The sequence below is a fragment of the Pleurodeles waltl genome, chromosome 7 (assembly GCF_031143425.1).
Source record: "Pleurodeles waltl isolate 20211129_DDA chromosome 7, aPleWal1.hap1.20221129, whole genome shotgun sequence".
Classification (NCBI taxonomy): domain Eukaryota; kingdom Metazoa; phylum Chordata; class Amphibia; order Caudata; family Salamandridae; genus Pleurodeles; species Pleurodeles waltl.
In genome coordinates, this window is record NC_090446.1 from 1,465,444,015 (window position 1) to 1,465,732,372 (window position 288,358).

General features: G+C 45.7%; 1 protein-coding gene across 3 annotated transcripts; it reads right to left on the reverse strand.

Annotated features, from left to right (window-relative positions):
• Positions 1-13,473: 13,473 nt before the first annotated feature.
• On the reverse strand, positions 13,474-217,175 carry LOC138246503 (retroviral integration site protein Fli-1 homolog). 3 transcript variants are annotated; one of them, XM_069201154.1, is made up of 9 exons: positions 217,033-217,175; positions 98,362-98,564; positions 93,501-93,637; positions 57,789-57,992; positions 52,299-52,376; positions 50,581-50,643; positions 24,985-25,044; positions 18,831-18,881; positions 13,474-17,137 (listed from the first exon to the last, which is right to left on the reverse strand). In XM_069201154.1, the coding sequence occupies exons 1-9, from the start codon at positions 217,048-217,050 to the stop codon at positions 16,602-16,604; spliced, it is 1,350 nt and encodes a 449-aa protein (XP_069057255.1). In that variant the 5' UTR covers positions 217,051-217,175; the 3' UTR covers positions 13,474-16,601. The 3 variants fall into 3 exon arrangements, with proteins under 3 accessions (XP_069057255.1, XP_069057253.1, XP_069057254.1); XM_069201152.1 differs by having other exon boundaries at positions 93,501-93,658; positions 217,033-217,173; XM_069201153.1 differs by having other exon boundaries at positions 13,483-17,137; positions 18,831-18,878; positions 93,501-93,658; positions 217,033-217,159.
• Positions 217,176-288,358: the final 71,183 nt, after the last annotated feature.

A 288,358-nucleotide genomic window follows, 5' to 3' on the forward strand; every position in this document is an offset into this window, starting at 1 on the left:
TCGGGCAAAAAAGGGACAGTGATCTCTCAGGAGGTGCGTCTCCTGCAACAGGAGAACATCAGGTCGGTATCGGTCTATGGACGTGATCACGGCTGTACGCCTAATTTTGTCTAAAAGACCGTTAACGTTCCACGAGATAACCTGTGTCGGGCCCATTGGTGTGGTCAATTCTAGCTACAGCAGAGTTGCTTCTGGACTCTGCTGTGTTTTGGCCGGACTCCCCCTCCCTGCTCTGCACAGTCCGTATCTTAATGAGCGATTGCACTCCGTCAATTAGCTTCCTGGACCCCACTTCCTGTGCAGTGGCAAGTAAGAACACATATACCAATATGTCAGTGAACAAGAACAAACACCTTAAAACAAGGTTTAAACTCCCACACCCCCCAACTCCCTCCTCACCCCATACTTCCCCCCAGAAGCATCTGTCGCCCTTATATATCATCTCACTCCCAAACATAGTGAATTGAAAACAGTGATTGGTTGAGCAGTGGTGGACCCCTCCATTGTGTCGGATCAAAAAAGGAAACACATTATAGCAGTGTTCTCATCAAGGCATGCAGCACCTGCCCCAGTATCACTTCCCTTCATGTAGAGTCAAAGTGCTAGACTTCAGGGCAGATCCGAGTCCTCCAGTGTTCCCAAGTGGGCCTGCGTTGATCTCTGCGGTTCCGGGCTCCCTTGGTCGCCCTCCTGACCTGCTTGAGATCATAGTCCTAATAGGTCTGTCTACGGGGTTTCCATGGGGGAGCCCGAGCGGGCCACCCAGTGTGCTTTGCGCCTCCTCGAGCGCGTCTGATGGCGAAGGCCAGATGGTTGCTTCTGCTGGCTGTTCGGCGGCGCTCCATCCCGGGTCAGCCTTGGTCTCTCACCAGGTGGGCCAAGCGGTACCTCTTCCGTCAGCCAAGTCCACACTGTGGCTGGATGCTCAAAGAAGTGAGTCTTATTTCCGTGTACCACTCGGAGTTTCGCTGGAAACAGAAGACGGTACGATATATCCATCGCTCTCAGTTTCTGCTTCACTTCAAGAAAGGAGCGACGTTGCAGTTGTACATCCCTGGTATAGTCAGGAAAAAGGAGGACCTTCACCCCACTACAGAAGAGATCTCCCCTGGAGCGCGCTTCCTGCAGCAAAGCATCCCTGTCTTTGAAGTTGAAGAGGCTGAGAATCACCAGCCTGGGCGGGGAGCCTGGCGGGTGCCTTGACTGCAGAGCCCTGTGGGCCCGCTCAATCGCGAACCATGGGGTGAGGCCATCCGCCGGCATCCAAGAGCGGAACCAGTCCTCCAAGAATGAGACCAAGGATGATGTTGGTGTGTTCTCCGGAAGGCCTACAATGCGAAGATTGTTGCGCCTGGACCTGTTCTCAGCATCTTCGGCTCTCCGGTAGAGCTCTGACATGCAGGCTGATAGTGCGGATACGTGAGCCTTTAGGGCAGTCATGTCGTCTTCCACTGTGGATATCCTGGATTCCGCCTCCGTGATTCGGGCTGTGGTGTTGCGGAGGTCCTGACGAACCAGGGCCACATACACTCTTACTTCCCCGATCTTGGCCTCTACAGCCGTCTGGGATGCCTGAATAGCCTGAAGAATTGCTGTCAGGTCGCTGGATGCCGCTGGCGGACCGTCACCACCACTCAGAGCGCGGTCTTCAGCTCGGGTCCAACCAGACCCCGGAGTGAATTGGTCTATGCGCGTCTGTGCGGTCGATGACCGCATCAATTTGTCCTTGCCCATTGCTGCCCCCCAGGCTCTGCTATAGTTTATGCCACCTTAGTCGAAATGTACAGGGGAAGTCCAGCTAGTCCATGGTGCGGTGTCGCAGGGCCATCCTAGCCACCCTCTATGACCTCAGATCCGAAACACACTGTTTTACACCGCAGGGCAGCAGGTTTGTTCCAAGGATCCTAAGGTCGACGGTCTCCCAGCCGGCCATGCTCGGCGCCACCTGTGGCAACCTGGCGTTGAAGCACCGGAGACCGTTTGTTCTTCTTATGAGCTGCCCAGGTCACTTTTCTTCATCTCGCTCCCTTTCAATGCCCCTGGGCAGCGCGCCTCTTCCTTTGCCTCTGTGCGGGTCCTACAGTCCTTGGGGGGTGGGGGGGAGGAACACTAGCGATCCGCCCCCAGCTTGCCGCTATTCGCCACCAGTTCTCCCCCTCCTCACCGTCCACACCTAGCGCCGCCTCCCTCAGCTCACCTGGCTGCTGGTCCTCGGCCGCCCGCCTCCCGATGCCTGGTGGGCCCAGACTGCTTTCCCGCTGGCCCCTGCGTCTAGTGCACCGGCCAGCGACTGTGCCCGCAGCGCCCTTTCAGTTCATGCCGCTCCAACGGTCACTCGCTCCGTTCCCGGGCGGCCTCCGACCAGGTCCGACTCCAAGCCGCCCAGGCTGCCGGCACCGCAGTGATTACCAGCTGTCTGCCATTTGTTTTAGCGCGGATTGCCCCAGGCGCTCAGCGCCACACCATCGAGCCGGGGGGTTGGACGGCTCCTCCGATTCCAAGATCAAAATGGGTTTATACCTGCACATAGTACGTCACATAACTTACGACGGTTCTACTCATTTTAAGACGTCTTATACCCACCAGACCCAGCAGCAGTGATAGTGTCGGTGGACCTAGAAAAGGCCTTTGACACAGTACGATGGGACTACCTTGAGGCTGTGATGCTGCAAATGGGGCTGGGGCCTAGATGAGTGAGATGGATCAATTTAATTTACACCCATCCCACAGCAAGAGTAAAGACCGGGCACACAATTTCAAGCAGTTATGAGATCTACAGGGAGCTCATTCTCACCCGTACTATTTGCCATAGCTATATAACTGGTAGCAGAGAGTTTCAGGGCCATAGGCTGGGAGTGGGGTGTGCTTGGAGGAGGTGTCCCACACATTTTATCCCTTTGCGCAGATGACCTCATCTACTTACGGGATGGGAATGCCGTGTTGCCCCATGTGCTCCAGATACTGGAGGACTTCGGCAGACATTCGGGCCTACGGCTCAACAGACGGAAAACGTGTGCTTTTCAGATGATCGAAGGGGTGCCACTTCCACTCTCCTTCATGGAAGATGTACTCTGGGCCCCCCAGATATATGGGAGTCCAGATCTATTATGACTTCAGAGACCTTTGAGAAGGCAATCTGGGCGGAGTACGCCATGCACGGAGGGCCGCAGTGGCTTTCTGGTGCTCGTTAAGACTTCTCACCATGGCTCGGGTCACACTTTCCAAGATGGTGATGCTCCGTGATGCTCCCAAGACTCCTTTACTACTTTGCTAATCTGCCATTGGCTATTCCAGCGTCATGGTTTCGAGCCCTGGAGGCACTCCTATGAGAGATGGTGTGGGACAGGGGGGTGTCATCGGGTGGCTCTGGTGACACTCCGCCTGTCTCCCGCAGAGAGGGATACTCGGAGTACCCTACTTTGAGCTGTACTACCTGGCAGCCCAACTTCAGTGGCTGGCGCGATGGCTCAGTGGGTTGGACTTAACAGCTATCACCCTGGTTAGAGAGACTGACCGGGGGAAGGGATTCCTGGTCCTACTACTTCGTGGAAGGAAGGTACCACCAGACCAAACATATTGGTGTACACAGCCTTGGTTGCCTGGCGTAGAGCCCTTAAGAGAACGCGCACGACTGCCCCCCCATGCCCCAGCCCTACCCCTAATCAGACTGCTGCATGGCGAACCCTGTTCCTCCTTTACCCCTGGACAGCTAAAACTCTGGACAGAAGTGGGGATGAAGACTGTGGGGGACTGCTACCAAGGAGGGTTGCTGATACCGTTTGGGGATTTAACAGAACAGACAGGCCTACCTGCCGGCCAATTCTTAACATACAAGGCCCTTAAACGAGCCCTGAAAGATCTGTGGGGTAATAGAAGTGAGGAGCCCCCCACGGCTGCAGTCCTCCAGACCATGCTGACTATTGCGGGGGGTCCTCATTTGGTCATGTGGATTTACAGAGCACTGAATGCGATGATTGAGAGGTCGCTAGGAGGACTATAGGCAGAACCATGGCAGACGCCGAATGGGCTAGGACCCTAGCAAATGCACACAAGGTTTCATGAAATACACGCCTGAAGTACATACACTACACCTACGTCCATAGAATTAACCAGATATATGGAGTAATGTTGGGGGCATGCCCCCGATGCCAGTTGATTGATGCTGACTTTTCTTACATTACCTAAGAATGCCCAATACTAAGACACTCCTGGGGTTAAGTCCTTGCACAGCTCAACAATGCATTAGACAGGCAACTGAATGACGGGCCTGCTGTATGCTTACTGGGGCTTTTTGACAGGTCTTCTCCTAAAAAGGTGGGGAACAGGTTCGCCGACCTGGCATTGGTGTTTGCATGCAGGGGAGCGGCGATGGCCTGGAAAAATAAAAATGGGCCTAGACTGGACACACGGGTAGCGGACGTTACACATGTGGCGAGGGCAGAGGAAAGGGCACTACAGAGAGAAGAGATGAGAGGACTGAGGCGCAGACCAAAAGCCCCAGAGATGGTGTACGCATGGGAAACCCTAGATGCAGCCACAGATGAGGACTCTGACGTGCCCCTAATCAATGAGGGTTAGAGGTATGATAAGACAATACTCATTTCCCCCCTGCAGATACACACACCTGGTAGGGTCCCCCCGTGCAAGCCGCTTCGCATCCTTCCCCCCTCCTTGTTGGGTCCCCCTGTCACAGACGGGCGGGGATATACCTTGAGGAAAGCGCGGCACTGTGGCCTGCCGATTGCGCCTGCACATCATACAGTCAAGTTTGACACATCTGGGCAAGTTACTTACTTAGTTTGTTACCTATGGTACTAGGGGAGGGCTGTTATACGGGTTCAAAGAGATGCAATTGGTGGAAACTAACTCCCCGTCTCACAAGCATGCCACTATGAATCTGTGGCTCCTAAGACACCTGCATTACCGACTACCACGTTTGAATATCGAATTGCAACAAAGGTCACTCTGAGTTTGTGGTATTAAAATGTATGGACCAGTCACCCAATGATGGTTTGGAATGGTGTGTGGTATGTCCGTGTAATACGTTACGGCATCATGAATAATAATATGTATCATTTGAAATACCAATAAATAAAAGTGTTGAAAAAAATGAGTTACCTTGAAAATAATCTAACATGGTAGAGGAGACAACTGCAGTAAAGTGGGAGGGAAAAGGATGACAGTAATGCTCAGCGCGTACAAAGGTGTAAATCACAAAGAGGAGAACACAAGTAGAAGGACTGTGAAGCTCCTAAGTGGCTCCATGTCTTGTGTGACATTATACATTTCTGGTAGGCTTCACTTTCGCTGATCGTTGAGAGTGCACCAGGGCGCTGCAGAGGAAACCTAAAAACTGGGGAGAGGAATGGAAATGAGGGCATTGCAGATTACATTCAGCAGCACTGTCTATGGCACCAACATTCAGTGAACATTTCCTCATAACGTAGCACAAATAGAGTATTTTATTAAAGCTTTGTTTTCATTCTTAGATGGGGAAGAGCTCCTTAGAACGCTGCTTGGTTTTTAAGATGATTTCCAGATGACGCTTAAAGCCAGTGGTATCTTTCCATGACCTCTTTGCCGAGGTATGCTGCAGGTAACAGGGATAAGTGTGAACTACACAATCGATGATAACGGATAGTTGGAGAAACCTTTAAAGTGAGGACTTCAGGCTGCCGCCTGATCTTTAATTAGGCGCACACTCCATATGGCGTCAAGGAGAAGCAAGCTGTGGGTGTCAATCAGGCAACTCCGAAGCAGTGCAAGTCCACGCTATTAGAAATAAATGGTGACCCAAAACTTCGAATGCAAACACAGAACATTGAAGAGCACAGCACAGGTGCTAAATGTCCCACAATTAGCTGGAAAATTAATTGTGGAGGAAATGAGCCAAGCACGATAATGACATGGTTTATAAAGGAGATTAGACGGGTTAGTTCGGTCGTGTTTTGTTTAACCCCTTGGGTGCCATGGACAAAATGGTTACGTCCGTGGCTGCGGCGCTGAGGTGCCACGGACGTAACCATTACATCCTACTACTGGCACTCGGGGATGCACTAGCACTCCCCCCGAGGGCCGCACCCCCACCCTCCCATGGCAGTGCTGGAAGGGGAATTGCTTACCCTTCCCCCGACCCCCCCACAACCCTCCCATTGACGTCTGATGACGTCAGCGCGCAATCGCGCGCTGACCTCATCAGAGGCCACCCCAGCTTCCACTGCGTATCGGAAGAGAAATGCCAAAGCATTTCTCTTCTGATCATGTGATGGGGGCCTGAGAGGCTTCAAAGGGAAGGAAAGGAGTTTCCTTCCCTTTGAAGTCTCTCAGAGCATTTCAGCAACCAGATCGTGAAGCGATCTGGCTGCTGAAATGCCCACTAGACACCAGGGATTATTTTTTAAAGTGAAATTGGCAAGGGTCGCTCCCCTGGGGGGCAATTATTTTCAAGGCCTTTTCTGCCCCTCTGGGGACAGATCGGCCTATTGTTATTAGGCTGATCTGCCCACACGGGGACAGAAAACCATATGCGCCAGGCATCTTTTTTTTTTTTTTTTTTTAATAGAGGGGGGATGCGACCCCTTAGGCAAGAGTTGCTCCCCTTGGGGGCAAATTATATTTAGGCCATATCTTCCCCCCTTGGGGACATAGGGCCTATTTTTATTAAGCCAGTCTGCCCCCAAGGGGGGCAGAAGCCACTAGACACCAGGGAGGTTTTTTTTTTAAGGTCAATTTCACGCAAGGGGAGCGACCCCTTAGGCAAGGGTCGCTCCCCGGGGGGGGGCAAATGTATTTTAGGCCATTTCTGCCTATTTTAATTAGGCACCAGGGATTTGTTTTTTATTGTTTTACAGATGGGGAGCGACCCCTTAGGCAAGGGTCGCTCCCATGGGGGGCAAATTGTATTTAGGCCATTTCTGCCTATTTTTATTAGGTCAATCTGCCCCCAAGGGGGGCAGAAACCACTAGACACCAGGGATTTTTATTTCTTTGCGTCAATTTCACGCAAGGGGAGCAACCCGTTAGGCAAGGTTGTTCCCCTGGGGGGCAAATTTATTTTAGCCCATTGATCGGCCTATTTTTATTAGGCCGATCTGCCCCCAAGAGGGGCAGAAAGCACTAGGCACCAGGGATTTTTCTTTTGCGCCAATTTCACGCAAGGGGAGCGACCCATTAGGCAAGGGTCGCTTCCCTGGGGGGGCAAATTTATTTTAGGCCATTTCTGCTCTCCTTGGGGCAGATTGGCCTATTTCTATTAGGCCAATCTGCCCCCGGGGGGTGCAGAAACCACTTAGGCACCAGGGATTGGTGTGTATGTATATTTGTGTCTTGTTTGGGGGGGCATCCCCTTGGGCAAGGGTCGCTTGCTATGGGGGCACATTACTGTTGGCCATATCTGCCCCCCTTGGGTGGAGATTGGCCTATTTTTGGAAGGCCCATCTGCCCCCAAAGGGGGCAGAAAGCCCACCAGAGACAAGGCAAGATTTTTTTTTCAAAATAAGAGGTTGGGGGTATGGCCATACCCCCACCCCAAATAAATGGGGCCAAAGTTGTTCTGCCCACCAGTGTGCAGATGGGCCAATTACCCCTGATACACACCCGGGGGGGAGAAAGTCTACTAGATGCCAGGGAATTTAAAAAAAACTAAAAATAGTGTGGTGGTGGCTACCAACCAGTATGGGGATGGTTCTACCCCCACCCCAACTGAAGGGGGTAACAGTCTCCCCCTGCACACTAAAACATCTTAGCCCATGGCAAGCAAGAGGTCATTTGATTATTTTGGGTTTTGGTTTTACATTTGGGCCATGAGAGCTTGGCTAACTTTCAAAATCGTCCCACTTGGAATGATGAGGGCTGCAATTTTTTGACTTTGGGACACTGCCATGTAGAAAAATCCACAAGACCTAGACACATCTGAAAACTAAACATCTGGGTGAGTCCAGGGTGGTGTGCTTCACATGCACCCCGCACCATTTTCTTACCCACAATGCCCTGCAAACCTCCAACTTTGCTGAAAATCACACCTTTTTTCCACATTTTTGTGATGGAACCTTCCAAAATCTGCAGGCATTCACAAAATTCGTACCACCCAGCATTGTCTCATCTATACCGATAAAAATTCTGCCCCACTTGTCAGCCTAAAAATGTTTTTTTTCAAACTGCCCTTTTGTACCCGCTTGGGTTCCCCCTCAATTTCAACATGTTTTTGGCTCTTCTCTGTCACAGGCACTTGGCCCACCTACACAAGTGACATATAATTTTTACCGGGAGACTAAAGGGAATGGCGGGTGGTAGGAAATTTGTCCCGGTGCGGTGATCCCACACAGAAATGTGGGAAAAATTTGATTTGTTTAGCTAAATTTGAGGTTTGCTGAGGGTTCTGGGTAAGAATACATTGGGCGATCCATGCAAGTCACACCTCCGTGGATTCCCTTGGGTATCTAGTTTTCAGAAATGTTTGGGTTTGGTAGGTTTCCCTATATGGCTGCTGAGCCCAGGACCAAAAACGCAGGCCCCCCGTAAAACAGGTAGTTTAGTATTTGATGTGTCCACATAGTGTTTTGGGGCATTTCCTTTCGCAGGCGCTAGGCCTACCCACACAAGTGAGGTACCATTTCTATCGGGAGACTTGGGGGAACTCTGGGTGGAAGGAAATTTGTGGCTCCTCTCAGATTCCATAACTTTCTGTCACCAAAATGTGAGGAAAAAGTGTTTTTTTGGCCAAATTTTGAGGTTTGCAAAGGATTCTGAGTAACAAAACCTGGTGAGAGCCCCACAAGTCACCCCATCTTGGATTCCCCTAGGTGTCTAGTTTTCAAAAATGCACAGGTTTGCTAGGTTTCCCTAGGTGCTGGCTGAGCTAGAGGCCAAAATCTACAGCTAGGCACTTTGCAAAAAACACATCAGATTTCAATGTAAAAATGTGATGTGTCCATGTTGCGTTTCCTGCCGCGAGCATCAGGCCTACCCACACAAGTGAGGTACCATTTTTATCGGGACACTTGGAGGAACACAGAATAGCAAAACAAGTATTATTGCCCCTTATCTTTATCTTCATTTTTTCCTTCCAAATGTAAGACAGTGTGTTAAAAAGACGTGTAATTGAGAAATGCCCTGTAATTCACATGGTAGTATGGGCACCCCGGAATTCAGAGATGTGCAAATAACCACTGCTTCTCAACACCTTATCTTGTGGCCATTTTGGAAATACAAAGGTTTTCTTGATACCTATTTTTCACTCTTTATATTTCAGCAAATGAATTGCTGTATACCCGGTATAGAATGAAACCCCATTGCAAGGTGCAGCTCATTTATTGGCTCTGGGTACCTAGGGTTCTTGATGAACCTACAAGCCCTATATGTCCCGCAACCAGAAGAGTCCAGCAGATGTAACGGCATATTGCTTTAAAAAATCTGACATTGCAGGAAAAAGTTACAGAGTAAAACGTAGAGAAAAATGGCTGTTTTTTTCACCTCAATTTCAATATTTTTTTATTTCAGTTGTTCTCTTCTGTAGGAAACCCTTGTAGGATCTACACAAATTACCCATTGCTAAATTCAGAATTTTGTCTACTTTTCAGAAATGTTTAGGTTTCTGGGATCCAGCATTGGTTTCACACCCATTTCTGTCACTAACTGGAAGGAGGCTGAAAGCACAAAAAATCGTAAAAATGGGGTATGTCCCAGTAAAATGCCCAAATTGTGTTGAAAAATTGGGTTTTCTGATTCAAGTCTGCCTGTTCCTGAAAGCTGGCAAGCTGGTGATTTGAGCACCGCAAACCCTTTGTTGATGCCATTTGCAGGGATAAACCACAAGCCATCTTCTGCAGCCCTTTTTCCCCATTTAAAAAAAAAAAAAAAAATATTCACTGTATTTTGGCTACTTTCTTGGTCTCCTTCAAAGTTTGGGCACCTCTAGAATCCCTAGAATGTTGATAAAAAAGGACGCAAATTTCATGTGGGTACTTATGTGGACAAAAAGTTATGAGGGCCTAAGCGCGAACTGCCCCAAATAGCCAAAAAAAGGCTTGGCATCTGAGGGGTAAAAGGCCTGTCAATGAAGGGGTTAAGGATTAGGGAGTCCTGAGTCCTAAGACGGCTCCCACTACTTCCTGGATGATGTGGTGACAGCCAATCAGATATCAGGAGGCGATCTAAGAGATTTCTTTGCGTCATTTTTTTCAGCACTTTTAATGCTCAGAGCAGGCATTAAAATGAGGCACACCATTATTCATAATGGGCCTCAATGGACTTTGCAGGGTTAGCGTAAAATCTTTTGACACTAATGCTGAAAAGCTCGGAACTAGCACAAAAAATCTTGATGCTAGTTTCCTGACCTCCGCCATGGTGGGCCGTATCTTTGACATGGCACACACATAGTGGCATTAGGGGGGCACTAAGGGGCGCAGGACAAGTGGTGCTGCACTTGGTGCAGCGCCACTTTTCTCAAATCAGCCTCATAGTCTATTTAATCAAACAAAGAAGTTTTTTGTACAGCAGAAATGCTGAGCTCACATATTTGAAGGTGCACTCATATGACAATGAAGAAAAAGGCAAACCTGTAAACTAATATGTTTAACTAGGGTCACAAAAATTTGATACCCGTTTATGGATCAAATACATTGCATTTATGGTCGAGTAGATTATTAAAGTTACTCGAACTGCAGGTCGAGTAACATTTTAATGAATTTTCGAGGCCTGCGGACATTTGACCCGTCTTTGAACTCACATCAAATGTGAAAAGATATAAATAAATTTTAACAGCATCTTTATTAGTCGGCCACCTTCTCAACTCCTGCATGGTTATTTGGAGGTACTGCAGCAACCCTGCACCCCTACTTCCAGCACCTACGTCCCGGAGCTGCAGCATTATCTTCCCCAGAGCTGCAGCTTTGTCTACAAGAGCTTCAGCATTGCTCCTCCGGAGCATTGCCTTCCCCAGAGCAGCTTTGCCTACCCAGAAGCTGCAACATTGTCTTCTCCAGACCTCCAGCATGGTCTACCCTAACTTGCTGCATTGTCTTTCCCGGAGTCATAGCATTTCCCTCTCTGGAGTTGCAGCATTATCTACCCTGAGTTGCAGTATTGTCTTCCCAGAAGCTGCGGCATTGCCATCTCTGGAGCTGCACCATTTTCACCTTGAGCTGCAGGATTTTCTTTCCGGGAGCTGCAGCGTTGTCTTCCGAGGAGCTGCAGCACTGTCTTTCCTGGAGCTGCAGCACTAGCTGCCCAAAGCTGAAGCATTGTCTTCCACTGAATTGCAACAATGTTGCTCCTTTTCTGCTAATTTCACCCCGCATTACACACGACAACAAACCACTTTTGTTTTAAAATCACATTATTTATGTGTATATAAAACAGGCAGAAGACATAAAACAGTACTGACAATTCCAGTTTCAAATCCTGCTACATAAAGAAAAAACACAAACTGTACAAAAGGCTGCATTTACAGGATTCTGGGAAAGGAACCCAAAAAACACAGTAAGAATGATAATCAGTTAATGCAGATATCCTGATGTCCCGGGGGCAGCCATTATAGGAAGACATTTCTCCAGTAGGTCCTTGGGGGAGGAGCATAACTTAACATAAAATGGCCGCCTCCTACCAAATGGATGACTGTGGAGCCCAGTGGGTGTGGGTACACTCTCAGGGTTGGCCTACTATTCGGGTCACCCAGTTTTCTAGTCCATGAAAGTGACTTTTTCAAAACACTTAGGCCCATATTCATACTTTTTTTTGCGCCCCATTTGCGTAATGTTTTGACGCAGAAGCGGTGCAAACTTACAGAATATCATTGTATTGTGTAAGTTTGTGCCACTTTTGCATCAAAAAATGATGCAAATGTGGCGCAAAAAAAGTATAAATATGGGGCTTAGTTTGACTATTATATTTTTATTTCTCACACCATAATTGATCTATACATTGAGAAAACTGGACATTTTTCTGGCCTAAACTATAGAATTCTAAATTTCTTAGGTCCATGGTGAGTAGCTCATCTAGTCCAAGATTATTCTTTGTATTCTCGTACTTGCAATCTTATTTATCAAGCTGTCAATCCAGGGCTATAAACAGGGCCACTAGAATTATGTGGCAATGCGGAACTAAATTATGTGGCAAGAAAAGGGAAAATTATGTGGCATAATGCCTTACATTATAAGGCAGTAATTATCTGACATTTTAACACATTAATGCTATCTGGGTAAAAGATTCATATCATTAGTACACGTTTATTTCCTGAATACAATAACCCACAACTGAACGGTGTCCAGTTAACCTGGCAAAGAGTCTGCCACTGTGCAGTATCACGTGTGGCACTCTATTTTATTGAATTGTTATGCATTTCTCCTCAAAACATTTTTTGCTGATGTCTTCAAATTATGCAGCAGATAGTGGATTAAGGTACAAGTACTGCCAGTTCATAACTATGCAGAAAATACAGTGACCGCAGAATCGCATAATGCAAGACCTGAATATATGTGCCAGAATGTTAAAAAAACTGGATTGGATAGACTATTCATCATATGGACCGGGGACATTTGAGCTCTAAGGCTGTTTATGACGTGGCCTGACAGCAGGACTGTTGCAAAACAATTATGTAAGAATCATAGGAGATGGCCTTTGGCTCCACCCACTTGTTGGGAGCCAGGATTACATGTTTTGATTGGACAGACGTGTGCTTCCTCAGAAGAACAGTGTTTGCTCCCCACACAGCTGTGATAATTTTGTATATTCATCCAACTGGCTAAGCATGACATTTCAGGGGCTCACACATGATTGTGGAATGCTATTAAAGTGTATTAGATAACTAGATAACTTATTATCTCCCTTACTGTACAACATTAATTTAACACCAAACCTATTGGCATTGCCAGTGCTTGTTTTTATATGATCTTGCCCCCATGTGTCTGTGCATATACAGTTCTGTTTATGGCAACATACCTTCAATGGCATAAATCATAATGGTTAAAAATGAGAGAAACTAAAGTTAATAGATGATTTCCCTTTTATCATGCAATCCTGCTGCCAATCCGAGGTTCTTCCAATACAAAAAATCATGCATTCTTGGAGAACTAGGGCCTGATTTAGGTTTCAGCGGATGGGTTACTCTGCCACAACGGTGATGGATATCCCATCCACCGAAATCTAAATCAGAGCCTTTGTCTTGGTTCCATTCAACTGAATTAATTGCACAAATTCTCTTGGATTCAATGCCTTGTACCAAGAATTCCCAAGACTGTAAAAGCTGTGTCCATGTGATATGGATTATTTTTAGTGATTGTTTTTTGGGGGAAAGTTAATCTCCTAGCTCCTCACTATCACCCTGGGTAAGAGTGTGTGAGGGTAGGGTGCACGGATATGCTGCAAACCTTATTTATTATATTTACAATTATGCCAATGATTACTTCTACCTCCTGCTGTGAAAGACTGAGAGGCAAGATTTTGAAGGGACACTTTTTCAACTGTTTTTTTTTTTTTAGATTGTTTGGCTGCAAGTGAAGTTTCATGAACTGAATAAAAATAGATAACTTTACAAAGTGGAAAGTTTATAAACTTGGCAAAAGTTTGATAACATAATGCTCAATGGTAAACTAAGAGTGGTGGAAAGAACCCTTCATACCTTGTGGGTAGCTGAAAGTAGTATAGTAACTTTGTACTAGTAAATAGTACAGATAGATAATAGCTAGCTCCATTTTGTGCAGTCACCATGTTCCCAGTTCCAGCTTTTCCTTTTACCAGCCATTTTTATCAGGTGTGTCAGTCCCGTTAGTTTAATGGAAGCAACAAAGTATACAACTCCAGACTTTGCTGATTCCTTAAAAGAAAGCCATATATCTGAGGCTTTGGAGGTTCAAAGAGGAAAAGACCAAATGGTTTGGGAGAATGAACTTCAGAGTTTTTTGTGTGTTTGAAAGGTGAAGATGAGTCCAAGGAGGGTGAGTTCAAAGTTAAAGGGGATCCCTGCACACCCATTGCACCCATTTATGGGCCCTGTAGGGGTCATTCAGATGTGGTTCGGTGGGAAAGAGTCCACGTGCTTTGAACAATGGAGAGTGGGTCCACTTGGATGTTATTCAGGCCCAGGGCTCAACTCTTTTCTCAGAGAACCACAAGCATACCTTATATTTGTAATTGGTGGGGCTAGAAGCAGGGCTAGTAGAAGTGGAATCTTTAGGTAATGCATTCCTGGCCTAGAAGGAAAAACTGTTTTTGTGGATCATGGGTGATTATTTAAAACACAGATTTTTACTTTGTGATTGGCTTAATGGTGAGTGTCATGAACTGTTGAATGTCCCTATTTGTACCTGTGGGAGTCTGTTTACAAAGATACTTCTACCTGTGTGAGCAGGATATTCTTTAGCAATGTTTCGGTACGTATCCACCACTGTCGATGGTAGTCTTCATCATCTTCTTAAAAACATCTAAAACAGGGTTATTCTTTACTATTTAGAGATGTGTTTCTTTGAAAAGGTGTATACACCACAAGTCTGTCAATCTGAATGTATGAATAGACGTGTGTGTTTTTATCTGGGAATGTTATGTGCAGTCCTTGCTCAAGTTATTTTGAAGCTGATTTCCATTCAGCACAAGTTTGTATATACTGCAGTCACATACACAGGTCTGTTTGTGAATAGGAGATTTTATACCCACGAATGGCTATTTGTGACTTGTTCATATGCATAGTTCAATCAAAGGACCTTATACACCAATTTGTAACATATGATGGGAAGTTCTTATAGCCAGATATTCTATTGGTGAGTTTTATATTCAGATTGCCCTGTTTGATATGTACGTTTCTCTGTGTAGGAGTTTTATGTGTCTTTAACGTTTTTAAAACTCTGGTCTGTTTGCCCAAGGGACAGCTCTCCTACACAGACTGCTTTGTCAGAGAATTCTAGCCCCGGAGAGAAAACAAGCATTTCCTATATGTGCCCCCATACTCACTCTTTGACAGATGTAAGAGGTGTGCCACCGGTATGCATGTCAGCAATGCCCCTGGTGTGGAGGGTCCATGCCCATATTTAGAGAGGAACTAGGGTGTGTGTTTATTATGGAAGCCCAGCCTTAAACAGGAAGTGAGGCATGCCTCAGGTATGCAAGCTCTATGTACAAACTTGCAGTGGTGAGGGAGACCACTGGTGGGATGGCTCCTATCCTAGCCTTAGAAATGGGCCTATATAAAATTTTAGGGGTGCAGCTTGGCGTGAGGTCATTCTTAGAGAGGAGGAACAGGAGGAGAGAGGCATGCACCATGGTGTGCAGAGTTCATGACTAGCTGTGCAGATCAGGTGAGGAGTAACCCGAGTGTGTCGGTGCCATGGTCATCCTTACAAAAGAGAAGAGAGTATCCCATGCAGGGAGGTTCCTTGGCCTTGGCTGGGCTTACTGAAGAGAAGACCTTGCATGTCCTTGAAATAGGTGCTCCTTGGCCATGGTGAGTCCTAGAGAGGATGCGCTAGATGCAGCTAGTATGATGGGCCCACTGCCAGCCTTAGCAAGAAGAATTAAGGCATCCCCTAACGTGCGGACTCCGTGCACAACTTTCAGGATGCCCCATTTTCCGATTCCATGCCCAACCTTGAAGAAGAGGTGAAAGGTCCTCTAGCTTGTAGACTCAATGCCAGGCTTTACATAGGAAGCAATGTCAGCCTGCGGGGTGCAAGTTTCATGCTGAGCCTGTTGCTGTCCTGGGTCTTTCCATTTCTGGAACTTGTACCCTTCTCTCAGCCTGATGCCCAGCGTGGAAATTTTTGAGAGTGTCTGGGCTGAACACCTACAGCACTGAATAACCCAACACCAATTGCACCTTCATTGCACCTTCACTGCCTACCCCTTTAATGTCTGGAATACAGGTATTAATGCTCGGTCCACACACTCATACCCATCAAATTCTGCACCTTTTCTCTCACATATATTTTCTCTCCACCCTCTCTTTTTAGACTGCCTTTTCTGTTCTATTTCTCTCCATCTCATTCCCTTTCTCCTGCTTTTTCTTCTTACTTCTCGCACCGAAGGCCTGCCTTAACCCTCTCGTAATTCTTTTGTGACATTCCTTATTCTCTCGTTCACATTTTTGTATTTCTAAACTTTATTTATTCGTTATCTTCTCTACCTCCTCCTGCATTCTTTCTTCCCAGTCTATTATTTACTATGAGAGTCCAACTATAGTTTCTTTTAGTCTTTCATTTCCCACTTCCCGCTTGTCTTCCCTCCTATTCAATCCTCCTCTGTTCCTTATTCACTTCCCCCATCTTTCTTGCATCTCTTTGTTTCTTGTCCTGCCTTTCCTTCTCTCCTGCTTTCCTGTCCTCAAAGGTCCTCCAAGATCACAGCGAGCAGACAGGTCCTCCCCTACCCCTGCAATAGTAGAATCCAGTTACTGCAGACATAAATACCAGCTGATATAAAATAGAAACTGTCTGTGGATGGATGAGCACCTTCAGCAGTGGCACACTGTTCAGTGCAGTAGGGAAGTTTGCTCCTACTTTTTGTCCTTCCCCAAGGTGTCCCTGTGTGGTGATATTGGCAGTGGAGCACAACTTAAGAAGATGCTTCTGCAGAGAAGGGGTGCAGGTGGTGTCCTCAAGCTCCAACCCTTCCTTTGTTCAGTAGAAAGAGCTCAGGTGTGACGCCATGTGGTTGCCGGCGTGCCGGGGTGTGACATTGGGGTTCTGGTAGACGTTGGTGGATGTTGAATTCCAGTAGGGTGTTGGGGATCCAAAAAAGCTAGGGGAGGTGACGGGGATTGGCGATGGGTGGGAGATGGGATAGGCCAGCTTCTGCTGGTGCTGATGGTGGTACGGCGGCAGGTACTGCAGGTCCGAATGGTACTTATACATGGCAGGGTCGCTTGGGTGGCTCTGCTGGGCCTGGGAAATGCCCTGGAAGTCAAACTTATAGGCATAGCGTTTGCCATGCACCTTGGTCATAATGTTCTTGTCGTAGTAGTAGCGCAAGGCCCGACTCAACTTGTCGTAGTTCATATTGGGCTTACTCTTGCGTTCCCCCCAGCGCCGCGCCACCTCATCTGGGTCGGTCATCTTGAACTCGCCATTGGTGCCCTCCCAGGTGATGCAGGCCGCGTTGCCGCTGTCGGAGAGGAGTTCCAGGAGGAACTGCCAGAGCTGGATCTGCCCGCTGCCTGAAACAGGACCAAGAAAACTGAAGCATGAGAAGACCAGGCAAGTAGAGAGGAAAGTTTGCCAAGAATGGAAAGGACTACAAGTTGAGACAGGAAGAGAGTAGAAGGACAAAAATTAGAAAATGCAAGCAAATTCACTCTCCCCTCCTCGTGTATTCCCAAATCTAGAGAGGAGAGCATCTTCAGAGGTACAGAAGGAGCCACTTCAGCGTTCAACTGCGTATAAAGAGAGAAGCAGAAACAAAGATGAGAGCAAGGAGGAGGGTAAGACCACGCTTTCCTCCCATCATAGACTGAAGCACTTGAGCTTTTGTAAAGGTTTATCACCCTCGTATATTGAAGGCATATTAAGCAGACTGCAGTGGTGGGTGGCCTTTCACATTCTCAAGAGGATTTTGGATCACTAGCAAATATGGAAAATAGTAATATATTTATTTATTGGGAATTTACTCCCTGATTTATCTAGTCCAGTAGATCTGTAAGAAGGCTAACACTGTCAGTTCTATGGTGCACATTTCCATTCACCCCAGGATGACCAAAGACTGAGGCAACACTGCTTAGATTCAGACTGGCCATCTGCAGATTGGACACTGACTTATGCTGTAGAGGCATTAGCTTGCTGAGCTATGCTGTTCTCTTTCTATGTGCACAGTTGCCATTTATGTCCCAGTTTCCCGAAACAGACATTTTTGCTTGGGTCATTGCTACACATTACAATTAATGCTGCTTTATAAAGGAGTGATGTTTTCTTATTTAGGATGCTGGTAGATCTTTCTACTCCTACTGTATTGTGCAGTTCCAAAATGCAAAATGTCAGTGTGCACTTTAATGAATAACCTTTGTCAATCACACTGATAATATGTGTGTTTGCTGCTGGACCCAGAGTAAGATATATTCTACAGAGGTCAAGCTCCCAATATATTAGGTGATACTGAGCATGAATGTAGGGCAGCGAAACAAATCAAAACTTGGGGGCAGATTTATGGAAAGTGGCGCTGCACTGAGTGCAGCGCCACTCCCCCAGTGTCCATTAGCACCCCTCAACCACCACCATGTGTGCGGCGTATTTAACATACGGCGCACCATGGCGCAGGTTAGGGGGCAATAGCGTAATTTCTCATGACACTATTGATGTACTCTGCAGGAGTAGTGCCTTGAGCAGGCGTTAAAAGTGCCATACAAAATGGAGCAAGGAAATCTCATATTACAAACATTTTCTGGCTCCCCCAACTGGGGAACGCCCCTTTTGCATACATTATGCCTGGCGCAGGCATAATGGGGAACAAAGAGTTACAGATTGGCGCAATGCATGCATCGCACCACTCTGTAAATACGGCACTGGGATTTCGGCCTTGTTGGGCCACATTAACGTAAACATTATAAATATGCCCCTTAATTCTTGAACTACTTCTCATGTGTTAGGATATAATGTATACCACGGCTCTTTTAAGGACTGTGGTGGATGTTTCCTTGCAGTAATTGCCACGATGAAGGGAATGGGAGGAAAGACAGAGAGAAAGAGATGGAAAGAGAAAGTGCAGGGCTGATGAGACAGAGTGATTGGTGACAGAGTATAGGCAGGGCTGTGAAATGTGCACAACAAACAATAAGTAATGACACAAGACACTTTACTGAGAATTGCAAAATGTGTTCATTGGAAAGAGATACTGGGAGACAGGCTCTTGAGACCTACCTGGGTTTGACAATCGGCTGCTTGTGGGTCCCAGTATCTGATATGGATCTACTAATAAAGAGAGATGCCATAAGTGTCTGAAGATGTACATCAAAGCCTTTGACATGTGTCTACCTCTTCTTTACTGCAGCAGGAGGAAGGCCTATTAGTTTAGTGCAGAGCACATCCTGCTGCCACAGATTCTACAATTGAAGGATGGAATGACGAGTCATCCAGAATATTGAGGATCAAAATATCGACAGGTACGTTTTTATTCACTTTCCAGACCTAACTCTGTATCTACGTATCTTAATTGTAGACATCTTCAAAGTACGTAGATGTGGAGTTAAGATTAGTAAATTAATACCTCCCTCTGTACACTCGCCTCCTCAATATTTTGGTTTCCGATATTTTGGTCATGATACTGTGACCATTTGATATTCCGTACCATAGTTGTCGTAAACATAATGCCTGACTCTATCACCCTTACAACTCCCATCAGGGAGCTTCTCCTTTCAGTCAGGCCTGGTATTCAGGCCCATTAGTCCCTTCTTCATAAGTCCATTCAGGAGCCACTTCACTCTTCAGAAACATCTTCAACTTTTCATTACCCTAAGCTCTTCTCTTCACTTTGTTCAACGTCTGAGAATGCCATGTATGCCAGATGCTCTTGTAAGGAGGTTGGTGGTTTTATTCCAAACTCTGTCTTCTGAGTTCCCTATTTTAATCTGGTCTTAACATGTCCATGTGCTTGAATGTTCAACCCCTGTGGACTGTCCTCTTCCTTGCTTCTCCCCTATCACAATGAATTGTATATTATCAGAATATCATGGGCAAAATGCCAGTATACAGAAATAATGTATTCTAAATATCAAGAATGAAAACACCGTCATAAGTTTATAGAGATCAGTACAGGTTTATTACATTTAAATCCACATATATGTATCTTGACAATATTTATATCTCCATGGTATGTGGATGTGGAGTTAAGTATAGTACATTAATACTTGCTTGTATTCAATATATTGGTATGCAATTCTTTGGTACTCTATATTCAGGGTATGGTACTTATGTATGTTGATATTTTTGCCATTGCTACTCTGACATACAATGCCCTGATCTCTCCTGTCAGTTAACATCCCTCTCTTGGTCAGTCACGTCTTACCCTAATACTCCTTCCTAAATGTTTAAATCAGACATGTGTTACCCCAACTTCCTCCATCATTCTAAGACTTACAATGCAAAGACATGTCTGTACTCGGATGCAGTCTCCTATTTCTTATAGGCAACCTTTGGAACCCTGTTCTGCTTTTGGACTAAGGCCCTGAAACACAAGCACTACATAGCCGACCTGAGTGGTTCACACACATCACATTAATTAAATACTATTTTCAAAACACATTACTAGGGCTAAGTAAATTGATAATGTATTGTTTACATGTCACTGACGAAGGACCGCTTTAGGGCCGAAACGCATTGGGGTTATGTCAAATGTACTGGATCTTCATTTTAGACAACAAAGGGTTCTACCTATAAAAATGAAACATTTATTTAGAACTCTTTAATTACCATTATACATAAACCATAAGAAAGTGAGGATTTCATCAATGAAGAGAATACATTTAAAATAAAAAAAACACTTTCTTGCAAAAGAGTAATTGATGTCTAACAGGGTATGAAAAAATTATTTAGGTGTGGGATTGAAAAATCGCGAATTGACGGCTTTGCACAAGGAGACTTTCCTTATTCTGAAGGTTGCATACAAATTGTACGCTGAATACCTGGGGACAACAGGTAACTCCTAAAGTATGCTCATATTATGTGAACATTGATAATATTTATGAATTATTCAGTGTGCATTTAAAGAAGGACACATCCGTCCTATTTCTATCTCTATTCATATTTTTTCCACGCTATCACCCCAGTCATCTGTTTCGACTGTAGTTTTGATAAATCTTAGATTCAAAAGTTGAAGATATCAGCTGCATTCACTTGCTGATCACGTGTATTTTTATACTAGTAACTGATATGTCTGGTATTGATTCTTGGTGATGGACTCAAACAGGATTAATCAATGAGAGATGGTGACGTACTGATGTAGCATCAACTCTTTTGGGTATATGACATCTATTTAACATGTCTTTGGGTGGCTTAGCTTTAAATTGGTGATCAAAGGATAACAGCAATCTAGGAAGCAATCCAACCTCTGCAAACAATACCAGTATGAAGCAAAGGCCAGCAAATTCATATTTCTAAAGACACTTTTGATGGGGGTCCTTGAAAGATGGAAACGGAGGGTGTTCTTCAAGCTCTAAGAAACAGAGATGGTAAAACTGGCTACAGTAATTAGCATTTCTATGTATGACTGGAGAATAGAAGAGTAAGAAGTTTCAGTAAACAAAAAATCATTTTAGAGAGCTTAAAAATTCATTGAATTGAAGCAGTTATCCTTTGGAGAATATAACTATCAGTAGACTAGACTGTTGAGAAGGAGTAAGTAGCCTTAAAGAGTAGTCAAGCGTAAGATGAATTTGCACGGTAATAAATACACTCTTTCCTGGTATAGGGTGACTAGGTTAGAAGAGAAGGGGCAAGTAGACTTAGAGAAAAGGTCAAATAAAATGATTAAGTGCAGAATCATGACTATCCTCGTTTCTACATACAACTTAAGATGAAAGAGGCCAAAAGGTAGGAGGTCCACCCTTGGGATCTGATAGGTCAAGGGATTTTAAGATCTTCTGTAATGCAGAATTGACTTAATAAATAATCTTGGACTAAATTTTGATAGGAGGCACATATTCCTTATGAATATCATTAACTACCAGTCTCTATTTAAGTTGCAGCTGTTTCCAGTCTGCCCCTTTGTAGACGTACAGATAAGATCATCAACTTTAGAAAGGCAACCGCAGTGGTAAAAAACTTCAGCAAGAACTTGACAAATACCTCATACGTCATTGATACCTTGACGCCTAGACATACAGGCATACCCTAGCATAGGTTCTAGTGCTGGTAGACAGAAGCAAGCCTCTAGAATAGATCACATTGTTTTAGATAAAACTACAATTACAGAAGCAACAGGAGTAGAACATATCCTATACTTCCACAAGTACTGAGCAGTTGAGATAACATCAATCCATGAAAAGATTCAGAATTATTGAGGTAGGCTTAAACAAGACAACACGGGGCAAAGATAAATTCTAAGGAACACTACATAATAGATATGCAATGTGTTTTATGATAAATGAAAATTCAGCACTATCTCTATGTAGGATGCATACTAGGTTTAGGTAGGAATCCACTGATAGAGAGGTTGGGTTTTAAACAAGATAAAGGAAAACATTGTGGTTATTGATAGAGAGAGCCTAGAATGATAAGATAATCTGTTACATATTTTGAACAATCTGGGACACATGACACTAAGTAGGAACTGAGACTAAGTAGGCACTGCACTGGTACCATTTTCAATGAGTCTTAGCCAAGATAATGTAAATCTATTAAACTTTCCTTTTTGAAGCTCCAGAAATATGCGGCACCGCACTTCACTAAAAGGCAAGTAGAGAGCGAGAGAGGGCATCAATCTCTTTAGAAGATTCATGTCTTTGCTTCTGGGAGGATGCTGTTCTAACGAGGCATATTTTATTATTATGTTATACATTGACAAAACTGTTGCTGATGAGCCTCAAACTGAAACCTTTTTGAATTATATATGTATATTGCAGACAGTAGACCTGTCTATGAAACAAAATGTATGTATAACATAAACCAGTCTTTGTTGGCAAATGCATCACCATGCAATGACCCAGTTAACATAAACAACGTTCCATAACATACAAGTCCATAACCAATGCTAATCTTATTGTCCAATTTCATTGCTAACCAGAATACAATATTACAGTGAACCTATTTGTTAATAATATCAGTGCTCAGTTGCTTTTCTCTGATATGCGTAGATCAAATAAGCTTTTTTGGGCCATCAACCATCAGAAGTAACAAAATCGGCCATGGTCAGTATCATTTTGACTCAGGTATGTAGCTCCCTCTGCCAAATAACGAACATCGTTTGGATTTATTGAGTAATCTGGTGGTCTAATCTTAAAAACAATAAAAACAGAAGACAACATTGACACTGGTTTATTTAGCGAACATTTTTAGAACTGAAACATTTGCTTGGATGAAACATGTAAGTGGTATTTGATAAGTCAAAGAAAAACACATATATGTGGGTTCAAAGAACAAGCAATCTACCAAATCTGTTCAATATTGTCTGAAATTAGTTTTCAAAAGATTGTAAAATAGATGTGAAGAGATGGACCTGGTCAGAGAGAGAATAAGCCTGATGAAAATGCTCTAACTACCTAGATTAAACCTTTTGCTCCAGATTTTCGTGTGACACCTTTGAGTAAAGAAAAAGAAAGCTCTATAATGCACCACTTAATTTAGAATACCAATTTACGCCTGCTGATTTGGAAAAGATGTACAGACAGCTTAAAGAAGAAAGGTTGAAGTTTCTCAAATCTTGAAAGTTGCTGCTCAGCGACTTGGACTAAAAGACTGAAAATTAGGTAGGAAGGAGAAAAGTGATGAGTGCAAGAAAATGCACCTGACATTATGACATACAACCAGGGCCTGAACTTATATGTGAACTCAACCAAAGTACTTCAAAAAGTTTGATACAACTATGGCATGCTATTTTAAGACACCACGATGTTCCCAATACTTCAATACACTATCAGAACTCTGTGCATTTTTAGATCCCTGTAAGAGATAATTCTATTTGAGCATAAACTGCCTTCAGTCTTAGTGGAGGCAGAGTAACTAAGAAGACACAATTACTTTCAAGAAAAAACTATATTTCCAAATTGAAGCAAAATCTAACCACATGTCACATTTTATTACGGTAATAGAATTTTAATTGTGAGAAACCAGTGGCTTTCCCTTGCTTCAAGACAGTTTGAAGAGTGTGGGTGCAGATGACGAGACTGTTAAATCATGGCTCTGCTGTCATTTGTTAAAAATAGAGAGCAACGTTTAGAGATGAAAACGCAGAGCAGATGAATGGCAAATCTTTGTTATCCAAATGCATACAATCATGTGTAAAGAGCAACAGAACGATATACTCCACAAAAAAGATGAGTCTAATCCTGAGAACACTTTCTTAAGCAGAAGAAACACATGAACCCCATCTCACTCTATCATGCCCTGCATTACACCATTTACAAGAGTCCTTGGAGTATGGCCCTCAAGAGGAGCTTCAGGTAAATTATTCCAAACAACTCATTGTTAAAAAAGTTTTTGCATATTGAAAAATCCTACAAATTCATCAGAAGAATAGTTGATTATGTATGTGATGCTAGAGCAAGGTATCAGATCATGAGAGTATGGACTTCAGAATAAATTTGAAGTTTTTGTGTTTGCTTGGTCTCTATTAAATGGGCAGTATCTTTGGATACAGAAAATATGTCTGTGACCAGTGTACTGTGAATACAGTGGAATTCAAATTCATGTCTAAGTAGTTTTTATTGAAATAAGAAGATGACATTTGGGTTGGATAAAGGAAACCACTAAATTAAAAACAAATAAATCAAAAAATAAATTAAATAGTTTTTTAACAGAAGAACCCTTATTTTCTACATAGTCGGCAATAATTAACAAGCAACAGGACCAGCATAAAGAGACTCATCCTATTCCGCCAAAGTCAATAGGGGGGAACTATCAACTTGTATAATTGACATATCTTATTTCCTTTGTTTTGTTTCAATAATTTCATCCTCATCCTAGTTGTTATCATTGTGTAAGAGAAAGCTTTCCTCAGGGATAGACTTCATATGTCCATATGCCACATCCCATCACCTTAAAATTAGCTTCATGATGGAAACTGAAATGAGAGGAATGTGCCCTTTATTGTACCTCACTTCTACAACAAGAACTCCCCCATCATTACAAGTGTCTACTGGAAAGTGATCCCTTGCTGCCTCCCTCTTCTTTCTTTTTATAATTAGTATTTTAGTATTCATGGTGGTCTCTGCATTCCTGATGGCCTTCATCATGTTTTCCTAGCCCTTTGCTTCCCACCCAGTAGTGAAGAACTCAAGGTACTTATAAGATTGTTGTGTGTGTACAGACTGCATGTGAGCCCAGGGCTCACCAACCTTCGTGCTCAACTGCTGCAACACACCTTGCATTGGTCTGGCCGGCTCAGTTGTCCTGTTCACATTTTGAACGTGAGGTGGAGAACCTGTATCCAAACAGAAATGCAAATATACATTACTACAAATACATTGTAGCCAAAGTAGTTCACTTGAGTGATTACTTCAACCTAGATGACCTAAAAAACTCTTCAATCTGCTATTTTTGTATTGGACAAGGGACATGGCATAGCTGCTTCTTTGAACTGGTAATGTAAACATTGTTATTGTTATTTAAAACCATATAGTCGCATAATAGCCACATTCTTATAATGAATTGCAGTATGTGTTGTCTCTTCGTTACATTAAATGTACACATCTGCAAACTGAACACTCCTTGTTGTTGGGCTATGTATAACTCTAAGGGGCAGATTTATAGAGAGCGGCGCTGCACCGAGTGCAGCACCACTTTCCCGGCACCCCTAGCACCCCCCCTACCTCCACCATGTGTGCACCGTATTTAAAATACGCCGCACCATGGCGCAGGGTAGGAGGCAATAGTGTCATTTCTCATGATGCTATTGATGTACTCTGCAGGAGTAGCGCCAAAATACTGGCACTACTCCTGCAGAGTACAAATGGCCCGATTCAAAGAATGGAAGCCCCCTTTTAACGCCTGCTCTGGAGACAAGAAGAAACTCTAAACTTTAGGTAGATAAAAGCAATGTGCAAATCAGCAAACTTTGGAAACTTTTTTGCTAAACGGAGCTTGACTCTGGATGTTCCTGCTACCTTCCAGTACCCAGCCATAATATTAACCCCTTCTGTGCCGCGGACGTAGTGGTTACGTCCTGCGGCACAGTGCTGCTGTGCCGAGGACGTAACCACTACGTCCTCGGCACACAGCCCAGAGGGAGCGCTCTCGCTCCCTCTGTGGGGTTCCCCCCCACCCCCCCCAAGTCAGGGATGGAAGGGGAAGCCCTTCCCCTCCCACCCCCGACCCCCCCCAACCCCCCCTGTGACGTCAGCGCGCGAGCGCGCCCTGATTAGTCACAGGGTCTCCCCCATCGCGCTGGAAGCAGAGCTTCCAGCGCGATTGAAAAAGAAAGGCTTTTGCATTTCTTTTTCAATCCCATGGGGGAGGCCCCCGAGAGGCTTCAAAGGGAAGGAAATGTATTTCCTTCCCTTTGAAGTCTCTCACAGGTTTCAAAAGCTGGATTGCTTGCAATCCGGCTTTTGAAACCCCACTAGACACCAGGGATTTTTTTTTCTTTTCTTGAAATTGGCAAAAGGGAGCGACCCCTTGGGCAAGGGTCGCTCCCAGGGGGGCATTTTTTTAGGAAGGCCTTTTCTGCCCCCCCTGGGGGCAGATTGGCCTATTATTAGGCCGATCTGCCCCCAGGGGGGGCAGAAACCTCTAGGCACCAGGGACCATTTTTTTTTTTTTTCTTTTTTTTGTGATGAATTCTTTTTTTTTAGGTGGGGAGCGATCCCTTAGGCAAGGGTCGCTCCCCTACGGGGCAATATATATTTAGGCCATTTCTGCCCCCCTTGGGGGCAGATTGGCCTATTTTGATAAGGCCAATCTGCCCCCAAGGGGGGCAGAAACCATTAGACACCAGGGAGTTTGTTTTTGCGCGCGAATGTCACGCAACAAAGCGACCCCTTTGGCAAGGGTCGCTCCCAGGGGGGGCAATTTTTTAGGAAGGCCTTTTCTGCCCCCCCTGGGGGCAGATCGGCCTATTATTAGGCCGATCTGCCCCCAGGGGGGGAAGAAACCTCTAGGCGCCAGGGCAAATGTTTTTTTTTTTTTTTTAGAGATGGGGAGCGACCCATCAGGCAAGGGTCGCTCCCCTGGGGGGCAAATTGTATTTAGACCATTTCTGCCCCCCTGGGGGCAGATTGGCCAATTTTAGGTCAATCTGCCCCCAAGGGGGCAGAAACCACAAGGCACCGGGGATTTGTTTTTTGGCGCCAATGTCACGCAGGGGGAGCGACCCCGTAGGCAAGGGTCGCTCCCGGGGGGGGGTGTGCCGGTTGGGGGGGCAAATTTATTTTAGGCCATTTCTGCCCCCCCGGGGGACAGATCGGCCTATTTTTAGGCCGAACTGCCCCCGGGGGGGGGGCAGAACACTCTAGGCGCCAGGGCAATTTTTTTTTTGTGTTTTTTTTTTTTGTTGTTTCTTTTTTTAGAGATGGGGAGCGACCCATCAGGCAAGGGTCGCTCCCCTGGGGGGGCAAATTGTATTTAGACCATTTCTGCCCCCCTGGGGGCAGATTGGCCAATTTTAGGTCAATCTGCCCCCTAGGGGGCAGAAACCACTAGGCACCGGGGATTTGTTTTTTGGCGCCAATGTCACGCAGGGGGAGCGACCCCGTAGGCAAGGGTCGCTCCCGGGGGGGGGTGTGCCGGTTGGGGGGGCAAATTTATTTTAGGCCATTTCTGCGCCCCGGGGGACAGATCGGCCTATTATTAGGCCGAACTGCCCCCGGGGGGGCAGAAAACTCTAGGCGCCAGGGCAATTTTTTTTTTTGTGTTTTTTTTTGTTGTTGTTTCTTTTTTTAGAGATGGGGAGCGACCCATCAGGCAAGGGTCGCTCCCCTGGGGGGGCAAATTGTATTTAGACCATTTCTGCCCCCCTGGGGGCAGATTGGCCAATTTTGGGTCAATCTGCCCCCAAGGGGGCAGAAACCACAAGGCACCGGGGATTTGTTTTTTGGCGCCAATGTCACGCAGGGGGAGCGACCCCGTAGGCAAGGGTCGCTCCCGGGGGGGGGGTGTGGGGGTTGGGGGGGCAAATTTATTTTAGGCCATTTCTGCCCCCCCGAGGGACAGATCGGCCTATTTTTAGGCCGAACTGCCCCCGGGGGGGGGGGGGGCAGAACACTCTAGGCGCCAGGGCAATTTTTTTTTTGTGTTTTTTTTTTTTGTTGTTTCTTTTTTTAGAGATGGGGAGCGACCCATCAGGCAAGGGTCGCTCCCCTGGGGGGGCAAATTGTATTTAGACCATTTCTGCCCCCCTGGGGGCAGATTGGCCAATTTTAGGTCAATCTGCCCCCTAGGGGGCAGAAACCACTAGGCACCGGGGATTTGTTTTTTGGCGCCAATGTCACGCAGGGGGAGCGACCCCGTAGGCAAGGGTCGCTCCCGGGGGGGTGGTGGGGGTTGGGGGGGCAAATTTATTTTAGGCCATTTCTGCCCCCCCGGGGGACAGATCGGCCTATTATTAGGCCGAACTGCCCCCGGGGGGGGGGCAGAACACTCTAGGCGCCAGGGCAATTTTTTTTTGTGTTTTTTTTTTTGTTGTTTCTTTTTTTAGAGATGGGGAGCGACCCATCAGGCAAGGGTCGCTCCCCTGGGGGGGCAAATTGTATTTAGACCATTTCTGCCCCCCTGGGGGCAGATTGGCCAATTTTAGGTCAATCTGCCCCCAAGGGGGCAGAAACCACTAGGCACCGGGGATTTGTTTTTTAGCGCCAATTTCACGCAGGGGGAGCGACCCCGTAGGCAAGGGTCGCTCCCGGGGGGGTGGGGGTGGGGGTTGGGGGGGCAAATTTATTTTAGGCCATTTCTGCCCCCCCGGGGGACAGATCGGCCTATTATTAGGCCGAACTGCCCCCCGGGGGGGGGCTGAACACTCTAGGCACCAGGGCAATTTTTTTTTTGTGTGGTTTTTTTTTTTGTTGTTTCTTTTTTTAGAGATGGGGAGCGACCCATCAGGCAAGGGTCGCTCCCCTGGGGGGGCAAATTGTATTTAGACCATTTCTGCCCCCCTGGGGGCAGATTGGCCAATTTTAGGTCAATCTGCCCCCAAGGGGGCAGAATCCACAAGGCACCGGGGATTTGTTTTTTGGCGCCAATGTCACGCAGGGGGAGCGACCCCGTAGGCAAGGGTCGCTCCCGGGGGGGGGTGTGGGGGTTGGGGGGGCAAATTTATTTTAGGCCATTTCTGCCCCCCCGGGGGACAGATCGGCCTATTTTTAGGCCGAACTGCCCCCGGGGGGGGGGGGCAGAACACTCTAGGCGCCAGGGCAATTTTTTTTTTGTGTTTTTTTTTTGTTGTTTCTTTTTTTAGAGATGGGGAGCGACCCATCAGGCAAGGGTCGCTCCCCTGGGGGGGGGCAAATTGTATTTAGACCATTTCTGCCCCCCTGGGGGCAGATTGGCCAATTTTAGGTCAATCTGCCCCCAAGGGGGCAGAAACCACTAGGCACCGGGGATTTGTTTTTTAGCGCCAATGTCACGCAGGGGGAGCGACCCCGTAGGCAAGGGTCGCTCCCGGGGAGGGGGGTGGGGGTTGGGGGGGCAAATTTATTTTAGGCCATTTCTGCCCCCCCGGGGGACAGATCGGCCTATTATTAGGCCGAACGGCCCCCGGGGGGGGGCAGAACACTCTAGGCGCCAGGGCAATTTTTTTTTTGTGTTTTTTTTTTGTTGTTTCTTTTTTTAGAGATGGGGAGCGACCCATCAGGCAAGGGTCGCTCCCCTGGGGGGGGCAAATTGTATTTAGACCATTTCTGCCCCCCTGGGGGCAGATTGGCCAATTTTAGGTCAATCTGCCCCCAAGGGGGCAGAAACCACTAGGCACCGGGGATTTGTTTTTTAGCGCCAATGTCACGCAGGGGGAGCGACCCCGTAGGCAAGGGTCGCTCCCGGGGAGAGGGGTGGGGGTTGGGGGGGCAAATTTATTTTAGGCCATTTCTGCCCCCCCGGGGGACAGATCGGCCTATTTTTAGGCCGAACTGCCCCCGGGGGGGGGGGGGGGGCAGAACACTCTAGGCGCCAGGGCAATTTTTTTTTTGTGTTTTTTTTTTGTTGTTTCTTTTTTTAGAGATGGGGAGCGACCCATCAGGCAAGGGTCGCTCCCCTGGGGGGGGGGCAAATTGTATTTAGACCATTTCTGCCCCCCTGGGGGCAGATTGGCCAATTTTAGGTCAATCTGCCCCCAAGGGGGCAGAAACCACTAGGCACCGGGGATTTGTTTTTTAGCGCCAATGTCACGCAGGGGGAGCGACCCCGTAGGCAAGGGTCGCTCCCGGGGAGGGGGGTGGGGGTTGGGGGGGCAAATTTATTTTAGGCCATTTCTGCCCCCCCGGGGGACAGATCGGCCTATTATTAGGCCGAACTGCCCCCCGGGGGGGCAGAACACTCTAGGCACCAGGGCAATTTTTTTTTTGTGTGTTTTTTTTTTTGTTGTTTCTTTTTTTAGAGATGGGGAGCGACCCATCAGGCAAGGGTCGCTCCCCTGGGGGGGCAAATTGTATTTAGACCATTTCTGCCCCCCTGGGGGCAGATTGGCCAATTTTAGGTCAATCTGCCCCCAAGGGGGCAGAAACCACTAGGCACCGGGGATTTGTTTTTTGGCGCCAATGTCACGCAGGGGGAGCGACCCCGTAGGCAAGGGTCGCTCCCGGGGGGGTGATGGGGGTTGGGGGGGCAAATTTATTTTAGGCCATTTCTGCCCCCCCGGGGGACAGATCGGCCTATTATTAGGCCGAACTGCCCCCGGGGGGGGGGGGGGCAGAACACTCTAGGCACCAGGGCAATTTTTTTTTTGTGTTTTTTATTTTTGTTGTTTCTTTTTTTAGAGATGGGGAGCGACCCATCAGGCAAGGGTCGCTCCCCTGGGGGGGCAAATTGTATTTAGACCATTTCTGCCCCCCTGGGGGCAGATTGGCCAATTTTAGGTCAATCTGCCCCCAAGGGGGCAGAATCCACAAGGCACCGGGGATTTGTTTTTTGGCGCCAATGTCACGCAGGGGGAGCGACCCCGTAGGCAAGGGTCGCTCCCGGGGGGGGGTGTGGGGGTTGGGGGGGCAAATTTATTTTAGGCCATTTCTGCCCCCCCGGGGGACAGATCGGCCTATTTTTAGGCCGAACTGCCCCCGGGGGGGGGGGGCAGAACACTCTAGGCGCCAGGGCAATTTTTTTTTTGTGTTTTTTTTTTGTTGTTTCTTTTTTTAGAGATGGGGAGCGACCCATCAGGCAAGGGTCGCTCCCCTGGGGGGGGCAAATTGTATTTAGACCATTTCTGCCCCCCTGGGGGCAGATTGGCCAATTTTAGGTCAATCTGCCCCCAAGGGGGCAGAAACCACTAGGCACCGGGGATTTGTTTTTTAGCGCCAATGTCACGCAGGGGGAGCGACCCCGTAGGCAAGGGTCGCTCCCGGGGAGGGGGGTGGGGGTTGGGGGGGCAAATTTATTTTAGGCCATTTCTGCCCCCCCGGGGGACAGATCGGCCTATTATTAGGCCGAACTGCCCCCCGGGGGGGCAGAACACTCTAGGCACCAGGGCAATTTTTTTTTTGTGTGTTTTTTTTTTTTGTTGTTTCTTTTTTTAGAGATGGGGAGCGACCCATCAGGCAAGGGTCGCTCCCCTGGGGGGGCAAATTGTATTTAGACCATTTCTGCCCCCCTGGGGGCAGATTGGCCAATTTTAGGTCAATCTGCCCCCAAGGGGGCAGAAACCACTAGGCACCGGGGATTTGTTTTTTGGCGCCAATGTCACGCAGGGGGAGCGACCCCGTAGGCAAGGGTCGCTCCCGGGGGGGTGATGGGGGTTGGGGGGGCAAATTTATTTTAGGCCATTTCTGCCCCCCCGGGGGACAGATCGGCCTATTATTAGGCCGAACTGCCCCCGGGGGGGGGGGGGGGCAGAACACTCTAGGCACCAGGGCAATTTTTTTTTTGTGTTTTTTATTTTTGTTGTTTCTTTTTTTAGAGATGGGGAGCGACCCATCAGGCAAGGGTCGCTCCCCTGGGGGGGCAAATTGTATTTAGACCATTTCTGCCCCCCTGGGGGCAGATTGGCCAATTTTAGGTCAATCTGCCCCCAAGGGGGCAGAATCCACAAGGCACCGGGGATTTGTTTTTTGGCGCCAATGTCACGCAGGGGGAGCGACCCCGTAGGCAAGGGTCGCTCCCGGGGGGGGGGTGTGGGGGTTGGGGGGGCAAATTTATTTTAGGCCATTTCTGCCCCCCCGGGGGACAGATCGGCCTATTTTTAGGCCGAACTGCCCCCGGGGGGGGGGGCAGAACACTCTAGGCGCCAGGGCAATTTTTTTTTTGTGTTTTTTTTTTGTTGTTTCTTTTTTTAGAGATGGGGAGCGACCCATCAGGCAAGGGTCGCTCCCCTGGGGGGGGCAAATTGTATTTAGACCATTTCTGCCCCCCTGGGGGCAGATTGGCCAATTTTAGGTCAATCTGCCCCCAAGGGGGCAGAAACCACTAGGCACCGGGGATTTGTTTTTTAGCGCCAATGTCACGCAGGGGGAGCGACCCCGTAGGCAAGGGTCGCTCCCGGGGAGGGGGGTGGGGGTTGGGGGGGCAAATTTATTTTAGGCCATTTCTGCCCCCCCGGGGGACAGATCGGCCTATTATTAGGCCGAACGGCCCCCGGGGGGGGGCAGAACACTCTAGGCGCCAGGGCAATTTTTTTTTTGTGTTTTTTTTTTTGTTGTTTCTTTTTTTAGAGATGGGGAGCGACCCATCAGGCAAGGGTCGCTCCCCTGGGGGGGGCAAATTGTATTTAGACCATTTCTGCCCCCCTGGGGGCAGATTGGCCAATTTTAGGTCAATCTGCCCCCAAGGGGGCAGAAACCACTAGGCACCGGGGATTTGTTTTTTAGCGCCAATGTCACGCAGGGGGAGCGACCCCGTAGGCAAGGGTCGCTCCCGGGGAGAGGGGTGGGGGTTGGGGGGGCAAATTTATTTTAGGCCATTTCTGCCCCCCCGGGGGACAGATCGGCCTATTTTTAGGCCGAACTGCCCCCGGGGGGGGGGGGGGGCAGAACACTCTAGGCGCCAGGGCAATTTTTTTTTTGTGTTTTTTTTTTGTTGTTTCTTTTTTTAGAGATGGGGAGCGACCCATCAGGCAAGGGTCGCTCCCCTGGGGGGGGGGCAAATTGTATTTAGACCATTTCTGCCCCCCTGGGGGCAGATTGGCCAATTTTAGGTCAATCTGCCCCCAAGGGGGCAGAAACCACTAGGCACCGGGGATTTGTTTTTTAGCGCCAATGTCACGCAGGGGGAGCGACCCCGTAGGCAAGGGTCGCTCCCGGGGAGGGGGGTGGGGGTTGGGGGGGCAAATTTATTTTAGGCCATTTCTGCCCCCCCGGGGGACAGATCGGCCTATTATTAGGCCGAACTGCCCCCCGGGGGGGCAGAACACTCTAGGCACCAGGGCAATTTTTTTTTTGTGTGTTTTTTTTTTTGTTGTTTCTTTTTTTAGAGATGGGGAGCGACCCATCAGGCAAGGGTCGCTCCCCTGGGGGGGCAAATTGTATTTAGACCATTTCTGCCCCCCTGGGGGCAGATTGGCCAATTTTAGGTCAATCTGCCCCCAAGGGGGCAGAAACCACTAGGCACCGGGGATTTGTTTTTTGGCGCCAATGTCACGCAGGGGGAGCGACCCCGTAGGCAAGGGTCGCTCCCGGGGGGGTGATGGGGGTTGGGGGGGCAAATTTATTTTAGGCCATTTCTGCCCCCCCGGGGGACAGATCGGCCTATTATTAGGCCGAACTGCCCCCTGGGGGGGGGGGGGCAGAACACTCTAGGCACCAGGGCAATTTTTTTTTTGTGTTTTTTATTTTTGTTGTTTCTTTTTTTAGAGATGGGGAGCGACCCATCAGGCAAAAGTCGCTCCCCTGGGGGACAAATTGTATTTAGGCCATTTCTGCCCCCCTTGGGGGCAGATTGGCTGAGTTTAGGTCAACCTGCCCCCAAGGGGGCAGAAACCACTAGGCACCGGGGATTTGTTTTTTGGTGCCAATGTCACGCAGGGGGAGCGACCCCGTAGGCAAGGGTCGCTCCCGGCGGGGGAGGGTGGGGGTTGGGGGGGCAAATTTATTTTAGGGCATTTCTGCCCCCCCCTCCCCCTGGGGCCGGCTGAGCTACAGGCCAAACACCACAGGTAGGCACCTTGCAAAAAACACCTCTGTTTTCTGTGAAAAAATATGTTGTGTCCACGTTGTGTTTTGGGCCATTTCCTTTTGTGGGCGCTAGGCCTACCCACAGAAGTGATGTACCATTTTTATCGAGAGACTTATCTTATTTTTATCAGCGTTCCGCTGGGTGGAAGGAAATTTGTGGCTCCTCTCAGATTCCAGAACTTTCTGTCACCGAAATGAGAGGAAAAAGTGTTTTTTGGGCCAAATTTTGATGTTTGCAAAGGATTCTGGGTAACATAACCTGGTCAGAGCCCCGCAAGTCACCCCATCTTGGATTCCCCTGGGTTTCTAGTTTTCAAAAATGCACTGGTTTGCTAGGTTTCCTCAGGTGTCGGCTGAGGTACAGGCCAAAATCCACAGGTAGGCACTGCTTTTTATAAAAAAATGTGATGTGTCCACGTTGTGTTTTGGGCCCTTTCCTTTCGTGGGCGCTAGTCCTACCCACACAAGTGAGGTATCATTTTTATCGGGAGACTTGGGGGAACGCTGGGTAGAAGGAAATTTGTGGCTCCTCTCAGATTCCAGAACTTTCTGCCACAGAAATGTGAGTAACATGTGTATTTTTAGCCAAATTTTGAGGTTTGCAAAGGATTCTGGGTAACAGAACCTGGTCCGAGCCCCGCAAGTCACCCCTCCTTGGATTCCCCTAGGTCTCTAGTTTTCAGAAATGCACAGGTTTGGTAGGTTTCCCTAGGTGCCGGCTCAGCTAGAGGCCAAAATCTACAGGTAGGCACTTCGCAAAAAACACCTCTGTTTTTTTCCAAAATTTAGGATGTGTCCACGTTGCGCTTTGGGGTGTTTCCTGTCGCCGGCGCTAGGCCTACCCACGCAAGTGAGGTATCATTTTTATCGGGAGACTTGGGGGAACGCTGGGTGGAAGGAAATTTGTAGCTCCTCTCAGATTCCAGAACTTTCTGCCACAGAAATGTGAGGGACATGTGTTTTTTTAGCCAAATTTTGAGGTTTGCAAAGGATTCTGGGTAACAGAACCTGGTCCGAGCCCCGCAAGTCACCCCTCCTTGGATTCCCCTAGGTCTCTAGTTTTCAGAAATGCACAGGTTTGGTAGGTTTCCCTAGGTGCCGGCTGAGCTAGAGGCCAAAATCTACAGGTAGGCACTTCGCAAAAAACACCTCTGTTTTTTTCCAAAATTTAGGATGTGTCCACGTTGCGCTTTGGGGTGTTTCCTGTCGCCGGCGCTAGGCCTACCCACGCAAGTGAGGTATCATTTTTATCGGGAGACTTGGGGGAACGCTGGGTAGAAGGAAATTTGTGGCTCCTCTCAGATTCCAAAACTTTCTGCCACAGAAATGTGAGTAACATGTGTATTTTTAGCCAAGTTTTGAGGTTTGCAAAGGATTCTGGGTAACAGAACCTGGTCCGAGCCCCGCAAGTCACCCCTCCTTGGATTCCCCTAGGTCTCTAGTTTTCAGAAATGCACAGGTTTGGTAGGTTTCCCTAGGTGCCGGCTGAGCTAGAGGCCAAAATCTACAGGTAGGCACTTTGCAAAAAACACCTCTGTTTTTTTCCAAAATTTAGGATGTGTCCACGTTGCGCTTTGGGGTGTTTCCTGTCGCGGGCGCTAGGCCTACCCACGCAAGTGAGGTATCATTTTTATCGGGAGACTTGGGGGAACGCTGGGTGGAAGGAAATTTGTAGCTCCTCTCAGATTCCAGAACTTTCTGCCACAGAAATATGAGGGACATGTGTTTTTTTAGCCAAATTTTGAGGTTTGCAAAGGATTCTGGGTAACAGAACCTGGTCCGAGCCACACAAGTCACCCCTCCTTGGATTCCCCTAGGTCTCTAGTTTTCAGAAATGCACAGGTTTGGTAGGTTTCCCTAGGTGGCGGCTGAGCTAGAGGCCAAAATCTACAGGTAGTCACTTTGCTAAAAACAGCTCTGTTTTCTGTGATGTGTCCACGTTGTGTTTTGGGGCATATCCTGTCGCGGGCGCTAGGCCTACCCACACAAGTGAGGTATCATTTTTATCGGGAGACGTGGGGGAACGCTGGGTGGAAGGAAATTTGTGGCTCCTCTCAGATTCCAGAATTTTCTGCCACAGAAATGTGAGGAACATGTGTTTTTTTAGCCAAATTTTGAGGTTTGCAAAGGATTCTGGGTAACAGAACCTGGTCCGAGCCACACAAGTCACCCCTCCTTGGATTCCCCTAGGTCTCTAGTTTTCAGAAATGTACAGGTTTGGTAGGTTTCCCTAGGTGGCGGCTGAGCTAGAGGCCAAAATCTACAGGTAGTCACTTTGCTAAAAACAGCTCTGTTTTCTGTGATATGTCCACGTTGTGTTTTGGGGCATATCCTGTCGCGTGCGCTAGGCCTACCCACACAAGTGAGGTATCATTTTTATCGGGAGACGTGGGGGAACGCTGGGTGGAAGGAAATTTGTGGCTCCTCTCAGATTCCAGAACTTTCTGCCACAGAAATGTGAGGAACATGTGTTTTTTTAGCCAAATTTTGAGGTTTGCAAAGGATTCTGGGTAACAGAACCTGGTCCGAGCCACACAAGTCACCCCTCCTTGGATTCCCCTAGGTCTCTAGTTTTCAGAAATGTACAGGTTTGGTAGGTTTCCCTAGGTGCCGGCTGAGCTAGAGGCCAAAATCTACAGGTAGTCACTTTGCTAAAAACAGCTCTGTTTTCTGTGATATGTCCACGTTGTGTTTTGGGGCATATCCTGTCGCGGGCGCTAGGCCTACCCACACAAGTGAGGTATCATTTTTATCGGGAGACGTGGGGGAACGCTGGGTGGAAGGAAATTTGTGGCTCCTCTCAGATTCCAGAACTTTCTGCCACAGAAATGTGAGGGACATCTGTTTTTTTAGCCAAATTTTGAGGTTTGCAAAGGATTCTGGGTAACAGAACCTGGTCCAAGCCCCGCAAGTCACCCCTCCTTGGATTCCCCTAGGTCTCTAGTTTTCAGAAATGTACAGGTTTGGTAGGTTTCCCTAGGTGCCGGCTGAGCTAGAGGCCAAAATCTACAGGTAGTCACTTTGCTAAAAACAGCTCTGTTTTCTGTGATATGTCCATGTTGTGTTTTGGGGCATATCCTGTCGCGGGCGCTAGGCCTACCCACACAAGTGAGGTATCATTTTTATCGGGAGACGTGGGGGAACGCTGGGTGAAAGGAAATTTGTGGCTCCTCTCAGATTCCAGAACTTTCTGTCACAGAAATGTGAGGAACATGTGTTTTTTTTAGCCAAATTTTGAGATTTGCAAAGGATTCTGGGTAACAGAACCTGGTCCAAGCCCCGCAAGTCACCCCTCCTTGGATTCCCCTAGGTCTCTAGTTTTCAGAAATGCACAGGTTTGGTAGGTTTCCCTAGGTGGCGGCTGAGCTAGAGGCCAAAATCTACAGGTAGTCACTTTGCTAAAAACAGCTCTGTTTTCTGTGATATGTCCACGTTGTGTTTTGGGGCATATCCTGTCGCGGGCGCTAGGCCTACCCACACAAGTGAGGTATCATTTTTATCGGGAGACGTGGGGGAACGCTGGGTGGAAGGAAATTTGTGGCTCCTCTCAGATTCCAGAACTTTCTGCCACAGAAATGTGAGGAACATGTGTTTTTTTAGCCAAATTTTGAGGTTTGCAAAGGATTCTGGGTAACAGAACCTGGTCCGAGCCACACAAGTCACCCCTCCTTGGATTCCCCTAGGTCTCTAGTTTTCAGAAATGTACAGGTTTGGTAGGTTTCCCTAGGTGCCGGCTGAGCTAGAGGCCAAAATCTACAGGTAGTCACTTTGCTAAAAACAGCTCTGTTTTCTGTGATATGTCCACGTTGTGTTTTGGGGCATATCCTGTCGCGGGCGCTAGGCCTACCCACACAAGTGAGGTATCATTTTTATCGGGAGACGTGGGGGAACGCTGGGTGGAAGGAAATTTGTGGCTCCTCTCAGATTCCAGAACTTTCTGCCACAGAAATGTGAGGAACATGTGTTTTTTTAGCCAAATTTTGAGATTTGCAAAGGATTCTGGGTAACAGAACCTGGTCCGAGCCCCGCAAGTCACCCCTCCTTGGATTCCCCTAGGTCTCTAGTTTTCAGAAATGCAAAGGTTTGGTAGGTTTCCCTAGGTGGCGGCTGAGCTAGAGGCCAAAATCTACAGGTAGTCACTTTGCTAAAAACAGCTCTGTTTTCTGTGATATGTCCACGTTGTGTTTTGGGGCATATCCTGTCGCGGGCGCTAGGCCTACCCACACAAGTGAGGTATCATTTTTATCGGGAGACGTGGGGGAACGCTGGGTGGAAGGAAATTTGTGGCTCCTCTCAGATTCCAGAACTTTCTGCCACAGAAATGTGAGGAACATGTGTTTTTTTAGCCAAATTTTGAGGTTTGCAAAGGATTCTGGGTAACAGAACCTGGTCCGAGCCCCGCAAGTCACCCCTCCTTGGATTCCCCTAGGTCTCTAGTTTTCAGAAATGCACAGGTTTGGTAGGTTTCCCTAGGTGGCGGCTGAGCTAGAGGCCAAAATCTACAGGTAGTCACTTTGCTAAAAACAGCTCTGTTTTCTGTGATATGTCCACGTTGTGTTTTGGGGCATATCCTGTCGTGGGCGCTAGGCCTACCCACACAAGTGAGGTATCATTTTTATCGGGAGACGTGGGGGAACGCTGGGTGGAAGGAAATTTGTGGCTCCTCTCAGATTCCAGAACTTTCTGCCACAGAAATGTGAGGAACATGTGTTTTTTTAGCGAAATTTTGAGGTTTGCAAAGGATTCTGGGTAACAGAACCTGGTCCGAGCCCCGCAAGTCACCCCTCCTTGGATTCCCCTAGGTCTCTAGTTTTCAGAAATGCACAGGTTTGGTAGGTTTCCCTAGGTGGCGGCTGAGCTAGAGGCCAAAATCTACAGGTAGTCACTTTGCTAAAAACAGCTCTGTTTTCTGTGATATGTCCACGTTGTGTTTTGGGGTATATCCTGTCGCGGGCGCTAGGCCTACCCACACAAGTGAGGTATCATTTTTATCGGGAGACATGGGGGAACGCTGGGTGGAAGGAAATTTGTGGCTCCTCTCAGATTCCAGAACTTTCTGCCACAGAAATGTGAGGAACATGTGTTTTTTTAGCCAAATTTTGAGGTTTGCAAAGGATTCTGGGTAACAGAACCTGGTCCGAGCCACACAAGTCACCCCTCCTTGGATTCCCCTAGGTCTCTAGTTTTCAGAAATGCACAGGTTTGGTAGGTTTCCCTAGGTGCCGGCTGAGCTAGAGGCCACAATCTACAGGTAGTCACTTTGCTAAAAACAGCTCTGTTTTCTGTGATGTGTCCACGTTGTGTTTTGGGGCATATCCTGTCGCGGGTGCTAGGCCTACCCACACAAGTGAGGTATCATTTTTATCGGGAGACGTGGGGGAACGCTGGGTGGAAGGAAATTTGTGGCTCCTCTCAGATTCCATAACTTTCTGCCACAGAAATGTGAGGAACATGTGTTTTTTTAGCCAAATTTTGAGGTTTGCAAAGGATTCTGGGTAACAGAACCTGGTCTGAGCCACACAAGTCACCCCTCCTTGGATTCCCCTAGGTCTCTAGTTTTCAGAAATGCACAGGTGTGGTAGGTTTCCCTAGGTGGCGGCTGAGCTAGAGGCCAAAATCTACAGGTAGTCACTTTGCTAAAAACAGCTCTGTTTTCTGTGATATGTCCACGTTGTGTTTTGGGGCATATCCTGTCGCGGGCGCTAGGCCTACCCACACAAGTGAGGTATCATTTTTATCGGGAGACGTGGGGGAACGCTGGGTGGAAGGAAATTTGTGGCTCCTCTCAGATTCCAGAACTTTCTGCCACAGAAATGTGAGGAACATGTGTTTTTTTAGCCAAATTTTGAGGTTTGCAAAGGATTCTGGGTAACAGAACCTGGTCCGAGCCCCGCAAGTCACCCCTCCTTGGATTCCCCTAGGTCTCTAGTTTTCAGAAATGCACAGGTTTGGTAGGTTTCCCTAGGTGGCGGCTGAGCTAGAGGCCAAAATCTACAGGTAGTCACTTTGCTAAAAACAGCTCTGTTTTCTGTGATATGTCCACGTTGTGTTTTGGGGCATATCCTGTAGTGGGCGCTAGGCCTACCCACACAAGTGAGGTATCATTTTTATCGGGAGACGTGGGGGAACGCTGGGTGGAAGGAAATTTGTGGCTCCTCTCAGATTCCAGAACTTTCTGCCACAGAAATGTGAGGAACATGTGTTTTTTTAGCCAAATTTTGAGGTTTGCAAAGGATTCTGGGTAACAGAACCTGGTCCGAGCCACACAAGTCACCCCTCCTTGGATTCCCCTAGGTCTCTAGTTTTCAGAAATGCACAGGTTTGGTAGGTTTCCCTAGGTGGCGGCTGAGCTAGAGGCCAAAATCTACAGGTAGTCACTTTGCTAAAAACAGCTCTGTTTTCTGTGATATGTCCACGTTGTGTTTTGGGGCATATCCTGTCGCGGGCGCTAGGCCTACCCACACAAGTGAGGTATCATTTTTATCGGGAGACGTGGGGGAACGCTGGGTGGAAGGAAATTTGTGGCTCCTCTCAGATTCCAGAACTTTCTGCCACAGAAATGTGAGGAACATGTGTTTTTTTAGCCAAATTTTGAGGTTTGCAAAGGATTCTGGGTAACAGAACCTGGTCCGAGCCCCGCAAGTCACCCCTCCTTGGATTCCCCTAGGTCTCTAGTTTTCAGAAATGCACAGGTTTGGTAGGTTTCCCTAGGTGGCGGCTGAGCTAGAGGCCAAAATCTACAGGTAGTCACTTTGCTAAAAACAGCTCTGTTTTCTGTGATATGTCCACGTTGTGTTTTGGGGCATATCCTGTCGTGGGCGCTAGGCCTACCCACACAAGTGAGGTATCATTTTTATCGGGAGACGTGGGGGAACGCTGGGTGGAAGGAAATTTGTGGCTCCTCTCAGATTCCAGAACTTTCTGCCACAGAAATGTGAGGAACATGTGTTTTTTTAGCGAAATTTTGAGGTTTGCAAAGGATTCTGGGTAACAGAACCTGGTCCGAGCCCCGCAAGTCACCCCTCCTTGGATTCCCCTAGGTCTCTAGTTTTCAGAAATGCACAGGTTTGGTATGTTTCCCTAGGTGGCGGCTGAGCTAGAGGCCAAAATCTACAGGTAGTCACTTTGCTAAAAACAGCTCTGTTTTCTGTGATATGTCCACGTTGTGTTTTGGGGTATATCCTGTCGCGGGCGCTAGGCCTACCCACACAAGTGAGGTATCATTTTTATCGGGAGACATGGGGGAACGCTGGGTGGAAGGAAATTTGTGGCTCCTCTCAGATTCCAGAACTTTCTGCCACAGAAATGTGAGGAACATGTGTTTTTTTAGCCAAATTTTGAGGTTTGCAAAGGATTCTGGGTAACAGAACCTGGTCCGAGCCACACAAGTCACCCCTCCTTGGATTCCCCTAGGTCTCTAGTTTTCAGAAATGCACAGGTTTGGTAGGTTTCCCTAGGTGGCGGCTGAGCTAGAGGCCAAAATCTACAGGTAGTCACTTTGCTAAAAACAGCTCTGTTTTCTGTGATGTGTCCACGTTGTGTTTTGGGGCATATCCTGTCGCGGGTGCTAGGCCTACCCACACAAGTGAGGTATCATTTTTATCGGGAGACGTGGGGGAACGCTGGGTGGAAGGAAATTTGTGGCTCCTCTCAGATTCCATAACTTTCTGCCACAGAAATGTGAGGAACATGTGTTTTTTTAGCCAAATTTTGAGGTTTGCAAAGGATTCTGGGTAACAGAACCTGGTCCGAGCCACACAAGTCACCCCTCCTTGGATTCCCCTAGGTCCCTAGTTTTCAGAAATGCACAGGTGTGGTAGGTTTCCCTAGGTGGCGGCTGAGCTAGAGGCCAAAATCTACAGGTAGTCACTTTGCTAAAAACAGCTCTGTTTTCTGTGATATGTCCACGTTGTGTTTTGGGGCATATCCTGTCGCGGGCGCTAGGCCTACCCACACAAGTGAGGTATCATTTTTATCGGGAGACGTGGGGGAACGCTGGGTGGAAGGAAATTTGTGGCTCCTCTCAGATTCCAGAACTTTCTGCCACAGAAATGTGAGGAACATGTGTTTTTTTAGCCAAATTTTGAGGTTTGCAAAGGATTCTGGGTAACAGAACCTGGTCCGAGCCCCGCAAGTCACCCCTCCTTGGATTCCCCTAGGTCTCTAGTTTTCAGAAATGCACAGGTTTGGTAGGTTTCCCTAGGTGGCGGCTGAGCTAGAGGCCAAAATCTACAGGTAGTCACTTTGCTAAAAACAGCTCTGTTTTCTGTGATATGTCCACGTTGTGTTTTGGGGCATATCCTGTCGTGGGCGCTAGGCCTACCCACACAAGTGAGGTATCATTTTTATCGGGAGACGTGGGGGAACGCTGGGTGGAAGGAAATTTGTGGCTCCTCTCAGATTCCAGAACTTTCTGCCACAGAAATGTGAGGAACATGTGTTTTTTTAGCCAAATTTTGAGGTTTGCAAAGGATTCTGGGTAACAGAACCTGGTCCGAGCCACACAAGTCACCCCTCCTTGGATTCCCCTAGGTCTCTAGTTTTCAGAAATGCACAGGTTTGGTAGGTTTCCCTAGGTGGCGGCTGAGCTAGAGGCCAAAATCTACAGGTAGTCACTTTGCTAAAAACAGCTCTGTTTTCTGTGATATGTCCACGTTGTGTTTTGGGGCATATCCTGTCGCGGGCGCTAGGCCTACCCACACAAGTGAGGTATCATTTTTATCGGGAGACGTGGGGGAACGCTGGGTGGAAGGAAATTTGTGGCTCCTCTCAGATTCCAGAACTTTCTGCCACAGAAATGTGAGGAACATGTGTTTTTTTAGCCAAATTTTGAGGTTTGCAAAGGATTCTGGGTAACAGAACCTGGTCCGAGCCCCGCAAGTCACCCCTCCTTGGATTCCCCTAGGTCTCTAGTTTTCAGAAATGCACAGGTTTGGTAGGTTTCCCTAGGTGGCGGCTGAGCTAGAGGCCAAAATCTACAGGTAGTCACTTTGCTAAAAACAGCTCTGTTTTCTGTGATATGTCCACGTTGTGTTTTGGGGCATATCCTGTCGTGGGCGCTAGGCCTACCCACACAAGTGAGGTATCATTTTTATCGGGAGACGTGGGGGAACGCTGGGTGGAAGGAAATTTGTGGCTCCTCTCAGATTCCAGAACTTTCTGCCACAGAAATGTGAGGAACATGTGTTTTTTTAGCGAAATTTTGAGGTTTGCAAAGGATTCTGGGTAACAGAACCTGGTCCGAGCCCCGCAAGTCACCCCTCCTTGGATTCCCCTAGGTCTCTAGTTTTCAGAAATGCACAGGTTTGGTAGGTTTCCCTAGGTGGCGGCTGAGCTAGAGGCCAAAATCTACAGGTAGTCACTTTGCTAAAAACAGCTCTGTTTTCTGTGATATGTCCACGTTGTGTTTTGGGGTATATCCTGTCGCGGGCGCTAGGCCTACCCACACAAGTGAGGTATCATTTTTATCGGGAGACATGGGGGAACGCTGGGTGGAAGGAAATTTGTGGCTCCTCTCAGATTCCAGAACTTTCTGCCACAGAAATGTGAGGAACATGTGTTTTTTTAGCCAAATTTTGAGGTTTGCAAAGGATTCTGGGTAACAGAACCTGGTCCGAGCCACACAAGTCACCCCTCCTTGGATTCCCCTAGGTCTCTAGTTTTCAGAAATGCACAGGTTTGGTAGGTTTCCCTAGGTGGCGGCTGAGCTAGAGGCCAAAATCTACAGGTAGTCACTTTGCTAAAAACAGCTCTGTTTTCTGTGATGTGTCCACGTTGTGTTTTGGGGCATATCCTGTCGCGGGTGCTAGGCCTACCCACACAAGTGAGGTATCATTTTTATCGGGAGACGTGGGGGAACGCTGGGTGGAAGGAAATTTGTGGCTCCTCTCAGATTCCATAACTTTCTGCCACAGAAATGTGAGGAACATGTGTTTTTTTAGCCAAATTTTGAGGTTTGCAAAGGATTCTGGGTAACAGAACCTGGTCCGAGCCACACAAGTCACCCCTCCTTGGATTCCCCTAGGTCTCTAGTTTTCAGAAATGCACAGGTTTGGTAGGTTTCCCTAGGTGGCGGCTGAGCTAGAGGCCAAAATCTACAGGTAGTCACTTTGCTAAAAACAGCTCTGTTTTCTGTGATGTGTCCATGTTGTGTTTTGGGGCATATCCTGTCGCGGGTGCTAGGCCTACCCACACAAGTGAGGTACCATTTTTATCGGGAGACTTGGGGGAACATAGATTAGCAAAACAAGTACTATTGCCCCTTGTCTTTCTCTACATTTTTTCCTTCCAAATATAGGAGTGTGTGTAAAAAAGACATCTATTTGAGAAATTCCCTGTAATTCACGTGCTACTATGGTCACCCCGGAATTCAGAGATGTGCAAATAACCACTGCTCCTCAACACCTTATCTTGTGCCCTTTTTGGAAATGCAAAGGTTTTCTTGATAGCAATTTTTTACTCCTTATATTTCAGCAAATGAATTGCTGTATACCCGGTATAGAATGAAAACGCACTGCAGGGTGCAGCTCATTTATTGGCTCTGGGTTCCTCGGGTTCTTGATGAACCTACAAGCCCTAGATATCCCCGCAACCAGAGGAGTCCAGCAGACGTAACGGTATATTGCTTTCGATAATCTGACATTGCAGGGAAAAGTTACAGAGTAAAACGTAGAGAAAAATTGATGGTTTTTTCACCTCAATTTCAATATTTTTCTTTTTCAGCTGTTATTTTCTGTAGGAAACCCTTGTAGGATCTACACAAATGACCCCTTGCTGAATTCAGAATTTTGTCTACTTTTCAGAAATGTTTAGGTTTCTGGGATCCAGCATTGGTTTCATGACCATTCCTGTCACTGACTGGAAGGAGGCTGAAAGCACAAAAAATTGCACAAATGGGGTATGCCCCAGTAAAATGCCAAAATTGTGTTGAAAAATTGGGTTTTCTGATTCAAGTCTGCCTGTTCCTGAAAGCTGGGAAGCTGCTGAGTTTAGCACCGCAAACCCTTTGTTGATGCCATTTTCAGGGGAAAAACCACAAGCCTTCTTCTGCAGCCACTTTTTCCAATTTTTTTGAAAAAAACGAAATTTTCACTGTATTTTGGCCAATTTCTTGCCCTCCTTCAAGGGAACCCACAAAGTCTGGGTACCTCTAGAATCCCTAGGATGTTGGAAAAAAAGGACGCAAATTTGGCTTGGTTAGCTTATGTGGACAAAAAGTTATGAGGGCCTAAGCGCGAACTGCCCCAAATAGGCAAAAAAAGGCCCGGCACAGGAGGGGGAAAAGGCCTGGCAGCGAAGGGGTTAAAGTGCAGGTGTCTAATAAACTTTAGGTGTTAGGTAGATAAAAGAGATGCAGCGGACCCATTCAAAACTTTGCCTGCATCCTTCAAAAATGTAAAAAAATCTGACAGTTAACTCAGGACGTGACCCGCTTAAGCACGCTTCACTGGCACTCCTACATTTCGTAATCCCTAGCATGCGTAACACAGGAACCAACCAATCACGTCTCAAGCACCATAGTCGCTCACACGCACACTATGAGCTGTAAGGATTCTGGCTTGTACTTGCAAAGCCTGCAATGCAGAGCCTCCGAGCCTTGTGAACGGACATATTTATAGGCTTTTAAGGGTATAATTCCACGCCTCACTCTGATTAGATCTTATTTCAGGCACAACTTCACAGGGGAAGCTAAATAAGACACCCTTCCCGGAGACTGATAAAAAAGAGAGGCATGGATCTTCCCCTGCTGATCTCAGCCCTGCATTTTTTGTTAGCAGCATGGATCGTTGCCTCGGTGGAAGGTATAGCCTAATGATTTCATCAACTCTCAGGGCCAAAATAGATTTGTTGGTATATTCTTTCCATGCCAACTTGCTGCTCTGCATATTTAACCAAATCAAACCCCTTAACGAGCTGTGGGGTGCTGCAATAAGCTTTATATAACGATTTAAAAACATAGGCCCATATTTATACTTTTTTGCACCTCATTTGTGTCATTTTATAAAGCGAAAGTGCTGCAAACTCACAAAATACAATTATATTTTGTAAGTTTGCGCTGCTTTTCCGTAAAAAAATGCCGCAATTGCCGCACAAGAAATGTATAAATATAGGCCCTAGATTCCTCCATAATTACTTGCTTGGTTAAATTGAACTTTAATCAGGTTTGAGAGGCTGGGGATCCATCAGGACGCTGCAGTAATCTTCGGTAACAGCAGCACTGGGCCTCATCTAACCAAGAGCCAAGGCTGCCTTTAAAAATCAGCGCTCCATCTGTCAAGGTTGGAATGAACTTAGCATCTGTTACCCGGGAAATAGCGGTGAGGTCTGGACCTGAGATGTTTCAGCAGTTTCTGGAAGTGGTCATTGCTACCGCCATTCCTTTAATAGCCTCAAGTTGAGCGTGGTGTGGGCCGCGCTGGTTAAAATGTACACCTAAGTATTTAAAACGGGGCACCTGCTCGATTATAACCCCATCCAGGGCAAATTACTTTTCCTAACTTCCCTTCTCCCAAAAACAATCATTTTGTACTTTGAGGTGTTAATAGAAATCTTATTTTCATTGCAGTAGCGCGACAAAGCATCTTCTTTGAATTGGGATTTTTTTTAAACTGAGGGGGTCATTACAACCTCGGCGGTCTGCATAGCACACCGCCGAGGTTGCGGGCGCCAGAATACCGCCATTTCTGGCGGTATGGCTGGCCCCCTATTTTGACTTTTCCGCTGGGCCAGCGGAAAAGTCAAATCAACATTGCCGCCGGCTCGTAATTGAGCCGGCGGCAGTGCTGATGTGCAGCGGGTGCAGTAGCACCTGTCGCACATTTCACTGCCCGAAATGCGCGACAGGGCTCTGCCTGTGGGCCCCTGCACTGCCCATGCCAACTGCATGGTCCCCTTACCGCCAGCCTCTTCCTGGCGGTGCAAACCGCCAGAAACAGGCTGGCAGTAGGGGAGTCATAATCCCTAGGGCAGCGCTGCTTGCAGCGCTGCCCTGGCGGACTATCACCGCCGGGGCTGAAATGGCGGTATACCGCCGGCCCCGGCGGTGCCCTCGCGGCGCTACCGGCTTGGTCCAAATACGCCGGGAGGCACCGCCAGCCTGTTGGCGGTGCTCCCGTCATTTTGGCCCTGGCGGTCAAAGACCGCCAGGGTAATAATGACCCCCTGAGTGTTGTGGATAGTATGGTGTGAAGAACAGTACAGGCTTACATTTATTTATAATTGGGGATGCTGTATTCAGTGTGATAATCAGTCTGATTTTCATCCTTTACAACTAATGGACATTTTGCAAAGGCATTATTGTTTGCGACCCATGGCAGAACCTGCATTGCCACTGAGTAGTAGGCTTTTCTAAGGAGATGAACCCATCAGGTATCCATTGTTAGAATTGATACCCATCTGTATGTAGACCAGAGTGAACTTGTTTTACTTTCCAAATCTGGTCCTGTGGATTTTATCTCTTATTTCTAAGCTTTCAGCCTATCCTTGAGAGCTTCAGAAAAACATTTTCCAGCAGAACAGATCCATGATAGGTGACTGAAAAGGAATAAAAGGGACACACACCACTCTGTTTTAAAGATCCCTCTTCATTGGGTGTGGTCTGCACTATATAAAACTGCAAATAATAAAATATCCCATATACATATGTGAATTTGAAAAGTATCATATGTATGGTATATAGCGCAGGTGCATGTATAATTACACTAATAATGGTCTTTTGTAAATCCCATATTACATACCAAGGTATGGTTTTTATTGATTAATCGGTGCTATTTAATAACTGGCTCTATGATAGTCTTGTGATTAAACTCAGGAAAATGAAAGATTGGGCGCTCTCACCACACATCTGCACTTATGCCTTGCTTATAACTGAATATGTTTGCTTTAAGCACGTAACCCATTGAACTATTTACTAGAATGTGAAATTGAGGCCTGCAGGGTACACGAAGATCTTAGCTAAAAGAACAAGAACGTATTAGGATGTGAACATGTGGGCTGCTGGTTATGTGCAGCGCTCTGCAGCAGGGACAATAGTCTTTAAATAGTTTAGGATGATTCAACCTAGGGCCAATTGATTACATACAGCTCTCCATAAAAAGAGTTCCTTCCAAGGGGCATGGTATTCTGGCACTGGTGGGGCCAAAACACAGGATCTTGCTTTAAGCAAATGTGTCAGCCCTACCTATGCAAATACGTTTTTAATACATTTAGGGCCAGATGTAGCAAAGGGTTTTTCCCATTCTGTTTCAATGGGAAAATGTTTTCGTACATATGGCCCTTAGTTTCAGACGTATCTCCGGGTCCTTGGAAATGTGTTCTCACACTGACTACACTGTCATTGGCCAAAGAACTTTGGGGACTGATGCCCAATGCAAAATTTCTTTCACAGAAGCTCTTCAGTGGATTGCAAAATGGGTGTGCGTGCCCACACACCACAGACCATGCAATAAATTATCCCAAGGTTGGAAGAGGGATAAAAAGGGCATTTTCGCATTTAAAAGGCCATCCGGAAGAGTAAAAACAGTTCCAAATACTCAGAGCACTGCCTGTTTGGGACTGTTAGTGTTAGAAGGGCCTTAGAACAGAACTCCTGTTCCACTGAAACACACAAGGTGAAATAAAATCATGTGCCTCACCCAGCACTCCATGCTTCCAATCCCAATTAGACCCAGCACCAAAAAAACACAAACACTCCCATAGTATCCTCACTATGCAGACCCAATTCCGTGCATATCCCACTAATGACCAAACTACTGAATACACTTTCCATTCCATGCTCCCTAATACTTGCTCTGCAGTACTCCAAGCACCAGATATCAAATACTTCATCACCTACCACAAGTTTGATGCCCTCTTCATCAAAACACATGGTTCATCCCCTACATCCTTACATCCTAGATGTCCTTCTTCCCAGAGGCTACAGCATCCATCGTATGGACAGCACAAATAAGAAGGGAGGAGTCCTCATGGTCCTGCACCATAGGTAAGCAAGTGACTCTCAAGTCTTCGTACCTACTGACGTCACTTACCACTCTCAGCAGTTCAGGCAGCCACTTTCTATCTCATTTACAGGCCTCTTGTGCAGAACAAGGACATCTTTGATGAATTCTTGGATCTCCTCACCACTTCATCCATCCAACACTCCCACACCACCTTCTTGGGTGACTTTAACCTCCCAATCACCACAAGCTAAAAAACAGACACTCTCCTCAACCTCATCGACAAACTAAGCATGGTACAATAAATTACCCAGCAAACATGGTTTAAAGGCCATATCCTCAACCTCATCTTTTCAGTATCACCAACAATCCAATGCAAACCACTTATATTCCTGTACTGGACATACAACCTCTCCAGTTGTGTCTCCCTGCTCAGCATCCCACCAAGAAACCAAGATCACCTTCCTACACATAAACAGTCATTCGTGGAGTTTTGCTTTTACAATGTGTGAATGCAGCACACAAAGAAAAAGCAAAAACAAGGAGAAATAAAAGCATTTCTCCTTGTTGCGCCTCTCTAACGCCACCCCTGGGGTGCTGTTAGTTTTTAGAGATACCACAGACATACAAATTCTTGTAAATCAGGGGCAGCATCAAAAGTAATGGATGTTGTGGTGGAACACCCACACCAACAACCATGGCAAGACGCTCTGCAGCAGAAAAATGCGTCGGAGGGGCCCATATTTACAAGGTGGCGTTAAGACACAAAAAGTGGCTTAACGCCACCTTGTAAATATGGCGCAGTCCCCAGCGCCACGGAAGCGTCACAAAAAGTGACGCTCTGGTGGCGCTCGGGGCATGTAAATATGCCCCTTAGTCTTTAAAAGCAAGGCTGGACTGGCTGTGCGGGGCATCGTGTGTTTCCCAGAGAAGCTGGAAGGGTAACAGCCTCCTTTGTTAGGGGGCCGGTTTTGTAGAAGTGCAGCAGTTTTAAAAGCACTGCAGAGTTTTCAGGCAACAATAAAAGTGCCAAGATAACTGTGATGATTAGCACACCTGCCGGAGAGAAATCTAAGTTTTGTCTAGTGGCAGTTTTGACTCATCTGAGCTAGTGCAGAGGGTTACTATGCCTGCAGCAAAGAACATGCCCTATGCAAATTTCAGAACAGTATTTTATGTGCATAGCTTAGTCGGATACTATTTTTGTCACAGAGCTCCCTTTGTTACTTTGCAGTCCAAACAAATGAAATCCATGTGAGAGAGGGGCTAGAGAGAGATGAAAGCACTGTTAGGAGGTGATAGTGAGGGAATCGTTGAAGATCCCCAACAAAGACTGCAGTATCCTGGTGCTCTATGAGGTTATCTTTACTATGTTTTGAAATCTAATACAATTGAGTATATAATGAAAAATGTGTTGTAGAATTCACCGTTTGTGCCATGTTGTCCCAAATATTATTTTTGGGGGGACAGCACCCTTCCACCCCCCTTGTAGTGGTCAGGCTCACTTGCAATATACTAGGGCTGGTCTGACAACATTTTCCAGGGCTTCTTTGGGTTCCCAGTCCGTCCCTGTTCAAAAGTTAGGAAAAACTCCAAAGGGGCATTTTCATGAGTTTTAATCTAGCCATAGCCAAATACACAATCTTCCACAATGTACCCTTGTATGGACATCAACACTTGTGTACATTTGTACAATAAGAGTAAATCACAGCTTCTTATCACCATTAAATCAGGGCCCTTGTAAGGTGGGTAAACAGTCATGAGGTAAACATATAGCACCTTTTGGGACAGCAGTGACGGGTCCGCTCCAGCTGGGTCTCCGAACCTCCTCATATGTGGACTCTGTGGATTTTTAAATGATAAGAAATATCTCAGACACAAAACTACCCCTCTTCTCCTTGCAATGCTTTTATTGATCACCTTCATCATTACAGCATTCATCAAAGGATAGACCTGGGCAGACTATGATACCCTTGTAGCTGTAGATATCAAAAGATAAAGGCATACTTGAACAGATAGAGGCATATTTGATGCAGACAGAGAGTCACATGAACAAACAAGCCCACATCTGAACAGATAGAGACACCTCCAGGTAGATTGACACCCCTTTGCCAGCAATGGCACACCAGGACAGATGAATACACACCTGAGCAGACCAACACTCCTGAGAAGACAGTAACTCACCAGAGTAGACAATGGCACGGCTAAACTGATTGCCATAATCCTGAACAGATAGAGGAACTAGGCAGACTGAGACAGGCTTGAGCAGACATGGACATACATGAACAGAGACACACCTGAGTACACATACATGCCTGAACAGAGACACATCTAAGCACACAGAGGTGCCTGAAAAGATAAAAATATTTTTTAGATCAAGGCTTGTCTGGCTAGGTAGAGACACACCTAAGCAGATAGACCCACATCTGACCAGTAAATGAAACAAAGCTGAACAGACACACACCTGAACAGATGGAGACATATCTTAAAATAGAGACAGGCCTGGACAGACAGAGAAACACCTGGGCAGGTAGAAACACATTAACAGACACAAACGCACATCTGAACAGATAGAATTGCATGACAGTAAGACATACAACTGAAAAGAGAAGCAAGAGCTGATAGAGATATCTGAGCAAGTACAGATAAATGAAAACAGATAATGAGGCATCTGAGCGGGTGTGACAGACATAAGTAAAGAGAGCCACAAAGGAGCAGTTAGAGGCACACCTGGGCAGATACAGGCACACCTGAATAAAAGTACAATATCAGAAATAGATACACCTGACCAGACAGACCACGTTTGAGCAGATACCAATACACCTGAAGAGTTAGAGATGCTTTCAGCAGGCAGAGACATGGCAGGGATGACTGGGGCACATGCCAGATATAGGAAGGCCTATAGATAGACATCAGAGCAGTTAGATACATCTCAGCACATGGAGGCACAATAACAAATAGAGACATACATGAGCCCTTAGAGACAACTGAACAGATACAAAGAGACACCTGATCAAATGACAAAATGCAGATAAGCAGACAGAAACAAGCCTGAGCAGGTACAGACCACTGTGAATCAGACCTGAGCAGATACATTCACCTGAGCAAACAGAGGTGCTTGAACGAATAGACACCCCTGAGCATATAGAGCCACCTGAATAGATATAAAGGGACACCAGACCTGGCTGAGACACTCCTGAGAAGACAGAGACATTCCTGAAAAGATAGGGACATTCCTCGGCAGATTGAAACACCTAAGCAGACTTGGAGACAGGCTTAGGTTGAGGAACCTCACTGAAGAAAATGCACACCTGAATAGAAGTTCCTTAAAGGACCATTACATGTAGGGGCGGTGGACAAACACACTTAGCAGCTGTGAGGTGTGTGACTGTGTAAACATCTGGATGGAAAGAGTATGAGTGTGTGCCTGAGAATCAGACAGTAATAGTACAGAGATCCGTTAACTGTACAATTTAGCAGTGTGGTAATTTGCTCACCTGTTTTAACCTGGATCCGCGGAGGTGGTGGTTGCTGCGTAATAACAGGAGTGACCGGATAGGTGAACGTCGGACTACCTGTTAGGAAAAAGATTTTAGCAGAAATGAGCTGAGGAGGAGGAGTGAGAGGAGATGAGAAAGTGAAGGTAGAAACACACTGCTGGAAGAAGTTATAAACTCATTTCTCAATACTTGATATATAATCAAAGTACCTGTCAGATCACACATAGTTCAAGAACAGCCTGGGGGCAGATTTATGGTTAATGAACGGTGGTGTTTTTACTCATTCCGGATAGCCAGTTAGGAGTCCAGGGGGGTGGTTTGCATTATTAAATATGTTTTGGCTGTGAGCAGACATAAAAGAAGATGAAGGTATTGGACCTACACTGAAGTTGGATTTGGGAAGAAAAACAACAAGGGGATGTGGATGGGGGGATTCATCAGTTGTTGAATGAAATTTGATGCTTTGTACATCCAAGGACTTAAGAGTTCATGTAAGGCTAGATAGAAGTTTTGGCATCAAAATGTTGTGGGTTGTAATGACCTTCAACCTTTGCCCGCTGCCTATTGGTTAGGTAGCACAATATGCGTTTTTGTATTATTCTGCATGTTATGAAAGCTTTACAGATTCATAATAAACTATATGTTTGCATAAACCACACACACACACATGCTCACACACACACAAATATATGTGTGTGTTACATTGTGGCAGTCACCACTACATGAGTCAGAGTTTCAATAGGAAGAGCATTTTTTGTTTTGCTAATAACTTGGAGCCCTTTGATCAATCTTCAGGAAACTTTAAAAAATAAAATATAAAAAAAACACCTCAGCTCCTTTCTGAAAAGTTTAGAAGTGATCTGTCAAGTGGGGAGCGTGAAAAAGAGGTGGGGGTCCGAAAACATTTTTCCCTCCTCACAACTTAATGAGTAAAACAGTCATGCATGAGGCAGTGCTGTGATTGACTGGCCACAACCTCAACAAAAATGTAGTGGCAGTCATTACATAACTCAGAGACTTGGGGGCATATTTATACTCCGTTTGCGCCGGAATTGCGTCGTTTTTTTTGACGCAATTTCGACGCAAAACTAACTCCATATTTATACTTTGGCGTTAGACGCGTCTAGCGCCAAAGTCCATGGAGTTAGCGTCATTTTTTAGCAAGGACACCTACTTTGTGTTAATTATATGCAAGGTAGGCGTTCCCGTCTAAAATATCGACTCCGAGGCATGTGCGTCGGATTTATACTCCCGAGCAAAAATCACGCCCGGGAGTGGGCGGGTCAAATAAAATGACAGCAGGCCGCTTTTGCGCCGTTTTTTAGCGCCTGCAAAAGGCAGGCATTAAGGACCTGTGGGCTCTGAAGGAGCCCAGAGGTGCCCTCCCATGCCCCCAGGGACACCCCCTGTCACCCTTGCCGACCCCAGGAGGACACCCAAGGCTGGAGGGACCCATCCCAGGGACATTAAGGTAAGTTCAGTTAAGTGTTTTTTTAAAAAGAAAATTGTGGTATAGGGGGGCATGATTTGTGCCCCCCTACATGCCACTATGCCCAATGACCATGCCCAGGGGACAGAAGTCCCCTGGGCATGGCCATTGGGCAAGGGGGCATGACTCCTGTCTTTGCTAAGACAGGAGTCATTTCTATGGGGGTTGGGAGTGAAAACAAATGGCGCAAATCGGGTTGAGGCGAAAAAATTGCCTCAACCTGACTTGCCCCATTTCTTGACGCCCAAGCCCCATATCCCCCTACGCCGGCGCTGCCTGGTGTACGTCGTTTTTTTCCACGCACACCAGGCAGCGCCGGCGGCTAACGCCGGCTAACGTCATTGATTAAATACGGCGCCCGCATGGCGCTTCAGAATGGCGTTAACCGGCGCTCATTTTTTTGACGCAAAACTGCGTTAGCGCAGTTTTGCGTCAAAAAGTATAAATATGGCCCTCGGTCCTTGTTTCCTGCAAATTAAAAAAAAACAATGTAATGGGCAGGGTAGGGGTACCTGATCCAGTGGATCTTTTGCCAGAGGGGCCACACCAACCTTTGCAAATAACAAAAAATAAAAATGGGGGCCTTTGATGCAGGATTGGGAAAACTATTACAAAAACGTAATGTGGGGTGGGGATCATATGTTGAGGTGGGAGTAGGGTGGCTCCAGACTTATCGTAATAAGATATCACTTTATGCTAAAAAAATATAGAAATTCACTTAAAAAACGTAGGTTAAAGTATTCATATGTAAGTAAGATAATAAGATTCTAATTTACATTATAAAACCTTACCAATTCACCGAAAAAGTTCGAAGATGAGTCATATGTAGGTATTCTAATAATAAAAAAACTACTGTTTTAAAGTAAAAGTAAACAATGAAATTCACCAGTTACACGTATCTGACATTCTGTGTGAAATGTTGGTCACTTTATACCTGTATTCATTATGACTTTCGCCATGCACAGCTAATTACTCCACATTATATCATTGATGACATATTCTATGTCACCTTTCATATTCTCATTGCAACATTTGCAATAAAATTATTGATGAGACAGCTGTGCATGGCGAGGGCGCGAGTTGTAGTTATCTTAGGGCGAGAGTTATAGTTACTTGAAATAACTATTTAACTATAATTGCTGAATTTCTATGGTTTTGTATGAGTAAATTCAGAACCTAACTATAACGTCCCTGTAACCTTTGTTTTTTTCAATCAATGTATATATATATTTATATATATATATACATATATATATACTCAAAGTGCAAGCTGCTTTGGTAAACAAATTCGCATTGGCAGCATTGTCTCATACCTATGTGGTTCTGACCTCAACATCTCTCAAGCATCTTGGGAAACAAGGGCTGTCTCTACATTTTTTATTAAATTCCACGGTAATAGGACACTATGAGGGACTATGGACTTTGATTGCTGACAAAGTGAGGGCTGTCCATGTCTTAGATAGCATTGATATGCCTCGATTGTTTATATTCCCTCAGCTCAACAAATATTAAAGTAGAATTGTGTTTTGTATAGTTTTAGATACTTTCATTGCGCTTAGTTTCTTTATTGACCTTTGCTAATTATCTTACCATAATTGGAACTGTAGCTTGCCATTTCTTGTCTACTAAGTTTGCAAATAATAAAAGTTTGTTGCTACACTATTGTGGTGGTTCATGGATGTGCAACAAACTGGGAAGTCCAATCTGCAATTGATTGTACCAGGGACTCTGGAAAGTCTGAGACATTCTTTAGACTGGTTCTTTCTTCCTTGTTAAGTAGCCACATGCCGGCTGATGATGCTTCTGCTGGTTTCCCACCTTTGCGAGCTCTGCTGGCCCACAGGCTATCTGCAACAATCCGGGGGCTGCTGGAACTTTTGCGGCTGGGCTGGTCCTTTGGCTCAAATTAAAACTTGTGGATTTTGAGAATGTACATTCATGTATAAAATGTTGGGATTTTCACACAGCAAACTGTGTTCTTTGAGGTCCAGTAGTAAATGGGGAAGAATAGAAGCATTTTGCTACTTTCTTTCCTGGATGGAGATTTAGGCCTTTCAATTATAGAATAGTGAGGGCCAAATAGGGTGAATTTAGGGACATACATTGTTCAATGGAGTAGGTTGCTTAATACCACGTGTTTGCAGTTGTAACAATATTGGACCATATTTATACTTTTCTTACGCCACATTTGCGTCATTTTGTGACACGAAAGCGCTGCAAACTTACAAAATATAAATGTATTTCGTAAGTTTGCGCCGCTTTTGCATCAAAAAGTGAGGCAAACGCGGCGCAAAAAAAGTATAAATATGGGCCATAGTGTTTAATTCTATGTTAATGCTCTACTACACTATGAAGGGCAAGTGTCTGAAATGGCTCTAGGTGGAAGTGAAGAAAATTGATTCTGAAGACGTTTCACATAAATGAGGGGATAACCGCCTACTGCAGAATTTTATAAATGGGGCTTTTGGGTGTTCTCTGATGTTGTAGTGAAATTTATCATTTGTAAACCGTGGGCTCCGAGAGGAAGTATTTGCTTGAGGTTTAGGTGCTGTAGTCTGTAGATCCACATTATGTCGTTTGTGACTCGAAGACTGGGGTTCAGATTTGGAGGGCTGAGGTCTCATGCTTGAAATTATTTGGTTGCAAGATGCATTTTTAGGGCATCATGCATGAAAGAATGCAAGGATTAAGTTTGGGTGTTTCTGTTTGGTGCACTCAGAAAGTTGTTAATGGTTTCTCATTAACTTTAGTTTTTGGGCTGAAAGACTCAAGGCATTGTTTTGGGTGTTGTTTGATTTGAGATGGATGCACTTTTCTGAAAAAATTGAGTGAAAATGCATATATTGACTAATCTGAGTTATCAAGTCCCCAAGTGGGGGTTAATACATTGATGTTTGCGGGCTCACTCATTAACACTTGTGGGCTTCTACATTGTAGACTATGGCTCTAATTATGAGTTTGAACTCGAACCACCATCTGACTGCCTGTGCGGCCAGAACACCGCCGGCCCTAATACACGTTTACTGCTGGCTGGCAGGCGGAAACAGTGTTTCCACCCGCCAGGCCAGCGGGAAACAGGGCTTAACCCTGATGCCGCTCGTAATCGAGCCGGCGGAAATGTGGCGGTGCGGCGGGCATAATTCTGGCAGTGGAAAGCACGACGGGGCTGTGCATGGGCCCCCATTCAGCCAGCCTTTAAATGGCGGTCCAACTGCCATGAAAAGGCTGGCAGAATGGGGAGTTGTAATCCCCCAGGGCGGCGCTGCATTCAGAGCCACCCTGGAGGATTACAACCACTGAGACTGCCAGGCTGTCGACGGGTGGCAACCTGACGATGTCGGCGGTTGGACCGTGGCGGCTCTACCACGGTCATAACATGGCGGTCCAACAGCCTCCGTGAGTCTGGCAGTCTTAAGACTGCCAGACTCCTAATGAGGGGCTATGGGTTCATGAAAGTAGGTTTCCATGTTTCCATGGGGTATTTTACATTTCCACACATGTATGTTCTATTTTGCAGTTCCCTGATTTCTGTGTGGGTCTTCATAATTCTAGGTTAAGACTGGAGGTCCTAGGGTGAACACTTATATATCTGATATTGTTTTTCATAGCTTGAGTATAGGGGTGTGCGGAGAGAAGATTCAACATTCATACACAATTGGGTCAGCGGTCACAAAGATAAGAGTAAATGTTGATATGCAGCAGACTGAGTATTCATATTAGAAGACTGAACTGTACGTAGAAGATTGAACATTCATACACAGAAGATTTAAGGCTCATTTATAGGACAGTGAACATTCCCACTTGAATGCTTATACATAGAAGATGCAAAGTCCATTCAAAGTAGGTTGAAGTTTCATACACAGAAGTCTGAATAGTGATACACAGAAGATTAATAGTTCCTCCACAAAAGACTGAGCATTCACACATAGACCAGTGCATGATTAGGGTTTCAGACATGCAAGATCAGAAAGTCATAGGTTGCTGTCAGGGGCTCATACTTTGCCTGAGGTAGCCCAGGTGTGACAGCAGGATATCTGTGTTGTAGGGCGACGTGATCCTCATGAAGTCCTCTTTGGTCATTTTGCAGAGTTCCTTCCCATCGATGTTCTGGAATGTTGCCATGTCCATGTCCAACAGGCCATACTCCTTGACTGCCCATTCTACCCACTGCCGTACGTGGTCATGGGTCCACACACCGGGATCTGCACAGACATGGAGAAAAGCTTGTGAGAGAGGTAGGAGATACTCGGACACTAGTCCTGCAGGAGATTATGGTTTTCCTGCATACCAATAGCCCTGAAAGGGGGATTGGTCACCTAGCCAGGTGACCACCTAGCAGGAGATTGCTCTGACGTCACCGGCCTGACATGGCCTCTCATATGCTCCCAGAGGTCCCTGCCAACCTTGGATTCAAGATGGCAGAACCCAGGGACCCTCTGGAGGAGCTCTGGGCACCACCCCTGGTGTGGTGACGGACAGGGGAGTGGTCATTCCCCTTTCCATTGTCCAGTTTCATGCCAGAGCAGGGACTGGGAGTCCCTGAACTGGTGTAGACTGTTTTTTGCACAGAGGGCACCAAATGTGCCCTTCAAAGCAGACCAGTGGCTTGGGGAGGCTACCCCTCCCAAGCCATGTAATACCTATTTCCAAAGGGAAATGGTGTTACCCCCCTCTCCCAAAGGAAATCCTTTGTTCTGCCTTCCTGGGCTTGAGCTGTTCAAGCAGCAGGAGGACAGAAACCTGTCTAAGGGGAGGTAGCAGCTTGGGCTGCCTGGAAAACTCCAGAAGGCTGGTAGGAGCAATGCTGAGGGTCCTCTAAGGAGCCCCCAGAGTGCATGGAATCATACTTCCAATACTGGCAACAGTATTGGGGAATGATTCCGACATGTTTGATACCAAACATGTCTAGGTTCGAAGTTATCATTATGTAATGTAAAATGGCGTCCCTGTACTCATGAAGTCCAGGAAAATGGAACTGGAGTTCGTCGGGCACCTCTGCTAGTGCAAGGGTGCCCTCACACACAGGTACTTGCACCCTGCTCTCTGGGCTAGTAGGGCCTGCCTTAGGGGTGACTTACAGTGACCTGGTGCAGTGACCTGTAGTAAAAAGTGTGCTTGCACCCTTTTAAGCAGGCTGCAATGGCAGGCCTGCAGATACACTTTGCATGGGCTCCCCATGGGTGGCATAATACATGCTGCAGCTCCTGGGGATCACCTGGTACCCAATGCCCTGGGTACCTAGGTACCATATAATAGGGGCTTACACAAGGGCACCAGTATGACAAATGTGGGGTGTAAGTGGTTCAAGTAACCAGGTTTGAAGGGAGAGAGCACAATCACTGGGGTCCTGGTTAGCAGGATCCCAGTGAACACAGTCAAACACACAAAAAGTGAGGGTAACCATGCTAAAAAGAGGCTACTTTCCAACAGTGGTGAACTACTAACTCAGGCAAAGAAAGATTTGAAGGCAAGACCAACACAATTATAACAATTTTTCGCAGAGACTCGGAATTCCTTACCTCCATTGAACAGAAATGATAAACAAACTACATATTTGGCAAGAATTTTGACAATCAGGAACACTGGGGGCTCACTTGGTTTCAGACTACATATAGTATGTGAGGATTGTTGGTTTTCTGACTGGGCTTATGTTTTGAAAAACAATGCCTATCAGATGCAGAGAGTTAAATTATTTATTGTATCTAAATGTAACTTACGTGCATTTATTGAAAATCTGGTATGAAGCCAACCCTCCTTGACCTATGTTGGTCAAAATTAATTCATTTACCCAAGATCTATCAATTTGGATACTACGTATGGCAGTGGCCAAGCTCCTGGTTCACTAGTGACATAACAACTAGACCACATCAACTATATAGAACTAACAACTCAGCTCTATAGAATGTCAATTTCTGTGTCATTTAGAATTGCATCTTGCAACAGTGGCGTAACATATGCCTCACGGCCCCATGGTGCGGGGGGCCTCCATGGTGTGGTGGGGCCCAAGCTCCAGCAAAAGTCTTAGGTAGTGGGCCGGGGAAGGGACCCTCCATGTACTTTGCAGGGGGACCCATGAAGTTTTGATCCACCACTGTCCTGCACTTTAGATCGTACGTGAAAATTTGCAGGCTGCCCTATATTTACTTTGATCTTCTGCCCCTGAACTGTTTTTAAGATTTTTGCATGCTTTTCTACCAAAGTTATTTGCTTTGTGACCCCTGTCAGAATGTCTTTCTAACTCCTATTTTGAATTAATTTTATTCTTTCAATTTCAATCGTTATTCAAGGCTAATTCCTGCTGGATTATTCCATTGCAGCGTTTCACTGTCTATATTTGACAGTTCTGTCATTCCACAGTCAACCTAAATATCATGATTGTCTATATCCAAAACACAGTGTTGTCCTCCTTCTTCCATCTAGAGCTTTACGACACACTGAAATGTTTCTTAAATTCCATACCTGATCATCCTTCACCCTAATAGCAGATTTCACTACTTACACCACCACTTGTGCCCTAGATCAACATGCACTTTCCTTGGTAACTACCACAGGGTTCTTACTTGTATTTCAGGACATGAGGCTATCATTAGGCATCAACCTTTTATTCACCACTTCTGAGCAGCAACTTTAAAAGCTCCAAGTTGGAACACAACATGAACTCACAATCGAATAGATCCCCAATACTCAGTATGAGTCCCTTGAACTCCATTCTCTTCCTCTTTTGTTTGCAGCTTCTGAGCAGATAGGTATTGCGATTACTGAACTATTCCTAATGGATGAGAATGATTAATTTGAATGGTGTGAGGTGTTTACATATGTGTGACTTTAATATTAACCCAATTTCCGAGTAAGAATGTGTAGGATGTATTTTGAGATTGTATTTTAATATGAAGGTCATATAATCAAATAATTTGATTTACAAGTGTTAGTTGCAGTCAAATATAAGGAAAAAATTGATAAATACTGGCAGATGCCGAAATTAGGAGGCAGGAGTAGTTAATATGAGGATAAATACAATTTAAACCATTGATGCCTCACGTCTTGCACATGGTCCAAACTTAAACCAAAAGTCTAAAGTAGACCAAAGGTCTAACTTTACTACCAGTAACGTTAGACTTTAGGTCTAAACTTAGACTTTTGGTCTAAGTTTACCTTTTTGAATTGGGCCCAAAGGGTGGAGACGTAATAAATTTGAAAGAACAAAAATTATTTTGTAACCTACAAACATTTCAAGATGGAAGGAATACATCTGATGAAGGACGTTTTGTTAGATTTAGATTGGATGGTGGAGATAAATCTGAAAGATGCTAATTTCCTGATCCTTATTGTAGAGGAGAGTCGATGTTTACTTCAGTTCAGATGCAAAGGACAGTTGTTCCATTTCAGGTGTCTTCCCAGGTGTTACTCTAAAGCATAATGGTGTTTTTCAAAAGCATTCAGGACAGTAGTTGGATTTCTCAGAGAATGAGGTGTGAGATTTATTTTTTACTTGGATGAAATATTGTTAATGAATCAGGATGCAGACGTTTAAAAAAATGTCAGGTTCAAATGGCAAATGATTTATTGGAGAAATTAAGATTTGTAATAAACCTGGAGAAATCACAGCTCTTTCCATCAAATAGGATGGAATTTTTAGGTTTTGTGGTAGACGTAGTATAGGTGCCGCTCCAATTACCAGAGAGGGACATATAAAAAAATGAAGTACGATGTTTATTCAAAAAGGAAGAAATGGGGTTGTGAGAGTTGGAAAGAGTAATTGGGCTTCTGTCATTGTCAATTCACGCAATTTTGATAGGGCCATTGATTTACAGGGCATTGCAGCATCTCAAAAGGCTGCTTTGTCCAGGGTTCTATGGTATGGAGACAAAGTGAAGTTGACACAGAATGCACAAGAGGCATGGAATAATCAGGCAGTTTTTGGATCAACATCAGATTATGTTTTAGAATCCGAAGCATGCAATGTAGGATGGGGAAAAAGATTGAATGCACAGGTGACAGGAAGAAAATGGAGTTTGGAAGAGAGAAAGGAGAATATTAACTGTTTGAAAATTAAGGCAGGAGTATTAGTGGTTCACAGTTTTAAGAGTCAAGCCCAGTGTTGCTCTGTACTGCTTAAAATTGACAATATTTCAGCCGTGACTTACAAACACAAGTTGGGAGGCAGCAGATCAACAAGGCTGTCAAAGTTAGCAAAGGAAATTTTGGAGTTCTGTATAATAAGTATGAAAGCACAAAAATTTCCAAGGAAAAAGAATATAGTGACAGACTGGAATTCACACCATTTAATGGATTACATAGATTGGAAACTAATGCTTTGGGCATTTTAGGAAATTCAGAGGAGAATGGGTCCTTTGCAAGTAGATCTTTTTGCGTCTTGATTAACAAACCAATTACGAAGTATGTGAGTTGGAGGCCGGATCTGGGTGCAATGGCGGTAGATGCATTCGGCCTGAATTGGCTGGATATGTAGAGTCATGCTTTTCCACTTTTGCCAATGATTAAGAGAGTTCTGATGCAGATGACAAGGCAGAAATGTCAGCTGGCGTTGGTGACACCATTTTGGATGACTCAGGCCTGGTATCCTTCGGTTATGGAAATGGTAATGGACAAACCATGAAGATTTAATGAGCTTATCAGGCGAGGCTTCAGAATTACTTAGTGAGTCCTGGGCACCTGGAACCAGGAAGACATATAGGTGTGCATAGATCATCTGGCTATGTTGGTGCATGTAGAAGAATTTGGATCCAGTATAGGTGGATGAGATTATGATAGCTAATGTTTAGCAGAGTTATTTGCAAAAGGACTGAGCTATAGGACAGTAAATTCTTACAGATCAGATAGGCAGCTGGGTATTTCCTTTTGGATGGCATTTCTATGGGAAGAAGTCTGCTGATGTGTAGGGTACTGAAGGGAATGAGAGTAAGGAAACCACCAAGGGCAAAGTATGAGAAACTATGGGATGCTGGACTGGTTTATAATTTATTTGTAAAATGACAAAGTAGTAGGTTTTTGAATACCAGGGACTTTATTTGGAAATTAGCAACTTTGCAGTGTTTGATATCTTTTGAGAGAGTATCAGATGTGAGAATGATGAAAGTAACAGATAGGGTTTATCAACCTCATGGAGTATTATTTGAAATACGGAAAAGAACTAAGACTATGCCAAAATTAGTTTTCTATCTTGAGGTTTGATGACCATCCAAAACTGGGTGAGGTGAGATTTATCAAAGTGTATGAGGTAAGAATGAGTGAGAACAGGAGTTCAGGAGTAGATTCGTTGTTGTTTACTTATGTGAGACTGTATGGTGCAGTTTCTGTGGCGCTGATTGCTAGATGGGTGAAGAATGTGATGAGAGAAGATGGAGTGAATTTGAATTTGTCTAAAGCACATTCAGTAATGGGGGGAGTTGTGGCAACAAAGATTTAGAACGCAGGAGGAAGGTTGGAAGATATTACAAAGGCAGCTGATTGGCCTAATGATGAGAGTTTTAAGAAATCGTATTTTAAACCAAAAGAGTAGTTTGCAGACTTGGCATTAAAAGAGTTTGAACATCAGTTTTTTTTTACCTCAAATTAACCACCACAGTACCAACTTAGCCCTTGGCTTCTGACACCATTAAAGTTCAAACTGCAACTTGCCAGAGACGAAATTAGTTGTCATTCCATAAAGTAGCAAGGTAGCTTGTAACATTTTCCTCCACTAAAACCCTGATGTCAATGCCAACTGTACCGGCTCCTTGACCACCCTGTTAAATCATTTGACTAGGCCATTCACTTCTGCATTAGGCAAGGCAAGGTGGCTCGTGAATGCTTGAGGCCACACATTCCTCAAAATTCTCACAATTTATCTGGTGTAAACAGCACACCATTATCTGATACCAATTCTCTAGGAATACCCTTGCGACAAAACACATGTTCCAAAAAATGTATGACAGGTTCAGTGGTCATGCTACCTACCATTTGTACCACTGGCTATGGGACCTCTACAGAAGTAATCAGTCAAAGCTATGGTGTAAGCTTCCTTCTGCGGAAGAACTGCAAATGGCCCTATGATATCAGTTGCCACATTTCTTCAGGGTTTTTTCAGTTGGACCATCGGAGCAAAGAAGGAATCCTTCCCTAGAAATGAAAACAATAAAGGTGCCTTTCTCTTGGACAGTTTTTCAGGTAAAGTGGATACACCTGTCTCTAGCTATAAGCACAATACAGATCTGTATGGAAGAGGGACTCTCAAGGCGATCGCAAAAAAACTTTCTCCAGCTCTGAACGCTGTACTGATTCCTGTGGGACAAGGGTTCACTCAGATGTTGTAAGGAAATAGTTTTTTTGCAGGTTTACCCCTACTTTTTGCCCCAGATTTGACTACTAGGTAGTGGTGTAATGGCTCTGAAGTGCACTGATCCATGCTAAACAGGACTCAGTGCATGTGCGTTAACCCTTAAAATTGTGCATGTTTAATTGGCTTGTCCCCAATTGGCATAGCCTAACTTACTTGTAAGGCCACACCTTATTGTACCAGGGGTACCCAGCCACACCGCTGGGTTGAGCTAGGGAGCTCAGGACTCTGAGAGAGCTCTGCCATCTTGGGAGTCAGAAGAATTGTGCAGATACTAAACTTCCCAGGAAGTGGTAATCAGGAGGAGGAAACCAGGTAGCCTATTGGCTACTGACTGCATCCTACCCCAAGGGCATTTCTGTACATGGAAAAGGCATCCCTGGCACCCAGAACTCCAATCCTGACTGGACTGGAAGAGGAACAGAGAAGGACTGCCCTGCTGCACTGTGTAACCAGCAAAGAGAGGATGCACCAGCGTGAAATGTACTTGCTGAAGCTGGTGGCTAGCAAAGGAAAGGGACTTGGCCTGCTGTGCCCTGCACGAGGAGAGATCATCTCAAGAGCCCAGCCAAAGCCAAGCGACTCCAAGGGTCAGTGAGTTGGCTTCCTGTTCACAGCACAGGGACGCAACAGCTTAGAAGCCTGCTGCGGCAAGTTGGTAGCCCAAAGTTTTCAATCTGCCGCCAACTGGCACCCTGCAGCACAGGTACCAGGACTCGACACACAAAGCTTCACTCAAGATTGCTAAGCCAAGAAGTGTTGTGGGAGTACAGCTGGGACCTCCAGAGGACGAGTTATCGACCCAGGAAGGGTTGACCTGTCACCGCGATACTAGGTGACTGGTAGCCCAGTGGCGAGTGGACTGCTGCCAACACCAAGAGGACTTTGAGGGACATCGGCCTTGTTACCAGGACCGCCTCACCCCTTCGTGGACCATGGAATAGTCTCAGCAAGACCCCCATCAACCACATCACATCCACAGCATCCTTTGAGCATCTTCAGCATCCTTCATCCTTTGCATCAGGACCACTTCCACAGAAAAGCTCTACAAGGGCCCCCATCAACCACATCACATCCACAGCATCCTTTGAGCATCTTCAGCATCCTTCATCCTTTGCATCAGGACCACTTCCACAGAACAGCTCTACAAAGGATAAAAGTGTCTGTAACTGACTGAAGTCTGCTTCACCTGCTGAGGTAACTGTTTCTGAGGATCTTCCTAGTCCCATTGACTGGCTCCCTACTACAGTATGTCACATACAAAGTGACTCCCAGTAACTGCATTACAGTTAGCCCAAACATTTTAGTGAAAAGGTTTCTAAGTGTCAAACTTGTTGAATTTGTAAATGCTTGTTCGTGGTTGAGTGAAATTACCTGATTTACTATAACTTGTAAATTCTATACCTCTGGAACCCTCTGGAGGATCTTTTTCATTGCTGTGTCTAAAATTACATACAAATACCGTCTATTTTTGTAAATTGGTGTTGGATTTCTTTAGTGTCTTCTTGAATTTTTCTTCAATTGTTTTGGTACTTTTAAAATGCTTTACACTTGTTTCTTTTTGTAAGCTTTGCTGTTCAGAAAAACAGCTAGCCAGGGTGAGCTGAAGGTTTGACAAACAAAACCTAAGGGTCCTCAAAGGATTGGTAAGTGTATTAAATGGTGAGGTTGCACAGTCACACCATATAATACACCTCGTTTCCTCACACAAGTGAACAAATAATTATCTAACCTTGAACACAGTATGTATTTGGTATTATGTCATTGCTGGATTGGAAGGGTCACCTGCATGGTTTTGTGAGCCTGCATTACATACTGTAGACCTAATCCACGAAGGTAAACCTAGATCAAACGTCTAAGTGTAAACCTGCAGTCTACATTTGGACCTAAAGTCTAACTTTACTAGTAGGAAAGTTAGACGTTTTGTCTAACTTACACTTTTGGTCCCAACTTAAACTAAAAGTCTAACTTTACTACTAGTAATGTTAGACTTTTGGTCTAAGTTACACTGTTGGTCCAAACTTAGACCAAAAGTCTAACTTTACTGCCAGTAAATCTGAAAGCCGAAAGCTGTGACATGGCGCAGCAACCGAAACTGGTGAGGCCCAAGGGGGTGAGTGGCCGTGCTGCGGGAACAAGTTTGGGCGACTCGAGATTTGGGAAAAGAGAGGTTATCATACAATGCATACCCTGTGTTTCTCCTTACTCTTTAGTGGTGTGCGCTAGGTGGAATGAAAACGGGAGGTACCTGTGATGACTCGAAAGGGGCTACTCTGATTGCCGTCAGTGCCCTAGGCATAAATTGGTGATACAGTGGTCCACACATTACTTCCGCAAGTTACACCCCGGTTGGCCGCTGTATGCAGCACAGTTACACCCATGATTCCTATCCCACACTAATAATCGCACACGTTACCTCCTTGACGTTACTGCACACATTACCACTAGGTCCCCTATGCATTTGACTGCGGGTGGGATCCAAGCCTAAGCAATGGTGCGAGTGAACTTCAGATATGCTCGAAATGTGCTCGGTAAGCCTCTTCTACAAGCTGCTTTGCAGATTTCAACTGGCATGCATCCTGGGAACCTGCTCCCTTTGCACTTATTGAGATATGATACCTTTGTCCTGTTTAGCGCATACTGACGGCTGAACTCGTGCCACAACTGGAAGCTCAAGGACCTAGAGAACTGCTGCCTTCAGGTATGTGCAGAGCACTGTCACCACAGATAGCACCCGGTCTGCTCGTGCCCCCTTTGCTCTGGGGTGAGGCTGGACTAAAAAGTTCACTTACAAGCAACACTGTGGTCGAACAAGCACCTAGCCTATGGCTCTATGTTTCAGCAGATGAGACGACATGTCTGCTTATATCCACCCCCAACAGGTCATGCTCCGTCACAATAGCTTTGACACGTGCGCTAAAATCAGGGGCTGACAGTTCTGGAGTAGTGCATAGAGGTCACACAGTATAACTGGGCATGTTCCTGTGCTACAACTTCTATGCAGCCTAATAAGGGAGGAAACTGAAGTACCGTCTCCCCTGGATGCAACAGTATTAACTGCATATTCACGCACATGTCATTTGTAACCGACTACTGCAACATGGCAAAAGTGGACAGCCGTCAGGCAAACTTCAATTTGACTCGCGTAGGTCTGTGAGGGATACAATTGACAATCCAGCTGCATCTGGTGTGGCTTCGGAGGTAACAGCCCCACATAATAAAGATGCTGTCATGAAGACGCTCCTTCTAGCAATGAAGCGCAGCTTAACCTCCATAGAGGCCAAAACGGACACTATGTGCACTAGAATTGACTCCATGGCTCACAAACTTGAGAAACATGACAGTTGCCTCCATGAAGCGGAGCAGGGCCTGTCTGCCCTGGAAGACACAACTGCCTCCAGAGGCGAACAGCTCCTCAATATCGAAAAAATCCTGAGAATAATCGCAGACAAAAATGAAGATTTGGAGGCACGATTGTAACGTAACAACCTGCACATCTTAGGAAGACCGGAGACCACTAACAGGGAGAATGGAAGATTACATCGAGAGGCTACTTAAAACGCTCTTTGGCGCCGACTCCTTCTCACATGTGTTCATTGTGGAGAGAGCCCACCGATCTTTGATGTCCAAACCCCCAACAGGCGCTCCAGCTCTAACATAAATAGCCCGACTACTTAATTACAAGGATCGTGATGTGGCTCTAACACTCACCAGAGAAAAAAATACACTTAACTTTTGAGGGAAACACTGTGTCTATTTGGCCAGGCTTTACTGTCGCTGTTCAAGACGCTTGTTGAAAATGTACAGCAATTAAGCGGAGACTCAGACAAGCAGCAGCACCATATGCAATGCTGTATCCCGCATGATTGTGCATCACCTTCCAGGGAAAAGATCACATCTTTGGCAATTCGCAACAAGCTCAGGACTTCCTCAGAAAGCATCCTCTTGGGACATTGAAGCCAGAACATAGAGCTGTTTCATCCAGATCTTTATCACCAGCGTCAGGTATTGGCTAAATTTGCCTTTGGGCATTCTGGATTGCTCTTGACACAAATTTGGTGGCCTACTTTGTTGCCCCATGCAATTCAACTGGCTCTCAGCTAAATATTCGTACCCTAGTTGTTCTAACTGTACTGTTTGCTGGCTATGCAGTCCCTATAGGAGTATCACTACCCATGTCAACCCCAGACACCATTGTTAGATCGAGGAGGACCCCGCCTGGCTCCTGGAACAACCCCAACAGATTATCTCTATTTTATCTATGGGGATCTGATTTAGTTGGGTGTCATTATTGGTTCATTGCAGTTGGTTGCCCTCCCTGCCAGTGTGAGGCAGTATACCACTACTTTAATTTCCACTTCTGCAATATTGCTGCTGGATTGTTCTGGACTGGTGGGCAATTGGATACCGGTGTATCATGTTCCTTTCTATATCTGTAATTCAATTTTATCAAGTTTGGGAAGGTTGCAATTGGCCGGTGAAGTTGGGATGCCAGTGTGGGAGTGGGGAGATATTTGTGGGGTTTTGTTTGTCACAAGGTGCACAATTTCACTTGGTATGGTTATCGTGGCACAGCCGATACTTAACACTATGGAATTCCGGTATGACTAGAATAAGAAATATGTCTCATGATTGATCCAGAGCAGACCCCTGGCGGTAACGCCCCTAGGAATCTTACGTATGTGAACTGCAGATGTATTACGTGGAATGTTAGAGGTCTGGGAAGCCCACGCAAGCGACGGCACATTTTGGCATATTTAGATGGACATGATGTCCACCTCGCATTGCTCCAAGAGACCCACTTTACAGCTGCCACTGGTACTATGTTTGCCACTCAATGGGTCGTATATAAGCAATACTCTGCAAACTCTTCCCATGCGAGGGGCACTGTCACACTAGTTCGAAGAGGGATACTATATGTCCTGCAAGGCGATATAAACGATGATCAAAGTAGGTACACAAGTATATGGGGCAGACTGCACTCCTATTACATTATTATTGCCAACTGTTATGGCCCTTATGTAGACAACTATGCCTTCTTTGATAAACTCTGGGGCTTGATTGCAAATGTTGAGCATAGACTGGTACTGTGGGGCTGGCGGGAATTTTGTTGTATTAAATACAGAAATGGATCAATCCCCGGGGCATGCTTTAGCACACAGCACAACAGCCATGTATATGGCAGCTATAATTAGATAAAATAACTTAATGGATGCTTGGAGGCAACTGCATACTAGCACGAGGGAAGGTACATATTACTCTCAGGTGCACAACAGTTGGTCCAGATTGAATTATTGGCTTATATCCATAGGAATATATGGCTGGATTCATGAAATATGCCACATAGGTATAATCTACTCATACTACTCCCCAGTATTAATGGTACTACGTGTACCCATTAAGGCCCCGGATGATAATGCTTGGTGACTCTCACCTTTGACTCTGCAAGATGCACCTTTCCGCAAAGTGATGCGGCATGAAATAGCTGAATTCTTAGCGCACAATGCCGACTCTGTCCCGTTGATTGGTATAATATGGGAATCCTTTAAAGTTACTATCAGAGGCTACTGTATTATGAAAAGCAATGGAGTACTGAGGGCCCTGCGCACCAGCCTGACCAACTTAGAAAATTAGCTTAAAAACCTTGAGCATAGACAGGGCGCTGCTCGGGACCCAGCTATCTCCCATGACATAAGGATAACACTAACAGAATATCGGGATCTAGCTGACAAAGAATGCCTATATAGAGGCAAATACGCCAAGGCTTGTGCTTATGGTGAAGGGGAAAGGCCCGGTCATAATTTGGCCACTAGAACTCATAAGCCTCCCTCTGCCAATGTCATACTAGAAGTAAGTGATTCAAAGGGTCCCCTATCAGGACACGTCAAGTATCCTCCAGGCCTTTGTGTAATTCTACCAATGCCTTTACAATTCCTGTAGGCTAACACAGGTGGACATTGCTGGCTTTCTGGACAATGTAGTGCTGAGAAGGCTGAGCAATGTTCAGTGACACTTCCTTGCTGAGGAAATAACAGATGATGAAATAAGGGCGGTGACCATGTAACTGCAATCAGGAAAAGCACCTGGGCAGGATGGCTTTCCCACTGATTTTTATAAGACATATGTAGACATTTTAATATCCATCCCAAAGGCGGTGTACCATGAAGCTAAGAAGGTAGGCACACTATCTCATACGATGCATGAAGCTATGCTTTTAGCCTTGCTCAAACCTAGAAAGCCGCCTGCGAATTGTGACTCATATAGGCCCCTTTTGTTGATTAACTGCAATGTTAAAATTCTAGCTAAAATACTCGCTGATCGCCTCTCGCTATTCATGCCTTTTTTAGTAGGGCCAGACCAGTCAGGATTCATTCCAGGGATGTTGACATCGTAAAATTTGAGAACTTCATTTGGTCTTATGCAAAATATTGATCTGGACCTAGCCGTGGTGGCAGCCTTCCTAGATGCCACCAAGGCCTTTGACTCTCTCGAGTAGGATTTCCTAATGGCTATCCTTAGGCAAAAGGGATTCCCCCAAGCATACTTAACATTGTTGGCCCTCTTATAGCCCCAACCAATACAGTGAGTATGGATCAATGGCCTTGATTCAGAACCAATCTATATATCCAGAGGCACTAGACAGGGGTGCCCCCTGTCACTGCTACTATTTGCGCTCACAGTAGAGCCCGTTGCAGCTAAGACATATCCTTGTCACACTATATGCCTATTATATCAATTGGGGGAAATCCCATATCTTTCCTCTGACACGATCTGTTAAATGGACATTAAGGCCCTCATTACGATTTTGGCGGCTGGGAAAGCCCATCTGTCAAATTCCGGACAGGGTGGCCGCCGCTGTAGTGGTGACCACCCGCCAGACCAATTAGGTGTTTCCCGCTAGGCTGGGGGGCGGAAACCTACGTTTCTGCCCGGCAGCCTAGCGGGAAACAGACGGCAGCATTATCTCCAGCCAGTAATCAAGCCCGCTGCAATGCTGTTGCCTGCAGGGTGCACCAGTACCGTAGTAATGTTCACTATCTGCAGAGCAGACAGTGAATAAGAGCAGACAGTGAACACTGCGACGGTGCTGGGCAGGGGGACCCCAGCACTGCCCATGCCAAGGGCATGGGCATTGCAGGAACCCCCATGGCCCCCTGTACCTGTTCTCCACCAGCCTTTTCATGGCAGTGAGACCATGCATGCAGCGCTGCCCTGGCAGAATACTCTCTCTGCCACTGCCCAGCCGTCACGATCATGAATCCCGGCAGTGCCAGCTGAACCCTGGCGGTCTGATTGCTAGGGTCTTTATATGGCGGTCCGACAGCAACGGTGGCGGTCCTGACTGCCACCGCCGGGCTGGGGTGTCTGAAGTTCGCCAGCCTTGTAATGAGGCCCTAAATATCTAGGGGTGGTCATGGCTAGAGATGAAGTGGAAACATTGAGGGCAAATTATGGAGTGGCACTTGCACAAATTAGACAGGATCACAAGGTGGATTTCCTTACCATTATCCCTTGCAGGGCGAATTGGACTCATGAAGATGGTCATACTACCAAAATTGCTGTACCTATTTCTAAATATTCTATATTCATCGGGGTGGTCCTTTTTTCAAGTTCTCCGCTCACAAATGATTAGACTAGTATGGGCGGCCAAACAACCAAGACTTCATTTGGATGTGCTCGCGCTCCCTTTCTCCAAAGGGGGATTTGAAGCACCAAACATGGAATTATATTACCTATGCGCTCAAGCTCACTATGCCATTTATTGGTATAAGCCCACCCTGTTTCTACCACATTTGGCTGTGGAGGAGAGCTACATTACTCTGATACCCTCAGACTCTTATTTAGGCGCCACGCTGCATTTCCAGCACTACAAGGACTCCACTTTAGCCTGCACTTCAAACACTTGGTTTAAATGAGTGATCAAAGCAAGGAAAGGAGTGTTATATTCACCCCTGATTCCACTACAATATCACCCATTATTCCCCGTTATACTTGAGGCTAGCTTCTCCGAAGATGAGGATACCTGAGACGGGGAGACCTTTATAAGGAAGGCAGGTGTACGTCCAGGGAGCAATTCTTAGAGAATGAGGAGCCTTTGCCGTTGGATATCTTCATTTATGACAAACGTAGGCATAACGTAAAGACAGCTGTCCCAAGCTTCCCTGAGGAACCCCCAAAATTAAATCCCTACCCATAATGTTACAAGCGGAGACGCCGCAACACTTGGTCATTATTCTGTATGCTGCCTCACAATTAGAAATGGTGCCTGCCATGGAGCGCGCACAAGCCGGATGGCAGGCGGACATAGATACAGCCACCAGACAATATCTGGAGTGCCTGTTGCGCACAAAGTGGAAAAACTGCTTCAAGCAGTTGACTGCCTATCATACATTGCAAATTCCTTAATAGAATATATTACACCCCTGAGCGGCTGCCCCATTATGGCCTAAGCCCGAACGATAGAAGCAAGAGATGCAATATGAAAGGGGCAGATGCACTTAGGGGCACTTAGCGTGGGCATGTGAGCCTACCCGACGGTATTGGACTGCTGTGGAATATGCGCTGCATGAAATGGCCGATACTAGTCTCACGCTTACCCCTCTCCTTGCTATCTTAGGTTATATGGACCAACTTGACCCATCTTATAGAAAATTTGTGGCACTAGCACTACTGCATGCAAAGCAACTAATCACTTGTCGACGGGGTAGAGGGAGGGCACCTAAATTAAAGGAATGGCTTACTGACTCAATCTATTGTAATGACCAATTAGACCTCTGTGCCAAGACCCTACCACCACAATCTAGACCAAGAGATATTTGGAGCCCCTTACGACACTACCTATTAAAGCATCCACTCGGCTCTAACACAGGAGACACAGGAGACACAGGACCTCGATTGCCATTAGATCCTTCCAATGTGCTCCCTGACCAGGCTTCTAGTGTGATACCTCAATAAATACTAAAGTGCAACTAGACATATTGCATATGACTCACGCATTGTAACTCATAGTTTATATCATAGGTTATATCATGTTCACACCTGGTATGCCCGTTCTAGCCCACGTAACACTGCTATTTCATATGTTCCTTTGGTGTGTTGATTACCATCACTGGCTTGATAAGACTGTATGTTCTCAGGATACACAGAGTATATTTGTATGTAGTTGTTGGATGTGCCCATGTAAGCTACTGATAATCACATGATGCACTTGTATCTGATTAATGTTTATTGTTCAGAATATAATAAAACTAATAAAAAAAGGATGAACGGTCAAGGTTGGGGTTTCAGGATAGTACTAGGAACAGGGTTCTGTTAGAATCAAAAGTAAAGGGTTAAAATTAGGATCAGCATTAGGGTTAGGTTATGGTTGTTTCTGCAGAAACGTCTGTGTTGATTCCCATTTGGTCTTTATAGGGCTGGAAGGGCTAGTGGCCAGATACCATGTAGTTTACATGAAAGTAATGATGTTCCAAATATGTAAGCCCCATTGGCATACCCATACACATACGTCTTGTCTGCATGTTCCACATCCTCAGGACCTCACCTATAATAAGATAATATGCCTTTAAATTTGCCTTTCATTTGCCACTTGAATAAGCCCAGATGTAGAACTGGTCCTCTATTAAAAACTAATTCCTCTGGTGCTGTCTATAGTTCTATGAAGACTAACATTCCACCCTATCTGCCAAAGAAATGTATGATCTTAGGAGCAGACAGAGTCACAGTAATGCCAGATAAAAAGATGCAGATGAAAAGACCAGAAGACCGGAACTCAGGATGAAAAAAGGCACATCCATCACCCACCTATAAAGATCTCCCCAGTTCTTCCTGCTCCATGTGCATCACTATGAAGAGAACCTTCCCCTCCTGCCATACCACTGGTTTGTGCACATTTTTTAATTTTTTCCTAACCCACTGTGTCCATCTCACTGTTGCCTCCTTGCTGGGTTTGCACTCTAAGATACATGTAGGGTTAGAGCCAAAGCTAACAGGACGATCAGGTCTATGGCTAGGCTTACGCTCAGTGTTGAGGTTAGAAATAGGTTGGGATAAGGCTAAAGTGTTAGGGTTAAGTTTAGATCTAGGTCAGAGCTGTTTTTTAAGATTAGAGCTAGGTTAGGATTAGTGAGTCAGGGTAAAGGAACGTGTTAGGGGTAAGTTTAAGTCTAGGTTAGATCTGTTTTTAAGATTAGATCTAGGTTAGGATTAGGCAAAGAGTCAGAGTCAATGAAAGTGTTAGGGGTAAGTTTAGGTCTAGGTCAGAACTGTTTTTAAGATCAAAGTTAGGTTAGTATTAGTAGGATTAGGGAAAGAGTCAGTGTCAATGAAAGTGTTAGGATTAAGTTTAGGTCTAGGTTAGAGTTAAGATAAGGGTTAGATTACGGTTGGGCTTGGTGTTAATATTAGAGATAGGTAGGGATGCATACATAGGTCAGGGTCATGGTAAGTGTTAAAGATATGTTTAGGGTATTGGTTAGAGTTAGGGCTAATGTGACAGTCACGTTCATGGTTAGGGTTATGGGTTAAAGAACGGTTAGGATAAGGGTATGGCTAGGCTCAAGGAAAGTGTCAGGGATAATGTAAGTGTTAGGATTACTGTTAGGATAAGGGCTAGGCTGGTGTTAGGGTCAGTGTTAACTTTATAAATAGGTTATGATGAGGAGATTGGTCAGTGTCAACGGAAGTGCTAGAGATAAAGGGCCGGATGTCCTAAGAGGCAGAACGCAGAGCGAGGGTGCAAACTGCACACATACATTTTGCAGCCTGTCTGGTATGTGACACAACCTGTGTACCAATAGATTGTATTGCAAAATGTCCAATCACACAGGGTCATAGATCGACAGGCCTAATAAATATCAAATATGCGGATCGCTGTCATCGACTGCAAGCAGAGTGGTGGTGGCCTGCAAGGAAGAGCAGACCACCAGACCTGTGTTCGCATTTCAAAGTGAGAAATATTTTTTTAAGGTGACCCAAGCGCCCTAAAGGACCAGTGGAGTTTAGAAAAAAAAATCTTGCTTGGAAAAACATTGGGGACAGCAGTCCCTACTCCCCTCAAGTCAGCCAACAAAATTTCTAAAGGGAAGTTGTCGAGGGGGTTCAGCTTCCCCTTTGCAAATGGGGTACCACCTCCTATGAGGTCTCATTAACTTTTCAATAGTTTGTGACTGCAATTGTGGTAACAAACTATTGATACATCTCATTGTCGATCAGAGTTAGGAGGGTACACCCCTTTCACGGCCACTCCTAATTGTGATTCGGAATAAGTCACAAAACCCATTTTGTGATTCAGAATTTTTCTCAGATTTGCAAAAAGGGGACAGTACATTGGAAACAAACATTTAGCAATTGTAAGCCTTATGATTTAGTGAATTGCAGGGTTTGCAATTGCAGAATTATCTTCTTCATTTGGCCATAGGTTAATTTTAGGTAAGAACTAGGATTATGGTTAAAATAAAGGTCAAAGTCATGTAATATAATATACAACATATGGCCTGCCCAGCACCTTTGCAGACAGTGTGCATTCCGTGAATGCTGGAGTGCTAGGATATTGGCGGGAGCTGAGGCCAATATCATAACAGTGTTCCCATCGGTCAGCCCGGCGGTAACACATATTGCAATGTTCCCGCTGGTCAGCCCGGCAGGAACATTGTAATACACTCAGGGGCCGATATCACCAGCATGGCGTGGCATCATCCCCGCGTCTTTGGCGGTCCCGTGGTGGGACAACCAAAGTCATCATCAGGCCCTATGTTTGTGAAGATTCCAGGAGACACCATTTGTACCTTGAAACTGGATATTGATGTCTAATGTGTCTAACTGTATTGTTTCTCCACAGTTTGTATTTTTATTTAACCACTTGACTTGAGTGTTGTTTACACCTGACAACATAGACCAATGTCCCAGGAAGCATGCCTCATGTTGATCCAGTGGGAGAGAGTTGTAGATGGTCAGCTGGGATTTCATTCAGGGCTGCCATTTTGAGTGGACTTAGGGGAATGACATGCACAATAAACTAAGTGTTATTTTAGGGTTCTGCTTCTGTGGTGATGTAACGAAGTTGTGGCGTGGGTGTTGGGGGAATCCTCTTTCTTCAAGAGTGCTGAGGCCATTAAAGACTTAACAAAGGAAGAGTCCTACTCACTTTCTAGAAGCCGGAGGTCCAAGGGAAAATGTTTAGTTTCAAGAGGTTTATATTTAGCTTCCACCTTGCAAGCAAGCTATGTCCATCTGCATACATACAGAGAAAAATAAGAAAACAGCACTTAAATCTTTATAGCTGTTTTTAAAGCTTAGCAGGCTCCTATTAACATGTCCCCAGGAGACCTACCTTCTTCTCCACCTTCACCCCTTTTATTTCCCATCAATTATTTAAAATTGCATTTTACTGGGGAGCAGAAGAATATTTGTCTCTATGGCCAGGGCTTTTGTCTTTCAGAGATGAGGGTGCATGTTTCTCTTCCATAAACTGCATTCTCATAGTTAGAATTTTCCAAATCAGCTGTGTTAACATAATGTTGTGTTTTATCACTTTATTGCAAAGTTGTGTATGGTGTAACACCATCATGATCCTTCTAGGCGGTTTTACTATTCCAGGTTAATGGACTGGTGGAATGCTTCCTATGCATGGCAGGAAGATAAATTGTGAGTTCTTAATGTAATTTACGTAGTGTAGAAAGAACAAGTCCTTCCTTTTTATGACATTGTTCCAGGAAAGACCTTAGTTTACTCAGTGTGTCCAGGAGATCTGCAAAATAAAGTCTAATAATCACAGTGGCTCAACCACACCCTGACTACAAAGCGAGCAACATGAACTGACGAACTGAATGTGCCTGACTTTATTGTGAAAAAATATAAGGAGCCTATGCATGGGGGTTGACCACAATTTACAAGTGAGCCAAAGCCAAACTGTACCAAACCCTGGGAATTTTAATAGCAAAATGTATAGGACAGAATCTTTTGGCCTTGAGAAAGCTCGTGGTTAGAAGTGCCCTGAGCAAAACACGTGTCAGCTGGCTCAAGTATTCAGTAACAGAAGACTGCATACTATCCTTGTGTTCATGAACTTAGGGGCATATTTGCAAGAAAGTGGTGCTTCGGTCCTGATGCACCACTTTTCTTGCGTCACCCCTGCCCAACCTAATGACACCATGGTTGCGTTGTATTTACAATACGGTGCACCATGGCGATCGTTAGGACAATAGCGTCAACATTTTTGACACGATTGTGGCACTTTGCTGCACTAGCGTAAAAAATGTTGACGCTAGTGCAGAAAAGCACAGGGAGGCCCTTTGATTAAAATGGGTCCGTCATGTTAACGCCTGCTCTGAGCAGGTGTTAAAAACGACAGAAAAAATAGTGTAGTGAAATGTGCATTTCACTGCGCCATTTTTTCGGGTCTCCCTGCGTCGGAACACCCCCCGCTTGCATACATTATACTTGGCGCAGGCATAATGTGGCACAAGGGTTTACAAAGTGCCACAGTGCTTATACGGCGCAGGAGAAAGGCCTCCTTAATGCAGCCTTAATGTAAAAAAAATGACTCTATGCTGGCGCAAGATGGTGCTAGGGGCAGGTAAATATACCCCAAAGTGTTTTCTGTTGGATATTCAAGGAGATATTGAAGCAATATTATTAAAATAGTGCCTAGTACAGACTGTGTCATATATAACTTAATCCAACATGTAGCGAGATCAACAATGGATGAAAGCTAATAGTGATTAAATAGTACTAAACCCGCTACACACGCAGAATTATAGTGGAGCTGTCAACTGAAGAACATCAGCAATCTTTTTATAGGTCAAGACAGACCTCTACTTCAAACCCCATGTGTGGGGATTATTGCTAAAAATCTGTTTTTCCAAAGTCTCGTTTGAACTCAGGTATCTGTAGACGGTAATAAAATAAAGCAACCATTCTCATGAGGAGATGGAGATGCAGGGTTGAGCAACATTACGCAAATCCTCTTCTTTATTGTTTCTTTTCAACAGCTACAGCCAAGCCAACACGTGTTTCGTCTGGGTAAATATCTCCCCACAGACTTCGTCAGGGCTTCTCCCGACTGTTAACAACATATGGTATCCAATTCGTTTTATATTTAAAATCTCATTTTCAAGTTCCAATTTCAAATAAATCCACAATATTGTTTTAAATTTTCTTCCACTTTAAAACACCCAGTGACATAAATGTATCTATTATGTGGTGAGGATCTTATTACATTCATTAATGGTTCATTATAGTAACTATTCCCCTCTATTGATTAGTATTTAGTCATAATTAAATACTGGTGATTTTTATGTAAACCAACTCACATGCACCAACGAGTGCCGCATCCCATATCAGGAACACCAATGTGTATCCATCCAATTAAAACACGGATAAATAAAAAATATTAGTTTTAACCGGTGAAGTGTACTTCATTTATATCTTTATATCTCAACATCTTTCTCTTTACAGTGAGAAGAAAGAGATATATTCAATAACAATATCTAGCATTAGACACAAGCAACGTTATGTAAGTACAGCAGTGGACACAGATAGTATACACTGAATAGCATGCTCTAACAAAAATATAGGAGAAAAGTGCTTGATTTACTTATATCTACAGATACACTGGATTTATATTGAGATATAGCCCTGACGAAGTCTGTGGGGAGATATTTACCCAGACGAAACACGTGTTGGCTTGGCTGTAGCTGTTGAAAAGAAACAATAAAGAAGATGATGAACATTCCAAGTGGCACTATGGACTTTGAATTTGGTTTTTAATAATATTATTATAGCGACTTGAGTGCTTCCGTTGGTATATGTGATTAGGGACGGCCTACTGGCTTTCCAATTCAAGGGTGTTTAGGGGAACAACCTTGGGCAGCACCGTCCATTGCATACTTTAGGTTCTATATGGTAGTGAGCGCCCCGTCCTCATATTAAAATCCCCTTTTTTGTATAATTGATTGCGCAAATCCTGTCTGTGTGAGGATAAAGGTGTGTTATTATTCTACCATGATGGTGAGATGGTGTAAACGTAACTTACCAAAACTCTTCGTCCCAGCATCCATCGCTGTTTAGTCCCTAAGCGTTCAGCGCGGGCCCCGCAGGTCTGGATCCATTAATATTCAGTAAAGGCATTAACTAATCAATTCCATTTAAATTTATTTTATGTAAATGTACTTTTTGTGGATTTCCTGAAAGTCTCTCGTAGATCATGATATCTTGAAACTATCTTAGTCAATCATTTCCGGGTTTGTCTTGGAAGCTTTTAGTGAGTAGGTGTAAATGTGTTGGCTGTCCAGCTGCTTAAAATACTTTAATCTGATTATATGAAAAATAGTGCAAGGAAAGCTGGTGATAATCACAATTAGGAAATCAATGGCTTCTTTTGGAGAACTGGCCACCATGTTATGCTTGCCCAAGGCCCACTGGGCCCTGTCATACTTATCTTAGAGATGTGGGCTGACATTCTCACAATGGATAAGTAGAGCTGTGCAAGGGTTTTATTAAGCAAGTGCAAGGTAGATCCCAAAGACTGGGTAACCCTATTTGATGGAACTTCTTATGTTTACGCCCTGTATTTCGTTTTACTGGTCCAATTAACAAACGTTAGTTGGGTCTGAAGCTCACTTTCCTAGCAACTTTGAAAGTGGAAAGATCTCGGTGAGCTTTTTTTTTTAAATTAAATAGCTAGAAAATTATTTTAATATGAAAACCAATACGCAGAAAACTTTAAAACTTTGTTAACTACAGATAGTGTTTGCGGGAGAAAAACTCCTAAAGAAAATCCACGTTTATAGCATGGATGATGTAAATAAAACCAAAGAACTGTAGGCGGCTGTGCGGGCGGATGAAGCATAGAGTTTGTGCCAGAAAAAAGAAAACATTTATCTATTAAAGATAAAATGTGAGGGGAAAAAGAAGGGCCTAATTTTAGCATAAAAAAATCTGCCGCAGAAATGATCATTGCTGCATGCAGGCTGACAAACTTTACAACGTCAGGGAGCTCAACATTTATTAATGTTATCCAACTTCGCCAGGATTTTCTACAAGTTTATTGAGATTTTACTTTCGACCTCCAAATTTACAATTGTATTAACATTAGGAGGAACTCAAAATCATGCAACCTACTGTCAGATAAATGTTCTCCAATAACAGAAAATGAAATTATTTGATACGGGAGTGTGGTTAATTTTTTTTTTTTTTTTTTTTTACTATGGATGCTAGTTCGCAATGTGGATGATCGGACCGAATCTATTTCGTTTATAAAATTAAAATAGAAATGTTAGATTGCGTTATAGTCTGGAACTCATAGTCAGAGCGGGTGCTCTCAAGACCACACCCCAAGTTGAAACCCTGCCACAGATGCTCTGCGCTGCCGTTATGACTCACTCCGGGCCGGTTTCACACTGCGTGGGAGCTGTCAGGCCCCAGCCGGGGGCAGTGCGGTGGGAGCTGTGGTTAGCGGCTGCCTCCCAGGGCCGGGCCCTGATTGGCTCACGCCGCCGTGTGTGTCTGAGCTGCACTGCGACCGTTTGGACTGAAAGATGAGCAAAAAACTGATCTCTCTCTGTTTGAGAACAGCTTCAATGTCAGACGTCAACGGGTGGGCCTCTGCCCTTCCATGCCCTCTGTAAGGGTACGAGCCTCTGCCCCGTCCATGCCCTCTGAAACGGTGCAGAACTCTGCCCTTCCCTCTCTGCCACTGTACAATCCTAGGCCCTCCCTGCCTCTGTGCCAGAGAACAGGCTATGCTCTACCACCTTCTATCTGCCAATCAGTTGCGTAAACTAACAAAGGCCCCCGCAGCCCCCGCGATGTTTGGGGGGGGGGGGGGGTAGGGGCAGAGCTCCAGTGGGCCCATCAGCACAGTCCCCTGGCCTGGTAGCTCCTGACTGAATCTCAAGAGGGACCCTCCATGTACTGTCCAGAGCCACCGTCCATGCCTCCCCCCCCCAAACCCACCCACCCCTAAGGTTCGTTACGCCACTGCGAGGACTTCTGCTCTTCCGTGCACTCACTAAGCATGGGGCTTCTGCTCTGCCCTCTGGCTATGCCAGCGTGTAGGCCTCTGACCTTCCATGCCCTCTGTCAGTGTACGAGCCTCTGCCCTTCCCGCCTCTCTACCACAGTACAGGCTCTGCTCTGCTACCTTCTCTCTGCCAATGTGAGGGCCTCTGCCCTTCCACACCCTCTCTTTCAACGTGAGGGCCTCTGCTCTTCCATGCCCCCTGCAAGCAGGTGCCCCTGTGCCTTTCCATGCCCTCTACCAGTGTGAAGCCTCTGCCCTTCTACGCCCAGTGTGCCAGTGTGAGAGCCTCTGCTCTTTCATGCTCTCTCCAAGCATGTGGGCTTCTGCTATGCCCTCTGGCAATGCCAGCGTGTAGGCCTCTGACCTTCCATGCCCTCTGTCAGTGTACGAGCCTCTGCCCTTCGCTGACCTCTGCCAAAGTGAGGTCCTCTACTGTTCCATGCCCTCTGCCAATGTGCGAGCCTCTGCCCTTCCTGCCTCTCTGCCAGAGTACAGGCTCTGCTCTGCTACCTTCTCTCTGCCACTGTGAGGGCCTCGGATCCTCCATGCCCCCTGCAAGCAGGTGCCCCTGTGCCTTTCCGTGCTCTCTACCAGTGTGAGGCCTCTGCCCTTCTACGCCCAGTGTGCCAATGTGTGGTCCTGTGCTCTTCCATGCCCTCTGCCGATGTGCAGCTTTCTGCACTTCCATGCCCTCTCTGCCAGGGTAGAGGCCTCTGCCCTTCCAAGCCTGTCCCTCCTTAGCTGCATGTGCTGACCCGTCATCTTCCAGGGGAAGGGGCTGCGCCCTCCTTAGCTGCGTCATCATCTCGCCTCTTATCCAATGGATGGGATTGTCCCCTTAGCAGCTGTGTCCTTTCAAAATGTCCCATCGCCCTCATTACCTGTGACCTCCGCCGTTTCCCTGCCTGACCCGGCCCTCCCTTGAACTGCTACCTCCCAGAAATGGGCCAATGCATCCCCTAAACTGCCCCACCCCCAAGATACTGCACGGGCCATTGTGCCCCGGACTCTTCCCAAGACCCTTTGTATTGGACTCACACGCACATCAATGAATGGGGTTTGCTCTTCGCTGCCGAAAGCCCCTCCCTCTCTCCACTGGGTGGACCAATGGTGGCGTCTTAATTCTACCCATGCTGGGTATTAAAGTACAGCCATACTTGGGGGCATACTATCTGCCAATGGATGGATTTGCATTGCGCTTGCCCTGCCCCTCCCCCACCTCTATCTTTTTCAAGGGACAGTTTGGCCTCCTCCGTTCTCCCTACCCATACTTTCCGATATTTGGGATATAGCGCCTCATGCTCACAACAAGCTTCCGAGGCGGGCTCCACACAGGTAGCAAGCTACTCCATGGGGCCGGGAGGAAGGGGCTTGGCTGTAAGAGTGCTAACACCACAGAGAGGGCTCTGTGGGAAGCAGTGCTTAATTTGTAAATAAAAAGGTGCCGGCGCCCAAAGCTCTCCTCTGAAACACGCGGCTGCTGTAATTAAATGTGCGCGCCGAGAATACTCAGGCGGCGTCACCCTGAAGCCATCTCGGGCCACTCCCTGCCCCTTGAGATCACTCTTGCAGCTTTTGTATTTTCTATAATGTAACGCTTTTTTCGTTTTTCTCTCCCTCCGTCTTTCCTGTGTCTTTTGCTCGTAGTAAATGCTTGAGGCAGACCAATAAGTGCCGGCCCTCAAAAATAAGTGCCGGTGCTCCGTCCCGGAAACCACCGTCTCAAATTAAACACTGGTGGGAACCGTTTCGGTGTCATGCGTGAGTGACCACAGAGATGCGCTTACTTGCCTTGGATTGCAGCACCGAGGCTTGTGATGGACGGAAGAGGGGTGAGACGCAGAGGGCACGCGTTTCCCTCCTTTGGTTGTTGAGTGTGCCTGGCTGTGAGGGCCTCTGTGAATCTAGCTATGGATGAATGGAGCTGTCAGCACTGTGCGCTGGATCCGGGCAGTCACCGAGGCTGGTTTCACTTCATGGCTTAAAGCAGTGGTTCTTAAACTGTGTAGCCCTTGGGGTCCACAGCGCCTACTCGGGGGGACCGCAGTGCCTTAGAAAATTAATTAATATTGGCAGATCAATAAAGTACTCTCTGTAGGTATGAAGGAATTAGAAACTGGAGGCTAAAAATTAAATTGGTGTCCTCATCTTGAGTCGTTATCTTGATTCCTTATCCTGGTTCAGTGCAGTATGCCGGATCAGTGGCCTCAGTGGCCTCAGCACTAGGAATGAGCGCACAGAGAGCATGCACTTAGGCAGTGATGGGCTTCACTGTAGCCCCTTTCTTCCTGTTTTTAAAACAGAAACTTTAAATAAGCTGCAAACGCCCAGTGACATTTGAGCTTCCCATTTTTTAGTCTGTAAATTAAAAAAAAATATTTCACAACTTTTGTATTTGCTTTGTGTGTGATTGTTTCTGTATTTTAGTGTACTGGTTTGCGGTTTCAATCACAGAAGTTGCTGCCCCCCCCCACGGTCCACTGCTTTAAGTGGACATAAGCCCGCAAGTAACATATTTAAGTGAGATACATTCGACGGTAATGGATGATTGTGGACATCACACCATGCATTCCGTCCATCATCTGTTCTTTTTGCAGTTGTCGCCCCAAGTGGCAGGGGTATGCCCAGGCGTGGGTCCCGTGCTCACTGCGCCACTGGACTCAAGCTAGCCTGGCTGATGAAGGGTGATACCCTGAAACCGGTCCCAGGATGCTTGTTTCTGGTTCAGGGCAGACCTGCCTTGGCAGTCGGGCTGGACTGTTCCCATGAGCAACAGGGTCAAGACTGATTTGCATATGGATGGGTCCAAACTGGGGTGGCACGGTGAGCAAAAAAACGATGGATTAAACCCAGATCTTTGTGACTAGGGGTGAATATTTGATTTGCTCTGCATTCCGTCCATCATCTGTTCTTTTTGCAATTGCTCTGGATACAGGCATTGGTGGTGCTGGCCTATGTAGTGTCCTGTAAGGCCAACTGTGGTAGAAGTCCATTCAGTCACACCTAGAGGGGACCCTCTAGAGAGGCATCAAAGGGGTGCAGTGAGAGTACGTGCCCTTTAAAACCTTCTCATGAACCACAGCCTGGGGTTACATCAAAAGCTGAGGAGGTGGTCAGGAATCCAGGGTGACTCGAAAGCAACCCCTAGTCTGCTCTGGATCCAGTCAGTCACTCAGAGGAATTAAAGAGTCTGTTTGTGGGCATCACCAGAAGGTGCACACAGGAGAGAAGTGGGTGATCTATTTATCAATCCAAGACTGCTGCAGGGTAACTCAGAGGCATCTATGGTTGTAGGCAGCCAAAATCTGTTGCACTTAAGAAACACTCTTGAGAAACGGGTGACACAAGACAAACAGATATCTTAATTTGCAGGCCATTAAGGTATGGCCAACTGTTCGCCTTCAAGAGTTAGCTACGCTGCACTAACACCATTTTGTGTAATCCTTGTTTCTATTACTACAGTGATTTGAAGCATAGCTCTTCTTCTGCAATGATTTGAGTCAAAGTCTGCTTTCCGCAGTCACAAACAAGGAGTTAGGCTCTAAGGTGCATATTTAGGAGCCCCTAGCACCACCTTGTGGCACATTTGCGGCATTTATTTTGACGCAAATGTGGCGTTAAGGTGGCATTTCCCACACGCCTTATTTACAATGTGGCACAATGCTTGCATTGCGCCACTTTGTAAACCCTTGCGCCACATTATGGCTGCGCCAGGCATGATGTATGCAAGGGGGGGCGTTCTGATGCGGGGTTGCGTAAAAATGGTGCAAAGGAATCTGTTAGATTCCTTTGCACCATTTTTATCAGCATTGGTTACAATGGGCCTCTGGGTGCTTTGCAGGATTAGCGTCATAATTTGTGATGCTAATCCTGCAAAGCGCTGGACTAGCATCACAAATTATGACGCTAGTCACCCTAACTACACCATGGTGCACCGTATTATAAATACAGCGCTACCATGCTAGCGTTAGGGGGGTGCTAAGGGGTGCAAGAAAGGTGGCGCTGTACTATGTGCAGCGCCACTTTTCATAAATATGCCCCCAATGTGTCTCCATATTAGTGGTACACCTGGCTCATTAAGCGCTCACATGCAGGATCTGACCTTGTGGTTTCTTCTACAGCACCAAGGCCTCACCAGCTTCCTCACTGCAAGAGAGCATTAGAGGAACTCATGAACTGCTGATGCCATTTCACAGCCTTACTATTCGAAAGAAGTCCAGAGGAGCCTCAGAATCCCCGCCCACTGCCTACGTTCACACTGCTAAGGATGCAATTACACTGCAGCTGCATTAGCTAGTGTGTATGCCTGTGACGTCAGGGCTGGATGTCAGTATATCATTAGAAAAACTATCATCTGAATGAAATATAAAATCTTAAATATTTTGCAAAGGTATTGTCCTAGAGGGTGCGCATTTCATATTGCTAACTCCCCATAGGGTGATATTTTGAAAACAATGTTTAGGACACACTATGGGGGTTATTCTAACTTTGGAGGAGTGTTAATCCGTCCCAAAAGTGACGGTAAAGTGACGGATATACCACCAGCCGTATTACGAGTTCCATAGGATATAATGGACTCGTAATACGGCTGGTGGTAAATCCGTCACTTTTCCGTCACTTTTGGGACGGATTAACACCTCCTCCAAAGTTAGAATAACCCCCTATGTCTGTCAGGCAATATTTTGTTTACAATATTCTTGTACTACATCTTTGAAAGGCACAACATCCAAATGCATCAGTGATGTTCTACTCAACCGCAAACAAGCAGGTGTCAGAGCTCACTTTGCTGCTTTCAGTCTCCTTTATGAATGAGTTAAGGTATTTGCCTTATGATGTCAGAGTTGTGGCCATGATCGATTTGTCAAATATCGACCACCATTGACAGGCTCCTGCTATACCAGCTTGGTATTCGTGGTCAACATTTCAAGGTCAGAACACTCAGAGATCCCAGTTTCACCTATTGTTCAGAACCTTTACTTATCAGCAGTAGTTTATTTGATTAACTTGTTCAGCTTTCTCTTCTGGTGACACACCACCAATGCTTCAACTGAAGCAAAAACAAGATCTGTGCATGACCACCTCTCAGTGCCAAACCCGCCTGCTGCCCAACCAGGGATGGATGAGCCAAAATTATTTAAAACCAAACTATTCCAAAATGGCGCCCATTATGTGTGTGGATCTGAAGCCATTGGGGATTAGTGACCTTTAACCCGTACTGTAGCTCATGTCCTACTCTACTGCTGGTTATGACAGACCTCTATCTACTAACTGATATATAGTACCTCGGATAAGCAATGTGAGAAACTGGATTTTTATACATTTGTGTCCATATCTACTCAATTTCACAACTCTGTCTCACTAGATCTGACCACCTACCTATCAGGGATTCAACACTGCGTGATGTCTCACTCGCTTTACACTGCCCATAATGAGACTGCAGTTCTTCTTTATTTTTACTGTTTCTCTCTTTCCTTGTGCTCATCTATGTTCTCTTACCTCCAATTCTCTTCTCTCTGCAACTTCGAGGTTATATTTCAAACTTTACTCAGAGTCCCTCCTTCCATTTCCTTTTTCCTGAATTTGTACAGCGCTACATTTAAAACACGTATTTTTTCCTGTAATAACGTTATTTCATATAGTCTTAGATTCTGCCCTTCTGTTTTTTTTAAATGTTGACTTTGGATACATAGAAAGAAGAGTTGGCCTTGATGAAAACAAAACTCTCCACCCACCTTCAGATCACTGCAAATGTCAGTGTCGAGGATTTAAGTCACTGAGCTGTCTTGCCAGCTGACCTTCCAGGCAAAAAGACTGTCATTGGTGGTGTCTCAAGCCTGGAGTACATTTCTGCCTTTTTGTGCGACCTTGTTGCCTATGCTGGCATGCACATACAATCTGCCTTAAATGCTGCCCCCACCTTCATTCCAAATTCATCGGTACAACTCGTTTAAACTCCATATTTGTCTCTCTACGTTGGGTGTCATTCCTAGCACGTTTCCACTGTCATGTGGCTAGGTTTGTCCTATAAAAACACTGCATACAAGGATAGAATGATCCCTAATGTCCTTTCCTCAGTGCTGTTGAGACCTTAAATTGAGAGCCTTGGTGATAGCACAGCCAGCCTACTCCATAGGCTCCTGCACTGGCCTCTAAGCCTGTTTGTCAAAAGCTTCCCAAATCAGGCTTCTAAGCGGTGTATCACTGTGGGGAAGCATGGCCACATACAAGTAGGCCTAAAATCGCTCTCTGTCTCCCCGCGGAGGTGGTGGTCAGGTTCTGTGCTTCGTTCAGAAGGCCTCCAAGTATCCAACATGCATATTTTGTATGTTTCTTTCATTCACTTTACCGTTTCTTCTTCCTTCCTATGCATACAATACAACGTGAATACTACACCCCCTTACTTATTGAAAGAAAATACATGAAGGGGACTATGATCAGTCACAATCCTGCAACTTAGCAGGGAGCTTAACTGCACATGAACTACGAGCTCTTGTGAGCACTCAGTCAACGCCGACCACAGTCTTCTCTACACCAGCAGCAAACTTGTCCACACCGCCGCCATCACCTGGATGTGCGACCCTCTGAAGCATGTGCGGGCTGAACATCAGCATCACTCTTTCGCACCTCCGTAGACACCGTGGAGTGAGTCACACCATGGGTGGAGCAGGCATCAAATATATCTCTGTAATTGGACTCACACTGATCCGGTTCCAACACCCTTCACAACCAACAAGACTGATGTATTTTTTCTTGACCTTTTTGTCTGGTAAGGAAAAGTGGATTCACCCTTTGGTACCCTGAATGGGGTTTAATGAGTACCCATCCACCTTCCTTTAACTCCTTTACTTTCACTTTATTTCTTTTGAACCTCTTGCTTTCTCAACAGTCTCTCTTTTCGTTGAATCTATCATTTCATGTCCAACTTTTTTCTTACCACTAGTGACAGCATTTTGCAACCATATTGGGACCAATTTCTATCTGGCCTCTTAGCTCAACAAGGTGAAAGGTGAAACCCCTGTGGTGCATTGCAGAGTTGTGAAATGCACCCAAACCTTTTCTTCCAGGAATTCTGATACATCCAGGCCTGAAGAGAGAGAAGTTTTAGGCCTTCTTTTAACAAACGATTGGCCCTTTCCACCAAACCATTCGATAAGGGTCTATAAAGTGCAACCTGCAAGTGTTGAAAATCCTATCTGTATAACAATTCTCTCATTTCCTTGGACACAAAGGGCGTGATTTATACTTTTTTAGCACCACATTTGCGTCATTTTTAGACGCAAAAGCGGCGCAAACTTACAAAATTCAATGATAGTTTGTAAGTTTGCGCCGCTTTTGTGTCAAATAATGCCACAAATGCGGCGCTAAAAAAGTATAAATCAGGCCCAAAATGTAAACAATTCTCCTTAACACTGGACTTCAGTGCACCTTCAATACTGAAAGTTTTCCTCAAAAACTATATGGCTTTTTTGTGTTCGGTGAATCCACAAATGAAAAATACATCAACTTTGAAAAGTAATCAATTAATACAATTATGAATATCATGTCAGAAGGTAACAAGTGGAAAGGGTAGGTTACATTTGAAGCCATCTTGTCCCAAGCACCTAAAGGCAAGGCTACAGGACTTTGTTTCTGATTTCCTGTGTTTGTCTGATACTACAAACCCAGATCACTCATTAATGTGACCTTCCACCTGTATGTCCATACCCGGCCATCAATAATTCTGGTGAAGTTTTTCGCAAGTAGCTAAACTACTCAAATGCCATTTGTATGCAATCTTAATAATGCGGTCATGTGAGATTGAGAGAGGAACAAATAATCCTTTTCTATGACAGATCCAGTTCTCACAAGAAAGTTCTGAAGAAACCTGATAGAAACTCTTCAGTTTCTCCAAAAACTCTTTTCATTAGGCCAACCTCTTTCAATAAAAGTAAGGGCCATAATTCCAAGAAAGTGGCTTATCAGCTTTGATGCACCACTTTTCTTGCGCCCCTCTAACAACACCATGTGTGCGACATATTCACAATACGACGCACCATTGCGCTGGTTTCCACAATAGCATCATCATTTATGGCACTATTGTGGCGCTTTGCGGGATTAGTGCCATAAAGTATGGTGCTAGTGCAGCACAGCAAAGCACTAGGGATGCCCATAGGCTACCTGGGCCTGTTACTTTAATGCCTGCCCCGAGCAGGCGTTAAAACAAAGGAAAAATAGCACAGTGAAATCTACAAGATTTCACTGCAACATTTTTTCAGTCATTTTTAGCCTACAAGATTTCACTGTGACATTTTCGTGGCCTCTCTGCTTTGGAACACCCCCCTTGCATACATTACACCTGGCGCAGGTATAATGTGGTGAAAGGGGTTACAAAGTGGCACAATGCTAGCTTTGGGCCACTTTGTAAATATCGAGGAGGGGAATGGCCTCCTTAACGCCACATTAGCGTAAAAAAAGTTACACTAGTGTGGCACTAAGAGGCGCTAGGGCCTTGTACATCTGGCCCTAAATACTTTACACAAGATCTGATAATTCTCAGTAGCTGACATCCATTCATTCTCGGGATGGCGCCAACACACCCCTGGATGGCATCAGTAACACTCACTCTCACTGTCATCTTCCATAGATTCAGAGACAGGCAGTGACAGGCACTGCACCAGAAATGTTTACCACCTTGAATGTATTTCACTGTCATCTCATACTCCTGCAATTTAGACAGAAGTCTCACTAAACAGGCTGAAGCCTTGCCCAACCCATTTCTGCTCAATAGGAACACTGATGATTTATGATCTGTAAAGATGTCAAAGGCCATTCCCCAGATGTATGTCTTGAATGTTTGAACTGCCCAAACACAAGCAAGTGACTCTAGTTCAGTGGTGCTGTAATGCACCTCAGCCTCTTTAAGCATCCCAGATGCGAAATTGGCTGTGTTCTCCTTTCCAGCCACCCATTGGCCAAAAACAGCATCAATACCCTTCAGGCTGGCATTAACAGTGATGAAAGACTTTCCACTTGGTACATAAGGGCTCAGCTCAGGTGCACTAACAACAAGTTCTTTGACTCCATTAAATGCCTCATTGGTCTGAGATGACCAATCAGATTTTGAGCCTTTCTTAAGCAAAGATCTCAAATGATGCACTGATAAGGCATACCATGGCGCAAAATAGGCGTAATATTCGCTTAAGTCTAAGAAGGATCTTAATAATATTTGTCAGTGAGTGGAGGCACGTTTATTTAACATGGCCTCCACATTACAAAACTTACACCTTCCCTAGAGATGGTGTGCCCTAGATAATCAACTTGTTGAACCAAAATGGACAATTCTCATGTCTGACTGTCAAGGTCCTCTCAACTACAGTACTGTGCTTAACAACTGATGTAAAATTTCCAAATGTTCTTCATTACTATTAGTGAAAATAAGAATGCCGTCCAAGAAAGCCTGCACATTTAGCATCATTCCGAAGAACGCATCTATAATTTTTGGGAAAACACTAGCCTCCGATGCCAGTCGAAACTGCTGCTGTAAATACTTATGTGCACCATGGGGTGTGACGAACCTGGTGAGGGCTTGAGTGTCCTCACTAAGTGTAATTTGATGGTACGGCAAATGTAAATCTATTCTGAAGAAATACTTAGCCTCCCCTACATTGGCTATTGTCTCCTGGATGTGGGGCAAAGGGTGGAAATCACGAATCCGATTCTTGAACGGGAGCCCCAATCCACAAAAACCAGTGCAGGCTTCCCAAAAGGTGGTAGTGAACTCCCCAGTCCAACCTGCCTGTGGGGAGAGGCTCTCCAAGTTGAGATGAGGCCAGGTGGCCAGCCCCAGTGGCTGTTTCTGGTCAGTGGTTCTGTAAAAGTGCGGGCAATCCCATTTCTGATACCAATGTAAAAGGCAGGGGTGCGAAGGTGATCAGTAGTGATGTCCTCTCCAAAGACACCCACAGACATGACATGTATTTATAAGGCACCAGGCCACAACCAGGAAACCGTCTGGCAGGTCCAGCAATCACCAAGGAGCTGCTGAAGCCTCAGGATTCCAGAAACCCCAATAAGTTCCATAGCAAACAGGATTACTTAACAAACAGTTCTGAATATGAAAAGGCATTGTGTCAATAAAGAAGTAAGATACAGTAAAACCCTACTGCATAGAATGAAACATGAATACTACACTGAAGTAGGCAGTTAGATATAAGCAGGCTTTAATCAGCAACTTCTAAATGTTCTCCCTCACTCACACAATAAGGCCTCTTAGTTAACTTCTACCTTTAATGTTTTTCCTAACAAAGATTCTTTTGCGCCTCTATCTTACAAGTCAATCTGGTTGACTTTGCTCCGGCTCTCGTGACCTCAAAATGCAGCCTCCAGGCTGCTGACTAGAACTGAGTCCTGGGGCAAATAGCACTGCACATGCTACCCTTCAAAATTAAGTGTGGTATTGTTTAATTATTTATTAGAGAGGCACCAGTTTAAAAAATAACATTAGGGTGGAAGAAAAGAAAAGTAAAGAAACATGAATTAGTGCTAGAAAACAATCCAATTATTAAAACAATTTAAATCCATTCTTTAGAAAACACAACAACAATGTTGTCATATTTGTTATTAGGGCACTTGTGTGCTAAACACAATGGCCCAGATTTATGAAAAGTGGCATTGCACATAGTCCAGCGTCACTTTTCTTGTGCCCCTTAGCGCCCCTAAGGCCACCATGTGTGCGCTGTATTTAAAATACGGTGCACCATGGTGTTAATCAGGGGCACTAGCTTCATCATTTTTTATGCTAGTCCGCACTTTCAAGGATTAGCATCACAAATTTTGACCCTAACCCTGCAAAGCACCCAGAGGCCCACCCAGAAGCCCATTGAACACAATGGGAACCTCTTTAAATGTCTGCACCTAGCAGGCGTTAAAAATGCCAAAAATAAATAAATAAATATGTAAAAGATGTCTTTTTAAATTGTGAGTTCAGAGACCCCAAACTCCAAATCTCTATCTGCTCCCAATGGGAAATTGCACGTAAAATATATTTAAAGGTAATCCCCATGTTAACCTATGGGAGAGATAGGCCTTGCAGTAGTGAAAACAGAGTTTAGCAGTATTTCACTATCAGGACATGTTAAACACACCAGTACATGCCCTACCTTTTAAATACACTGCACCCTGCACATGGGGCTCCCTAGGGCCTACCTTAGGGGTGCCTTACGTGTACTAAAAGGGGGCACTTACCAGGTCGACATAGCAGTTTAAAACTGCACACACAGACACTACAATGGCAAGTCTGAGACATGTTTACAGGGCTACTCATGTGGGTGGCACAATCAGTGCTAAAGGCCCACTATTAGCATTCAATTTACAGGCCCTGGGCATGTCTGGTGCACTTTACTAGGGACTTACTGGTAAATCAAATATGCCAAACACGGATAAGCCAATCACCAATTCAATTTAGACAGAGAGCGTGTGCACTTTAACAGTGGTTAGCAGTGGTAAAGTGCCCAGAGTCCTAAAGCCAACAAAATCAGGTCAGACAAAATAGGAGGAAGGAGGCAAAAGGTTTGGGGATGAACCTGCAAAAAGGGCCTGGTCCAACAGGGCATAACAGCCTTGTTTGGACACTAACATGAACCTTTGATCATGGCTGCATACAAGCACTCACCAGAATCGGCAATTAAACACTAGCACTGATCGGCAACCTAGATACAGTAATCTGCAATCTCACTTGACTAATAATGAACAACAGTATAATTAGGCACAAGCACCGACTAGCAGCCAACATAACACCAACACTGAGTAGCTACAGCTGGCAACTTCCATGAATCCCACCGCTGATCCACAGCCATGGTTGTACAATTGCATTGACCTGCAATCATGATCGAACCCTATCATGGAGCGGCAGCCATGGCAGTGCACTAACACTGACATAAAGCTGCTGATGACAAAATCTTCTTCATATTGTCACACTTGCATATTGGCCTTGCCATGCAGCAATTAGTGGTCACTAGAGTTCAACCAATCAATCAAGGATTTATAAATCACGGCAAATCATCCATGACAGTCTCAAGGCGCTGAAACAACAAGGAGAATACAGGAGCAAAAATGGGGGAAGGAGCAAGGAGAAAGCAATAAAAACGAGAGAAAAGCAATGAGAAGGCAAACAAAAACTGTGGGATAAGCAAGAAGAGAGCAGCAAGAACAAGGGAAAAGCAAGGAGAAGACACTCAAAAATGGGGGGGAAGACAAGGAGAAGACAGGAGCAAGAGTGATGCAGCAGCACTGGACGAGCTGGGCCTGGGACCCGTTGATATGCAGCGAGGCGCTAAAATTGAACAGAATCCAAGGATGGACACAGGCACTCACCTGCCGGTACAATGACCCTTTTCTCCTCAGTGTGGCTGGTGTTGGTGGGAGTGATGGGCCGTGGCTCGACATAGCTTGGTTGGTACGTCACGTGGGAGACCTCTGTGTTGCTTGTCACCTTACTCCGTCGAGGTGCACTACAGGGAATGGAGGGCTGTCTTTAGTACGAGAGAGAGAAGAGAGTGCTGAACAGTTAGCTGAGGGGTCTGTGCTGAAGTGTCCAAAGCAGTCCGTCCACTTTGTTGCAATATAGGTCAAGGCTCTAGGAACCGTACCATGGGTATGGAGGGGGCATGAGTTCAGAAGCTAGTACGAGGTCTGGGGCCAAAACGCAGGGCACACCTGGTGTTTTTTTCTGTTTTGGCCAGGTTTGATAAGTAGCAACTATTTCTAAGTATTAAAAAATTTACATAACGGGAAAAGTAAACAGGGCATCTGATGCCAACGAGTGGTCTGGCCACACAAGGTACCTTATTATTAATAAAGGCGACAGGCATACTTAAAGTTACAAACCTATAAATAATTGTTGCTGAAGGAGAAGGGGGGGTCTGGAAACCATGGGGCCTGCGTCATAATGCCCCCTCTACCTCTCCTACTTTTGTTGCCCCCATCTGGGGACACTTTGTGCCCACTTATAAATTGGGTTGTAACGAAATTCCTTTGATTTGTGCAGTAAATGCTAAATGTTGGAAGCTTCTTCTCTCGTGTACTGGCCAAATGTCCTCCACCAGAGGGATAGTTTGGCAAAGGTACATCTGCTGCAGATTCTCAGCTGGAGGATTATCCCTCGAGGGAGGATTTAAAACTTAATTCACAAATCAGAGATGTTCCCTTTAGCACTCACCTGTAGATCAGGCTTGGTAAGGAGCAATTGTCTCTGGATTTCCCTCTCCACATGGGGCTCTTCTCACAAGTTCTGAACTACACAGTCAAAGCACGCTAGATTCTGGGTCTGAGTTGGGTTTTTTAGTGAGAAATAAGTTCCCTATCTCTGAGGTGTGCAGACACACTGCACTAGACCCTGATGCTTGGGATGGTTAGAGACGTAGAATCTCTCAGTCTCCGAGGTGTGCAGACACACTGCACTAGGTGTGCAGACACACTGCACTAGATCCTGATGCTTGGGATGGTTAGAGACAGAGAATCTCTCTATCTTCGAGGTGTGTGCAGACACACTGCACTCGACCCTGATGCTGGGAATGGTTAGAGACAGAGAATCTCTCAGTCTCCGAGGTGTGCAGACACACTGCACTAGACCCTGATGCTTGGGATGGTTAGAGACGTAGAATCTCTCAGTCTCCGAGGTGTGCAGACACACTGCACTAGGTGTGCAGACACACTGCACTAGATCCTGATGCTTGGGATGGTTAGAGACAGAGAATCTCTCCGTCTCCGAGGTGTGTGCAGACACACTGCACTCGACCCTGATGGTGGGAATGGTTAGAGACAGAGAATCTCTCAGTCTCCGAGGTGTGCAGACACACTGCACTAGACCCTGGTGCTGGGAAGGTTTAGAGATGCAGAAGCTTTTTGTCTCCGAGGTGTGCAGACACACTGCACTAGGTGTGCAGACACACTGCACTAGACCCTGATGCTTGGGATGGTTAGGGACAGAGAATCTCTCAGTCTCCGAGGTGTGCAGACACACTGCACTAGACCCTGATGCTTGGGATGGTTAGAGACGTAGAATCTCTCAGTCTCCGAGGTGTGCAGACACACTGCACTAGGTGTGCAGACACACTGCACTAGATCCTGATGCTTGGGATGGTTAGAGACAGAGAATCTCTCTATCTTCGAGGTGTGTGCAGACACACTGCACTCGACCCTGATGCTGGGAATGGTTAGAGACAGAGAATCTCTCAGTCTCCGAGGTGTGCAGACACACTGCACTAGACCCTGATGCTGGGAAGGTTTAGAGATGCAGAAGCTTTTTGTCTCTGAGGTGTGCAGACACACTGCACTAGGTGTGCAGACACACTGCACTAGACCCTGATGCTTGGGATGGTTAGGGACAGAGAATCTCTCCGTCTCCGACGTGTGCAGACACACTGCACTAGACCCTGATGCTGGGAAGGTTTAGAGATGCAGAAGCTTTTTGTCTCTGAGGTGTGCAGACACACTGCACTAGGTGTGCAGACACACTGCACTAGACCCTGATGCTTGGGATGGTTAGGGACAGAGAATCTCTCCGTCTCCGACGTGTGCAGACACACTGCACTAGACCCTGATGCTGGGAAGGTTTAGAGATGCAGAAGCTTTTTGTCTCTGAGGTGTGCAGACACACTGCACTAGGTGTGCAGACACACTGCACTAGACCCTGATGCTTGGGATGGTTAGGGACAGAGAATCTCTCCGTCTCCGACGTGTGCAGACACACTGCACTCGACCCTGATGCTGGGAATGGTTAGAGACAGAGAATCTCTCTATCTTCGAGGTGTGTGCAGACACACTGCACTCGACCCTGATGCTGGGAATGGTTAGAGACAGAGAATCTCTCAGTCTCCGAGGTGTGCAGACACACTGCACTAGACCCTGATGCTGGGAAGGTTTAGAGATGCAGAAGCTTTTTGTCTCTGAGGTGTGCAGACACACTGCACTAGGTGTGCAGACACACTGCACTAGACCCTGATGCTTGGGATGGTTAGGGACAGAGAATCTCTCCGTCTCCGACGTGTGCAGACACACTGCACTAGACCCTGATGCTGGGAAGGTTTAGAGATGCAGAAGCTTTTTGTCTCTGAGGTGTGCAGACACACTGCACTAGGTGTGCAGACACACTGCACTAGACCCTGATGCTTGGGATGGTTAGGGACAGAGAATCTCTCCGTCTCCGACGTGTGCAGACACACTGCACTAGACCCTGATGCTTGGGATGGTTAGGGACAGAGAATCTCTCCGTCTCCGACGTGTGCAGACACACTGCACTAGGTGTGCAGACACACTGCACTAGGTGTGCAGACACACTGCACTAGACCCTGGTGCTGGGAATGGTTAGAGACAGAGAATCTCTCAGTCTCCGAGGTGTGCAGACACACTGCACTAGACCCTGATGCTGGGAAGGTTTAGAGATGCAGAAGCTTTTTGTCTCTGAGGTGTGCAGACACACTGCACTAGGTGTGCAGACACACTGCACTAGACCCTGATGCTTGGGATGGTTAGGGACAGAGAATCTCTCCGTCTCCGACGTGTGCAGACACACTGCACTAGACCCTGATGCTGGGAAGGTTTAGAGATGCAGAAGCTTTTTGTCTCTGAGGTGTGCAGACACACTGCACTAGGTGTGCAGACACACTGCACTAGACCCTGATGCTTGGGATGGTTAGGGACAGAGAATCTCTCCGTCTCCGACGTGTGCAGACACACTGCACTAGACCCTGATGCTTGGGATGGTTAGGGACAGAGAATCTCTCCGTCTCCGACGTGTGCAGACACACTGCACTAGACCCTGATGCTGGGAAGGTTTAGAGATGCAGAAGCTTTTTGTCTCTGAGGTGTGCAGACACACTGCACTAGGTGTGCAGACACACTGCACTAGACCCTGATGCTGGGAATGGTTAGAGATATAGACACTTCTCTCTCTGAGTTGGGCCGACATTGCTTTAGACTCTGATGCCGAGTACTGGTTATTATAGAGAGGTATTCTGCTTCTGCAGATACTACATCAGACCATGGCTTGCAGATGGTTGATCAGCACTAGGGAGCTCTCATTCTCAGAGTCTGAAGGCGCACTGCAGTATGCAGGGGGGTAGCATTTCTTTCTCAGGGACAGAGAAGCTCCTGTCACTCAGGAGTGAGGGCACTCTGCCTCAGACTCTGGTCTTGAACTGGGTTGGTAGAGATACCAGGGCGGCTCCTCCAGAAGGGCGGAACAGCGTCACACTCCCGCCAGCAGCGACAGCTGCAAACCTTTCCCCCCCAAAAAAAACTTTGTTTATTATCGTTTTTTGGGAAAAGGGGCTAGGCCTCAGGGGTGGCTAGCAGTGAGGGGGAGTGCTAAGCACTCCCCCTCAAAGCGCATGTGTGTTTGGCCGACCGCGTTGGACTGGCCAAACACACATGCGCCGTGGGCTCTCTCCACGGCAACACAGTTGGCGGGCTGGAGAGAGCCTGCAGAGGCTCCCAGTGTTCCTGGGAGCGCCCTGGCTGGGCGCTCCCATCCAATCCTAACACTGCTCTGAGCAGCGTCAGGATTGGTGAGGGGTGGGATGGGAGCCTGTGCCTGCAGAGGAGAGGATGGAGCAGCGACGGAGGTAAGTGGTTTTGTTTTTTATTTTAAATTTAATTTCTCCACCCTCTGCCACCTCCCGTGAGGCACCACCCCACCCCTTTTGTATGCCGCAACTGAGAGATACAGAAGCTCTCTGTCTCTAAGATGCAGACACTCCGCATCACAATCTCGCCTTGAACAGGGTTGGTAGAGATACAGAAGCTAGTTTATTCTAAGATGCAGACACTCTGCCTCAGACTCTGGTCTTGAACTGGGTTGGGGGAGATATAGCAGCTCTTTGACTGAAAGATGCAGCACGCTGCATTAGACTTAGGTGCTGAGAATGGCATGTTAGTGATAGGAAAGCCTCTGCCTCATAAACTGCAGGCTCACTGCAATAATCTCTGATGCTGGAAATGGTCACAGATTATGCACTGAATTTAGCACCTTTTGTAGAAACCCAAGGAATCCTCCTTACAAGCAGCTTTTGTTGTTCGCAAATAGTTTGGAGCGGTATCTGAAGGAGGTGGAGAGAGGCGCTAAGGGCAATAAATAGTTTTTGGGAAGGGCTGGAGAGGGAGTACTGTTTCAGAAGTCTTGCACTGCTGAGGTCTGAACATTTTGAAGATGCTCAACACAAGAAGAACCTCTCACCTAGTGCTGTTGATGTGGTCGTTCTCCCGCTTCACAATATGTCCGCGGCTGTTGTGCGTGACCCACTCCTGGTCTGCTTCTGAGTTATCTTTGGCTGTTTGGTTGTATTCCTCGGCTGATGTCATCTCTGTTTTCATGAGGTGTTGAGCGCCATAGGTCTGATCGAAAATTGACTGGTCTTCACTTACGACCGACAAAGCCTCCTGCCAACAAAGAAAGCACAGGATGAAGGGTGACATGGTTACAATAGTGGTCAATAACAGTATTGATGAAAATAACACAGTGTTTTAACCATTGTTTAATGGTTTAGGTCTTTGTTTTGGGTTGTACTGATCAATATTTAGTAGTGGATATCATCATTGGTACAGGTGATGTGGTTAGATGTTAGTTGAAGATAGAATTGATTATTGCAGGATGGTGACGAATGCTCCTGGTGATAGAAGTTATATCTTTTTTAGGGTAATATTGAATCATGTGAGAAGGTTGACATAATATTGGTATGTGTTTTCTGTAGGGTCCCTCTTTGTGCGGTTAAAGGTCCTGCATGGAGCTTTTGTTTCCCAATACCACACCTCTAGCAAGGTATCACCTAATGAAAGCTCCATTTAACAAACAATACAGATCTATTCTAATGACCTTGATAGGACAAAAACACCTGAAATTCATGACATTTACTAGTGCACTGGTACGCAACAGAAAACAGATACTGGCATACACAACTAGTAAAGCCGAAAACCATAATTAAAAGAAATGAGAAATTTCTAAAATACGTAATTTAAATGAATATCAGAATTGTTTTCTAAAGATCACCCATGCCTTAAATTTTCAAGGTGTTTCTCCCTAGTTGAGTGAAGCACATGTTGCCCAAAGAGGTAGAATTTAAGAAATTGATTTACATGTGCTTTTCCTACTATAGCAAAATAAAATAAACTCTAGACAAACCGTACAACAATGTGATGGATTTCACCAAATCAACCCAAATGAATTTACTTCCAACTTATTAAATTAAACTATGCATGGCAGAAGAGATTTCTCCAGGAAAGTTGTAGACTACATGTGAATTTATACTTGCATACAACATGACAGGAGTTTAATAACAACCGGTGTATGTGCAGTGGGCATCTGAGAGTCCTCTGAGCCCAAGAATAAAGTTGTCCCAATTAATAAATCAAGAACAGTGACAAATAGATGTTTTGGAAACATCTATGACAGACATTAATTCTACATATCTACACAGTTACATTAGTTGAAGAATGGATTCAAAAAGGGACCAGGCTCTTCCTTGAGCCCAGGACACCAGATTCCCTTTACAATAAAGAGTTGCTGATATCACTTTGTCTTCTTTCTTGCTACTTCTGCTGAAGTGGGAACGTCTTCTGCTTCAGCTTAAAAGTGGGTTCTAGATTTTTTGGTCTGGGGACAGTAATTGTCCATTTACTGGACTTTGGGCCTGATTACAACTTTGGAGGAGGTGTTAATCCGTCCCAAAAGTGACGGTAAAGTGACGGATATACCACCAGCCGTATTCCGAGTCCATTATATCCTATGGAACTCGTAATACGGCTGGTGGTATCACCGTCACTTTACCGTCACTTTTGGGACGGATAAACACCTCCTCCAAAGTTGTAATCAGGCCCTTTGTCTCCTGGTATGTAGTGCATGGTATCTTGCATTGTGTGAGTGCCCTAGCGGAAGTCAATGAACACATTTCAAGGCAGAGTGAATGGGTCCTAGTGTTTAAGAATGAAACGTGCAAGGCCATTCACTTTTGGATAGTTGGTAGTGTCTCTGCGGACCCTGATGGGAGCTTGCTGTAAAGGACATTGTTGTGGTCCAGGCAGGATAGGATGTTGGCCTTGAGGAGTGACACATTGTATTTGGAAGAATTAGTAGAAAGGGAACTATCAGGAACTACCTGATTAAATTTGTATCTAACTGCCCATCTAACTATCAGAAATCCTGGGGGAGTTTGACCCGATGATGGAACATTTGGCCACAATGACGAGTATTCAGCTGCATTGCATTGGTGATGGACCACTGAGGGTGAAGAAATTTAGAGCTTCTATTTGGACTTGGGCACCTAAGAGATGCAAGAGATATCTTGCTGGACTAAATGGCCATGCTCAAGATCTAGACCACTTTTCCTATCATTTGCCAAAAACAATCACAATACTATAAAATCTGTAAGTGATTTCTGCACCAGTGCAAGTCTGCTGTGAATGCTCTAGAGTGTTTTTCAACCCTCTGCATCAACCATGTACTTAGCTCAGGGATGAGCCATTGTCGAAAGCCCCAGAGTTCTTACATGAGAAACCTAGATACCCAGTGATGTCCAGTAGTCCCCAATAGAATTTAGGCTCTTAAAAGGCTGTCAGGATGAGCATCAGTTACACTGATAGTTCTGTGATGACATTGGCACAGAACAGTGATCGCTAACCCAGACTAGCAAGCAGGGGAACTCCTTCAAAGATCTCACTGATTGAGACATAGACTCTGACACTTCCTGTTCTCCAAAATGTATAATGAAAGCATCACAACAAATGTGGCAGCCATATTGAAGAGGAGACACCTCATCAAGCTATAATTAGTAATCATGCCAAATAAGCATCTCTCTCTATCTTTCATATTCTTTGCTACTGCCTTTGTGGAGGAGGTCAAGCTCAGTTTCATCATACACTGCACCCTCTGACGTACAAGTAGTCATATTGGGTTGAGTTGTGTTAAATATTCAGAAAGAGCTTCCTAAGTCTCTGAGCTAAGGCCCTAATATACTAAATAGACAAAGATTGTGTAAAACCCTTTGATACATCAGGCCCTAACTCTCTCCTCTTCTACGCTTGTAGTTACCATCTAGAAACATTATAAACACCTCTTACCCTTCAAAAAATGTTATAACATTGGCTGATGTTGGCTGGTCAGTACATACTTCAAATCAATTCTATCTAGCAGAAATGTTACAAATAATTCTATTAATAAGGTTTTTAAATGTCTTTGTGCTTTTTTTGGGGGTTCTTTTTTTTCTGAACCCACACAAACCAATTGCTGTATTTTGCGCATCTTGATATCACTTACTAAAGAATATAGGGCCATATGTATGAACACTATTTCCCATAGACACAGAATGGGTAAAACCCTTTGATACATCTGGCCCATAGCCTCAACTGTTATCTACGCTGCACTTTGGACTATGTTTACAGATTTTCAGGGGGCGCAGTATCCAAATTATCTGTGCCGCAATGAAAGAAGAAAACACAGCACAGGCAATCTTTACTAAAACTAGACTAACAGGCGGCCTTACGCTCCGCCTTGCATCATGGTGCAGAAAAACCTTTCACTGTCCAGCATAGGATTTCTACTGAAAGCATCCCCTTCCAAGACAACTTTCTATGCATGACAACAGCAAAGGGGGCAGACGCTTTAGATGTGTTAATCTTGGTAGAACAGACTTTGCATAAACCTGTGGGTGTGTCTGCTGAGATGCCCTTCCCCTTTAGCATTCCTGATGCATAGTGAAGCGGGCCAATCAAGGCAAAGCAATTTTGTCATGCCTGGTGCATACTTTGTGAAGTCATATCACTGTATACCTTTGTGCGTCTAACAAGAGACAACTCATTGTCTACTCATTCTGCACCAAGATGTGCCTTCTCCCTTCTCAGCATTCAAATCCTGTCACAGAATAACTCTATTCCAAACCCTCATCCTATTGAGTTTCACTTACACAACATCATCTCCATCTCCCCAAATTCCACATCTAACTGCCCTTCTATGGCGCTTTGAAACTCCAGAAGAACCAATGGGTATAGCTGACCTCATTGTTTACAATTTGAAACTTCTGTATACACATATTCCTGTCTCAAATCTCATCCTTTTCTTTGTAATGATTTATCTTGTTTTTAGACATTACAGGTAATGCATAGTAAGACGCCACACAGAAGCTATTGTGTGGCCTGGGACAGCCAACTGAAGTGGGACTTTAAAGTTTAAAGCAATATGTCCTCCAGGGAAAGAGACAGCAATGTCGCCGTCTAGTGATGTTGGAGAGATGAGCTGCATTATCATTAAGAAGTAAGGCAGGTTTGCTTTAAAATCTATAAATAAAAGTTGAAGCACAAGTTTGGGGTCCTCAGAAGGCGTGGGATATTCGGAATAATGACCCCTCCAGTGAGGTGGGCCTGGAAGCAGTGGCATCACTGGGGGTGGAATCGTGCATGTGTGGCCATGCCCCTGTTGTGATTATCCTGGCCCTCTTGTCCTACCACTGTTAACAAGTATGAAACAGACACCACAGTGCCGCCTGGGTAAGGAGAAGGGTGCAAGTCGGCAAACCACAGGTGCAGCGCATGTGTCATGTACTGACATGCAGAGCATGTAACCCACACTGTGAAAGCGCATAGAGGCCGACCACTCTTCCATTTCCAATGTGCAGTTGGAATGAGCCATCAGACCAGCCACCTGCCAAGTCATTGGTGACCAACCAATCCAAATTGCACTTAACCTTTGCAAAGTGCAGCAAATATAGGTAATGGCTTTGCACCTACACCCAGGACCAATGAACAACCCTGTGGACTGGGTTAAAAACACACTACAGTCAACAACTGTGCAGAGCTCAAGTTACCCTTAGGTCTCGTTTATAGTCCACCCGGAGCATCTCTGAGATGCTCACTCCTGCAGTGTGCATCTGTGAGCTATCTGCAGTGAAGCAAAGTCTTCAACAGACTCCTGCAGCCGGCCGTCCGCAGCGAAGACATCCCGACTCTGCACTGTGGCTCTTGGGTTTAACTGCACTCCATGGCATCCGCTCAGATCAGTAGGCTTCACTCAAGGGCGGCCGGCAACAGCCTTGCTTCAAGAATGAACATGTTTAACCACCGACAGCAGGTGCACGCGGCCTTTAGTCTGTACCCCGAGATTATTGGTTTTTTTCACTGTTTTTAGATTTTGTTTTGTAACCATAACTACTATGTTTTTTTTCCAATGCATTTCAGTTTTTTGTTTTTTTTTAAATATATGTTACATGATGATGAGCAAATCTAACTATAACTATAGTTTATCATTTCGTGTTTAAGTGAATTTATTTAGTTTTTGCACCTCACACATCCGCACACATGTTGAATGTGGCTAGAAGGGGACAGGTGAGGTCTCTGTAGTACACTAGTGTAGACTGCTTAACCATTACAGACTTGTAGACATATCACACAAGGGCTGTCTACATATCATGTTTTTATGGTAAGTTCCTGTGTACTAACTCTAACAGGCATTGTGTGGGCAGAAGCTTTTCTCAAGCCTATGCCAACAGCTAGTTTTACACCGTGTACTCCTTCAGCTGCACTCAGAAGTGGAGACCGCAGGGCCTCATAGCAAGGCCCGGAGCACCCACGTCAACAGGTGGCCACTGGCTGTGAACCCTTCACTCCACCCTCTGTGCCCCTTCCACCCACGTTGCGGACAACCTTCAGTCACAGGCTGAGATGGAGGTATGCAGGGCCTGGCATCTTGACAGGCCCAGCGCCCCACTCTTGGCAGGTGCCTGGCATCTGTTATTCACAGCCTTTGACAGTACACAGAGTGGCTCAGCTGCAAGGCCAAAACAGCCTGTCCTCTTTAGTCTGTGAAGCTTTGCTTCGTGATGGTATACCAGGTGGGTGGCACGAGCCCCTCCCCAGGAAGGCCCATTGAGTCCAGGAAGCTTGCTTCCGGTGGGGCAGTTTCTGGATAAGGGTGAAAAAACCCCTACCAGTCCCTCCAAAACTGGGCTGCTTGTGTCTTGGAACCTTCAAATTGGCGTCAGAGATTCCCGAATAGGTGCCAGCAGCCTCTGCACTGGGCCCCTTGATTCTGGAAAGCTTGCACCCACCGAAGGAGTTTCTTGGAGGAAGGCTTCAGAAATCCCTCTGCAGCCGGATCGCCTGGGTCCTGGAAGCTTGTTCCCACTGGGACGAGGACACACAAAACCTTCCAAAGCTGGGCCCCGTGAGGCTGGGAAGCTTGCTCCTGGTGACAGAGTTTCTGGGAGCAGGCACCTCCAGCCCCTCAGCTGTTGAGTCCTATGAGTCTGGGAAGCTTGTGCTAAGCGGCATAGATTCCAGGGCCAGGCACTGCCAGCACGTCAGCAGTCAATCCCTTGAGCCAGGAAGCTTGCTGTCAGTGAAGGAGTTTCTAGGAGCTGGTACCGCCAGCCTGTCCACACAGGGCACCTTGAGTCCAGGAAGCTTGCTCACTCGCTCTCAGCCCTTCCGCCGCAGCCCCCAGAGTCTGCAGCCGGACCCCTTGAGGCCTGGAAGCTTGCTTCTAGTGGTGAAGCTTCCAAGGGAGGGCGCACAAACCTCTCTGCCACCAGGCCACATAAGTCTTGGAAGCTTGCACCCAGTGGTAGAGTTTCCTGGGGTGGGGTCCACCAGCCCGACCGCATCTGGATCCTTTAAGTCCAAGAAGTTTGCTAATGGCTGTAAAGTTTCTGGGAGGGAGGCACTATCAGTTCGTCCACCCTAGTCCTGTTGAGTTTGAGAAGCTTGCGCCTGATGGCAGACTTTCTGGGGACAGGCACCACGAGCACCTCCACAGCTGGTCTCTTTGAATCTGGGAAGCTTACCCCTGGAAGTAGACTTTCCGGGGGTGAACAACTCCAAGGCCTCTGCAGCTTGGCCCCTTGAGTCTGTGAATCTTACACCTGGTGGTGGACTTTCCTGCGCATTTGGGCTGAGGAAGATTTTCTCAGGGGGCTTGCACACCCAGCCCCTCTGCAGCGTGCCCGTGAGTCTGGGGACCTTGTACCCGGCAGTGAAGTTTCTGGGAGCAGGTAGCTGCAACCTCTCCACAAAATGTCCCCTTGGGTAAAGGGCAAATTCTCTTTTCAGTGACGTTTTCATAGGCAGGTGTCCCCAACCTCTCTGCCACTGGGTTTCTTGATGCTGGGAAGCATGCACCCAGCAGTGGAGTTTCCAGGGGCTAGTGGCCCCAGTCAATACGCAGCTGGGCCTTTGAGTCTGCGAAGCTTGGTCAGGCCAGCCCTCAGCCCCTCTACAGATGGGACCCTTGAGTCCAGAAAGCTTGTTCCTAGTGAAGGAGTTTCTTAGGGCTGTGAGCTGGCAGGCCTTCTACATTCGTGCTCCTTGAGTCTGGGAAGCTCGCACCCAGTGGCAGAGATTCTTAGGGGTGAGTGCCACCAGGCCCTCTTTAGCTAGGTCTCTTGAGTATGAGAAGTTTTCTCTTAGTGATGGAGTTTCAGGGGGATGGGTTCCAACAGCCTATCTGCAACTGGGCCCCTTAAGTCCGGAAAGCTTGCTCCTGATGGCCGAGTTTCTCAGAAGTGGGTACCCTAGCACCTCTGCAGCTAGGTCCAAGTTTGGGAAGATTATAACATCCCCACTGCCGCCATGGTGCATCTCCCACTTGATCCTCTGATACTGTTTGTCACCTTCGTCTCCTACTGAGACTTGAAAACATGGCTGTTCAAGGAACTTGGCTGAAATGGATCACTTCCTGCCTCACTAAATGATCACTCACAATGCCAAAGCATTCCTTCTCCTGGGAACCGCCCAAAATGTAGCCGGCTACCGCAGGGTTCCACCACTGACCCTCTGTTCACCTTTGTCTGCTTCTTGACGTTATGGCCTTGTTGAACATTATCTGTCCCATTGTAAAATGCCTTCAAGGAACTGACCAATGGATTCTAGATAGACACCCCAAACAAAATCCCTCAAAAACTAAAATACTGTCATGTGAAAAGTGAACCAAATATCACCTGAACCAAATATCACCCATGATCCTTCCTCAACCTAAAACCTTTTACACGAGGTGCTGCCTTTGGCACATTTTCCCCCACATTGCTTTTCTCAAAAAGATGAATCAGCCTCATTTCTTGCCCATCTCGACAGTGACAACAGACTGCACTTTGGAGCTTAGGTGCTAATGTTATGGAAATGAAGGAACATTCAGATTGTGGCTGTCTGACAACCTACTGATGCTGACTCACATCACACAAACCATCCTATCCCTGCACTGCACCCCCTGCAAAACAATGTGCATTACTCGTTGACCAGCCCATTAAATTGTGTCTTCCAGTGGTCAGTGTCAATAAGACATTGTTCAAGTCGTTGCCTGAAAAAGGGCAGCACATATTTACATTTTTAAGGTTGGTTTTAGTTTAATACGTAAAGCATACTCATTGTAAGCATTCCATATTGTCAAATGGGGACCAGGGATAAGGATGGAAGAAGAGAATAGAATAAAGGCTTTGTTGTCCCGGCAACTAAGGATCAATGAGGCTGGGAGGTTTCCTAAGGTGACCTTATATGATTCAGATTACCAATCAGTTTGTTGCCTCACTACAATTATTACACCAGTGGTTGCTTGTCAGTAAAGCCTTGTGTGAATAACCCAATTACCTGGAATTAATTAAAACTCTCCAGCAACATACTGGGTGATCATCTTATCTCTGCTCTATCAATGAGCCCCTGGGTGGAACAGTGCCATCTCATGACACACTGGACTTCATGCCTGGAGCAAGGATCTATTTCCACCTCAAGCCAAGGTGCACCCTTTCACCCCTGGCCTGGAGCCATATTGTCAGTTCTATGTGAAAGCAAAGGCTGAAAAAATATAAACAGCATAATATCAACCTCCTTTAATCCTAAATAATTTTAGGTTCTGAGGCTAGGGAAGATGGTGGGTTAATCTCGCCACTGAGCGCTCCTCCCACTGCTATTCTCGTGCCTGATGTCAGCTGCACTGCCAAGCGCTGCGGAGTGCCGCGGCCTGCCCTGAACTGTCCAATATCGGTGATATTGACTCTTCTACATTTGGCTGCGGCTTTCTCAGGAATTTTTACAGGGAAGCATGTGGCAAGTGCTAAAGTGGGAGAGTCGTGACTTGCCAGTAACAGCGTTCCTCAGCAGACCCAGGACACTCAGTGACGGCATAAGCAACTGCTTGCTGTTGAACCGCTTTGTAATGGCGCCGTCCAGGACAAGCGCTCACCGTGGCACCAGGGGGCTGCTAATGTGACAAAAGCCAGGGCTGAAGTGAGAAAGTAAGACTCTAAAGGGGCCAAAGGAGTATTGCTGCAGTCGGTTGGTGCAGACGCATTTTTAGTCAGGTGCCTGATCCTCAAACTTCTTCAGTCTGCCTCCATTGCTTCTATTCTGTAGGCACACACAACGGATACATTAGCCCCTGTGGGCGATCTCCTGATTACTGACACGTTGATGGCCGCAGCTCTATCTGGCAACACCGATCTCTTAGAAACTTCGGTAAGGGGCAACATCGTCGCCGGAGCTATTGAGGGAAATGCATCGCCGATACATAGTAAAGGGAGTCCAACATTGATTATAGCAAATGAGCTTGTAGTGGATTCTGAATCAGCTGCCGCTATTTCTACCAGACAGTCAAAACTGTTGCTTAAAAGCGGCCAAGATTATATGAGGAAGCCTCAAGAAGTGTCCAGACATGGTGTAACTCATCTACAGGCAGTCCACTATGGGATTGGGTGATGTCTAAGGGAGATGTGAAAGCTTTAATCCCACGCCTATCTACTGCCCTTTCTAAGGATCCTATCAAAATGGGCAAGCATCAGCTGAGCAGGTTACCCTCCTCTACCTCCAGTAGTCCAAAAAACTTCGATCCATCTGAATCTAGTGCCGATTTTCCTGGTGACGCCCTCCCTGACAGCTCTTCCTCAGCTGCCCTATCTGATTCATCTCCGGTAGCCACCAAGCAGGAACCATCACTTTTTACTATTCTGCGGACATTGCAATTTCAGCAGGAAGAGGGACGTCAATACTAAGCTCAAGCTAGAGCTGATACTGCAACTATTTAGCACTCTTTGGCTGAATTAACCAGTAAGGTGGCATCCCCCAGTACTGATATGGTTGAACTCCAGCAGCGCGTTTCACATATAGAAGACACAGGAACAGCAGCTGGGAAGTCCATTTAGACTCTATGCAACTTAAGATGGAGGACTTGGAAAATTGGCAAAGACGGAACAATCTTCACATATTTGGCATACTGGAAGGGAAAGAGGGGGATTATCCCCGTCAGTTTAGTATGCAGCTATTCAGAAAAACTTTCCCAGAGCTGTATGATTGGAACTTGGCAAATCCAGAGGGCGCATCAGCTCCCCACTAATCGTCCTAATAAATTGGATGCTCTGAGCACCAGTAACACTTCTGGACATTCTTGCCCCATTCTTATTTTTATTAGAAACTTCATACTGAGAAAAGCCATCTACATTAAAGCTTGCCCCGCAGCACCTGTAATGATCGACTCCGTGTCAATTTCAGCTCGCTCAGATCATTGTAAATCTACAATGGATAGGCGCTGGAAATTGCGCCAATTTATAGATCCACTAAAAGCTGCGGGTGCTCAGCCCTTTCTGCAATAACCGGCAAGCCTTAAAGTCATCAAGAATGGTCAAAGGCGAATCTGTCTTACAGAGCAAGATGCTGCACAGACTCTGTCTATCATAAAGGGTTGAATCTCTCACAAAGCTGATAGCTCTTCTTATCTAATGGGGATTGAGGATATGCCGATCTTGTCCAGTCTAAGAGCCAGTTATCTGATATTTGTTCTTTAGCCTCTGGCTCTCTTACTCTCTTCTATGCATATTTTTTCTCTTTCTTTCTTGTTTTTTAACCATGGATGGTGCGGCTGGTGACAGGCAGGGGGTTGGGGTGCACCGGCTCTCCGGGCTGTCAGGGTTATCGACCACTTTGGGATGGGGCTGATTCATTAAGCCAGCATCAGGGGGCACGGGTTGGCTGCTGGGGGGTGGATGGGTAGGGTCGGGAAGGGGTCTTTCGGGTGAGAAAAATTGTCAAATCATCAAACGGTATTGTAATATCCTGTATTTTTTCTGTTTTTTGCATTGTGAGGGGGCCTCTCTGGATCCAAGATGGCTCTCTATTAGGTCAGAAATCTTGGGATGTGTATAATGGGCGTATTTAAGTGTATGTGTTGGAATGTGTGTGGTTTAAATTCACCCAGTAAACGCCAGCTAGTCGGAGAGGACATTCAAATGTATAAGCCACTTTCTCTTTTTAACTGAGACACACTAAGCTTACAGGGACAGATCAAATTTCAGACAGTTTGGATACAACTTAATTGCTTGCATTTCCCAGTCTGTCTGTATCTGGGGTGTAGCCATGTTGGGGGACAAAATATTAGATTACAAAGTATTAAAAAACGCTGCTGACCTTAGGGGCCAATGGGTAATTGCACAGCTTACGTTATTTGGCATAAAATATGTATTCTGCATGATCCATGGCCCCAGTGTTGATGATCCAGATGTTATAAATGGCCTGACCCTCGAGTTATTGGAGTGATCGAGTGAGCTTTTTGCCTTGGGGGATTTCACTGTGTAATGAATTATGGTCTGGATTTGAGTAATCACAGGGCCTTCCCATGAATGGTTAAAACTAGGGCTGCTATAGTAGAAATGGCCTGCCTACACTATTTGAAGGATGCATGGAGGGCTCTCCACCTATATTAGTCCCAGGATATACGTATTACTCAGTCCTGCATAAACTGTACTCTAGGATTGATCTGGCGTTTGTTGACGCCTATGTTGGTATCTTCCCAGCTTCAGGTGGAAAGAAGTCAGAGATGCTGGCTCTCTTGTCCTCGTCACCTACTTATGGATTCTGAGTATGTCTTGACTGTTGCTAAAGAACTAGCGGAGTTTGTTCAAATCAACATGAGCATGGCTCCCCCATTCGTCGTTTGAGGCTCAATGAAGGCTTTTGTTTGGGGCATCACTCAGCAGTTTATCTTGCCTCAGAATAGAGACAAGTTAATCAAATTAAGGATACTCCGTCAGTCAGTCAAGCAAAGGGGGCTCTAACCAACGGAAACAGTATCTTTCTTTGATTGAAAATCGAGCCAAGATGGGGATGGAATTGAAGGAGAGGAACGCGGCCAGATATCATTCTCTTCAACATGAGTATGTTGAGCAAGTCGGGCGAGTATTGGCACGCTAAATTGCAGATAGGCAATCTACGTGCAGTGTCCACTCTATTAAAGGTGACAACAGCTCTGTGTAAACACATCCACAGGCAACTGCGGGACTATATTTAGCTTTCTATTGGGCTCCATACGGTCCCTGCGGGACATAGATGAGCTAGGGTTGAAGCTCTATCTCCAGGGCTGTAATATTTCCATTCCTGGAGAGATGTCTGTCTCGGCTCTTCAGGAAGATATTACTGTAAGCAAGATTAATCAAGCTATAGCAGTACTACTCTCTGATAAAGATGCAGGTGATGATGCCGTGCCCCCAGAAGTCTGTAAGGCCTTTATGAAAAATATTTTACCACTCTTTATCAAAGATACTCATTACATTGGGGTCAGTGGGGAGGTTCTCTCCTCCTGGAATATTATGCAGATAGTTATCTTTCTAAAGTAAGGCAAGCCACCAGAGGAGCGTGGGTCCTATCGCTTATTAATGCAGATGCTAAAATATTTGCAAAAATCTTAGCAGTTCAGCTGGCTCCTCTTATGTCTGGCTTAGTGTCCCATTATCAGCATGGTTTCCTCCCGGGGCATGACACTACTGCGCATGTTAATACCGCAATTGCGGCCTTTGATATTGCTGAGAAAACTGGTATTAATATGGCAATGATACTTTTGGACGCAGAGAAGGCGTTTGATTGCGTCGTATGGGAAAGCCTCTGGGTATCGATGGCTGCTTTTGGTCTGAGTGGGCGTTTTTTGCAAAAGGCTGCAGGCTTTTTTGTAAAAGTCCTGCGTCCAACTGGCTTATGCTGGGATTGTATCTGCTCCCTTCAGGCTCTACTGTGGTACCAGGCAGGGGTGCCCACTCTTCCCCTTATTATTTGCATTGTACTTAGAACCATACTTGCGTTCTGTATATCATAATAACTTCCTCCAACCGCTCATCTCTCAGGGAGGTGAACTCAAGTTCACAGCCTACACCATTGATGTTGCAATTTACTACTGCCCTAGATTGCATCAACGATGAAGCTAAAACATTTGGTGCATTTCCTGGCTACAAATTAAATTTAGCTAAAACCCAGGTTCTTCTTAATTTTCAGTTTGAAACTTCAATATTTGGGGTCACCCCTTTGGCTACATACTTAGGGGTACAGCTTATATCACGGGTGGAACACATTTTTAAGATCAACTATGAGCCTCGCTTATGAGCTGTTGTAATGAAACTAAAAGGCTAGAATCATATAGCTATCAGTATTGTAGGTCGGAGTAACATCATTAAAATGAATATCCTACCAAAATTCTTATACCTATTTCGTGCAATTACTCTGCGTGTCCCAAATACTTGTTTCAAACAATTTGAAGGTATTATTAGTTGTTTTATCTGGGGATACAGACAGGCCAGGCGGGCAATTTGGCTTATCAAACTTCCCTATAATCAAGGGGGATTTCAGCTCCCGATTTTAAGATGTATTATTGGGTGACTTTTGCTGGGCGTCTTTGTGTGTTATTGACAGTTCACATCCAGGACCGTATTGCTTTTAGCTATCCTTTTGCGCTAGGACCAGATTGCAGACTGCTTTTCTTGAGACTTGGGGGCCCCAACTATTTTAAGCGGGTTAGATTTAAGTTTATAAAAGATATAATATACATATGGTGCAAGATTTCTTTCAAATATTCTTTACCACTCATCCACTCAGATATGTGCCTATGGGATAACCCTGTGCTTCCGGCTATCTTCCAAGATGACATCTATAAAGTCTGGGCTATCCTTGGGGTTGTGTGCTTAGGACATCTTTATGGCCTAAATGGCTTTCGTACTTTTGAGTGTTGCAAACTCTTTATGATCTACCCCATCGATTTTTTTTAAATACTTGCAGATTAGAGTTAATTTTTTAGTAAGGTGTTGGCTTCCAGTTTTACCTGTAAACTCCGATTTATTCCCTTGTCTACAAAACGCACCCAAGAAATCTTTAATAAGCACTGTTTATCAAAATTTTTGTCAGTATAGTGTCAATGATAGTCCTTTACTTGCTGACAAATGGAGCACGGGCAGGATATAGTCCTCTCAGAAATCTCAGCCGCTTTAGGAACACTCTACTAATTTGAAAGTACAACAGTTCAAAACTATACGTATGTTGTACTATACACTGGATAGAATAACAAGGTGGGCCAGAAATATTGGTCAGGACAAGTTCAAGTGTCCAAAATGTGGCCTGGTTGATGCAAATGTCTTACATATATTTGCTTCCTGCATAAACTTGGGGGGTTCTGGGCAGGTGTGGGCGGCTCTCTGGGTCGTGTATCAGCTGTGATCTGCAGCTCACATTTAAGGAAACCATGATGGACTACAGATTGGAAGCAGTCCGGGGACTGAAATTACTATTATCTATTATTGTGACGGCAAGGCTTTGCATTGCTAGAGCTTGGATTTCTGTATTACCTCCTAAGGTGGGTGAGTGGTGGGCTACTCGGAAGCAGATCTATGAGCAGGAACACGTATTGGCCAAGTCAAGGGGCGTCCAATCAATAAAAAAAATGTATTGCATCTGGTCTAGGTTCAACTGGGAGCCATATGACAACACAAACTCGCTCATTGTGAATGAACGTGTCTGAACGACTTTTTTTTCATTGTCTATACTATGTGGGAGGTGATCCCTCGCCAAATGTTTTATTTGTGCAATGATTGTCTGATTTTAAAAAAACCAATAAATAAATACATTTAAAAAAAGAGTCTCTTAAAAAAAATAATCGTAAATCATTTTCTGCCTATTGAAGGGCATGGTTAATTTTCTAGTCTTGCGTTCTGGCATTGTTATCTGCAAATGATTGGCGGTGGGTGTTTTTATAGTCTCTGCTGTGCTTTGCTTGCCTTGTTTGCTGTTAGCAGAGGCCATCTTGTTTCTCCAGCTCTTTACTGAAGGCCCCTCCTAGGCGGCCTGGCTTCCTGGGCCCTAGAGCCAGCCCTGTGGAAGAGTGCTGCAGAATGAGTCCACTTGCCTGTGGTTGTGGTGGGTTCTCCACACGGCTGCAGAGAGCGATGACGGGCTACCCGACACAGGTGCTTACTTGTTGACAGCCGGGGACTTCCATTCTTAGGACGAACCATGAACCTCAGTGTGAACCTCAGGGTGTGCCAGGTCGCGAGGAAAGCCCCCAAATTGAGCTTTGCAAGTCACGCACGCACGTGCATGCAAATGTGTGCACATTTGTTTTACTATATTGCTAGACAGAGAAATGCACTCATGAAATCACAGACAAAGAGCACATATTATGGACAAATAAAAGCAAAACACCATCCCAAACAGACTCAAACACAACTAAAAAGTCACGAACGATAGAGTCGTGTGCAGATGCATCATAGAAACACACACACGCACGCACACACATAGTAGAGGTGCATATAACTTACACATCACAAAGAGAAAGAACCACAAATCAGACAGATAGCTACAAACTGCATTGACACAAAACAATTCACCCAGAAACGCAAAATCACATGAGAATCACACACATACATCATCAGACGGACAAACTGGCTTATCACAGACAGGCACACATCCGTTTAATAGACACAAATCACAAAAACACAGAAATAATAAACACACAAACATATTACAAATACAACACCATCTTAGTGAGAGACAGAGAGAGAGAGAATGAGAGTGAGAAAGGAACTTAAAGACACGCCCACTCTCTCGTACATACACACATAAACGCGCACACACACGAGTCGTACTACATTATTTCTACTAGACCAATGCACAAAAAACAAACACACCTGCCCATGTGGGACAATGCCCTTTGATATGTTTGTGTAGAAACAGGCCGGGTTCTAGCGGGTGGGCCAGGTGGGCCAGGCCCACCCAAACATGATCTTTGGCCCTGCCAGTAATAGCAGAAGAGGCCACAGACAAAGCACCTGTTAAGTGCTTCCTCCATGTTGGCCAATGTATTATTTTTTTGCTTTTGTTTACTTTAATTATCAGTCAGGGGTCAATGGGAAATCTCTAGAATACATTTTATAGTGCACTGTTTTAATAATAGCTGTTTTACTTGCTCTGATAGGGAGAAAAATACCACCTTTGGATGATTTTCCCTATTTTTCTACTGTCTGAGACAAAACTCTGGTCATGCCCATGGATGCAAAAGAAAACAAGTGGTGCACGTTCGAAATTTCTATTATTCTACCTCTTTTGAGTTAGTACCTTGGCGGCAGGTACTGTGATCGGTGCACGCATTGAATTATTAACATTTGCTGTTTGTTCACAAGGGCTGTATACAATTTGGTGATTCTTTTTTCGAACCCGCTGCCAATCCCATGAAAAGAAAACAGCCTGGTCCGATCTTAGCTCATGTCTGAGGCAAGCTGTAGTGGGGAGGTGTGTGTCAGGGAAGAGGAGAAAGGGGTCTACCTGCCAATGATGCAGCAGGTGCTGTGGTACCAGAGCCCAGGGTGTAGGCTACCTCCAGAATTGTCAAAAATTGGGCACACATTGGCCCACCCAAACACACCCTTGGCCCATCCAGAGATAAATTCCTGGAACCGGGCCTGTGTAGAAAGCAGGGTGTGGTCTATTTTTAATAGTTCAGCAGAACTGAGTAGAAGTGCAGGACCAGACATATGAAAATTCCCAAACTCCCCTATCAGAGGCAAAGGCCTGTAGGTTATGCCCCCAGCTGCTTCCAGAGTCCCCCTACGATAAAAGAGAGCACTGTGTCAATCAAGAGGAACACCTGTTCTGGAGAACCCTGTGTCATCACACTTTTCCAAATAAATGACACTCCCAAGATGTCAAATCACCCTCAAGGATCCCTTGATGGAAAAAATGCCCTACAGTCTTTTTTCCAAGACTCTTTACCGCCTTTACCCATGCTTATACCCTCTTCTATCTGACCTGCCTATGCCTATAAACTTAAACCCTAACTACACCATAGTAACTCTGCTGCTACCTCTTTCCTAGCATCTCTACCCATACCTCTACCTTCGTAAATTTACTTTTACCTATACCCTATTACTGCTACTGATATCCTGTTACCTGAATACATGCTCACCCTACTGCACATACCTACATCCTAGTACCCCTCTTTGTACTGCAGTGCCTCTCCCCCCAGCATCTCAACTCATAGCTAGACCCTAGGGGTTGGTACCAGAACACTGTTGTCAGAATATTGTCTGACATAAATATCTTGTCCTAAATACAGTCAACAAAAATATCACCTCACTGGAGTTGATAGTAGGATGGCATTTTTGTAAACTCTATTTTGGACAAGATACTTATGTCATTTCTGAGAATGATTTTCTTACCTACAACCATACCCTAGTATGCCATTCACTTGTTATACCCTAGTACAGAGGTTCCCAACCGTTTGACTTCCGTGGACCCCCACTTTATCATTACTGGAACCCGGGGACCCCCACTGAATCATTTTTGGAATCCAGGGACCCCCAAAGGGTCATTACTGAAAGCTAAGGAACTGATCTGTTAATATTATTTAATTTTCTCAGCAGTCGCAGACCCCCTAAGGAAGATTCGCAGACCCCCAGGGGTCCCCGGACCGCAGGTTGGGAACCACTGCCCAAGCACCTCTGCAATCACCAATTCCATAATACCACTACCCGCGCCTACACCTGGCACATCTGCCCTTCCTCTTCTCTAGTGCCTCAGCCAGCACATTTACCTAGTATATCGTCTGCCCAGAGCCCCTTCCGCTATCCCGCTCTCCAGACATATTTAAGAAAGTTGTGAGAGAAGAGGAGGGAGGGAGATCTATGGAAAGGGAGGAATGAGCTGGTGAGGGAAAGAGAGCCACATGCTCTTTTGTTTTCTTCCATTACCATTTCCTTCCACATTTCCATTCCTCACTCTTTCCCTCTCATCCTTTCTACTGTCTTCAGCTTTCCTATTGAACCTTTTCATTTTGCTCCTTGTTCTATCCTCTAGTTCCTCGCACTGCATCTGTTTCTTCTTCAAGGTATCTTTGTCTCCATTGCCACCCGCTACTTGTTCCTGTTTTTTGCCTTCAGGGGTGCCCTTGTGGAAGCAGCCGTCATGACAGAGCTGGGCAACTGAATTACTGCATTTCAATGTGATCTTACAGTGTTTGGTTCATTTGTAACCCTCCACATAATGTTCCAGCATGTGACATAGAACTTTCTCTAGATTTTTTAAGGAATGGTGTTCAAATGGTAAATTAGGCGACCTGTTACATTTACCACTAGGTGGTGCCAGGGATCAATGAGCATTTTATGCAGGAAGACAGATAAGGCTAAATTGGGCAACTTCTATTGAAGTGGCCTGGGGTGCTCTTCCTTGCAAGGGGTTGCAGAAGATTGATGCAAACAACTGACTCATGGCTGCGGTTTGCAGCTAAACATAGCCTCTGGCTCTTGTTTGTTTTTAACAGATGCTGTTGTTTCTATGTGTTTTGCTGTTAAAAGTTTGTTTTCGCCTGATATTTGTTAACTGCCCTGCTAACAGCTGCTGGCCTCATTAGCAAACCCTCGCTTATTCACTGCGGCCTGCAGTATTAGCAGTCCGGCAGTCCCGATCTGTGCTCAAACGTGTTTTTGCACCTTAATAGCACGAATTTACTGCACTACTGAGCTGTTTTCTCCCATGCCTGTTTTGACAGGAAAACATGGTGAAACTGGCATGGAGAGAAGAGGTTCGAAAGTGGGAAAGAGTGCAAAAATGTACCTCTCCAGTTCCAAAGCATGTGATCATGCAACCTGAAGACAACCCACCCAGAGGTAACAGTATGGCCCCATTACCTAAGGCTCATGATTTAGGTAGAGCACAGTTCCCTTATAAAGAACCTTGCAGTTGTGTAACAAAAAGAGCCTTATTTATACTTTTTTAACTCTGCACTTGCCTAATTTTTTTACGCAAAAGCAGCGCAAACATACAAAATTCAAGCCCATATTCATACTTTTTTAGTGCCGCATTTGTGCCGCTTTTTGACGCAAAAGTGACGCAAACTTACAAAATACAATCGTATTTTGCGAGTTTGCGCCGCTTTTGTGTAAAATAATGACGCAAATGTGGCGCTAAAAAAAGTATAAATATGGGTCTCAATTGTTTTATAAGTTTGCGACACTTTTGCGTCAAAAAATTACGTAAATGCGGCACTAAAAAAAAGTATAAAACAGGCCCAAAGTGTCCCCCCACCCCGATTGCAGAATGGGAAGGGGGGGCACCTTTGTCTCCTGAATCTCATAGATATTCATTAGCTGTGAGCTGAATGGGGGCCCAACTAAAGGGTTGGGGGCCCCTGAAAGATTTGAAGCCTCGCTGCACCGCAGGGGCTTTCGTTACGCCCTTAATACACTGTAAAACACCACTAACACCCTAAATCTGTCATCATGTCCGAATTAGCTTTGCCATTTTCACAGCAAAGTCTTTTCACACAGAACTTACAAGTGCTATACATGCCGAAAAACGACAAAAGTCTCTTACCATTGCAGGCACATTATGACAGTGTTGGGTTGGTGGGATACCATCCTATCCAACCTGGGTGTCAGTGGTGCTGTACAGTGTTTCATATTAAGAATCTCTTCTCCACCTAAAACTCAGGGAAAGCATTGCAGATACTGCCACCTACTGGGCAGTAAAAATAAATCAGTATATTTAAAACCAAAATGTTTCTCTGACACAAAGCATGAACTGTTTCTGCAGGAGACAATGTCATAGGTATAGCTCTCAGAAGATCCAATAAAATAAAAAATCATGTATGTACTAAACAAAATTTCCAGGACATTAAGTTCATCAAATTTAATTAGCCCTATTTCAAAGTAGTCGCTTAAAAAAAATATTGATGTTCTGCACAACATTAAAAAAGTATTGGCAAAGCCAGTAAATGTTCTCGGGTTTACAAAAGGCTGAGCTATTGGCTTTGCCAAAACAAGTTGGCAGTGGCAGGCATGTGCACTCATGGGCGGCAATCTTGGACTATGTGAGAAAGAGAGAGGAAACACGAGCACTACACATGCACTGCCTATGAGTGCTCAATAGCAGTCAAAACAAGGAAACACAAGCACTGCCATGGAGTGCTCAATAGCACACCAGATAAAACAAGGAAACATATGAACTGCCAATGAGTGCTTAATTTAAGATAAAAAAAAGAAACACATGCACTGCCATGGAGTGCTGACTAGCAGATAAAACAAGGACACACATGCACTGCCTATGAGTGCTCAATAGCAGATAAAACAAGGAAGCACACGAACTGCCAATAAGTGCTCAATAGCAGATAAAACAAAGAAACCACATGCACTGCCAGTTAGTGCTGACTAGCAGATAAAACAAGGAAACACATGCACTGCCTGTAAGTGCTCAATAGCAGATAAAACAAGAGAACACATGCACTGCCAGGGAGTGCTCAATAGCAGATAAAACAAAGAAACATATGCACTGCCATGGAGTGCTGACTAGCAGATAAAACAAGGAAACACATGCACTGCCATGAAGTGCTCAATAGAAGATAAAACAAGCAAACATATTAATTGTCAATGAGTGCTCAATAGCATTTAAAACAAGGAAACACATGCACTGCCATGGATTGCTCAATAGCAGATAAAACAAGGAAACACAAGCACTGCCACGGAGTGCTCAATAGCACACCAGATAAAACAAGGAAACACATGAACTGCCAATGAGTGCTTAATATAAGATAATACAAGGAAACACACAAACTGCCAATAAGTGCTTAATATCAGATAAAACAAGGAAACACACGAACTGTCAATGAGTGCTTAATATCAGATAAATCAAGGAAACACAAGCACTGCCATGGAGTGCTCAATAGCAGATATAACAAGGAAACACAAGCACTGCCGCGAAGTGCTCAATAGCAGATAGAACAAAGAAACACAAGCACTGCCACGGAGTGCTGACTAGCAGATAAAACAAGGAAACACATGCACTGCCTATAAGTGCTCAATAGCAGATAAAACAAGGAAACACATGAATTGGCAATGAGTGCTTAATATCAGATAAAACAAGGAAACACATGCACTGCCAGAGAGTGCTCAATAGCAGATAAAACAAAGGCACACAAGCACTGCCATGGAGTGCTCAATGGCAGATAAAACAAGGAAACACAAGCACTGCCACAAAGTGCTCAATAGCAGATAGAACAAAGAAACACAAGCACTGCCACGGAGTGCTCAATATCAGATAAAACAAGTAAACACATGAATTTGCAATGAGTGCTCAATAGCAGATAAAACAAGGAAACACATGAATTGGCAATGAGTGCTCAATAGCAGATAAAACAAGGAAACACATGCACTGCCTATAAGTGCTCAATAGCAGATAAAACAAGGAAACACAAGCACTGCCACGAAGTGCTCAATAGCAGATAAAACAAGCAAACACATGAATTGGCAATGAGTGCTCAATAGCAGATAAAACAAGGAAATACATGAATTGGCAACGAGTGCTCAATACCAGATAAAACAAGGAAACACGTGCACTACCATGGAGTGCTCAACAGCAGATAAAACAAGCAAACACATGAATTGGCAATGAATGCCCAATAGCATATAAAACAAAGAAACACATGAACTGCCTATCATTGCTCAATAGCAGATAAAACAAAGAACCACGTGCACTGCCAGGTTTGCCTTGGAAGGGTATAACTCATTCAATCAGAATTCTGTGAGATTCAAAATCAAGAACAGACAACTGAGGAAGACAACACAGTCATCAATAATAAACAAGAGAGAAACCCAATGCCCATTGTAAGTAGATGTTATACTAAAAACAATAGGCCTGCCTAAAGGCAGCTAAACCTGTCTCTAACCGAGACCTAAAAACAGTCCTAAAGAATGTTTTCACGTAATATTTTACAGTATAAAAGTCTTCAACACGTAATGTTGGGTGTTTATGTTTCAGGGAGTTATGCCTTCATCAATTACTGCTGCCTCGTGGCATTTACAAAAATTCTCCTGAGAACAGCACAGGCTTGGAATGATCGGCTGCAAAACTGGACAAGTAAATGTACCTTAGAAGCCTTTTTAAGGCCTGTCAACTCTATAGATGCACTCAGGAAGTCAAGACCCGAGGATCTGTTCATGCATCTTAGCCAAAGGGGTATGTGGAGATGGCAGATGGATGAGAAATAGTTAATTCTGTGGCAACAAGCAGGTTTAGAACACTGTGAATCAAGAACCTTTGACAGTCTCTCGAATAGGTTTGTGTCCATTCATTAATAAAAGTGTTCACGAATCATTTGGCCCATTACACGCACCTCCATTGAAATGCACCAATCACTGGTCTCATTAGACATGGTACTGTTCAAATGCATCAATCACTTCAAAACCACTACTGCGCCAATCACTTGTCTCATCAAACAAAGCACCATTCAAATGCACCAATCACTTGTCCCATTTAACCTAGTAACAGCAAAATGCAACAATCGCGTGTCCCATCAAAAATACCACCATGCAATTGCACCAATCACTTGTCTTATGAATTAACCTGGCACCATGAGAATGCACCAGTCACTTGTCTCACTAAATCTGGCACCGTAAAAATACACCAATCACTGGTCTCAATGAACCTGTGTGCCGTGACAATGCACCAATCACTTGTCCAATTTAACCTAGTCCCAGCAAAATGCAACAATTACGTGCCCCACCAAGAATAGCACCATGCAAAAGCACCAATCACTTGTCTCATAAATTAACCTGGCACCATGAGAATGCACCAGTCACTTGTCTCATTAAACCTTGCACCGTGAGAATGCACCAATCACTTGTCTCGTTGAACCTGGTGCCGTGAGAACGCACCAATCACTTGTCCCATTTAACCTAGTTCCCTCAAAATGCAACAATCACGTGCCCCATTAAGTAGAGCACCATGCAATTGCACCATTCGCTTGTCTCATTAAACCTGGCACTATAATAATGCACCAATCACTTGTCACATTAAACCTGGCACTGAGAATGTACCAATCACTTGTCTCATTAAAGCTGGCGCTATGAGAATGCACCAATAACATGTCTCATTAAACCTGCCGCCAGAAGAATGCACAGGTCACTTGTCAAATCAAGCCCATGCCTAATGTCATCATCAAGGAGGGGCTAGCCTCATAGCCTGGAGTTGAAACCCCGCCTTGTGTCTGAGTCTTTTACATTTCTGAGGAGCCATAGGAGTTAACATAAACATCCTAAATCATAGTCACATTGTTAATCGAGATCAGTTCTGTAACCTACAGAGAACCAAGTGACCTTTTTTCCAACACAAATACAGGCATATCTCGGTCTGCTGGTGCAATCGGGCTTCCCTGTGGACAAAGACGAATAAAAAAAAGCCACTTCATCGAGAAGACGAGCAGACACAAAAACAACATCACAAGCTGAATCACACACTGGTGATTGTGACCTCGAATCCTTGTGGAAAGTCTCTGAACTGCCAAAAGCACTTTGAAGCCAAACACTAGCTGTGCAAATGTCCACTAGTGCCACGACGTGGCTTGAGGTGATAGCAATTTGGGCCACGTGCTTCCACGGTGATTTCACATTTCCATCCAGTTATGTCAAGTTTTATAGTTAGACTTCAGAGCCTTACTCTGACTTCCCTATCACCAGAACATAGCAGCCAAGATCTTTGGCATCCCATGAAACGTGACATTGGCTTCCAGTAACAGAAATTTAAATCTTTGTGCATAGTCCATCAGGCACCGCACAAAAAGCCCATTTTACTGTGCACCCAGAAGTCTCCCATTTGAGAGGGTATACATCTGTGGATGCCTACTCTGGTGCCATGCTTGTCAGGTCGCCCCTTACATCATGGAATGTCAAAGTGATGGGGCTAAAAAATGTCATGTGAGTTAGCAGTCTAGATAATGCCTTGAACTTTCTCTGTGTTGTATCTTGAAATGTTTGTGTTCAAGGTTGGGTAGAGGTCTGCTTTCATCAGTCCTTGTTCTGCTCTGCTAGCTGATGGACAGAGTCTCTTCACTTAAGCATAAACTGAAGTTAATTTATCGACAAAACAAGCAGTCAACAGGGCTGAGCTTAGAGTAACATCTGCTCCTGGTGGGGCTATTCTACTTTCAATACACGAAAGAGTGAACTTCCACACTCCCACACGCAACCTCAGATCAGCCGACCTCGCCCTAGCCACAGTCCCCCGCATCCAACACACCACCAGCTCTGGAGCTCTCCTTCCTTTCTTCTGAAGAAAAATCTAATGGATAATGAAAGATTAAGGCTCATGCTTATTGTCTTTGTGGCGCAGTGCACGCAGCAAGTCACCTGCTTCACAGGGGAAGGGCAGGAACGTGTGGCATTTAAAAGAATGTGGTGCATTCGTGTCCTTTCCCCCTGTGCTGGTGCCGTTCCTGCAGCCTAGCTCCAATGCAGGCACCCTTGCACCATGGTGCAAGGATACCTGTTGTTGTTGGCAAGATTGTTATTGTGTAGGAAGGAACACCTACCTGCACAAAGGCAATTCTCAGAGGCGTTTTCCTCCTTCTGTGTTTGCTGCAGAATGCAGCACAAATAGAAAGAGGAAAAAATGAGGGAAAATAATCATATTTCTCCTCGTTACATCTCTCCTAAGGAGCCGTATCTTTATGGCGCATTCCCAGGTTTATAAATTCTTGTAAATCTGTGAATGCATCAAAATCCATTGATGTTGCGTGAGAACGCCCACTCATCACCCCTGGAAACACCTCCCTGGTGCAGAGTAATGCAACGCAGCAATTTGCTCTGTGTTACATTACTCGAGATTTATGAAGCCATGCAGGGCCACGCAAGGATTCATAAATCTCACTTAAGGTTTGTGCCGCTCTTGCACCACGTTCCATGGTGCAAAAGCTAATCAAACCAGGCCATAAATATGGCCCCAAGGGTCCTATTCATAAAGGTCTTTCATGAACAGGTGTGACTGAGTACTAAAATCCAGAGTCAAGTCTGGAATGAGCCACACTTATTCAAAGATACTGAATACTGTTGTTTTCCCCTCTGAATAATCAAGCAACGCACTGTTCTCAAGAGCAGACTATGTGGTGATACATGTGGTGAATAAAAGATCATTAGGGCCTGAGTTATACTTTTTTTTGCGTCATTGTTTGACACAAAAGACTCCCCAACTTACAAAATATAGTCGAATTTTGTGAGTTCGCGCCATTTTTGTGTCAAAAAATGACACAAATGCAGCGCTAAAAAGTATAAATCAGGCCCTTAATGTAACTTGAAGTCGGTTTTTGACACATGTCCCGAACTCATAGTGTTGGAGCTATTCTTCAGAGCTTAGGTGACCAGGGCCTTCCCCAACTCTGAGATTTAAATGGAGAGACTATGGGGTAGATTTACAAGCCCTTAGCACCTCTTAGCACCACCTCAGAGTCATTTTCTTGATGCTAAGGTGATGCTAAGGTGGCGCTAAGTAGGCCGCTCCCCAGCTCCATATTTAAAAAGTGTTGCAGCGCATGAATTTTGCCACTTTGCAACACCTTGTGCCACATTATGCCTGCACCAGGCCTTATGTGTACAAGGGAGGCGTTCCCCTGCAGGGAGGCCCGAAAAAAATGGTGCAGTGAAATTTACAAGATTTCTCTGCGCCATTTTTTCTGTCATTTATGGCAGGGGTTAAAGTGATACTCTTGTATTGGTCTATGGGCCTCCCTGTGCTTTGATGCACTAGCCCCAAAATCTTTGGGGCTAGTGGAGAAAAGCACCACAATGGAGTGAAGACCACCATGGTGCGCCGTATTGTAAGTACGGCTCAACCATGGTGTTGTTATAGCGGTGCAGGGGGACGCAAGAAAAGTGACGCATCGGGACTGATGCGCCAGTTTCTTTAAAATATTCCCCTGTCTTTGTGTCCTCTGGGGTGATGTCCCCAAAGCCTTTTCTCTTTGATAATCTTGTTTTTGCAGTCACCCTTTATCTTTTGTAACATGGGTTTCTTGGAGCTAGGTCAGAGGGAGGTTGCTGCACGACCTGTATGCAGATAACCCTGCTACCTTCAGACTGCAAGCTGCCCGGCCTGGTCCCAGCGCACCCATGCACAAGGCTGGCATTGGGCAGCAGAGGTCTTTGCCCTGGAACACATTCTAATGCAATCTGGTGTCCATCAGTCTAGGAGAGCACTTTTTAGTCTCTGCTGGTGGAGAGGCGGAAATAAAAACAGTTGAAGCCAAGGTGAGCTGAACGTTGTTTATGTCGTATGTTATAGTTTTTTACTTATTCACAAAGCTACTGCTCTTTGGTAACTTCCAAGAGTAACATTAGCTACATCTACCCTAAACATGGCAGAAGGGTTAAAAACCATACTACACGTGGCCGTTCTAACAGAGTACCTACGCAATAATGCAGCTCCTAATGGATTACTCGTAACCACTGAACCACACATCATCCTTGAAGATAGGGAGTTCAGAAAAGATTGGTCACTGATAGCCTGGAAGTGCACATGTGATTGGCTGATCCTGATCATTAAGACAGCCTCCAGGCTATCAGACACCCTGATGATACAGATTAAGACAGCTGAAAGCAATCTGAAAACCGGCTTGACAACTGCTGCATTCAAAAAGAAACTAGACAAGACAAATAAAACAATTAATGAATTCAAAGACTATCTCACCCAACGCAAAATTACGAAATTTCAGAAAGACCTAGAGAGGTTCTCATTGGAGAAGATACACACATACTTTAAGGAGGACTATGTGGCTAAGTCCCCTCTACTCTCTGACACGTCCTCCAGGGCGTATTCTAGCTCCGACTCCGATAATGACCGCACACAGTCCTCACGCCCAAGACGCAGCCGAAGGGGTAACCAGAGGAATAATTGGCTTCTCCCCTATGCAGGTCCCCCGGCGGCCCCCTCACATAATATGCCACCTTGGGCTTGGCCATCCCCCTATGGGCCACCCAACCAATTCCAACCCCCAATGTATCCTCTACCACCGGCCACCTGGGCTTACCCTAATGTTCCTTTTTTGGGGAGAGGCCCTGGATGAGGAAGGGGAAGGAAAAAGGGAGTGAGCTGGAATCTAAGAGAGGTGCAAACAGACAACGAGACTCCCAGCACAAGCAAGACGTAACCAATAGATCTACTACCGTCATTAACTTGAGCTCTAAAATACTGACAGACAATGAGCTCCAAGCACTAGAGAAGGGCCTGGGTTTCGTCCCCACACCCAAGCTGGATATTTTCAAGTTAAGAATCGAGTTGGCTGAGCTCTTCCGCAAGATAAGACTGAAAACCTTCTTCCTCCACCACCCCGAACCAGGCATCGGGCTGGAGAGGAACAAAGGACTACGTCCTAAATTTAAATTTACCCCTTCGTGCCAACAAATGCCACCCGAAGTACTGGCCTTCGAGAAATCGGTAAGTAGGAAAATAGACAATCTGCAAGCAGATCAGAGTGAGGTTTTCCACAACATCAGCACGCAGGAAATAGGAGCCCTCAATAACTTGAGCAATGACCCCTCGATTGTTGTGAACCCAGCCGACAAGGGAGGCGCCATAGTAATAATGCCTATGGTCATGTCTAAGGAAGAATGTTTACGCTTACTAGGTAACAATCACCACTACAAGAAACTGGGGGTTATTACAACTTTGGAGGAGGTGTTAATCCGTCCCAAATGTGACGGATATACCACCAGCCGTATTACGAGTTCCATAGGATATAATGGACTCGTAATACGGCTGGTGGTATATCCGTCACTTTACCGTCACCTTTGGGACGGATTAACACCTCCTCCAAAGTTGTAATAACCCCCACTGTCTAAAGACCCTACAGTAGACATAAAGGAAGAAATAACCTTTCTGACGAGGAAGGGCCTAGACAATGGCTGGATAACGAATCATTAGGCAGCCTTTCTGAACCAAACCAATCCTAAAACTCCCTACTTCTACATATTGCCGAAGATTCACAAGAATAAGCATCCTCCTCCGGGGAGACCGATAGTGTCAGGGATCGGTTCCATCCTGGAACCTCTGTCACAATTCTGTGATTGGGTTCTCCAACCATATGTGAGAAGAATCCCAACCTATCTCAAAGACACTAAAGACATCCTGGTACTATTAAGCAACCTAGAGTTTGACAAAGACCAGGAACAACTGATGACCCTAGATGTTGAGTCGCTCTATACCAACATTCCACAGGAAGAAACTCTAGAAGTGTTTAGCAATTTGCTGAGTAACAGCGTCTGGGATTTCATCACTCCTCAAGAAATTGTCTTAGACCTCGCTCATTTGGCATTGACCAGAAACTTTTTTGAATTTGACAAAAACTTTTATCTACAGATACAGGGCACCTCAATGGGAAGCACCTTTGCACCCAGTCTGGCCTGCCTATATATGGACCACTTCGAAAAAGAAATGGTGCTCACAGAAGACAATCCATTCTTTGATAACATCAAGATATGGAAAAGATATATTGATGACACCTTCCTCATCTGGAAAGGCACGAAGGAGGAAGCCACCACTTTTGTCACATGGCTAAATGCCCTGAATCCCTTCTTAAGATTCACGTCCACCATGGCGGACCCGGCCATCTCATTTCTCGACCTTCTCATAATTGAGAAGAATGTTCTCCTCAAAACCGAGGTATACTATAAACCAACTGACAGGAGTAATCTGCTGCAATTACGCAGTTTTCACCCACGTTCCCTCAGAGAGAACCTACCAGTAGGACAGTTCCTACATCTGCGTCGTAATTGCACTGAGCTCACAGATTTTAAGAAACATGCCAAGAGGCTCACTGATAAACTACAAGCAAGAGGATACTCTGCATACCTCTTGAGGAGAGCTGAAAAACGTGCTCGCTTTAACAATAGAGAGGCATTATTACAACCCACCACCAGAACCAATAAGGAAGATACTTTAATTTGTGTTACTACATTTAACCCTGGGTCCAACACTATCAAAAAGATAATAAACGAGGACTGGAAAATTCTCACCTCAGGAGGACTACCCTTCCAACTGCCCTGAATGCCTTTAAAAAGGCAAAGAGTATCCGGGACATGATTGTCCACACTCGACCACAGGACAATCCCGTTATAAACAGACAAGGAACCTTATGGGATTTACCACCCCCAAGAGGACATTTCCCCTGCGGCAACTGCAGTGTTTGCATGTTTACTAAGAAGACCCTTGCGGTGGAATTGGGCCTACAAATGCCCTGGGAACTGAGGCAGTTCACCAACTGCAACAGCAAGAACGTTATCTATATGATAACATGCCCATGCGGTCTGAGGTCATACACACGCGCCTGTTTTCACACTAGAGACACGCGTCGCGGCAGCGCTGGTGTAACTACACCCTGGGACCATTATGGCACGCCACGGTACCCGCTTCAGTGTCACTTACGCGTGCCCGACCGTGTCCCCACTCTCGAGACACGCGTCGAGGCAGCGCTGATTCACATCATTCACTTTCGGAAGCGTTGTATACGTTTCCCTGACGCCAGATCTTTCCGGCGCTGCACTGACGACATTCCTTACCATTCACTACCTCCTTTAAATACCGGGCGCCCCTGCATCCCGGCACCAGAGCGGCTCGGCACCGGCATGTAGGTACACCCACCAGTATTTCCCTTTGGAGTGGTGAGTCATTTCTCAGGCTTTGCCTGCATCTTGCATCTTCTGAACTATTTACCCTTTTGTCGGAGGTCTAGTTCCCCTACCTTTCAACCCGTAAGGTAATTCCTTCTGAGCTTACCAGTCTAGCCATTAACTCTGCTGGGCATTACCCAGGGAAGCGCTGTGAGCAGAGAGGAGGGGGCAGGAGCCCTTTAAATACTGATCGCCGTCGCGGGAAGCGCTGTGAGCAGAGAGGAGGGGGCAGGAGCCCTTTAAAACTTTGATCGCGCTCCCGCCGTCGCGGGAAGCGCTGTGAGCAGAGAGGAGGGGGCAGGAGCCCTTTAAATACTGATCGCGCTCCCGCCGTCGCGGGAAGCGCTGTGAGCAGAGAGGAGGGGGCAGGAGCCCTTTAAAACTTTGATTGCGCTCCCGCCGTCGCTGGAAGCGTTGTGAGCAGAGGGGAGGGGGCAGGAGCCCTTTAAATACGGGCGGGCCCGTCCTTGCCCGTCATTGCCAGGAAGAGGCAGGGCAGGGCCACCCCCCTAACATTCTCCCAAAAGAAGTCTGGATCAGCTAGCCCAATTGGACAGAGCCGCCTAAAGGTACTGTGCCGGTGATTACTCTTTTAAATAAAAGAGGGTCCTCGGGGAGTGCGCCTTTGGCGCTGCTGTGGAGGAGCACTAATTACCAGCTGAAGGACTCACCCCCCTCACGCAAGGATTGACCTAGGCGATTCACCCACAAGGTATAACTCAGGCCTATAACTCTATAACTGCAGTAGTTTTTGGTGTGGTTAAAGGCTGTGACTGGACATTTGAACCAACTAGGGTCTGACTATAATCTGGTTCTATTTTTTTTTCCCCCAGACAGGGGATCTGAGTTTGATATATCTGTTAAAGTAATTTACAGTGCCCTATCTTGGACATAGGGACTAGCCTGTCAAAATGGGAAAACGCAAGGGATGTAATGGGGGAAGGCAAACCACCCAGGAGGCCCCCCCACCCAGGCTAATAACAAGCTACCTAACGTCTGTAATGGGTGCCATTGAGACAGAGATAGGGAGGGTAGAAGCTACCCTAGAGTCGTCTCTTGAGAAAGCAGGAAAGGCTGGGGAGGGGGGACGGAACCCGTCAGCAACACTGCTGCCAAGTAAGATTAAGGAAAGAAACCCCTGTGTAATAACTGAAATTGATTTAATCGATCTAATAACTCCTACAACCCCAGAGAGTCCACCCTAAAAAAAAAAGCAGGCAAATAATCCCCCCCCAAACGGCACTAACCCCCATACACCAAGGGGGACTTCCTGTAGATAGGGAAGGCTTTGGAGAGTCCTCTTCAGGAACTAAGAAGACCAAGAGCAAATGTCCCTCTAAAACCCAAAAAATAAAAAAAACTATAGGGAAACAACCAAGAGACAGTAAAAATCTGGATTCAACTAAAACTTTTTTGCAAATTGAAGACCAACTCAGAGACATTAAAAAGCTATGCTCATTAGTTCTGGAGAAAGTGGCCGTCCTCGAACAGAAGGTTGACTCTATATCAAATATAAAACCCGAACCACCGAAGGCTGAATCTCAGAACATTCATTCCATTCCGGAATATTTACCAGCTCCACCTACTCACCAACATCAGAACTTTAGAATATCTCCTACCCAGAACCCAACCCAAAAACCCTTGAATGCAGAGGCCCAACAACATTCTACAAACCCACAATATCAGCGGGACATAAATAAACGGGAAGGCCGCCGGGGCCAGGAAACTATAAGTACTCAGGCAGCCCGCCCAAGGATACCTTTGGCATGTACCCCCTATGTTTTAATCTTGGAAAATGCCCCCATACTGGAAAGCACCCACCCCGAATCCCATATGTCTCTATTGAATAAAGTGACGCATTGGGTAGAAAAACACACGGGAGGGCGGGTTGATTTCCATAGGGACATTTTAACTGTAAGAAGGGTACCTTGGGTTGGCTCATCCACCAAAACATCACCTGGGGACTGTATTATAATAAATTTTAGGACCCCCCCGGACTGTTAATGTTCTGTATCACCACCTCTCATCTATGAGATCACCCGCAGGGCCTATAAGAGCCCAACTCCTGACTAAGTTTATCCATCCGTTACCAAACCCATGTCATTCTGATTCAACCTACTCTGGATTTCAGAATTTCAGTAACCTTGGTCTCTCTAACCCCTCTGATACCGCCCTGACACTATCTAATAGATATGAGACCCTGACCTCACTAGAGCAGTTAGATTGACAATCACTAACTGACCCATCCTTGCAAGATCCTCTGGAAACAAACGTACTCTCACAGTCCCCCCTAGAATCTAAAGGAGTCTCTAACATACGTGATATACAGGGTACAACACCCCTAGGGATTATTTCATGGAATGTTGCAGGTCTAAAATCAAAAATTGGAAACCCCGATTGGATAAATTTAGTGATGGGAAATCTTATTATTTGCTGCCAGGAGACCTGGCTCACAGAATCACCACATATTAATGGCTATACCACATACTATGTTCCTGCAACCAAGGCCCAGGCAGGCAGAGCTAAGGGCGGTCTGGCTATCTTTTTATCTGTGGAGGCTGGAGGGACGGAAGCACGTGTTGTAGGTAAATCGCCTTTTTTTCTGGCCCTATCTCTGAAACTAGAAGAATCATACGATATATTACTGATCAACTATTATAACAACACCTTTGACAACTCAGACACTAGCGTGGTCAGTAGCCTGGAGACCCTAATACATAAGGTAACAGTATCAAGTAAAAAGGACATCAGAATAGTCTGGGTTGGTGATTTTAATGCCCATCTCTGCGAGCCAGAACTCCTCGACTGCTGTGGACTCCTGGACGAGAATGACATTCCCATTCAACACTTCAAACACTCCCCGTATGGGAACACCCTCAACTCTCTGATAACAGTAAACTCCCTTTCCTTTCCCACACCTGCTACCCGAGGAATACCAACATTTGTAAGGGGGGACACTAACACCACTATTGATTATATTATTTATTCTAGAGAATTGTCCCCTATTACAGGTCAATTCAGGGTTACCCCGACCTGTTTTAGTGATCATAACCCCTTATCCATTATGATTAACTTAGATCTGACAAATGATCCAAGCAGAGGGAAGCAACACCCTCCCATGAAGCTCTCATCCCAAAAAGGGCTCACAATCAAATGGGGAAAGATAAACAACAACAACATTTTTAGTGATGTTTTCTTGAACAAATGGCCAGATGTTATGACATCCCTGGACGACAATAAGGCCCAACACGAAATTATCCGGGCATTCTCCTCCCTAACAAATTACATGGCAGAGAAACTACAACCTCAACGAGCCAATAAAGCCCGTGGCCCAAGATGGTTTAACCATGCATGTACCTCATCTTTGAGCAAGCTAAAAAAAACAATCAATGCATCTCCCAAAGATCTACAAGCAATTAAGATTGCCCGGAAAAACTATAAAGAAGTTCTTGCCAAAAGGAAAGTTGATTTAAGTGAATCTGCGTGGGAGGAACTGATGACTGCAAGCAAACTCAAAGATACAACTGCATTCTGGCGTGTGGTTAACTCCTCATTATTCAGCGATAACTATGAGACACCCATGGACACTGTCATTCCAGCCAAGACCTGGGTGGACTATTTTAAAAAAACCTTCGCCACAGAGACAAACACCCAATCAGAAATACTAAACTGTTTAAAACCTGCAGGAAACGATCAGCTAAGTTTGGCTTTTAGTAACACTATAAGTGTAGATGATGTTAAACAGGCAATCCAAGATAGTCCATCTGAGAAAGCCCCGGGTCCAGACAGAATTCCTGCTGACCTATATAAAGCACTTCCAGACTTCTGGGGCCCATTGCTAACCAACGTCATGAGGTCAGCTGTGGTAGGCCCTTTAGTAGACTCTTGGAAAGAAGCGATCATCGTCCCGATTTTTAAGAAGGGAGATAGGGCAGACCCTCTGTGTTACCGCCCAATCTCTTTGCTGGATAGTTCAGTCAAAATTTTGGGCCGGGTAATTCTAAATAAGCTAGAAGAATGGGCGACTGACACTCACTCCCTCTCAGAGGTACAATTTGGCTTTCGCCCAGGGGTGGGCACAGTCGAACAAACCCTTAATTTGACACTCATAGTCCAGAAATATACTAAAGCCAAAAGGGGCTGTATACACTTAGCATTTATGGACCTCTCCTGCGCCTTTGATACAGTCAGCAGGGAGAAATTGTGGAAGGAAATGCTGGATATGGGCGTGGATGAACACATAGTTATATTACTCAGCAAACTTCATGCCTGCACAGAGGCTCGGGTCCGTTACTCTCGGGAGGGAGGTCTGACAGAGAAATTCCCCTCACAAAAAGGGGCCAGACAGGGTTGTGTTCTTGCCCCTTTTCTCTTTCTCTTATATATAAATGGGCTGGAGAAATCTCTTTGCAATCTAGGAAAAGACTCCGCAGTTATTAACAACTCCCCAATCCCTGTACTCTTATATGCAGATGATGCAGTTTTAATTTCAAGGACAGCGAATGGCCTCCAGATTTTACTGAATGCTTTTAATACCTTTATGAGGAACCTTGGCCTTAAAGTTAATAGAACCAAGTCATTTGTCATGAAGTGTGGTCCTAAGTTAGGAAAAACGAAAAAATTTACTTTAAATGGACATGAGATACTTAAGGTCCCACATTTTACGTATCTGGGGGTCCCTATTGATGTAGATTTTAACTGGAAGTTTTTAGTTAATACACGCTCAATACAATTCCAAAAAACCATTGAAGCTGTTTTTAGATTTGCAAGAAGACTACGACATAAACCTGTTAAGGAAATGATGACTGTCTACACTTCTAAATGCCTTTCCGTCGCGACATTTGGAGCTGGGGTCTGGGGGCATGCAGATTGCACAGGGCTCCAGATTATAGAAAACAAATTTTTAAGAAGGCTACTATCAGTCCCCCAATCTACACCAATAAAGTTCTGTCATAAAGAAGTAGGTCTAAGATACATATCCAGCTATATAAAACTTCAACCTCTCATATTGTGGATAAAAATCTGGACTAAGCCTGAAACGCTTCTATGTAGAAAGGTGATACAGGACTCCCTTCTTCTGTCACGATTTCTAGATATACCCTGGCTTAGATATGTTTACCTCTCTCTCCTATCATTAGGGCTAGGAGATTTTTTCCTTAAACCAGATACCTTAACAAGACAGGACATTAAGAAGGTCAAAGACATATTCTGGCAGAAAAATCAGGATATGGACCCAGCCTCTTGCTTAATGAGCCAACGGACAAGATTAGAGACACAACAACTTCAACCGAAGCTGTACTTGACCATCATTAATCATGAGCGGCAAAGGTTTTTACTCACAAGACTACGCCTAAATACCCTACATTATCTGGTAGCATTCCCAGCCGCTGGAACCTGGTTTAAGATCCTCCCTCCCTGTTGCTGCGATGGAAAGACAACTCAAAGTACATTACATTTTATGCTTTTTTGCAGTTTATACACTACTCCAAGAAGAAGGTTTCTACGTCCGCTATTTCAATCTAACAGTATTAGAACTAGCCAACTTGCTTACTCCCACTTACATGATTTGGGAACTATGGACATAATCCAGGCTGTGCTTAATTTTATACATGCTGCTTTTGGTGCTCGGAAAATGTATTAACAGTGTTTTTTAGAAATTTTTTATGACTGGAAATTCTGTATGTTATTTATTTATTTTATGTCTTTTATGGTCTTTTTGCACCGAATAAAGTAAATTAAAGAAAAAAAGACTTACAGATTGCTTTTCTGACTTCTGTCTTGTCTTTGTCATTGTTTAATCCCCCATAAGAGTGTGACTACAAGGGATACCTCCCCCGGCATTTCCCAGACCAGAGGCTAGTCGCCTTTTCCCCTGGGGTAAGTCACCACTGCATGTGAGTGTGTGTGTGTGTCTTTTTAGCAATGTCTTTACCACCATGTGTGCTGTGTTTTGTGCTGTGGTTTGCAACACTGTTTCACCATATTTTAATTCCAGTTTATTCATTTATCCTGTAGACCTACCCTAGTATGAACAATCTGTTCAGGTAGGCCTTTTACCTTTTTCCTTACACTTAGCGAGCATGCCTAATAGCAGCCATATTTAGGTGATCCTAGACCCTGACGAATGCCCCTGACCTTCCAGCACATAGAAAGGGCAGAAACATGTTGGTTCCTGCTTTTTAGACTCTATGAGACATTAGCACTCAACTGAGTCCCAATCCCTTTTTTAGCCTTACCTGCGTGCACCTTTATTAAAATACCCAATCGGGATAGGTGACATGTATGGTAATTTTATTCTCACCTCATCTGCATCCCTGATAATTATCCAGTAAGATTTATTTCAGCACTCCCTCTGTTGTTCCTTTAACAGCAAGGTTGAGTCCGCCCAGGTAGTACTATCTTACCTGGGTGGGGCTAGGTAGTCAAATGATGAAGCATGACACTATTATGTGTGTGAGACCACCTAGTCCGTAAAAGGAACTCCCTCTTGTAAGACACAGCCATTTCCATAGTTACTTTCTACACACACCTCCACTTAGAACTAACCTACGCCTAATCGGCACTATTAGCTGAGGATGCACTAATCCAGTTGCACCCTCATCTCTGACCACCCCACACTTCCAGTGGTACATGTAGGTTATAGTGCCACAAGACAGTCTAGTCATAGCAGTCACGTCCTTCCGCACCGACCATATTGGGGATGGAGAAAGAGCCAAGTGTAGAGGTGAATGGAGGTGGAAAGGCCCACATGTTTTCCTACTAAGAAACCACATTACACCACACCTTTCGAGTGGGAGAATAACTGGTAGGTTCGGAGAATACTATAAAACTCTACTGAATAAAATAAATATACAGTAGATAATAAAAGGAATGGAAAACAACAATTATAAGCCAAGGACGGGCAGTTCTGGGGTAATTAGACTTTACATATCGGCAATCTAGCTTGGGTCTGCACATGTGCCCTGATTGCCTGATAACTTCCTCAGTGGCCTTGAGTTCCTCAACGGTAAGTTGATCCTGTGATCTTGCAGCTGCATCACACTTGTACAGCCTGTCCACCCTCATGTCTGGAAATGTTCTAATATCTCTACCTTCCTCCACACTTCCACATTTTCCACGGATTCAGAGAAGTTACGTGTCCGGCCTTGAAAAGCCCTTGATTTCCTGAAGTGGGCTAAATCATCCACTGCCTCTGTGCACCCGATGACCCGTTTTGAGGTCTGGTAGTAGCCAACGTCTTTTGAGTTTATTAAAAATATATGAACAATATACTTACATTTAGGGGGTTTCAACCTGCTCTTTTCATTCGTTGGTCTGTTGTTGAGTCATTCACATTTTTATTCCGCCCATCAATAGAGCATACTGCCTGGGCAGAAAAATCACCCACTTCTGCTTTGGCTAACGTCACAGTGAGCTGTGGCATTCTGCCCTTTAACAAGGAGCACATCTGCCGATAGATTAGTTCCCTTCCGTGCCAAGATCCACAATGTCAATATGCAACTTTGAGACACAATTTTGTTGTTGTTTTTAACTATCTTTTTTTTGGATTGGGGAGGGCTCAGATGCTTCCCCAACTACAAAACATCCCAATTAGGAAATTGTGCAATACTCGCGCCAAATCAAAACAAGCAATGATAAAGCCATAAGTCTGGCAGCCAGTGATAGACCTATTGGCTTTATCTGATAGAAACTTCTAGTTGCAGGTTCCTTACCTTAGAATTTTCCCCCAGGCGTCAGACTGGACCAAGAGACTTTTTCCTTTGAGCAGTACCCTTGCGTGTTAATAGGTGGCGTTGATCGACTCCCCCGGCGTCGTTTGCGTCGTAGTCGCCGTGATGACGTTGGGAGTAGTACATAGATGCCGCTTCAGCGCAGTGATGTCAGTTTCTTTTCACGACTTTCCATTGCCCGGAGCTCCAGATGATTGATATGGAGCCCAGACTCCGCCAGAGACCAGAGGCCTCTGATCTCCACCTCTCCCATATGGCCGCCTCATCCCAGAAGTGACGCACCTGTCACTATGAATAGATCTGGTTGGGGAAGGGAGAGGGATCTGTCATTGACCCAATGCCGATTCAAAAGCCACCACTGCAGGTCTTTCGCTGTCCCCTCCGAGATCTGGATCATGTTGGAGAATTTTCTCTGATGTTGCGCCTACTGGAGCTTCAAGTCTCCCTGCAGAGCCCACATCTGGCATGTGTCACTAGCAGGATGCAGGAGGCTGTGAGGCCCAGCAGCCTCAGAGACAGTCTCGTCGAAACCCAAGATAGAGGCTGAAAGATCAGAATCATAGCCTGAATATCCTGGACTCGCTTTTCGGGAGGATAAGCCCAAAACTGCACTGTGTCCAGAACAGCCCTGATGAAAGGGAGCGTCTGAGAGGGAGTCAGGTGTGACTTTGGCAGGTTTATAGTGAACCCCAGCCTGTGCAGGAGGTTCCCCATAGTCTGAAGGTGGGATACAACTTTCTGGGGTGAGTCTGCCTTCAACAGCCAGTCGTCGAGGTAGGGGAAGACTGAAACCCCCAACCTGCGTAGATGGGCTGCAAACACCGCCATCACTTTTGTGAACACCCGAAGGGCGCTGGTAAGGCCAAAGGGGAGCACAGTAAATTGAAAGTGCTCGTGACCTACCACGAATCGTAGGTAACATCTATGGGCCGGCAGGATCGGCATATTGAAATCAGCGTCCTGCAAGTCCAACGCTACCATCCAGTCTTCTGGGTCCAAGGCAGACAGGACCTGAGCCAGGGTGAGCATTTTGAATTTCTCCTTTTTGAGGAAGAGATTGAGGGCCCGAAGGTCTAGGACAGGACGTAAGCCCTTGTCTTTTCTGGGCACCAGAAAGTACAGGGAATAACAACCACAACCTACTTCTGGCGCAGGGACCCTCTCTATGGCTCCCTTGGCCAAGAGAGCCACGACTTCCTGGCGGAGAAGTGCTAAATGATACTCTGGTATACGGCTGAATGAGGGAGGCATGGCTGGTGGGGCGGATTTGAAGGGGAGGGAGTAGCCCCTTTGAACAATCTGCAAAACCCACCTGTCTGTAGTGATGGATTCCTAGTGGGGCAGGTGATGGCGAATCCTGACGCCAACTGGACAAGAGTGAAGGGACGGACTAAGAGGGTTTGGAGGCTGCAGCAAGGGCAGGTGTGGACTGGGCAGACCTCTGGTTCCCTGTCCCACGACCGCATGAGATTCCACGTCCCCGGCCAAGCGGTAGCTGAACAGCATGGTTGGCACGGTGGCTGTGAAAGGGATCTGACAGGGAGCCCCTTCTGTGGCCGTGAAAGGGCAGAAGGTGGACTGTTGGGGATGATGGGCAGTGGAAAGGCCAAGGGACCGAGCCGTAGCCCAGGGGTCCTTGAACCTCTCTAGCTCCGAGTCTGCCTTGTCTCCAAAGACATGGGAGCCATCAAAGGGCATGTCAATAAGAGTCTGTTGGACATCCCCTGAGATACCAGATGTACGTAACCAGGCGTGGTGCCTCAAGGCCACTGTCTAAGGTAAGGAATCTGCAACTAGAATATGTCTCTACCAGATATATTGTTACCGAAGCTAAGTAACTTGCACGTCAATGCTTCTTGTAAGTTGCAAAGAGAAGTAGTCTTCCTTTGTCTGGCTTCAATCCTCTGCTGTGCCTATATCCTACCTACTTTCTTCAGAAAGTTTCGAGTTTGGTTCGAGCCACCTTGCCCTTAAGTAAATGGAATGATGTCATGCCAGTAAGAAACACTTCTTTCCTCAGAGCCCTATGGACCAATGCAAACTGCAGCATCCTTTAACCATAACATGATAACTTCAAGAGGGAAGTGTTTTGATGAAGGCACCCCATCTTGGTCTCCAGTGATGTAATTAAAAACTCTGGAGCCCAAGTAAGTTGAAGTATGCATGCTTCAGAGCTTACGGCACGACCAATTTGGAATATTCATGTAAGAATTCTTGAGCACACTTGGGAATGCAGGGAAAGGGCATAGGAGGGAGAAAGAGAAACTGAATGAGGTGCAAGGGGGTGGAAAGTCCTGGAAGGGTTTCCTAGCAAGAAATTATGGGCATCATTTGTTATGTTTTGGCGCAGGGCAGCACCCAAAGCCTTCTTGCTGTGCTGCCCTGCGTTAAAACAAAAGGGCAGGAATGTGTTGTATCTATGAAACATGGCACATTCTTGTCCTTGTCCCCTTCGCTGGCGCACAAATTGCTCCCAGCACCAATGCAGATACCCTTGCACCATGGTTGGGATGATTGTTTATGTGCAGGAAGGAACACCTTCCTGCACATGAACAATCATTAATGATTAATGGTGTTTTCATCTTTCTATGTCTGCTGTAGAATGCATAGAAAGAGGAAATAATGGGGAGAAATAATGTTATTTCTCCCCATTGCACCACTTTAATGCCACCCCTGAGGTGGCGTAGGAAACGTGCTGATGCCCAAAGCCATCCTCTTAAACTTGTGGCTGCTGCAATTAAATGTGCGAACACGGAATACTGAGGCAGCTTAATCCTGAAGCCGTCTTGGGCCTCTTCAATCCATTTACAGCCACTCCCTGCCACGTCAGCTCACTCTTGCAGCTTTCTGCTTTCTCCCATTGTGACGCTTTTTCATTTTTCTCTTCCTCCATCTTTCCCATATGTGCCTTTTGCTCGCAGTAATTGCTTGAGGCAAAAAAATAAGTGCCGGCCCTCAAAAATAAGTGGCGGTGCTCAGCACCGGAGACAACAAGTACAAATTAAGCACTGAATCTGATGCATTCCCAGACTTGTAAATCTGGGAATGCATCAGATTCTGTCGGGTTTCACGAGCGTTGCTTAGGGACACAGCTACACTCATGGAACGCCGATTTCACGCAGTGTTATGAGTGAAAGGGCTCTATATTTAAAAGGGCATTGTCGTGAAAGGTGGCTTTGCATGGCCTTGTAAATATGGGCCAGCAAGCAGCGCCACCAGAGCATCAAAAGGAATAACTCGCCGGTGGCGGGGTGTGCCACTAGGGCCTCGTAAATGAGGCCCTATGGGTTCCGTTTAGAGTTTAGTGGGTGGGAGTCCATCATTCAGGGTGGCGGAGGACACGTTGCCTGATAGACTACCGACTGCCAAATTTAAAAACCACCACTGACCCAGCAGTGATCTCTGTACCATCAGAGGAGGTTACTCTGATGGTACAAAAAGTTTAGTGGACGGCCACCGGTTTTGACGCTGACCATCAAAATGTTTTTTTTTTTTTACAAAAAACTTCCAAATGAGACTTTGTTTTTGAACAACAAATAACTAATGTCCCCCACACCCATGGAATTATTTCCCTGAGTGTGGGTGTTAGGCGGACCGAGGGCTTCGCGGACAGGCACTGTCACGTTTCTACACTCTCTAGCAAGCGTTACAGAGGGCCCTAAATTACAATATGGAGAGTTCCAAGCACTTTACACAAAGACCCACGTTCTGAAGCTGTGGATTTACTAGCTGGTGATATTGGTTTGAGTAAAAACTATTATTACTTCTCCATTCTAATGCAGGCAAATCAGATGACGATAAGGTTTTACCGCACGTTTCCCCATCAACAACATGTACAACTTGTAACTGGGAGGAAGTAGGCACCGAACATTTGGGCAAAGTTATAAGGAAATTATTTCTGCCCTCGAAATCTTAAATCAGGTGCAAACATCTTTTGTGGTCTAACTCTATAACTCACCAAAGCTGCACCAAGGCTTGCAGTTACCACCGCTCTCAACCAGCATACCGAGGCCCTCATTGTGAGTTTGATGGTACAGGGGTGATGGTGAGTTTGCACGCTAGTTAACCCTTATTATGCGGAAAATCTGTCTAATACTCTCCAATTCGGAGTTGAATCCTCTGGAATGGAGAACTACCATGTGGGATCCCTTTTCCCAGTTGTAAAACCATATATGATACCCAATTTCATGGGGTTTAATGAATACATTTATCATGTATGCATGGACCACTGGGCGGGGACTCAGGGGCTGTGGTCAGTATGGGATTGAATGCAATGACATTGTTGGCAAGGGGGTGCATTGTCAGAAAGTAAATGCAGCCAAAGTCTCGTGCGATTTTCGTTCTGTGTGGAAATCAGGTTTGGTTTTACCACATTCAGGAAATAATGTGAAAGTGCTACCAGCTTATAATCAGGTGTAGTGGAAATCTATATGTTAATTCTGCTCAGCCTAATTTGCAATCAGGGATCTAATATTGCCATCAGGAGAGGCACTGTTGAGTATTCCTTCACATAGGTGTGAGGACTGGGAGGGGGCCATTGAAAGGTCAGAGTGCCTCAACTCCCTCAAAATATTTGCATCAGAAAGGACTTACTTTCAGCATTTCATTATCATCCTAAACACCATCTAAGGCAAGTAGGTCCAATTCAAAGATTTTTGGAGTTCCAGGCAAAATTATACTTTGCTTCTTGGCCATTCCTTGTCCTCTGACGTTAAGACCAGTCTTACAGCCATTCTTTGAAATCTGGTGCCCTCTCGTGGCCATGTGTGTAGGCGCGGTAAGACAGACACCTATAGTGTCCTTAATAGTGCACTAGCCCTAGACTAAAGCTGTAACTTAGGTAGTTAAGCCCCCTTTAGGCTTTATCTAGTTATCAGACGGGACAAGATAGAATTAACATGTTTTGTGTAATCATTCACTGACATGAAGAAGTGGGAGACACTCTACACAGACGGATGGGAGATGCACTACATGGGCAAATGAGACATGTCCTCCATGGACAGAGGGAGGAATGAGAGATACACTGCATGTGGGAGTAACATATGCATTGCATGGAGGGATAGAAAATGCACTTCATGGATGGATGAGAGAAGCATGGCATGCAGAGGTGATAGATGAACTGATTGGACGGGTGGGGGTGCACAACATGGACGAATAAGACATACACAGCATGGAGAGTATGGAAATGCACTGCATGAAGAATTGGGAAGGCGCTCCATGGACCAATGAGAGATGCTTTGCATGCAGGAGGGAGAGATGCACTGCATGGACAATAGGAAATACACTGTAAGGAGATGCAGAAAGAGATGTATATATAGTTCCATCTTGTGGAGCAATTGAGAAGTGCATAGGTATCTAGATGGAGATGCTTGGAGAGTTGTGCTGGACTCTTAAGTGTTTGACTGAGGGATGTGCTGGAAGTAGGGATGTGGTGGACAATGGGATGTACTGGATAGAGAGATAAGTTGGTGGACTGAGGTATCAGAGATGCAAGGATGTATTGAATGTAAATGTGGTGGATGGAAAGATGTGGGTTACTTGGGCCAAACGAACGGCTGGATGTAGTTATTGATGGGTGTGTTGGCCAAAATATTGTACTGGATGTAGGTGTTAGCAGCAGGATGGCGGGGCGTGTTGGACAGAGCAGTTCAATGGAGGAGTCTTTTGGATTTAAGGATGTGTTGGTTGAGGTATGTTGGATGCGGGAGAAGGTTTGGCGAGGGATGTGTTGGAAGTAGGGATGTGGTGGACAATGGGATGTACTGGATAGAGAGATATGTTGGTGGACTGAGGTATCAGAGATGCAAGGATGTATTGAATGTAAATGTGGTGGATGGAAAGATGTGGGTGGATGGGTTTCTTGGGCCAAACGAATGGCTGGATGTAGTTATTGATGAGTGTGTTGGACAAAATAATGTACTGGATGTAGGTGTTAGCAGCAGGATGGAGGAGCGTGTTAGACAGAGCAGTTCAATGGAAGAGTCTTTTGGATTTAAGGATGTGTTGGTTGAGGTATGTTAAATGCAGGAGAAGATTCGGCGAGGGATGTGTTGGATGTAAAGATGGTGGTTGGAGGGTGTGCTGGGTGCATTCATGTATTGAGAATGGGAAGTAGGATAGGTTGCATGTGTTGGATTCACAGATGTGTTGTAGGGATGGATGTTTCCATGATGCTCCCATAGGAGATGTGGTAGGTGTGGGGTTGTGTTGTTGAGTGGATGGATTTTTCGTAGTTAGGCATTTGTTGGATGCTGGATTATTTTGCCTGGTTCGTCCGGTTATCTGATGAATAGGATGTGACTATGTTTAAGTGAGAGATGTGTTGGATGTAGGGATGTGCTTGATGTACTGAATATATGGATGCTTTGGATGTAAAGTGTGTGTGTGTAGGCATTCTTGGAACACGTCTGTGTATTGACATTGCATGAATATGTTGGAATGATGTGTTAGATGAATGGATGTGTTGGGTTTACATGTTTTACATTGTTGCTGAATTTTGGTGTTACTGGATGGAGCTGTAACTGATGGGTGGGGATATGTTGAATTGAGAGATGAGTTGATGGATGTGTGGATTTGTTGAGTAACTCACTAACATTTTCATTTATATTTAACATATAGTAAATTTTGTTAAGTTATGTGTTGAATTAATTTACTTTTTTAAAGTTCTTTATAAGGGTTTAAAAGTTTATTTTTTAACAACTTCATAAATATGAAAATAGCATAATTAATAAATATATGATCTGTTTCATATTTAAAAAAGTCTATCATTTACATTTTGAAATAATTTAATTAATTAAATATTAGCTCTTAGAGGCTGTTATTTTATTTTTCCAATCATTACCGTTTTCTATGGAAGTGTGTTGCAGTACCTGTGAGTGGCCATGGGTGGCTGGACTGGAGTACAGTTACACTTGTTTTGACACCTTTAGGACTATGTAATTTTAGAAATGTACTCTGCGAATTGGAAAGGTCTTACTTTTTTGCGAGAGTATGTTTGAATTTGTATGTTCCTCCATAAAGTCCTCCTTAAAGTTAAAAAAATGACAGTAATGCGGCACAAAAAAAGTATAAATCATGGCCTATATTTTGTAAGTTTGCACCACTTTTGCATAAAAAATGATGCAAATGCGGCTCAAAAAAAGTATAAATATGGGCCTGAGTCTTGAAAGGACCTGGCATTAGCATCTCCCAGAGTGCATCTGGGGGGTGTCTCAGGAACACGCCTTGCCTGCCCTGTTCAATCTACGCTACCAGCAGTGAGAGGGCTAGGACAAGGTGTACGGGATAACCTTGGGTGACCAGATGACTCTGTGTCACTGGGACACAACTTGTCCAGTTCTGGGTTTTGTGTTAATATATCAGTGTATTCTTGGAGATGTATTCTTCAAGCATTGTAATTGAGCCACTTGGCCCAACATACCTGATAACAATGGAAAAAGCAAAGTCCAGGAATGGAATAGTGATGTGGTGTAACATGGAGCCATTCGACCAGGACACCTTCCTGGCAGTGTGCCGTACAAGAATATCATGGCTTCAGTACTGCTTGACAAACGTGTTTTATCCTAAAAAGTGCTTATAAAAATAGTACCCAATTGGAGTTAATAATAGAAAATTATTACAATATTTATTTATATTAAGCCTTTGATATTCATGTCAAGTGATATTGTTGTTATCGATATTCTAATTTGCAACCCCTGGCAGACTCTCACTCCTCCTGCAAACTGACACACCTGGTGCCAACCTCACCCCGGGCTTGGGTGTTGAACCCTGCCCTGACAGTGTCCCCCAGAATCAGTATCCAAGGCATTATGTGGGAAGACGACAGCTGCTTGTTGAAACAAGTGTTTTCGTAGACATGAGCCTACAGCTGTGCAGAGACCAAACACTTTGTAGGAGGAAGTTGTGGTTCTGGACAAGGGCACCACCTGCTCTTCACTGTTTGTGGGTGAGAACTTTGGAAAACACGTGCTACATAGCTGTCAAGTGTTCAACCGCCCCACGTATGACAGTTCCATGTTTGGAGCATGTTTACGTGTGGTATTTCATTGCCTTATGTGTGACCCTTTGGGTGATAATTTATCTTAAGAGGAACAAAGCAGCTATGCCCATGTGGTGAATGAGATTACAGAAATTGCCCATTTTGGGATTCTATTGTCTAAAAAATAGCAGGAAAACAGACACAACACTTTGAAACTGCTTATGCAACTAACTCAACTACTGCTTAATTTCTACAATGATCACTCTGGAGACCTTTGTGGCATGGAAATATATCAGCTCTCTAAAAGCAACTTTTGAATTTAATTTATAATCACTCTTCACTCGTACTTGATGTTTGGAATTAAATTGACGATGGTAAAATGTCAAACTTCAAGGATGGCCATGTCCCTTCTTCCCCCAGGAAATTTTTGAAATAATGAAGGCAATATTATGACAGGAAATATAAAGGCTTGTGCCTCAGACAGCAAAATCATATAAATACTCTGTTGCTGGCAATAGGTATATATATATATATATATACACGAATGGCTAACAAAAAACTGCTATATTTTGCTGTTGAAAAGTTAAGAGATTTCCCTAGCATGAAATTCCTCTAAAAAGGGTACACGTTCAGTGTGGAGACTTGGGAATTAAAAAAAACTTTAGTGCACCAAACTACATTGCCGCCATTTTAAGCACTATAAACAACATTGATGATAGATGTTACCGTTGGCCAGATTAAAGGCCCTTCATTTATCGACAAAGGAAGGATGAACGACTGAGAAAGCTTTGCTAAGATATGACCTCTGAGCTTCAGATCACTGCCGTGGCTATTTCCTGCTACACTGTTAGCTAATTGGAAGAACGTTTTTTCCCTAAAGATATCAAAAGGTTTTTAGACAGAAAAAATAGACACTTTACAGCTGTCAGCTGTAAAGTTTTGGGATTCCATGAAAACGGGTAGGTCGTTTAATCCTATTTTTACTTGCATTCTGGTACTTGTAGCCCTGAATTTCTAATGGGATCAACAGAACCATAAGTACAAGAATGCAAAGATAATCTGCATTGTGAAGCTACAGCACACAAATATGTGTATTGACTATTGGACATTCAGGACCACTTCAGGAGTTCCTTGCTCGGAAATCTGGGCCTGGTTTTACTAATATTTGACATAAAGCATTGGCACAATCAAAGTTGCTGCTCTGCCTTGTGTCAAAGGAAGAAAGAAAGAATGTGCCATACCTACTAAGGTATGACTCGTTGTTTTCCATCCATCCCCCTGAGCTGGCAATCTTTTGGCTGCTATGCGCCGATGCACAAATCCATGCGCCATAGTGGCAGGGTGTGTGTGTTCTTCAAAGCAAAGGTTTTGTACTGGAAGGGGACACGTCCAGTACAAACAAGCATTTGCAATGCAACTGGTCTCGCGTTTGCTCATGTTAGAGCTGATAGCGTTGCAAACTCCTAACCCGACTTTTTCACCTATCGGCAAAAGTGCATTTATGTAAGTAACCCGAAAAAGTGCAATTAACTGTGTAAAGCGCTCGACTTCTGCCAAGTGAAATCTGGCTAGTAAATTAGAGAAAAAGTAGTCCACGAGCCGGACAGAAAACAGCGAGCCTCGCATGTTTTCTGTACTTGGTCGATGCGCTCGAGGAGGGCTAGCCACCGGAAAAGGCATGACATATGCATGCCTTCGACTAATGAAAGCAAGCAGATTTTAATAGGCAAGCCCACGAACCAATGAAAAACATTGACCTGACGTCGACAGGGCTCCGAGCCCTTTTCTAAACACTAAAGCGTCTCGCTGCAATACGCATGCGCGAGCACATGCAACGCAGGCTCGACCCTAAAAAAACATCTTTTAAGACTTTTCCCACTTTGTATGTGTGTTATGCAATGCAGCACAAAACCAAAGCTAGAAAAATAAGCAGGAATAAAAAAATTCTCCTTGATAGGGAGGCACTAGGTTTTGACGCAAATCCCCGTCTATGAAAGTTAGTAGATAGGGATTTCCATCAAAACCCATGGGTGGCTGTATGGGAATGTCCATGTACTACTCATGGAATGCCTACTTGATGTAATAGTGCATAGCACAACTTTGCATTACTTTGGTGAACTTTCCAATGCCATCCACAGCTAGCCTGAGGTCCTGTCTCTAGCTAGTACACATGCCCGACAATACAAGCAATGAAGTGTGTTGCAAAGCACTTTACAGATAAGTCTTGAATGCCAGGAGCACATCACCTAAAGCAAAGTAGTGTGCAGATTTTGCTCATCCTAGGGGGGAAACTGTCGGGCATCTAAGCAGCAGTATAGCTCCAAGCAACCCCAGAAGTGGAAGGAAGTGGCAATATGTCTAGTAATTAAATCCGATGTTGACATACAAAGTCTCATCCTGCCGGGTCACTTTACTGTAGCCGCATGCCTTTAGTGAAAGAGACAGTCACTTCCGGAGGTGAAAGCACGTGACCAAGAAAGACTCGGCACTTATGCCAAAAATATCGTCCCGCCTTAAAGCTACAGCATATGCTAGATGTACACACCGAATGTTGTTTAAATACAGAACAGCGCCAACGCTGTTTGCAGGAGAAAACATGCAATTGCCAGAGCTGCTCAGCTGATTTGTATGATAACTTTTGGACCCTACACTGTTGTGGATATATACTAAAGTGCACCAACCACCGCCTGAACTTCCACCAACCCTCCAGCCACCTACGATCCGCCTCCCTCTCACACAGCCCCCAGCATCCAATGATGCAACAGAGGAGGGCGTTCCTTCTCCTACCGCGCAGCAAAGTCCTGGAATGACCTCCCCCGTCACCTACGGACCTCACCCTCCATTCTGGAAATCAGGAAAGTACTCAAGACCTGGCTGTTCAACTCGACACCCAGCATCAATTATTTCAGCACCTGGACACCCTCGTGGGTGATTACCTGCGCTCTATAAATCCATCATGATGATGTTGTAGACGAAGTACATTAGTCTAACCCGAGATACGTAGTACTTGGCAGTGCGGATGCTATCCGACCTATCAAAGCAGGCCTAGTAAGAAAGCTGAGGCACCGTTGCCTCAGCTTTCTTACTAGGTTACTGGTTGTCTTTTCAGTCAATATTAGGGGCTTTAGGGTGTATTCCCCTTTGCAGTGCACCGTTGCAGATATTAAACGTCGGATTAACATAATTTAAGCCAGTTCTTCTTGGTGCGCCACATCTCCCTTTATAATACACCCCCTTTTTGGTAAAAACTATCAAAGCAGGCCTCCTAGCACACACACTCACTCATTCAAGCATGCACAGCCACTTGCACGCAGGTGCACTCTACTGTGAAATGTGCTTGGCACCAGCATGAGAGAAGTGCGTATTATGTGCCCAATCCTAGAGTAATCTTTGGATAAGGCAAGTGTGCTGGAAATGTCCTTTCCCCTCAGTTCCGGAAGGTGTTTCGGAAATGCACTGTGTCCTGGGATAAAGAAGGTGTGCCACCTCTCCACAACAAGGTCACTTGAACCAATCTGGGCCAAATTCTCTAAAAACAATGGGAGAGGGGCCGCATGGCCCTCCCGCCCAGGAACCTCCAGCTCCCCGGGGCCAGCCCTGAAAACTAATGGAGGGGGTTGTGTGGCCTCCCTCCTGGAGCCAATAATGCTCCTGGGAACCACCACCTCCCAGGGCCCACTTCTGCTATGTCCCAGGGTGAATTTACTCACACAAAACCATAGAAACTCAGCAGTTAGAGCTATTTCAAGTAACTATAACTTGTGCCCTAAGGTAACTATAACTCGCACCCTCGCCATGCACTGCTAATTACCCCAGATATTACAGCACTCATGACAACTTTTGTAACGTTAACAAAAATATCAGTGAAACATTAGAAGTAAAATTAATGAAGAAACAACTGTGCATGGCAGGGGCGCGAATTATAGTTACATTAGGGCATGAGTTATAGTTACTTGAAATAACTATAACTGCTGAATTTCTGTGATTTTGTGCGAGTAAATTCAGAACCTAACTATAACGTTTCTGTAACCTTTGTTTTTTTAAGTGAATATATATGTATGTGCAGAGAGAGAGAGCGTTATATATATTCAAGGTACATAGATGTGACATTAACAATAGTAAATCTATACTTGCTTATATGAACTTACCTATGATGTCATTTTTGTACTCAATGTTTGGACATACAACAATATAGAAGGGAAAGTCCTCTGCCTGGAGACAACTAAGGGTGAAGCGAGAGCAGTCTCCTCATTAGCATGTCAGGAAATAATGTAGTCATTCAGAAATCAACTGAATGATGACAGGTCACCCTGAGAAGCCCCTCATGGACTACAGCCCCCGAAAAGAGACCCCTAAATATTGAAAGACTGACTTTAATGGAGGTGGGGCACTTAGCGTTTAGGGGAGCGGGCCCCAGGTATCTCCCTAAGTTTTATAAATGCACTTGACTGAGCCAATCATTGATGTTTATATAAGCTAGCGTCACCCTTAAAGCTGAAGTTCTAGGTTTCTCCTCTTCACCTTTCTTTTATTTTTCGGTATAATAGGTTTATGATGTGCAGGCAGAGAGCGCTTGTGTAGGTAAAGTTGAATATGTATGTAAATGGCCAAATGGGGCCTATCCGGTCATTTTCAAATGTCGATTATGTTACTGTTATTTGAAAATGTCACAATTATGTGCTAATGTCAGCATCTAAAGCTAAAAAAAATGCTTGGATAAAAATCTTAAGTCCCATGATTTGATCCCCAGCCTCCCTGGTTTCCTTCATCCGTTATGCAAATCCACACATTGGTAGTTGTTTTATATCGCGCAGTGGACCCAGGGCCATTAGAGCGCACTGATATCCCATTATATCCTATGGAGATTGTAATACGGCGGACCGGATATTCTGGCCACCAAGGTCTAAATCAGGCCCCTTGTTTTTTTAAGGCACAGGGATAATTAGGTAATTTGCCCCAAATCACAGGATGTTGTGCCGATGCCATGACTTTCACTTGGTTCCCTAGTTCTAAAGTTAGTAGCTCTGGCTGTTAGGCCACATCTCCACCTTTACCATCTATGAAAGGCCCTCTCGGGGTGAAATATCTAAATCTTGGCTTCCAGAGACACGAGCATTGGTGGGTCAGTCTCACCAGGAGCCAAGCATTAGCCCCACACCACCATGCGTCCTGCATTAACCCCAGACCCTAGTCCTGATGCTCTAAGCCACTTTCTGGCCTTTCTATTCCTCCAATAGTCGTTGCAGTTGGGAGTGACGTATGCCCCACGTCTTCCAGTGGGAGCCAGTGCAACAAAGCAGCAGATGTAGATTTCAGTGATGTGGGTGTCTCTCTTTAAAGAATGAGGCTGAATGCATGGGGTGCTTCTGGAGAAAAGACAGGTCGGCAGGCGTTACAGAATGCAACATCTATCTAGAAGCAGGAGTTGTCAAAGATTAATTTGATCATTGCAGGTGGAGCCCATCAGCACTTACTGGGGACCAGCACATCATTTTCCTCATCAGACTCAGAGTAAGAGAAAGAAAAACACAGAAGGGACAAGAAAGGGGGAAGAGAAAGAAGGAAATATAGCGACAGTGGAGGAAAGCCTAGATGAAAAGAACCTGCAAGAGTGAGATAAAGGTAGAGTCTGGTTTGGATAAAAGAGACATGAGGTGCAATCAAGACCACGCAGCCTTGATATGCGGCACCCCAACATTTGATAGTGCCAGTCACAGCTTCTGAGCAAAACTTTGGGCACCTTCACCTTTTCCTTTAAAAATTAAGCACTGTCAGGAGTGCTACCTACATGGGATATTTAGACAACATTTTAGGGGCCCTGCACAAGAAATATTTTGGGGGCCCCTGTTTGGAACAACTTTTAATTTTATTATTTTATTTCTTTTTGCTAACTCAACCCCTAAGTTTCCTAACTGCCAAACAATATTGAATGATACCTTAAAGCTTAAAATATAGACATACAGAGAAATTACCTAGAGGGACATTTCACTTCCAAGGGGGGCCCTTGGAAGGCGGTGCCCTGGGCAATTGCCCATTTTGTCCACGCCTTAAAACGTCATTGAACCCTAAGGCCGCGGCTGGCTGACGTTTCTAAGAAGGCTTCAGCCCCACAACAAACGGGCTCCACCCACCAGGCACAGGAAGGGACTGTGTTGTGTACATCCGGTTGTCTTGGACCAGTGGCACAGTCCTCTCCTATTTTTGACTCTTGTCCTAGTTTACATTAGTCACATTCTTGGAAACAATCACAGGAAGTGGCTGCATAGATGGGAAATGAGCATTTAGCACAACTTGTGAAATGTACAGGCCTTAACCGTAAACACAGAGGCTCCGCCTGGAGGACAGTCTGTGCGCAAACTGCTTCTAGCTGCTATACTCCTAGAACGTCCACATGATGCAATATCCAAAGCTTTTATCGTCTTCTCTACTGAGAAAGTCACCAGTCTAGTGGTGCGTGTCCAGTCAGTGCTCTATTATCAGGACCATTGTAGATCGCAACCGAACTGCCTGACCCGTTAATGCAGGGCATAGGAAACTGGATTCACCGCAAGTCTAGTGCCGCACAAGTATGCAGCTCTCAGAGATCTAGGCGCTTCTGGTTCTCCACTGATGACAACTAGGATAGCCTTGTACATTAATGCAGTGCTATGACATCTTGAAACTGCATTCAACACCATTTCTAACATTGCTAGTTTATTGCCGCACATGCATGCAGCTCTCAGACATCTGGGCGCTTCAGGTTCTCCACTAATGACAACCAGGACAGCCTTGAGTATTAATGCAGTGCTCTGACATCCAGAAACTACATTTACCTCCATTACTAACACTGCAAGCCTACTGCCAAGCACACACACAGCTCTCAGGCATCTGGGTGATTTGGATTCTCCATTAATGAGAATCAGGATAGTCTTGAACATTAATGCAGTGCTCTGACATCGAGAAACTTTGTATTCACCAGCATTATGAACATTGCTAGTCTATTGCTGCCCAAGGATGCAGCTCTCTGTCACTTGGGTAAATCTGGTTCTCCATTATGGAGAACCAGGTCAGCCTTGATCATTAATGCAGTGCTCTGACATCCAGACACTTTGCATTCACCACGAGTACTAACACTGATAGTCTATTGCCGTGCACGTGTGCAGCTCTCAGACATCTGGGCACTTCTAGTTCTCCACTAATGAGAATCAGGACAGCCTTGAACATTAATGCCCTGCTCTGGCATCTAGAAACTGCAATCCCCGCCATTACTAACATTGCTAGCCTATTGCTGTGCACGTGTGCGGCTCTCAGACATCTGGGCGCTTCAGGTTCTCCATTCATGAGAATCAGGACAGCCTTGAACATTAATGCAGTGCTCTGACGTCCAGATACTTTGCACTCACCACCATTACTAACATTGCTAGTCTGTTGCTGCACACGTGTGCGGCTCTCAGGGATCTGAACTCTTCTGGTTCTCCACTAATGACAACAGGGACAGCCTTGAACATCAATGCCCTGCTGTGGCGGTTGGAAACGCACGTTCTCTACCACTTACAACTCCACCCGTCAATGCTGTGCTCTGACACAGGGCTCTGTCCTCTGGACACTTAGTCATCTCCACTGCTGGGAACCTCAACAGGCTGCCCCGCTCAAGAGGCGCTCTTACATCTGGTCTCTTCAACCAGAACTTTGGTCCATTTAAGAGCAGGCCAAGTGCCTAATACATAACGATTTGCAGATATTAGTAATGAACATTTCGACATTAGATGCAACTACAACACACAGTAAGAGAACCAGGAGAAAGACAAACAACCTCCAGACATACCACACTGACAGCACTTCTTTGCCTCTTACACACTGACGACTAAACGATCTCTACAACGACTAAACATCTCAGTTTACTACTCGCTGAATGCCCCCAGATCACATTATGTCAGCTGAGATGCAAGTTATCAGGACAATAGCCTGTTCTTCAACTGACTCATATCTACTGTTCATTGCTGAGCACTAGAGCATAGCATTATAGCCTGCTGCCGAGGGCTATACCAGTTGTTAAAGGCCCTGAACCCAAGTTATAGGCCCGAACTGCAGGTTCACTCAGCTTTTGCTCATTACGAATGCTGACATTTTAGTTATTCCTCCCTCTAAAAATTGTGTCAAAGCATCCCAGGGATACAGATCTTTATTCAAGAAATAAATGCCTGGAGTGAGCATTACCAGAATGTCTGCAGAAACAATACTGTCTGCAGTGTGTAGGTGCAGGCATCCAGTTCAAGGCCACTGCAGGTCCTCCAGATTGCTGCTGTTGCTTCAGTAGATTGTTCTATGATTTGGGATGCACATGAAGATAACACAGGCCCTCATCTGTATCCCTAGCGCTTGAAAGCTAGAGACCAGGGTTGGACTGGGAACCCAAAGCACCCTTGGCAGTTTTGTCGGACCAGGTCCACATCAAGGCTAGAAACGAGAGTGAGTAAATTATGCCAGATTCCTGCTATCTGGGGGCCGATATTGTAGCACTGTTACAAAATCAGACCCCGGTAACAAAATCAGTCCCCTTCCTTCCAGCCTCCCGGCGAAACGCCTGATGCCCGGTACGGCCAGTCCACCCCGACTAGACACACTTAACCACAATGATTGCATGTCGGTCTGCACTGCCTCTCGGACCTGCTCACCTATACATATATCTGGAGTGGCAGTGTGGCCTAAAAATCATCACTGAAACCCATTGACTCTGTGGAGCACTTGTATTGCCTGAGGACACCAGCATTTCTCTCCTTTTGCCAAGGGTCTGTCATCACGAGCGCCTGGTCACACTGAACTCGGAGCCAGTGTGAGCATCCTTCTAAGTTATCATGTTTACAAACTATAGTTTCCACTTAACTCTAAACTAGGAAGCCCCAGATCCTGATGGGTGCCGCCTTGTTCAATGGATGTCCCCAGTGCTGCAAATGCTCTCAGCACTAAAAGTCTCAACTATTAATGTCCAGTTCAAAGTTACAACAATCTGACATTTCAGCACCCTGGGGTGCCAACCATAAGGTACTGTTCTCTCTGTTGGTATCACCTTAGCACCTCGAAATTTGAAGGACCAGTTTGAGTCCCAACTGATCCACTTTTTTTCTGCCTAATAATGTCCCATTACAGGCATTAGAGCCTGCAAAGCACAACAGGCCCCAATGTGATGCCCAAAAAACTCACCTATAGCCTAAAACTGGATCACATAGCCCCAGCAAAGCCCAGTAAGCCTCATTTAGCATGCAAAAGACTCATGTATACTGCAGGAGAAATACATTTATTGCAATAGACCTTCACATGCCCCAACAGGCATCGATGTAACACACAAGAGATTCTCACGCAGTAGAAGCACACGAGCACCAAGACGCCTTGACTAGCTCCAACAGGCCTCAATTTACTGCTGACAAGACTCATATAGCCTACAGTAGACCCACATGAACCACAACAGATCTTCATAAGTTCTCAACAGACCCCAATATAGAGGCACATTTTCTGTTAATTCATGCAACTCAAAGGGACTTGCTACACTGCGTGAAAGGGAGACGGCAGAAGTGCTCCATATTTACAAAGATACTGAGCATTTCTGCTCTCCTTGAAGTGGCGCACTATGTTCTGCCAAGCGCCAATGCTGCCATCCTTGCGTCACAGTGCGAGGGTGCCTGGTTTACAGGCAGGATTGCTTTTATGCAGGAAGGGGCACAATCCGAAGAGGCGTATTCCTCTTTCCATGAGTGCTGCAGAACGCGTCTCACATGGAAAATGGAAGTAATGAGGAGAAATAAATATATTTTTACTAGTTACACCTCTGTCGGGTAGGCCCCCTATTTTGGCACAAACCCAAGTTGACAGGTCTTTGTAAATCTGGGTTTACATCAAGACATATGGGTGGATGTGTGGGAACGTGCATGCTTCACCCACGTAACGCCTGCCTGACACAAAATAAGGCATGGCAGCGCTATGCACTGGGTTGAGTTGTGTTACTTTGTATTTACTAAACCATGCAAAGTGGTTTTGCATGGCTAGTAAATGCCAAAAATGATTGTGGGTCGGGGCTGCGCCCACGCAACCCTGACGCACAATCATAGTAAATCTGGGCCATAATCTGCAAGAGACTCTCATTTAGCCAAAAAGAGAAGCACTTGAGCTCCTATAAATTATACAAAGCCCCATCAGACCTACTATAACTCATAACAAATTTTCATATAGCCTATATTAGAAGTACATGAGTCTCAATAGACTACCTTGGCAAGGGTTAGGAACTCTCATCTATTTCAAGTGCAATACTTTAGGCTTTTCCCTGGCTGCTGTGATGTGGTGGGCATCAGTGAGGTAGCAAGGACGTCACACGTCCTAATGCTAAAAAGGAAATTGGGCCCCCAGCCCCCTTGTCCCAGTACCTGCTACACTAATGATAGCTACGCCCCTCTGCATTGGTGGAATATAACCTTTCCTTTGTACCATGGTTTGTAGGGCCACCTACACTAACTTATTCTCACTGAACCAAGGATCTGTGAGTGCAGGGACTAGGCACTCTACGTAGTGCCTTGAGGAAGATATCTTCCCTCCCCAGCAGTTGGCGCTCGGCGCCGGCACCACGGGTTTCTGGAGAAGGCAGCGAAAAGAAGAAGTGCACCTAGAGAAAGCTCTGCAATATTCCTGTGAGGGGAAGTGAATTTTCATCAGGGGAAAATAAGAGAACTTGAAAGAGGTTTCCATGATTGTGACATCATTTCTGCTGAGTAAAGCAGCATAGCAGCAGATGTTGTGCTGCTGAGACTGCCACCGAGAAATGCGCTCCCTTGGAGATCTAGGGCCATATGTCCGAACACACTTTCCCATTGACACAGAATGGGAAAAACCGTTTGCTACATCTGGCCCCTAGATCCTTGTTATCTGGACGAAGGAGCAGGAATCTCCGATTCTGGCTGATATTCCCCATTCTCGTAAGTTACGAGTTATAGTCCTCAGGATGGTGAAAAACTGTTCGGGTCCAGGATTACCCCTGGACTGCATTTAGGGGTCGCATCTGCGACCACCAGCTTCCTTTTTGCGACCAGTGGCGCTGCCTCTGCGACCCCTGGCCTCAGAGGTGGCAATATCAGTGCCAGGAACACAGGGGCAGCTTATCCCTATGGACATTGCTTAGGGCTCCACTTTCTTTATTCAATCAGTTTTTTTTTATTTCACTAATAGTGAATAATGAATAATATATTATTCACTATTAGTGAAATAAAAAACGGAGTACAGTTAGGTGGAATATGACCCATGTTGGTACCTGAGGTAGTATAAACAATGTTAAGTGTATGTTGTGTGCTTATGTAACAGAGTACGTATGTATGAGTGAATGTGTGTTTGTGTGAGCATGTGTGTGTGAGTGAACGTAAAGAGGAAATGCCTTGTGATGTCACTTCCGCTACCCCTGGCATTTTGGTGAATTGACGTCCATGGGATTACTGGGTGAAAATCTACATTATTAGATACTTTTTTACTGACACTGGAGGACGGTGTTTGTATCGCAGCCAGGACTATGCCAGGTTGAGACCTGGCTGGGGGGAGTGTTGTCTGCGTCCCCCCTGGTGCTGCAAGGTGTCGGGCAAGGGCCGAGCTGTGCCTGTGATCTCAGCCTCTGAGACCTGCTCTGTGTTCCTACCAGGTTCTGATCTTCCTCCTGGAGTACCAGGTCTGGTGTTTTTGACCTGGTAATTTGGGATCTGGAAATAATTGACAACCCGTGTTATGGCAGACTCATATTCCCTCTTGAGATGGATAGCATTTGGGGTACTTGTAAGGGGGGCCTGGTCAGTTAGCAAGACCCCCCTGCCCTGCCGGCTCCAGGGCAATCCTGTCATAACTTAGGGTCATATGTACGAAACTTTTTCCCATAGACACAGAATGGGGAGAAACCTTTGCTACATCTGGCCCTTGGACTCTTCACAGGGGAAGCCAGCTCCATTAATCCCTGTTGGCCTCTCTTGACCCTCACTATTTGCACTGTGCACCAATTCCATGTTCAAACAGAGTTAATGTTATGGCTTTTGTCTAGTGGTCTGTCATTTGCGACAATATATCCTAAACCCTATCAGCTGGATGGCCCACTTGAGTTTGCTCATTTATATATACCGTCCAACTCTAAGGCTGTAAACAACAAATTGCCATAAACTCTGTGGGAGATACCCAGGTCAGAATTAAGGGGCAAATTTAGTAAAGGGTTGTGTCGCTTTTGCACCATGCAATGGGGTGCAAAAGCAATACAACACTTAAAATGTGAGTTAATAAGCCACGCAAAGCCACCTTGCATGGCCCTAGTGGCTTGATAAATCCAGAGTAATGCAAGGCAGTGCAAATCGCTGCATTGCGATACTCTGTCCCAGGGAGGCGTTCCATGGTTGGTGCATGGGTGTTCCGCGCAACCATAGGTTGTAGTCCTGGAAATGCACCAAAACTGTTATGCCCCCCCAGGTGATGCCTAATTAGGAGCAATATGTTTAGTAGTTTGTCTCATCATCTTATCAGAGAGGAGCTTTGGCTTCGCTTTGCTACTCATCCCAGTGGATTGCTCCCTCTCTGTGCTCGACTCATTGAGTCTGATTTGGTGGGGAGATTCTCGGGTCATGATTCCCTCATTGTGTTTGTCTAAGTGCCACTGATTGGAGCAGGTACATTCTTGGGCCATTGTACCCTCTTCAGTTGGCCATTATTCTCTATCTCTGCTTGATTCCTTCGGTGGTTGTATGACACTATATCGATGTTGATAATATTGACCTACAATAAAATTGTCTATTACTACCCCGTCAAGGTAAATAAATAATTATTCATCTTATCCACATATTTACTTACCTAGATTTAGCTTGGGTGCAGGAATTAGGTCGGTGTAGTGGATGTGATATTATTGCCAATGGACATGAATACTGTGAGGTCTGCGACCTCTGACCTGATTTTGGTCAGGAGCTTGCTCCCCCACATCCGCAGCACCACCTTGCTGTGTCCGTGTCCCTGACTCCCGCCCACGCTGCTGCTCGCGTGTTCGAGGCCCTCCTCCACCCGCAGGCATCCACCTGCGCCTCATCCCTGGTGTCTAGTGGGCTTCTGGTAAGCGTCACTAGACTCGTGTGCATTGTGCCATTTTCACCGTATTTGTGACTGTATTCTGTGCCTTGCTTTATTGTACCTTTTTGTTCCATCTGCTTCCATTTGTGCTTTTTTGACTTTTTGTGACTGCTTTTGCCCCTTGTGCGCTCCCCTTGCTGGCTCTCTGAGCCGTGTTTCCCCGCTGCTGCCTCCCTGCGGCCCGCTCCCCTCGTGCCCCCATTCGCCGCTCCCTCCCGCCTCCCAGCTGCTCCTCCCTCCCCCCTCCCTTCTTAATGGCTGGCGCTGCGCGTCGAGGGTGAGCGACATCTGACATGATTTTGGTCAGGAGCTCGCTCCCCCACGTCCGCAGCACCACCTTGCTGTGTCCGTGTCCCTGACCCCCGCCCACGCTGCTGCTCGCGTGTTCGAGACCCTCCTCCACCCGCAGGCATCCACCTGCCCCTCATCCCTGGTGTCTAGTGGGCTTCTGGTAAGCGTCGCTAGACTCGTGTGCATTGTGCCGTTTTCACCGCATTTGTGACTGTATTCTGTGCCTTGCTTTATTGTGCCTTTTTGTTCCGTCTGCTTCCATTTGTGCTTTTTTGACTTTTTGCCTCTTGTGCGCTCCCATTGCCGGCTCTCTGAGCTGCGTTTCCCCGCCGCTGCCTCCCTGCGGCCCGCCCCCCTCGCGCCCCCATTCGCCGCTCCCTCCCACCTCCCAGCTGCTCCTCCCTCCCCCCTCCCTTCTTAATGGCTGGCGCTGCGCCACCCCCCCCTGGTCCGCACGACCCACGCACGCCAGACGCCCCTATACGGCCTACCAGCTCAACGCTCTCAACCCCGGCCGCCTCACAGCATGCGTCCAGGCCTCACCGAGGAACACCAAAGGACCCTTCTCCTGCCGCGCCTGCAACTTTACCTGCGACAGAACGAGGAAACCTGCAACAACCGACACAAACCACCTCCACTGCATACTCCTCAACACATGCTCCACGCGCAAGCACGCCATTGAACTCTGGGACCTGCTCGACACCACCGCCCCAGACGTAGCCTTCCTGACTGAAACCTGGTGGAACGACTCCTCAGCACCTGACATCGCCATAGCCATCCCGGACGGCTACAAGATCACCAGAAGGGATCGCACCAACGGATTCGGAGGAGGAATAGCCATCGTCCACAAATCCACCCTCAAAATCCACACCCACACAGACGACACCCTCAAGATCGCCGAACACCTGCACTTTCGAATCCACACTGAACCCAACACCACCCTCAGAGGAACGCACATCTACAGACCCCCCAGACCACGAGCACCCTTCAGTGACTCCATCGCGGACCTCACCAGCACCCACGCGCTCTCTTCTATGGACTACATCCTCCTTGGAGACCTTAATTTCCACTTGGAGAACAACAATGACACCAACATCGCATCTCTGATCGACAACCTCTCCAACCTCGGCCTCAGACAACTCGTCACCACACCCACCCACATCGCCGGACACACGCTTGACCCGATCTTCTCCGCAAGCACCCACGTCACCTTCAACCACACCCCCGAACTTCACTGGACCGACCACCACTGCATCCACTTTACATTCAAGAAGCGTATCGAGCACCACCGCACCCAACAACCACCCCGCCGTCGCTGGAGCAAAGTCACCGAAGACCAGCTGACGAGCACCCTTGCCCAGAACCCACCAACCGACTCCACCGACCCAGATACCGCCGCTCTCAACCTCCGATGGTGGATCAACGACTGCGCCAACACCCTCGCACCACTCAAGAGATCCACCGACAACCATGAAAGAAAAAAAGCCGCCTGGTTCACAGACAAACTTCTCTCCTCCAAATGCATCTGCCAGAAACTAAAGAAGAAATGGATCCTCGAACACACACCCGAAAGCCTTACAGCCCACAAGGATGCCACCCGCAAGCACCACCAGCTAATCAGACTAGCCAAGCGATCCCACTTCACAGAACGCTTGAACAACAACGCACACGACAGCAAAAAGCTCTTCTGCATCGTGAAAGAGCTCTCCAACCCCAGCGCCAACGTCAACGACATCCCACCATCCCAAGAACTCTGCAACGCCTTGTCCACCTTTTTCTATCAAAAGATCGCCGACATCCACGGCAGCCTCAACACCACGCCCACGACGGACCTCACCCCCGAAATCTGCACCAACCGCTTGACCACCTGGACCCTCGTAGACGACACAGAAACACTCAAGATCATGAATTCCATCCACTCAGGATCTCCATCAGACCCATGCCCCCACCACGTATACAACAAAGCCGACTCCACCATCGCCCCCCAACTCCGAAAAGTCATAAACATATCCTTCGAAGCTGCGACATTCCTGGAAAGCTGGAAGCACGCCGAAATCCACGCCCTCCTTAAAAAGCCCAAAGCAGACCCCAACGACCTCAAAAACTTCCGACCGATCTCCCTGCTCCCCTTCCCGGCAAAGGTCACCGAGAAGATCGTAAACGCTCAGCTAACCCACCACCTCGAGGACAACTCCATCCTGGACCCCTCCCAGTCTGGCTTCAGACGCAACCACAGCACCGAGACTGCCCTTCTCGCCGCCACATACGACATCAGACAGCAAATGGACAACGGCGAAACATCCACCCTCATCCTCCTGGACTTATCCGCTGCCTTCGACACGGTCTGCCACCGCACCCTGAAAACACGCCTCCACAAAGCCGGAATTCAAGGAAAAGCCCTCAACTGGATCTCGTCATTTCTCTCCGGCAGAACACAGAGAGTCCGCCTCCCACCCTTCCGCTCCAAAGCCACCAGCATCATCTGCGGCGTCCCCCAAGGCTCCTCGCTGAGCCCGACGCTGTTCAACATCTACATGGCCCCCCTCGCACAATTGGCCCGGCAACACTACCTCAACATTCTCTCTTATGCCGACGACACTCAGCTCATCCTCTCCCTCACCAAAGACCCGCGCACCGCCAAAGCCAACCTCCACGAGGGAATGAAATCCATCGCCGAGTGGATGAAAAGCAGCCGCCTGAAGTTGAACTCCGACAAGACGGAAGTCCTCATCCTCGGATACACCCCCTCCGCCTGGGACGACTCCTGGTGGCCCACCTCACTGGGAGCCCCGCCAACACCTACCGACCACGCACGCAACCTAGGCTTCATCCTCGACTCCTCCCTCTCCATGTCCAAGCAGGTCAACGCAGTCTCTTCCTCCTGCTACAACACCCTCCGCATGCTCCGTAGAATCTACAAAAACAAGAAGAACGGTGACCCAGGCCCTCGTCAACAGTAGGCTAGACTACGGCAATGCACTCTACACTGGCATCCCAGCAAAAGACATACAACGCCTCCAACGCTTCCAAAACGCCTCCGCCTGGCTGATCCTCGACGTACCCCGCCGCTGCCACATCTCCCACCACCTGAGAGACCTCCACTGGCTCCCCATGGACAAGAGGATCACCTTCAAGCTCCTCACGCACGCTCACAAGGTTCTCCACAACGCCGGACCAGCCTACCTGAATAACAGACTCAACTTCTACACCCCCCCCCCACTTGCCAACTCCGCTCCGCCAACCTCGCCCTCGCCATCGTTCCCCGCATCCAACGTAAGACCTCCGGTGGCAGATCCTTCTCCTTCCTCGCCGCCAAGACCTGGAACGCCCTCCCGACCGCCCTGCGACTGACCCAGGACCTACTCGCCTTCAGGAGACTTCTTAAGACCTGGCTCTTCGACCAGGAGCAGCACACCCCCCCTTTCCCCCCCCCCCAGCGTCTTGAAACCCTCATGGGTACGTAGTGCGCTCTACAAATATTATGATTGATTGATTGAGGTAGACCCTTCACTACAATTAGGTTGGTACCTTCAGGACCATCACACACTCTCTTAGCTCTATTCAATCAGTCTGGTTTGATGGCTGCCCTCCTGGATTACGGCTCCATATCTGTGCATCACTCTCACATTCTGAGTTGGGCAGGTACCATATTGGGCCATTGCTACCTCTCGGCACTCAGCTCATTGAGTATGATTTACTAGGTACTTGGGGCATTATTCCTTTGCTGCTGATGTATTCTGTCTGATGTGGCTGCCACCTTCAAGGCCATTGATGCCTCCCTGAACTCTTCTGAATGAGTCTGGGTTGAGGTGGTGGTGCTTGAACAACTTTAGGGTGGGGGTGCTGCCATCCATGTTACACCCCTGCAGTCATGGAGATTGTACGGAATTAAAGCATCACACTAAGAACAAGTGATGTAAATAAGTCGCAACCATTCAGCAGAGAGGTGGAAAAGGTGTGGCATGTAGCTGGTACTGCACTTTGGAGCACACTGTGAAGCACATCATTAACTGATGGTGTGGTAGTATGCCCATTTAATGCACATTTTCCATTGAAATGGCCTCTTAATTTGCAGAGACATGCAGTTTTACTGATTAAACTATATATCATACAAACAAAAATGGGTGGAAATCGAGTTCCACGAATATTAATCATTTGCACATAACCAAGTAAAGTGCCTTAATTTGTTTTGATCGTATTAAAATATACATTTCCATCATATCCATCCGAATTACAGAAAATATGTTTTCTTAAATGCTGATATATTTCTAATAGATTTCTGCAGGCACATTCACAGGTATTTACATGTTGTGTGTTAGAAAAATCAGAATTCCTATTGCTTTCCCTTTCACACTCCCTCTACCCCAGCAAGACTGTCACATAGTTCGTATTACACAATTGTCTCAATTTGCAGTCAGAGAAACAAAAGTAAACACCAATTTCCACGTTAAAAGAATAAGCAGCAATGTATGAGGAGACATAACCTGGTGTTTGATCTTTGTTTTTGAACGCTCCGCACATGCGACAAGATGAAAACAAAATGTTAAGACATCATAAATGCTTATTTATCTTTCAGACACCAGCATGGTTATTCTGGGGGTGCTGCAGCACCCCCACACCCTCACGTCCAGCGCCTATGGTATGAGGGGTGTCCGCTTGGGCTATAGCTGCACACCTGCACCTAACTCGTTTGGTCTGATTTGAGGTGTATCTTTTCAGGCAGATCTTCCCCCTCTGGTTTAGGACAATTCTCAAGTTAGTTTTCTCTGTTTGTACTTGACTCATGTATGAATTGGTCGGCCACTGCCCCCCTCTTGTTTCTTCTTTGTTGTGTCTCATTGATCCTACTGTAGCATGGGATTGAGCCTAGTGCTTTCCTGACCCCAGATGATCCCTTCTGCAGTGTCAGGAACAAGAATGTCAGCTGTCTCATCCTCTTGTCCCTCTTCTGCTTCTCCCCCTCTGCCTTTTAGTTATGCATGCGCCCAGGTGGCCCTGTGAAGCGCATGCGCCTAACTGAGCACAGGGCACAAGCTACAAACAGACATAGAATCTGCAGGGCGCCCAGGAATCTGATGTGAATGGAAGGAAGAGAATGCAGTTGAGGATGTTCCCTGTTTTTACACATCTGTCTATCAGATCAGTTTTTTTGTGCGGTTGACCATGGCCTCAACTACAGCAGTCGGGCGTTACCCAGCGTGCTTCTGCAGGGAGGCTGTCTCCAGTGAGAGAGTTGACAGTGTAGCAGGGAATGTCCTCTTTGGAGTGTAGCACTGATGATGGTGTGAACCCTTTGGGATGAGAGGATGAATGTTTCTTCCTTCTACCCCCCTGCAGTGGCCACAGAGAGGATTCACCGGACTCGCTTTTGTCCGAATGGTGGTGTATCCGGGATATTGCTGATGAGGGGCAGTAATTGTGAAAGTAACACTGTGCTGGTGCGGAGGGGTATATTTATTGAGAGTCGTGACTGGCAGCTGGACCTTTCTACATTTGGAGGGATGGTGCTGCAGAAGGAGATGTCTCTCTCTCTCGAAGGACAGACGGAACTTGAGGGGATGTCTCTATCTTCTACTCTTGCACCTTGTTGGGACAGGAATGTTCCATGTACGTGCAACCTCTGCCTCATCACCAGCTACCCCTCTCTCGAAGGGTGATGGTGCAGCAGGGGATGTCTCTGTTTTGAGTTAGAGATGGTGCAGGACAGTTTGTCCCTGTCGAGTTGGAGATAGTGCTGGAGGGAATGTCTCTCTCTCTTGAGTTAAAGATGGTGCAGGAGGGGTTGGCTCTCTGTTGAGTTAGATGTGGTGCAGGAGGGGCACCTCGAGTTAGAGATGGTGCAGAAGGGAAAGTCTCTCTTGAGGCAGAGATGGTGTAGGAGGGGTTGGGATGTCTCTCTCTTGAGCTAGAGATGGTGCAGAAGAGGGTGTCTCTCATGAGGCAGTGATAGTGCAGGAGGGGCTGTCTCTGTCTTAATAGAGAGATTGTGCAGAAGGGGGTGTCTATTCAGTTAGAGATTGTGCAGGAGGGGATATCTTTGAGTTAGAGATGCTGTAGAAGGGGGTGTCTCTCTTGAAGCAGTGATGGTGAGGGGGGGTTGTCTCTACCTTAAGTGAGAGATGCCTCAGAAGAGGGGTCTGCCTCTTGAGGCAGTGATGGAGAAGGAGGGGTTGTCTCTGTCTTAAGAGAGAGATGGTGCAGGAGGGGGTAACTGTCTCTTCAGGGGTGTATGCCTCTTGAGTAAAAGATGGTGCAGGAGGGGGTGTCTCTTGAGTTAGAGATGATATAGACGGGGAAGACTCTCTTGAGGCAGAGCTATGCAGGAGGGGACGTCTCTTGATGGAGAGATGCTACAGGAAGAGGGAGGGGCTGGATCGCTCGTGGGGGGCAAGTTGACGGAGTGGGCGCTATCTGGTGTTCAAGAAGAGCTCTCTCTCTCTCTATCTCGGTCTCTGGTGATGGTGTGGGAGGGGACGCTGCTGCTGCTGTTGTCACTAGCGGTTATCTGTGTTACGTTTGGCTGTTGCTACCACCAGCTCCTCCTGGCCCCACGGGCTGTGGCCCTGATGCTATCTGCCAGGGCCCTGACAGTGCGCGCCATGGAAAGCAGAACTAACTGGGCCGCTTTGCAGCCCGAGCTGGAGATCTTATCAGTTCCGCAGCTTCTTGCAGCATCGTGGCTTGTGTCTGTTGTCTCACTTCGCGCCCCGGGCTCCTCGACTCTTGCCATCTCCGCCGCATCCTCTCTTGTGTGCAGGCCGGCCTCTCCTTTCTCCCCGTTCATTCCTGGGCCCCTGGAGCCTGTCCCTCGGCTTCTCGTCTCGCTGCCCCTTCTCTTATTGTGTCCCCTCTCCCCTGCAGTCACAGTTCCTTCTTCTCTCACATGTCAGCTCTGTCCCTCTCCTGTCCCCCTCGCAACCTCCTCTGTCATCTCTGCTCATCTCCTTCTACGTCTAAACCTCTCTCTGTCGCCCTCTTTCCTGTCCCCTCGACCAATTGTTCTCTCTGTCTCTGTTTTTCCTGTCCCGCACCTTCTTTTTCCTCTGTGTCTCTCATTCTCAACCCCAAGAATAATTGTTTGTTCTCTTTGTCTCTTTCTACGTTCCCTGTCCACTGTCTTCTCTGTCACCCTCTTTCTAGCCCAAAATCTCCACTGTTATCTCTCATTCTCTGCCTCGTACTATTTCCCAAGATCCCCTCTTCTCTGTCTCACATCAGAAGCTTTCTCTACACAAGCTCATCTGTCTCTTCTGTTGTCTCTCTCTGACTCTGTCGTGCCTCTAAACTGGTCTATTCCTTCTCTGTTTCAGACTCCCCGGGTCCCAGACACCTCGGTTCACGCTCTGTCTCTGTCTTTCAGTCTGTCTGACCCTTGTTAGCTTGAGCCTACCAGACAGATTGTGAAAAAGTCCTAATGTTAGCGTACCAAGGCCTTGCAGTCGTCTAAGGGTCCGCCCATTGCTTATCACTCGCTGGCTCTATTGTCAATCTCATTTGAGAGCTTCTTATTGGGTAGATTGCTTTGCCCCCTGGAACCTAGCCTCTGGAGAATGGGAATCCACACACATTATCCAAGGGGCCGAAAAGTATGGCCTGTGGTGTGCCCGAGGGCTGCACTGATGCCAGCAGGGCGGGAGAGGGTCTTTAGGCAGGGTGTAGGGTGGGCAGAGGACGCCTTAGTCTCCAAAAGAGTAAGAGTTGACTCTACCATGTTATGCTGTATCTGAATTGCCATCCCTCTACCCACCTTGAGGTAAGCTTCTCTGCTTGCTTGCACTGTCTTGGGCATGTCTAGTGTAACAAGCATTTGCAATGCAATGGGTCTCGCGTTTGCTTAAGTTAGAGCTATTAGAGTTGTAAATTCCTAACTGGACTTTTCTTGCCACATAAATTAAAAATGAAAAGTAAAACAGTCCACATAAGCAAGTCAATTCAAAGTGCCACGGCTGCCGTCAGCGCGAGAGTTATTGGCTCCCTGCGTGAATGTCTAGAAAGCATTGCGGCTGAGATAAAAGGCAAACCCAAACCGGAGGAGGGGTCATCAAGCTCTGTAACAGGAGGACGCGTGACGTTGTGTGATGACCAACAAAAATGTTCACTAGGTAAAATCGCCGGTGAGGAAACTCAGCACACAAAGGAGGGACATTTCACCAAATGCACCAATAAAAATGAAGAATTTAAGACAAGCACAACAAAGAATGAATAGCAGTAGTGGGCGTGGTTAAAAGCCCACAGGGAAATTACAACAGGCCAGAGGGCTTGCACTCTTGACCCTAAAAAGGAAATAACTTGTTTATTGAATTGGAGTGAAAGAGAGTTGCACATTGTGAACCCCGAAAACCTGGGCTCCACCCTGGACTCCTCACTTGATCAAATAGTCTGATCCTAGGGTACTGTTTTATTTTACTTTGCCCCCCGTCTTCATTATACATATCAGAGCACCTTGAAATACATTAGCTTAGGAGGTGTGCTATAGAAAACTTTCACTTGTCTTTGATTTAATCAGTTATAATGTTGTTCATGTATTATAACAACTCTCACGACCCAGAGAGGTCCATGTGACAATTGGCTTGCATCTTAGTTGCCTATTGGCATTGCTGTCAGAGTGGAAGGAAGCGTGAAGTTTCTACGTTCACTTGTGAAAACTATCACTTTTTAAAAATACTTCTCAGTGCACCAATATAATCTGATGCACTAAAGTGAAAAGTCTTCTACACGTTAATGAAATACACATTTTGAATGTTTTGTAGAGACTTTATCAAATTTTTACACATTTGTTGCAAGATTTCATTAAAAAGGAATGTGTTCCTACAGTTAAGAGATGCAGGCCACCTTATTCTTTTACTTCAGTTAGTGTGTAAATAAATGCCTGAGCATTTATTTAACATCTTTCTGAATGCTAGGACTCTCTGAAGTAAACAGGAGCCCAGAGCTGGTGTTCCCCGAACAGCCATTTTTAAACATGGGTCTGGCCTCAAGCTGCCCCGGGGCTGTGCTTTTAGTATCACTGCCTTGAAGAATATCCTCTTTACTTGTTTCCTGTTATTTCCCACTTTTAGACAACTACTTTTTTTAAATTTTTCCTTAAACACTTCATGAGGGTGCATGTGTTTTCCAGCTGTCTCACTTGTGTGTCTCCCTTTCCTCTGTGCACTATGTTCTCTCATCTAAGTGTTTATTTCACTAGTGTGTTTCTTCCTTCACCCCTGTGATGTTTTCTCCATGTGCATCCTCCTGCCCTCTTTGTTGCTCTCTCTTTACTGTGTGCTGTTTCTCATCATCCTCTCACATGCTACCTGACCTGATTCTCCATTGCCCCTCCCCATGGTCCCATTTTTGTAAGCTAGAAAGACAGACAAGATTCTCTTGTTGTAAATATATATCTCAAGGAACACCCTTTACTTGTAACTCTGGATTCACAGCCAAAATATGCCATTCATTCCTACATGAACAATCTCAACCTCATATGGTGATAGACAAAAACACTATGCCAATATGCTGATTTATGTAAACAAAAAGCAACTCTGTCTCACTGTATTCTTTTAAAAAGTATTCATTTATTCTCAAATCTGATCAACATCTTTAAAACTTTTGATCCATTAATATATCACTATAGTCCACTGCACATGGTAAAATGTATAAATCACAATATTTTTTACCAATCTGTTCAGATTAATAAAAAATATAAAAATAGGTTAAAAACAAGAAATCTGTTGATGCGGCGTTCCAGTGGTTTTCCAGCTGGTCCACCCCACATTCGTCAGGACAACACAAATCATACCGAATTCCTGAGCAGATTCCTCCCTGCTGTGTTGAATTACTCTAACAAGGAGGATTCCGGCCATCTTCAAGGTGCTGGTCACAAATTATTCAGGCCAGGGACTTTTACTTTAACTTTTTTTTTTTAGGATGTTTTTATTTATGCCTGGGAAACTGTCGGAAGGCCAATAGGTCTGGCTTTAAACGAAAGTTGTATGCTAACATGAAGCATTACAAGTAGATAGCATGAGAATGGATATATATATTGTGCGGAAAAGAACCCTAGAATAATATTGATATTGGTTAAAAAGTCAGGTGTCAGTAGCACTGTAAGCCTGAACTAAAAATCCAAGTATGTCAACGACTGCCGTCCTCCAATTTGTGCTGCTGCCAGAGGAACAAAACATATATTATCTAGTTATTTAAGACACTGTAATCGCAAAACAATGTCATGTGTGTGCTCCTGAAAGTTCAAGCTCAGGCAGCTGGATAAATAAATAAAAAATATCATCACAGATGTGACGCGCGCAAGCACTTTTTTGTGGAAGCACACAACTTCTGCCCAATCAAAACATGTATTCCCGACTCCTAGAGTTTGGGTGGAGCCAACACCCTCTCCTGATGATGATCACATAATTGTCTAGTGACAGCTGTGCTGTCAAGCCAGACCATAAAAAGCTAATAACCTAAGTGATGTAAAAGGTATGCTCACTTTGAAAAGAATATCCGTTTGCAATTTGCAGATGAGTCATGGCGCTTTGTCACACCTGGGCCTTGACAAGGCAAAACAATAGTCAGAATGCATCATTATACCTCTTTGCCACATAATTGATTTCTGTTTTTTACGTATTAGAAGGTGCATGTTCTGAAATTTTATTTGGATTTCTTACCTTATTTGTTTATTTGGTTGTACCTTTTCTCGAGTGGCACTGGTTCCGCTAATTTTGTTCTGTGCTGACTTACTTTGTAAAATCTCACTAGGCATGAGACTCATTTATGGTCTTGAGGAGCGCAGAGTTGCTTTTGTGGTCCACCATTCAACAAATAGAGTATCGCGCCTGCCATCTTAAAAGTAGTGGTGGGCTCATGTTCTAGTTTTCTAGCAGCACGTTAGTAGCCAGATACTATTTAAGAGGACTGGCTGCACATCTGCACCAGTGGTGTGCCAAAAGCGTACCAAAGGCCAATCCGTCTGCATTCATCTGTGCCTGGCCCATACTTAACGCCCAAAATTCTTGTCATGCTTCACCTCATTTGGACAACCTCCTTCACTCACTGAGGACACAATCTGTGAGGCCTATTCAAAAACAGCACTTTACAGTATGTTGATAATACTACAAACCCAAAAAATGCTATTCACAAATTGCATGTGTTGGCTCACCCATTTGCCTGTCCTATTTATTTCAATACGGACACTGCCCAAAACCCCGACAGCAGAATTTCCAAGTACATAGGTACATGTTTTAGTAGTAAATGGGAGTGGGCTGGGGAAGTGGCTGGAAAATGCTGAATGCTGATGAGAGGTCTAGGGGGACCATAGCAAGGGAGATTAACCTCCCCACATATGAGTAAGGCCACTGATAGTCACAAAGTGCACGTCTCTAGTTGCTACTGCCAAAAAGGACCAAAAATAGTCAGAAACGTATGACAGCTCAGAGATGGCATAAGTCCAGCACAGGTACTGCAACATCCTCCCATTGACAAAAATTGATGTAGGCACTTAAATAACAACCCCATAGGAAATTAAGTTAAATTATTTAATATAGTTCATATAAAAATCATTCTATTTTAATGTAAAAAAAAATCTAAAAATAAAGTATTTTTTTTCTTATTTTATAATATTTCAAACTTCTATATTTTAAAAATGAGTGTCATCAATTTTAAATAAAATATAATTAAATGACTTATATTTAACTGTATAAATCTCTTATAATAGTTATTAATACATATGAAAATATATTTTTACGGTATTTAGGATTTTCTCATTTGAATTTTAGAAAAATAATTTTAAGTAAATATAATAGATTCAAAATGATTACATTTAAAATTTGAAATGTTATTAATGCTGTAGCATTTTTCATGTGTTCTACATCTAAAATAAATATTTGAAATAATTTAAATTAGTATTTACCGTAAGAATATTTTTACTGTTTTTTTTTCAAGTTTAAGACAGCTATAAAAATATCAACTATGGTTAAAGCTTTGATTGTTTCAGACTGGACTATGGTAATCCTTGACATCACGTACTCCAGAACGCTAGGGCTACAATGAGTCTAATCTGTTCAGATCAGCGCATTTAACACCTCAACTGAAGCCCCTTCACTGGTCTTCTATTCACAACAGAACTCTTCAAGTTCTCCCCCCTCCCTTCCTCAGCGCCTTGAGACCCTCCCGCGTGAGTAGTGCGCTTTACAAATCCCTGATTGATTGAAGTCACTTTGCCTGGTTTGCAGCTTGTTTTATCGGCAGGGTCCAGGATATCTCACTAGAAAATTGGGCCTTGCTGTACTAATCGAAATACATGTGAAGTCAACATCCACTTGCAAGGAATACATCAAAGTCTATCCAGTGGCATCACTTTCTAGTGCCTTACTCCAAGATGGTAGAAGGCTTTTCCTTCTTCTATCAGACAAGAGCCCTCTTTAATGCTCCACAAAAGAAAGCGTAAGACCTGGCTGTTTAAATAGTGTCTTCCTTTTGGCCCTGGATAAAAATAATTGTAGTTTAGCACCAGGACACCCCATGTCTGGGTATCAGCTGCACACTACAAAGATTTAGTTAAATAAGTAAAAAATAGTATATATTAGAAAATGCTAGCTGCAGCAGGAAAATGGCCATGAGTGTACCAGAAAGTATGCCAACAATGCACGGCCTTTTTCCCTTGGTCCTTATCTACTCAGAGCCTGGGCAGTATCTGGTAGGTTGTGGTATTTACCATTTGTGTACCAGAGCTCCCAGTTCAAATACACTCTAATTGGATTATCAGGTTGCTCCCATTTCATTAGGTCTGGGTTGATAGCACAGTTGGCCACAGATCTATTGTTTTCAATTCTTTAAAATATACATAGAGTGGAATTTGCCCACTACTAAAGGAGTATTTCTCTCTTATCTGCGACGGCTCCTCCGCTATGGCGGAGGAGCGTCACCACCCCTCCCCCCCCAGCAGCAACCGCTGCAAATCCTTTAACATTGAAAGGATAATAAACTAAGTTTATTATCTTTTCGTTGTTAAAAGGGCAAGGCATTAGGGATGACAAGCAATGAGGGGAGTGCACTGTGCACTCCCCTCAGTATGCATGTGTGTTTGGCCGGCCGTCTCGGGCCGGCCAAACACACATGCGCACAGTGCCCTCTCCAGCCCTTTATTGTGTTGCCGGGCTAGAGAGAGCAGGCACAGGCTCCCAGTCTGCCTAGGAGCAACCTGGCTGGGTGCCCCCAGCCAATCCTAACGCCACTCTGAGCAGCGTCAGGATTGGCCGCAGGGCAGGCTGGGAGCCTATGCCTGCCTGCTGTTGAGGAGATGGAGGATTGGTGGTGCGGCATGCAGGTATGTTTTTTTTAATTATGTTTAAAATTGTATTCATATTATCCCCCCCGCGTGCCAACTTGCCCCCTGTTAGCCCTGCGAGCCGCGACTGTGTCTTATATCATGCTATCAACTGTTTGGGCTATAATTCCGCATCCTGTAGACAGCTTGTATTGCAATGCATGAGAGACTATTTACTTCTCATAAGTACACAGACTCATCACACATTAAGGGCCCGATGAGTACCTTGGCGGATGGGATACACTGTTGCAAACGTGACGGATATCCCGCCCTCCGTTTACAAGTTCCATAGGATATAATGAAACTTATCATATGGTGGGGGGATATCCCATCCACCAAGGTCTTAATCACACCCTAAATTCTTTACGTCACGTATGCATTGTATACGGAAAGCAAGTTTTTTTGTTTTTGCTGCAGCAGGCTTGTCTTTAATGTTTTAGCCAGGAGTTAAATGCAAGTCAAACCTATTGGCTTTACGTATTACACTTAACATTTCCAATAGTAGTGAGGGCGAGTAGTCAAAGCTTACGCCAGTGGGTAACAGAAGGGTAGGAAGGCTGAAACTGTCTTTAAAGGGAGCCATGTTTCCTTGCTCGTGCTAACCAGGCTTAGAGGAAGTGCCTACCTATGAGGTTCCGATCCTTTCTTTCACATCTTGGCACCTGGGGCGAGAGGTTAAGGTCAGCATGCGCAGCCAAAAACGCTTACATTCTTGTACCTATTGAAAGTCACTTTCTCCCTTTCTCATAATCTCAGGGTTAGACACCTGTGTCCTCCCTTTGTGTACAATGTTGTGTGACCTTCATTGAAGTCTGCGTGTAGAAGTTAGTACATTTGTACTTTGCGTTCCCTCGCCGAGCTCGCTCCACTAGTCTGCGAGGTGATCCACAGATAACTTTTCTTTTCGTAGTAACCCAATCAGTATTCGCCTGCCATGTGTGCAGATGTTCTTACTATGTATGACAAAAATAATTACACTGAGTAAACTCTGAGACCAGTGAGGCCCATCTATTGCAAGAAGGTAGGTCCTTGCTTTGAGAAAAATGCTGATCTGTTGGTAATATCAATAATCGGAGATTACGTTACTGCGCCCATTTCTTGAGCTGTTTGTCAAGGATCTTCTTTTCAGAGTTTATCTACTGCCCCAGGCTAAACTCCTGCAGCAGTACCCAGGAGAGGTTCCAAATGTAGGCTGACAACACACAAATCCACTTCACCTGGAAAAATGATCCAGTGGATCCAGCCTGCCTGGCCTTGGTTCTGGATCACATGTTACACTGGACGAAGGAGAGCTTCCTCTACATGTTGAGTGCCAGGACCGAGATCCTACCCATGGAAGTGACAAAGATCAACTCTGAACCCTTTACCTCTCCCTCAAGCCACAGAATCCCATTCTATGTGTCCTAATCTTAAAGAAAGGAAGTTAGGGATTCTTTTAAAGGTGACTCCTATTTTTCTCCCCTAGTCCATGCTGTGTTTAAAGATCTAATGTTTCAGCTTTTAGTTCGAAGCATTTTGCGCATTCTCAGAATTAACTGCAAATTAAGCTGACAAGAGCTCTCATATTGACACTCATGTAAACCATGGCAGCCCACGACAGAAGAAATTCTTAAATATTCCCCAACGCATTGGGAGGCAACTCCCAGCACATAGGGGACAATGAAAATGTCATTTCTTCAAGCTGCATCCGACCTTGGAGGTTTTAGGGCCTGATTTTGATTTTGGCGGACAGGGTTTACTCCACCAGGGCGACGGAGTGAGGAAACCCCATCTCCAGGCCAAATTTTCAGATGTCTGCGAGCCCAACATACATCTCTATCATTGGCAGGAATCACTGTATATGGCGGTTCCTGTGAATGCATTGTAAGTTTCTCAGGATGGCTCCTTCAATATCACGGATACGCACTGGAAACTTATACAGTTTTTTGTATTTTCAAAAACCAAAAACTCAAAATGGGATTTTTTTTGGGGGGGGGGAAGAAAAAAATACCCCCTCGCCATGGTAGTTCCCATGGTGAGGGGCCATTTTGCAATTTTCACTGCCCCTTAACGCCAAGTTTTACCTGGCAGTGACGGGCAGTGAAAACTGGCCATGTGTTCGCTCACTCTAAATCAAGGTAGCGAACACATGACCAAACCTCCGATGGCCCTTACTCTGTCAGGCCGCTGAGTCGTATGCAGGCGGCGGAGACGGAGTGACTCTAAGTGAAGCAGGCGGACCTTCAGTTTGTTGGCGAGTGTACTCCGTCGCCGGTGAGACCCTTGCCGCAAAACTCTAAATCTGGCCCTTGGTCACATTTTGGATTCTACTGTAAAAACAAAATACTATCTACAAGCCTATAAATAATGGAGTACATATTTCAAGGCTGCTGCACAGACATAACAATTTGATCTGAAATTATTTTTTAATATAATATTTTTACGAATTTAAATAAAAACATATGGTCACACGTAAGCCAAAATGAGCCTTCATCACCATGACTGGTCCGTATAATACGATTTCTAATGGAGTCAATAAAAAGATTAGTCCAATATGGCTTTTTAACAACCAATTCCTAGCTATACTTTATTTTAAAAAAAATAGGATGACATTTGATGTAGATCAGTGGTTCCCAACCTTTTGACTTCTGTGGACCCCCACTTTATCATTACTGGAACCCGTGGACCCCTACCAAATCCTTATTGAAATCTGGGGACCCCCCCAATGAGTCATTACTGAAAGTTGGGGACCTAATCTGTTAATAATATTTAATTTTCCAAACAGTCGCGGACTCCCTGAGGAGGCTTTGCGGACCCCCAGGGGTCCCCGGACCACAGGTTGGGAACCACTGGTTTAGATGATCTATTTGTATGGTCTGGGCTTTGGAAAATAAGTTCTATTAGTCAAATATACACCTTATTTTTGCTTTTTTAGCACTTTAATTACTTTATGCATTTAGGTTATTTATGGCATCTTTTAAATTTTATTTTCCAGCCGAAGTATCTGTGCAGGGGCACCTGGCACACCACCACTTGAGTGTATCCCTGAAGCCCCAGTGAAGATGAATGTTGTCTGCCCCTCATGGAAGCCGTCAGTGAGCCCTTCAGTGAGAAGGTGTCCCTACTGACATGCAAGGACCGGTGGGTGAACCCCAACCAAGTGTGGGTGCTGTGCGCTCTCCTGCGCATGCACTAACTGCTGCAGTTAGCGCATGTGCAGATCTCAGGATTTGTTAACAAGGCACACCGGGCACGAGTCTGAGAATGGTACTCTTATATCATACCTTGGGTTCAGAGCTATCAGACAGCAGGGTGTGAGGCCATAAAGGTCCCTGTGAATGACTGATACACTCTAATCACAATCATTTAGCAGGCTGTCCACCAGCACCCAGTCATAGGTTATATGCTTGCACCTATCTGTCCCTGCAATGAAGTGGCCAGCACCATTTTACAAGAGCTGCAATAAACCACGAGGAAATTTAAATAATCTTTCGTAGACGTCTGCAGGCTAGAAAGGAGACTCTGTGAAACACAATATTTCCATTTGCCTAAGATCACACCAGTTGGTGAAACAGGGAGGTCGCGATTGAGACCAGATTTTACTTTTTACACAATTTATCTATTAGAAGGGTCTCTTTTTCTAACATTTATGCTTAATGTTTTTTTTTATCTAGGTAATGAAGGGCTTGATTACAGCGTGGCTAACAGGGAGAAGCCATATTTCATTTTGGGCCGTTATGCCTAGCGTTATTATTTATGTTGTTGTTATCATTACATATATAAGCATATTGAAGTATATTATCTTTTCTCTATCTGTCTTTTCTTCACTCTACTCTGAAACAATCTACCCTATACCACTGCACCCTACACCGCTTTTCTCCACTCTGTGCTACTCTACGCCACTTAATCAATGCTGTACCACTCCACTCTACAGCACTCTACTCTGCAGCATTCTACACTACACCACTGCAATCTGTGCTATTCTACTCTAACCAATGTACACTACACCCCTGCACTCTGCCAGTGCACTCTTAACCACTTTACTCAAAACCAATGCACTCTATACCACTTCACTCTACGCCAATCTACTTTGCACCACTGTACTCTATGCCACATCACTCTAGACTACTCAACTCCACTCTATGCCACTTCACTCTAGACCATCCAACTCCACTCTATGACACTTCACTCTGGCATTACACTCCATGATACTAAACTGACACTCTATTCCATTAAACTCTAACACTTTCTCCACTCTGTTACTCCCTACACAACTCCCTATACGCCACTCGATTCCACTTTACTCCACTTTACTCCACTCTATGCCACTCCACACCACTCTATGCCACTTCAATCTACGATATTCTGCGCTACTGCACAACCCTCTATGCCACTCCACTATACAACAATGTACTATGCTGAACAACACTCTACCCAACTCTCTCTATGTCACTTCACATTACTTTACTTCACTCTATGCCACTTCACTCTTCTTTATGCCTTTCCACGCTATGACACTCTACTACACTGTGACACTACTCCAATCTATTACTACTTTATGGCATTAGCGCTTGATTAGAGATTCAGATCTCCATTGATTGCCTTCTCACTCATATGAGACGTGAGTCAAATTTATCTTGGCCTTTTTGATTACAAGCACTCTGTAACCCTTTTATCTCAAGCTTAACTAAGGCTTAGGGTGATCCTGATAGATGTCTAGGGGATTGAAACATCATCAGCCAAAGTGCCTTGACTTGAATTTGTGATATTGTATATAAGTTGGCACAAGCATAAGTACTATGAGCTAATGACTTCTCGATTCACTATTTGAGTCATTCATGTAAAAGTCAGTGTATAAGAACTTGTAAAGCATTATTGTAGATGCTAACCATGTAGGAAAGTAGCCTCTTTCTAGCTTGGTTGTCCACACTTTTGGCCTGTTTGTCGGTGTGTTTGACTGTGTCTACTGGGATCCTACTAATCAGGACCCCAGTAGTTATGCTCTCTCCCTTAAATTATGTTTGTTGCATACTGGTAACCCAGAATTTCACCCATAATTGGCATACTGGTGCTCCCTTATAAGTCCCTAGTATATGGTACTTAGTTACCCAGGGCATTGAGGTTCCAGGGGATCCCTATGGGCTGCAGCATTTCTTTTACCAACCATAGGGAGCCCATGCAAATGCTTCTGCAGATTGCCATTGCAGCCTGCGTGAAAAGGTGCATGCACCCTTTCACCGCTTTTTACACTGCACCAGGTCACTTATAAGTCACCCCTATAGCAGGCCCTCCAGGGTGCATAGTACCTGTGTGTAAGGGCACCACTGCACTAGCAGAGGTGTCCCCACGACCTCCAGGACCATTTCCCTGGACTTTGTGATTTCTGGGATGCCATTTTACGCGTGTGCTGGACATAGATCACTACCTATGTCCAGCTACATAATGGTAACTCCAAACATAGGCATGTTTGGTATCAAACATGTTGGAATCATACCCCAAGGCTTTTGCAAGCACTGGTTGTATGATTCCATGCACTCTGGGGGCTCCTTAGAGGACCCCCAGTACTGCCATCACAGCCTTCTGAGGTTTTCCAGGAAGCCCCAGCTGCTGCCACCTCACAGACAGGTTTCTGCCCTCCTGTTGCTTGAGAAGCTCAAGCCCAGGAAGGCAGAATAAAGGATTTCATCTGGGAGAGGGGTTACACCCTCTCCCTTTGGAAATAGGTGTTACAGGCTTGGGAGGGATAGCTTCCCCAGGCCACTGGAAAGGCTTTGAAGGGCACAATTAGGGCCCTCCTTGCATAATCCAATCTACACCGGTTCAGGGACCCCCAGTCCCTGCTCTGGCGCGAAACTGGACAAAAGAAAGGGGAGTGACCACTCCCCTGTCCATCACTACCCCGGGGTTGGTGCTCAGAGCTCCTCCAGAGGGTCCCTTAGTTTTGCCATCTTGGATTCAAAGTTGGCCGGGAACTCTGGGAGCATCTGAGTGGCCAGTGCCAGCAGGTGATGTCAGAGCCGTCCCCTGATAGGTGCTCATCTTTTTTAGCTGACCAATCCTCCTTTCAGGGCTATTTAGGGTCTCTCCTTTCGGAGGTTCTTCAGATTCGGATTGCAAGAGTCCAGCAGGGATACTCTGCATCCTTTACTTCACCTTCTCACCGAAGAAACTGTATCTAGACCCTCCAGGAACTCCACAAACTGCAACAAAGAAGTAAAGACGACTTCTGCAACATTGTATCTTCAGCTCCTACCAGCAACTGCAACTGTTTCCCCGTCATGCATCCTTAGAGGACAGCCTGTCTTCAGCCTGCATCAGAAGAATGAAGGAATCTCCCTTGGAGTGAAGGAGTCACTCCCCTTCTTCAGCAGGTACCTCTCTGCAACGACGACCGGCTACGTGGGCCCCCTCTTCTGATGAGTTGCGTGGATCCTGCATCACAGGTGGTGGTTTGAAGTAGTCCCGATGGTCCTAACGTCCTACTGTTTATCTTTGGTGGAGGCAAGAGCTTGCTTCCCCACGCCAGACAGTACCCCCGTGCGCACCGCATGTCTTTCAGTTGCCATGGCTTGTTGGCATCCTTCCATGAAATTCTTCATGCACCGTGTAGCACTCGTTCCTGCAACGCACAGCTTCCGGAGTGGTTCTCCAGTGGCGTGGGATCCTTTTTTGTTGTGCTGGGTGGGCTTCCTTTAGCACCTCCTTTGTCCCTGTAGTGTGGTACTCCTGTGTGTGCTGCCTGGTCTTCTGTGGGCTCTCTGAGTTGCTGGGAGCCTCCTCTGACTCCCCCTACTGTGTAGAGTCCACCAGGTCCCTCCTGGTCCCGGGCAGTGCCATTTTCCACTAACCGCGAGCTTTCCGTGTGCCAAGGCTTGTTGGCTGAATCCAGCGACGCAAACCAGACTCCAATCATCCATCCGGCGTGGAACATCATCTGCACCAACCAGGAGCCTGCATCCATCTTCCTTAGTGCAGTACTGCCTGTTGTTCTTCACCGGTGGTTCTTCTTTTGCACCTTCATTCGGGTTAGCAGGGGTTCCTGTCCTCCCTGGACTCTTCTGTGCTTCTTGGATTGGTCCCCTTCTTCCACAGGTCTTCATGTCCAGGAATTCACTGTTGGTGTCTTGAAGTCTCTTCTAGTTCTTGCATTATCTTCTTTCTCGTGTTCTTGTGTGTTCTAAGAAAGTTACTGTGATTTACTCCTGCTTTCCTGGGCTCTGGGGTGGGTTCTATTACTTACCTTTGGTGTTTTCTAATACTTCCAGTGGCCCTCTACACACTGCACTTGCCTAGGTGGGAAACCGCCATTCGCATTCCACTTTCTGAGTATATGGTTTGTGTTCCCCCTAGGCTGATTTCTAACTATTGTGATTTTCACTAGTTGCACTGTTTTCTAACTGTTTTTATTGCTATTTCTACATACTTGTCTATATAACTGGTGTATTACTTACCTCCTGAGGTAGTATAGTCTTCATGGTATTTTTGGCATTTGTGTCACTAAAATAAAGTACCTTTCTTTTTGTAACACTGAGTATTTTCTTTCATGTGTGTGAGTACTGTGTGACTACAGTGGTATTGCATGAGCTTTGCATGTCTCCGAGATAAGCGTTGGCTGCTCAGCTACAGCTATCCTAGAGAGCCTGGCTTCTAGACACTGCCTACAGTTCACTAATAAGGAATAACTGGACCTGGTATAAGGTGTAAGTACCATAGGTACCCACTACAAACCAGGCCAGCCTCCTACAAACCACTGTACTGTACGGGTCACTTTTTAAATTTTTCTTGTAATTGGTGACATTGGGACATCCAGATAAATTGTGTAATGCCCAATTACCAGTCTTTCTCGATTTCCCCTGTTGATGTTTTCCCACTACATTTGATCTTTTATATTTTGATTGAATAAATGCACAAAACCTTCCATTTTGATACTACTTTAATATCATTGTTATTGGAGTGGTGTTGCATTTCATTCAAGGGACCCCTGTCCCTTTAGAGCTAGTTTACTACTCCATTCTAGGACACTCTACTTATTCCATGACACTACGCCACACCAGTCGATGACACATCATTCTCCTTTATGCCAATAACTTTTAGCCATGCTGAATAGGACTCTAACTAGTGTACAGTATGGCTAAAACACATTGGCAAAGGCAATAGAACTTACACTATGAGACCTATTGGCTTTGCCAATGCTTGTTTATAAGGTATGAACTTCAACGTGACTGGCAATATCCTTATGTACGTAGGGAGTATTTTACCACATATAATACATGGTCACACCACTAACTTTTCCACAAACCTCTTAAAACCTTAGTGCATAGCTTCTGTCATTGCAAGCTATTAGATTAGAGCAGAAGAAATAAAAGCAACATTCAATTTTTTGCTTTAAACAGCTGCATTAATTATGCTCTGTGGACTGAACTGCCTTTCACATTGGCTGCTAGCTCTGGCAGAATGCACTGTAATTTCAGAAGTCGACTGTAATAACCCTGTCATAGTCATTTTCTGATGTCTTTTTTTTATAATCAGTGAATGTCTTTTCTTTTTACTCAGTGACTTGGTGCGTCACAAATAGCTGATTAATTAGTGACTGCAGTTATACATGGATTAAAGAATCCATGCTTGTATAGCCTGTAACTCCAAGAGCGTCTTCAGTTGAAATGCTTCTAGTTGTGACTGATGTGGATCTGAGCTTCCCAAGATCACACACAGGAGTAGAAGTGTTATTAGAACTATGGTTTCCAAGCACAGTTTACAATTATTGTACCTGGTCGCTTTTGATATCTCCAGTGCGGTTCCAATTGGCATGAGGCGAGGGGCATGATGGGTGTGGGGCGCAAAGGCTATGTTCTTCCTTTTTACCCTCTTACCTTTATTTGCTTGGTTCATGAAGATGCAAGATTAATCAACATATTATTTTCATATTTGAGCTAATTACTTTGTGAATGTAAATAACAATAAAAGATACTTTCAGACTGTGAAAACATGCCTTCCTTTCTCCCTATTTCACTTCCAATATATATGATTGTGTACATTTATCGGAGCCTGCAGTTCGCAAACAATGAGCAATTTGTATAGGGTCTATTGAAAAGTCCCCAAGGCTGTCCCTGTCCCCCCTAGAAATGTATTGCCTCCTACGCTCCCGGCCAAAGGCTGTGTGACGTTTTCCATGATAGGTGACGTCGCTGGGGAAATGAGAAGCCTTGTATTTTATACGCTGCTCACTTGGCAGAACACATCAGGCGTGATTTGAACTCTCATACCAGCCCTGCCAAGGTTCCCAGGTTCATGCGTGATGTGCTGCTTCTGTCCATGTTTTTCATTTGACTTCTGGACTTGTCGTTTTATTTATTCCATTATAAAACAGGACCACCAGCCCCAGAATTCAAAGGGAAAAACCTGGACTGGAGCAGAACATCGCGCATGGACCTGGGAAACTTGGCAGCCATGCAAGACACGCTGCATGCCGTGTAGTCACCTGATCAGAGTAGCTCTTCACAAGAGAGTGAATATTGTGACACTTATGAACAATGAGAAGTTACTGCACATGTGGGGAAATCTGTTTTCACAGTATTACAAGATGTTTTAAGGTTGTTTAGGTCCCTCCCCGGAAACATCTTACTAGCTCGACTATGATAAAGTAATATCCGTTATAAATGCATTTATTTCGAGTTTTTATAAAGTCCAATGCCTCGTATTTCAAAGGGCTGTGTATATAGTCCGTGTGGGGTGAAAGAACCAATGCTGACGTTAAGTCCAAGCTGTGAAGATGGGGCGCTGATACGATCTTCATCCACCGCTGCTGGGGCGAGGGTTTATTGAACAGCAGACTGCATCCGTCCCTTCTCGAGCCCTGAGTTTCCAGGAATCAGCCGATGCCGTTTGGGGCGCGGGCGAGGCGCTGAAGGCCCGAGCCAGATTCTTGGCTCCGGCTCAGCTCGAGGTCCCCTTGCACCCTCGAGCCAACATTGAGCCGAGCCTTCCTGTGGCCTCTGCCGCCCTCTTTCTTACCTCAGTCCCCAGTGCTCCCCACCCCGCCACTCCTACGCTAATGATTGTTCCCCAAACTCCTAAACATCACACTGCCGTGTTGTGATGGCAAACACCCGCTGAAAACCCGTGTCCTTCCGAGGGCGCCATGAAAAACGCAAAAGCCTGCAAGGTGTGTGCTATGTCTGAAAACCGAACTCTTTGACTCGCATGTGTCATGTGTACTCTGCGTGTCCTCTCGCAGACCCGTGTTTAGCTGATGTTTGAAACTGCCTTCACTAAAAGTGTTGCGCCACTCTTGAAATCAGTCCCTTTGTTAAGTCAGGGGAACTGAGATATCGACATTCAAATAAAGTACCCTGCCTTTGCTAGGCTTAACTTTGTACTTTTTAATTGAAAGACTTCTTGGCACAGCTTGACTTAGCATGTGAGATGAGAATGTGTTCAACCCAGTGTACTGAAGCAGCGCCTCAAAGAATTAACGAGATGGTATTCACTTGTGATATAAAATAGAAGCGAGAAAGAGATTTCCATCTAGTGGGGGAATTGCACAACATGAAACCAGGGGATTTGGGACTAATCCCAGCTTTCCCACTTGAGCACATTGTGTTATTCTAGGCAAGTACCTTATTTCACTTTTCCTCATTTCCCTTTATTGTCACATTTAAGAGCACCTTTAAATACATCAGTTCAGAGAGTATACTGTGTAAAACCTCTTTGTCTATGTTTTAATGGACTACAGTGGTCTTCTGTCTAAAATCAGTAACTCACTTAACTTTTAGAGTTCACTAGTGGCATCGTGCTAAGGATGGTGGGGGAGGGGCATGAATGCTTCTAACTTCATGTTTAGAAGCTATCTACTGCTAATAAATGCCTATCACTGAGTCGGGCAAGAAAATGTTTCTGCGTGATAAAGGAATACATATTTTTCAATTTAAAAAGCCCTTTTCATGTGCTGATGTGACTTTTGGTACACGATTTACATTCCGCATCCGTCGATGGCTCAGCTTGTGTTATGACTTCTGGATCCAAGGCGGACCCTCGACCCAGCTCTCCCTGTTCATTTGCTGACTTGCCCACATCATGATGCTATTATAACACAGAACAGGGCCTGTCTTCAAATTACTTGGGAAATATAGAAAGATCGCTTGTAACCAATTTACACCCACGCTACTGACTTCCTATTTGATGCAGGGTCACTTATTGAGTTATAGGTTCTGTGTGTGCATGGTATTTCTTGCAGGTACTGGCAGTGGGAGGGAGGCGGAGGCCTGGACCCCACCAGCTCGGCCCATCGGTGCACACATTGTGCATAGAAATCTGTTTTGTAACTTGCTGGTGCCGGTATAAGTAGCACAAAATGTGCAGAAGCAGGGTGGAGGAAGTGGTGTACGGCCAGGAGTGATGCAGGACAAGCACTAGTGAGGTGTGCGTGGAGTGGTCCAGGACTAGCACGGGTGTGGGTGGGAAGTGATGTGGATCTGGCATGGAGTAGTATCAGGGTGCATGGAGCACTGCAGGATCCAGGGTGATGCAGGACAAGAACCTGTGAGGTGCACATGGAGTGGTCCAGGACTAGCACAGGTGTGGGAGGGAGGTGATGTGGATCCGGCATGGAGTGGTATCAGGGTGCATGGAGCCCTGAAGGATCCAGTGTGATGCAGGACAAGCACTAGTGAGGTGTGCGTGGAGTGGTCCAGGACTAGCACGGGTGTGGGTGAGAAGTGACGTGGATCCGGCAAAGAGCGGTATCAGAGTGGATGGAGCACTGCAGGATCCAGGGTGACAAGAGCCTGTGAGGTGCACATTGAGTGGTCCAGGACTAGCACAGGTGTGGGTGGGAGGTGATGTGGATCCGGCAAAGAGCGGTATCAGAGTGGATGGAGCACTGCAGGATCCAGGTTGACAAGAGCCTGTGAGATGCACATGGAGTGGTCCAGGACTAGCACGGGTGTGGGTGGGAGGTGATGTGGATCCGGCATGGAGTAGTATCAGGGTGCATGGAGCACTGCAGGATCCAGGGTGATGCAGCACAGGAACTAGTGATGTGCACATGGAGTGGTCCAGGACTAGCACGTGTGTGGGTGAGGAATGATGAGGATCCAGCACCGTGTGGTATCAGCGTGAACGGAGCACTGCAGGGTCTAGTGTGATGCAGGACAAGAACTAGTGAGGTGTGCGTGGAGTGGTCCCCAACCAGAATCGGTGTGGGTGGAAAGTGATGCAGATCCAACAGGGAGCGGTATCAGACTGCATGGAGGCACTGCAAGATCCAGGGTGACGCAGGACAAGCACTAGTGAGGTGTGCGTGGAGTGATTCAGGACTAGCACGGGTGTGGGTGGGAAGTGATGTGGATCCTGTCATGGAGTAGTGTTGGGGTGCATGGAGCACTGCAGGATCCAGGGTGATGCAGGACAAGAACTAGTGATGTGACATGGAGTGGTCCAGGACTAGCACAGGTGTGGGTAAGGAATGATGAGGATCCTACACCGTGTGGTATCAGGGTGCATGGAGCACTGCAGGATCCAGGGTGATGCAGGACAGGAACTAGTGAGGTGCGCATGGAGTGGTCCAGGACCAGCACGGGTGTGGGTGGGAAGTGATGTGGATCCGGCAAGGAGTGGTATCAGACTGCATGGAGCACTGCAAGATCCAGGGTGATGCAGGACAAGAACTAGTGAGGTGTGCGTGGAGTGGTCCACGACCAGAATCAGTGTGGGAGGGAAGTGATGCAGATCCAACAGGGAGCGGTATCAGACTGCATGGAGGCACTGCAAGATCCAGGGTGACGCAGGAAAAGCACTAGTGAGGTGTGCGTGGAGTGATTCAGGACCAGGAGAGATGTTGACGGGGTGTGATGTGGATCGGGCATGGCACGGTATGAGGGTCCACAGGGCACTGCAGGATGCAGGGTGATGCAGGCCTAGATATGTGGTTCCGGTGTGCAGGGAGGGATGCCGGAGAAGGAGTAGTTTGGGAGTGGGTACATGGAGTGATGCTGGAACAGCAGAGGGACAGGATCTGGCAAGGTTCACGACTAATGTGCAGTCAGGGGCGCCGAGTGCCCAAGATTGTGGGTAAAAGTGTCAATTATTAACACAGGACATGACTCTATTGTGAGAATGTGTCTTTGTTGCCAAAAGAGCAGACTTTGGGCCTGATTTAGAGTTTGGCGGAGGAATGTCTCAGCGGTGACGGATATCCCACCCCCGAAATATAAATCCCATAAATCCCAATGGGAGTTACATTTCTGCAGACAGGATATTCGTCACAGCTGTGACGGAGTAACCCTCCGCCAAAGTCTAAATCAGGCCCCTTGTTAAGATGGGGCTATGGGCCGTCAGCTCTGTCCCTGTTTCAATGCCCACCTCTCGTCTGCAGTGCTCTTACATTCAATCTGCTTGTCCATGTGTGCTTTGTTGATATGTAATTCTAAGTTATATGTAAAGGGTTCTTCTACCTTTTAAAACAGGAGTGTTATATCAGCCTGTTAAATAAATAAATATTTCCTTGATGCACTGTAAGGTTGGACATGGGGAGCTGTGGAAAGTACCAGATACATCTTTATTCCATCAGGTTCTTTTAAGTGAAATAGAAAGATATGTTTGTATACAAACTCAAAGACTCTTTTAGTTGTTTTACTGCAGTATGGTGCCTCCTTGTGGGCCTGTCCTAAAGCAGCTGTTTAGAATTGCCTTAAGGTAGAGCTTGCCCGATTTCTCACTGCCTGGAGCTGGGGTGCTGATATAGTTCATTCGTTTTGTAATATCAACATACTGGTATATCCTGGTAGATGGACTCAGGACTATGTCCTCATCGGGATTATCTACGGTGCTCTTTAGACAACCTGAAAATCGGGGGCTAGTGGGACCTTCCAAGGTCCTCCCAAGTCTTCAAGAAACATGTCAATAATAGCGCGCGCGCGCTCTAACTCTTCATAAAGACCAAAACCCGTTTGCAAAGCGAGCTCACTCGTGGTTTATCATTGATTCCCACAAACCCCTGGCACTACAGCCTTATCTAAGTTCCTGTTGGCCCTCCAATGCAAAAAAAGGTTTTTGTGACCTCGTCTTGGATGAGTTCCCAACTTTAGACCTGTGTCCAAAATGGCTTCAAACAGCAACAAGCCCATGAAGCTATCACGCACGTCATCCAAATGTGCTCATCATTCCAGAAAGAGTGCCGGGATCATCTGCAGCGCTGTTTGGAAACTTTGGGAGGCCGAACATGGCGGCGAGCAGTCATAGCATGTCTCCACTGGGCAAACACAAGTCTTGATGTACAGATGATTAAATTCTCGACTTGCGTCATAAAAAAAAAACTCTCTACCTAGAACCCAGACGTTAAATGAATCTACCCTGAAGAACACAAGACCTAACCTCGTGCTCCTTGGATGTACTTCTAAGCACTTCCGCATATCATGCATAACGTGTGTCACCTACCTGTGACACCGAGAACGCAGACTCACAAGACTGATCCAAATTTTATTGTACCTAAAATGTTAAAATTCTTTTTATATTGGTGTATTTTATGCAATGTTTTTTTTTTTTTAACCAAATAAGCATATAAACAAATAGAATGAAATTGAACTGGCATATGGCCTTCCATCCATGAACTGGGCACTTCCAACCACCGGCCAAATTAAGTACTGTGTACGGCACCCTCTGCTTGCACCGAAAAAGCTTTGGTGCAAGCTGAACGCAAGACGAAATCCAGCTGCGCTCAGTGCCCAATAAGCAACTGTGCCCTCTCCCAGAATGAGAGAGGGTGTGTCCAGTGAGGGATATTACCCATTGTAGTAACAACGAGGAAACATTCGTCGTCTCTGTCCGAAGGGCCAAAAGTTTGCTGCCCCGCGCCAGGGCTGGTGACGAGTTAATGCTATGCTGGTATGTGTATTTAGGTGCCACCTATCACAAAGCAGGATTTTAGAGGCAGACTAAAGTCCCTTCACTGTAAAATCTATTGCTAAGGGTTGTATATTGTACACACGTAGTGCTTAATTTGTGCTTCTTGTTTCCGGTGCGGAGCACCGGCACTTCTATTTGAGGGCGCTTAATTTTCTACCTCAAGCATTTACTGTGAGCAAAAGACACATATGGGAAAGACGGAGGAAGAAAAAAACGAAAACGTGTCACAAAGGAAGAAAGCAGAAAGCTGCAAGAGTGAGCTGAAGGAGCAGGGAGGGGCTGTAAATGGATTGAAGAGGCCCGAGATGGCTTCAGGATTACACTGCCTCTGTATTCCGTGCTAGCACATCTAAATGCAGCTGCCGCGTGCTTAAGAGGAGGGCTTTGGACACCGCCACGTTTTTATTTACAAATTAAGCACTGTACACAGGACTACAGCAAATCACAGCGGAGATACTCGCCTCCATCTTGAGCTGGGAGTTTGGGATTGAAGAGAAACAAGCGATTGGCAGCAGACTGTTGACAATTTTTATATCGAAGGTGGGACCTGTGACCTCCTGAAACTAAATAAGCTGTAATGTATTTAATGCGTTTTGTTATTTAAATAATATGTTACAGCCAGGTTCAATTACATCTTAGATAACAATACGATGTCAACCCGAATGCTTAGACCTATAGCGGCATGCGAGGCTGATGGGGTCACGTCTCCTGAAAACAGGGTGCAGGTGCTATTTATTAACGTTTTCCGTGGGCCACGGTGCAAAGTGGTGCAAAACATAGTAAAATATTGCTTCGATTTCATTTCCATTACAAAGATATGTGCAGCAGTGCACACTTGTGCAGAGCTGCACGACTGCGCGCACAACCCTTAGTAAATCGAGGTCAGCATTCTTAATGGGGATGATAGCTACAGTGTGAAGGCTTGAAACACTGTAGCCTTTCAGGAAACATTTCACTTAATCGGTGCTAAAATGAAGAATTCGAATTTCACAGCTAAATAGTGATTTCAATTATTCGAAGATGAGAGTTTACTGGTAAACTCCCCAGCATCAGCGTTAGTACACCCATCAGCACCTACATCAGCGATACTTTAGCGCCCACCTCTGCCAGGGCCCACATCTGATGACCATTCACGCCAGTAGAGTTCTTAACACCAGCATGGGTCTAGGTGTCAGCATCAGTACCATGAGCACCAGCGTCAGTAGACTTGTCAGCACCAGAATCAGCAGACCCATCAGCACCAGTGTCAGTAGACCAGTCAGCACCAACATCAATAGCAGTGTCAGAAGACCCATCTGTACCGTTATTAGTAGAACTATCAGCACTAGTGTCAGCTGACCCATCAGCAGAACTGTCAGTAGACCCATCAGCTCCAGTGTTAATAGAAACATCAGCACTAGTAGCAGTGTCAACACCAGCGTCAGTAGACCCTTAACCACCATAAATAGAAACATCAGCACCAGTGTCAGTAGAGCTGTCAACACCAGCATCACTACCATGGCACCAGTGTCAATAGAATTGTCAGCATCGGAATCAGAGAACCATCAGCACCAGCGTCAGTAGACTCATCAGCACCAGTGTTAGTGGAACTATCTGAACCACCATCAGTAGAACCATCAGCGCCAGTGTCAGTAAACCATCAAGCACCAGCATCAGTAGTAGTGTCAGAAGCAGCGTCGGTAGACTCATAAGCAACAGTGTCAGCTGACCCGCTTGAACCACCATCAGTAGACCCATCAGCACCAGTGCCAGTAGACCTATCCGTACCAGCATCAGTAGAGTCATTAGCTCCAGTGTCTGTAGAGCTGTTAGCACCAGCATCAGTAGCGATGTCAGCACCAGCATCAGTAGGCCCATCAGCACCAGCATCAGTGGCAGCACCAGCATCAGTAGCAGTGTCAGCAGACCCATCAGTACCAGCATCAATAGTATTGCCATCACCAGTGTCAGTAGACTCAGCAGCAACAGTGTCAGTAGACCCATCTGAACCACCATCAGTAGAACCATCAGCACAGTGTCAGTAGATTTTTTAGCCCCATCATCAGTAGACCCAAACACATCTGCATCAGAACCATCATCACAAGCATCTGTACATCTATCAGCATACGCATTTGTTGCCCCATCAGCACCAAAAATAGTATCAATAGACACGTCAACACCACTGTCTATAGATACACCAGCACTAGTGTCAGTAGACACATCAGCACAAGCATAAGGTGGAATGCCAGCACCAATATCAGTGGACCCAGAATCACAAGTATCAGTAGACCTGCCAGCACCAGCATCAGCAGAGGTGTCAACACCAACACCTGTAGCGCTTTAGGTCCACATGTCAGTAAACCTATGAGTGCAAACGTCAGCAAACCTGTTAGGACCAGCATCAGTGGTGCTATCTGCAGTAGTATTATTAGCCATCAGTACCAGCATAACTATACCTGTCAGAGTCCACACCAACGACCTCTCATCACTGGCTTCCATGAAAGCATCAGCATCTGCATCATGGTACCTGTCTGCAACTACATCAGTTGACCACTGGAGATATTATCAGCAGACCCATCAACCTCAGTATTAGTTGACCCATCAGCGGAAGTAGATCAGTAACCACCTTTATTAGTATCCCTGTCAGCATCAGTAGACACATAACCACAAGCATCAGTAGATCCATTAACTTCAGTGTCAGAAGACCCATCAGCACACAACTATAAACCCATCAGCTCCAGCATCAGTAGACCCACAAGCACCAGTGTCAGCAGACTAATCAGCACCAGTGTCAGTAGACCCATCAACATCAGAATCAATAGACCTAAAAGAACCATCATCAGTAGATCAATCAGTACCTGCGTCCATACACCCATGAGTAACAGCATTAGTAGGCCCACTAGCACCAGTAGACCTGAGAGTGCCAGTATCAGTAGACCCATCCCTAGACACATAAGTAGAACCATAAGAAAAAGTGACAGTAGATATGTCAGCATCAGATTCAGTAAAGCAATCAGCACCGGCTTCTTTGGTCCCTTCTTCACTAGTATCAGTAGACTCACCAGAACTAGTATCAATAAATTAGTGATCGGGAAGATAAAATAGGATGCAAGCTAGAAAACACTCTGTCTTGAAATGTTAGAGACAAAAAGAGGGATTATGGACCTTCAACCATCCATCTACACTGACACCTTTTTGACAAAAGAGTGTGCATTGTGTCTTTGTGTTGTGCAAGTGCAGCAAAGTAGTTACTGCAAAGGTTGGGGTATGGGTCCACGTGTGTGGACATTGACCGAGGTAGAAAATGAGGCAGTCTTGACGAAGCAACCACTGGAGAGGGACACTGAATACAAGCTTGCAATGATAAGTATCATGAATAACCACCTTTCTGATCACATGTTCCTGCTCTTAGCCCCGTGTTGAAGTCCAGTTCAGGAATTGCTGTGGTATTCTAGGTTGAAGGCTCTTTGGTCTGCTTCTTGAAGTCTACAAGTGCCTTGATTTATTTGGGGCGAGTGTCTGGGGTGGGTCTTTTGCCTGGCAGATTACATCGAACAAAATCCAAAGCACTCAGGTTTGAGACGCCTCCTTGAAGATTATAAGGACATTGTCTTCTAGTAGTGGCATGTTAAATGTGCCGCATGAATAGTGCACGCAGTGCAGTTCTTGACAGTGGGCCTGACAAGCAAAGTCTTTTTTTTTTTTTCTCAGGTGTGAGTGAGTCATGGAACTTTAGGAATAAGTCACAAGTAAATTACACCTACTCAAAGAAAACTCCATATCTATGCCAGGGAGCTTTTCCGTTTAATTACCTGGATAAACCAAGTAGGAGAGGATCAGAGCTACAACAAACTGAGGCTGTGCAGATTGCCGAGGTATAAGCCGGCAGGGCTGTTGGCGCCCTCGACCTCTGGTATTAGTAGAGTGATCGCGACATTCAGTTAGTGCCTAATCAATAGACCTGTCAGCTCCACCAGTGGCGGACAGGGTGCTATATCCATCTTTAGACTGGTCAGCAAACGCATCGGCGGTCAGCATAAGCTGACAGTTAAAATAGAACTGCCCTTCCCTCTGTTTTTCATTGCTTGGTGCTGGGTATTATGCTGTCTTGAAGAATTTTCAAGTTGATCGCGGTCAGGTTTACAACCGGATGAAATAAAACCCCCAAACACAGTATTAAAACCCTGGTCCGGAGAGTAAAAAACACAAGTACTTAAAAGAGAACACGAGAAAGAAAAGTGAAGGCAAGTAACAAGCAGAGAGGCCTGCTGTAGTCTTTCTTTTCTTTCCACCGTGACTGGAGTTTGCTGTGAAGACAACAGGAGAGAAGCAGCAGAGAAGACTGAAAGATATGGAGGCCAGGGTTAGAGAAGAGTAATAGACATGGTGCAGGGTGCTTGGAGGAACACAGTGGACGAAGAACACAGGATAGCAGGGGAAATGGAGGGGGACCAGGAAGGAGTAAGGCCATGGGAGAGGGCAGTGCTTAATTTGTAAATAAAAATGTGCCGGTGCCCAAAGCTCTCCTTTTAAACACGCGGCTGCTGCAATTAAATGTGGGAACAATGCGTACTGAAGTAGCGTAATCCTGAAGCATCCCGGGCCTCTTCAATTCATTTACAGCCACTCCCTGCCCCATCAGCTCACTCTCGCAGCTTTCTGCTTTCTCCCTTTGTGACGCGTTTTCGTTTTTCTCTTCCTCCCTCTTTCCGATATGTGTCTTTTGCTCGCAGTAAATGCATGAAGCAGAAGAATAAGCTCCGGCCCTCAAAAATAAGTGCCGGTGCTCTGCACCAGCAACAACAAGCACAAATTAAGCAGTGGGAGAGGAAAAGGAGTAGAAAAAGAAATGGAAGTGGGCACCACCTTACAGAAATACAAATAAAACTGGAAAAGCGAAGGAAGAGTAAGTAGAGCAGAAAGCGATGGTGACTGAAGAGCTGAGACAATGCAGAGGGCAGCCAGCGGAGAAAGGAACAGGGTAACTTCGTATGGAGAACAGATGGCTAGAAAGAGCCCCATATTAGCCTTTTCCAGAGGACAAAAGAAATAAACAAGTTTCTTATCGTGCAAGGAATTCGGCACATTAAATTAGATTAGTCGAGTATCTTTTTGCTCCAGATCTCATAAAACCCTGCCAACCGCGTGTTATTACAGCGCAGAAAAACCTCTCCCCCTTCATCCAATACCATGTAGGCGCTACATAAACCCACCCTAGCAAAACTCAGTTTTTTACCTTAATGGCGTGTAGCTTATTAAAAAGAACTCTCTGGAGATCACCTGATAGGTTATAGTATGTAACGGGCCGGCAGCAAGGGGCGAGACAGTCACAGGTCGAACTACATGTTATGTTATGGCATGCTATTGACCTGTGTATAGTATAAGATGTGACTGCACCCCAGCATCAACAAACGTTCAGAGGTCCCCCATTGGCCAGGCCGCCTCTCCTGGGCAGGGTTCTGTATGGCCTGTACTCAGGGTGCAAGCATAAAAAGCCACAAACACCTTCAGTGAACCGGAAGGGGGAAGGACAGCGCCTGGGGGCGCCCTGCAGGAAACCGCCATTTCTGGAGAGTGACAGTCAATCATGGCCCTGACACCCCGGCTGCTCGAGGCAGCCTGCGGAGGGGGATAAGGGGCCCGGGTGTCCATTGTGGCCGGGGGGCCGCTGCATCAGCAGGCGCAGCTTTCCGCTGCCTGACTGGGTTCAAAGGTCACAGCCGTTCTGTGACATGACCCTTAGCCGGAGTGGAAGGTGGCGAGATGTTTTGGGAAAGGACACAATTCTGAAGATTGTCACTAGCAATCTTCGATTCACTTCGGTAGCGGACAAACATGAGAGAATGAATAAAGAGAACCCTAATGTTTATTTTTATTTGGAAACATATTTATTGAAATAATTCGCATTTGTACAACTCCACCCTCTGGTATCATAATGATGGATTTTAGGTGTCACCCCCGTTCCCTGCAAAACCTAATACTGCAGATGTTTCTTGGGCTCAAGTGTTCATTTGGTGGTCAACGCACACCAGGGCAGGGAGGAGGGGTGTGTGTGTGTGTGTGTGTGTGTCTGGGGGGGGGGGGAGGGGGTGGGGGCTGACACACAGCACTCGAGAGGTAAAAGAGTACCTGCCTGTCAAGATCCCTTAGACCTGTATAACAAGTCTCTGGCTTCATCTTGCCTTGTGCTTTCCGTACATGTGCAACTAGGCCTCCATATGAATTCATACTGGTGAATGGGACCTTTTTAGGTCTGACTTGATAGCGCAGCTGTAAAGTAAGTTATTAGCAATTCAATATAATATAACATAACATGAGTATTTTCCTCTCCTCATGCTATTGGCTGGTTAATGTATCGTTTCATTCGTCTGCAATGCCTGCATGGCACGAGGGACTAGTTTCCATCCCAACAGTACATTCAATCATTACTTATTAAATAAATTATTACATGTTGCATTCGTTACAGAAGTAATCATTTTTTAAACATTTTTCCAATGTAGCAGGTTTAAAAAAAGTTTTAGATGAGAATCGAGTACGAATTACACACGCGTTTATACACACACATAAAAGAGACCCCCCCCCCCACATACACACACACGTACATGCATACTGCTATACAATCTAGCTGCATAAAACAAAACAAGTAGGGGCGGAGCTTGCTCAGTAAGATTGGGGGTTGGCGATGGGGGGGAGTGAAATTCAGATTTCACAACAGTCACATTATATGAGAAGCAGAACATGAGTGAGGGGCTTACGGGGCAGCAGAAACGGGGGGTGTACTCCCCGTCACCCCCAGGAGCTACACCCCAAACTTTGGCAAAGTCAATAGGTCTGCTTCATTGTAGTGACGGATGGAAACACAGGCATGCACCAATGAAGTTTTCATGCATTAGCACATTAAACTCAGACTTATTACCTTTGCCAGTGCTTGCTTAAAGATATGTTTCCTCTCCTTGAGAAAGAATCCAGTTTATGCACCCAGCCAATAGTTTCAGGTATTTGTTTGGACGAACAAGTCCTAGAATCACCTTTTCCGCTGGTAATGCAATGTATTGCAACCGTTAAAATGGGGCCACATTTTATTTACTTGCTCTCTTTCCCAGACCCAGCATCACTAGAACAGCTGACTTAGCTGCTGTTATGTCTGCTCCTCCTTTCATCCTTTCCATCGCTAGGACCGACAATGTCAGGCTCGCCTATAACATTATTGAGTTCCAGCTGTGTACCGATGTTAGCATCAACTTAGATGCAGAGGACTGGTCCACATAGGGGCCACATGTGGTGCATTGGTCTCAGAATTCAGTTATCCTGGATCTGAGGTAGAAGGACTTGGAGAAAAATAAGTCACTTTTAAAAAAAACTGCAGATATAGGGGCTTATTTACAAGCCCCTTACGCCGCTAGTGCGTCACTTTTTATATGGGCAAAAGTGACGCACCAGCGGCACAAGGGGCTTTTAAATAAGCCCCATAGTCTCAAAGTTCAGTCTTTATCTACACATGTGCTCCTCACAGTCATTTGAGCATTCTCAAGGGCTTCTTGACGAGCTGTTGAACATTTTAGAGGATAAAAGCGTTGCTATGCAACACCTTGACTCACGTAGCACCTGACCTAAGTCTGAGGCCGAGACCTTGGTCAAGCTTTCCCATTCCACTTCCAGTACATGTGAATTGGGGACATCAGTTGAGGACCCTTCGAGGACTTTTTGGGATCCTACCAGATGATCTTCCTCGCTTGGGGCACCTGGATTTGCCGTCTACTGAGCAGTTTAAAGAACTTGTTAGGACCATTACGTCTGGTTCTCCCCTGAACCTCATTCCCCCAAGGTTCTGGAAAAAGACTTTCTGAGAACTAGAGAAGCCGCTACCAGGTGTGTGCAATAGCACCTTAACCAACGCCTGCGGTCCTGATGGATGGAAAAAGGCTTTGGTTGTCCCTTTGTTAGGAAAAAAAACAATGCTGAGCCCTTTGCCTTTTCTAATTTCGGTCAGTTTCGCTACTGCCTTCCCCAATAAAAATCCTCGAGAAGTACATTAATAGACTGTTCTCAGGTTTATCGGAGAAACCTCAGATCTTAGAGTCTGGCTTACAACGCAAAACATTGCGGTTGTCAGTTCTTGATGCCCTTAGAACATCAGCAGATAAAGGGGACCCAGTCCCTTGGTGCTGGTGCATCTATCTGCAGCATTTGATAAAGTCTTGCATCCCATCTTGTTGACAGACTGGTAGAAGCTGGGATCGGTGGGTCAGCACTGCAGTGGTGCTAGGGCTATTTAAAGGGCAGATGTAACTCAGTTCATTTGCCACCTTGTCAATCAGCATTTCGGGCACTGAATCAGGATGGGCCTCCGGTGTCAGCTCTTAGCCTCACCCTTTCCAATCTCTATATTCGTCCACTGGTTAAACTTGTTATATCTTTCGGTATAAACTGCATGAATTACGCAGACTATACTCCACTGATTATTGCCATGAATCAGTCGGATATTACAAGAGGGCATGACTAAGGTGTAGGTCCCTTTCTGTCTCAGCTGCTAAATTGTAGAATGGTCTTCCTGTGACTTTGCAGAAAACTTTTGATCTGTGTTTTGTAAAGTTCTAGAAACCTCTTTTCACAATAGTTATTTACAGGCCCATTTTTCCTCAGCACCAGGACACTTATAAAGGTAATATACCACTCTAAATACTAGATAACATAGCATAGCATCACACAGCAAACACAACATAGCATAACCTAAGACAACACAACACAACGTAACTTAGCATAACCTAAGACAACCCAACTGAACATGAAAATGCCCATGCCTGGTGTAAGTGACAATGGGAAACCTAAGTTTGTATTAACTTTGGATGAAGAGGACCAGAGTCAGATGAAGATAGATGCTGAATTTATGTGATTGGTTACATGGTACGGACCACACCCAACCAGGAGCGGAGCGCTTCAGCTCACCACCCTCTGCCTCTCCCCTGCTCCATCAATTACCATCTAAGGCTTTGTCAGGGGTCTCAGTCTGCAGACTGCTGTACCACGCCGTGAGCCCAGTTAGATACACAACAACTTACCCACCCCCCTCAGTCCACGCTCACACCTACACACACACACACACATACACCCACCTAAACAGTAATGCACCCACACACAAGACAAGCACACGTACAGCTTAGAACATACTAACCCACACACCCGTAGACACACACACACACTGACAGACTGGCAGGTAGACACAAAGGTAGCTCACACAGGGTTGGCCTTTACTCAGACTGCATCTGTGGGCGGAACGTAATCTGGCCTCCTGTCACCTGCTTTTCGTCCTAGTTGTGGCCAACAACTTGCTATATAAGATATAAAGAGAGCAAACCATTAACAGCATTGACTTTCCAATTACACAATTTCTTTGCATCCTGGTACTTGCAGCTCATCTCATTCATACTGGCCTAACTGCAGGTGAGGGGACCAAGGTGGGAATGAGACTGAAGGAGATGGGAGGGGGGTGAAGATGTTAAACAGGGGTGCTTCAGGCTTGTATAAGAAACACGTATTTGCAATGCAATAGATCTCGCATTTATGAGAGTTAGAGCTATTGGTGTTGTAAATGACAATGTCTTTTACCTATGTGTTTTGGTTTGGAGTGCAGTGGATGTATGCCAGGTGCCACAGCAACCCTCCCAGGCCTGTCGCTGCAGGAGACAGGACACAACAAGGCAGCCATCTTGGGAGTGTTTTTGCTCATTCTTACAGACTGGCTGTGATACCCTAGAGATGCAACCCTTTCTAGTGTGTTTACCTAAACTTTTATAGCTCGAAAAAAGCCACGAAGAGGCACCTTTGTGGCATTTAACACAGAGAATGAGGGGGTTGAAAGAGTTAGGAGCAAAGAAAAGGGGGCAGCCATATATTTCTGTGTGTTAAACTCTTAAATTAATTATTCCTCCACATTGGCAATACAAGCCTAACTTTTAAAAACATTGACTGTATACTAAGAGGATGACAGACCAGGCAGCTTAACTGCAAATGAATTATAGCAATTTTGTTAAGAATGGCACCTGCTTTGCAGCACTATGAAATGCCAGAACCTGTATTACCAAGCCCTATATACAAAAAACTAGTTATTCTTAAACTGCCCCAACACGCACCAGACAAAGAACCGTAGGGTAGAGGACATGGCATAAGGGCCAGAGCTACTGACTTTGGAGATGGGGAACACGGTTTGAGTCTTGGCGATGTCTCAACATCCTGTGATTCTGGGCAAATTACTTAATCTCCCCTTGCTACCAAAAATTAATGTGTTCTTGTGTAATGTAACTGGTGCTCATGTAAAGCTCTGTAATACATGTGTATCAAGTTTGCGCTATATAAAACTGCAAAAAAAAAAAAACTAAATAAAGTGCTCCAATACCTTCATGTTGAGTTCACGCTACATAAAACTACAAAAAAAATAGTCTAATGTAACTGGTGCTCATGTAAAGTGCTGTAATAACTTTGTATCGAGTTAGTGCTAACTGAACTCTATTTGAATAGACCCAATTTACATCTAAAGGCTAGGTTTTTTTGGCTATCAAGCTTGAGGCCGTGAAGTGCTTGGGTCTGGAGTCACAACTCCTTTTCCACCATTTTGCAGACAACACCTTTCACCATCTTCTTACCTAGAACTAACCTATGTGCTTGGTTGGTGACCCTTCGGAGGTAACCAAGAGCACGTGCTATCACCTAGTGTTAAGCTCTACTCTAGTCAGTCGGTCAATGCACCCACTGCAGAGGTCTTGATAGAACAAGAATGTCACAGATTACAATCCTGACATAGCTTTTTCACCTCTTCATCTCTGTGAGGTCAATGCAAATCAATTATATCAATTTTGTTAAGAACAGCACCTGCTTTGCAGCGCTATGAAATGGCAGAACCTGCATTACCAAGCGCTCTATACAAACAAAACAAGTTATTCCCAGACTGCCTCAACATGCACCAGACAAAGAAGCCTGAGGGAGAGGATGTGGTGTAAGGGCCAGAGCTGCCGACTTTGGAGCTGCAGAACAGCATTCAAGTCTCGGAGCTGGCTCAATATCCTGTGATTCTGGGCAAATTACTTAATCTCCCCATGCTACCGAAAATGAATGTTTTCTTTTGTAATGTAACCCATGCTCATGTAAAGCACTGTAATACCTTTGTATCGAGTTCGCGCTATATAAAACTACAAAAAAAGAACTAAATAAAATGTTCCAATACTTTTGTGTAGAGTTGGCGCTATATAAAACTGTAGAAAAAAATCCTGCCATACCTTTTTCACCTCTTCATCTCTGCAAGATTGATGCAAATGATTTATAGCAATTTTGTTAAGAATAGCACCTGCTTTGAAGCGCTATGACATGGCAGAACCTGTATTACCAAGCACTATAAAAAAAAAAGAGTTATTCCCAGACTGCCCCAACACTCACCATCTCCCCTTGCTACTAAAAATGAATTTGTTTTTGTGTAATGTAACCAGTGCTCATGTAAAGACCTGTAATACCTTTGTATCAAGTTCGCGCTATATAAAACTGTAAAATAAATTAATAAATACAGCGCTCCAAAATCTTTGTGTTGATTTTGCGCTACATAAACTACAAAATAAATAAATAAACAAAAAAAGACCCCACAGACATCACAAACAAACACCAAGATGCCGAAACCAAGGAAGCCGAAGAAACAACATATCGCCAAGAGCGAAGTGGCGAGGCAAAACAAAAAACAGCACGCCGACACGAAGATATCTGGCTGATTGTGCAATAATCCATGTAACATGATCAGTCTTGAAGGCGGTAACAAAACAGTCTCAAGGCAAGACAAACGTAAAGCATTTACCAACGACATCAAGGGATTTTTAAAAGGCAGGCCCAGGAACAAATGAAAGTGATGGGCGTGGTTAAAGCCCACAGAATAGATTACAACACATCGAAAAGCAGTGCTTGCGCGCTGCTTTGCTTGACCTAAAAAGAATGATTAAATGCAGTTTGGGATGATTCACTGCCTGATGTATATGTAGGCAGCTTTATGTACCCCTCTGAAGGCCAGCACTTTGGGCAAGAGCCAGGCTGGTACAGGCTAAAGGTCGACTCTGGACACATTCAAACTTACACATGTACACAAACACACACACACAGGTAAACAGACAAGCACACACAGACACATATGCACACACGGATTACACTCCCACCTATACACACATAGACATGCCCACCTTTGGGCCTAGTCCCATGACCTCTCTATTTATTTATTGCTTGTTATAGACCCTGAGGGTTTATTCTAAGGAGATTCCAATACAGTCAAACATGCAGACCTAAGCACACTAGAGAAAGCCCTCAGAAAAAAATAGAGTTGGGTGTAACTCGCACAATTCCATGTAGCATAATCACACAGAATTACCTAAGAATTCCACAAGATTACGTTTGAATTATGCAATAAGAGTAATTCTGCATTTAACGCTATTCCTTTGTACAAAAAAGCCCCTTCACTTCCAAAATGGACACAAAGATGCATTTTGCACCAATAAATATCAGTAAATGTAAAACAACATGGATAGCTTGTGCTTGCTAAATAATACGCTCTTGGGATAGGTTTTTCTCCCAACTTACTACCAGCATTTAGCACTATTTTCTTATCGCAAAATGTACCATTGCTTACAAAATGAACAAGGATGCATTTTGCACTACAATTGCACTAAATGCAGCAGAGCATGAATAGTGCGTTAGGATTTTTTCTGCCAAATTAGTCTTGATTACACAAGCAGGCCATTAGTGATACAGAATGTGCCCACATATTCTCTCTCAAAATATGACACTAGTGAAAAAGCAAAAGTGCATCAGTGTCACAGAGAATAGGGCACACATAAAACAGAATATGTTCACCGTTGTGTCATACAATATGTCACCACTGAAAGAGAAGACTACATTATATTGGGCCATATGACACGTCCATCTGTATCAAGGCATATTTTCTTGGCTACTGTATATTTTGTATAAGCAAGAAATTGTCCCATCGTTGTGCCACACTGTGTACAATACACATGTCTATTTTTGTGCACAATGCCTACAAATTTGGCAGATCATATACACAATTGAGCCATTAAATATCTGCATTATCATGAACGTCAATTTGCCAAAATGCCTGGGGTAGCAGAAGTGACATCACATGCCATTTGACCTTTACTTGTACTCACACACATGCTTACAGACACACACACACTTCTATACATTCACTCACTCTCTCTCACATAAACAGACTATCACTCACAAGCACACAGACACCATACATTTAAAAATATGTTTACTTACCACAGATGCCAGTGAGGGTCATACTCCAGCTAATTGTACTCCAATCTTTGTTACACTAATAGTAAAGAATACATTATTCACTATTAGTGTAATAAAACACTGGCAGAAAACAAGGAAAATTGAGCTCCAAATGGAGCTCCAACCGACGTCTGCAAGGATGAGCTGCCCCTGTGCACCTGGTACTGATTTTGCCACCTCTGAGGCCAGGGTTTGCAAAGGGAGTGCCAGGGGTCGCACTGGACAAGGCAAAGGTTGCAGCTGCAACCCCGGTGACCCCTAAATGACCTCCATGATCATTATGTCGTTAGACAACGTGCTGACAATTGCTCCAGCAAATAAAAAGGGTTGCGCTGTGTCCCAGAGAATCTGGGTATACAATTTCATAAGCTACAGTGAGTTCTGTTGGGTGTCGCAATTTCTTTGCGTGAAAAATAGGTTTTAAAAAGTCACACATATACTGTATGAACATTCACGCGTCACTGGAAGACTTTGCTTTGTGGACCAGGAAGAAAGTATTCCTCATATATATTGCTGTATTTAATACATCCTCTGTGATAAGCTTTGAAAAGTGAACCCCAGTGGGGTCTCCTTTGTATAATTTTGGGACATATGATTAGGAATACTTGTGGATCCATTTGTGGACTCTATCCTTGCTTGAAGGAGTTCTTTTCCATTGAATCGCACAGCATTTAGGCTGTCTACATCCCTCTAGTCCTGAGGAAGACCAGCTGTGATGTCTAGCTACTAACACATACACATGGATCGAAACGTCAACAGCATTCCCACTGCTTCAGGTTCTTGGTCAACCATCTTAAAGAAGTGTCAATAACGATATGTTGTTTTTTTGAACGGTGGCTAGGAGAGAGAACAGACATTTTTTGTAATAATTTTTCTATGCATGTCATGTTAAGATCAGTGTTTGTCTACATTGTGTAATGTCAAACTTATTTTTTCACTATATGTCACTTTATAACTCACATCTTTTTGATTTATTTTTGTGTTTTTTTTACTTATCTGAATAGGAACATTTGAGCAAATTATTTGGACATATGACTTTTAATACACTAAATAATCTTAACTGTTGATGTGTGCTGTTTATTTAGGGGATGTATGGTGGAGGTGCTGAATAATGGTCAATATAGGGCCGCTCTTTCCCAGCTTCTTGGAGAACATACATTGATCTTCACATATACGTGTGACTTTTTAACACCTATTTTTCATGCCAACCAATTGCGACATCCGAAAAGCACATTGTAGTTTAGGACAATTGCTCCAGATCCTTCTTTGTCCTAGAAAAAAATGCCCCCTCTGGTACTGGTCAGTATGGCTGATTGTGCTTGGTAAAATTAGCATTTGTACGACACAATTCTGTGTGTATCATTGCGGCACAAAATACGTCACTGTGTCCAAAGATGCGCCTGATGTAGTGCTCAAATATGCCACACCATATGCTCATCACTGGTCCATGAAACTTGCCAGATGTCTAGTAAGTGAATATTCTCATCATTAAGGCACAAACAGAGAATTTGTTTCAAGAATGTGGCAATGATTGAGATCAAAACTATATATAACGCTTTTAACTTTAGTCAGAGAAAATGATCCATGTCTTTTAGAGAAGACTGTGATGCTCTTCATCAATGCTGTATGTCTTATGCTCCGCAGTGTGCACCCTGAATACTCAATCCAGAATATCAAGGCCAAAATATCGAATCCAAAATATTGAAAGATAAGTATAGATTTTCTATACCTAACTTTACATTTATGTACCTTTGTGGTACATATATCTTCAAGGTACGTACCTAGGAATAGTAAATCTAGACTTCCTTAAGTACACTTATCTTACAATATTTTGTCCCTTAGTATTAGGTCCTCGATATTCTTGTATGTCGATATTCTTCAGCTCGATATTCAGTAGTGGTACAACCTGCCCCACAGAAGGCCCCCGCAGTATCTGATATATGCCAACTATTCTGTCACAAAATGTGCACAGATGTCCCAGAAAGCATACACATTGTCCTGGAGATTACAGGATTAGGCCAGAAAATAAGGCCATTATTTGCTTCATGGAGTATGTGATAGATATATGAACTGACTCAACTTAGTTGCTGATAAAATACCACTGAAGTATTTACTCATCAGCGTTTTGCTGAATATTTCCTGTTGGGGGAAATGACATAGTAAATGCTGCAGATAATTTGTCAAATGTGGCAGCTGAGAAAATAACTTTTCCCTTGAATGTCATTGAACACAAATCACAATTCGATGTAATTTGAGATTCAACACACTCTCAAACTTTCAAAAAGATTAGGCTCTGAAGTTCATGACTCTTAGAAAATAGCAAACCTTAGGAAATGGCTCAAATGCTGACATGTTCAAAGGACCCCCTAAAATACTACAAATGATGACCTCCTGCAGGACCTGTCTCTTTTTGCAGGGTCAACTCCATCTTTTTGCCTTCTGTTGCTGAACATGTTTTTCTTGGAATTAGGACTCTGTGCACTGTTTTATCATAGTTGGAAGTCCCTAGTAAATGGAACTACATGTACCCATTACCTGTAGTGCAGTTTTAAACTGCCATTGCGTTCTGGCAAAATAAACCTTTGCCAGGCCTAAACCTTCCTTTTATATGCTCAGAAGTCACCGCTAATTTAGGCTCTGACGGCACTTAGAGCAGGATGCACTGTATTTAATGAGTAGGACAGGTGTACTTAGGTTTTACATGTCCTGGCAGTGAAAAACTCCTTAACTCGTTTTTCACTGTTGTAAGGCCTATCTTTCCCATTGACTAACGTGGATTACCTTATTACATCTAACAAGTGCTAACTTTGGATTGGGAGCAGATAGAGATATGCTGTTTACATTCACGTGAACTGTGAGTCAAATTACTTTTGAATGTAAAGCTGGAATTTAAATCACAATTCTGAAATTCTTTTGGAAAGCTGGCATTTTCTTGTCCCAATCGCTTGTGCCTTCTGTCGGTATCCTGGGTCGCAGGACTGTGAAGGGCTCTGCTGTTGTAGATTGTGTATTCTTTCCAGACAGTGACACAAAGGGGGTTTAGGTGTGGAAGGGATGGGCCATTCGGGCAGTATGACTTGGGATGACTCCAAGGGGCTTGGCCTCCTGCACTCACAAACGACCCTGCCCCTGGGCCTGTCCTGCCTTTTGTCATCCCAGACATTCTGTAGCCTTGACAGGGGAAGAGGAGGAACTTTCCAGAACCAGATGAGGGCATAGGACTGGGAGTCCTTCTACACAAAGGCCGGCACTAGGTAAAAATATTGGACCTCCAGAACTCTCCTGGCCCTGTGGAAGTTACTTGCTGCCAGAGGACTGCATTGCTACCTGCCTTGCTGTCTGAGTAGGAAGACTGGCCCTGCTTGCCTTCATCCCAGTCTATGCAGAGTTACTCCAAGGGTCAGTTGGCTGACCTCCTGTGTGAGCCACAGGCACACAACAAGCTTCAGAGACCTTCCTGCAACTGCCCAGCTGACCTGCTGCACTGGGCCTGCCTGAGCCCTGCTGCTAGCCTCTGCTGGAGTGAGTCGTGATTCCCAAGAAGTGCCTCATGGGTCCTAGACCCCTGGCTGGCACCAAAGAGAATTCCCCCTTGCCTAACTGAAGGTAACATCAAATCTGCTATGAAGCACCGCGAAGTCCTGCAAAACCTTACCGCACAGCTGACAGCTTCAACAGAATGGACGCTGAATGACGCATAGTTCACAAAAGCCTCGCCACACAGCTGAAAGCTTCTTTGGAAACAACACCAAGTGACCCAGAACCCTTCAAAGCCCAGCCGTACAGCTGAAAGCTTCATTGGAACCAACGCAGAGTGACACAAAGCTTCGGAAAGCAACTCCATGCAGACCTCACACCAATGGAATAAGGTACAACTTCCAGTAGGCCGAACTTGATCCAGGGCCCAGCCTGCGCTCTATGGCTGTTGGGCTGACCTTGTGACTTTGTCCCAGTCCAGTGCGACCAGATACTCATAGTTGGCACTTTCTGCTTTTCGCACTATTTTTACTTAAAACTTTAAAATTCTGTATCTCCGGTTCTATTGATTATATTTTTGTAGTTCTGGTATCATTTATTAAATATACTCAATTTTTTTTCTAAAATGATTTGAGATTTTTCATATGTTGTGTTTTTACTTTATTACTATTTGTGTGCTGCATAAATGCTTTACACACAGACTCTAAGTGAAGCCTGACTGCTTTTGTGCCAAACTACTAGAGGGTTAAGCACAGATTTATTTAGTGACTTTTGTGGTTCACCCTGACAAGGAATGTGGTTGTTGCCAGAGTGAGGCTTTTATGCCCCACAATAACCCAAATTCTTATACCTCCTTTGAGCTAAAGTCAATAAAAAACAAATACCATACTCAAGTTAAATGTCCCAAGTCCAAACAGCAGTGAAGTGGAATCCCTTGGAGCACTGCATTTCAGCATAAGTATGAAAATTGACTCACAGTGAGCCTCAGCTACAGATGGTTTAGTGAATGTTGGCATGTTGGCACGAGGAATGAGGGTACATCCAGAGATGGTGCTGCTGGTAGCGAGGAGAGTATGTTCTTGATATGGCAGTCCTGGGCCTGGCATAGAATAGACTACCAGCAAATTGAAAAGGTCACTGGACTACAGTCCCCATCATCCACTGCTCATGAGTAGATGGGGTGTTTGTCAGAAGTGGGCTATGGTGACTACCCCCTCTCCAGAACATTATGGACACTGTTTCGAATCCTCAGCTGTTGTATGGTAACCTAATGTATTCTTGGTGTAGTCGTATTGTTTTGCTTCCAATGACCTAATTAAACTAGTGCACTTGCACTGAAAAAAATAATTTGTGGATGTAAAGTTCAGGACTGGAGACTACGTCTGTAATGACCTAGGGTGAGGTGGTCACCCGATAATGTAGGCTGCATGGACTTGGGTCTTTCAGGAACCAGAGGCCAAACTCCTACCAGGGTGACTTCAGGGGCAGACGGCGTGGTGGCTCCATCTGCAGTAGCAGAGGGAGGAAGATGAAGAGAAAATTAAGGCCGCGCACCTGCAGCATAAGATGAACTGCAACAGAGAGCCCCTGGTCAGCAGCACGGTTGCAAGCTTTGTGAGGAAGAAAAAACAAAATGCAGTGTATGGTTGACATTGCCAGTCAAAAAATTGTTGGCAACTTACAGTGTCAGCACCGAGATGAAAATGCTGAGATGAAGGACGGCAAAAGGGCATTTGCTCAGTGCCAACTACCTGTTCAAGAGCCAGCCCCAGGCAGGTTGGGCTGGCCTTGGCACTGCTGCTGGAGCTTTTCTTCATGTTAAGCCAGGGCCAATGAATATGTGTGCTTCAGGCACGTGCAAGGAAGGAAGTGACGTGTGTGGAGAATGCACCTGTAGCTTGAATCCGACCTTCACCCCCCAGTCACCTGAGTTCCCCCCTCAGCCTCTCTTAACATTCTGCAGGGTTATGTCTAACCCTACCAAATAATCTGGTTTTGATTGAATGAGGGGACCTCCCATATATTCTAAGGGACAGATTTACTAAAAAGTGGCACACCGCGGTGCTGCGCCAAACTTGGCAGTGCCGCTCTGCGTCACTTTAGAAGCACAGGGATGCGCTGTATTTATTAGAATACGGCGCAGCCCTGCATTTCCCCCTGTGCTGGCACTAAATTTAGCTGCCAGCGCCAACGCAGGCATCCTTGCAGCATCTGCGTTGAGGGGTTTGATTATTTATGTGTGGGAAGGTGTCCCTTCCTGCACATAAACAATCACTGATGGCGCTTTGGCACTTCTGTGTGTGCTGCAAAATGCAGCAGACACCGAAGTGCCAAAGCATCATTTTGAAATGATTGTTTATGTGCAGGAAGGGACACCTTCCAGCACATAAATAATTCATGGCATTTTGCTCTTTCTATGCGTGCTGCAGAATGCAAAAAAACGAGGAGGAATAAAAGTATTCCTTCTTGTTGCTCCTTGCTAACTCTACTCCTGGGTGGCGTTAGATTTTGGCGCTGCCTCAGGTTTACAAAAACGCATAAATTTGGGGCAGCATCAAAATGCAATGGGTGTTGCTGTGGAACGCCAACAGCAACACCCATTGCACGCCCCTTCCATGCAAAGGGCTGCATGTGAAGGGGCCGTATTTACAAGGTGGCGTTAAGCCACAAAAAGTGCCTTAGGGCCAACTTGTTAATACGGTGCAGGGCATTATGCCACTGGAGCATGATGAATAGTGATGCTCCGGTGGCGCTAGGGTCTCCAAAATATGCTCCTTAATCTGTCAATCATTACGTCACAGAGTATTGACCAGCTCTGTCATGTACATAAAATGAGATATTGGCCAGGCATACCTCAGTCAGAGGGAGCCCCCAGGCCTCACGTGGTGACCTGGGATCTTTATAGGAGCCTGGGCTTCCCTTGGGTTCCTTCAGACCCCGGATTTCTTGCACCCCTTGGTTAAGGGCTAGAGGAATCTCCTTTGATGGGCTCCCTGGATCCCTGATTGTGGTGGCGGGTTCGGGGACACCTATGGAGAGACTGCTGCAAGCAGTGGGACTAGTTCAGAGAGAGAAGGATTAGTGGGGGAAGGGCGGGGGGGGGCTCTTCCCTTCTCCTCTCTGCAGGCCGACGTCACTCACTACTACAGACTAGTGGGTCTTCTCTGCTCATGTGAGTAAGGATGCATTGACAGTCCTCTGGATGAAAGTGAGCTTTAGAAACCCTCTCTCCTTAGGACACTGGGGATGTATTGAGGCACTGAGGACACCAGGTGAGGCCTGAAAGGGCCACCGTCCCCAGAGGAGGGAGAAAGCACTGAAAGTCTGGGGACACAAATGATGCTCTAGGGATTCCTTTGTCCTGGGGTTGTGTATCCACCAAGAGCAGCCAGATTGGTCTACCAACAACCAAGATACTGCCACAATAAACCCTTGTTAAAGAACTTGCACTGGCTTCCAGTCGCTGTTTGGGGAGTATGATTTTTAATATCCGTCAGAGTAAAAGCCACACCTTTGTATCTTCCAGAATACGGAATTACATTCCTAGGCATAACCTTAGATCAGATTAAGATCTCTTAATGGTTCCCAAATTCAACAGGAAAAGGTTAGGGGGAACCAGGTTTGCTGTATTGGCTCCCGGCGTCTGGAATTCTCTCCCAGATAACATAAGAGCAGCCACCTCCTATGAGCAGTGTAGAACCTGGCTAAAAGCATGGCTTTTCACACAAGCCTATGACTAGTCGCATCTTTCCTCTGCTGCTAGTGCTCCAGTACTATGGAACCTTTCTGTGAACGAGCGCTTTAGAAGTGCCTTATGACATAACATAACATAACTCCTCACAGGCTTTAGGGGTTCTCCCTCTTTAGGACAGTGAGGATCCAGCGAGACTCCTCATGGGACGCCGGTGAGGCTCTAGGGGTTCTTTCGCCTTAGGACTGTGAGGATCCAGCGAGACTCCTCATGGGACGCCAGTGAGGCTCTAGGGGTTCTCCTTCCTTAGGACAGTGAGGGTCCATGGAGGTTCCTGAGGGGACACCGTGAGGTTTTAGGGGTTCTTCCCCCTTAGGACAGTGATGATAAACTGAGACTCCTCAGAGGACGCCGGTGAGGCTCTCGGGGTTCTCCCGCCTTAGGACAGTGAGGATCCACAGAGGCTCCTGAGGGGACGCCAGTGAGGCTCTAGGGGTTCTCCCGCCTTAGGACAGTGAGGATCCAGAGAGACTCCTCAAGGGACACCGGGGAGTTTAATGGGTTCTCCCTGTTAAGGACAGTGAGGATCCACTGAGACTCATCTCTAGATTCCACCACTGTGCATTTTCTTCTAGGGACAGTGAGAATGCCCTGAGACTCTGTGGTCACCAGTAAGGCTTTCATGTGTGCTCTCCTGAGGACAGAGAGGATATAGTGAGACTCTGGGGTCACTAGTGAGACTTTAGGGGGCCCTCGCTAGGTCCCTAAGGATGCACTCCGACTTTTGGTTACTAGTGAAACTGTAGGGGAGATCCGCCCTCTTGAAGACATAAGTTACAGAGAGACTCTGGGGTCACTAGAGAGTCTGTATGAAGGCCAGTACGGCTTCACTTTGTCCTGTTTATATAGGTCAGTCTGTCTCCAGTGGGGCATCTTCATAATGATGAGTGCACCTTCAGTGGGTCAACTGTTTACAGGTCAGTGAGTCTCCAGTGGGAATTCTTTATAGAGCTGACTTGAGCCCTCACTCTGAGGTCCACTGAGTTCTCTTTCCTGAGGACATGAGGCTGTCCTGAGGCCTAGGAGAGCCCAGTGAGGCTTCAGAGGGATCGTCTTTCCTCAGCAGTGTCTGAAGGTCAGGGAGTCCCTGCTGGGCTGCTAGGATTGTAGGTAAGCAAACATGCCTTTTGTGGTGTCTCTGTCATGTCATTTTGCTCAGTGGTTATAAGATCCACTTTTAACCTAAAGCACGTGAGGTCTACGTGTGCCCTATTGCTCATGGGCACCTGAGACCTGCACGTACCATTTTGTCCCTATGGCGCCTCTGGTCAACATACTGCCTTGTGTTGCCTGCAGCTCCCATATTTAGGTCTCACGTACCTGACATATCACACAACATTTAGCTGCCTGTAGGTGATGGCCTGTTGTGGACCACACCAAAAAACGTACTTTGGGCTTGATCCCATCCATTCCTTACCATTGGTTCGCTTTACTGTCACTCACTTGTTTGCTTCTTTTTCAATGGTTCGCCTTCTTCTTATGGTTTAACCAGTTTTTGGGGCATACTCGCTCTCCCATCCTTTTGATTGGTTGACTTCTATTTTTCCACTGCTCCCATCCAGGAAACAATTTTTGTGACAGTGAACGTGTTTTCTGGTTCACACCTTCATGTCCTGCTTCTGCCCCCAAACCACTGCGTCCTCCATATTGCTCCCTCATTCCTCCCCATCAAGCCTTCATTTGCTTTCTTCACCATTCCCTGCTTGTTTATATTCTTTTTTGTCTTCCTTTGGGTTCAGCCTCAAGCGCCTCACTTGCTCTCTTGCCCCCCAACTTCTACCTTAATCTTCCAAGCTACCTGCCACCCCTCCCTTTTTGGGCCTAGAAACCCTTGCAGTACGGAACATATATATATTTTTCTTTAGAGCGCCAGGCACTTGCTATTTGTCAAAAGTGCTTTTGCGCAACTATTTTTTTTTTCATTTACCCATCCAAGTGGTGGCCGCCATCTTGGCTCAGTAAATAAGTTAAAAATAAATAGCACCTGCGTCATTTCTTAGGCACGCTCACTCCTTTTGGTGCATACGTGTGCACGCATGCATGTGCCTAGGGAATGAAGTGTTTTTTTTTTTTTTTTGCTGAAGGTGGAGTGGTAAAAATAAAACCTTTTTCTTTTTGCTGATGCTGGAAATTAGAAGCAAAAAGCATTGGCAACGCCAGAAGGTCGAAAAGTTAACACCTATCACTTTGCCAGATCTTATTATCTGTGACGTCACAGGTCAGCGTTAGTCAATTTACTGTAGCAACACCAAAGTTTGCCTTTGACATTTTATCTGTAGGCACGCAGTGCCCTCTCCAATAGGTCACCTTTTGCTCGTGGTGATTGAAAACTGTCCAGACAGAGGGTGGTACGCAACGTCTACGGCGACATTGGAGGAGTAAGAAAGGTTGGGTCAGGGTGGGTGATCTTGGGAGAAACGTACGCAGAATCCGTTGGCCCTTTGGCAGCCAGTATCTCTGAAACGAACGGCAGACCTGTGCACATGTAAATCCAGTCCAAGTAGCCTGGCATACGACTGACCCCGCCCCAGCTTTTCTGGATTTCGTAGGGCTCTCCCGTCCGTCTGGGACTCTCCGCGGGCTTTGCAGGCCCGCTCTGCTCTGGGTGGATGCGACACTCAACTCGAGAAGCAGTTTGCGCTTGGCACTGCTGAGCAGTGAGCTGCACAGGATGTGGGGACAGGAAGTTTGTGGCTGAGCAACCGGAAGCTTCTGCTGCTCCTGATAAGGCCACCTGATGCTGAATGGGGAGCAGAGAGCCTTTAATCGAGGTTGCTTTAAATAACCTTTCCGTCCACTGGAATTTAAGCGAGGACCCATGGGCTCCAGAGTGGGGGTTTCCATGGCAACGCAATTGATTGGATGGGGAGTTAGTTATCCAAGAAGCAGGGGGACTTGGGTTATTGGACAGAGGCAGGATAATACACCAAAAATGGAAGGTCAGGCTGGACGTCGTGATCCCTGCCCTGAAACAGGGATTGGAGCAGGTTAGGGAACCCCAACCACTCACGACTAAGGGACTGAAGGACCTCAGGGACCCCCTTCTATGGCTCCATGTTACTGGGTCACAAGGCACCAGGTATTTCCATCTAAAAAACTACTGCATTCTGTTATTTAACTCTTCAAGGTTCAGATAAAGTTACCCATAACTCCCAGAATAGATTAGAACACTCCTGCAGAAGTCTTAAGGAAACAATAGGTTATACACAAACCTCAACATCCTGAAAACATGGCGCAGTTAAAGAGAGCGATCTCGAAGTTCATGGAGCAACCATGTCTAAGAAGCCCTATCCCGTAAGAGTTGGGTACAAAACCTCAGGGAGGGACAGTGCAGAGGGCCATGAAGGCATGGTTACATGGGGCTTGCCTCTGCGGGGGAACCAGAAGTGGGCATCAGACAGACCACTTCTGTTAATGGAGGTTGGGTTGAGGAAATGTCCCAAGTCAAGCACAACTCCACATAATACTTCCCCAGCCCTAACCGGATGACAGGAGTAATCCCATCTGCCAGACTCCCCATGGATCTGCCCACGGTGGAGATGCTGCCTCCCTGTCTTAAGGTGTGCCAAGAGACGTGCTGCAAAAAGGTTTCTACATATTTTGGAAAAAAGTACCCTGTTGACGGGAGCCTGATATACCTGAATGAGACTGTTTAGAGTGGGCCAGAAGGTCTCTTCTTTGTAATTAATGCCCAGTAGGATTGATGAAGACCAGTTGCAGGGCTGGAAAGTCTCATGGTTGCAGCACATTATTGCTAAATGAAGCCCTGCACAGAGGTCACTGCTAGTATGTGTGGCCCATACACAGCTAACCTTTCCACAAGTGGATGCACTGTGAGTGTGTTAGCTGGGTAGATGGAGTGCTCGATTGAAAGATTGAGGGGTGGATGGAGCGATGAAGCAGTAGATGTGCAGCTGAAGAGCTGCAAGGAGATATGAAGGTGATAGAGAGATGGATAACTGGGTGGGCAGATGTGTCACTAGATAAACAGATAAGACACTAGATGGACAAATGGCTACATTCACACATGGGTATGATGGACAGATATTGATAATGGATGCTGGAGGAGGGCTGATAGATGGACGGTGGGATGGGTAGGTGATGGTACGATGGACAGAGATGTGCTCAAATGGATCTGTATGTGCACAGAATGAGGGACGGTGGACAGATGAGGGGCTAGATGAACACATGGAGGATTAGACTGGTGCGGAGGGGCGATAGGTAGACAGAGGGATTATTGGACAGAGAGAAGTCTTGAAGGACAGATGAAGAAAGGAGAAGGGCTAGTTGGGCATATGAATGGCTAGACTGATGGATGGAGGTGGGTGGCAATTGAAGATGGGTACCAGGTAAATTGGCAAATTGTACATCGATGAGCAGATTTCGACCTACTTGGATTAGCGGAGGACCACTTGGAGTGACAAATATCTAGTTGTACGTATGACTGGCGAGTGGGACAGGTCAATGGTTTGGTGACAGATGAAGGCCTGGGTGGAGATACAGGGAACTGCCGGGTACATGAAGGAAACAAATACAAATGATGAACGGAATGCGGAACCAATCAAACATTCACCCCAGTCACAGATCTGGGTTTAATCCATCAATTCTTTTGCTCACCATGCCACCCCAGTTTGTACCCAGCCATATGCAAATCAGTCTTGACCCTGTTCCCCATGGGAACAGTCCAGCCCGAACTGCCAGGCCAGATCCTCCCTGGACCGAAAACAAGCATCCTGGGACCGGTTTCAGGGTATCGCCCTTCATCAGCCAGGCTAGTTTGAATCCAGTGGCACAGTGAGCCCGGGACCCATGTCTGGGCATACCCAGCGCACTTATGGCGACAAAAGCGGAGGACCTGGCCGGGCAGTTCGGGCTGGACTCTTCCCACGGGGAACAGGGTCAAGACTGATTTGTATAGGGCTGGGTCCAAACTGGGGTTGCACGGTGAGCAAAAGAATTGATGGATTAAACCCAGATTTGTGACAGGGGGTGAATTTTGATTGGTTTAGCATTCCGTCCATCATTTGTGTTTGTTTGGATAGGGCCAGAAGAATGAGGGAAGGGCTAGAAGGATGGATGTTTTGCAAGAAAGACTGATAGAGGGACATATTGAGGGAAAGATGCTTAGCTAGACATATGGCTATGGGTGAATGGACGGCGACATAACTAAACAATATTTAAGTAATTCACATCTGGCGGCATATTGTGAAGATGTTAAAAGAAATGGAGGTGTAACAGAAACAGGCAGTGAAATGTACAGTCCTGTTTCTGTCCAGTTGTGAGTTATTTTAGGTCTGCTTAACAGCGTGGCTGTCTTAAGCCTATTTCCATTTCTTTAAAGTATACACAGAATAGATTTTCTCCACACCCAGAGGAGTATACCCGTCTCACTGCATGTGGTTGGCTGTTTGGTGCATCGCTCAGCCTCCCACAGTGTGCTTGCATTGCTATGCATGATGGACGATTTAATATCTCAAACGTACTCGGAGTCCTCACGCATTCAATTCTTCATCAGAGATGCGCTGTGTCCAGAAATCAATTGTTTTTGGTTGTTGTTGTTTTCATTCCACTGTTTTTAAACTTTTGAGTCAGTACACAGATTGCAAACAAGACCTACTGGCTTTGTCACTACTTGTGTCTGTACATTATTATAAACAGTAGAACGAACTTATGTTGTCTTTCCCACGCAAGCTTCATTGTTCAGCATCCTGCCCTTCCTGTTCTTGAACTGCTCCGGCCCCATCTCAGTTTACTTCCCGGTGATTGCTGTTCATTAGACTTTATTTAATGACAAATACTCCTGTCTAATATTCACATGAACGTGTTTTGAAGCTGGGCGAGTTATATCTCGTGTTTATCCAACGGCACAATACGCTAAGGAGAGTTAACCAATCATTTCATCCAGCGTGTTTCAGTCTTCAGCACAACTCCTATTCCCATGCTGACAGCATCTCCAGAGCTGAGATGTCTATGGATCAGTTAATCACAAAGGCTTGTAGGGGTGTAGCAGGGTCAGTCACAAGCGTGGCTCCTCTGAGCCCGAAGTCTATTCATTCGCTCATTCATCCATCTACCTAATAATATATCTCCTTCAATCCATAGGACTATGTTCAACAACATTACAAACTATCTGTTCAATATCCACCCACAATTTAATCCACCAGTCCACCCTTCCAGCCACCCAACGGTTAACTGGCCACTCAGTCCTTCCGTCCGTCCAGTGATCCAATGTCCGTCCGTCCATCCATATAATTTCTTTCTATCATTCATCCATGCACATAAATTAAAAATAAATAAAATCTACACTTTTCATCTAAACATCCATTCAAATATCATGGGCAAGTATGTCCATCCATCTAAGCCATCCATCCAAAATCCATTAATTTATTCTTTCATCCACCCATCCATCTGCCGGCCAATCCATCCACTCATTTACCCTATCCTGCACCCACCCTGGTATTCTTCTTTATATGATGCCTTTTGTCCCTTCATATTCAAAACAATACCAAACCATCCTGCAGTGACCCACTCATGTGTACATGGGTTCACCTAACAACGACCCACCCATTCATTCATTCATTCATTGCCCCACTCACCATTCCACTCACCCACTAACCGCCCATCCACTCACCCATTTGCCAGCGATCCACCCATCCATCAATTGAAGCACCCACACATTCATGTATATGCCGGCTCACCATCTGCCCTCATACATCCACCCATAGGTCTCTCCATCCATCCAACCTATCCCACCCACCCATCCACACAGTAGACGTGCCTATAGAAATGAACTGTGATAACAGAAAGCAGGCCCAGGTGCCCACCGCTTCTCTATCGTGTGATTACCAGAGACCAAACGCAGAGGCACCCGACAAGGTTCACAGAAGGATACTGCCCCATGTGGCAGAGGCACCTGTGAACCAGAGATGCTGATAGACATGAGCTGCGAAATGGGGTGAGGGAAGAGAAGTCTATATAGGTAGGAGACAAGAGAGGGTATGGAAGGGAGAGAAAGGGGCATGGAGGAGAGAAAAAGGGGCACGAATAGAACTACAGAAAGAGACAAGATAGAATGTGAGGGCAGTGTGAGGATGTGGAGGAGAGGAGAGGCTTTGGTATATATTTTGATCAATGTAACCTCCTTTTCTCCTTGCCCCTTCTGAGTTAGAGTGTTTTCTAGCAGCAGACCTCCTCTTGGTAAACATATACACTGGGCTCATATTGGGCCTAGCTTTAGTCCCACCCAGTCGGTGACCCCAGGGGCTCCCACTGAACAAAATTACAAGACAACTAGGGGTTTCCCTCTTCAACAGATCCTGACAGACATCTAGCCCGTGTGTCTGGGCAGAGTGCGACAGGTTAAGGGTGCTGCCTGTTTGAGCCTGTTAGGGCCTGACAAGGGCCTAGTGTCAGAAACTCTGCCTCTTTACCTCCAGACCATCAGGAAATCAGCTACTCACCACAACAGAGGCTAACTGCGTTTGGACTCTAGGATTAGCACATCTGAGTCAAACCATCATATTCAACCACCTTGTAAGGATTGCTGATACCAGACTCCAGGACACCATCGCCTCTTGGGACAGCCCACCTACTGGGCATTAAGTGAGTATCACTCCTGGCTACAGCCAACCAACTGGGCTATAAGTGAGTCTCACCCCTAGCTACAGACAACCTATTGGGCTCTAAATGAATATCACTCCTGGTTCTGATAGCTTATTGAGCTTAAAGTGATGGTCACTCCTGGCTACAGCCAGCCTATTTACCTCGAAGTGATTAACACTCCTAGCTACAGCCATGCTATTGGAGTTGAAGAGCCTGTTACCCTGGGTACCGCCCACTAATAGCTCAACCAGGCAGATAGCAGCCCCAAGTACACCTTACCTCACCATTAGGACATCAACCCCTGTTTCAGGCACCAGTACCAACCCATTTCATTTACAACCACACAATGGGGGACAATAACGAGTCTTTGTGGCGCTCCCTCCATATTCAATCTGACGTAACCTGTGTCTCCTTATGATACCATGTACCAACTCACAACCTGACACCTCATCTTCAAAAGGACAGGCATAAGAGGTCTGAAAGGTCTGCAGAACCTTGATGTCCACTGGGGCTACAGGTATCTTTATGAGCCCTTCTGACTAACCCCTCAACCCTAACCAGATAGGTCTGCAAAGACTGGAGCGCTCGGACGCACACTGGCGGTCACATAGTCCACCGTCCAAGTTCCAGTTAGTCCCATACCCTGAACACCAGCATCCTATTATGAGAAAAGGATGCTTATAACACAGTGCATCTTGGCATATCTCCTTGACTGAGTTCTCAGCATGTCAATCATATAAAGGAGAACTCTAACGCAGTCTATGCAGGCAGATCTCTGATTTCCATCACTCCTTCTCAACACCGGTTACCTCTTGCAGATCCATAAGGTCACAGAGCGGATGATCTACTGCCACAGCTGGCAGAGGCAATGGGATTGAGGACATGCAGAAAAACCTCAATAAAGGGATTTGCAGAGCTCATCAGTGCTGCCAGCAAAAGGCAAACTATAAAAATGCTTGTTTATCTCTCTCACTTCCTCATCCATCACACCGTCAAGCGCTGTAACCCAAAACATGGTAACCACACCTTGGTGGTCATCACGCATGACAGGGAAACACATTGCACATAGACTCAAAGCAACTAGAATACAAGTCTAACCATGCTCTTTACATGTGCAGTATCCTATCCATGTGGATATGAGCTTCACCACACAGGGGTTCTAAGCACTATAAAAGGGTTCATACAACACAGCACTTCACATGATTCTTACTAAGATGGAACATCCTCAGTTTGCATGCTCCTCAAGAAGTCCCTTCCCACTGTACTCCTAAAGCCCTGCTTGGGAAATTGCCCTTGGTGCATAACTACTGATGGGTCCCCTCTCCTCTCCTTCTATCGAGTGACCCTCTCTTGGCTGCCCCTCCCCTGCCCGCCTCCACTGAGTACAGCATGACTGTGTGCCTTATCCTGTAATATTGTTTTGGGGCATATCGTCGCACTTAATTTTAGGGATCACAACTTCTACTTTTTTAAAACCATATCTCTGCAACATATCAACACATAATCTCCTGTAGTCTAGCTATGTATCCACCCCCCCGCAACCCACTGCATGAACTCGCCTACTCGACCCTCCGATGATGATTACCCCACTCCTTATAATGTATTCTCCCACAGCCATAAAGCGCTTCAATGCCTCTTCAGGGACAGTAAGCGCTACATAAATGCAATTACAATGCAAGAGAAATGCAAATAGAGTGGAGGCCAGAGACACGAGGACCAAGGGGCGAGTGCCGCGCGTGGAGGTGGGGAGGGGTGGGGGGGGGGGGGGGGTGTTAGTAAGCCACCGAAGTGGAGAGAAAAAAAAGTACAAAAATATAGGAGACCAGCGGCAAGAAAAGGCTGGGAGGGGAAGGAAGAGAGGGCAAGGAGAGGGCAGTTGTACTGTCGGGGAGGAGGGCTGTGAGAGGGTGCAGGGAGATGGGGCAGGAGAAACACAAATGCAGGAGGTTATGATGTGTTCTATGGGTTAAACACTAAAAAATGAACTTATAGGGGAAAAAAAGCAAAATCGGTGCAACAGACGAGCTTTCCGGACCACTGAGGTCCCTTGCAGCAGCAGCGAGCAAAAGAGACAGCGTCAGAGAGAAGGGGTGAACTCCTCATACTTTTAAAACTTTTCTTTCCTGCATCGCCGCACTTCAAAATAATGTGTTAATTTTGTACAAAATAAAACAACCAGCCAGACAGCTCGTGAAAATAAATCCAATAACTACACATTTGATTAAAAAAAAAAAAAAAAAAAATATATATATATATATGCATATGTTGCTCAAAAAAGAATGCAATTAACAAAATAGCCCTTCCCTAGCACTTGTCTGTAAAGATTACTGTCAGTACTGCACGCCCGGCTCCGAGTTCTGCTTTGTGTTGAGCAGGGTTCACATTTCTAACTTCCACTAGCGACACGTACACACTCGAAATTTAAGCAAAAACATTCGAAACGATTTTAATTTAAAAATGATGCATTTATACTCAAAAAGTCCATCTCCCCTTTTTCTCACATCTCCATTTCAGCCCCGGTCCTACCGGATTTACCTTTTAATATAAATAAATATTTGACGGTTCTATGTTTTCAGAAAGAAACATTTTACTCAGTTTCAGATTTCAACAAATACATTTTCTACACATTATTCGATTTCTAGAAACAAAAGAGCTATGCCATATAGAATCAATGGGGGTAAAAAACAAAAGTTTGGCGGGATTTTCATGCTTCATCATTTTATCGAGGAATAGAAAATGAAAAAACGAAAGACTTTCTATGCTTATAACCAAACCATGCAGCAACAAAAATAGCAACTTTCTGTAAAGGAAAAGTAAGAAACGCTTATAATCATTCAAAAAAGGGTAAAGAAAAATGAGCAAAAAGGGAGAGAAAATAAAGTAGGGAAAGAAGAAAGAAAGGAAGACTAGAAATTAAAAAAAGAGACGCGGGCGAGGCGGAGGAGGGTGGGTGGTGACATGGGGATATTGGGTTTGATATGGTCTTTCGCTGTTGTCCAAGCTTCGAAGAACAAATGCAGAATCTGGTTTTTAGAAGGAAAAGAATAATCTCCTACGACATGACAATGGCTCTCTCCCGCTGGTGATATCAGCCTCTTCAAGATTTTGGAGGGAAACAAGAAAAGCCCCCCAATTGTCTAGGCCAAGTGGGAGCACCTTCCGTACATCTCCCTTTCGAATGCAGAAGACCAATGGAGGGGCTCAAGCTCTTTCCGAAGGAGGTCGTCCTGGGTTCTCCAGCAACAAAAAAGCAGTAATTTCAAGCCATCGAGGAAGCCCCCACCTCAACCAGAGACTGAGCCTCAAAGTCAAGGCCTCCAGGTATCAACAGGTGTCAGAGGGAGATCTCCCAACCATCACCATAGCCATCCACTAGGAGAATCCACCATCTTGAGAGCCCCCCCCTCTGTATTGTCAGCAGGGACCCCCCCACCCGCAGCACTGCAGAGAAGTGGGGTGTCCTCAGGTCCTCTCTGCCCTTTGGGACACTCTCCGCGCTGTTTTATCTGAAGCTCTGGGGGTGGTTTCGTGTGTTATTTAAGCACAGACTTGAACAACCACGAACGGGAAGGAAGAGGAAATTTTGTACAAAAAGGAAAGAGTGGGGGCCTCAGATTCCCGCCCCGGCTTCGCTGCTGGGTGTGTGAGAAGTAGCCTGAGGAGGAAGAGGAGGTGGGAGACAGGGCACCCATAGGCAGGGACGGGGCGCAGGGCGGTGGCCGGGGCAGGTAGCCCTACCTTGATGGAGTAGTCCATCGTGTCTTCTCACAGGGCTCACAGCTCTTCCTTAAAGTTTCTTCACAGGTCCCATCACCGCGCCATGGACAAGCGTAGAGTGCTATGCTCAGCAGGTTGCACACACCACAGCCGGATGAGAGCTTATGGCTTTTTTTTTCTTCTTCTATATTTGGGAAGTGAAGTCACAAAACCCACCGAAGCTGGTTTCCTATTGGTGTATCTGAGCTCGAGCTGCCAGTTCTGTTTTTTTTCATTGCTTGTCAGGCTGTATGTGTGTGAGAGGGTGGTTACAAGACAATGCAAGCACCAGCCACAGAGATCCTCACTCTAATTCTGCGCTTTTTCGTCTAACACAAGAGCTTCTGAACAAGTGGACTTTTGGGGAACTCCGGTGATTCCAGGGTTGGGTCTCCAGTTTTGTTTGCTTAGATTGTGCGACCACAAGGGGTGGTATAGGGTTTGGCAGGTGAATTGTGTGTTGTGTGTTTTTAAAAGTGTGTTGGATGATCTTTGGTTAAGAGTTTGTTCTTTACTCCCTGGTTGGGTAGACAATTGGTGTTGTGAGGGTAAAGGACATTCTTTTTCATTTTTCATAGTGATGGATGCTCCGAGGTTGGGTGTTGACAGAGGTGCTGTGTGGATGTTTGGTTAAGGGGTGCTTTGTGGTTGTGAGAGTAATGGGTGCCAAGTAATTGCAAGAACAACGGATTACTTGTGTTTGTGAGAGAAAAGTGTGCCCTGTGATTGGAAGAGATGCCAGCTTTATAAGTTTGTTATGGTGATGGGTGCTTTTTGCTTGGAATAGAAATGGGTGACTGAAAAGTCCTATGTTTGGGTGAGTGAGGGTATCTTTGAGAAACGGTTAGCTAGGTGACGAATACTATGTTATAGTTTTGCAGTAGGGTGCTTTTTGGTTGTAATGGCAAGGGGCTTTTTGCGGTTCTGAGAATAAAGGGTGCTCTGTTGAGAGAGTCAGTAGTGCTTTGTGGTTGAGTAAGTGAACAGTGCCTAGGATTAGGGGATGAGGTCTTGGGTGGTGTGTGGTGCCCATAGCCCGCACCACGCTTGAGGGAGTTATGCGTGCTTTTGAGTGGGCAATGGGTGCTCTTGACTGGGTGATTAGTGTTCTTGAGTGCTATTAGGTGCTTGTTGACTGGGTTGGTGACGGGTGTGAGGTTGGGTACACAATGTTTTGTGGACAGGAGGGTGATGGTGTTTTGTTCATAGGTTGAAGGGTGACGTGTTGTAGTGCATGGATGCCACCCTTAAAGCTATAATGGGTGCTGTGGCTGATTGATGTGTGCCCTGTACGTGATGAGGTCACAGGTCATCAGAACGCACATGCTGTGGTGATTGTGTTGTGTGCAGTGTCAGCACGCCTTGACGGAGTCTCAGTGCACCAACTGCTTAAAACGTGGCTACTTGAATGCACCGTGTAACCAACCTGTCCCTGGCAATCGGCGGAAACTGTAGTATTGTTTCACTTGTCAGCGAGAGGAAACAGGCGGGGTTTTAAAAGCAAACCCGCGTTACAAACAGGAAGCCCCCCCATCTGTCTCCTCTGACGTCATCAAGGAAGAGGGCGACGAACAGTCAGGGCTGGCACAAACCGCTCTTCAGGGGGGGCCTTCAGGATGGGTCCCAGAGGCCCTGACTGCAGCCTCCACCAACTGGAGTCAGCGGGGCTGGTCCACAGGGACCCCAGTAGAGGCCTGTGCGGCAGTGCCGACGACGTGATAGGATGGGTCTGAAAGCAAAGTTGTCTCTGTGCAGGACAGCAAAAAAGACAGATTCCACCAAGAACGTGTGGAAATTGAGCAAGGGCACAGACCTCGTGCACAAAGTCACAGAAAACAGCCATAGGAACCTGACCCAAGGGGAAGATGTCTTTTGGCCACGGTTAAATATTTCTAGCGAGATAATATCTGCTCAAACAAGGCTTCTGTAGTCAAAAATGAGAAAAGGTTAGTTAGGAAAAGTGCAAAATTTGCATCACGTGAAATACACGAATTTTCCGAAATTTGCATTTGAATGTCTTGGGCCCAAACATAAGCCCACCACCCAAATAAAGGAATGCAAGTCGGAAGTAGAACTGTAAACCGAGATAAAGTATTTCCGGTCCTTCATTGGGCCAAGCTGTCTGTGAAGCTTTGGGTACTGAGACAAAGCCGCTGAGATTTGTTGTGATTCCCCATAGATGTTCTAGGCGCTTGGCAATCAGATATATTGTATTTCAGCTGAGACCTCACTGGCTGCCTTCTGCAGGTCTCTGAAGCACAGGTGCGAGGAATCCTATCAGAAAGACTAGTAAAACAACCTTGCAAAGAGAGAGATTGTGTATTACATTGGTCCTGCCCTGGGACCAGTTTCAGGCAGTTTCTGACTTTTGCATGTTCCATTCAGACTGTTCAAGTCATACTCTTATCTCTAGTGTCAGCAGGCAGGGAGAGCATGCTTGGACTAGGGAACCTAAAGCAGCGCTGGCAAAAATTCTCAAACCAGCCCGCTCCCTTTGTGTACAAACTCTCTCTTTCCATCCATCCATTTTCTGTCTCCTCTCCTCTCTCCCTTTCTTCTCCCTCTGTGATGGCTTCCTCAAGCCTTCTGACTCCCTCCCTCCCTCTCTCTCGAAGCCCCCCCGGCCTGGAGTAATTAATCTCAGGGAGCCCCAGAAAGAGATACAAGGGGCAGCCCTGAACCATCCTCTGTGCTTTCCAGCCCACCGAGGAAATGCCCAGTTGAATGAAAGGACTGTCTGGCTCTGTTGAACTTCCCTGCTAATGTAACCCACAAAAAAAGGCAATAAAGGGCGAGAGGCTTCCTCATTCGGCTGCATCGCAAACTGTAAAGGGGGTAAGACCACTGGGGCAACCTGGAACAGAAGAGAGCAAGGACTAGCCCTATATTTCCAAGGTGCCCTGTCATCTCCCTCTACACCCCAAAGTTACCATTAGAAGGGATTTCATGAATGCTTCGGGGAGTCCTCATTTCACATTGCTGGCTGACAGGCATCCTCCAACCTCCATCTTATGTACCACTCATACACTAAAACGGATTCCTGTATTATAACAGCTGAGCACAATAGCTACACTGATGCTCATCCGACTACTCATTCATAGGTTAAACAGACACACAACATCCGTGTTCCCATGGATGGGGTGAAAGATCTGTTTTAGGGAAAATTGAATCAGGAGAGCCAGGAGGCAATGCTCCCATTACAGGAGACAGTAAAAGGCCTATCCTGCATGTGTAATCAGTTGCAGCCAACACTATCTGTCGTCCAGATCCTGGTGAGATGATGGTGGTCTCATTCAGTTAAGGGGGGTGCACATGGTGTGCACCTCCAGACCACAGAGCTCGGCTGTGGATTGCATTCTATATCACAGCAGGCTCTCAATGCACATTCATGAGTGTTGTGTGCACTGAGGCAAAAAATAAAAAATATCCAGAGAGTATTTAAAGGGGAGCTATGAGCAGGCATGCTCACTATACGGAGCCATACAGAGAACTTTTCTGTCCCAGTACATGATGGGCGCTGCAAGGTAAGGTATGATATCAATACAAAATTGGCTCAGAAGAAGCAACAGATGTATAATTTCCATAAGCAATTGATTTACTCTGCGGATGGATTGATTCTGGTTGGAACATGAATATGAGGCAAAGAATAAAAAAATAAGCTGGCCATCGAAACATTGGAGCCATTGGATTCACAAGCTGTTAAACCAGTTGTGAGTTTTTTCTTAGATCCTGAAGTTGTACAGACCACCTAGTATAATCACGGTGTGATTTCCAGTGTTCCAGTGCAGGCCTGTTCCGGTCCTCTGCCTACTCTGGCGTCTTGGAATCTAGGTGGGAAAAATTCTTCCAATACCAGGCTATGGTGGTGGGTGGCCAGGGCTTGACACCATGTGACTGGAGGATCTGAGTTTCAGGGATGTAAGGTGAGGCCTCCCACTTTGAAAAGACTTGTGTTGGGCCAAGGTACGGCATTCAGGACTTAGCGTAAATTTGATTCTTCTAAGGACAGCACTTTAGCTCAGATGAAATAGTATTTGGAAGCTCGGAATTGGATATAAGTGGCTTCCTTGAAATGTCCTTTTATTGGATCCATGGAGACAATGCTCCAGGCAAGCAGACACAACAACAGTACCCACGGCAGATATTCATCAAGTTTGGTTCTAGTCTAAATGAGATTGAGGTAGCATCACAGCTCCATATGGACCAAGATGTGAGAGTCTTAGAGATATTGGCTTTAAGAGTACAGTATATATTTTATATTTTGTTTTCATGTGAGTAGTTGAAAAGACCAGCGCTAGTCAGAACTTGTGACATGTCACCTTATTGGTACAGCATGCAGCTTTACAGATTTGCGTCTCAGGCAGACTGAAGGAAACTGATTCTGGAATCAGCTTTGATGTGTATTTCACCCCATGGGTCAGACATGGAAAATAACTCTATACATGGAGTTTTGTCCATCTACACATGTGTGCTATATGGTTCCAGTATTTGTTTGAGAGGCATGAGTCATGCAGATTCCCCACAAAATGTTGAAGCAAAGACAAGAGCTGCAAGAATGGGGACTGGAGACAGCCCTATCTTCAATGGTGACATCTCCCTGTGGTTCTACAACGTGCATATGCACATAGGAGCACCAATTCTCCTCACATCAGTTTTTACATTTCATTTTTTAAAAAATCTTTTGATTGTTTATTAGCATCATAGCAGGTAAATACAGTATTGATGTTTGGTACAGCAGTTAGATTCGATTAGTGTACGTTTTGTAAACCCTTGGGTTTTAGCAGGAAGGATATACTCATATATATCAAGCGTGGCAGGTTAACATATTAAGTACCCACTCCTGTGCAATACACTTTGCAATCATTAATATCCATCAAAGCTTTAATATTAGCGATATGCGTGTTGATTGGATGTGCACCGGGTTTTAAACACCGATCATCGATTGCCCTGTTACTACGTTGCTTCTGTGGGCAACAAGAAACACAATTGTATACTTTCATATAAATGCTGATTCCAGGATAATAGTAAGTAAAACAAGAACATATAGTAACAAAGGAGTGCATTGGATTTAGATATTCAATATAATTATTACGATGCCTTCGTGTGTGTGGAAGTCCCCTAATAATGTACAAATGTATCTATGCGTAGAGCAATTAGTTTGCATCCAAGGGCCCTGTGTCTTCGTTGCCCTGATTTAATTGTTTAATATTAAAGTACAATGAATAAGAAACACACCAGCAACATTGATAGAACAGCACCAGTGACCCATGACCACTAAGTCACTGTGAGTAGCTGAATTAACTTGACTCAGCCGGGTCAGAATCAACCTCCGGGGCACGCAGAGATGTCAGCATCATGTCCCAGCTGCCTGAGAGTGGGTATTTCCGCAAGCCAAGTGCATCTTCCCGCTTCAGTGCCACCCTTTCAGCCCCGCCCAAGTCAGAAAGGAGTGTCTCCAAGCCAGCACAGTCGGCGCCTCTGCAGCCTTCCATCTACGGGTTATCAACCGCCTGGCCGCTATAAACCCCCGGTCTAGAAATCTTGCAGTAGCCGTGTGGGGCGGACTTCTAGGAAACAGACCCAACACACAGGCCTCCCATGTAGGTGACAGGGCGCGTGATGTGCATGTGGATAGACAAGCAACAACAGCTCCCCAGTAACTATGCAAGAGGGGACAGGACCACAACATGTGTAGGACATCTGCATCCAGATGTTTGTAACGGGGGCAGGCTGTATCACAGCAAAATAAATATCTGTTAATGCGAGCTGGTGTAAGATATGCCCTGTGAATAATATAAAATTGTATGAGTCGAAACCTGGATTTGGGGGTATGGTTGTGTGGCTGGACAGGACAGACTTCCATTGCATGTCTGTAAATTGTGCACCCGAGTCACGCTCCCAGGCAGCGCACAACGTTCCATGGTCATGTAGCATATGTGTTCAAAATGCGTCTGTGAACCACTTGATAAAATGTCTGCCCTGTCCCATGACCTGTATGTATTGTATTAGCAAATGGGTTGAAAGAGCGATCGTTAGGTCCCCCCACCTGCTCGATAATGATCTCAATAATGAATTGTATAACAGAAACTGTCCCACTGGGAGGCCCGCATCAGTAACCAGGGTGGAAAACGGAATCAGTTTGCCATCACTGTACAGGTCACCCAGTGCATGCAGCTCTGCAGCATGCCACGTCCTGAGTTCAGTTTTAGTCGTGATTCCAGAGCCACAATGTGTACCCAGCAGTGCCAGGGCTGGGGCGAACGGGATAGTTCCCTTTGTGAGTTGTAAGGATCTACGGTAACAATGGCGTGCCACATTGAGGAAAAGCTCTTCAGGCAGCGCCAAATGCGTGAGTGGGTGGAAGAGGTGTGTTAGTCGTGTAAGTGGCTAGGGCTCCAAGGCAGTTGCCATGTCAGACAGATGAAGTCCCGCCAACCATCTGGATACCCATTGAAGCTGAGAGGCCAAGTAATAATGTTCTAGGTTTGGTGCTGAAAGGCCGCCTTGCTCCAGAGGTAAGTAGAGTTTCTTAAGCGCTACTCTACAGCGACCCTTGTTCCAAATAAACTCGCGGAATTTGGGTTCTAGTTCTCTGAAGAAACTAACCGGTATGTAATATGGGAGATTGAAGAAATAATACAATAACCGCGCATCATGTTCAGGAGAGCTACTCTGCCTGCAACAGAGTGGCAGCGATTGCCAAAAGGTCATTTGGGACCGGATGGATGCTGCCGCTCTTCCAATGTTTCCATCGTGCAGATCTTCTTTCTGATGGTATATGTGAATGCCCAAGTACCTAAACGTGTGTGGCTGCCAGGGGACATCAATACCAGAAAGGCGCAACCTCAGGTTTGGAAGATCAGGAGCAAAGGGAAAAAGACATGACTTCGCCAAATTTACACGCAAGCCAGAAAGAGCCTCAAAGTGTTACAGAATAATCCAGACTGCTTGAGGGATCTGAGTAATGTCCCTGAAGTATAATAGGAGGTCATCTGCATATAGTGATACGGTATGCAGACCGTCATCTAGTGCAACACTCCAATGTGGACCTCGGCTGCGCAGTACCACAGCCAACAGCTCCATAGCAAGGGAGAACAGCAACGGGGAAAGAGGGCAACCCTGCCTCGTGCCTCTGCACACCCCAATCGGTCCCCAAATATTCCTTCCTGTCTTGACCCGGACTTTGGGATTGGTGTACAGGAGCTTAACCATATGTAAGAAACGCGGACCAATGCCAAACCGTTGTAAAGTTTCAAAAAGATACGGCCATTCCACGGAATCAAAAGCCTTTTCCAGGTCAAGGACCAGGCACCCCGCCAGCGGCTAGTTTCCCGTCGAGTATCGCATGACGCGTAATAGTCACCTTATGTTATGGGAAGTATCACGTGCGGGCACAAATCCATTTTGGTCAGGATGAACTGGGTCCAAGACCATGGGTGGCCGGCGCGTCGCCAGTATTTTAGCCAGTATTTTATAGTCTGGGTTGAGCATTGCCAACGGTCTATAGGAGCCAAGTTCCATTGGGTCTTTACCTGGCTTAGGAAGTGACACCAGTAGCACCTCGTTCTGCGATACCGACAAAGATCCTCCCTGTATAGATTCCTCATATAGACGGAGGAGATGGGGCGCGAGGATAGAGGAGAAAGTCTTATAAAAGTCGGTCGGAAGACCGTCTGGACCAGGAGTCTTGCCTGCAGATAGGTCATGCAGATAGGTCATGGATACTGCCCTGGATCTCAGAGAGTTCCAGTGGTTCCTCCAGTGCATCCCGCTGGGTCCTCCCCAAGCGGGGGAGGGTAATTGATGAGAAAAAGTCTGCGCAGGCCTGCCAGTGTAGCCGAACTGGAGAGAGCCCCATAATACTTTGTAAACTCGGAGTGAATCTCTAAGGGGGTATGAAGCATATTCCCAGTCAGCGAGCGAATCTCCATAACCGGGCCGTGGTTTTGTTCACACCTGGTCAGCCAGGCTAAAAGTCTGCCCAATTTGTTGGCAGAGGCATGTGTGCGTGCCGAATGAGCAGTATAGTTTAAGCAACGTAGTCACTCCAATAGAGATAAATGCTCAGCTCGGGCCGATGACAGTTGCGCCAACCCCGTGGGGCTCCGAGTGAGCTCCTGCTCAGGTCGCAGTAAAGTCTGCTCCACCCGGGTGAGTTCCTTCTCTACAGAACAATGCAGATTCCACTGCGTTCCCATACAATGGCCCCTAACAAATACCTTGAATGCATCCCACTCGATCAGACCGGAGGATGCCGTACCTTTGTTATGTTCAAAGTATTCAGGGATCGCCCCATTTAGTGACGCCCTAAACGCTGCGTCTTCCATAAGCTCAGGTCCGAGCTTCCAGGTAGGGACACTTGGGGGGGAGGTATCCCATCCCAGACGGACAAATTGTGGGTTGTGATCTGAGTGGGTGCGACCCAAGTAATCGGTGTCCAGTACTGCAGGATAAAAATTATGTGTGCATAGTGATCTGTCAAGGCACACATGTAGACGATGTGGGGCAGAATAGTATGAGTAGACTTTGTCAGCGGCGTTACAGTGGCGCCATATGTCTAATAGGTTACAATTCTGAATCCAGGCGTTTAACGCACGTGCGGCAACCATGGTAGGCGCTGTAGGTAATGGAGGGTAGGATCGGTCTAAGTCAAGGTCCAGTACACTGTTAAAATTGCCTCCCAACAACCAGGGGTAATTGCTCTAGCTCGACAGTTGACTGGACAGAGAGCGGAGGAAGGAGGCCTGGTCCGAGTTCGGCACATATATGGCTCCTAATACCAGAGCTCGGCCCGCACGTCGCCCTCTCACTAGGGCGTAGCGTCCCTGCTCATCGACTATGTGATCTTCTGCCACAAAGGGGATGCCTGGCCTGATCCAAATCAGAGCGCCTCTGGCATAAGAGGAGTGACCTGTCGCGTATAGCTGTTCCCTCCAGCGCCGCCGTATGCGGGACACCTCCGATTGCGCTAAATGCATTTCCTGTAAGAATGGTATGTGTACTGAGTGTCTTTTAAGGTAAGAATATATGGAATATCTGCGCGCAGGTGTGTGTATGCCTCGCACATTCCATGTAAGAGCAGAGTACATATTCATAGTGGGTCCTGATAATGGTAGTAGCTAACTAATTGGATGCCCAGTGCATGGGAGGCTATAGGAATGGTAACGGGGTTCCAACAGATCGGCAGGCTAATAAGGTTCAGACTCCATTTCAATACTAACAAACAAAATGCCATTAGAGCAGAGGGACAACCAGTGTCTGCCCAAACCAAATAACCCATAAGGTCAACAAAAACAAATGTGAACAGCAAGTCTCCACTAATAGGAGAGTGGGGTAGGCTAGGTAACTTGGAGACAGTTGTGAGGTGAAGTGCGCACCCCGGAAAATATGAGTAAGGGTGAGACCAACAGAAGTTGACCCATGGGAACTGCAAGAATATGAAGTAGCATTAGGTGCTCCGTGGGGCAAACTCTTGCCGGTGCCCGGGCACACCAAAAAACAACTACTCCGCAAGAGTCAGAGTCACTGCCAGACTACAAGTCTGGCAACACATGATGTACCTACAAACATTGCAAATATTGCTATTAAGGGGAGGACAGTTACGGAGAAATGTCCGCTTGAAATGTCGCTAGTGGGCTAGATTCAACACAAGGGTGCTAGAACAGTTAGTCCGCTGTCCGAGGCGTCACCTCCGTGCGCGCCGCGGACCCCATCCCAGAAAAGTGAGCCAGAGAAGAAGGTTCCTCGCTATTGGACTGTGAAAGTTCAGTTTCTGCTTCTGAAGCAGCCGAGAGTACATTAATGGCCGCCGCTGACTGCAGTGCACCACAACGTTCCTGGATGATCTGCTCCAGATCAGGGATATGCTTTGCTTTCCCTGGGGCGGCATCACGAGCCCTGCGGCCGCGTCTCACATGGCAGGGGTGGCCTAGCAGTGCTGGTGGGTCCATCTCTGAGTCTCGTCCACTAATACAGCCGGCAGATTCTAACCATTCCCATGCCGACTCTGGTGTAGTGAAGAAGAAAGATTTGTTCTCGGCTATTATACATAGTTTGGCCGGGAATAAAAGAGTACGCAAGGTCAAGAGCCCTGAGCTTACGTTTTAAGGGAACATATGAGGCGCGTTCTTTCTGCACAGCCAGCGTATAATCAGGAAACAGCATGACCTGAGTGTTGTCCACTCGGATCGGGAGTGACGATCTGACCCCCAGGAGGATGATATCTCTGTCTGCATAATGAAGTAAACAGAGCAAGAAGGGACGAGGTCCGCTCCTGGGTGGTTGCTACCTAACAGGTACCCTGTGCGCACGTTCCACTGAGAAGAAAGGCATCAGGGATCCCTCATACACCAACCCCCAAAGCCAAGTCTCAGAGTAGGCGACCGCGTCTTGGCCCTCCACGCCTTCCGGAAGGCCTATGACCCGAATGTTGTTTCTCCGGGTGCGCCCTAGGCATCCTCTGCGCGGTGCTCCAGTTTGCTTATGCGTGTCAGTGCATCCCTCAGTGAAGCCTCTAGGCGTGACGTTGTGGGCGCCAACTCGTCAATTCAACCCTCAAGTGTGCTTGTCTTATCTGCTAATTTGCGGTGGTCTGCATGTAGCAAGGTGAGATCGCTGGTCACCCTATCTATCTTGCCCTCCAGGGAGGTGCGGGCCTGCTCCAATGAGTTACATATGCGCTCCAACGTTGCCAGTACAGCGTCCAATTTTTGGTTGTCCTGAGGTAAGGTCTCCGGCAAGGATTTAATGCCAGCTCCAGAGCGAAGGTGACCAGTGCCCGCCATATCTGCGACAAAAATGTTGCTGTTGCCGCTGTAGTTTGTAACCAATCGTGCAGGTTAGGCCCCAGCACGTACGGCCGGGAGTGGCCCGTTTACACGCACCACTTATAGCGCCGACCTAGCAGCATGAGCAGCTCCGACTCTCACCTCGTCCGTGCCACAGGGTAAGTCAGTATGGATACAAGCCCGCCGCACTCAGGCAAGCCAACCAATAAACCGCAGCGCCTCTACGTGTCTCTCAGCAGGTGTGCGTCGTCTGTTCCCCCATCCGTAAATCTGCGGTAGGTGGCTAGATGGCTGGCAAGGGACTGCGTCCAGGGCACAACCATGAACAGGCCACTGCGTCGCTCCAGAAAAGAAAATCCGCTCAGGCCCGCTTGTGTGTGCATCCAGTGCAGTAAGGCGCAGCAGCACGAGCAGCCTCACTGTTTTCTTCGGCGCCGTCTCCCCAAGTGCTCAATCCAGGTGGTTACTGCATGGGATTGCACCAGTACGCGTCGGTGACCACAGGGTTTTTCGGGTATAGAGGGACAGAGTCTCCCTGCACCCATCTCATTTGCAGGGCCGCAGTGAGATCCAGGGCTCTCTCCACATGTCGGACGTTTCTCAACAACCCAGGGTGCCTCAGCCCGCTCGGCTTGGGCAAACACCAGATGTCGGCACTTTTGCGCGCGTCACTGCCGCTACGGACCGTATGCGGTTGCAGCGCTCACCCAGCAAGGTCTGCTCCCCACTCTCTTTCCACGTAGGCCACCGCCGGCAGCCCCACACGCGTCGTCGCAGGATTCGTCTTGATCGCGGCGTCCCACACCGACACGATCGAAGCCATCAGTGCTCGGGGGGTTTAGCTCGGTAGGGCGCCGGGTGTATGGCACTCAGTGGTCCCCCATGTGTGTTGTGGTGCCGGATAAACCAGGGATAAGGCGCAGAGCACGATCAGTTCGTGTCCGCCATCTTGGCTGGCTAGCCACGCCCCCCATCAGTTTATACATTTCATGAATAAGTGTAGGTAGATCTTGTTGCTGTAGGTCTAAAGTCTATACATCACTTCCATCAAACTGCAGCCTCCTTCTAAGAAAGTTTAGGGGGGAGTAAAAAAGGCCAGATGAAGGATGCCTTTCCTTATTCACAAAACAGAAGCACAGGGTTTCGGAGGGAGATATCAGAGTGGTCCATTGAACTAGAGCACTAAAACAGGCCAGATACGGGTCCCATGCAGAAGAAAATAAAATGTGGTGTCACTCGGGTAACACAGAGAGCAGTGGGCTTGTATTCATGCTTCAGGATTGGCGATCGAAAGATGTTGTGGGTGGCTAGTTTGTGAGTTAGGCCATTGGCCAATTGAGGTAGACTCATGATTTTCACATATTGAATCATGTTGTGTTAGACACGACTATTCACTAATATTTTTAAGAGCCAATGGTTTATCAGAAATGTTAAAAATGAAAAATTAGGAAACAATATCACACTATTTTTGTGAAAAACAAGCCTCAGACAATTTGAAGTGATAAAGTAACAGGAATGGTACTGTGGTAGCTTCTTTAAGGTATGCGCCCTACAACCCTTGTGGTTCTGGTGTGGTTTTGGGCAGACTCTGAACAGGAAGTACACAATCGAGGAGATGTGTTAAGGGAGGTGTTAAGGTGTGGTTAACAGAAAGTGTGATGTAATGCACAGTCCGTTACTGTATGCTGAGGAATAAAGTAACATATGAACAGAGATCCCACGTGGTGTCATTCATATGTAAGCTCCAGGGCTGGGAAAGATGCTAAACCTGGCGACAAGTAGAGGATATGTGCCAGAGAAGACAAGACTGCTCTCACTGCGAGTTTGCAACGATACAGCAAACTGCTCGTACATGCCACATGTGCCCAGAATCAATATAGAGTGGTCTGCAACTGGCACATGTGGAGTCAAATCTCTGTTAAACATTACAGCTTCTGCAACTTCACTGAGGAAGAAGCCATGGGCCTCAAAATCATTGATGAATGCTTTTTAGATTCATTTGGAAGGTGCATGCTAAGAGAAACACACAGTCGAGAAAAGGCTGATGGCTGCGAGAGCAGAAGAACGAGCTGATCGACAAGGTGCTGACATGGAAGCAGGAACGGCATACCATGAATAGGCATTGATTGTGAAAAGCAAGCACAAGCATAGACAAGACACATGCAAGTTGACGTCTTCAAACAAAACAAAACTACTGCCCAGATTTCAAAGAAAATGACGGAGTGCGATGCTGTGCCACATTTGGCAGCGCCGCGCTCTGTCATCTTCAAATGCAGGGATGCGCCGTATTTAATAGAATACGGCGCACCCCTATGTTGCCCCCTGTGCAGATGCTAAATTTGCTGCTGAGCGCCTACGCAGCCATCCTTGCGCCATGGTGCAAGGATGGCTGCGCTCTGGGGGAGATTGTTTTGTGGAAGAATGGACAGCATCAAAGTGCATGCAATGGATGTTGCTGTGGCACGTACACACCAGTACCCATTGCACACCCCTTCCACGCAAAGTGCTGTGTGTGAAGGGGCCGTATTTACAAGGTGGCATTAGGCCGCAAAAAAATGGCTTAACGCAACCTTGTAAATAGTGACGCTCCTGATTTAAATCTGGCCCTATGTCTTTAATGTGGATTTTAATTTCCCCATGAAAGTAAATGTCCCATCATGGGTCAGGTTTGCAAAGGTTATGGAAGAGAGAACCACTTAATAACTGTGTACTGAGCCAAAGAAAACTCAAATGCATCATGATAGCAAGAGAAAATGGCCACAGGAACGTTCCAGACGCATTCACGTAACACCCCGAAAACTGAAAAAAGCAACATCAGCCATGACAAATAGAAACCAGGCAAAATCAATCCTCATCAAGCTCATCGTCCAAAGGTTCTTCAACGTCACTATCAAGCCCCAGCAAAGAAAATGAATGTGTACTGGTGTTATCCACCAAAAGACAGCATGCACATGTAGGATTAGCTACCTGTACCGAGGGTCATAACTTAAGGAAAGTTCACAAATAGGGCAACAAACATCATTTGGACACTGCCCTAAAATCAAGTTGAAAGCGAACAACCATCCGATAACCGTCGTCATAGACAGTGTATCGCAAGTGCCTTGCCTCACTCCATCAGGCATGAAGGTATATATACGCGGGCTGCTTCTGAACCACTACAAAGTCAAGGGTCGTCCTTACTGACAATGCAATACAAAAAGACATCACTGCGAGTCACCATTCATGTTCTAAAAAGGACTTTGTCAAGTGCCTGTTTGCTCAGTTTTGCCCCTGCTGCTGACACGGGACTGATATCCCTCACTACAACATCTGCGTTCCATCGGAGATTACGAGCCAATTTCTGTCGTTGGGAAAATGCATGAAAATGAAAGTACGGCTTCATATCAATGAAGACATTCACCTCATTATTTAGTGACGGACCGAGCTGCTTTCCATCTTCAAGAAGCTGTAGAGGAAGGGCTGAAAGCGCTCCCAAAGCATGACATCATTGAGTGCTCCACTGGCCTCACACCGTGGGTTTCACCCACTGTACTAGTAACATAAAGGACAGTAGCAGAGCGGTGCACATTTGTGTTGATATGCACCAGGCAAACAAAGGCATTGAGAGGGAGAGACATCCTGGTCCACCCATATATAAATACATGAGCATGCAATTGAACGGAGCCAAAGTTTTTTTCGACCTGAATAAAGGGTACCATCAACTTGAGTTGGAGAAGAACTGCAGGCACATTACTACCTTTTCAACTCATGTTGGTTTGTTCAGGTTTAAGAGAGTGAGATTTGGGATATTTTCGGCTGCTGAAATATTTCAGGATGTTATTGACTGAGTGATTCAGCCTGTTACACAGGTTTTCAATTATAGTGATGGCATACTGGTTTTTGGGTGAACAAAAAAAACACGATAAGTCCTTGAACGAAGTGTGCCAGGTACTCGCTGCTGCAGGCCTCACTCTGAATCTTGCAAAGTGTGAGTTTCACAAGACCAAACTTGTTTTTTGGGCAGATATTTTCTGATGGGGCAATGACTCCAGATCCAGACAAGATGCAAGCATTATCATCCACTTGTCCTGCCCCCGCCTCGAGATGTCACCATGCTAAAATAATTTTTAGGCATGGTCAGTTATTGCTCAAAATACATCTGCAATTTTGCTGCAGTGAGTGCTCCATCGAGAGAATTCACAAGGTGAAATGTACTAATCCAGTTGTCTCCAGAATGTGACTAAAGTTTCCAAAACATTAAGCATGCAATTGAGAATGCAACGAAAATGGCCTTCTTTGACCCCAAGTTACATACTGGCAGGGCTAGGGGCAATTCTTGCTCAACACAATAGTCATCCAGATGCTCCAAGGCACATTGTGGCTTATGCCAGTCGAGGCCTGTCTGATACAGAACTTGCTTACTCTCAGCCAGAAAAAGAGAGTCTGGCTCTGGTGTGGGCCTTAGCACACTTTCATGTATTCCTTTGTGGAAAACGATTCACCATCATCATGGACCATAAAGCGTTGCTCACAATTTTTGGCAACCCGATGGCTGAGGCTAAGATGCTCCCTCGCATAGAGTGGTGGGGATTAAGACTCCAAGGATATGAATATGAGATTGTGCACAAACCAGAGAAGGATTCAAATCCAACAGATTTATTTTCACAAGTGCCACTGCATCGGCACAGTTCGACATCCAAAACAGCTGACGCATATCTCAATTTTATTGTGAACTCCAGCACACCAGTAGCTCTGTCTGTGGAACAAATCATTGCTACAACCAATACAGACAAAGACATAAACGTAATCAAAACCTGACTACCAGGCAATCACGGAGGAAAAAGACTGGGCCCCTTACCGATGATCTTGAATTCCAAAAGTTCAAAGATGTACATGATGAGATAGCAGTCATCCAAAAAGGTACGATACTACACAGCTCGAGAATTGTCATACCTGGAAGGCTCAAGCAGCAGCTCATCCAGCTGGCCCATGAAGAACACCGTGGTGGTGTGGCCACTAAACCAGCACTAAGAGACCAGGGCTCATATTTATACTTTTTTAGCGCCGCATTTGCGTCATTTTTGTTACGTAAAAGCGGTGCAAACTTGCAAAATACAATTGTATTTTGTAAGTTTGCTTCATTTTTGCATCAAAAAGCGGCGCAAACGCTGTGTTAAAAAAGTATAAATATGGGCCCAAGTGTGGTTAACTGTGCTAGATGAGAGAGTCGAAAATGCTACATCTGGAATTGTCCATCACCCAAAGTGAAGCAACACCCAGTAACAATGTCTGATCTTCCTGCCCATGCCTGGAAGAGAGTAGCAGTTGACTTTTTTGGGCCTTTAGGAAATGGACACTGTCTCATGGTAGTCATAAATGAAAATTCACGTTTCCTTTTAGTAGAAGACCTATCCTCGACAACCCATGAAAAAGTCCTAGAACAGCTTGATGATATATTTGCGAAATGGCATCCTTGAAACTCTCAAATCTGGCAATGGACCACCCTTTAAGAGCAAAGAGTTCAGATGATTCCTCATCTGACTCAATGTCAAACACCAAAAGAGTACACCTCTTTGGCTCCAAGCCAATGGCGTAGTCAAAAGATAGATGGGCACCCTCAAGAGAGTCATTCAACAAGCATCCATGGAAGGAATAGACTTGAACCAAGCCATGTGTCAGACTCGCCAGGCTTATCAATCAAATCCTCACTCCACAGCTGGTGAAAGTCCAGCCACCTTGCTAATTGGGAGAGCCATCAGAACGTAACTGCCTCACTGGACCCCGGATCAACCAGTGAATACTGACAAGATTCGAGACACTGATACAGCTCAGAAAAGAAAAATGAAGACACATGCAGATCAGTGTCGCCATGCCTAAGAGACAGTTTTTAACAAAGGAGACTAGGTATTGCTTAAGCAGAAACACAGACAGAAAACAGACACTTCTTTTGCTACTGACCCTTTACAGGTTGTAGGGTGCAAGGGACATATGGTGACAGCACATCATCCTGGACAATCCATCACCCGGGTCACATCATATTTCAAACACCTACCGAGGCACTCAACGAGTCCTGAAACTGTACAGGAAATGACCCAGCCAGCCAGTCCGGCTCAGGAACCTGATCCTATGGCACCGATGTCTGATCAGGGTGAACATCAATCATCTCGAACCATCTGAGCTAGCAGACAAGTGACAGCATCTTGACTATTAATTGAGGAAATGTGATTTTGGTGATGTATGTATTTTTTATTTAACAAAGGGGGAGAGGTGTGCTCACTAGAACCCTCGTGGTTCTGGGTGGACTCTGGACATGAAGTATGCAATGGATGTGAGGTATTAAGGTGTGTTTAACAGAAATTGTGATGTCAAGTACAGTTCACTAGCGTACGCTGATGAATAAAGTAACTTTTGAACACAGCTCCTGTGTGGCATTGTTCATGTGTATGTTCCAGGACTGGGGGAGATGCTACACTGTGGTAGTATCAGAGAGGGAAAGCTTCCTATTACAAATTGCCTAGTTCTGGGCACTTCCATGAGGTCATTTTAATTGTGCCGGTGAAGTTAATTGCCACACCCCTTCTCCTCCCTACAATCGTCACTTCGCCATAAAGTTAGACTGCATTGAAAGCAGGTCGGTGAAGGGCCACTGACTGACGTCGAGTAAGCCCTATAACCAAAATCAATCACACTGATGGGACTTTTCACAAATGGATCTTTCATAAGATTGTGTAGCATTGTACCAATGCACTGCAATGTTTCACTCATATAGAGAATATACTAGCTAACTAAACACATTTGCATTCAGAAACTAGTGCAAAAATGCAACTTTTACACAAACAGTCCATGCTTTGCACCAATAGGTGAAGCAAAACTGCACTGCTGCAGCACAGAGTTTATCTAAGCCAGCACCTGGTATTCCCCAGTGTTACTTGAGGTTGACGTGGCCATCTTCAGGGGTTCTAGTCTATTGCAGGGTTAACCAGAAATGCTTTTAGATGTTCTGTCCTGTTTCCAGAAAATTCTATTCACTTCTGCCTACTGAATCACCATTTTTAAGGTGTCCTTTTGCAATGCACCATCCCTTGTACTAATAAACAATGGCCTGATTTACTATGCTATTGAGTTGTGACTGCATTGCAAAAATCATTTCAGTTAAACAAATTAGTATTAACTAAATGGCGCAAAGTATAATTTGTGCAGTTTGTGCATGGTGCAAACACTGCATTGTGCTGTGGGCGTGAAAACATTTTTAAGTGTGCAAGGTGGGTGGGTCAGTGCAGACCGACAGTATAATTCACACACAAGCCACTTAAAGCTATCTACTATTTTCTAGCAATGTCACACAATAAAAATAAGGCAAAGGCCACTGCAGGTGCAAAAATCTGTGCTAACACTGTCAGCAATGTAACATGGGCAGAATTCAGTTCCTTACACAGACATACCTCCAGGGAGATAATGATCTTAATACACAGGCAGTGTTTACATCAACTTGGTAGGTGAATTATTCAACAAAAGGAGTGTGACCACTCCTTGTCCAGAGATGAGAACACTATCAAGTTTTATTGATTATATATAGACATGTTCACATGCCATGCCAGGTCATGTGAAGCTTTTGACGGTGCTCCACCTATTGGCGGTACTCTACCTACTTGCCTCTGAGACATTCCACAACACATGTGCCAAAGTGGCAACCATCTCACAGAGTTTCTCAGTATTGCTGCCAATTGTCCTGGTTGTCATCCTGAAATTGACGCAAGAGCACAGGATGCAAGGTCTCTATTAGACAGCAAAATTTCCACATGCATTATGTGCAACGTACTGTACCCATGTAAATTTTGATCCGTAACCTGATACTTCTCTCCTTTGCAGTATTCTCAGACACATCTGCACTATCAATGTTTAAGCCGTATATGATGACCGGTTCTACTTCACCAATGTAGTACCAAATTACCTGGGGAGTGCACATGACTCCTACATCTTCAGACTCTCCACTATCAATTAATTGTTAGAGGGTGGTTCCACCTGATGTTTTGCTTTCTGTCTTGTTTTGACTGTGTGCTGAACTTCATTTTTGCTGGCTTTAGGACTCTGCAGTTTTTTACTGCTGACCAGTGCTAAAGTGCATGTGTTCTGTGTCTAAAACTTGGTATGATTGGCTCATACCTGGTTGGCATATTTAATTAACCTGTAAGTCCCTTTTAAAGTGGTATACCACATACCCAGGGTCTTAGTGGGCCTGCAGCGCAGATTGCGCCACCCACAGAAGTAACCTTTCAAACCTGTCTCATGCCTGCCACTGCAGTGCCTGCGTGTGCACTGTACTGCCACTTTAAACTTGCATTTTAAACTCTTTGCCAAGGCGTTAACTCCCCTTTTATTACACCTAAGTCACCCCTAAGGTAGGCCCTAGGTAGCCCTATGAGCAGGGTGCTGTGCATGTAAAAGATAGGGCATGTTCTTTTATGTTTTGCATGTCCTAGTAGTGACAGCCTATTTCGTGTTTGAGTACTGTGAGGGCTGCTACTCTCATAGGCTAGCGTTGAAAAATCCTTTATGCACTGTTAAGAGATAATTTCTGATCTAAAAGGAGTGGTGTTGGCCTGTTTGGTATGTTTGGAATGGTAGTGAGGAATCCTGCTTACTGGTGTAGTTGGATTTTACCTTACTATTTTAGAAATGCCACAGGGGGGCCCCTGCCCAGCACCCTCGATACTGGGACTGTCTGCTGTGCTGACAGTGCACATTTCGAGGGTGATGATGCTGGTGCCCCCTGCATGCAGCAGCTTTGCTGCCGGCTCTAATATGAGCTGGCGACAATGCTTCAGCACCTTTCCCACTGGGCTGACTGCGGAAACCGTGCTTTCAACCAGTCAGCCCAGTGGAAAAGTCATAATTGGGTTGGCAGGGAAGGTCCTTCCCATTGGGAGTTTGGCGTGCCGGATGTTTCTGTCCACCAAACACATAATCAGCCTCTTAGTCTAAAAAGGCTCCTTAGTGTGATCAGGTATAAATCATCTCAGTGTTTTCTTTATAAATCAAGGCTAAGATATATTTGGATATCAGGACAGTTGGGTTCACTGGACTCTCCAGAGAGTCCTGAGAATACAACTCCAAAAAATAGAGCGTCCAGGGGCTACTTTTCTCTTCAGACTACCGCACTCCCATGGGAACGAGGGCTCAGACTGGCATGCCACAAAATGAAAGCGAATGTTGTGGTGGTCATTACAGGAGTCAGGGACTTAGGCCCTCATTTTAACCCTGGCGGTCTTTTGACCGCCACTGTTAATGTGGCGGTATCACCGCCAACAGGCTGACGGTGTATACCGCCACATTATGAGTGTGGCAGGTTGGCCGCTGCCAACCCGCCACATCACCACTCTTACCGCCATGGCGGTATGAACCGCCGGGCCGGAGATGTTAATCTCCGTCCCGGCGGCCCACAGAGTACCGCTGGCGGTATTATGAGCCGGCCTACCGCCATGGTTTCCACAGCAGTAGCAATGCCACGAAAACCATGGCGGTAGGGCCTACCGGTGACAGGGGATTCCTTCACTGTCACAAGTAGACAGCTCCCCCGCAGCAAGCACCAAACCCCGCTAGCCACCCCCATCCAAACTCATGGAAAGGGGGGTGCTACCAGTAGCAGCGCCCCACCAGCAGGACACTGCTAGGCCGTATTAAAGGTCTTAATACGGCTGGCGGCGTCCTACTGGCGGGGCAGTGCAGGTGGTAGCACCGCCAGAACACTACCGTCCGCCAGTATGGCTACTGCTGAATTTCTAAGTCCGGCAGTGTCCATAATCTGGCAGACAAATGGTTGCCTCCGCAGAGGTATGTTGGCGCCTGTGGCATCAGCGGTGATGTCATAATGACCCCCTTTGTCCTATGTTTTGAAAATGGTTAAAAAATGAATATACCGGGGCAGGATAGGGATATCTTGCCCCCAGAGCCCTGTGGGGGTCCCAGTGCCACATTCCCTTAGGCCAACATTAAAAAACAAAGAGATTTTTTGGTTGCATTCCCAAGCTCTCCTGTGGGATCACAGCAGGACCCATTGAGCAGGTCCCAGGCACTTCTCTCTCTATGCTTCAGCATCACTCTTGCTACTGTCTTCTCCATGCTTTATCCCCCATTTTTTGAGTGCCTTCTCCTTCCTTTTCCTTTGTTATCACTGCTTTCTCTTTGCTTTTCCTCCCACTTTTTTGTGTGCATTCTCCTTGCTTTTCTCTTGTTGCACTGCTTTCGCATTGCTTTTTCTACCATTTTTTGTGTGCTTTCTTCTTGCTTTCCCTCCTTTTCACTGCTTTCTCTTTGCTTCTTCCACTGTTTTTTGTGTGCTTTCTCCTTTTTCCCCCTCATTCTCACTGCTTTCTCCTTTATTTACTCCTATTTTTTGTTCCTTCTCCTTGCTTTCCCCCATGTTTTATGCCTTCTCCTTGATTTTCCCTCACTTTTTGTATGCCTTCTCCTTGCTTTTCCCTCATTTTCACTGCTTTCTCCTAACTTTTCCCTTGCTGCTCCCGCATGCCGCCTGTAATTTCCTGCCACCCACCTAGCCCCACCCACCGCCTCCCTAGCACCCCTCGCTTCCCCCAGAACCTATTTAATGGAGGCGAAAGCACGACCCCATTGAGCAGGTCCCAGGCTCAGCTCTCACTATTTGCTGCATGGCTTTTGCTCCTGTCTTCCTCGTGCCTTTCCCCTGTTTTTGGAGTGCATTCTCATTGCTTTTCCCTCATTTTCACTGCTTTCACCCCATTTTCTGTGTGTCTTCTCCTTGCTTTTCCCCCTTTTTGTGTGTCTTGTTCTTACCTTTCCCTCATTTTCACTGCTGTTGCCTTGCTTTTTCCCTTGTTGTGTTCTATCTCCTTGTTTTTGTCTAGTTTCCACTTGCTTTTCCCCCCATTTTTTGTTTGCTGTCTCCTTGCTTTTCATTTGTTTGCACTACTTTCTCCTTTCTTTTTCTCTCATTGCAACTCCAGCATGCCACCCGCTATTTCCTACTATCAGCCTAACCCCGCCCACCATCTCCCAGCTCCACTCCCTCCTCCCAGGACCTACTTAATGGAGACCACAGCAGGACCACATCGAGCAGGTCCCAGGCCCAGCTTTCCTCATGCTTCTGCATCGCTCATGCTCCTGCCTTCTCCATGCTTTATCCCCTGTATTCTGCAGCACACATAGAAAGAGGAAAAAGCTACAAGGATTGCTTTTCTGCAGGAAGGTATCCCAAAACCATGGACGGTGCTAGGCAGCCCATTGTGCGCCAGCACAGGGGGAGAGGACAGGAATGCACTACATCTTGTAGATACAGCGCATTCCTGCACTTTCCGTTTGTGGCAGGGCAGCACGGCAAGACGATGTTGTGCTGCCCCTGGCCACTTCCCATGTAAATAGGCCCCTGTGTGTTCATATATATTCAGTCTCACTGTCAGTGGTCACATATTTCTCCATTGTTGTTCAGTGCAATTGGAATTTTGGTTGCAAGCCTTATGATTCCAGTTGATGGATATATATTCCAGTTGACGGCATCTCAAGGAAGGAAGGCGTGCTCTCAGCCTGTAATGATTGCAAAAATGCTTATTCCACAAACAGATCACAACATGTTTCAACCTATAAACAGTCTTGTTCAAGATCATGGCACCGCATCAAGGTCAGGTGTATAAATACAATCAACATAAAAAAAGGACTAATGAAAAAGGAGGCCCTCGCTTTTGCCCCCACTTTATAGTAGTGCACACAAATACAATAAAGCCATTGCCAGTGTGGGTATAAAGCCAAAGACATTTGGTAATATCACAAAGGATAGTGAACATATTTCCAACGTAAGTTCCCATTAACCATATAATCTGCAAAACATCATACCATATAGTGGAGATTGAAAACACATTGTGCAATTATGTACAGTAGCACAAAAAAATCCAAAACTTGCAACATAACAACCTGAAAAACGACAGTGCACTGCCATGCATCTTGTCTATGTGTAGAATTGCAGGCGGTCAACTGATGAAAGTCAAGTACAATCTCTGGGGCTAATATTCTAAAAGACTGGATTGACCTCTTATATGTGATTTTCATTCTTCTAGAGCTCTGTACTTGTAGTAGCATACTTAATGCTATGTTCTCCAATCAGTGATACATTAAACATTGTTTACATGTTCTAAAGCGATTTAAATGTTCAAAGAATTATTTACCCGGTGTCAAAAAGGTTCTACCTCAAATGGCTCACTGTGTAGAAGTTCCTGGCATAAATATACCCACCTAGTGTCAGTGGTGCCCTGTTTCTGCTATAGGGTCACTTACACTAAGAGTGGGCTGCACAAGTGATTCCGCAGTAGGTATGCATAAATCAAACATATAGTACAAGCATATTCTATTCCTAAGCCAGTAAGTATTATCTTGCTATCTGGGAGGTCACAGGTCAAGACTTCAACAAGAAACTTCCCAAAAATAGCTAAACAAATCCTTAATGCCTGAGTGGGCACATTAAGCATATAATATCGAAAGTAGTTCTTATCTGTGGCTCAGTAGTGCTGCTCTCTAGACATGAAGGAAAGGTTAGCAAATGTAGACCAGCTGGCCACCTCTTCTCTTGCCTCCAATGACAAGAGCCCCTTTCTCTTCTTTTTAGATACAAACAACATGAACATGATTAAAATAGTCCTCAACAATCAAAGATAAAAACAACACTACCTTCATGTCAACTGATCTATTCCTTAATGCACCTCCCGTGCCAGGACTAGCGCCCCATTTGGATTCCAAGTTCCTCCTTAATATTCAGTTCCCCTGGTATTTTAGTTTCTAGATCCAAGATATGCTTAGATTCTTTCCTTCTAAGTAGTAGTGCTCTATTCCCAAATCTGGGGCCTGTTGTGATCTGTTCAGTAGCATAAAAGTGTAACCCGAATTTGTTGATGAAGTGAAATTCAGCAAAATGCTATGCAACTGAATAATGTTTATCTTTATTGTCAATTGCTCTTATGTGCATCGAAACCCGTTTCTTAACAGGGTGAATGATACTTTTAATAAAGTGTTTTACCTGAGCACTCAAGGGCACAGACCGCAAAATTGGAACTGCTTGATAAGAAATGGCTTATCTTCTTCAAACCGATACCAAATGGGACTGAAAACTCTTTCTTGCTGGCACTATTTATGCACAGTTTGCATTTTTACATAGGAAAGAAACCTCTCAGATCAGTACCTTGTTTACCTAGTATTTCGCTGAACCTGCAGTGCATCAACTGATCCCTATGGGACCTGCTCCTTCTGCATGTGATCTTTGGCCTAGCTCTCAATTTCTCTTTCATAACAGTGTCACATTTCAATGTATTCCAATTCCTCTCTTGAATGTTTTGACTTTCCTGGATGCCCCTTTATAGGTGATAATGCAAAGCACCCTGAAAAATCAGATTGCATGGGAGGAAATGCAAGAGGTAACAACACAGTGAATGATATACAAAATTAAATGACATAAATGGTATATGAAAACAGCAAAACATACATAACAAAACCAAGCGCTCTGTTTTTTTTATTTTTTTGGCTAACACTTAACATTTGTATATGTTACACCTTGATTGCCTGTCAAGTTATTTTGTGATACGTACATTCTTAAAATACGTATTCAAATACATTTGATTTTCAGCACATACAGACAATTATGTACATTGGTACATGTTATGAAATATTAATATTTATAATTGTAAATTAGGAAACAGAAAATATATTTTACATGTATTACAACCGTAAATCATTCTAAAAATAAAGGAATGTGATATAAAAAGGCAAATGAAAGCTGATTTCATCCAGTTAGAAGGTTGAGATTTTGAAAAAACTGATGCCTAAACATTACAAATATATTTTTGTCTACACTAAACGCTCACATAGATGAAATCCTAGAGAATGTCAAGGTTACCATAGACTGTGTTAGGTTAAATAAAGTATGAAATGATCTAACATAGACATGAGACGTCAGACTGGAACACCCTTGCTGAAGCCTTAAGTGTTAACCACACCAGTGTGGCTCTTCCTCATCTTGAGTGGTCCCCTCATGCTCCAAAATGTTTTTTGAAGACTGAGGGGCATATTTACAAGCCCCAAGCGCCACTGGAGCATCACTTTTTTGATACTTCAGTGGTGCAAAGTGCAGACCCATATCTACTAGGCCACGCAGAGCCACTTTGTGTGGTTTTTTAATGGCTTTGCAGCTAAGGAGTGAAACAAGACAGCACAAGTCACTGAATTTCCTTACTCTGTGTCGCAGGGCATTCCACGGGCTTTGAAGTGAGTTTTCCGATGCAACACCCAGGGGCTATAACTAGTTCTCGGATTTACAAGGCTCTGTAAACCTGGGAATACGTCAAAATTGTATGCATCCGCAGGGGTGGTGCAACAAGGAGAAATATCTCTGTTTCTACTCGTTTTTTCCTCTTTCAATGTGTGCTGCGTTCTGCAGCATCCATAAAAAGAGGAAAATGCATCCATGGATTGTTTTTGTGCAGGAAGGTGTACCATCCTGCACAAAAACAATCCTGCATGCAATGCAGTCACCCTTGCACCATGGTGCAAGGGCACCTGTGTTGGCACTAGGCAGCCAAAAGGGTGCCAGGACAGGAGGAGAAGACAGAAATGCACAATCTTCAGTCTTTTGAAAAAACAGTGAAATCCAGTCCTTTCACTGTGTCGCAGTGCAGCAAGGTGCCCTGCACCACTTTGGTGTAAGTAGGCACCTTAGGCACAGGTCTATGTGCCTGTGTGTGGAAACACCTGTGGTCGACGGGATAGGCCTCATGCCCTCAAAGACATCAGTCAAACGGATAAAGGCTGCAGTTAGATCTCTGGTAAGGGTTTGCTGAAAGACAAGGACTCTACGAATGTTTTGATTAAGGACATTTATCACATCTACCAACAACTCCATTTTCCTCGCTAGTCCTTCTTGAAACGTTTTTAAGGACTTTTGAATATTTTATAATATCTCATTGAGTGCTTTAAGTGACCCACTAGTGTCTTGTCCTTTCAAATGATCTGGACGATGGCAAGCAATGCCCACCAGAGAGTCATCTATCCCATTGAACCACATGTGAATGTATTGGGTGGCCTCACATGTGTCCTGATTTATGATACACCATCTGCAGATTCCTTCTGGTGTCAGGTGATGTTTCCGTGTCTTCTTTTATACAATGGTCTAAATGATCACTGGGGTCCTCTGGATGTGCATTTCAAAATGTAATGCCCTTTGTTCTGCATCCACACAGTAAAGAGAAATTATTACCCTGTGCCTACTTGGTTAGAAGAGTCGGTCAATTTTTTTCCCTTGTCAGGATGGGTGACGTGGTATCCAAGCCATGACGTGGTATCCAAGCAATGACGTGGTGTCTAAGCCATGATGTGGTATCCAAGCCATGACATGGTGCCCAAGTCCAAGTCCTACATCCATCAATGTATCTTGGTCCATGTAGTGATGGCTCCGAGGACTCTCAGGTTTCTTCTTGAGCTAGACGTTGACACATATTTTGAAGAAAATACATTTGCTATTTTGGCCCATCAACTCTGGAGTGCACTTCTTTTTAGGCAGATGTGCACCTGTGATCAGGAACAATGCAGTTACTCATGGCGCAAGAGAGCCAGTGGCTGAAATCGGCTGATCGTTGCTGCTTGCTGACTGTTGTGGTGGGCATGAGTGAAATGTTGGTGACAGCTAAACAGGTCACTAGATGAAGATGACGAGGGCTGCACAAAGATCATCTCTATGTATATTTGTATGTACTTTTTGGTAGTACGTTTTTGATTATGTGAGGCAGGCAACTAGGTGACACATAAAATCTGCTTGTAAAGACCATTCCTAAATGTTATTCCTCATTAGACAAGGAAGAACTCACAAATGGGTGCAAAAACTGACGCGCTATGGGGTGCTAATCGTATTCGTTGGGCAGCTGTTTGCATCTCACTCAGAAGGTGTCTATCACTGTTAATAGGAATTTGCTAAGCTGGATGGACATCCATTACTGACAGTGAAAGTCAGGGTTACTTCCCACTTATCCATCACCACCCATGCAGCAGGAATGGTTACTTCTTATTTGTCCATCATCAATATTGCAGCAGAGAGAGTTACTTCCCACTTGTCTAACACGCGCATTGCATCAGACAAGGTTATTCCCCTCTCTTCCATCACCAACATTGAAGAAGACATGGTTACTTCCTATTCTTTCACCATCAGCATTGCAGCAGCCAGGGATGCCTCCCACTCTTCCATCCTCAACACTGTGTTTGTGGGGTTAATTTTCACTTGTCCATCACCAATATTGAAACAGAAAGGGCTAGTTTTCACATCCATCCCCAACCCTTCAGCAGACAGTTTCTTCACATTTTTCCATCACCAATATTTCAGCAGACTGGGTTCCTCCCCACTTTTCCATCGCCACCCATGCAGCACAAAATATTACTTTTTACTTTGTCATCACCAGTGTTAAAGCAGACAGGGTTATTGACCTCTCTTTCGTCTTTCAATGCAGAAAATATGATTACTTGTCCAGCATGAATATTGCAGCAGACAAGGTTGTTTCCCTCTCTGCCATCACCAACCCTGCAGCAGACACCATTGCTATCTATTCGTTCATAACCAGCATTGAAGAAGAAAGGAATACTTACTACTCGCCCATCCTCCACATTACAGAGGAAAGGGTTACTTCACGCTCACCATTTCCACAGTGCAGCAGACACGGTTACCTCCCACTGAGTCACCACCAGTATTGAAGAAGATATGCTTACTTCCTGCACATCCTTCGTCAACATCGCAGCAGACAGTGTTACTTCTCATTCATCCACTACAAACATTGCCGCAGACAGGGTGACTTCCCACTTGTTCACCGTCAGCGTGGAATAAGAGAGAATTACTTCCCACTTCTCCATTACCACCATTGCAGCAGACACAGTTACTCCCACTCGTTAATCGCCAACACTGAAGAAGACAGAGTTACTTCCTACCCGCACATCATTAACATTGCAGCAGACATGGTTACTCCCTACTCTTCTATCATCATCATTATTCATCACCAGCATTGCAGTAGACAGGGTTACTTACCACTCTTCTATCAGCAACATTGCAGCAGACCCTCTTACTTCCCACTTTTCTAATACCATCCGTGCAGCAGACAGGGTTATTTCCCACTCGTCTATCAACAACATTGCAGCAGACATGGTTACTTCCCACTCTTCTGTAACTATCATTGCAGCAGACATGGTTACTTGTCACTCTTCTATCACTAACATTGCAGCAGGCATGGTTACTTCCTACTCTTCTATCACGATCATTTCAGCACACAGGGTTACTTCCCACTATTCACCAATATTGCAGCAGACAGGTTACTTCCCACTCTTCTATCACCATTATTGCAGCAGACATGGTTCCTTCCCACTCCTCTATTACTATCATTGCAGAAGGCATGGTTACTTCCCACTCTTCTATCACCATCATTGCAGCATACATGGTTACTGTCTACTCTTTTATCATCATCATTGCAGCAAACAAGGCTACTACCCACTCTTCTATCACTACCAATGCAGCAGATGTGGTTAAGGCTCACTCGCATATCACCATCATTGCAGCAGACATGATTACGTTCCCCTCTTCGTCATCATCATTGTTCATCACCATCATTGCAGTAGACATGGTTACTTCCCACTCTTCTATCCCCATCATGGCACCGGACTGGTAGTTGTACAGTGCCACAGAACTCCTGGCCATCAGATCCACGCTAGTTGCTGCCACAGGAGATGGTGCTCCCCATCACCCTTCATCTATGGTTGCCACAGGCTCACGACTTGGTTCGTGAAATCTAAGAGTCCAGGAGCTCAGAGGTCTCTAAGAATGCAAAAGGGGAAACACAACCCCCGATGGCCTACAAATAATGTCAATAAAATACGTGTTGGTTGAATTGGATTCCATGTGTCTTTCACATAGTGACGATGCATGAGGGGTTGCCTACAATTACCATTTAACCAGGGAGTTTTCAGAGGTGACAAACCTCACAACTTCACAAAAAAAGCAAAGTTTATTACAATGCTTCACCCCCGTATGAAATTTCTCAAAAAAATATAGTTTTGAGAAAGTAAAGTTGAACTATTTAAAAAAATAATATTGTTAAAGGGCTTGGCTGCACACTGCCCTTCCCGGGGTACATGGGACTTGTACTTTCCAAGCCACGCAGATTTCAGTTTTTGATCATATGTAGTTGTCAGCATTAGAGACGATCCTCCAGACAGGGGCTGAACAGTTATAGAGCCAGAGGCGATCTAGCCAAGGCTGTTGTTGGAGGAACTCCATAATACTATCCACAATAGTGTTCCATTATTTGAGTTTTCCACCATTATTTCAGCTCATCTTAAGATGCCTTCCTCTGGCTCGTCACACTCTAAAAAACTTCAGCCCATCTACACTTTCATGCTGGCTTCTTTCTGACAATCCGAATTTAGCAGAGGGTGAGAAAGTCCAAAATCATATTAAAACTATTTGGGGTATTTTAGGCTGGCTTCCATTGGCAAAGGGACAGAATATATTCTAGGTGAAATATGTTGTGAACTCAGCACATAATTCATAATATTCCAGTGCCATTGATGATTGTAGGTCAATGGGGCTATACGCATCTCTATGGTGTAGCCTCATCGCCCGCTGCTGAGGGCTATACCGGTTATTCAAGAACCTGAGTCTGCCTGTAGTTTGGGCCTATAACTAGGGGGAGGGTTTTTAACCAGCTAGCCCGAGGCAGAAGAGCTATAAGGCTATTAGTTCTTTGCACCCACGAAGGGTAGAATATTATAAATTAAAAAGGAAGTCATCTAAAGGTAAACATTGGACAAACATTAGAACGTTGTAGCGGAAGGCATATAACCCATCAGTAGCCCTGAGCCACATCATCGTCTTCGTTGGAGCTCCCAACATTCTAATGTTCTAATAGTGTTCACAGAGGTTTGGCTCTAGTAAATTTCTTTCTTTCACTAGAACCTTCATTAGAGTAAGAAATCACTGCACTTTTAAATCGACACTTTTATGTTTGTCATTGTATAGCTTTTTGGTTACAAGGTCTTAAGGGCATCTTTTTTCATTTCACAATGTTTCGTTAAATCGTTAGAAAGGATAACACATAAAATAAGTAGCTCCCTAAAAGTGAGCAGTGGAAGGACAATAGTCAAGAGGCTGAGCTCCAGGGGAGAGACAAACACAAGATGGACACCGCAAGCCATCCAATAAGAAGCAAGCAAACAAGAGTGACAATAAAGCCAACCAATGGTAAACCTTAACACCATTGTAAGTTCTTGGTAAGCTTACAATAGGTCTTCTGTTGTCAGGTAGGCTCGACTTAAAAAGAAAAAAAATCAAACCAGTTGCTATATTGAATAACTTGTGATTGTTGGGACATCTAGATAATGATAACAGATAGGAAGGTCTCCCAGGGTACTGGTAACTGTCCGCTTTGTGTGTGAGGTCTTGATATTGTACAGAATACCACACATCTGGAATACTCAAGTGTACAACATTGTTGAAGGTTTGCGGTGCAGTAAATTAAACTTCTTGGGCACAACTGGAAGAGCAATCCAGATCCAGGGAAGAAGTTGATGTGCTAGCTTTTCTCCTGTAATCAAATAATAAAGTAGTTATTCAATGTTAATGCTTCTTAATTCAGGGATTTATACGATACAGAGTGCTAAGAAATTTAAATTCAGTGAGGCGACTGATGCACATTGCTTTCGTCACAAACAAAAAATTCCCGATGGAGACAGTAATTATATTAAGTTTAAGTACTCTGTATTTGCACTTCAACTTAAAAGAATCAAGGCAACATTCAAACCCTGCTCAAGGTAATATGCAAGAGCAGTCACCTTAAGAGCAATGTTGGTCTGAGCTTTTATGCTGCACTAAAGGCAGTGCTTGGCCCCAGTCCTTGGGATGGCTTCAGCACAGCTGCACAGTCCTGGGAAGCCACAGGCTGGAGACTATTGGGACACATCTCCTCTAGCAGCTTCAAATGGTTCCGGCAAAGCACACGGCTCTGAAGTACATCCTGGTGTTCCAAGTCTCCCCTCTCCTGCTCGGGAGTAGGGAAAGACCCTTTGTTCTCAGTAAAGACCCGGAGCCCATTGTTAACATCTCTGCAGACACAGTTGTACCTAGGGCCGTATTTATACTTTTTGGCGCACAACTGCGCCAACGCAGTTGTGCGTCAAAAAACTTAACGCCGGCTAACGCCATTCCAAAGCGCCATGCGGGTGCCTTATTTATGGAATGACGTTAGCCGGCGGAGCTGACTGGTGTGCGTCAAAAAAAATGACTTACACCAGGCAGCGCCGGCGTAGGGGAAAATGGAGCTTGGGCGTCAAAAAATGGGGCAAGTCAGGCTGAGGCAAAATGTTCGCCTCAACCCGATTAGCGCCATTTTTTTTACTCCCAACCCCCATTGAAATGACTCCTGTCTTAGCAAAGACAGGAGTCATGCCCCCTTGCCCAATGGCCATGCCCAGGGGACTTATGTCCCCTGGGCATGGTCATTGGGCATAGTGGCATGTAGGGGGGCACAAATCAGGCCCCCCTATGCCACCCAAAAAAAATAAAAAATACTTACCTGAACTTACCTTAAGTTCCCTGGGATGGGTCCCTCCATCCTTGGGCGTCCTCCTGGGGTGGGCAAGGCTGGCAGGGGGTGTCCCTGGAGGCATGGGAGGGCACCTCTGGGCTCCTTCCGAGCCCACAGGTCCCTTAACGCCTGCCCTGACCAGGCATTAAGAAATGACGCAAAAGCAGCTGGACGTCATTTTTTTTGACCCGCCCACTCTCGGGCTTCATTTTTGCCCGGGAGTGTAAATACGGCGCACATTCCTCGGAGTCATTTTTTAGAAGGGAACGCCTACCTTGCATATCATTAACGCAAGGAAGGTGTCCACGCTAAAAAATGACGCAAACTCCAAGATCTTTGGCGCTAGACGGGTCTAACGCCAAAGTATAAATATGGAGTTAGTTTTGCGTCGGATTTGCGTAAAAAAAAAACGACGCAAATCCGGCGCAAACAGAGTATAAATATGCCCCCTAGTATTTTTAATTTACCAGTGCATCTTTTAATTCACATGCACTTCTTAACACAATTCTGCTGTTTCTAAGCACTGCAAATAACAGATGCTACAATTAATCACTTGAATGGCCCTCATATTACCAACTTCGGAATGTAATGAGGAAAAGCGAGGACGACCTTGTTGAGACTTAAAATTATGACCTGTCGATCACAGCAGATGCCACAAGTGAATATTTAACTCTCGGGGCTTTCTTGTATGTTAATAGAGCCCACTTTCATAGGCATTTGACAAATCTTTCCAAAGCTTTGTCCAGGGAACTGTTTAAATCCTAACCTCATTACACGATGCTTACCATAGAGAGGTAAACTGGTGCTGCAGATGTTTATTCCTGACCACTGCAGTAGGCATCTGACTCCAAAATGGGCAAAGGAGAATAGCAATAGAGGGTAAGAAGGCTGAGGATGACCAGCCACTACCAGAAATGTGGTAATGGTTATTAATTGCATTCTATGGTAATTCATGGGATATGAATTTGAAATCATCACTTATAGAAACAAAATTAAGCACGTGTTTTTTTAATTCATGGACTTCAAATCTTCAAACATTTCCCCTTTGTATTTAGCCCCTTGTATTGCTTCAAGATGGTTTTCTCCTTGAGACAGTCTTTTCTCTTCATTGGTCCAAGTCAGGAACCATTTTGATGTCCCTAAGATGAAGTTGGTGCCCCAAAAAGGGCCATGTTGTTCAGGTAAATTCCCATCCATGAGTCAAAGAATTGGGGCCCGTAGATGTTCATTTGCACACATGACGTTTGCAAATGTGACATATTCTGCCAGCAGAGGCGAATTTCAAACTTCAGAAATGTGTAGTTGGTCATGTTTCTAATGGCGCCCACCTGCAAATACAGGTGACAACCAACAAACGTACGAGTTTGCCAGATTTCAACTTTCACCTACTACTGCATGTTAGGTTTCCACCGTGGAAACACCTGAAGATTTACTCTGATGTAAGGCATGAGTGATGTTACTTTGAGGGAATGAGGCAAGAACACCCCTATATTTAGTTGTGAAGGTCTAGGAGTAAGAAAATAAGCTGTTTACATGCATATTTGCATCACATTTCTGCAGAAAACATCTCCGAGTGGTGGAAATTCTGCAGGCATACATTTTATGTACTGGAGTTTTCAAGGCATCTACAACTGGTGAACTCAAGGATCCTTCGTGAGACCACTTGGTAGAATTTACGTCATCTTTCTTTCATGTAATATGGTATTGTTCTAAGTTAACTTTTCCTTATACTATTTGTATAAGGGAATTCTCTGATCTGTTGATTCTATTGTTCATCACTGCATCCTTTGAGATGGATGGTGAGTTTTGGAGTTTTATGGTTAACGGTGGTTGCTTGGAGCTGTGGAGCTTCCTGGACGTCTCCTGAGTTGCAGATCTGTTATTTGGAATAAATCATCTTTAAACCATCTTCCTCTCCGTCTCTTCACATGAGATTTCCCGAATCGCTTTACCCCTTAATACACATTCAAATCACAAATGAGTTCCAAATGGTAGAACATTCCTGACTTCAAACTAGAGTTGTGCAGCTGACGCAATTTAAAAGTAGTGGGGTGGGTGGCAGGAGAGTGGGGGGGCATGCTGTGGGAGCATGCGGTTGGGAGTGCACGGGGGAGCACAGAGTGGGGGGATTAATAGTAAAAAGAAAAAAAAACTTACCTGGTGCTGCTGACCACCTCATACTCCTCTTCCTGGTCCCAGCAGTCCCAGCACCTTAAGAGACTCTGGCCCTCATTCTGACCTTGGCGGGCAGCGGAGGCCGCCCGCCAAAGTCCCGCCGTCAGGTTACCGTTCCGCGGTCGAAAGACCGCGGCGGTAATTCTGACTTTCCCGCTGGGCTGGCGGGCGGTCGCCTTCAGACCGCCCGCCAGCCCAGCGGGAAAGAGGCTTCCACGATGAAGCCGGCTCGGAATCGAGCCGGCGGAGTGGAAGCTGTGCGACGGGTGCAGTTGCACCCGTCGCGTATTTCACTGTCTGCGCGGCAGACAGTGAAATACATGTAGGGGCCCTCTTACGGGGGCCCCTGCAATGCCCATGCCAGTGGCATGGGCACTGCAGGGGCCCCCAGGGGCCCCGCGACCCCCCCTACCGCCATCCGGATCCCGGCGGTCGGACCGCCGGGATCTGGATGGCGGTAGGGGGGGTCGGAATCCCCGCGGCGGTGCAGCAAGCTGCGCCGCCGTGGAGGATTCAATGGGGCGGCGGTACACTGGCGGGAGCCCGCCAGTGGTGCCGGTCCGACCGCGGCTTTACCGCCGCGGTCGGAATCCCCATTGGAGCACCGCCGGCCTGTCGGCGGTGCTCCCGCGGTCCTCCGCCCTGGCGGTCTTTGACCGCCAGGGTCAGAATGAGGGCCTCTATGAGCAATCCCTGTGCTTTTCTCATGCTGTCATCAAGCATGAGAGCAGCACAGGGATTGGCCGGACAGGCTGGTTTACCACTCGCTCAGGCACAGGGAGTCTGTGCTGTTTCGCCAACCCAGCTGTCAAATACAGCTGGGTTGGTGAAATCTAAGTGCGCATGTCTGTTTGGCCGGCCTAAGACGGCAGGCCAAACTGACATGCGCACTTTCAGTGCAGTGCATTCCACTCCATTCATCCTTCCCCTTCCAGGGCCAACCCTTCCCCCTCCCTGCACATGCTGGCTCAGTTGAAAAAAAAAGACAATAATAAAATATTGTTTTATTTTTCAGCTGCTGACTCTGAGCCAGTGGGGTGACACTCCTTCGCCATTGTGGAGGAGCCGCACCACATTTTCACTTTGTGCTTCATTAACACCATTGCTTTCAGCTCCTCTCTTTGCCTGGAATAGCATGGCAGGTGTTTCACAACTAAACACTTCTTTTGCAGAAGTATGTTTGAAAAAAATAAATCCCATAATAATTTTAATACGCCCTTTACTTTTTGTTGGGTTCCTACATAATTAACATGACCAGTTTTTTGATTATTGGTAATGACAATCATCTGTCATTATGAAGGGTCGTTGCCAGCATTACTCAGGAGGTTGCAGTCCAAGCTGCTATTTCTGTTGTAGACACAAGGTATCCAGGAAGTGGTTAGCAACAGTTTATGCGGCAGACGATTCTGCTACAAGTGTAAAGACGATGTTACATTATATGAAGGAAGAGATGCTCATAACCTTGTAAATATAGAACATGGCATACTAATAATTCTGCCGGCTCAGTCCTTTTCTATATGCGGCCCAACTTTGTGGCTGAATTATGTAGTCCTTAGTCTCTTGTTATAGCTCCAAAGCATTAAGAGTTTATGCGTGAAGCCTATTTAAGCGGCTGCCCGGTAAGCAGGGAATTTTCTCTGCTATTTTCCCAGCTTCTGGCCAAACAGTAGAGATTACTGGAATCTGCCCTCCAGTGCCAGGTAGCCACAGGCTATCAGAACACCTGCGGTTGAGAAGATGTGAGAGGTTGCAGTGGAAACAGTGAGTGCCCTGGGACCACTTTGTTTTTATTTCAATCACGTGGCTGCAGAAGCCGCGTGACACCCTGTCATCAACCCTCTGTGCTATGAAGGGCCACTGCTGCCAGAGAGAGCCGAGCTGGGGAACCAACACTGAGCTACATGACCACTTGCTAAATAGTAGAGCTCATGATCAACTAGAAACTTCATTGTTTGCCCTGCCTCTGACCATATAGCAGAAATGATGTACTACGTAGCAGACACCCATGCAAATAGTAAAGAAGTGTTGTACTTACCCTGATATCACTGGCCAAGCATCAGATAGCTTCCACTGTCACTCAGAGTTTGACAGGCTTGTTATCCACTTTGTATGCTGTGATTTGTCAGCCCATACTTACCATCAGTGCTTTAGATTGGCTGAAAAAGGTGTGGCGACTAGGAGTTGACAGCATAAGAAGCATGCCTAAGAAACATTTAGAGGAGGATATCCCAATAAATGTGGTCTATAATAATACTGATCTCCTCCTCCAGGTATTTGCACTCCTACTGGTCCTGTTCCAAGACCTCCTTTTCTTGGCTGTTCTGGTTCTTCTCTCAGCCCTAGTCCCCCTCTACCTCTGGTCACCACTGTACTGGGATCCTGAACCTCATGCTACTGGTTATAGTCAGTCAGTGGCCCTGGTCTACCTTTTACTGGTCACAGCCCTTCCTTTTGTTGGTCTTTCCTTGTCCTCCTCACTCTGGTCCTGATGATCTTCTGGTTCCTGCTTCATCTGGAACATCTTGCGTTGTCCCTCCTGAGTCTAGCACTTCTAGTTATCCTGGTTTTGTTCATCCTGATTCTCCTGACTCTGGTCTCTTTCCTCTTGGTCTACCTGGTACTATGCCTACTGGTCCTAATCCTCATTATTGGGTGCGCTCTTGGCCTGGCCTTCTTGGTTCTGATCCAATCACTTTGGTACACCCTGCTTTGGTTATCCTGGTTCTTCTGATCCTCATCACCCTCGTCCTTCTATTTCAGGTCCGGTCCTCCTTCTCCATTTGGTACGCCAGGTCCCGATCTCCTTCGTTCTGGTTCTCCTGGTCCTGCTTATCCTGATCCCTACCTAATCCTCCCCACTTTGTTCCTTGGTCCTAATGGCTATGGTCTATCTGCTCCTAATCTCCCGAGTCATCCGGGGCCTCCACCATATGGTCATGAGACTCCTCACCCTGGACCTCAAGGTCGTCCTGCCCCTTTTTATCCCAGTTCTTTGCTAACCTTTCCTCTTGGTCCTGATCCTCATTGCTCTTGCTCTGGTCATCCTGTTCCTCCTCCTAGACACCTAGCTTTGTTGTTCAGGTTCCTATCATCTTGATAGTGGTCTCCTCTGTCCTGGTCCACTTTGTTCCCCTCACCATGATCCTTCTCATCCTGAAAGGCCAAGTATTCATCCTACTGGGCATTTGGGCCTTGATCTTGCTGGTGCTCTTGGTTGAGGTTTTTGTCTGCCTAGTCCTCTTGGTCCTGGTTCACCTGACATCATGGTCCTTCCAGGCCCTCCTTCTCCTGGCCCTTCCTGATCCTGCAGAACCTGATCCTCTTTCCTGGTCCTTCAGCTCCTCCTTACCCTGTTCATCTGATTCCACGGCTCCTCGTCCTGCTGGTCCGCCTGCCCCCAGTATCCTGGTCCTCTTAGTTCTTGTCATCCTGATTTGCATTGCCTGGGTCCTTCTTGGTTCTGCTCCTTCTCCACTTGGTCCTTCTAGCACTCTGCCCACTGGCCCTCTTGTTCCTGATTCTCTTTGTTTGGGCCCTCCTAATCTGGATCACTGTGGTCCTCGCCATCCAGACCATCAAGGTTCAGTCCTCTAGGGCTAGCTGGCTCGGCCTGTCTTGGTCCTTCTGATCCTCCTCACGCTAGTCCAGCTACACTAGGGCCCGATGTTTCAGATGCACTTTGTACTCTGGGCCCTGGTTCAGAAGTCCTCGTTCCCCTGGCACTTCTCCTTTCTGAGGTCCTTGTCCTCCTGACTCTCGTCTTCCTGGTATCCTTGGTCCTGTTCCTTCTCATCTACCCAGTTTAAGTTGGTCTCTTGGTCCTACTGACCATAGTCCTCAGTTATCTGATCTTCCTAGCCTTCCTTAATCTACTCCTGATTCTCCTGGCCCCAGTCTTCCTTCTTCTTGTTCTGTCTTCAAACACCAATTGGTCATGGACTTGCTTGTCCGGTCCTCCTGGGCCTGGTCATCTTGTTCCATATCTTCTTGGGAAACCTGTTCCTATCCCTTTGGCCTGGTCATCTTGGCTGTGGTTATCGTGCTCCTGATCCTCTTTTTCCTCCTCACCCTTGTCCTTTAGGCCATGGTACTCCAGGTCCTGGTCATCTTTGCCCTTTTTTTCCTGGATGGTTCCATTGGTCCCTGCCCCCTGGTACTTTGTGTCCTGTTCCTGTTAGAGCTTATCCTTCTGCCTCTGATTCCTTGTGTCTATGGTCTGATTCTCCTGGTCCTATTGACCTGATCATCCTGCCCTAGTCCTTCTATCCTTGGCTTTCATAGTTCTTCTTGTGATTCAATGCCCACTGGACCTAATCCTCTGGGTCCTTATAGTTTGGGTTCTCCTGGGATTGGTTCTCGTGGAGCTGGTCCTCCAAGCCATCCTAGTTCAGGACTCTATGGTACTGATCTTCCTGTTATTTATTGTTCTTGTTCTCTCATGCAGGTTATCATAAACCTTGTCTCCTGGCCATCCTGGCTATTCTTGGTTACCTCAACCCTGGTCCATTGTGGCCTGTCATGGGTCCATTTTAGTTAGTCGCGTAGGCACAGTGATAGCTTAGCTTAGGCTTGCGGCCTGTGCTCTTTAACCCAGTTATCACGCTCTGTTGTTTTTATTCATTTTATTTTTCTAAAACCTTTAGTGGTATTGTTTTAATTTCAATGTCGGCTGCTTTTCTGAGAAAGCGTCATTACCAGTGCTATGTATGACATATTTTGCATCATGTTCTTTTCCTCAGAATCACAAGAACGGAATGCGAGACTCCCAGAATAATATTTTGTATTGCGGGCCCTAAGCCTGTGTAATTAGTCCAACGCTTAGGTACATACCTGTGTCAAGCTTCTGTGCATGAACATAAACATCTACCCTATGAAAACACCCTGTAGGACAAAGGGGGTTCCAGCCAGAATTTCCATCCATGCTGCATGCCGGTTTTCAGCCGACCCCAGCATTTGTGTCTCCAAGGCTCCTGATCTGGAGACTGGTGGCCTGACCTTGTACCAATGCAATGGGGGTGGGGTGGGGTGTGCTTCTCATGGACACTGTGTGGACAGATTTGGCTAACATCGCCATGCTCTTGCTTAGGGGCTAGAGATTAGGCTTTTAGGTAGGAATTGTATATTCGTGTTATGACAATATGTTGGGGTTGTTTATATTTACATCTCTAATTTTCACAATCCTGGTTGTGTTATTCCTCAATATCCTAATCATTGCAGCTCATGCATTTCATCATAGATTGCAGTCTTTTCAATAAATGTATTGAAAATGGTCCTGCATCTCTTTTCTTGCCTATGTGTGTGCAAGAGACTTGTAAGTGGGGAGAAAGGGGTAAGCCTTGTTTCTACCATGATTTACCTGAAGGGTTTTCAAAGTCCATGCAAGGCTGCCACAAACCACCTTTACCACTTGGTTTTTGGTGATGGGCTGCTAGTGAGCTAGGAGGGTTGGGACCACAGCTACCAACTGGTGTGGGAGTGACTCAGTCACCTACAATGCAGAGGTGCTGCCCCAAAATCCATCAGTCTTGTTGCTATGTGAGAGTCCTTATGAGAGGCCCAGTTCCTTTCTGATCCTCTTGAACCTGGTGATCTTGTCCCAGTCTTTCTCACTCTGTACCTTCTAGTCCTGGTACTTGAGGTTCTGGCAGTCTCCCCTTTGCCTATCTGGCCTCCTGTGTCCTGGTCTTCCGAGGTCTGGCTCTTCTAGTCATTATCCTCCTGGTTTGGGTTGTTGTGGTCCTTGTGGCTGTGTTCCTTGTCCTCTCGGTCCTCCTGAAACTGAACTCACTTTTCACGGCATTCTTGATCCTGTTTCTCGTTGTTTGGATCTGTCTGAACCAGGCCATTTTGGTTCTGGCCCTCCTGGCCAACTGAGTCCAGTCCTCTTGGTTTTCCTATCTCTGGTTGACCTTGATACATCTGAACCTCCCCATCTTGGTCCTTATTCCCCAGGTACTGGTCGGTCTTCTCCACTTTGCACTCAGGCCCTGGTCTTGTAGGTCCTAATCTTTATAGCCCTCCTAGCACTGTTTCCAATCCTCCTGGTTCTGATCCTTTTGATTTACCTAATGCTCCTTGCACTGGTTTCCAGAGTGTCTTTGGTTCTGGTTTCCCTAGTCCCTGCCCTTCTTTTCATTGTTCAAAAGGCCATTCTCCTCCTGGTCCTGAATGTCATAGTCCTCCTGGTCCTCATTTTCCTAGTCTTCCTACTCCTTGTTTTTAAGTTTCTGCAATCACTTGTCCTGGTTGACCAATTATCATCCTGGCCTTTCCTAGTTACAATAGCCCAGCACCTACTGTTAATGTGAGCTTTAGTCCTTCCTGGTACTGGACTTTCCACCCTTGTTCTTTCAGTCATCATTCCCAGATACTCAGTTGCCTAGTTCTCTGGATCCTGGTCCTCTTTTTCTCATAGACTCCCGGTACTGGCCATGTTCATCCTCCTCACTTTCATTGTCTGTCCTTTTGTCCAACTAACTTCTGGGACATCACACAAACTAAAATTGATCTGTTTAAATTCATTCGACACCTTAAACTTAAATCTTTTTTTGCATCTTTACTTATACCTTCTACCTCATTACCCGCTACAAATCCTTCTCATGACATTACAGTTCAAGATCTATCTGATATTTCTCTTCTCTGTAATCTCTCTAACACTACTGAACCAGATGTCACACTATCTTCTATTGCCCAAGAACTTGACCTTAATACTAACCAATATGTTTCCTCTGATCTCTGTACTAAATCCACATTCACTCCTGTTCTTCCAGCGGGTAATTCAATTGACTTATTCTCAACAGCAGTATTACGTGATTTAGATCGTGAATACAAACGGTACTGTGCCCAACGAAGATATTTACCTACCAATATCCAAGGCAATCAGGTAGCAGCATTAAAACATCTGAGAACCAACAGTAATATTATTATAAAAGAGGCAGATAAAGGTGGAAACATTGTTATCCTTAATACTGATGACTACTTCACTGAAACTTATCGCCAACTTCAAGACAAAACATGCTATAGAAAACTCTCACATAATCCAACAGCAGAAATACAACATAAATTGCTTGATCTTTTGGAACACTGGCATTCTTGCCATATGCTTTCCAGCTCTGAAAAAACTTCTCTTTTTCTTCAATTTCCCACCATTCCGACCTTGTATCTTCTACAAAAAATTCACAAAGTAGGACATCCAACAAAGGGCAGACCTATAATTTCAGGTGTAAATTCCATATGCTCTATGTTGGGTTCCCTCATTGACAAAGAGCTCCAACCATTTATGACCAATTTATCTTCTTATGTTAGAGATACCAAAGATATCCTACAAAAGCTACAAGAGATAGAGTGGAAATCAGATTTTTTCTTGCAACTATTGATGTTGTCAGTCTCTATACATCTATCAAACACAATGATGGCCTTGAAGCAGTGAACAAATGCCTATCTACTAGATCGGTGCAGTATTTGACACGGAATGCAATGATCCTGGACTTTCTCAAATTCAGTCTTGAAAACAACTACTTTCTCTTTGATGGCAACTTTTATTTACAGCTACAAGGGACTGCGATGGGGGCAAAATTTGCTCCACCCTACGCATGTATCCTGATGGGAGCTGTGGAAAATTATTGGCTCTGGTCAGATCGCTCAGAACATTTCATCAAACACATTATCTTTTGGGGGCGATATATTGATGATATCCTGCTTATTTGGCAAGGCTCAAAAGCCCTTCTTCATCAATTCATTCAGTCCCTTAAACCAAACCCCTGGGACATAGAGGTAACTTACCAAATCTCTAACTCTTCAATTGAGTATCTTGACCTATTGATTTATGTTGAAGATAACAAACTTCAGACCAAGTTTTTTTGCAAAATGACATCTGCTAACTCAATCCTTCATGCCACTAGTTGCCATTCATCTAGTACCATTCGAAACATACCTAAAGGAGAATTTAACCGAGCTAGACTTAACTGCACCAATACCTCTGACTATGATAATACGTCCTTTGAAATGACCAAGAGACTCATATCCAGGGGGTACAATAAGGCCTCTCTAGATACCATTAGCGGTGAAGTGAGAAGTATGGACCGGAACCTTCTGTTGAACACACCTAAAAAAAACAACAAGAACACATCTGTTCGTTTCATTATAACTTTTCATAATGGCCATAATTACATTTGTAAATCACTTAGAAAATTCTGGTTTTTACTTTTGAACAATTCCTCTATTAATCAACATATCACTAACCACCCCCAAATAGGCTTTAGGAGGCCACCTAATCTTCGCAATAAACTTTGCCCCTCATTTCTCCAACAAAGGCCTTCTACTACTTTTCTACCGCCAAAAAAAAAAGGTTTTTTCACCTGCAGCAAATGTTCTGTATGTAAACTGGGTCTTTCCAAATCCACATCGGTCAACATCAACAATTGCACCCATCGGATTACTGACTTTATTAACTGTGCCAGCACTCATGTTGTTTATGCCATTTGGTGCCCTTGTAATTTAACCTATATTGGCAGTACGATCCGTCCACTAAAAATCAGAATCCAGGAACATTTTCGGAACATACAAAAATCTGATACTCAAGCACCACTGGTTGAACATTTTAACAACTGTCATCAACAACAATGTACTTTCACCTTCAGTGGTCTACAACGTATCACACCCTCTCCGCGAGGTGGTAATATGTCACTGCGACTACGCCAAGAAGAAAGCCGTCTTATTATCAAATATGATACAGTCAACAATGGCCTCAACAAAGATCATGAATGGCATTTTTGGCTACTGTAGATAATCAAAAAAAGGGTCTTTTTGTTTCATTTTGTTTCATTTGCTTTTCAGAAATCACCATGTATAATATGTTTAATTTTTTCCTTAAGTTTTAACGTATGATGGTTTCCGTAGGAGATATATATGCTTGAGTATTGTACTGCTTTGTTGTAATCTTTCCAATTTTGTCTGCTTCCTTTTTTCAGCCTCTCACCTTTCCTTTTTGACTTATTTTTCCTTTATTTTCAATTCAGGTGCTCTACCTGACATTATAACATGATTAGTAAGTTTTTCTTCTGCCCATAAAGATGGCCAAACCTTTGCCTCGATGATCTATTCTGCCGTTCAAAGATGGCTGCTGCTTTTCTTTCTTTCTTCCTTTTCTTTTCTCTTACTTTCTAAGATGGCGCTCCCTGCCCTGATGTTTGGTAGTCCGTCGTTTGTTTTCACTACAAACCGAACGACGATAGAAACTACCTCGTCAGTTAAGGCTTGTTACTGTGACCGCGACGCTCATGCGCCCGTTCCGTTTTTACGGCTCTCTGCCGTTGACAGTCGGCGTCTCCGACTTCTATGCATTTTTGAGGTAAGGAACAGGAGCGCTCCTGTTACATACGGAGATTAAGTTTATTTGATCCAGTCTATGCCTCAATTGTACAACATATCTCATTAACAACAAGGTGGTCCTTTTGACCAACGAGCCTTGTGAACACCGAATGTTTGTTTGTTTGTTTTGATGGTCTAATATAACCTGTATGCTCATCTAAGTTAGTTATTCAATTACACTATAGTCAATATCATTATTATTATTTTTTTTTTTCTCACGTTTCTCTTTTAAGTCTGAAATGCCTCAACATTTGATTAATGTTTCTTTACAGAATATGACTGACTTAATATTCAAATTATAAATGCTTGTTAACTCTTACGGTATGTTAGCTCAATTTTATCATCATTTTTTCACCTCTCACTCTCTAGTATTGGTTTACCTTCTTTGGGGCACCTCCAGTTTTTTCTGGACTTGGGCACCATATGCTCAATCACTATTTCATCTCTCTCCTGTACATTTTTCTGTAATAATAAAAATAATTAAAAAAATCTCTCTTAAAAAATTTCTCTTTAAATTAGAGTGATCATGATACTAGTCGAAGTGACCTTGTTTATCTCTCGGATTTAATATTTTTGTTGTATTCACAGTTTTTCTTTTTCTCTCTAACTACTCAGACTGAATAACATCACAGAACTTGTAGCAAGCTTGGTTCTTGTATGATTCCGAACTGTTTTCTTTCTTATTCTCAAGGACTCTGTATCTCACTTTAATAGCTTACTAATTTTTTTTCCCATGTTTGGGTTTAAGACTTTTCCAACTTTGGAATTTCACATCGGTAACTCTTTCACACAGGATTTTGTTTTTTTGCTCACTTTTCGGTGGTTTTTTGAAGGTATCTCGATAATTCTTTTTCGCCTCATTTTGATCAACATTATCAGCGAGTTTGATTTTTCTTTTCTCTTTCAGCCTTGAGAAAGCCCCGGCTTATATAGCCAGAGGGGGCGAAACACGTGTTGGCTGATTCTCTTTTCTCGTGTCATTACTTTGGATGTTGCCTTTGCTATGGAAATAAAGTGACTTTTTGAACTTTTGGAAGTAAAACGTCTGAATAGCAATGCAATAAACTTTGAACTTGATAACCCCAAGATTTCTTAGAGTGGGACTTTACCTTTTTCCTGTATCACTTTCATTGTAGTCTCTTGGTCTTCCTGGCCCTGCTCCCTTGATTTACCTAGTGCCCTTAGTTTGTCTGTTTCTAACCCTTCTGCTCCTGCTCCCCCTAGTCCATCTAGTCCTGGTCCTTTTAGCTCTGGTACTCCTTTGTCTGCTCCTTTGTCTGTTCCTGTATCTGGTCTTCTGATGCTAGTACCATTCGCCTTGAATACCTTAGCCCCCCCGGCTCCCTTGGTCCTCCTGCCACATCCCAGTCCTACTAGTACACCTGGTATTCAGGATTGCCTGTTTCACTTTCTTTTTGGGTCCTCTGACCATGGTCCCCACAATCTTGACCCTCCTACTAGTGGTTCTTCCGATTCTGGCCCTCAAGGGGCTTTTAATACTGATCCTGCTGGGTCTGATCCTTTCTGTTTTTTGTGGTCTGGCTCACTGGTCTTCCCTGTCCTGCTCCTTATGTTCTGGTCCCCTAGCCTTGCTTTAACATCGCTGGTCCTTGCTGTACTCTCCCTGGTCCTTTTTTCCCTTGTTCTCCTGGTACTGGTCTTCTTAGGTCCGTCCACCCAGGGCTGCTACTTCTGGCCCTTGCCCGCCTGGCCTCCCTGGTGAGTGGTTTTGAACCCTCCTATCCCTTTTTGTCTTGCTGCTCTAGTGCATCCTTGTCCTCTTACCCCCAGTACTTCCACCCTTTAAGGTCCACGAGGTCCCGATCCCACTGTACCACATTATCCCAGTCTTTCTGCTCCTACACACCCTGGTCCCACTATCTCTAATGCTTTTGTCTTGTTCCTCCTTGTCTGTTTGTTCCTGGTCTCCTCTGGCCCTGGTCACCCTGGTACTTGTAGATATTGTCACCTTGGCCCTTCTTGTACTGGTCCTCATGGCTCTAGTCATCCTGTTCCTCCTGGTGGTAAACCTCCTGGTCTTTATCTTCCTACTGGTCATCATTCTTCTCCTACTGCTACTTCTCATTCATTCTCCTTGTCCCCTTCACAATGAGTTTAGGCAGGTACAGCCTCCATGCCTGTCACTCAGATTTTTATTTAGTTGTGTTTTTTGGCTCTCAGATTTCTTTTCCTAGGGCAAAGCTGTCAAGTACATAAATGAGGCAGGACCCAGTACAGACAGGACCTAGGCCACATAAAGCTCTGCTTGGCAGTTTAAACACAAAACTACAATTCCCAAGATACATAGAATGACTAGACCCATTAGGACCAGGACAAGAAGGACCAAGGTGATGATATCCATGAGTACCAGAGTGACCAAGGTCTATTCTTGAGACACCAGCAATGGAAATACAAGTGGAATTGTAGCCGAGTGCTTAAAGAGATTAGCAACACTTTAGAAGACCAAGAAATCTGACAACACTCAGACTGCATGCACATGAGGTCGGGCTTGCATACTGTGCCCAGGCTACCTAATGCATGTTGGTATTTCCATCACCATTCTCAAACTAATCTCATAGCATGGCAATAACTGCTTTGTGGGACTCGCAATAAAGTGTTACTCAAAATGTCATACATGAAGCACCGTAATGTCACACACACACCATATAAAAACAATGAAAATGTCACACAAATCACACTGCAACTTGGCAACTATGAAGATGAGTGAAGAAAAAAAGTTTTCATTATTTTTTGCAGACAACAGTAGAGTAATACACAGACATCCAAATGCTGCCAGACTTCAGCACTAAATATCTGTGTGCGATTACCTGAAGCTCCTGAAGTGGGATTTCTACATTTGTTACTTTGATTTTATATCATACTTACATTAATTCTTGCCCTTACTCCTATACATGCTGTTGTACATGTGTATATGCACTTACTTTCAAACACTTCAGACACTTTCCTGCACCCCTACTACAAGAAGGCTACCACTCACTGCTGGAGTCCCTTTACACTCATAGCCGGCTAAATAAAGACCCATCTATCTGGATGAATATCAAATAGTACACAATCTCTACTATTTTGTCTGCAGCCCAATAAACAGTGACGTTTCAGACATTCAGACAGCAGCTTGATAAACAGCAGAGAGGCCACTGGGTAAACACAATTTCCCGTGATGCACTGGGGCTTGAAAATATAAGCAATTGAAATCTGCAGTTGTGATGTAGCAAATCACTTCCTGTGAAATATACATGTCCACAATGTAAATGAAGACTGGAAAGAGAGGTTAGTGAAGCCAAGGTAGACAACTGAGTCATTGACGAGGGTTTGGTGGCCTACAGTCGCTAAGCAGATATTTCATAGCTAAAGTTGGCGTCAAGCAGACATACTTATAAAAGTGCAGTCTCATAAAAGACTGCCTGATACTGACTGTAACATTTCTAGGAGTCAGATCTCGTGCTGACTGGCTCTTTTATTCCACAACTGCACTTTGTCAGTCAAAGATGGCTGCCCGAGGGATTGAGTGGCCTGGGTTGGGAGAAAGCAATGGTGGAGTCAGTCCCCAAACACTAAACTACTCTGAGGTGGTCTAGGCAGGGTCGAACTGGGACTAAAAATAGGCCTGGGCACCCAAGTAAAACTGACCCCCATTAGCAAATCATGTTGCTAAAAAAGTGGTCCACATTTGCAAATCAGGCCAGTTTTGAATTTGTAAAAATATGCTGTATAGGTATTTTGCAAGGTATGCCTGCATTTGCGTTTGCTGCAGACAATGCTTATCGTAATATCAGGGAAATCAACAGTAAAGCCTGGCCCACCTGGCCATACACCCGGCCCACAGACTACTAAAAAACTGGCCCACACACTGGTCTGTCAGACCAGCACATCAGGCCTGATTGCCCTGTAGGCCAGTCCGACACTGGGTCTAGGGGCTATAGTCAAAGAGAACAGAGGAGGAAAAGCATAGTCGCAAATGCTCCCTCGCTACTCTCAAATTGATACATTTACCTGCAGCACCTATAGGTGGGGAGTGAGTTGGAGAGAGGAACAGCCCTAAAGATCTAGGCCCCTATAACCAGTGCTGGTTTGCGTCAAAAATTTTACCTCCGGCTAACACCATTCCTACGCACCATGCGGGCGCCATATTTAAGGATTGACGTTAGCCGGCGCTGCGGGCTGGTCAGAGTAAAAAAAAATGACTCAAACCAGGCAGCACCAGCGTAGGGGAAAATGGGGGTTGTGCGTCAAAAAATGGTGCAAGTCAGGTTTGAGTCAAAACTCATGGCTCTAACCGGACTTGCGCCATTGTTTGGCACACAACCCCCATTGAAATGACTCCTGTCTTATCAAAGACAGGAGTCATGCCCCCTTGCCCAATGGCCATGCCCAGGGGACTTCTGTCCCCTGGGCATGGCCATTGGGCACAATGGCATGTAGGGGGGCCCAAATTAGGCCCCCCTATGCCACTTAAAAAAAAAATAATAATAATACTTACCTGAACTTACCTGTACTTACCTGGGATGGGTTACCCCATCCTTGGGTGTCCTACAGGGGTGGGCGAGGGTGGCAGGGGGTGTCCCTGGGGGCAGGGAAGGGCACCTCTGGACTGCTTCCATGATCAGAGACCATGGAAGTGAGCTCACAGGTCCCTTAACACCTTCCCTCACCTAGGTGTTAAAAAACGGCGCTCATCAGGCTGGGCGCCGTTTTTTAAGGCCCGCCTCCTCCTGTGTGTCAAAATGACGTGGGAGTATAAATAAGGCGCACAGGCCTTAAAGTCAATTTTGGATGGGAACGCCTACCTTGCATGTCATTAACGCAAGGCGGTTTCCCGCATCCAGAAAATGGCGCACACGGAGGAATTTTGACGTTCGCAGGGTCAGGCATCATAGTATAAATATGGTGCACGGTTTGCGTCAAATGTGCGTCGAAATTCTTGACGCACATTTGGCGCAAACAGAGTATAAATATGTCCCCATGTCTCTCTTAGATACCTACGAATTAATAGCAAGCTGTGTCATTTTTTCCCTAAATAGCAGCTAGGTGTGAGGCTCCAAATAGCTTCCAGCTAAAATAATCAAACAAAAGGAGGCCTGATGGCCCCTTAATTTAAAATTTTGTTCTGAGCCAGCAGAAATGTACAATCAGAAAGCCCTCTTTCATGCTGCCCAGAAGGAATGAAAGCGCTTCTAAAAGTGTGTGCAGGCGCTTCTGAAAATGACAGAATACATTAGGACGAAATGGCCCTGCAAGATAGAAGTGAGAGAGGAAATTCTTTTGTCCCCTTGTCCCCCCCACCCTCGTCCTCTGTGTCCCCTACACTCCACAATCTGGGGGGATACATCCCCCGCGTCCTCCACACTTCCTACGCCCATGCAAATACCTGTATTGTTTTTGGACGGAATGGCGCACAGGCCTTAAAGTAACTTTTTGGGCGGGAACGCCTACCTTGCATGTCATTAACGCAAGGCAGTTTCCTGCATCCAAAAAATGACGCACACGGAGGAATTTTGACGTCCGCGGGGTCGGGTGTCATAGTATAAATATGGTGCACGTTTTGCGCCGAATGTGCGTCACATTCGGGGCAAACAGAGTATAAATATGCCCATAGGCGTTTAGGAGGTCCAAAACATCATTGCTTTTATCGAGAAGGTCTGCCTGAGTACTCATCTAGCTCACAGCTGGCTACAGTCCTGGCTCTAGTGTTGTTGCATTAGGGAGACCCCTCAGTTGTCTATTGCCATCAAGGGTTGCATCCTGCAAATGTGCCTGTACCAGGGGCAAGGCAAGGTTCTGGGCTGCCCGAGGAAGGGGAGAGGCTGTATGGCTAGGGACCAGATAGGACATGATAGCTGAAGTAATCTCATAAGTAATCACCAGTATTATTGCTAGAGAAACTACATGGTGGCTGGTGGTGCCAGAGCAGCTACCACCTATACCCAGGCCCAGACTGGTGAACCAAAAGCAGCCCTGGCAAAAATGCTCAATCCAGCCCCACTGGCTTCATCTCCACGCACAATCTCTTTCTTTCCATCCATCCAGTCTCTCCCATTCTCTCATTTCTCTCTTCTCTCTCATCACTTTCTTTCTACCTTCCCCCTCCCTCTCTTTGTTGCTCTCTCTTTTGAAGACTCTGAGGCCCTGATTTATAAGTTTTGGTGCAAAACTGGACTAACGCAGTTTTGCACCAAAAAGGTTTAGCACCTGCTTGCACCATTTCTGAGCACCAGCCGGGCACTATATTTATGGAGCAGTGCAAGCCGATGCAAAGGGTGGGCCAGCGTAAAAAGAATTACGCTAGCCGGGTGGGTCTGGCGGTATGGAAGAAGGGGTTTTTGCACCAAAAAATGACGTTAAGCAGGTTAGAGTAAAAAAAAAATTACTCTAACCAGCCTAGCGTCATTTTCTGATGCAAAACCTTCCATATCACATGACTCCTGTCTTAAAAAAGACAGGAGTCATGCCCACCATCCCATTGGCCAGCACAGGGCACCAGGCTCCCCTGGGTATGGCCACTGCACCCAGTGCAATGTGGGGCCCATTTCAGGGCTCCCAATAGCACTTAAAAAAATAATAATACTTACCTGTACTTACCTATACTTACCTGGGAGGGGGTTCCCCATCCTCCGCTGTCCATCTGGTGTGGGTGGGGTGTCCCTGGAGCCTGGGGAGGGCACCTGTGGGCTTATTCCATTGTGTTCCACCATGGAAATAGGCCCACAGGTCCCCTAACACCTGCCCTGACCCAGGCATTAAATAATGGTGCAAAGCAAGCTTTGCACCATTATTTTACCCCCTCCTCCCCCTCGTGCATGATTTTAGCACAGGGGGATGAATATGCTGCTAAGGCCATAGAGTCATTTTTTTGCACAGGAATGCCTACTTTGCATCTCATTGAAGCAAAGTCGGTTTCCATGTCCAAAAAATTACTTTAACTCCATAAATTTGGCGCTAGACAGGTCTAGCGCCAAAGTATAAATATGAAGTTCGTTTTGCACTGAATTTGCGTAAAAAACAATGATGCAAACTTGGTGCAAAACAAGTATAAATATGCCCCTATGTGTTTGCTGCAATTAACCTTGGGGGCCTGGGAAAAGTGGCAAAGGCAACAAGAGCAGTCCTTGGCTTTCAAAACCGGCCTCCGAGGGTTCCAGCCCACTCGGTAAAAAGCCCGTCTGGTGCTGCCTGTTTCCCCAGCCACATGACAGACTAGGGGCTTCCAGGTCAGAAAGTGCTCCAAGTCCCAGGCCCTTACCAAGGCCTGGGGATGAATGACCTGGGAGCCCTGAGATGGGCACAAGCTTCAGTGTTTGTGCTGCTGCCTGCATGCTCATAGCCACTGCCTGCTTGTCCCAGTGGAAGGACACAGACATGAGAGGATTGTGAGGAGGAAACATACAAGGGAGGGTTGTAAGGAGGTGAAAGACACTGGAGAGTTGTGAGGAGGAGAGAAATGGGAGGGTTGTGAGAAGGGGAGACACAAAACTGCAGTGCGTAGGAGAAAAACACAGGAGTAATAGTGTTGCCCCATTAGCACTGAGATGCTTGCATTTGCATTTGAAAGGCTATTTCTGCCCTCTCAGCCACTGGGCTGTTTAACCCATTATTGCCTACAAGAAAAAAGGCAGAGAGTTGGGAGCTCGATTTTATTTTGCATTACACAAGTCCTCAGAGTATCATTGTGAGCTATGATGCCATCAGTCATTCTGGCTTTTCAGTTAGCAGCATGTTGCATTGTGGAGATTGTAGTTTTGCTTTTAACACTTTCATAACAGGCTCAATACCCCTTATGCAAAGTTGTGTTGGCTAAAATGCCACAACTGGTCGAAAATTGTTATGCAGCTGATGGGGCAGCGACTTGCCAGCTATGTTTTAAAATTGTACAAATTCTAGTCCTTTTCAACAACTGATTGCTTCACACTTAAATTCTGCTCACTCTTTCATTCACATGAGGCAATAAAACTAGCACGGGCAATATGAATAGTTTAGTCCTTTGTGAAAAGTTTATACCACGCTTCACAACACAACAAAGCTACGACATGGACAGCAATTCACAATTCTGCCACACTTATAGGGCAGGCACAGCACACTAAAAAGGGGGCAAAAGTGATTAAAGGATGCTCTCTGCAAACTGGAAGAAGTAAACAGCTAAACCTGTTATTAAATCACCATGCATTCATGTACTCATATCGAATGATAACCCCTTACTAACTAGCACAATTACTTAAACACCATTACTTTTATTGCAAACATGCTAATGCTTACGGATGCATTGAACACTTACAGATACATGTATTACTGAATTGTCAAGCCATAGTTATATAAACCTCCGCCCCACTAAGCTCCTAGTACGCCTGCCAATTTATAAATATTTCCAGTGCACAAAATCAATTTTATTTAGTCTTCAACAATAGCACATTTTTGTAATTTTTCTGCATTGTGTAGTAAGTCTAGCCTCATTCTGAGGATTGACAACACGAAGCGAGGATTGTAGAAATAGTGAGGTTAGTCCTTGTTTGTGGGTTCACTCTCTGTTCTTCAAGCACTTATCACATTCTTTCTCGTGAGAGGATACTGACACCTGCTCATTAATTAGCATCAGTTAGTTTCAGTATTCTTCACATGCTCTTGCTTCCATTCACTTGTATTGAGAAAAAACTCTTTAAAATAATGTCAGTTTGTTTCCATTTTAGCAATTTATGCTCCAACTGAGGGTGGAAGCTCCGGTCCATTGAAAAGACAACTGGGAACTTCCCATCTGAGAGTATTACTGTTCACTGCTTGTACAGTTCCCTAGATAGGGCGAGTTTATGTCCCTTTGCTGACATTTATGTTGAACCTTTGTTAAAGTACCACATGAGGTCAGACAGCTTCCTCTGGACTATTGGTATCACACTTCAGATATTACATAGGGCAAGTTATGCAAGTGCATTCAATACGTCTTTCATAAAATTAGGCAACAGCAGTGAAAACTCTCCTTTTTCTTGGAACTGGTACACATTGGGCAGAAACAGTGCAAACTTTGCTCCTTCAGAGGACAGGTGCAACCAGCAACAGAGGCTTTCCCCATCACAAGACACACACAAATTAGGGAGAAGTTGTGCAAATCTGGTCCAGCGTGCAAAAGCAAAGCAGGATTCCCTCTTTCATAGAAGACAGCACGTGCATCTTCAATTCCCTGTCGAACAGACTGAGCAGAGCAAACTAGTGCAAGGCTTCATCGCTCACAGAACATGTACAACTAAGGCATAAGTGAAGTGCAGGTCATGGCTGGTCTGCCCGATTAACTCTCAAGGAGGACTGTATTGAGGAGTGAGTGAATATATCAGCTCAGGCACCATTCTCATATAAGTGTTATTTAAGTCATCATCCTGAAAGTCCTTCTGCTGGCACTCAGAGACATGCTGAGAAATCGCTGCTACCTAGCAGGACATTGTTATTTGGAGCAGCCCAAGTAACCGTGCTCTAGACTGGCACACAGGTGCCAACCTCTTTGAAAAGGCTTGGGATGCTTGTGTACCTGGCGCTGTGTAATTCCAGCCTCAGTGCTGCACCCGTTCAAAATGTTGAGGGCCACCTCTGTAAGGAGGAGAAACACAGAGGACTGTGACCGGTGACATCATCTGTGGAGCGACTCGTGCCTCTGCTCCATTTCTCCAGGTTCCCCCTTGCACCCCATTTGAGGAAGTTGGCTCTCTATATAGTGCACCAAAATGAAGTACACTGTGCAGAGAGTCCAGTGGATCCTCAATTGGTACTCCGGAGGCAAACGCAGATAGGACTAATACTGTATTTGTGGTAGTGTGGGCGAGCAATTAGGTTTTTCAGATGGTAGAGCTAAGCATACGTTGTACTGACAGAGGCAATAAATGAGACACACAATCAATGAACAAATCTAAGACCAATTTAGAAAAATAACATTTGGTTATATATGCTTTGAATCAAATAGCTTTCTTATAAGGTAAGCAGTTTTTAAAATATAAATACTTTGCAGTTTCAAAAATCAACACAATGCATTTTTTCAGTTCAGCAATGTTAACCTACGAGGGGAAAACAAGAATGCAGTTTTGCAGGTAAGTACATGACTAACAAATCCAGTCACTGGGATTTTAGGTCAACGCCAGGCAAAGTTCAAATGAGTACCAAGAGTGCACCCACACCAGCACAGGGGCGGCCGGGTGCAGAGGTCGAATTCGGAGCCAGGAGCCCAAAGTTAACCAATGGAGACTGGGGGGTGAATGAAGATGCGCTGCTCACGGGTGATTAAAGCAGTGTCAGGGGTCGATCTCCTGGGGTTGAAGTAAGCAAAAGGGGGCCACAAGGCAGCACCAAACGTACACCCTCAGCGACACAGGGGCGGCCCGGTGCAGAGTACCAACACAGAGTTGGGAGACCAGTGGAGACTGGGGGTAACCAAAGATGTGCTGCTCACAGGTGAGTAAAGTGGTGTCAGGGGTCAATCTCCTGGGGTTGAGGTAAGCACTGGGGGTGCCACAAGGCAGCACCAAACTTACACCCTCAGCAGCAGCACAGAGGCAGCCAATGCAAATCAATAGGGGAGATCAGTTTTGGAAAAAGGCTGCAGGCTCGGGCCAGAAGGCTGAAGTAAGAAAACTCAAAGCTGCCCAGGTAAGTTCTGACGCTAGGGAATGTAGGGAGACCTATGGTCCAGCTCTTCAAGACCCAGGGCCTCTGCGTGCAGGGGTGTCCTTTGGCATTGGGAACAGCTTACCGGGCAGGTCGCAGTCAGGGGGAGTCTACAATTTGAGGCTGCGGGCTTTGAGGCAGGGTTTAGCCCTTGATGGACTCGGACTCAGAATCACTGGGGAACCTTCACAGGACCGGTGGGCCACTTAGACTCTGGCCATGGGTGTCGGGTGCAGAGGTGGGTTCGGAGGCAATTTCGCGGTTCCTCAGGGCAGAGTTCTCTTCTTTTAAAGTTGGTTTCTTCTTGAACAGGTCCGCTGTTCTCTGGAGATCTTGATCTTTTTCGAAGGCCAACAGTCCACCCAAAGCTTTGGAGGTTGCTGGGCTGCAGGATGCGACTCTGTAGCATCCAGTTCTTCTTAGGTCATCAGGAATCTGAATTCTAGACTTCAGGGGTGCCGCCTAAATACTCAATTTAGGGGTGTTACAGCAAGTGCCAGGCAGTAGCCAATGGGCTGACCACCTTCAGTGTGACTTACACCCTTCTTATCACCACTTCTGCTGGGAAGTGGGTATAACTCTAACCCTAGTGGCCTAATTCCTTCCAAACAAGATGGAGGAATTTAAACAGTAGTGTCCACTTCAGCTGGTCTACCTTACGGGTGGGTCTGGCACGAAGTGGGCACTCCTTGTAATCTAACAAATGTTCCTGCCTGTGCTGCCACCAAAATTGGGTTCAGGACAGTGGGGTTGGTCATCTCCACCATTTTGGGAGACTTGGGTCACATAACTAAGGCGGCAAGGTCTTTGAAGCTCCCTGCCCTGGAATGTCCATCCTGCCTGGGAGAGGAAGTAACATCTCTGCCCAGTGCAGGTTTTTTCTCTGGGCCTCGAGAGCACTGGCTCTCACTGTGGGGGTCCAGAAATGTGTCTGTGTGGGCTGAACTGGTCAGGACCGGCCAGCTGTTAGGTTCTCAGAGGGCGCGTCTAAGGTGCCTTCTGGGTGCATTTTTAATAAATCATTCCCTGGTGTCAGTGAGGGTTTATCATTCTGAGATGTTTGATACCAAACATCCCAGGTTTCAGAGAAGCAATCATGTAGCTGGGGAACTCGTAGTGACCAATGTCCAGCACATGCATTTAAAATGGCTTCCCTGTACACTTACTGTGTCTGAGAATCGACAAAGACATAGGGGCATATCTGCTCATGCAGATATGTCCTCACATGTAATATAATGCACCCTGCCTTGGGGCTGTAAGGCCTGCTAGAGGGGTGAGGTACATATATTGCATGCAGTGTTTAGGGGACATAGCACACAGGCTGTGTGTCATGTTGTGTTTTCAATTTTTGGACCACCTTGTCACACAAACTGCAATAGCAGTCTGCATAAGGTTGGTGGTGGGTCTCTCAGAGTGGCACAAGTTGTGCTGCAGCTCTGAGGGTCCCTCTTCAGTACCCATGCCCAGTGGGCTTATTAAACAACCCTTCTGGTAGGTGGTGATAATAAACACATTAAATAGGTTCAAAATATACGATAGTGGTCACCGATGGCCAAAAGTAGCTTCCAGTCAAGGACATGGAGAGAGGCCATGTAGAGGGTGGACATGAAATGGCATGCTGAATGTGCCTTGTTCTCCTTATCGGATTTCAAGTGTAGCTCCTTTTCTGACCCACATGTTTCCTTCTTCACTGAATCGATCTGACACCTTTTACCCTCTTATCATTCTGTTTATTCTTTTGCACCTAATTTTATTTGTTCTTAGAGTTATTAGATGCATTTGTGCTCCAGTTTAGGGCACAGCTTGAAGATGGAGAAGTGTATCTGGTAAAGGTCTCCAGTATGTGTTGTGTTTGTGTGTATATCAGTAGTTCAGTTGGGCTGATTATGTGGGAGCGTTTCAATGGACGTTCTAGGGAGTCAACCTAGCTAGGAACTATTGCCTGAATCTAAGATTTTGTGCGGGCATGGGGGTATTAAAGAGATTTTCTCAGAATTAGAGGGGTGTTGTGCCAAGACCTAACAAGCACTGGCAACGCCAATAGGTCTCACCTCTGACATCTGAGACTATTTACTCTGCCATTGCCTTTTGTTCATGTTGTACAACATGGGCACTGCCGACTTTGGCAATGATTTGCAGCCATGTTGCATAGTAAGGCGACTGCTGTGCAGCATGGCATAAAACAAATATGGCAAAAAATATATAATAAAAACATAATGGACAATGATGCATCCAGCTTTAATGCACTTTTAAAATAAACGCATTAGCCCTGGGTGCATCATAGCGCTTTTAAAATTCGTTGTAGCCACACTGTAAAGTATCCACGCTGTTCCTACAAAACACTGGAAAACTAATAGCTCTCTTAAGCGATACCAATTGGCTTTGCCAATGCTTGTTCACTTCTGGCTTATCCATTTAGCGGTGTTCTGAGAGCAGAACTCCAGCACCATCTTCGACTAGATTGTTTGGCTGTGTTTGTATCTGCACTTCCTGGTAGAGTGCATGAACCCATCAGTATCTTTTCTCAGCCTCGGATCCACTCACTGACACATCTAACAACACATTGGTATTGTTCGTAGTTACAGTTGCTAACACTTCACTGCCTTTCTGAAAAATTACAAAATATTTCTAAAAAACACTGAAGTAGAAGACTTGGAAGTGACAGTGCGCCTGCCCCCTGCACGGCCACTTAATGTCACGTGTTATATCATGTAATAGACTGATACTTGCATACAGCTGTGGAAGGCAGCTGCAGCTCGTTGCCTTACCCGGTCTGTGTGCCTGGCACATGCCATATGTGGGTGGGCAGGCTAGCATAGCGGTGATCCTTCCCCTGGTCGCGGGTGCCATGGTTTAGAGAGAACATTGGCTTTTTCCTGCCTTAGGGGTTCTGCCAGAATCTACCAGAGATGCCTTGGGTGTTCGGTGGTGTTGTGTGTGATTGTGTGATTTTGCGTGTCTTGCTGGTTTTGTTTGCTTCTCCACGCCATGGCTAGTTGGTGCTCTTGCACTGCATAGCCACAGACTGAGTCCTCCACACTTTCAGAGTTTTCCGAGTCGTGGGCGCACTGGATTTGTGAGGCCTCTGATTCCTGAGTAGTTTTGCACCCATTGCTCCCAGGGCTTCTCGTCCAGCCCCTGCGTAGGGTGTTGGTTGGTGGGTGTCACCCTGTGGATGGGTGTCTCTAGTCTAGGTGGTTTCTTGCTTGATTGCGTGCTGGGGTTTTACCTCCCTGTGGTGCGGGTGGCACACCGCTGTACTGGGTCTGGTAATCTGATGCCAGCTGGCCGAGAGGTCACCAGCCCCTCACACCAGGGCGTGCAGCCGTGGCGCAATCTCCATGCGCGTTGCTCCACAGATAGTTCCCCTCGGCAGAACTTCACAGGCTTGCACCAGAGGCTCGTGTGCGGGGCGGGAGCCCCCTCGCCGCCTTGTTGCACAATGTTATGATTGGGCAAGGGGAGACTTGGGCAATTACCGAGCACTTGAGGTGGTGGGGAGAGGGGGGCGGGGCAGAGACATTGAGGAAGAAACAAGAAAGTGAAGCGGACGATTGCTTCAAGAGAAGGCTATTCAAGCGAAGGGGCGATCTAGGAACAGGTGGCTGAGTGAGGCGCTATATAAATACAATTACTATGCAGTGCAGACTCGTGAAATACGGAAGGAAACGACAGCGTGAGTTTCAGTGGTTTAATGAAAACCTGAGGCGGGGGGGTTAGCCTGGCTAGGATTGGCGAGGCCCCCCTCATTAAACTTGCAGGCACCTTGTCGCCCCGCCCTCGCTTTCTTTCGCAAGTCCTGGCAGACAGTGGCATAAGGTCAAATGGTGACCCCCCCCCCTAGAGAATGTGGCTCTCCCTATCCCACAAATATGCAGGGTCGTAGGAGACACTATACATTTCTGGGGAGGGCAGCGACAGCCTTGGAACTTCTCAATTTACCTTATACAAATCCCCCATTATTTGCGAAATGCATGCTTCGATAAATGTACACAATCATATAGTTTGGACGTGAAAAAGGGAAAAAAAAGGGGCATGTTGCCAGTTTGAAAGTATGTTTTATTGTTATTTACGTTCACAAAGTATTTAGACCAAATGTGAAAAAATGTGTCGATTAACCTTGCATCTTCATGCACCAGATAAATAAAGGTAGGAGGGTAAAAAGGAAGAACATAGCTTTTGCGCCGCAACCCATCATGCCCCTCACCTCATGCCAATTGGTGCCGCACTGGAGATTTCAAAAGCGATCAGGTACAATAATTGTAAACTGTGCTCTGGAACCGTAGTTCTAATAACACTTCTGCTCCTCTGTGTGATCTTGGGCAGGTCAGCTCCACATCAGTCAAAACTGGGAGCATTTACACTGAAGAACCTCTTGGTGTTACAGACTATTTAATACATGGGATTCTGTGATGCCTGTATAAACAGAAGTCAATAGTTTCTATATGATCGGCTACTTCTGATGCATCAAGTCACTGATTACAAAGAAACTCAACTATTATAAGGTTAATACAGTCCAGTTTTGACTTGCCTTCTACCAGAGCCAGCAGCCAAGGTGAAAGGCAGGTCAGGACATGGAACATAATTAAAGTAGCTGTTTAAAGCAACAAATGGAATGTTGCTTTTTTTTCTTTTCCTCTATTTTAATAGCTTAAAATTACAGAAGTTACCACTAAGGCATTGATTCTCAACCTTTTGTCTCCTGAGGGCCCCTACTCAATCACCACCGGAAGCCGGGCACCCCGAAGCAAATTGTATAATTTAAATTTCAAATAGTAATTCGCTAAAAACAAGCAAGTTCACACCAAACAAATACTCAAATTACTAAAGATCTAATTATTCTATATTGAAAAAATATCCAAGAATCGAAAATTTTTAATGGGAAGGTTGGCACTGCATCTCAGGTGACTAACCTTTCATTGTTTGGTCTTATTTAGGAAAGCGGAATCCTCAGGTCAGATTCTACATTTCCCAAGCGATTTCTGTTTCTATTTTTTAGGTACCTAAGATCTGAAAAGGCTTTTTTCACATAAATATGTGGTGGGGAAAGAAAGTAAACCATAAGGGCCTCGCATCTCTCCATAGCCTCTCTGTCACGTATAATTCATTTGTTTATTAGCACCTCTCATACCAGTGTAAGGTGTTGGAGCACATACTGTTCTTTGCACGATACACATTCTTTGCAGCAGGCATATTACCCATCTGCACTTCCTTAGATGAGTCAAAACTGCCACTAGACAAAACTCCTACCTCTCTCCCCCAGGTACATTAATCACCAGAGTTATCTTGATGCTTTTATTTTTGCCCGAAAGCTTCTGGTAACTGCTAGGAAACGGGGGTGGAGAGGCAGGGGGCTGAAAAATAAAAAAAGAACACTTAATCTGTGTATGGCTGCCGTCTCTCCTCCATCCTCTTCTCTTCCTGAGTCCCGGCAGCACAGAAGCACACAGGCTCCCAGACTCCCCTAAGCCAATCAAAATACTGCTGTCACCAGCATGACAGCAGCGTCGTGATTGGTCTGAGCAGCCTGGTTCTGCACTCAGATAGGGAGTGGGAGCCTGATCCTGTTCCCCACCTGGCTGTGCAATACAGCCGGGTGGGGAAACACTAAGTGCGCATGTCTGTTTGGCCAGCCCAAGCAGCCGGCTAAACCGTCATGCGCACTTATGGTGCACATTCCACTCCTCCTCCATGTGCATAGCCCAGCCTACCACCCTAACTTGGCTCTGCACTGAAAAATAAAATGATAATAACATCATTTTATTATCATTTTATTTTTCTCTTTATGACCTGCTCAGAGCAGTAGGGGAACGCTCCTCCCCCTCAGCGGAGGAGCCGCTGCTGCTGGATGTACAAGTAACTTTGCAGTGCTTTTAAAACTGCTGCACAAAGGAAGTAATACATATAAAAACACATGTGTTTCTAGATGCCCCAGCTGGAGAAGTGTCTTTCTGCTGGACCAGGTCTGCAGATTCCCTGGGAGTATGTCACAGACCCTTGGGGAGCCTCAGACCACAGGTTGGGAACTGCTGTACTAAGGTTTTAGGTGGCTTGTGGGTAAGTTGATGGTGTGGTATTATTTGGGCTATTGTACCCCTTGGCGTAGATGATAAGGATACTGCAAGTCATCTTGGAGTTCCATACTTTATAAACAAGCATTGGCAAAGCCAATAGGTCTCACCTATGCAGAGCTATCAGCTTTGTTAGCGTGTTTTAGCCATCTTGTAAACTAGCATGGCTGCTGTTCAGAGTGGCTATACGTTAATGGCATAAAGGAGAATGACATGTCATAAAGTGTTGTTGATTGGTGTGGCATAGAATGTCAAGGAGTGAGTAGAGTGTTGTAGAGTGGAGTAGAGTGGAGAGGAATAAAGAAGAGTGCAGTGGCATAGAGTGGAGTAAAGTAAGGTGGAGTGCCATAGAGAGAGTTGAATAGGGTGTCGTTGAGCATAGTACATTGTGGTATAGTGCAGTGTCATAGAGTGGAGAGGAGGAGAGTATCGTAGATTGAAGTGGAATAGAATGTCATAGCGTGGCATAGAGTTGAGTAGTATGTCATAGAATAGAGAGGAGTAAGGTGGCATGGAGTGGTGTAGAGGCAATTGTGTATAAAGTCACAGAGTGGAGTAAAGTCTATAGTGGCACAGAGTGGAGTAAAGTTTAATGGAGTAGAGTGTCAGAACGGAGTATTATGGAGTGTAATGTCGTAGAGTGAAGTGTCATAGAGTGATCTAGAGTGAAGTGGTGCAGAGTAGATTGGCATAGAGTGCATTGGTTTTTAGTAAAGTGGTGCAGAGTGCATTGGTGTAGAGTGCACTGGTTTAGAGTAGAGTGCACTACTTTAGTGGTGAAGAGTAGAGCTGCAGAGTGGAGTGGTTCAGCATAGATTACAGCGGCACAGAGTGCAGTGGTGCAGAGTGCTGTGTCATAGGGTGATGTGGTGCATGGTAGAGTGGAATGCTGCAAGATAGAGTGGTGTAGAGTGTAGTGGCATAGAGTGCATTGGTGAAGAGTGCAGTAGAGTGGCACAGAGGTGAGCGGTGGCAAGTAGAGTGCAGTGGTGCAGAGTACAGTGGTTTAGAGTTCAGTGGCAAAGTGTGCACTGTTGCAGAGTTGAGTGTCATAAAGGGCAGTGGTGTAGAGTAGAGTGGCATAGAGTGCATTGGCGTAGAGTGCAGTCGCATAGAGTGGCATAGAGTACAGTGGTGCAGAGTAGAATAGAGTGGCGTAATGTGCAGTGTTGCAGTGCAAAGGGGGTCATAGAGTGCAGCGGTGTAAAGTGATGTAGAGAGCAGTGGTGTTGAGTGCAGCGGTGCAGAGTGGAAAAGAGTGGTGTAGAGTAGATTGCTGCAGTAAAGTACAGTGGTGTATAGTAGAGTGGTGTAGAGTGCACTGACGTAGTTTACAGTGGTGCAGAGTAGAGTGGAGTGTCCTAGACTAGAGTGGGGTAGAGTGCATTGGCATAGTGTAGAGTGGTACAGAGTAGAGTAGAGAGGTGCAGAGTAGATTGCAGTGGCATGGAGTGATCCAGAGTAGAGTGGAGTGACATAAAGTGGAGTATGCGGTAGCACACTGCATTACAAGCAACACATCTTCAACTGAAATTACCAATACATTTGCAAAGACATACAGTTTTACTGATAAAAACATACAGCACACAAATGTTAATGTGTGGAAATGTCATTACCTAGTGTATTGATTTGTTTCGATCATCTTAAAATATTTGTTTCCACTACACTTATATTCTTAAGTATCTGCAAATTTAATTCACAAACATTTGAAGTTTGTTGTGTGGTAGATAAAAGTAGCATCCTAAAGCCTTCCTCCACCGCACCCCCAGTAGCTAGCATGATTGTCATATAAGTTCTCTCACTATGAAGTCAGAGAAAGAAAGATAAACACCAAGCTCCATGGGAAGACAGAGCCTGTAATTTGACCTTGGTCTTTGAATGCACAGCAAGTGAGACAAGATAAGAACAACATTTGAAGGCCTGTTTACAGACATCGAACACTGGTGGAAGGATAAAGTATACAAGGCTGCGTTACTGTAGGGACAAACTCAAGCGGACAGCCTAAATCAAATACAGCTAGCAAATAGAAACTAAGCAAATGTAAATTGCAAAGACAAAGATAAGCAATGGGTGAAGTACATTCCCAGTGAAGCTTTCCAAATGTCTTGTAAATGACTTTAGCAAACCAGACATCTTCGATCTAATGAACTCAGCCTTCAGCCTAGTTCCTATATATGTTTATGTAACTCCTCTGTGACTACAACGGTCAAACTGTATATTGCTATTTAGGGCCTTTTACACATGCTTTTATGGGCCAGGACTGCTGTATGGTCCTGTAACATTATGAAATGTGCGCAGATTTATGCAACTGCAATGATACAAACACTGTATTTCTGATGCCTGGGTTGGCTATCACCAGGGCCACTGGAATTATGCAAATGTGTGCTGCAGTGTTTTTTTGCATAGTTACGGATTTGCTGCATAATCTGCAGATTTAAATAAAAGCTGTTCAAAAGTTACTAAAAAATGCAGCAACACGTGTTGATGCGCATTGCAGGGCCCCTTTGCAAACGCTGACTGCTAACATTTCTTTTGCTTTTTGCTATATTTAGGTGTTAAGCTGGTACTAATGAGGTACAACATAAGTCCAGAGAGTGTTAACAAGTTTAACAATGACAAAATAATGAAATACTATCACAAAATGTGTCATATTATGTCACATAATTTGCCTCGTCTGCCTGCATAACTTAGTCAACCCTGCCACATAATTTGGCCCTCCCCTGCTGCATAATTCTGGTGGCCTTATCACCAATGCATCCTCATGTAACTGTTATTCTTTATTTGCCATTTTTTCTGCCTCTACTGATAAAAATTGAAAATTAATGGAAAAAAAATAATACAAGTCAAACGAGAATGTTAAATACAGAAAAGATAATATACTTCAATATGCTTAAGTACGTGACAATAATAACATAACTAATAACACCAGGCAAACTGCCTAACATGAATGAAAAGTGGCTTCTCCCTGTTAGCCACCCTGTAATCCAACCCTTTATTACTTAGATAAAAAACATTTGGCCCAATTCACAAAGGTAAACTTAGACATTTGGTCTAAATTTAGACCAAACATCTAATTTTACGATTTTTGGGAATTAACAAAGGGCATTTACAAGTATTATCTTTACGTCTGCATTTGGGGCGGATCTCAGTTACGTGTAAATGTTAGAAAGAGATACCCATCTAGTAGCTAAATTGTATAATGTTAAAAGATAAATTCTCACCTTCCCCGTTTCAGTAAATGGTGTGATCCTAGGCAACTACAAATACTCAGGACACAAGTCCTAAAAAAAAGAAGTGGAGGGGACTAACCAAGGTAGGCAGTATGCAAGTGACATCACAACGCATGACATCATGGTGTGTGACATTGCACTTGGCGCCACAACCCATGGCCTCAAATTGGTGGCATCAGATCTTAACACCTCAAGACATATGTTTAGCAGGTCTATTGTGAGTATATTGAGCACTTTACGATATTCAACAAATGAGCTTTTGCTTTGGGGTTATGCCAAAAAAGTTAGGCAACATTGACACAAAATCTGGGCCTCAATTTATCAATTTATTTTTTAGAGGCTCTACCACCAAGAAATTGGCAAAAGAGAGAAATGTGGCAGCAAATCAGTTCTGCTTAATTGGCGCAAAGTCTGCATTTTAAAATATCTTGTGGGGTTAAGGCATCTGCTGAAGAGATCTCTTTGTGTCCAGTATATCTCAGGGAATAATAATAATGTGTATGATGTACAGCACTTGGACCCCCTGCATTAGAGTAAGTAGCGCTATAAAAGAAACAAAACAAAATAGTGGTATTTAAATTGTTATTTGTGTAAATACTTGGGTAGACCAACACATCTGACATTCTTACAGTGCATACCTATCTCTTAAATAAATGCAGGGACTGAACAAATTGAAAACCATGGCCCATATTTATACCGCCAGCTAACGCCATTCCAACTCGCCAGGCGGGCGCCTTATTTATGGATTGACGTTAGCCGACGCTGCGGGCTGGTCAGAGTAAAAAAAAATGACTCTAACCAGGCAGCGCCGGCGTAGGGGAAAACGGGGGTTGTGCGTCAAAAAATGATGCAATTCAGGTTAGAGTAAAAAATCATGGCTCTAACCAGACTTGCGCCATTTTTTTACGTACAACCCCCATGGCAATTACTCCTGTCTTAGCAAAGACAGTAGTCATACCCCCCTGCCCAGTGGCCATGACCAGGGGACTTCTGTCCCCTGGGCATGGCTATTCGGCACAGTGGCATTTAGGGGGGCCCAAGTTAGGCCCCCCCATGCCACTAAAAAAAGAATTAAAAAAATACTTACCTCAACTTACCTTTACTTACCTGGGATGGGTCCCCCCATCCATGGGTGTCCTCCAGGGGTGGGTGGAGGTAGCAGGGGGTGTTTCTGGGGGCAGGGAAGGGCACCTGTGGACTGCTTCCATGGTCAGAGACTTGTGACGTTCGCAGGGTCAGGCGTCATAGTATAAATATGGTGCAAGGTTTGTGCCGAAAGTGCGTAAAAATATTTAACGCACATTCGGCGCAAACAGAGTATAAATATGCCCCCATGTCTCTCTTAGATACCTATGAAGTAATAGCAAGCTGTGTAATTTTTTCCCTAAATAGCAGCTAGGTCTGAGGCTCCAGATAGCTTCCAGCTAAAATAATCAAACAAAAGGAGGCCTGATGGCCCCTTAATTTCAACTTTTGTCCTGGGCCAGCAGAAATATACAATCAGAAAGCCCTCTTTCATGCTGCCCAAAAGGAATGAAAGCGCTTCTGAAAGTGTGTGCAGGCGCTTCTGAAAATGTCAGAATACATTGGGACGAAATGGCCCTGCAAGATAGAAGTGAGAGGGGAAATTATTTTGTCCCCTTGTCCCCCCCACCCTCGTCCCCTGTGTCCTCTACACTCCAAAATCTGGGGGGGATACATCCCCTGCAACCCCCACACTTCCTACGCCCATGCAAATATGTATTGTTTTTGGACGGAATGGTGCCCCTCGGAAGGGTTTGGAGGCCCCTAAAGGATTTTCGTCCCTGCGCTGCAGGGGCCTGTGTTACCCCCCCTGAGTATGTATGGAGCATAAAGAAAATGAGACAGTAAGGGGCGGTGATGAAAAAATGAAAAATAGGGAGGGGGGAAAGGGAGAGACTTTTGACCACCATCGACCCCAAACGTACCTCAGGAGAATAGTCCGGTCCACTTGTTTTTGGGTCAGCACAGCAGGGGGTTCGTTCCATTGCTATACACTACTCTTACACCTCACCCCCGCCCCCCAGTGCACAGCCGTTTCCCTCCGATACCTAATTGTCTACGTTATTTGAGCTGGGCATCATCATGTGTTCTGTTTTTTAATAATCCCTGAGAAAGACATCTGGCAATTCAGGCAACTGTGCTCACCAAACCTTTTATTTCTCACTGAATCCAAATTCCTACTTATGTCTGATCACGGACACAAAGTGCCTGATTTGGTGGTTGGCGGACCGGTCACTCCATCACAAACATGAAGAATGACCCATCCGCCTTATTACAAGTGCAACAGAATACAATGCACTTGTAATACAGTGAATAGGATATTTAGCATGAAGTAGCAAAAACAAATTCACTGTGCTTCCAGGACCCCTTCATTACCATGGCAACAGCTCAAGATCAGTCATCTATAGAAGAGTCCAAGATATAGAGGCACAGTACCCTTTGACAAGGATACTCAAGGTGAGATGACATGATGGTAAGAACATTTCATTGCTTGGGACAGTTGTACCACCTGCACCAGACCCCTAGATCTCTGTAGTTGGGGTCCTTAGAGTGTCCAGTACTCAACTGTTGCACATGGTGTGTAAAGGACTTGTCAATGCATATGCATTGTTAAAATATTTTGCGGGCTTCTTTGCCATTCAGTTTCAGCAAGAAAGACACATTTTACCATTTTTTCTATGAATGGACAACATTTCCATAACCCAGTACATAAACTCATCTGTGAGGCGCCACTCCTAAAGTCCTGGCATGGTGGTCAAAGTCATGTTGGGAGTTCTGTCTCCATCACAAAATGTCATATAGGGAAGAATTTCGTCTTGTCATCCAAATGGTGGAAGGTTGACATTTCAGGCAATTCCATGACAGGAGACGTCATCTAGTATTTTCCAAACTCTGAATCGTCACTGGGCCTTTTGCCAATAGAGCTTCATCTCATGTTTGAACTCCCAATTGCCGCACTTTTATACTATCATCTTTCTCTAGCCATAGATATCCTCTTGAAGGATTGGTTGACCGGTCACATTTTCACTTTCCCTCCTTTTATGATCTCCAGGTCCGTGGCTCGTATTTGTAGACAGGAGGTCTTTAGAGGTTCTCATTTCACCACCACCATGGAGGGTTCAGGCCTAGTTCCAATCTCTCTTAACAATGGCCACAGATTTTCCAGTATTTCTTCCATTTCACTCTCACCTGCTGGAAGAGTCCCAAAGCAAGAGTCACAATCTGATCCTGTCTGCTATCCTAAAGCTGATGACTTCAAAACTTCCTGGCAGCCTTGGGTACTGGTGTGTATAGAAACATATACAGGGAGTGCAGAATTATTAGGCAAGTTGTATTTTTGAGGATTAATTTTATTATTGAACAACAACCATGTTCTCAATGAACCCAAAAAACTCATTAATATAAAAACTGAATATTTTTGGAAGTAGTTTTTAGTTTGTTTTTAGTTTTAGCTATGTTAGGGGGATATCTGTGTGTGCAGGTGACTATCACTGTGCATAATTATTAGGCAACTTAACAAAAAAAAATATATACCCATTTCAATTATTTATCATTACCAGTGAAACCAATATAACATCTCAACATTCACAAATATACATTTCTGACATTCAAAAACAAAACAAAAACAAATCAGTGACCAATATAGCCACCTTTCTTTGCAAGGACACTCAAAAGCCTGCCATCCATGGATTCTGTCAGTGTTTTGATCTGTTCACCATCAACATTGCGTGCAGCAGCAACCACAGCCTCCCAGACACTGTTCAGAGAGGTGTACTGTTTTCCCTCCTTGTAAATCTCACATTTGATGATGGACCACAGGTTCTCAATGGGGTTCAGATCAGGTGAACAAGGAGGCCATGTCATTAGATTTCCTTCTTTTATACCCTTTCTTGCCAGCCACGCTGTGGAGTACTTGGACGCGTGTGATGGAGCATTGTCCTGCATGAAAATCATGTTTTTCTTGAAGGATGCAGACTTCTTCCTGTACCACTGCTTGAAGAAGGTGTCTTCCAGGAACTGGCAGTAGGACTGGGAGTTGAGCTTGACTCCATCCTCAACCCGAAAAGGCCCCACAAGCTCATCTTTGATGATACCAGCCCAAACCAGTACTCCACCTCCACCTTGCTGGCGTCTGAGTCGGACTGGAGCTCTCTGCCCTTTACCAATCCAGCCACGGGCCCATCCATCTGGCCCATCAAGACTCACTCTCATTTCATCAGTCCATAAAACCTTAGAAAAATCAGTCTTGAGATATTTCTTGGCCCAGTCTTGACGTTTCAGCTTGTGTGTCTTGTTCAGTGGTGGTCGTCTTTCAGCCTTTCTTACCTTGGCCATGTCTCTGAGTATTGCACACCTTGTGCTTTTGGGCACTCCAGTGATGTTGCAGCTCTGAAATATGGCCAAACTGGTGGCAAGTGGCATCGTGGCAGCTGCACGCTTGACTTTTCTCAGTTCATGGGCAGTTATTTTGCGCCTTGGTTTTTCCACACGCTTCTTGCGACCGTGTTGACTATTTTAAATGAAACGCTTGATTGTTCGATGATCACGCTTCAGAAGCTTTGCATTTTTAAGAGTGCTGCATCCCTCTGCAAGATATCTCACTATTTTTGACTTTTCTGAGCCTGTCAAGTCCTTATTTTGACCCATTTTGCCAAAGGAAAGGAAGTTGCCTAATAATTATGCACACCTGATATAGGGTGTTGATGTCATTAGACCACATCCCTTCTCATTACAGAGATGCACATCACATAATATGCTTAATTGGTAGTAGGCTTTCGAGCCTATACAGCTTGGAGTAAGACAACATGCATAAAGAGGATGATGTGGTCAAAATACTCATTTGCCTAATAATTCTGCACTCCCTGTACATTGGAAGTTATAGACCGTGAACCTAGCTAGGAACTATTGCCCAAATATATAGTTTTGTGTGGGCACTCACATGATGCAACGTGAGCTCCAAGCCTCATAAAATCCTCCTTATTAGACAGCTTGACAAGCTTGGATTTGGACAGGAATCACTGCCTAATTTTAGCAAACGTTACTTCAGTTGTGGATTTGTCAGCCTCATGGCACCCCAGGAAAGTCTTTCAGAAGTATTACTGGATGTAGGTCATTCATTTGTTTGGCCTTAGGCTTTGAGAGGACCAACTCATAGAGGAGCATCCTTTGGTCTGTAAACTGCTGGTGCACATTATGTATTCCACTGACTGTTATTCCTCATCCTGGGATGTTAAACTAGTTCTGCAATTGTTCCAAATGTGACACAATAATTACTTCCTACTATTGCAAGGTAGGAGAGTCTGAAATCTGCTGATCAATCCAGAATATAAACTTTCAGGGCATTTCATTGCAACTGGTGGCTCATGCCTATTTGATGGAAGTGAGTGAGTGTAGTGAGTGAGCTTTAAACAAATGAGCCTCCAATGTTGCAATGAAATGCAGATTTTCATGACTAGAAGGATGAAGGAAAGTTCTGATTTTACTAAAGACATAGAGGCCAATATTATCCCTTCACTGTCTATACCTTGTCATTTATTTTGTTCCCCCTTTAAATATTTTAAACTACAAATGTTCTTTATTTTTTCCTTCAATTTTAGTTGATTCTCCTGATTCTGCCTGAGGATTCATCACAAGAGGACACGCACAATGCTCAAGCACAGCGGCGGCTCCTCCGCTATGTCCCCCACCCCCCACCAGCAGCCCCCGCCAGCAGAAGCAGCTGCAAATTGAAAAATAAGCAATGTTTATTATTGTTTTGTTTTTTAAGGGGCAGAACATGGGGGTGACAGGCAGGAAGGGGGGGTGGTGGTGTGTACTCCCCTCAGTGTGCATGTGTGTTTGACTGGCCGTTTCAGGATGGCCAGACCCACATGCGCACTGAGATCTCTCCAATGCGAGCTGTGTTGCCAGTTTGGCGACAGCAGGCAAAGGCTCCCAGTCTGCATGGGAGTGGAAAGCCAGAGCAATCAGGCCAATCCTAACGCTGCTTTCATGCTGCTAGCGTTAGGATTGGCCGCAGAGCAGGCTGGGAGCCTGTGCCTTGGAGCCTGCAGTGAGTGCAGGAAAGCAATAATGCAGCGCGATACGGAGGCGGGCGTGAGGTACGTTTTTTTTTTAATTCCTATTTTTGTAGTCCTTTTGTTTTGTGCCCCTGCCCCGCCACTTTACCCTAACAGGAGCCGCCACTGCTTAAGCATCCGGATTCCCGACCATTCCTGACGAGTCGTTTGGGGATTTATTCTGCTGTTTCTGTTGTGTTTCTTCTTCTGATTTTGAGCCTTTCATTCATGGAGTTTAAGTTCTCTTTGCATCACAAAAAGAGGCTGTTACTTTTGGGAGGCCACGCTCGTTACTCATCAGTGGTTTCACTTCCCCTCAAACTAGTGTTTGTGATGCAGGGTTTGCTGAGCAGTGTAGCTTTCGGTGATTCGTGGCTGCTAAAAAGAAAGTTGCAAGTTAAGAAAGCATAATATTCGCCTCCGTGGCTTTAATAACATCAGGACTTTCCTTCACTATTCTAGCTAGGAAAATCTGCATATACACCATTGCAGAAGACACTCAAAATACAGAACCTTATTACTGGGAATGGAACCTACAAGTTACACAAAGGTGTCTACTAATAGAACTTTAATCTGCTGAGCTTTCTATTATAGAAAAGCCTGCAGTGGCACAAAGACACACAGAAAACACAAACACCCAAATAAATGTCTCAAAGAGAGTTTTTAGCACTTCTATTGAATTTTCAAACCAGAGGGGAACTTCACTTTCAGATGAAACTAACAGGCCCAGAGCTTTGCATTGCTTTCATTAACATGACTGGAATCACAATATTTTTGAAAGCTATTCCATATTTACATAGCTCCCAAATGGACCTGTATCATGTGTGGCAACTTTTGCTGCCTGGGGTTTTAGCCAACAGCACAGTGCATGCTGGGAAATGTACTTGCACTTCTCCTGTTATAAATACAGGCTTAAAAGTGGCAGCCTGCAGACTGCTTGCTGAAGGTGTCAGAATATGGCAAGGATGAAGCACTTAGGCCAATATTTATACTTTTTTTTGCGCCGCATTTGCATAGTTTTTTGATGCAAAATTGGCGCAAACTTACAAAATACAATTGTATTTTGTAACTTTGCACTGTTTTTGCGTCAAAAAAGTACGCAAATGCGTGCTAAAAAAGTATAAATATGGGCCTTAAAAACTACAACAAATGCTAGCAAGTGGCTGAGAGGCGCTACAGGTTCATTTACAAACTATACATAATTGTAAGAGCTTAAACTATGAAAATAATAAAAACTAACATTTGCTAGGCGATCAGGGAAGTGTGAAAAACGACCTTCTGCTGACAGCAAAGGCAGTGTATTTACGAGACTCTATAGAGGGATTACTGAATACTTCAAAATAGAAAAACAGGTTGACACAGCAGGCCTGAGTGAAGGTGGCGAAAATCGCGGCTGTACATAATTCTGCGCTCGAAAGGAGTTCCGTGGGTGGTTCTCCACGTTAGTTCCTCTTTCTCTTTGTGCTGCAGGAAAATGCCTCAAACGATTGTTTTTGTGCAAGAAGTTGTCCGTTCGTTCAAAAAACAATCCTGCCTGTAACGCAGACACCCGTGCACCATGGTTCAAGGGTGCCTGCGTTACAGGCAGGCAGCACTCAAGTGGCCAGTGCAGGGAGAGAGCTGGGATGCATAATATCTTAGTAGATATGGCACATTTCTTCTCTCTCCCCGTCGCCAACACAGCACATATAGTTGTCTTGATGTGTTGCATGTCTTTTTGATAAATCTGTCCCCAATTGTCTCCAAAGTTCACAATTATCACCTCAGTGCGTTAATAGCTCCTCCAGAACAGGTTTTTGTTTTATATTCTGGTACATGTATTCCTGAGCACCTCACTCCAGCTCACTATAGACGTGTTTCAGTCCTGGGCTTTTCACCTCCAGTTCACTGAGTTATTGTTAGTCTAATTAGTTCAACTGAAGCAAATAAGACTACAATACCCAGAATGCATTCGGATATCAAACAAATGCCAAGGACTGGCAACAGTAACCAAAATGAACCGGAAGAAAGTGGTCATCCTATGTTTAACCCATTATAAAACCAGGGCGACAGCCCCAGAGTGCAAAGCTGAGACCTGGAATGAACGAACACACGTCCACCCCTAGCTATTCCACTGTTTATTGAGAGAATTAGAAAACAGAGGAAGAAGAAATACTAAGGATGAAGAGAGGAGCATCGCTGAGCCGGGATTATGTAATGCTGTCTCACCCTCCTCCATGACAAGCTCTAGGAAAACACATTGGGGGGACCCCATCACTGCAGGCCCAGAGAGGAAGTGATGCAGAGAAGGGGCACGATCTGATCTCTCACCTTATCACTTCCAGGCAGTCTCTGTTTTTG

What these genes read in the sequence shown, in the direction of transcription:
- LOC138246503 (XM_069201152.1), bottom strand. An exon ending in CCTGGGCTACCTCAGGCAAA is followed by an intron (nt 52,377 to 57,788) that starts GTATGAGCCCCT and finishes TTTTCCTAACAG; the next exon opens with GTAGTCCGACGTTCACCTAT. An exon ending in GCGGATCCAGGTTAAAACAG is followed by an intron (nt 50,644 to 52,298) that starts GTGAGCAAATTA and finishes AAAAATCCACAG; the next exon opens with AGTCCACATATGAGGAGGTT.